Source organism: Neomonachus schauinslandi, chromosome 2 (assembly GCF_002201575.2).
Source record: "Neomonachus schauinslandi chromosome 2, ASM220157v2, whole genome shotgun sequence".
NCBI lineage: Eukaryota > Metazoa > Chordata > Mammalia > Carnivora > Phocidae > Neomonachus > Neomonachus schauinslandi.
The window spans coordinates 96,260,402-96,496,639 of NC_058404.1; the positions used below are offsets into that span (position 1 = coordinate 96,260,402).

The 236,238-nt window shown below is 37.6% G+C and overlaps 2 protein-coding genes and 1 pseudogene across 2 annotated transcripts; all 3 read right to left on the reverse strand.

Moving 5' to 3' along the window:
• Positions 1 to 5,286: 5,286 nt before the first annotated feature.
• Positions 5,287 to 42,978, reverse strand: SLC25A31 (solute carrier family 25 member 31). The gene is made up of 6 exons (XM_021681468.1): positions 42,735 to 42,978; positions 32,506 to 32,633; positions 24,286 to 24,403; positions 22,061 to 22,215; positions 20,465 to 20,590; positions 5,287 to 5,487 (listed from the first exon to the last, which is right to left on the reverse strand). The coding sequence occupies exons 1-6, from the start codon at positions 42,976 to 42,978 to the stop codon at positions 5,287 to 5,289; spliced, it is 972 nt and encodes a 323-aa protein (XP_021537143.1).
• Positions 42,979 to 48,805: 5,827 nt separating this feature from the next.
• Positions 48,806 to 129,189, reverse strand: INTU (inturned planar cell polarity protein). The gene is made up of 16 exons (XM_021681469.1): positions 129,047 to 129,189; positions 113,274 to 113,815; positions 103,795 to 103,880; positions 94,303 to 94,506; positions 89,462 to 89,580; positions 83,116 to 83,205; positions 74,846 to 74,923; positions 71,674 to 71,863; positions 69,937 to 69,990; positions 64,679 to 64,741; positions 63,636 to 63,857; positions 62,328 to 62,810; positions 59,919 to 60,016; positions 55,790 to 55,979; positions 52,444 to 52,601; positions 48,806 to 49,082 (listed from the first exon to the last, which is right to left on the reverse strand). The coding sequence occupies exons 1-16, from the start codon at positions 129,187 to 129,189 to the stop codon at positions 48,971 to 48,973; spliced, it is 2,832 nt and encodes a 943-aa protein (XP_021537144.1). The 3' UTR covers positions 48,806 to 48,970.
• A 35,151-nt stretch (positions 129,190 to 164,340) lies between these two features.
• Positions 164,341 to 167,322, reverse strand: LOC110573058 (annotated as a pseudogene).
• Positions 167,323 to 236,238: the final 68,916 nt, after the last annotated feature.

Here is a 236,238-nt window from a genome sequence, read left to right on the forward strand (position 1 = left end):
AAGCACTCTACCAATTTTGTTTTTTTAAGATTTTATTTATTCATTTGACAGAGAGAGACACAGTGAAAGAGGGAACACAAGTAGGGGGAGTGGGAGAGGGAGAAGCAGGCCTCCAGCAGAGCAGGGAGCCCCATGTAGGGCTCGATCCCAGGACGCTGGGATCATGACCTGAGCCGAAGGCAGATGCTTAATGACTGAGCCACCCAGGTGCCCCAGCACTCTACCAATTTTAGATGTTCATTTTCAAACTTGTCTGTTCTTTCATACTGTTTTCATTATTTCTCCTTTAAAAAATCTATTAATCATTTTAAACGTTCTAATTTTATAGTTATCTTTGAGTATTTTTATCACATTTTTAGTTCTTGAGGGCTAATTCTGATTATCTACCAACTCTGCCACAACATACTTTCTTACTTCCTCATAAAATTTAAATATTTTGACCATAAATTCATCTTCACTAAAGCTACTTTTACTGTGGGATCTTTGTGTACCCTGGGTCATAGAAGTGTCCCAGAGATGTTTCATATTTGTCAGAACCCTGAGGAGTCTCACTGGTCCTAGAACAGTTTTAATTTTTCAGTTTGGAGTTCACATACCATGCATATAGTGTTTATGTATATATACAGTTGACCCTTGAACAACATGGATTTGAACTGCACAGGTCCACTTATATCTGGATTTTTTTTTGGTTAACTACAGTACAGTACTATAAATATACTCTTCCTTATGATTTTCTCAGTAAGATTTTTTTTCTCTAGCTTTATTGTAAGAATACAGCATATAACATGAAAAATACGTGTTGTTTATGTTATCGGTAAGGATTCTAGTCAACAGTAGGCTATTAAGTTTTTGGGAAATCAAAAATTATACATGGATTTTCGACTATGCAGGGGGTTGGCACCACTAGCTCCCATGTTTGTTCAGGGGTCAACTGTACTTTGTTCTGGCACAAGCCTAGGTGTTTTGATTTCTCAGAGATGACTTTTTTCCTACTCACTGCTTTGAGATGGTTGTCAATCCTCTTGTCTACTATGGTTTGGTGCCTTTTTTCCTAGTCTCTCTTCTTAAAAATAGGACTCTCTCACTCATATGTGGAATTTAAGAAACAAAACAGATGAACACAGGGGGGAAAAACAGAGAGGCAAACCATAAAAAAGACTCTTTAAATATAGAGAACAAACAGGATTGCTGGAGGGGAGGTGGGCAGGTGGATGGGTTAAATGGGTGGTGGGTATTAAAGAGGGCACTTGTGATAAGAACTGGGTGTTGTATATAAGTGATGAATCCCTAAATTCTATTCTTGAAACTAATATTACACTATATTTTAACTAGAATTTAAAAATTGAAACAAAAAAGAAAGCATATGGGAATAGCCGTATGCTTAACTCTTCAAAAAAAAAAGAAAAAACACTCCTTCCAAGCTTTCAGTACACATGATGTGTTCAGTTTCAGTCCCCTTACCTTACCAGGGCCCAAGCTCATAATTCCTATCTCCATGTGGGTGTTGAAAGCACCCTTAAGGTCTGTATATGTTTCTGAATCCTCTGAGATGCTATACATTATTAGCTCCCAGCAACGTTCCTAGCCTTGAGAATCTTTGTTGCAGACATCTGGTATTTCCCTTTTTACTAAAAAAAAAAAAACCAAAACCCTTTTGGATATATTTTATCCAATATGTTCATTATGTTTGTGGGGAAGGGTATCTGTGTAAATTCAATCTGCCATATTGCCAGATATTTAGCTTATATACTTGCAGTAAATATTTGATCCAGAATCTCTACTTCCACTGGATTATTGCTGTAATTTGCTTCCTGGTCTCTCTACATTGTCTTTTCCCTATTAACAGTGCCAAGCTGTCTTCTTAAAGCTTTGCTTTGACGACGTTATTCACCTGTTCAACAAATTAGTGATGGTTCTTCACTGTGTGAATTCTTCACTCTGGCATTCAAAGCCTTTCACAGTTTGACCCACAATTTACTTTTCCAACTCTATTTCCTACCACTTTTCTACATCAACTGTTTTATCCTAGCCAGCTTGACCACTTACTGTTGTTCAAATATGACAAGTTTCTCCACCAAGTTCTTGTGCCACTGTCTTTCTCTGGGATATAGCTCAAATTTTACATGCTTATTAAAATCTTCAATATTGTTTGAAGGTATTATGAGGCCTCCCAAGACTGCCTCAAGTTGACTTTGTTTCTTGCCTTTGCTACCACTTTGTACCTTTCTTTCTTATGATATTTTTCACATTCTGTTCTCCACCAGTTATTTGTTTTGTCCGTTTTACTAGATTATAACCTTTGCAAGATTATGAGGGCATGGAATGTACGTTTTTGTATACTTCAAAATTAGTCAAGGTGTTGAACTAAAGAGTATACAATAGTTGTGAAATAACTAGAAAATTCACCCTAATAATAAATGGTATGGTAGAGATTTGCATTGAAGTCTAGAAGCTTCTGTGTTTGAAGGGCTAGAAATGGGACACCTGTCTGAAGGGAGGGATCCTATGAGGCAGGAAGAGCTCAGAGGAGGCAACTTGAGAATTATGCTTTAAAAAATGAATAACTTTCAAGGTAGATAATGAAAAGGAAGGAGCTAATGGGTAGAAAGAAAAAAAGTACAGAAAAGATAAATGACATTGAAAAAGAAGGTCCAATGGCATAAAAAAGCATATTGTATTTGGGGGATCAGAAGTTACTGGTAAGCCTAAAATGCCTAGAAGGACAGATATGATGTACAGCTGAAGTCTAGAGCTAGAACACAAAGGATATTGTATGCCACAGTAAGAATAAGAAGTCTTTCATTTATCCTGCAGGCTAGCCATTTACCTTTTCAAGAAGACATATTTTTAATGTACAAAAAACTATGCCTCCCAAAGTAACTTTTTTTTTTTTTAAAGATTTTATTTGACAGAGAGAGACACAGTGAGAGAGGGAACACAAGGAGGGGGAGTGGGAGAGGGAGAAGCAGGCTTCCCGCCGAGCAGGGAGCCCGGTGTGGGGCTCAATCCCAGGACCCTGGGACCATGACCTGAGCCAAAGGCAGACGCTTAACAACTGAACCACCCAGGCGCCCCCAAGTAACTTCTTTTAAGCTTTTATTGAAATAGGATGTCCATGTACTACCATGAGTTCAAGAACATTTCAATACAATCCTGTATTTTGCTAATCCCCTAAGCTTGTACATATATGAACAAAATTGCTACATATACATAAAATCCTACTTTAAAATTCAATTTTCATTTTTAATTGGCATATGGACTCCTAAATTACTTGCAAAAACTGCCCCTCAAACTCGCCCAATCCTGATGATCTACAAGTCAGGAAGTACTACTATATTTAGAACACTGAAATAGATGGAGACTGACATGATTAGATTGAGAGTTTAAAAAATACTTTGGTGGCAGTGTTAAGAATTGATTAGAGCAAGGTGAGAATGGATACAAAAGTGTCACTTAGGAGACTGTGGCAGACTACTAGCTGTCTTTCAAAATCTATTATTTTGTCTTGTACACATGGCTGCTCAAAGGCAGACTATATTTCCCATCCTCTTTATAACTAAGTATGGCCACGTGACTAAAGTCTCACCAATGTGTATATTCAACATGTGCAACTTCCACCTTGCCTGGTTAAAATCCCTTCCACCTGCTGTGATTTATTTTTCCCTTTTCCTGTCAGTGGGAACACAGATTAGCCAGAGACCCAACTTTGACTATGCAAATGAGTACAATGTTCTAGGACAAGGGTTCTTTACCCAGGGGATCCCCATGTCCCTAAGGGATCCATAGACACAATTAAGGGGCGTTGTCTTGAACTAACCTTTAACTAAAATTTAACATTTCTTTCAATTATGAATATAGACACAAATCACAGTAGTATTTTTTAAATGATTTTATTTATTTATTTTGAGAGAGAGAGACACACACAAACACACACACAGTGTGAGTGGAGGGAGGGGCATAGAGAGAGAGAAGCTCAAGCAAACTCTGAGTGTGAAGCCTGACGCTGGGCTCCATCCCACAACCATGAGATCATGACCTGAGCCAAAATCAAGAGTTGGACACTTAACCTACTGAGCCACCCAGGCACCCCACAAATCACAGTAGTATTAATAGTATGTGATTTTTTCCCACCAATAGAAATCAGATATTTTCATACCACATTATAATTATTGGATATATATTATTATTTTGTTGTTGCTTTTTTGTCTTTGTTTTTTTTTTCCCTAGCAAACCTTGCCGTGAGAAAATAATGTAAAATTCACCAAAACAGATGTATACTTATACTTTTGCTGCTGTGCACCAGGAAGTTCACCTACTCTGTTTCTGCACATTCACAGCCTCCACAATCTCTCTATAGTTTATCCCCTCTAGCTTAACATTCCTTTACTTGCTAAAATGTTAAAATCTTGGGGATTTCAAATGTACTATCTTCTACAACATTTCTGAAAAACAAGACAGACTCTTGTATAAAACCTTGGAAACCCTGTTTTCTGTCTTTAAGTCAGTTCCAAATTCTGACAAAAAATTTGTTACTCTCTGCTTATTAATGAAGTTAGAATCAAGGAAAAAAGCTCATATATAACAGTTTTAAGCTTTATTATCAATACAGAGACACAAACTAATTCTCAAAGGTGTATTTTTTGTTCCAAGATATATTCACATTAGCCAAATTTTATTTTAAAGATAAAAGCAGACACACCATTTTATATCTTTTCTTTTCCATCTACATGTTTATAGTGTCATAAAGTCATCAATTTTTTATGAACAGATCTAGAATCTGTGCTTATAACAGGTATATGATAAAATAAACTATACATAGTAATACCTGAGCTGTCTTAATAGAGATGTTGTAGAAGAACGTTTACTTCTGCCCATAAATATGATGCCATCTCCTGATAAGCTTTTAAGAAATATTTGTCATATCATATGATTTTAAAAGATGAGAAGACAGTTATATTAAGAGAAGAGCATTTAAAAAGAATATGCTTTCATTTCTTAGATTTTAGTATTATACATTTTAATTTTTCATCACAAAAGAAAAAGATTTTAAACTAATAGAAATAACACATACTACTTATAAGTCAAATGTCTCATTAAAGTTTGAGTCTAAGTAGGAAGGAAACCCACATTTATCTGATTTTTAGTATTTAAAATCCTTGAAAAAGCATATGCTTTATTGCAAAATTAGGATTCTAAAAAATATTGACAGTAATAACACTCTATCAACTTGTATATAAATGGCAGCTATATAATTTGTATGTTTAACAAGTTAAATACATATATTTCTTAATCTCTTGATGAACTACCTCCAATATCAATATTAAGGAATTCTTTAATTTTATCATATAGTACCAACACCAAAGCACCCCCTGTACCACGAAGGATATTGGAGAAGGCACCACGAAAAAATGCATTGATTCCCTCATTTTGGTATATCTTCACAAAGCAGTGTAAAGTTCCTTTATATTGCCGTTCAGCCTCACCACTCTATACAAGGGAAGACAAATAGTTTGCCATTATTTTAATATCTTTCATCTTAAGATAGATTTTTTTCAGCACTAAGGACAGATAAAATTAATACTCTGTTGAATAAGTATGTTGCATTAATAGGCATATATTGAATATTGCACCCAGTGGTTGGAGAATACTCATACTTCTCTGGCCCACTTGAAAACTGATTATATATTAGGCTTAACAAATTTCAAAAGATGGTCATCACATACTATGATTTACCCTCTCACTACATTGCAATTAAGTGAGAAACTGACAACAAAAAAGACAACTAGAAAACTATCAACTGTTTGGATACTAAGAAAAACACATCTTAGAAGATATTTAAAACCTAATAATAACCATGAAACTCCTTAACTAAATTTGTAAGATGCAGCGTGAGTGGTAACTTATAAGGAAATTAATGACTTTGAAATATTAGAAAGGGGGGCGCCTGAGTGGCTCAGTTGGTTGAGCGACTGCCTTCGGCTCAGGTCATGATCCTGGAGTCCCTGGATCGAGTCCCGCATCGGGCTCCCTGCTTGGCAGGGAGTCTGCTTCTCCCTCTAACCCTCCCGACCCTCCCCCCTCTCTCATGCTCTCTCTCTGTCTCTCTCTCTCAAAAAAAAAAAAAATATTAGAAAGGAAAAGCTGAAAATTAATAAGCAACCTAAACATTTTTAAACCTAAAGAAAGTTGAAATAAGAAAGTAGCCAGCAGAAATTATGGAATTAAGGAAATAGGAAATAAATACAACAGAAAGCATACAAAGTCAAAATTAGTTATTTGAAATACAGTTTACTGACAAATTTCTAGAAACACTGTTTGAGGAAAAACGAGAAAAGTCTCCAAAACTATTAGAAACATCAAAGGTATCATCACTGCTGATGATCCAGAGATTAAGAAAAAGCAAGATAATATTACAAGCAACTTCATGAAACCTATTTTGAAAACTCAGAAGAAATGGACAAATTCCTAAAAAAGTATAATTTACCAACAGAATAAAAAATAAAACATTAGAGTAATATATGAAATTCACTAAAGTAATCTAATCAGTTGTTGAAAATCCTCTTAAACTATGGGTCCAGATGGCTTTATATGTGATCCCTACTAAATATTCAATGAACATTTAATTCCAATCTTACAGAAGTTATTCTAGAGAAGAGAAAAAGTGGAAGACTCCCCCATATATTTTATAAGGTTGGCATAACCTTGATACCAAAATTAGACTAGGACAATACAGGAAAGAAAAATTACAAACCAAAGTCAATGAAACAATGCAAAACTTCTGAACAAAAACTAGCAAATCAAACCCAGCTAAAAATATAAAATACAATATATAATGACCAAGCTGGGTTTATACTAGACATATACGGTTGGTTTAGCTCTGTAAAACAGATTAATGTAATATATTAACATATGAAAAAAGAAAAATGAAATCATCTCAACAGATATAGAAAAATGAAATTATCTCAACAGATATAGAATTACCAATCATGATTAAAAACTGTTGTAACCCGGGAGGGGGGAAAGATGGCAGAGGAGTAGGGGACCTTATCTCAACTGGTCCCTGGAATTGAGCTGGATATCCACCAGACCACTCTGAGCACCCACGAAACCAGCCTGAGATGTAAGAAGATCTGGATCTCTACAAAAAATATCACAGACGGTTGGTTTTGAGGTAATAAGCGGGGAGCGATGATTCCGCGGGCAGATTATTGGAGGATAAACGGCAGCGGGAGGGTGCCTGGCCGTGGGGATCCTACACCGCCGGTGAGCGACAGCGTCGCGTGATGTGGACGGGGCACAGACTCGCAGGCCGGTAGCGGAGGGGAAAGGACTCTAGGGCAGCCCCCGGGGCAGAAACCCGGAGCAGCGGGGTCACGCGGGCACAAACTGGGAGCGGCTGGCGGTTTTAGAAGCACAAAGGGCAGAGACGCGCCCCGACCTGGAGGCAGGACTGGGAGCGCTGCGGAGGGGCGCACAACCCAGGACGCTGCAGTTTATAGCAGCACGGACAGAAACGGACACGGTGTGGCCTGGAGAGCTCACTGAAGAACAGACTGCAGTCTCTCTGCTCTGAGGCAGAGGGTTGGAAATGGTCTCTTCTGCTCTGACTCGCAGGAGAGACGCAGAAAGCCGCCAGGGAAAGCCGCCAGAGAACAAAAGCCCCCAAAACTGATTCCCGCTGAGCCCATCCCCCGCCACAGCGGGGCAGGGCAACTCCGCCCAAACAGGGTTGCCTGAGTAACAGCATGGCAGGCCCCTCCCGCAGAAGACAGGCTGAGAAAACAAGAGGCCAGCAACCCTAAGGTCCCAAGAAAACAGGTGCATCTTGCTTGGGTTCTGGTCAATAATTTGGACTCTACACATTCCCTCAAACACCCATCAACAGAATGACTAGGAGGAGGAGCCCCCAAAATAGAAAAGACTCAGAGATTATGACTTGTGCTGCAGATTTACAAATGGATGCAGATATAACCAAGATGTCGGAGATGGAATTCAGGCTAGCAATTGTGAAGACAATGGCTAGAATGGAGAAATCAATTAATGGCAACATAGAGTCTCTAAGGGCAGAAATGAAAGCTGAATTGGCAGACCTTAAAAATGCTATCAATGAGATCCAATCCAATCTAGATAATCTAACAGCTAGGGTAACTGAGGCAGAAGAACGAATAAGCAACCTGGAGGACAATATAATAGATAAAAAGGGAAAAGAGGAGGCCAGGGAAAAACAACTCAGAATCCATGAAAATAGAATCAGAGAAATAAGTGACACCATGAAGCATTCCAATGTCAAAATAATTAGAATCCCGGAGGGAGTGGAGAGAGAGAGAGGACTAGAAGATGTATTTGAGCAAATTGTAGCTGAGAACTTCCCTAATCTGGGGAATGAAACAAACATTCGCGTCCTAGAGGCAGAGAGGACCCCTCCCAAGATCAAGGAAAACAGGCCAACACCCCAGCATGTAATAGTAAAACTCGCAAATCTTAGAACCAAGGAAACCATCTTAAGGGCAGTTAGGGGGAAGAGATTCCTTATGTACAGAGAGAGGAACATCAGAATAACGTCAGACCTATCCACAGAGACCTGGCATGCCAGAAAGGGCTGGCAAGACATATTCAGGGCACTAAATGAGAAGAACATGCAGCCAAGAATACTTTATCCAGCAAGGCTTTCATTTAGAATGGATGGAGAGATGCAGAGCTTCCACGACCGGCAGAAGCTGAAAGAATATGTGACCACTAAGCCGGCCCTGCAAGAAATATTAAGGGGGGGATTCTATAAAAGTAGAAAGACCCCAAGAGTGATATACAACAGAAATTTACAGGGACAATCTATAAAAACAACATCTTCACAGGCAACATGATGACAATTAATTCCTATCTTTCAATGATCACTCTCAATGTGAATGGCCTAAACGCTCCCATAAAACGGCACAGGGTTGCAGATTGGATAAAAAGACAGGACTCATCCATATGCTGTCTACAAGAGACTCATTTTGAACCTAAAGATACATCCAGACTAAAAGTGAAGGGATGGAGATCCATCTTCCATGCCACCGGACCTCAAAAGAAAGCTGGGGTAGCAATTCTTATATCAGACAAATTAGATTTTAAACTAAAGTCTGTAATAAGAGACACAGAAGGACACTATATCATTCTTAAAGGGTCTATCCAACAAGAAGATCTAACAATTGTAAATATCTATGCTCCCAACATGGGAGCAGCCATCTACATAAGCCAACTGTTAACCAAAATAAAGAGTCATATTGATAACAATACGTTAATTGTAGGAGACCTTAATACTCCACTCTCAGCAATGGACAGATCATCTAAGCAGAAAATCAACAAGGAAACAAGAGCTTTGACTGATACATTGGACCAGATGGACCTCATAGATATTTACAGAACATTCCACCCTAAAACAACAGAATACTCATTCTTCTCGAGCGCGCATGGAATTTTCTCCAGAATAGACCATATACTGGGTCACAAATCAGGTCTCAACTGATACCAAAAGACTGAGATTATTCCCTGCATATTCTCAGACCACAATGCTCTAAAACTGGAACTCAATCACAAGAAAAAATATGGCAGAAATTCAGACACTTGGAAGCTAAAGACCACTCTGCTCAAGAATGTTTGGGTCAACCAGGAAATCAAAGAAGAACTTAAACAATTCATGGAAATCAATGAGAATGAAAACAAATCGGTCCAAAACCTATGGGATACTGCAAAAGCATTCCTAAGGGGGAAATACATAGCCATCCAAGCCTGACTCAAAAAAACAGAAAAATCCCGAATTCACCAACTAACTCTACACCTTAAAGAACTAGAGAAAAAGCAACAAACGATGGCTAAGCCACGCACTAGAAGAGAAATAATTAAAATTAGAGCAGAAATCAATGAATTAGAAACCAGAAACAATGAATTAGAAACCAGAAACAATTAGATCAGATCAATGAAACTAGAAGTTGGTTCTTTGAAAGAATTAATAAGATTGATAAACCACTGGCCAGACTTATCCAAAAGAAGAGAGAAAGGACCCAAATTAATAAAATTATGAATGAAAGGGAAGAGATCACAACTAACACCAAGGAAATATAAACAATTATTAGAAATTATTAGCAACAACTCTATGCCAATAAATTGAGCAATCTGGATGAAATGGAGGCCTTCCTGGAAACCTATAAGCTGCCAAGACTGAAGCAGGAAGAAATTGACAACCTGAATAGGCCAATAACCAGTAACGAGATTGAAGCAGTGATCAAAAACCTCCCAAAAAACAAGAGTCCAGGGCCTGATGGATTCCCTGGGGAATTCTACCATTCAAAGAAGAAATAATACCTATTCTACTGAAGCTGTTTCAAAAAACAGAAACAGAAGGAAAACTTCCAAACTCATTCTATGAGGCCAGCATTACCTTAATCCCCAAACCAGGCAAAGACCCTATCAAAAAGGAGAATTTCAGACCGATAACCCTGATGAATATGGATTCCAAAATCATCAACAAAATCCTAGCTAATAGGATCCAACAATACATTAAAAGGATTATCCACCATGACCAAGTGGGATTTATCCCCAGGATGCAAGGGTGTTCAACATTCCCAAATCAATCAATGTGATAGAACATATTAATAAGAGGAGGGAGAAGAACCATATGGTCAAATAATCTTTGACAAAGCAGGAAAAAACATGCAATGGAAAAAAGACAGTCTCTTCAATAAATGGTGCTGGGAAAATTGGACAGCCACATGCAGAAGAATGAAACTCGACCATTCTCTAACACCATTCACAAAGATAAACTCAAAGTGGATGAAAGACCTCAATGTGCGACAGGAATCCATCAAAATGCTAGAGGAGAACATAAGCAGTAACCTCTTTGACATCGGCCACAGCGACTTCTTTCAAGATACACTTCTAAAAGCTAGTGAAACAAAAGCAAAAATGAACTTTGGGACTTCATCAAGATAAAAAGCTTCTGCACAGCAAAGGAAACAGTCAACAAAACAAAGAGGCAACCCACAGAATGGGAGAAGATATTTGCAAATGACACTACAGATAAAGGGCTGGTATCCAAGATCTATAAAGAACTTCTCAAACTCAACACCCAAAAAACAAATAATCAAGTCAAAAAGTGGGCAGAAGATATGAACACACTTCTCTGAAGAAGATATACAAATGGCTAACAGACACATGAAAAAATGTTCATCATCATTGGCCATCATGGAAATCCAAATGAAAACCACACTGAGATACCACCTTACACCAGTCAGAATGGCAAAAATGGACAGGGAAAGAAACAACAAATGTTGGAGAGGCTGTGGAGAAAGGGGAACCCTCTTACACTGTTGGTGGGAATGCAAGTTGGTACAGCCACTTTGGAAAACAGTGTGGAGGTTCCTCAAAAATTTAAAAATAGAGCTACCCTATGACCCAGCAATTGCACTCCTGGGTATTTACCCCAAAGACACAGATGTAGTGAAAAGAAGGGCCATATGCACCCCAATGTTCATAGCAGCAATGTCTGCAATAGCCAAACTGTGGAAAGAGCCGAGATGCCCTTCAACAGATGAATGGATAAAGAAGATGTGGTCCATATATACAATGGAATATTGCTCAGCCATCAGAAAGGATGAATACCCAACTTTTACATCAACATGGGTGGGACTGGAGGAGATTATGCTAAGTGAAATAAGTCAAGCAGAGAAAGTCAATTATCATATGGTTTCATTTATTTGTGGAACATAAGGAATAACATAGAGGACATTAGGAGAAGGAAGGGAAAAATGGGGAGGGGGAATTGGAGGGAGAGATGAACCATGAGAGACTATGGACTCTGAGAAACAAACAGGGTTTTAGAGGGGAGGGGGCAGGGGTGATTGGTTAGCCCGGTGATGGGTATTAAGGAGGGCACGTACTGCATGGAGCAGTGGGTGTTATATGAAAACAATGGATCATGGATCACCACATCAAAAACCAATAATGTATTGTATGGTGATTAACATAACATAATAAAAAAAAATAATAATAAAAACTGTTGTAACCCAAAACAGAAAGGAACAGCCATAATATGATGAAGGATAATTACAACAACCCCACAGCTAACATTAATTTATGTAACTTTGAAGGTATTCCTATAAGATTAGCAAAAAAGACATGTTGTTAATTATTACTTCTTTTTTTAAATTTATTTATTTATTTAATTATTTTTAAATTTTTGTTCTTTTTTTTCTTATGTTAATCCCCATACATTACATCATTAGTTTTAGATGTAGTGTTCCATGATTCATTGTTTGTGCATAACACCCAGTGCTGCATACACAATGTGCCCTCAATACCCATCACCAGGCTAACCCATCCTCCCACCCCCCTCCTCTCTAGAACCCTGTTTGTTTTTCAGAGTCCATCGTCTCTCATGGTTCGTCTACCCCTCCGATTTCCGCCCCCTTCATTCTTCCCCTCCTGCTACCTTCTTCTTCTTTTTTTTTTCTTAACATATATTGCATTATTTGTTTCAGAGGTACAGATCTGAGATTCAACAGTCTTGCACAATTCACAGCGCTCACCAGAGCACATACCCTCCCCAGTGTCTATCACCCAGTCACCCCATCCCTCCCACCCCACCCCCCACTCCAGCAACCCTCAGTTTGTTTCCTGAGATGAAGAATTCCTCATATCAGTGAGGTCATATGATACATGTCTTTCTCTGTTTGACTTATTTCCTCAACATAATACCCTCCAGTTCCATTCACGTCGTTGCAAATGGCAAGATCTCATTCCTTTTGATGGCTGCATAATATTCCATTGTATATATATACCACTGCTTCTTTATCCATTCATCTGTCATGGACATCTTGGCTCTTTCCACAGTTTGGCTATTGTGGACATTGCTGCTATAAACATCGGGGTGCACATACCCCTTCAAATCCCTACTTTTGTATCTTTGGGATAAATACCCAGTAGTGCAATTGCTGGATCATATGGTAGCTCTATTTTCAACTTTTTGAGGAACCTCCATACTGTTTTCCAGAGTGGCTGCACCAGCTTGCATTCCCACCAACAATGTAGAAGGGTTCCCCTTTCTCCGCATCCCCGCCAACATCTGTTGTTTCCTGACTTGGTAATTTTAGCCATTCTGATTGGTGTGAGGTGGTATCTCATTGAGGTTTTGATTTGTATTTCCCTGATGCCGAGCGATATTGAGCACTTTTTCATGTGTCTGTTGGCCATTTGGATGTCTTCTTTGGAAAAATGTCTGTTCATGTCTTCTGCCCATTTCTTGATTGGATTCTTTGTTCTTTGGGTGTTGAGTTTGATGAGTTCTTTATAGATTTTGGATACTAGCCCTTTATCTGATATGTCATTTGCAAAGAGCTTCTCCCATTCTGTCGGTTGTCTTTTGGTTTTGTTGACTGTTTGCTTTGCTTTGCAAAAGCTTTTTATCTTGATGAAGTCCCGATAGTTCATTTTTGCCCTTGCTTCCCTTGCCTTTGGCGATGTTTCTAGGAAGAAGTTGCTTCGCCTGAGGTCAAAGAGGTTGCTGCCTGTGTTCTCCTTTAGGATTTTGATGTACTCCTGTCTCACATTGAGGTCTTTCAACCATTTGGAGTCTATTTTTGTGTGTGGTGTAAGGAATGGTCCAGTTTCATTCTTCTGCATGTGGCTATCCAATTTTCCCAACACCATTTGTTGAAGAGACTATCTTTTTTCCATTGGACATTCTTTCCTGCTTTGTCAAAGATGAGTTGACCATAGAGTTGAGGGTCCATTTCTGGACTCTCTATTCTGTTCCATTGATCTATGTGTCTGTTTTTGTGCCAGTACCATACTGTCTTGATGATGACAGCTTTGTAATAGAGCTGGAAGTCCGGAATTGTGATGCCACCAGCTTTGCTTTTTTTTTTTTTCAACATTCCTCTGGCTATGCGGGGTCTTTTCTGGTTCCATAAAAATTTTAGGATTATTTGTTCCATTTCTTTGAAAAAAGTGGATGGTATTTTGATGGGGATTGCACTGAATGTGTAGATTGCTCCAGGTAGCATTGACATCTTCACAATATTTGTTCTTGCAATCCATGAGCATGGAACGTTTTTCCATTTCTTTGTGTCTTCCTCAATTTCTTTCATGAGTATTTTATAGTTTTCTGAGTACAGATCCTTTGCCCCTTGGGTTAGATTTATTCCTAAGTATCTCATGGTTTGGGGTGCAATTGTAAATGGGATCGACTCCTTAATTTCTCTTTCTTCTGTCTTGTTGTTGGTGTATAGGAATGCCACTGACTTCTGTGCATTGATTTTATATCCTTCCACTTTACTGAATTCCTGTATGAGTTCTAGCAGTTTTGGGGTGGACTCTTTGGGGTTTTCCACATAATGTATCATATCATCTGCAAAGAGTGAGAGTTTGACTTCTTCTTTGCCAATTTGGATGCCTTTGATTTCTTTTTGTTGTCTGATTGCTGTGGCTAGGACTTCCAATTCTATGTTGAATAGCAGTGGTGATAGTGGACATCCCTGCCGCGTTCCTGACCTTAGGGGGAAAGCTCTCAGCTTTTCCCCATTGAGAATGATATTCGCTGTAGGTTTTTCATAGATGGCTTTTATGATATTGAGGTATGTACCCTCTATGCCTATACTCTGAAGAGTTTTGATCAAGAGAGGATGCTGTACTTTGTCAAATGCTTTTTCTGCATCTATTGAGAGGATCATAGGATTCTTGTTCTTTCTTCTGTTAATGTATTGTATCACATTGATAGATTTGCGAATGTTGAACCAACCTTGCATCCCACGGATAAATCCCACTTGGTCGTGGTGAATAATCCTTTTAATGTACTGTTGGATCCTATTGGCTAGTATTTTGGTGAGAATTTTTGCATCCATGTTCATCAGGGATATTGGTGTGTAATTCTCCTTTTTGATGGGGTCTTTGTCTGGTTTTGGGATCAAGGAAATGCTGGCCTCATAAAATGAGTTTGGAAGTTTTCCTTCCATTTCTATTTTTTGGAACAGTTTCAGAAGAATAGGTATTAATTCTTCTTGAAATGTTTGGTAGAATTCCCCTGGGAAGCCATCTGGCCCTGGGCTTTTGTTTTTTTGGGAGATTTTTGATGACTGCTTCAATTTCCTTAGTGGTTATAGGTCTGTTCAGGTTTTCTATTTCTTCCTGGTTCAGTTTTGGTAGTTGATACATCTCTAGGAATGCATCCATTTCTTCCAGGTTATCTAATTTGCTGGCATAGAGTTGCTCATAATATGTTCTTATAATTGTTTGTATTTCTTTGGTGTTGGTTGTGATCTCTCCTCTTTCATTCATGATTTTGTTGATTTGGGTCATTTCTCTTTTCTTTTTGATAAGTCTGGCTAGGGGATTATCAATCTTGTTAATTCTTTCAAAGAACCAGCTCCTAGTTTTGTTGATCTGTTCTACTGTTCTTTTACTTTCTATTTCATTGATTTCTGCTCTGATCTTTATTATTTCTCTTCTCCTGCTGGGTTTAGGCTTTATTTGCTGTTCTTTCTCCAGCTCCTTTAGGTGTAGGGTTAGGTTGTGTACTTGAGACCTTTCGTGTTTCTTGAGAAAGGCTTGTATTGGTATATACTTTCCTCTTAGGACTGCCTTTGCTGCATCCCAAAGATTTTGAATAGTTGTGTTTTCATTTTCATTGGTTTCCATGTATTTTTTTTAATTCTTCTTTAATTTCCTGGTTGACCCATTCATTCTTCAGTAGGATGCTCTTTAGCCTCCATGTATTTGAGTTTTTTCCGACTTTCCCCTTGTGATTGAGTTCTAGTTTCAAAGCATTGTGGTCTGAAAATAGTCAGGGAATGATCCCAATCTTTTGGTACCGGTTGAGACCTGATTTATGACCTAGGATGCGATCTATTCTGGAGAATGTTCCATGGGCACTAGAGAAGAATGTGTATTCCGTTGCTTTGGGATGGAATGTTCTGAATATGTCTGTGAAGTCCATTTGGTCCAGTGTGTCATTTAAAGTCTTTATTTCCTTGTTGATCTTTTGCTTAGACGATCTGTCCATTTCAGTGAGGGGGGTGTTAAAGTCCCCTACTATTATTGTATTGTTGTCGATGTGTTTCTTTGCTTTTGTTATTAATTGCCTTATATAATTGGCTGCTCCCATGTTAGGGGCATAGATATTTACAATTGTTAGATCTTCTTGTTGGATAGACCCTTTAAGTAGGATATAATGTCCTTCCTCATCTCTTATTACAGTCTTTGGTTTAAAATCCAATTTGTCTGATATAAGGATTGCCACCCCAGCTTTCTTTTGGTGTCCATTAGCATGGTAAATGGTTTTCCACCCCCTCACTTTCAATCTGGAGGTGTCTTTGGGTCTAAAATGAGTCTCTTGCAGACAGCATATCGATGGGTCTTGTTTTTTAATCCAGTCTGATAGCCTGTGTCTTTTGATTGGGGCATTTAGCCCATTTACATTCAGGGTAACTATTGAAAGATAGGAATTTAGTGCCATTGTATTGCCTGTAAGGTGACTGTTACCGTATATTGTCTGTGTTCCTTTCTGGTCTATGTTGCTTTTAGGGTCTCTCTTTGCTTAGAGGACCCCTTTCAAGATTTCTTGTAGAGCTGGTTTTGTGTTTGCAAATTCCTTTAGTGTTTGTTTGTCCTGGAAGCTTTTTATCTCTCCTTCAATTTTCAATGACAACCTAGCTGGATATAGTATTCTTGGCTGCATATTTTTCTCATTTAGTGCTCTGAATATATCATGCAGTCCTTTCTGGCCTGCCAGGTCTCTGTGGATAGGTCTGTTGCCAATCTAATGTTTCTACCATTGTAGGTTACATATTTCTTCTCCCGAGCTGCTTTCAGGATTTTCTCTTTGTCTATGAGGCTTGTAAGTTTTACTATTAGATGTCGGGTCTTGACCTATTTTTATTGATTTTGAGAGGGGTTCTCTGTGCTTCCTGGATTTTGATGCCTGTTTCCTTCCCCAAATTAGGGAAGTTCTCTGCTATAATTTGCTCCATTATACCTTCTGCCCCCCTCTCTCTTTCTTCTTCTTCTGGGATCCCAATTATTCTAATGTTGTTTCGTCTTATGGTATCGCTTATCTCTCGAATTCTGCCCTCATGATCCAGTAGTTGTTTATCTCTCTTTTTCTCAGCTTCTTTATTTTCCATCATTTGGTCTTCTATATCACTGATTCTCTCTTCTGCCTCATTTATCCTAGCAGTTAGTGCCCCCATATTTGATTGCACCTCATTAATAGCCTTTTGGATTTCTAGTTCTTTTACTTCTCCAGAAAGGGTTTCTCTAATAACTTCCATATTTTTTTCAAGCCCATCTAGTATCTTTAAAGTGATGATTCTGAACTCTAGATCTGACATCATACTAATGTCTGCACTGAGTAGGTCCCTGGCAGTCAGTACTACCTCTTGTTCTTTTTGTTGAGGTGATTTTTTTCCATCTTGTCATTTTGTGCAGAGGAGAATAGATTAAGGAGAGAACAAAATGCTAGCAGAGTAACAACGTCCCCAGAAAATATACTCTAAACAAATCAGAAAAGACCTGAAACAGTGGGAAAAGAAAGGGAAAGAGAGCAAAAAGAAAAAGAAAAAGATAAAAACAAACAAAAACAAACAAAACAACAACAACAACAAAAAACAGAATGTGATCAAATATGATCAGGCTGGTATATAGATCAGTGCCACACACTAGATTTGGGTTGGGTTTTGGTCTGTTAGAAGAAAGTGCCTCTCAAAATTTTAAAGAAAGAAAAACTTATATATGTACAAAAATAAGGGTTGATATGATGAAGGGGTGGAATATGAGTGTAAAGATGGAAATTATAAAAAATTTTATAAAAGGAATTGATAAGAAGTTGTTTGAAAGAAGAAAGAAGAGGATTTAAAAAAGAAAAAAGAAAAAAAAAGGGAGAGAATGTGATCAGGCAGGGGAGTAGAAAAAACCATATACTAGAGATTTAGGGTATATTTTGATCTGTTAGAAGAAACTATCTCAAAATTTTAAAGAGAGAACAACTTATATATATATGCCAAAAATACGGGTAACTACTATGAAGGGATAGAATATGACTTTAAAAATGAAAAATAAAAATGTTTTTTAAAAAAGGGATTGATAAGATGTTGGTTGAAAAAGGGGAAAAGGGGCGCCTGGGTGGCTCAGTTGGTTAAGCGACTGCCTTCGGCTCAGGTCATGATCCTGGAGTCCTGGGATCGAGTCCCGCATCGGGCTCCCTGCTCGGCAGGGAGTCTGCTTCTCCCTCTGACCCTCCCCCCTCTCATGTGCTCTCTCTCATTCTCTCTGTCTCAAATAAATAAATAAAATCTTTAAAAAAAAAAAAAGGGAAAAAGAAAAATTAAAGAAAAAAAAAGAAAAGAAAAAAAGACAGTTAAAAAAAAATTAACTTTGAACGACTAAAGAATCATGGTAAAAAAGCCATGAATTCTATGTGCAGTATTCCCCTAGCGCTGGAGTTCTGCCGTTCTCATTGATCAGTAAACTTGGTCTTGGCTGGCTGTTCTCGCTGATCTTCTGGGGGAGGGGCCTGTTGCCGTGGTTTCCAAATGTCTTTGCCGGAGGCGGAATTGCCTCACCCTTGCCTGGTCCGGGCTAAGTAATCTGCTCAGGTTGCTTTCCAGAGCTTTTGTTCCCTGCGAGCTTTCCGTACAGCTTTGGAGGCGGAGAGTGAAAATGGCGGCCTCCCAATCTCCACCCCGGAGGAGCCGAGAACTTGGGGCCCCGCTCCTCAGTGCGCCCCAGAGAAAAGCAGTCAGTCACTCCCATCTCCCCCGTCTCCGGCTGCACTCCGTGCTCACCCGGCCTGTGACCACGCGTTTCTATCTCTGGCACCCGACCCCGGGTGCAGTCTCCAAACCCAGCAGTTCCCTGCGGTGCACTCCCGCGCGGCTCCTCCTGGGGGGAGGAAGGTGAGTCTCCCCGGATCTGCTGCTTGTTGGGTCCCTGCTGGAGGAGCAGTGGCCCGACTGTGCTGCGGATCACGGTTTATGGCAACCCCGAGCTGAGAGCCTGCTCCTGGGCTCTGCTTCTGCAGCCAGCTTCCCTGCTCCGTTACCTCGGAGCTCTGCCACACTCAGGCACCCCCGGTCTTTCTGTGACCCCAAGGGTCCTGAGACCACTCTGTCCCGGAGGGTTCCACCCCCCGCTTAGCCACCAGAGTGACGTCCCTCAGCGGAGTAGACTTTTAAAAGTTCCAATTTTGTGCTCCGTGGTTCTATCACTTGCCAGAAGTGGCCAACGGAGGCCCCTCCCCCGCCGTCTATCCTCCCGAATATAGCCTCGGATTCACTTCTCCGCACGTCCTACCTTCCAGAAAGTGGTCGCTTTTCTGATGAGAGAGTTGTTGCTATTCTTTTCTTCAATCTCCTGTTGAGTTTGTAGGTGTTCAGAATGGTTTGATCCCTATCCGGTTGAATTCCTGAGAGGAGACGAAATCCAGGTCTCTTACTCCTCTGCCATCTTGCTCCGCCCCCTTTAATTTATTTATTTGACAGTGAGATAGAGAGCACAAGTAGGCAGAGCGGCAGGCAGAGGGAAAGGGAGAAGCAGGCTCTCTGCTGAGCAGGGAGCCCGATGCGGGGCTCAATCCCAGGATCCTGGGATCATGACCTGAGCTGAAGGCAGCCGCTTAACCAACTGAGCCACCCAGGTGCCCCTAATTATTACTTCTTTAATAACACTGAGTCAGAGGTCTCAGTGCAGAAAGGCAAGAAAAGGAAATAAAAGGTATAAGAATTGATAAGAAAGGGGAAGAAACCTAGCATTAATCACAGATTATATACCTGTGTGTGTAAAACAACAACAAAAAATACCCCACACAACTTCAGAGTTGTATTTACTTTTAGGGATTTTATTTATTTGAGAGAGAGAAAGCATGGAGGAGGGGCAGAGGGAGAGAGAGAGTCTTAAGCCCAACACAGAGCTCAAGCTCACGACCCTGAGACCATGACCTGAGCAGAAATGAAGAGTCAGATGCTTAACCGACTGTGCCACCCAGGGGCCCCAGAGATTTATACTTAGAGCACACATCATTTTAAACAAGTTTTCATTCTTGGAGTTAAAAATTATTTACTTTTATTAAACGTATTACAACAAATAATGACATATGTCAGTGGCTTGTGACAGGGTTTATTCTACTTAACCTAATATTCATTTAGGATAGACATACTCATCCAATCCCTGCCACCCCTCTCCACCTTTCAAACAATTATGTTACAGGAGTGGAAGGCATTTCTATTCTAATAACAGAAGAGGAAGAAACTTTTGCGGGATGATAGCTGTTTTGGGATAGGAAAGGATATAAGACAGAGCACATCATGCATTTATTTTAGTAAGTAGAACAGATGACCTGCCTTTCAGCCAAAATTTCTCTAAAATTTGAATAAATTATATTTGAATATCAAAGATACTGGAAAATTCAATTAAACTCGCAAATAATAATATAAAATACCTGCATCATCATGCGTCTTCTAACTGTGTCAAAGGGATAAGAGAGAATTCCAGAGCATGTGGTCACAACTTGAGCAATGAAAAAGGAGACAAGAAATGGGGTTTCCTTTGGTTTTGGTAATAAGCCCTAGAAAAGAAAAACATGTCAAGTAACCATCTAAATTTCCCAAATATCTTAAATTCTTAAGTCAAAGTATAACTTCCTATAATGAAAGAGGGTTCAATTATACTTATAATGCAATAAAACACAGTTGGATGTGGAAAGATTAAAATAGTATCAGGAGATGAATAAGAAAGAAATATGCCGCACATGGCTTTACTTTAAAAGCATTCCTGAAAAAAGAAAGCATACTTGCTATTACCAGAGATTTGTTATTAATGGCAAACACTAGGGGAGATAGCTGCCAGTGACCAAAAAAGTTTTTAGCTTTCTTCAGAGTTGAAAAAAAATTAAATAATGCCTGACATTATCATCAATAGGTATTTGATAAGCATCTTTAAAGCTCTAAGCTAGTGAAGAAACACTCCTAAATTTCATAACTACTACAGGTGATAATAGAGAAAAACAGAGGGAGAGCATACATAAAGTTTTCCATGACTAAATAAACATACATAAGAACTTGTTAATTTCCATTAACTTAATCTGTCTAAAAAATACACAAGAAACTGAAAGTAACATGTCCAGACCACAATAAAAATGACCTTCAATTACATTTATACTAATGAGGGAAGGCCAAGACAATATGTAAAACATATAAAATTTCCCTCAAGTTTTAATCTTATTTATAAACAACACTAATATTAATTTCACTCCTTCCTCTTGGAAGTGACTGAGAGCATGGGATTTTTGTTTGCCACTTAACACAAATTGCTTAACTATTCCTAGGTTGTTTATCTTTAAAAAGGGAGATATTAAAAGCTATCCTAGGTTATTGCAGGGACTTAACAAAGTTCCTAGAACTAAGTAGTAACTCAAAATATGGTAGCCATTATTACAATCTTCCTCTTTCCTACTTTATGGAAATTCTGTTAAAATCTGAAATGAAAAGACAAATTGCAGAACAACCTGGAGAATACAATACAGAATCTAACAGTACCCAATAGATAACTGAGCTGTAGTAGCATTTATTACATTTAACTAATTAGTTATGCCTTGCCTACTTTCTAAAATGATGAGATAGTAAGCTGATTATCTGCATGTAAGAAAGTGATAATAAAATGAATGTAAAATCAGAAAAACTGTTAGAAGATGCCTTTCTATATGCTAAAAATTTGATTTGATTATGATGTAAGCCTAATTAGCATGTTTTCTATTTGCAACATGATGTATAGTGAGTCTTTCAGTTGCAAACAGCACAAAAACTTAATGTTTGGGTTTATGCTTTATATCTAAAGTCAGATCCATAATAGAGTTATAATTCAATAAGGTTATGGCAAAGTCACAATTAAACAGGATTCTATGTCTCTTATTTCATCATTTATTTTGATTTCTATAATTAAAAGCAAAAGTTCATATCTGCTGAACAAACTACTAATTAAAACAATAAAAAGAAACAAACCATGTATTTAATATATATCAGTTAAAGCCCCAAATTACCTTAACTGTGTCATATGCTCCAAAATAGGAGGCTCGGTACACAATGATACCCTGAACTGAAACACCAAATCCTTGGTACAAACCAACAATTCCGTCTGATTTTGCTATTTTTAGAATACAGTCACCTAAACCCTTGAATTGTCGCTCTTCAGGACCTAAAATAAAGCCATTTAAAACGTATTAGCAACATTATATATCAGATAAACATTTTAATCAAAGTAAATTAATCTTACAGATTTAAAATATCTGAAACTGCCATTTAGAAATTTTTCTAATAAAAAAGGACACAAATCAAAATCCTCCCATTTCTTTAAAGAGAATTAAGGTTTCAAATAATATCTTAAAAGATTTTAACTGAAAATATTAATCTTATAAAAACAATCTAATTCAAGCAATTTGACTGACTTAAAACATTTCAATAAAATTACCAGAAGCTACTAATTGGAGTTCAGAAAATGGGAATGAAAAATTCTATGACTTGCTTCAGTTGAAAGGCAGAAAGACAGATACAGTAAAAAGACAAAGTTAAAAACTAGCAACTTTAAGGATCATTAACATTTTAGATGAGTTATACTTTTCTAGTGTTTGCTGGTTTCGATTTTATTTTCCCTTCACCTAGAACTCTTTGACAGTATTTTAAAAATATTGTATGTAGAATATAGTTTTCAAAATAAACTAAATTCTCCCAATTCTGAGAAAATAGAAAATTACAGAACTGAACTAAAAACAAGATATAGGAGTTTTTGTCACTTTCTTAACAATAACAAGAATATGTGAACTGCCAGTTATACATGTTAGATGGAACTCATTATTTACATCTTTGCTCAAACTGCTACCCTTTCTGAGGCATTTTCTCTAATCACTCATCTAAAATTGATGTCACTCCCTGCTCCTAAATATCTTTGCATGTCATTTATTGCTAAATGACAGTATATTTTGGTCATTCATTTTTTTATTACTTGTGTCTTCCCCTAAACCATAAGGTACATGAGCATGAGCTCCGTGTTTTATATGGGGTGTCTATGTGTATGTCTCTCATCTTATATCTGAGGCAGGGTCTGGGTCCCAGCAAGCACTCATTAAGTATTTGTTGAATACATCTCTGCTTTCTTAAGAAATTCCACTGAAATGGTAATAAAAGAACAAAACAGGTTTAAAGCCATATAGGCAAGAACAGTACATGGCAGAGAATGAAATCCACAAATTTTAGCAAGATGGAAAGCAGATGGAGGAGTGGTTAAGTCAGAGCAGAAAAAAGCTGAAACCTACGTTCTTGCAGAAGGAAAAGCAACCCATTTTACCCCAATAACCTCAGAAAGACTTAGAAATTAGACGAAATAAGTATTGTTCTTATGGTGAATGCAAAGTAGCATCTGGATGCTCAAAACCTCATCCTTGAGTAGCCAAGTGACTTACTCCTCTGCCATCCTCAGAACTGAACACAAGGCTCCAGACTGAAAGGGGCCAAGTGAGTTACTTCCACAATTGCTGAAAAAAGCCTCACAAGATATATCATTGTGAAATGTCAAGACCATCAGGTACATAAAGTAATTAAAAAGAAAAAAAGTCATACACAAAAGGATTAGCAGTTAGGAGATCAGTTACTTAAGAGCAATATTAGAACAAGAATCCAGAGAAATGCTTTCAAAATTGTGAAACAAAGTAACTTTGAAGTAGAATTTTACATATGGCCAAATAGTAAGTAAAAGGGTAAAACAGAGACATTTTTAGACATGCAAGATCTCAATGTATCTCCTATCCACTCTTCTCAAAAAGCTTAGAAAGCTATTAAAGAATATAATCTACCAAAACAAGAATATAACAACAACACAGGAAGATGTGATAAATAAAATAAGGAAGGAGAGAGGAAAAGGGAATCTCTAGGATGAGAGCTGTACATGTAACCTAGAGAGGAGACACAGTTAAATACGGAATAACAGGAATAAGTTCATGGAGGGATAGAAGAGGTGGCTCTCTAGGAAAAAACTAGAAGTAAGTTACAAGAAGCCTTTGTATTTGCTCTTTTGTTACTACAGTGTTGGCCTTCCCCTTCCTTCTTTTGAGGGAAAAGAAAAACGTAGTAATCTTTAGGCCCAAGACTCTACCATTTGGTTGAGGGTAAGATTTTTAGAATGTATTTCAAGCTGTCATTATAGCATAACTACAATAAATAATGCTTCACTCAAAACATGAAGGGAGAGTTAGTATTTTTGAAAATCCTATACCTTTTCCAATATCAGCACCTAGTCGGGTTCGGGCAAAGTCTAGCGGATAAACTACACATAAGGATGTTGCTCCAGCAGCTCCACCAGAAGCCAGGTTTGCCAAAAACCACCTCCAGAACTGAAACATATTAATTAAAAAGTGGTTACTATAGAATCTGTTTAAAATTCTTATTTTTATAAAGGTTAAGAAGCCAGATTCAAACTGCTTTTATAAAGTAAACATTTATAATAATGTATATTATCCAAAATATTTCCCTTCATGTCCATGAAGGCTTTGTTTCTTTCCAGGCAGTCTGGGAGATACAGTTTAAATGCTGATATACAGAAATTCTAAGATATTTTAACTGCCTCCAGCAAAAGTAGCCCAAATTAGCAAATGAGACCACATAAGATAATCATCTCTTTAGACTATATAAATTTTTTGTTAATACTCATGTTAGTTAGTTAAAACATCAGACATCTATGGAGGCTTTAGTTATACCCTTTTTTTGGTATGGGGGGCAATAATACTTCATGCCATATTTTCACTTTGCAATTTTAGTAGATATTTAAACAGCTCAAAAAATATATTATTTTCAACTGCTGACATGAAAATTGGCAGAAATCAATTATAATATATTTGAGCAGCATGTAACTTAGGCCTTACTGATCTACTACTGGTTCACATGGGCTGTTGAGGTTCTTTTTGATAAATATTTAAAATGTGCCCTGCTTAGGTCCAGTAAACTGCTTTTCAATATCTAGAGCTTACTGAAGAAGAAAGGAATATTTGAATTGGAGTGGTTATAGAAAATCTAGGGTACAAGGCCACTGTAACCATTTAAAATATATGAAAACGAATAATATTCTAGTCAAGTTCAGTTTCTTGCTTTATTCTCTAAGTCTCAGCTTTGGAACTCTCAATTTTCTCTTGGCCTAGAAGGGCTTTCCTATCTTTTTTAAACAAAAAGTTACTGATTTATACTCTAATTCAAATTCAACTTCTTCCATGACACCTCTGATCTCTAAACCTATCCAAAACTGTGTGTAATCATCTCTCTCCATAACTACTTCAGATCTCAGAGAATTAAAGGTGAATCCTGTGACCAATATGTAAAATATGTCAACATGTTTCAGATTCTCATTTAAATAGTATTTACAATCACTTTCTACTTTCAGTTTATAAGTATTTGTATACATTTTATCTTACCTCATAAGGACTATAAATTTCTTAAAGTCAGGATTATTGTTATTTAAGAGTTTTACTGAGATATATTTATACACCATACAATTTACCAATGTAAATTCACCATACAATTCAATGGATTGTTAGTATATTCAGACTGTGCAACCATCACCAGTTTCAGAACATTTTCATCACTCCCCCCAAAAAAGCCCTATACCCACTGGAGTGACTAGAAGTCACACAACATCCTCCCCATCCCCCTGAGTCCTAAGTAACCATTAAGCCACTTTCTGTCCCTGGAGATTTGCCTATTATGGACATTTCCTACACATGGAATAACACAGTATGTATCTTTTGTGAATGGCTTCTTTCATTTAACATAATGTTTTCAAGGCATATCCATGTGGTAGCAGGATTAGCATTTCATTCTTTTGTATTGCCAAATAATATTCCATTATATGGATTTACCACATGTTATTTACCCAATCATCAGTTCACGGACATTTTGGTTGTTTGCAATTTTTTGAGGCCCAGATTCTTTTTTTTTTTTTTTAAAGATTTTATTTATTTATTTGAGAGAGAGAGAATGAGAGACAGAGAGCATGAGAAGGAGGAAGGTCAGAGGGAGAAGCAGACTCCCCGCTGAGCAGGGAGCCCGATGCGGGACTTGATCCAGGGACTCCAGGATCATGACCTGAGCCGAAGGCAGTCGCTTAACCAACTGAGCCACCCAGGCGCCCCCGAGGCCCAGATTCTTAATTCATCTGTTTATTTCACAAAACAAGTCACGGGCCTTGCCCAGAATAATAGTAATGCATTCAATAAATACCTGTTTAATGAGGTACTAGTAATCCCACATACTGTCCTCAGACTCTCATGGCTCCTTTTCAGTGAAACGCCTAGGTTTTGTATGGGTACCCATGTTTCATAATCACCCAGAGATAATTAGATCAGGAGATTGCATCTGACCCCAAGGTAGCTAATCCATAATCTAGTAGATAATCTGTAACTTGGTAGAAAAAGATGAGCAGGACCAGAGTCTATTTCTTAGGAATTTGACTCTAAAATTCTATGCCAATTAACAGGAAGGACAGAAATGGAAAAGATACTAAATAACTATTTTTAGGTCTCAGTCCTCTTTGAAATTGTTGCAAGCAATAGAACCTCCTCCAATAAAAATCACATATGTATAAACACTTTTAGTGGTTTAAGGTATTCCTCAAACATTCATGGACCCCAGGAAGGCAGATCAATGACTTTCTGGGTAGATTATCATATAATTTATTATTCAAACCATGACACTTCTGACAGTGGAAGTGGGGCTTTGGAAAAAATGACACAGGCAGGCAGAACATGTGTAAGTAGTATGGCCAACCTTCTGATGGAAGAAAGGAAGGGGGAAGGAAGAAAGAATGAAAGGAGCAAGGAGAGGGAGAAAAGAAGTATCTATGTTATTATAATCTTACAAGTGTTCGTATAACAAAATCTATCCTTCCACAATTAAGCTTGAAAATAAAACAAACCAAGAGGAGGTGGTGTATTAGTATAAATCAGAGTTTCAGTTATTGTAAGTCAGTAATTTCAGATATTACTGTATTGTAAAAGGAGAGAAATGAGGGAGGGAGAGGAGGATGAAAGAATCTGAGGGTTTTGGAGGAAAATAATCTTGTTTATTTTCAACTGTAGACAAATAGATATCGCATTAACAGACTCGATGCACTGAAGAACAAATGCCCTAGAACTGAAGTTTTTCTAACAAAGTTTGGGCATGAAATAGAGCTGGGAGAAGTTCTAGTCTTCCTTGTCAAGGGTTGTACTGGAAGCTACTAAAACGTGGCATAGAAACATTTTGTGCCCAGGCTCAGCTAAGGTTCACTCAGTCTAGTCACCTCAGCTGACAGAGAAATAGAGTGCAGTTGAAGTCGATCTGAGTTTGGGAGTTAGAAAGACCTGAACAAATGATTTGGTCAAGTGCTCTCACCTCCGAGTCTTGTTTTCCTTACCTTTACATTTAGGATAGAAATAACTACCTCAAAGGGTGAGGTGAAAATTCAATGAAACAATATATAGGAGGCATATAGCTCCCCATCATGGTTATTACTACTATTATTATTTTTTTTTTAAAGAAGGCTCTACGGCCAGCATGGAGCCCAACATGGGGCTTGAACTCACGACCCTGAGATCAAGACCTGAGCCAAGATCAAGAGTCTGATGCTTAACTGACTGAGCCACCCAGGCTCCCCGCCCCTACACCATGGTTATTTTTAAAAAGCTTCTTATTTTGAAAAAATTGCAGATTCACATGCATCCTAAGAAATGATACAGAGAGAGTCTATAAACCCTCCAACTAATTTCCCCTAATATCTAGCATAACTATAGTAGAGGAAATCAACATTGATGAAGATTATCTTATTCAGATTTCACCAATTTTACATGCATTTGTTTGTGTATTTAGATATATGCAGTTTTATCACATATGCAGATTCACGTGGCCACCGCCACAGTCAACAGTTCCATTATAAAGATCCCTCAATGCTACCCTTTTACAGCCATAACTACCTCCCTCTCTTCTAGCAACCACCACTATGTTTCTATCTCAATGATTTTGACATTTCAAGAATGTTATATAAATGAAATCAGAAAGTAAATAACTTTTGAGATTGAGTTTTTTTCACTTAGCATTCAAAGTTGCTGCTGTATCAAGTTTATTCTTTAAAAAATTATAAAATATACATATTAAAAAAAGATTTATTTGAGAGAAAGAGCATGCAGGGGGAGGGGCAAGAGGAGAGGGAGAGAGAGAATCTCAAGCAGAATCCCTGCTGAGCATGAAGCCCAACATGGGGCTCTATCTTAGGACCCTGAGATCAAGACCTGATCTGAAACCAGGAGTCAGGCACTTAACCCACTGAGTCACCCAGGTGCCCCCCATTTTAGCCATTTTTAAGTCTATAAGTCAGTGACACTAAGTACATTCACAATAACATAAAAACATCACTCTTCTTGGGGCACCTGGGTGGCTCAGTTGGTTAAGCATCTGACTTCAGCTCAGGTTATGATCTTGGGGTCCTGGGATGGAGCCCCTCATTGGGCTCCCTGCTCTGCGGGAAGCCTGCTTCTCCCTCTGCTCCTCCCCCCATTTGTGCTCTCCCTCAAATAAAGAAATAAAATCACTTAAAAACACCCAACACATCACTACTCTCTACTTCCAAAACATCATCCCAAATAGAAACTCTGTACGCATTAGATAAAACTCTCAGTCTTCCTTCCTCTTAGCCCCTTATTCTATTTTTTGTCTCTATGAATTTGCCTGTTCTAGATACCTAAGTGGGATCATACAATATTTGTTTTATCAAAAGTTTGTTCCTCTTTATTGCTGAATAGTATTTCATGGTGTGATGCACCATAGTTTAACCATTCACCTGTTGAAAGACATCTGGGTTATTTCCAGATTTTGGTCTATTATGAAACAAGCTTCTATGAACATTGTGCACACTGGTTTTTGTGTGAATGTAAGTTTTCATTCTCTGGGATAATGCCTAAAAGTGTAACTGCTGGGCTGTATAGTAAGTACACATTTAGTTTATAAGAAACTGTCATCCTCTTTTCTAGAGTGGCAGTTAACATTTTACATTCCCACCAGCAATATAAGAATAATCTAACTTCTCTACATCCTCACCAACATTTGGTGTTGTCACTATTTTACCATTCTGACAGATGGGCAGTGATAGCTCATGCTGGTAGATCAATCACTTTTTTTTCTTTTTAATTTATTATGTTATGTTAATCACCATACATTACATCATTAGTTTTTGTTGTAGTGTTCCATGATTCATTGTTTGCATAAAACACCCAGTGCTCCATGCAGTGCGTGCCCTCTTTAATACCCATCACCAGGCTAACCCATCCCCCCACCCCCCTTCCCTCTAGAACCCTCAGTTTGTTCCTCAGGGTCCACAGTCTCTCATGGTTTGTCTCCCCCTCCGATTCCCCCCCTTCATTTTTCCCTTCCTACTATCTTCTTTTTTTTTTTTAAACATATAATGTATTATTTGTTTCAGAGGTACAGGTCTGTGATTCAATAGTCTTACACAATTCACAGCACTCACCATAGCACATACCCTCCCCAATGTCTACCACCCAGCCACCCCATCCCTCCCACCCCCACCACTCCAGCAACCCTCAGTTTGTTTCCTGAGATTAAGAATTCCTCATATCAGTGAGATATGATACATGTCTTTCTCTGACTTATTTCACTTAGCATAATACCCTCCAGTTCCATCCACGTCGTTGCAAATGGCAAGATCTCATTCCTTTTGATGGCTGCATAATATTCCATTGTATATATATACCACACATCTTCTTTATCCATTCATCTGTTGATGGACATCTTGGCTCTTTCCACAGTTTGCCTATTGTGGACACTGCTGCTATAAACATTGGGGAGCACATACCCCTTCAGATCACTACATTTGTATCTTTGGGGTAAATACCCAGTAGTGCAATTGCTGGGTCGTAGGGTAGCTCAATTTTCAACTTTTTGAGGAAGCTCCATACTGTTTTCCAGAGTGGCTGCACCAGTTTGCATTCCCACCAACAGTGTAGGAGGGTTCCCCTTTCTCCGCATCCTCACCAACATCTGTCATTTCCTGACTTGTTAATTTTAGCCATTCTGACTGGTGTGAGGTGGTATCTCATTGATTTGGATTTCCCTGATGCCGAGCGATGTTGAGCACTTTTTCATATATCTGCTGCCCATTTGGAGATCAATCACTTTTAAACTCACATACTATATTTGTTTTTTCTTCCTTGCTTCTTTTAAAACCAGGTAAGAAACCAAAAATAATGATTTTCCTTTTTTTAGTTCTTTTTCTTCACTTTAGGGAGGTAAAGATGAGATAAAATTTTGATGCCCAAAGTCAGAAATAAAAGGGTCATTAATATCCAAATTTAGTAAATAGTATATATTTAAATATATATTTATTTAATATACCTTTGAACACCTTTATATTCTAAATAAATAGCATGTTTTCATAGGAATACTAAAGATGTTTTTACCTCAGGTTCTACTAATTTGAAATTTATTACAGATACTTAGCAAGGATCAAAGTTGACTTTAAAACTTTTAGAACAATGTTATTTATACTGTTAGGAATAGATGCCAGTAATATAAATATTCTGATTAACTCAGGAGTTAATTCTCCATTTGGCTTAGTCTTCTAGAAATTATGTTTTTGGGGAGGTGGAGTGGGAAGTGTTCAGTAGAGTTAAATCAGCAAGCCTGCATTGCCCAAACCCTTCATATACTGAGATCTTCAGGACCAGCCCCTGACCAGTTCCTTCACAATAATGTCTAAGCCCTTGGAATATCCGACCTGTAAGAGTCTCTTTGTATGCTGGAGGCTTTGGACCACACCAGACAGTTTATGCTAACATGAGAATTTATGGTGAACACTGTTTTTGTATGCTTGGAACACTGGGCTAACTTTTATCAGTTTGATCTCCTGGGTTAGCGGGCGGTGGCTGGAGTCTGAGTAGCTTAGGACAGTCACATTCCATGCCTACACAACTCCCAAAAGAATCCTGGACACCAATGTTCAAGTGAGCAACCCTGTTTGGCAACACATCATATGTATTCTCACACATCATTGCTGGGAGAATTAAGTACTGTCCATGTGACTCTACTAGGAGAAGATAACTAGAAGCTTGCATCTAGTTTCTCCTGGACTCTGTCCCTCTGTGCGTTTTCCCTTTGCTGATTTTAATCTATAGTTTTTTGCTGTAAAAAACCATGAGTGTAGTAGCTTTTCTGAGTTCTTTGAGTCCTAGTGAATCACTGAACATGAAGGTGATCTTGGGGACCTCTGATGCAGGTTCTGAGTCCAGTTATTACAGCTGTCAGCTAAAAAAGACAGGAATATTTTTCCCAGTGCCTACCATAAAGCACAGTACTATGATAAACACTTTACAAGTCATTTCATCTAAACGTCATAAGCTTTTTTCAGATGAGAAAACTAAGGATCACAGAGGTGACTTTTTAAAAATTCACACAGCTAAATAACAGAGCACTAGGATCCAAATCCAGATCTTCTAAGTCTAAAGAATTCTCTTCATTACCTTTATATCTCCCATGACAAAACAGTGGAAATTACTCATTAAACATTTGTTAATGAAATATAAATTGTGAGGGGTGCCTGGGTGGCTCAGTCGGTTAAGCGTCTGCCTTCGGCTCACGTCATGATCCCAGGGTCCTGGGATCGAGTCCCGCATCGGGCTCCCTGCTAGGCGGGGAGCCTGCTTCTCCCTCTCCCAGTCCCCCTGCTCTCGCTCTCTCTCTCTCTCAAATAAATAAATAAATCTTAAAAAAAGAGAGATATAAATTGTGAAAAAATGGGAATAAAGGATATGAAAAGAAATTTAAAAACGTAGCAAAAAATAAATGTTATAAAAACAGCTGCTTTTATAAAGAACCTCCTAGGACAGCTCAATTGGTTGGTTGGCTGGTTGGAGGAAAGAGAAAAAGAGAAAGGATAAAGGGGTAGAGAGACTTTCTAAGGGTAAAGGGAAGACCTTAAGAGTAACGTAGGTGGTATAGTGTATATGGAGGCAACAAAACAAACAGAAACCAAAACAAATGACATATAGTTCATACAAATAGGAAATTTTGAAATTGAAATTCTGTAATCAAGGGAGTGATTACCTTGAAAAGAGAAAGTACTTTTTCAATAAAAAAAGAATCCTCCAACTTCAACTTATTGCTTTTCTGTTTTGTTTGATTTGATCTCCCTATGCACTTTAATCTCAGCTAAATAGAGCCTTAGTCATAAAAATGAAAAAATGTACTTCTTTAGGAAATTAATTCCTCAGATATGTAGGAATACAAATCTGTTGATTGCTTTTTTTGAACTTTCCTAGTGCAGTAGAATAGTGATTATAACATGTATATGTTTTAATATTTCTTCTACCACTCAGCACCTCCTCCCCAAATAAAATTTCATAGGTTAAGGCAAATCCAACTATTTCTTAGAAAATAACAGATATTAAAATGTACTTACCTGTTTTTCTTTATTTACTCCAGACATGAAAAGTTGTTTGTATTTGTCTTTAAAAGCAAAATTTAGAGCTTGTGTTGGAAAATATCGGATAACATTTGCCAAATTGCCACGCCAATAACTGAAGAAACCTACAAAAGAAAACATATTAAATATAAACTTGTATTATTATTAAAAAATTCCCATAGTTTTAACAAACTTAGTTATTTGAACTATCTAAAACTTACACCCTTTCTCATGAGAAAAAATTAAGTCTACATGTGAATCCACTGAAGAAAAAAGGCAGTGTTAGCTCCATGTACCCCATTCCAATTTTGTTAATTGCCAATAAAAAGCCTTAAATACCTTAAAATCTATGGAAAGTATCATCATTTGAATATAAGGCTTTTTACTAGTAGAAAAACAGAGCTCACTAATATTTGTCAGAGAAGCTAGTAATCCTTAGCCTCATTTCCAAATCAGGATATGCAATTCCTATGGTTAGAACAAATTGGTTTGTATATATACATATGAAAATGAGAAAGCCTTAAGAGTCTACAGTGGGGGCCCCTGGGTGGCTCAGTCTGTTCAGTGTCTGACTCTTCATTTTAGCTCAGGTCACGATCTCAGGGTTGTGAGATTGAGCTGCACATGGGGCTCTGTGCTGGGTGTAGAGCCTGCTTAAAACTCTCTCTCTCTCTCCCTCTGCCCCTTACCCCGACTCCCTCTCAAAAACAAAACAAAAAAAAGAGTCTAAAGTATACTTATTTTTACCTTCTGGAACCTAGCCAGAAAAGGGATCAATTTACAATTCAAGGCATTCTCCAGAGGCCTGATGGAGAGACTGGAGAAAACTTTACAGGTCAATAATCTTCCCACTTCAAATCTCCATGGATTGACCAATCCTTAAAATGCAGTCATTGCGTTACCCCTATAATTCAGAGCTACCTTTATAATCTTTATAATTGAGCTGCCCTAGAATACAATAGGCTATCTTTTCAGCAGCCATAGTTGTTTCTAATAGATTGCAAATTGTCCAATGGTTTGATCTGGCTACTCTGAACAGGATACCTCTAGTCCCAGCTTGGAGAATACCCAGAATCAATCTTTTAAAGATAAACATTCAAATGAAAATAATCTCAGTTGACTGGGCTGATGCTCAAAAACTGAAAGTTATATTTACTTGTTAAGTAAGAAAGTCTGATTTGTGGGGGGAAAAAACAAAACAAAACACAGGATTTCGGTGAATCCCAAACTGCAAGTAAAGCAATTGCACAAAGATAATTAAGAAGCATATTTAATAGCCAAGAAATAATCTCAGTACTCACAACTGATTCTGTTTTTACTAGGACATGGACCATGTAATGCTAAATGTTACCATTTCCTGAGTATTTAATATGTGCCAGGCACTGGCCAAAGGCAGTATATTTCATTTAATCACCACATTATGCTTATGATGTAGGTTCTCCTATAGTACCCATATTATACATGCACAAACTGAAACTTTAAAAGTCTAAAAAACTGTCTACAGACATGGTTAGTAAACAGCCAACCAGGATTTAGTCAGGTCTTGTGTCTGACAACAAAACTCTATTCCAGGTTTGGGTTTCTGGAGAAATAAATCTTAAAAAATCTTTAATAAAAGTGTGGTAAATAAAGCTCTTTTTAGAAAAGGAAACTATTATAAAAAACTTTTGAGGCAGTATTAACAAAAACAACAATACTAAATTCTAGGAACTTCTTTTTATTCATTTAATCCTCATAATCACCCATGAGGAAGATATTAGTCTCTCCATTTTAAAGATGAGGGAAAGAGTTAAAAAAGAACTTCTAAGGCAGAGGGAAGTTAAGTAAGTTGCCCAAGGTCACTTAAAAAACTGTAGCTCTGGTACCCTATGACCCAGCAATTGCACTACCGGGTATTTACCCCAAAGACACAGATGTAGTGAAAAGAAGGGCCATATGCACCCCAATGTTCATAGCAGCAATGTCCACAATAGCCAAACTGTGGAAAGAGCCGAGATGCCCTTCAACAGATGAATGGATAAAGAAGATGTGGTCCATATATACAATGGAATATTACTCAGCCATCAGAAAGGATGAATACCCAACTTTTACCTCAACATGGATGGGACTGGAGGAGATTATGCTAGGTGAAATAAGTCAAGCAGAGAAAGTCAATTATCATATGGTTTCACTTATTTGTGGAACATAAGGAATAGCATGGAGGACATTAGGAGAAGGAAGGGAAAAATGGGGCGGGGATTGGAGGGAGAGATGAACCATGAGAGACTATGGACTCTGAGAAACAAACAGGGTTTTAGAGGGGAGGAGGGATTGGTTAGCCTGGTGATGGGTATTAAGGAGGGCACGTACTGCATGGAGCAGTGGGTGTTATATGAAAACAATGGATCATGGATCACCACATCAAAAACCAATGATGTGGGCGCCTGGGTGGCTCAGTTGGTTAAGCAACTGCCTTTGGCTCAGGTCATGATCCCAGGGTCCTGGGATCGAGTCCCACATCGGGCTCCCGGCTCAGCGGGGAGCCTGCTTCTCCCTCTGACCCTCTCCTCTCTCATGCTGTTTCTCTCTTGCTCGCTCTCCAATTAATAAATAAATAAAATCTTTAAAAAAAAAAAACCAATGATGTATGGTGACTAACATAACATAATAAAATTAAAAACAAATAAACAAAAACAAACAAACAAACAAAAACAACTGTAGCTCTGGGATTCAAACCGAAGCAATCTGGCTCAATAATTTAGTCCCTTATCTACAATACTTTTTCATATATACTTTAATCAAGTGAATATTTTCTATACTAAGAAAGGTCAACTGTTTTTCTTTAATGGAAGCAAAGTAAAAATCTTAAAACATAAGAAATGTAAGCAAATTATACAGGAATATTTCTTGCTAGTTATGGCCACATTGAATTATTGAGGGAGATTGGTGAATCTAATTTTTGGAGGTATTTTTAGTGATTTTTAAGTTCTTCATTGTTAATGAAAACATCTAAGAAAGCATTTGTATTTTCTTAGAGGTTAGACCTCCAGAAGAGAAATACAGAGAATGAAATATGACTGTGTAAATGATATTGAAGAATATGATTTGATTTTCTAGACCATGGTTTATAGTAACACAACGACAGGTTATTGGCAGAAGACAAAGTCAATTTTAAAAGGATGAAAAAGAACATATTGGCTGGAAAATTGCCAATATGATCAAATGGGATTTAAGTTGAAAAAAATCATTTGTTTAAAAAAAAAATAAAGTTTAGAAAAAGTGCCATATATCAAAAGATACTAGAATTTCCATTTTATACATGGCTTTTAAATATTAATAGTCATTTTGGAAATGGCTCACTCAGCTGAATGGTACGGAGATACTATGGGTTTTAGATTATAAGTTATTAGTAATAATTCTGTAATTATGATTATAGTCTGAATTAGTATTTATTTCACAAAAGAATATCATATAGGGGTGTTGGGGTGGCTCGGTCAGTTAAGCATCTGACTCTTGATTTCAGCTCAGGTCATAATCTTAGGGTTGTGAGATCCAGCCCCACCTCAGGCTCCAAGTCCACAGGGAGTCTGCTTGAGATTTTTCTCTCTCACTCTGCCCCTCCCCACCAAGCATGCTCGCTTTCTCTCTAATAAATAAATAAATCTTTAAAAAAAAGAGTGTCGTATATAAGAGCAGTAAAAAGGTTTGTAACTTTGGCTAATGAATTAAACATAAGGGAAGATTTTGAAGACAAAGTCATCTGTAAATTAACACAAGACCATGAAAGAGTACTGGATTTATGAGTCAAGGGGTTTGGTAGAGTTGGCTGAAGAACCTATTCTTTTTAGCAAAAATGCATTTGCATGAAAGAAACCTAAAAAATTCATCAAAACAAATGTCAATGTCTCAATGAAAATCTTAAACAAACAAAAAATCTAGAAAGAAATCCCTAGAGGTGTAACAGGAAAACTGACAGCTCTTAATGGGTTATATCCAAAAAAATATAATCTCACATACATAAAATACTTTTGCATATATTTCACAGAATTCATGGATTCCCTGAAGCTACAGTGCCAGGTTAAGAACTCCTCTTTGGGGGGGCCTGGGTGGCTCAGTTGGTTAAGCCTCTGCCTTCTGCTCAGGTTGTGATGCTGGGGTCCTGGTATCAAGCCCCATGATGGGTTTCCTGCTCAGTAGGTAGCCCGCTTCTCCCTCTCTCTCTGCCCTCCCCCCCGCCCCCCGCCACTTGTGCCCTCTCCTTCTCAAATAAATAAAATCTTAAAAAAAAAACAACTCTGTTTTAATCTTTTTTCATAGATCACCCTTAACAAATTTATTCTTATTCCTTTCCTTGCATCTCACTGCTATACCATGCTTTTAGGAGCTTCAAGGTCCCTGCTAACAGTGCAAAGGGAAAGGAACCTCAAAGTGAAATTCTGAATGTATTTTCTGTAGGAATATTATTTCTGGGGGCCAGGTTTCAGGGTTTTATTCAACTATACTTTAGGTACACTATGTATCTATGTAGGTTGCCTCAGACAGACTACAAAAACCTACTTTTTGTATAATGCAAGTTTATACCAAATACATTCATTTACAAATGAATATCAGGAATATATGTCTGTAAATTTAAGAAAGCATACATACTGATTAAAGAGTTAAAATTTATTAAGTATTAATTGCAACAGACACATGGTTTAACACTTTGTTTAACCCTCACAACTAGCATATTGGGTAGGTACTATTACTATACCCAGTATACAACTGAGGTGATTGAGGCTGACAGAGTTAAATAAAAATTGCTGAAGGTCACAGGTGAGGAAAAGGCTGGGACTTGATTCCAGAATCTGACTCCAGACCTAGAGCTATTGAATCTCTACTGCCTCTCTATAAAAATTCACTCTGGCTAAAACAGTAGTATTTTTTAGTCAGTATAATCCATTCTGGGGGTGGCTGGAAGCCTATTTAAAAAAAAAAAAAAGAATGATCCATTCTGGATAAAAACAGTATTTTTGGTCAGAATAAAACAAGGGAAAAGAGTGATGCAAATGTAGGAGTATTTTGACTCTCTCAAGTCATATAGAATAAAAGGACAGTTTCTTAAGATATAACCACAAAATTGGTAGAGAAAAACATAGTGATTGTGGTATCTTTCTCTGTTAATAACAAAATAAGTTTTTTACTTAATTGCTAAGAAAAAAAAATCTCTTCAAAATCTAAGGCTGAGAAAAACTATTATAAATTTAATTCTGAGAAAATAATTAAGAATTAAAATAGAACAAACAAATGAATATAGGGGGGAAAAAGAGAGAATGAGGCAAACCGTAAAACAGACTCTTAACTATAGAGAACAAACTGAGGGTTCCTGGAGGGGAGGTGGGTGGGGGCATAGGTTAAACGGGTGATAGGGGGCACTTGTAGTGATGAGCATGGGTGTTGTATATAATTCTACACCTGAAACTAACATTACACTGTATGTTAACTAACTGGCATTTAAATAAAAACTTGAAACTAAAAAAAATAATAATTATAATAGATCTGATGGGAAAATGAGAAAAAGTTACAGAGTCATTTACTGGTGAACTTATTTGCCAAGAATGAGAATGCTAGGCATGTTTGGGTATAAATATTCTAGACTGGTGGGCTACAACATGTTTTGACAATATGCCTATCAGTAAAAAATATGTAAGCATGACTTTCAAATATATATATACTAAAAAAATTATATACATTTTCCACTATACTACTCTATTATGCACATTTGTAAAATATACCCAAAATAGAAATTAAAGGATGAAATAAAGATTTTTTCATTTAAAAACCTCTTATTTGGTACCTAGTACGTAGCTGACTTGCTGAGGATAGCATTAAGAATACATTTCTTGGTCTTATAGAGCTTGTATTTTGAGAGAGAGGGACCAGGGAGACAGACAATGAACAAATAAATATGTCAAGTGGCTATAAGAACAAAAATAGTATATGGAGATGGAGGAATGAGGAAGGGCTATTTAGATAGGGTGGTTGGGAAAAACTTCTGGCTAGGAGATATTAGAGCATAACTCAGCATTCATTTGAACAGTTAAACAGCATTTTTAGATATCTTACTAATCATGATGTTTTCATACCATCATTTGCTATATATCTCAAGTCACCCTTAGGGTCACGTTCATTCTTAAGAACAGTATACATGAATCTATGTATCAAATAGTCTTCTTGATCATTTCAAATATTCAAATAACCTTCTTGTCTCTATAAATTCAATTGAGCAAACATAAACTATGTTTATTATATAATAATTGAGGAAGGGTGCATGTCATCCCCTCTCCAGTGTGTAATTCATACTTTTTTCCAGAATGCCTTAGTGTCCTGTAATATATAATTCACATTTGGCCCAAGCGTAGGTGCCAGTGCCAATTCATATACCAAATATCATAGTTTATTTTCCCATTTTATTTAAAGTTGAATGCCTAATATTTTCTTTCCATACCCCAAAACACTGTTTTCAATATATAAAAAACCTCACGGCCAGAAACTCCTAAAAAAGAAAAGAGATCTGGTAGGTGCTTAAAAATGAGCTGCATAGATCAGATCTTCAAAAGATTAGGTTTACAATGTATTAAATAAAACAATTATTTTAATTTAAAATATTCTTACATATATGCATATTGTGCCCAGTGAAAAATTATTGCATAGACACCAAAATGTTAACTGTGGTGATTTTAGTAGTGATTTGTTTTACTTTCTGCTTCTTTATATTTTCTAACTTTCTATAATAAACATGCATTATTTGTATAATAAAGGATTAAACAGCATTAAATTAAATGCACATGAAGTTGGAAGGTCCTACAACCAACTAAAGAATAGAATAAATCTTTTATTTATTTATTTATTTATTTGACAGAGAGAGACACAGCAAGAGAGGGAACACAAGCAGGGGGAGTGGGAGAGGGAGAAGCAGACTTCCCGCTGAAAAGGGAGCCTGATGCGGGGCTCGAACCCAGGACTCTGGGACCATGACCTCAGCTGAAGGCAGACACTTAATGACAGCCACCCAGGCACCCCAAGAATAGAATAAATCTTTAAGAATAGCATCAGCCAAGATAAATCCAGAAGATTTCATAAGCCAAGGAAAGCTTATAAGAAGTATGAAAGGTACCCAAAGAGATGTTTAAAGCTAAGTTCAGAGCTTTAAAAAGAAGAGATCTATCTTTGGAGTAGAAAGAAAGCAGAGATAAGGTAAGATAGTGTGAGAGCATCTACTTGTGCCTAAGGAGTTCATTCTCTCAGGTTCATTTCATGTTGCCTACAGAAAAGTTATCAGTAAAATTAGAGCAAACATGAAACACAAAAGAAACTTCAGAACATTTGAGATGGAGATGTGTCTTGATTTTCAAAAAAATGACAGAAGGTAAATTCCAGAAAATAATTTCAGAACTTGATTGCCTCAGTAAATTCCAGAATGATCTACCACAGTGATTCTCAAACTTACCAGACTCAAGTCCTCTATACAGAACAAATATTTTACAATACTTCCTTTACTATCTAGAAATAGGATTCAAAGACTGTGACCTCTTCAACAATTTTTTACAAATCCATATAATGCCCTCTCTACAGGAAGAGAAAATAAAGACATTCTGAATAAAATAGGTATTTTAATTAGTAAATTGGTGAGGCATGAACACACCATAGACAAAATGGTCAGATATTTGCCTCTACTTAATAATGAATGTTATACTTAAGATACCATTAACATTTCTTTTAAAAGGGCTTAATAAATATATTTGTGTATATAAATGTGCAATCATCATGAATTCAATAGTTAAGTGGTGACCAAATATCACAAGAAGAATTGGTGAGTTTTCCCAATGGTGAACAGTTCTCAGTACAATTCTTTTAGCAGTGGAGGGACAGAGGAAGAGGGAGAGAGAGAGAGAATCTTAAGCAGCCTCCACGCCCACCTGGTGCAGAGCCCCACACAGAGCCTGAGGCGGGGATCCAACTCACAACCCTGAAATCATGACCTGAGTCAAAATCAAGAGTCGGACACTTAACCGACTGAGCCACCCAGGTGCCTCTTATAAGGTACAATTCTTAACAAAACAAAGTACAACATTCCCTCTACTCACATGGTAGCTGCATTTCTGGGATCAGTGTATATGGAAACTGTCCCAGATAGTTTGTGTTTATAAGTAAATCAGAGTTAGGTTCTAGGCTTAGAAAATCATAAACAGGTTTTACTGCTACAAGAATGTCCAGTGGGAGAACTGAGTCATTTAGGTTGCAGGATAAGTGTTTGTTGTGTAGGACTGGCCATGTATAGCAGCAGGATGTTTATCATCCCTGGTTTTTGCCTTTTACATCATTGCAATTAAGGATTACACCCTTCTATCTTTGTGCTAAACAAAAAATTCCCTACAAGTTTGCAAAAAAAATGCCCCTAGGTGGCAATATTATCTCTGTTGTGAATTCTAATCTCTTAGCACAATATACCATGGTGTGTGTATTCATAACATAGCCTTGTATATAAGAATAGAAAACATCTTAAAGTTCTGCTTACGATCATCTCATTGGAAGGTAAAGAAAACAGGGACTGGAATACTATTCAGAATGCTCTCAATTTACAAGAGCCATATTGAATATGTTTAGGTTTAAATATCATTTAAAACACTTAAAATATAAAATGAATTAGCACTGATCAGCACAATCTGACCAGGATATTTAACTTTACCTGACTAAATATTTAAAGCAGATTAGCTAATAGATAACAGAGTCCCTTACTTCTCTGAAAAGGTCTTAGAATATCACCCAAGAAGAGATAGGTTCCCACTTTTCCTTTAAAAACCCTGGTGGAAATGGGAAGCTTACTGTGATAAAACAAATGAGAGTGGAGAAATATGAAGCACTATGAAAGACCTGAGCTCAGCTCCCTAGATGGGCATTCTAAATTTACAACTTAGATGATGCCTTAAGAGTTACACTTAGGGGCATCAGCCGGTTGAGCTGGGTGGCTCAGTCGGTTAAGCATCTGCCTTTGGCTCAGGTTATGATCTCAGGGTCCTGGAATTGAGCCCGGCGCGTTGGGCTCCTTGCTCAGCAGGAAGTCTGCTTCTCCCTCGGACTGCCATTCCCCCTGCTTGTGCTCTCTCTCTAATAAAATCTTAAAAAAAAAAAAAAAAGAGTTACACTCCACCCTAAATACTACACTCAACAGCTCAAGAGGAGTTGTAACTACATCCCTAGGGAGAGAAGGCTTTTTTCATGGAAGAGTAACCACAGACATAGGAGTGGAAGAAAGGATGGCACTGGAGTTGAAGCCAGTTCACTTCTTGTTCAGAATACACAATAAATAAGCCTATATTCTTTTTAAAGTTCATATAGAGTTTTCAACTGAAATCAACTACGTGGGTGAATTACAGAAAATTGCTGATAAATTTATCCTCTTATCCACTTAGCTAACTTAGGAGCAATTCTGCAACAGGAGGATATTTAATGATTAACAAAGCACTTTCATTATTTATTCCTTGAAATCATTTCAATAATCCTGGAAAAAAACCCTCCACAATGAAAAAAGATCAAAATTTTAATTAAGGCAGGGCTGATGCAAAATACTACTGTCTTTATTTAAAATTTTGATATCTTGCTCATCTTGGATTTTTCGCATTTTGATTTATATCATTTGTCTTTTTGAGTTTTGGGAGCCCTCCACAAATTTTTGTAGGGGTGAATGCCTCTTTAGTTTCCGCCCTGGTCTTCAGTAGTTCTCAAGAATAAACAGAACCTCTTTTCACTGAATAGGAACCAGAGTACTGGGAGGCTCCGACACTTCCGTACCCGGAGTACTTCTCTTAAAAGTACTATTTCAACAAATATTTAAGCACCTTAAAGCACCTGTTAACATACAGCCAAGTACCTAATGGCATCTCCCTCAATCCTGGGAGGTCAACCACTTTCCTTTTGAGCCAGGCACAACTGCACCAAGGTGTAAATCCTGATGTTGAGGAGAAACTTAAGAGAAAGAGAATGTGGTGGCCTCTCCTACCCAGGACTGGTCACGTTATAGGCCTTCTGGGCTCCAGGAAGCCTAGCCTCTTGAGAGTGGTTAAGAAACTGAATTCTCCACAGTGAAGAAATAAACTCATCACCGACCGATGTGGCTGTGGTGCAGTCCATCCCCTCTCGCTCCACCCCCTTTTCTGGGAAGCTGACCTAGAATGGGAACGGCTGGCACGGTGGCCTCTGGTACGCACCTTGCTCGCGGGGAATCCGCACCAGGCAGTCCACCATGCCTTTGTACTGCGCCTCGGCACTGATCTGCTTGGACGACGCCTGCACCTGCAGCAGGAGCTTCACCCGCTCGATGGGGGCCACGGCAGTCTTGGACACAGCCGCTGCGACCCCGCCTGCCAGCAGGTCCTTCCCGAAGGATGCGGGGTCAAAGAGCCGCTTTTCCGACTTCTTCTCTCGCTTCTTCTTCGGAGGTTCACGCTGCATGGTGGGACAATGGAGGTAAAAACAAGCAGCAGCAGTGGGAAACAAGGCTGAGAAGGACGACGGAGGGAAGCAGAAAACCGCTTCAGCGTCGTCCTGGCGGGAAAGCAGCGCTCAGGATGCCGGGATATCAGCGTGCAGGGCCCGGGTTCCCCGGAGCTGCGCAGGCGCCTCCAACCGCCTCCCGCCTTCCGGCACCGGCCACGTGACTTCCGACACGTGGCTCCTCGGCGCCGAATGCGGTCTTGACAATCCTCCATGGGGGCTTTCCTTGCTGCCCGCAGGGTCAGCAGGCCATGGGTACTGAATCGTAGAGGTGCAGGAAGGGAGCCGGGAGAGCGAGTCCAGTATAAGGTTATTTAGGAGCCAAAACTGGAACAGAGTAGCAAACCAACTAAAAGCCAAGTTTAGTTTTAGTTACCAGGGTTATCCTTCCATTTTCTCTTACAAATCTCTTCAATTTCTGCTCCTTTAATTTGGCAGGGATTGTTTATCTAGTCACGTTTTCAGTCTGCCTTTGCTGATAGCACCCCAGTGGCTTAATTTAACATGTTCCTCTTTCTTCTGTATTTTATTTAAATTGGTAATTTTATCTGGAGCTGTGGTCCCAATCCATACTGACCGAAGGAGAGAGGGCTGGGCTGTTTTTTTTTTTTTTTTCAAAGATTTTTTATTTATTTGAGAGTTCATGAGTGGGGGAAGGGAGAGGGAGAAGCAGACTCCCTGCCGAGCAGGGAGCCCGATGCGGGACTCGATCCCGGGACTCCAGGATCACGACCTGAGCCACCCAGGCGCCCCTGGGCTGTTTTAACTAATGCTTGGGCTTAGGGATTCTAATGTGCAAGGCTGAGAACCAATGACCTGTTCTAGAACAGTGTTTCACAGCATTTTTGTTTTACGACCCCTTTTCACTCTTAAAAAATTAGGACCACAAGGAAGCTTCTGTTTTTGTGTTACACATATTGATACCATTTCAGAAACTGAAACGGAAAATTTAAAAATATTAACTTAAAATAACCTATGATATAAATAACATTTTAAATTTTTTTTTTAAAGATTTTATTTATTTATTTGAGAGAGAGAGCACATGAGAGGGGGGAGGGTCAGAGGGAGAAGCAGACTCCCTGCCGAGCAGGGAGCCCGATGCAGGACTCGATCCAGGGACTCCAGGATCATGACCTGAGCCGAAGGCGGTCGCCTAACCAACTGAGCCACCCAGGCGCCCCTATAAATAACATTTTAAATAAAAAGTATTTTTCAAAACAAAAAAAATGAGAATAGCCTTGTTTTATATTTTTGAAAATCTCTTTAATGCCTGACTTGTCCCCACTCTACTGCGATACCACACATCGTGTAAACTGCTGGAAAACTCCACTGCACCGAGAGAATGAGAGTGAAACAGGCAAATAGCGTTTCAGTATTAATAAAAGTTTTTATCTCATGGTGTCTCAGAAGAGGTCTTGTGACATCTATACTCATAGCACACTGAGAATTCATCTGGAAGCTTATCAAATTCAGGTCTGACTCTGGGCAAGAATACACAGTAGATGTACATCTATCCTGCACATAATGTCTCTTGCTCTATTTTCTTTCACCTTGCTTTTTTTCACTTTATACATCCTGGAGATCCTTCTGTGATAGTATATAATATATTCCTGATTTCTTTTTATAGCTAGTTTGATGGTTTCTAATAAGTAGAGATTCTATTTTATCATCTCTTACTCTGTAGGACCTGCAGTCTTGAAACACATCTACAAAACATGAATGAGTTACTTTTTTGAACTTGAGGTTCCAGTTTTTTATTATCTCAAGTGTGTTTTTGCACTTTTAATACGACTTGTCACTAGTACAAAACCACACATTTAGGCCAGAATTCCAGAGCAGGAATTTTGTTTATATTTTGATTACTTCATATAAAACCAGTTGGCAAGTCCTACTGGTACCATGTTTAATGCTATCTTCATTTCCATAGCAGCTTGACTCTTAACTGGATTTTCAGCCAAATCTCTCTCCATTTTACATGCTGCTGCCAGATTAATCTTTCTGAAACAATTGCATTAATCATTATTCCTAGGCTTAAAAGATTTAAAGTCTTCTCATTGCCCGAACTTCAAAATCCTTTGTGAAATCCATTGCAAATTCAAGAAGTGATTGATGTTTTATCCACAAAAATATGAATAATGAAAGGTTTTGGTCTCCTTTAAGGGAATTTGAAGTATTAACAAGCATACAGGAAGAGATTTAAGGGGGCAGGGGGAATACTTGAGTCACGCTCCGGGCAAGACTCTTTTTAAGGTGCCAAGAGAGGTCAAAGGAACTTCTCTGGTCACAGAGATCATACACATCTCAGACAGAAAAAGCAAGTGTTCTGTTGCTTTCCAGGAAGATTTTCTCTTCCTTCCTTGCCTCCTTCCCCCCCACCCCCAACCCCTTCTGACTCTATAGTTGACAGTGTTTATAGCATATTTCTTTATGATATCCTCAAGTGTATTTCTGACATACACTCATTCATAGAAGACAGCAAAAGTAGCTTTTTTTTTTTCTTTTTTTACCTTAAGAGCTATGAATCAGCTCTTTTCAATACACTGAGCTAAAAATGTTTAGCTGCATTGCATTTTATTTACTGATTTAGGGAACAAAAAAAGTTCTGGTGATTTATGTGTTGATATTAAAAGTATAGAGTCTCAGGGCCTTTGAGTTGTTCACTCTGCTTTCCTTAGAAATCAGCATGGTTAGTTTTCTCTCTTAGTTCAGGTCTAGGATCATCTCGGCAACCCTTTCCCTGGTCACCCCAGTTCTCACACTTCATATCCCATTTTCTTCCTTCAGTTTTTTTTTCCCTCTTAGCTTTTATCAATATATTTTACTTATTTGTCTTATTTGTGGCCTGCCTCCCCCCCGGGAACATCAGATCCATGAAGGCAGGAATTTTTAGCTGTTTTGTTCACTGCTTTATCCCCGGCATCCAGAACAGGGCTTGGCACAGAGCAGAAAGTCAATTATTTGTTGGATGAATGCATGAAAAGACAACAAAACTGCAAATAAACCTCCAAACTATCTTTATTAAAGACTATCAATATAAAAATAGCTTCAATTATAGAGAATATAGAAATACAACTCTACAAAATTATTTTCACACAGTTTAGCGTATAAAGTTTTAGTAACATTTAATAATATATTTTAAAATATCCAAAGTATACATCCTTGTTCTCAAAAGTGTTTAGTGCTGAATATTTTTTCTCAGCTTCTTTCCAACATTTTGTACAGTAGCAGGTATGATTTAGCTGACACCTTGGTTTTTTAATCAATGGACATTTAGTAATAATAAATGGCGGTAGTAAGAATAGCTAACACTTCTATAGCACACGTGATATGTGCCACGCACTATTTAGAGGGAATTTACACAGACAACAAATGATTATTCACAATATTATTTTCAAGAATGTTTAAAGCAGACAAACCTAGTAAATTGGTTTCATGACTTTCCCCATTTGTGTCAGAAATATAAAAAAGCAGGCACTGCAAATTTACTATCTTGCCAGTATGTATCATCATCAACAGTTCCTTGGCACAAATAAGAAACTCTCCCTTGCTAAGTACAGTTTTCTAACCTGACAAAAAGAAACAAACAAAAGAACAGTAAAGAAAGGAGAGGGAGAAAGGAGGAAGGTGTAGAATCTAAAATGTAATTTTGGGGGGCTAAAAGATATATGATGGTGATAAAACAGTACTCGATATTTCAAAAAATGATATTCTATAATCCTTTGCATTAATAGTCTGAAAGGGAACATAAAATTCAACTTAAGAATGTTTCTGTATCAGCCAAAGCACACCTCTGGGGTATCTGCACTGTCACATTGTCCCCTTTTCTTTAATAAAGTGGCAGATAGGCACTCATTGGCCAGTAATTAACTTGATCTTTCAGATGTGTATCTGAACATATTTCGAAAAATGGGTAGCTAGGTTTAGTTACAATGCTTCAATATCCATTTAGAGATGACAACCACGATATCTGGTTTTATTTCTTAAAAACACAATGTCTCTACAACATGGACATTATAGTATACATCTATAATACAGCAAATGATTTTCCTCTTATTAAGGTAAGTAGTCTATTTTGTTTTTATTTTTTTATTGAATGGTGGTCTGAAGATGCTTTGATACCAGGAAAGTAGTTCAAAAGACCAAAATTTCATTAAATGAAACAAAAAAGTCCCTTATAATAAAATCCCAGGTTTTAGTTCAGTCTGTTTGAAAATCTGAGGTGACTAATAGCTACAATTTTTAATAAATGTCAGTACTGAAAATAGCTCATGGTGTTTTGGGGAACATATTAAGAAATTTAAGACATTGAATAAATACTTTTAAACAAAGTGCCTTATTACTCAGATATGTCTACAAGCAGGGCCAAGGCAGTGGTTAAGAGTCTGCCATTCTGACCAATATTGTGATCTTAAGGGGAGGATATGTCAAGCCATTTTGTACATTTCAAGAACGGAAGTTTCTTGCTCTGATTTAAGTGCTAAATTTAAGGCCCACAAATCACTAACAGGACAAATACAGTGGTTTGCATTTTAAATACCTGGGTGAAAATCTCTTAAGCTGATTTATAAAGAGGTAACAGTGTTTCTTCTAAGACCAAATGTTTCAAATGGTGCACCAACTGTGTTTTACAGTTAGGTCTAACGTGGAGGGCTCATGTTCCAGGCGTTTGAGGAGAGGGCAATAGAGACGGACTTTAGATGTATTGGCAAAATTTCCCTTCCAAAGCTTAAGTCCTGAAGAAGAAAAAACCCAGTATTGTCGTCTTGGGGGCATGTGACAATTCAGGAGGATCCATTAGGTAAATGTTAATTAAAAATTCAGTATTTTGTTATATTTTCCTTTTTTCTCAATCCACCAAATTCTCACAGCCAAAGAAAACTCTTATCCCATTAGTTTTCATTCTCTACTAAAGGTCAAGTAAACTATTGTTCATTAAGATACCTTCCTTTGTGAAAACCCAATACATAACAAACCATATTTATAAGGCAAAAATTAGTATTTAACAGAAGAAGTCACCACAGGATTTCTTTAACCCAACTTTTTCAGTGTTTTTAACATGATTAGGTTTTTAAAAAAGATTTATATATAGCTGTCCTGAAATTCATGAACTTATATAAGATGGTGTGCATACCTGAATATATTTCAATAAAAAGAAAAATAATAAAAGTTTATGTACAAATAGTTTAAAAACTATATCCTAGTCAAAACAGAGCTGACCTGAAAGAGTAAAGAGAATCAAATAAATAGAAAAATAAGTTTAATTTTCATTCCTCAGTTCTTCTACCCCACGGTGAGGTATCTATTAAAACAGTTAAACTAAAGAAAAGAATTTGATCTAATAGGGAATCAGTACTTGGACATTACAAATTTAGGTAGTGAGCAGTAGGCAAGAAGAAAAAAAGCTGCACATTTTACTTAAGAGGGACTTTAGAAGTCTCAATACAGTCATCTCATTTGTAATGAAAATTCTGAACTCAGAGAGGTACAAAAACTTGCTTGGGGTCCCAGTACTAATTAGTTATAGGACCTGGTCACACCCTCCCGATTTTGTGATTCTTTTACCAGACATTATTATTAGTCTTGAGAACAATACACAATTTATGAATTGTGTATTGTTTCAAGATAAATATGTCCTCCATTAATCTTATATAAAACACTTCACTTTATTTCAAACTAGTCAATAAATTAACATTATATACCAAAATGGAAATAAGTTAACAATCCCTTCTTTATATATATTTTGATCAAGTATCTTTTCAAAAGTTTCACAATACTACATAAGATTTAGTGCATCAAATCCAAGAGCATATCATCTCAATATTTAACATTATTATGTTCAAAACTGAACAGTTAAAGAGACGTTAACCCTTATCTTCTTGTGTATGGGTTTCAGCAATTCTAACACCGTTCAATGTTCCACGCACAGTTGCCGTGCATCAAGAAAACACAGCTACAAGGTTAATCCAAAGAACAATTTAAAAGCCATTTCTATGGCAATTTCTGTGACTGAATCATGAAAACAGACATAAAGTTCTTGAAGTTTGGGATGAAGAAAGAGTCTCCTGCAGAGGAAAAGCACACTCATTTCAGAAATTCAAAAAACAAAAACCAAAGGGAAAAAACTCCAGCCTTTCAATTTATTTTATTTTATTTTTGTTTCCGACAGAATTCATAGTGAATTAAAAACCACTAATCTAAATCTATAGTAGGGGGAAATACAGCTAGATTTATTTTTAAATAAATAATATATGCCTTAGGTAAATTATTTTTATTTTTCCAGGGTGTAAAAAGCCTATTTTATCAATATATATCACCATATACCTCAGTTTTAAAATATTAAATTTAGTCATTATTGTTACAATAAAACCAACTGTGTTACCCTCATTAAGCACAATAGCTATTAAACATTGCCATTTACTTTCTAAATGTTAATTATTATTAAAACATTATATGAGGGCGCCTGGGTGGCTCAGTGTATTAAGCGTCTGCCTTCGGCTCAGGTCATGATCCCAGGGTCCTGAGATCAAGTCCTGAATTGGGCTCCCTGCTCAGCGGGGGGCCTGCTTCTCCCTCTCCTCCCTGCTCGTGCTCTCTTGTCACTCTCTCTCTCTCAAACAAATAAATAAAATCCTAAAAAAAACAACAACAAAAACATTGTATGATTGCTCTTTTTGCAGACAGTATTGAATAGGAGATACCACTGAAACTTTGATTTTTTTAAAGATTTAGTCAACACTAGTATATGTAAATCAGACAGTTTAAATCAGGGATATTTTGTCTGACTTCCTTAAATTTCTCTATTCTATATAGATCTGCATCATCATAATTCAATACCTCTTGATTCTTTCTAGTCCAATTGTTGTGAATGTAGTGAGGCTCCGCTGCATACCTGCATGTACACCTGTTTTTATCTCTATCTTCTCTGTGTCCACACCACGGGCCCTTTGCTGCTCCTAGCTTAATCTTCCGATAGCACAGCTCTGATCACACTACACAGAGTTGAGCTTATGCTGATGCTCCTCCCAAGCTTGCTTGGTTACACACCACAATCACAAGGAGCTTACTAAAATTACAGAGTCCCACTACCCTAGATTCCGTTAGTAGGTCTGGGGTGGGCCACAGGCATCTCTGATTTTAACAAGTGACTCAGGTGATTCTAAATCTCATGGACCAACACACAGGATCACTGCTTTGGATAATGTTTATCATATAGTTTAGTACTGCATGGTAGGTGTCTAGTAACATTGGTCTCACCTAACTCTGTGTCCCTTCCTCCACCAATTCTTTAGCCCAATTCAAAGAACCTTCAGTGCCTCAACATTTCACTCAAAATTAAGTTCCTTTGTCAGGAATTGAAGGCTCTCTGCAGTGGTCCTAACTTAGCTTTCCAACCTGATCTTTCATTTTATCTTTGCATCTGTCACTCCCTTATCCTAGCAAGTCAGTCTACTCAACTGCTATGCCTTATGATTTCCCTTGTTTCGGTCTTTGTTCATCCTATCCTTTTCCTAGAATGTTCTATTCAAATCTAATTCATTTTCAAACTAGATCAAATGGAATCTGTAAGCCTTTCCTTATAATCCCAATGTAGATTTTTGCCCCTTCCTCAGAACTCCCATAGCATTTGGCTGTATCAACTAATTTATTCTATCTATCTAAAAAAACCTCTCTCTCTATCCATAAATACATATATATTTGAGCATATTTCATATTTCTTCTGGTGGGTATAAGACCGTTCATGCAATGACTATGACTTTATCTTTGTGTTTGCCATACCACCCTCCCACCACCACATTTTGTGAAGCACAACTCCATTTACTAAATTGTTACATATTTATCAAGTGACTATGTGCCAGGTGCTGTTGCAGGTGCCAGTGGTGGACAAGACAGATACAATTCCTGACCTCATAAAACTAACTTTCTAGTGAAGGGGAGATAAGAAAATGGTGGGGGGTGGGGGGGTTGGGGTGGCTGGGTGATAGACATTGGGGAGGGTATGTGCTATGGTGAGCGCTGTGAATTGTGCAAGACTGTTGAATCACAGACCTGTACCTCTGAAACAAATAATACATTATATGTTAAAAAAGAAAAAAAAGGAGAAGAAGAAGATAGCAGGAAGGGAAGAATGAAGGGGGGAAATCAGAGGGGGAAACAAACCATGAGAGACTATGGACTCTGAGAAACAAACTGAGGGTTCTAGAGGGAAGGGGGGTGAGAGGATGGGTTAGCATGGTGATGGGTATTAAGGAGGGCACGTCCTGAATGGAGCACTGGGTGTTATACGCAAACAATGAATCATGGAACACTACATCCAAAACTAATGATGTAATGTATGGTGATTAACATAACATAATAAAATTTAAAAAAAGTCAATAATAACTGAGTAGCCACTTTAATGCAGGAAAGAGATCCTGATTCTCTTTTTGAGGCTAGCACTGATCTGAATATCAAAGAACCAGACATACAAAGGTTAAGAGGCAGAACATTTCACACAGAATGGATTGCAGGAACAAGTCAGTGGATGCCAATGTGGCTGTGCAGAGTAGATGGAGAAGGAATGATAGAAGGTGGAAAGAGGTGGGCAAGGGCTAGGTCAGGCAGGGTCTTGTAGTTGGTGGATGGGAGTGAGGAGAAGAAGAAGGAAGAGGAAAAGAAAGGAGAGAGGTTAGAAAAGAAGGAAGGAGAGATGGAAGGAAGGGAATAGCAGTAAAATTGTGGAATCATTATCTTTTAGCGTATTACTACGTTAATTTTATAAGGTAATTGAATCAGCTTTTTATTTTAATAGAAAAAGCCTTGGCAGTCAGAGAATGACAAATACCATATGATTTCACTCACATGTAGACATTAAGAAGCAAAACAAACAAAGAAAAAGAGACAAACCAAAAACCAGACTCTTAAATACAGAGAACAAACTGGTGGTTACCAGAGGGGAGTTGGGTGGGGGGATGGGCGAAATACGTGATGGGGAATAAGGAGTGCACTTATCATGATGAGCACTGGGTAATATATAGAATTGTGGCATCATTATATTTTATACCTGAGACTAATATAACACTGTATGTTAATTAAACTTGAATTTAAAAATAAATTTTAAAAAAGAAAGACTTGAGAGGAATTTAAAGGAGATACTTAGTAAATAAAACAAAATTCTAAAATGTATTAAAATATTATAGTAGTTAGAGGGGCACCTGGCTGGCTCAGTTAGAAGAGCATGCAACTCTTGATCTCGGGGTCATGAGTTCATGCTCCATGTCGGGTGGAGAGATTACTTAAATATAGAAATAAAAGCCTTAAAAATATATATTATAGTTAGATTAATAATTCCATGCCTACATCTTAAAATGGTTATCTCTTTTACCATTTTTCTTTCACTTTTCTAACTTTTTACTTCACTTTCAAATACTTTTTCTCCCCACTTACCCTACTACCCAGTAAGCCATAACTGGTGGTGCTTTTCTCTGATCTGTCCACTTTTCAGGCGAGCATTCAAACAACACACCATATTCTTTCACAGGGTTAAGAGAAGATATGGAATTTGTAGAACCTGAATGATCTCCACGATTTAGTGCTTTCTTTTTCTGTAAATTAAATGTATTATTAGTATTAACTGGTATTAATAATGTTACTTTAAAATGTTTTCACATACAGATTTGAATTGGCTGATCCTAATACTTAAGTGCCTGGAATGACACTCTTCCTAATCTGTGGGAAAATATCTGTTCTTCATCATACTTAGTTTAAATACCATCTCCTAAGAGATTTCATGGATAAAGTGTCCTTGAAATCTCCCAGAAAACATTTTGTTCGTAGCCCTATATTATTAGTATTTACATTAATTATATTAGCAGTTTATAGGTCTGTCTTCCCCAGTAGATTATATGCTTTTTTCCAGGGCAGAGACAATGTGCTATTCATCTTTGTGTGTTTTGAAGCAGCAAGGCCTGGTACATAGGAGGTGCTTAATAAATAGATTACTAATGACTAGGTTACTAAATAGATAATTTTATAATAAAATTAAAACACATACTTAAAACAGTATTGTTCTTCCTTTCATGCATATACTCTAAATTTCCCATTGATTAAATTATTAGCAAAACAAGGACTCATTTGGAATAAAAAGACTTTTTGTAAGGCTCAGGCTAAAACTTAGTGGAGTGATCCTTGTTTCTTTTGTTTCTCTCAAAATCCTTCTCTAATCCATCAACAAATCCTTTTTGCTCACCCTCCAAAATATATCCAGAATCTAGAAGCCACTATCATTTTTTTGCTTTGAGAATTTCCATAGCCTCCTGACTGGTCCCTGCCTCCAGCCTCGCTACCCTACAGAGCTTGTTCTTCATACAGTAGTAGCCTGAGTGATCCTTTCAAAAATATAGGATCCTGTCCTTCCTCTGCTCAGAACTGTCCCAAGAGCTTCCCATCTCCTTTGGAACAAACCCCGAAGTCCATAAATCTATCAGGCCATGGGCTCTATCAGGCCATGTGCAATCCGGCCCGGCTAACCTTCGCCATCTCAACTCCTAGCACTCTCCTCCCTGCTGGCTCCAGCATTCTCAGTCACTCCTACTTCTGTGGCTTTGCACACTTGCATTTGTTTTCCTCTGTCTGGAAGCCCTGCCTCCAGACTGCTTCTTCACTTCATTCAGGTCTTTGTTCAGATATTATCCCATCTTACTATTCTTCTTGAAACTTATCCTACCTGACATACTATAGTACTTGCCAGTTCATTAGTCTTTCCCATTAGAATACAGGCTTTGATAGAGTAGGCAGTTAGTTAGACATGAGCTGGAGGCAAAGGTGGTGATAAATAGGTGACACATTAGAAGCCTGAGGGCACAACATCCTGACTTTGTGGCTTTTAACATCTTGGCCTAAATTAAGGCTTCCAACAGCCCTGGGCTGACAGACCAAGAGCCATGGGTGGAGAAGTGTGCTGTCCTCTTCAACTGCCCCAGGGTAACGGAGCTTCATTATAATATATTTACATTGTGGTTTCAACCCCCTCCCCTCCATGGAGGAAGATGACCATGACAGTTCTGGTAAGAACCCTGTAGGACCAGTAGTTGGGAGTAGGACCTACTCCTAACCAGAAGGAGTCCCTTAGATGACTGGAAACCACCACAGTGGGAGACTGTCCTAGCTGTGACCCATAACCTATGCAAACATAAAAAGAAAAGATGCCTCAAAAAAAAAAAAAAAAAAAAAAAAAAGAAAAGATGCCTCTAAACCTGGTGCAGTTGCCATCTCTGGGCCTGCCCACTCTCTCACCTTGAGAGTGTACTGTCCTTAATAAACTGTTTTATGCTTGCTACCTTCCTTCTGGCTGTTTTTATTCAAGTATAGATCCTCACCTAAGTCTTTCATGGGGGAATCCAAGAACCCAGACCTCTATTCACACAATGCGGACTCTCCCACTGGTAACAGCTTCATGAAGAAAGGGACTTTGTTCACTGCTATATCCCCAGCACCAGAATAGTGTCTAGTGCATAGTGGATACCTCAATAGTTCAATAATATGGGAAAGGCTAATTTACATTACTATTACTGAATAACTGCATTACTATTACTGAACTATTAATGAAAGATTTCTTTATAGAATCTATCAGTTATATTAAAAGGAAAGGAGGTGCATAAGACCACAAAGCACATAGAGATATATGGTTGGACATAACATTTTGCTGCATACCAATTTCTGAGAGCTCAAAGAAGAAATCCTATAAGGGGCACCTGGGTGGCTCAGTCGGTTAAGTGTCTGACTCTTGATTTCGGTTCAGGTCATGATCTCAGGGTGGTGAGATCAAGCCCCATTTCGGGCTCTGCGCTGAGCACGGAGCCTACCAGGATTCTATCTCTCCCTCTCCCCATGCCCCTCCCCCCACTCGCACGCTCTCTCTCTCAAAAAAGAAAAGAAAATTTAAAAAAAAGATCCTACAAGACACACAATTTTATTGCTGAATGAGTTCTACAGCATAATTCAGCCCACTTATTTTATAGCTGAGGAAATAGGAAGAGTCGAGGCTCAGTCCAGGATTTCTTATTCCCAGCCCAATGGTCTACTACCTTTAAACCCAAGTGCTTCACAATTTTAGCATTCTTAACACACATATTGCTATATACATTACAGTCATCTTCAGAGAGGAGTTTTGTTTTTTGTTTTTGGCTGTGTGATGTTTGACCATTGACAAGCAAACTTCTGTACGTTTATCCTTTTCAAGAAATCAACACATACTTTTCCCTGCCATTAAGATAATCTAATTGATTCTTTAACTATATACAATATTACTACAAGCAAGCAAGAAATGAACCACGTGGCTAAAACATTTGCAACAGTATTTTGTCTACCACTGTACCTTACCCTATTATGTTACAAAATACCTTATACTACTGATAGAATACTTAAAGAATTATCAGACTTAACTGGTAGATACTACTGTCCAAGTAATGGCTGACTCACAGATATCAAACATGGAGGCTAATTTACATTATAAACTACCACATTCTACTTTGCTATAGAAAAACACAGGTCCTCCATTTTCTGGAATAGCTTTCCAGGACATCAAATCAGTATTATGAAACAAAGCTTTTAAGTTAAATATTGTGAGTATAATCCTTTTGGCACTCAAGTTAGATTGTGTACTCTAGTTAGATTGGGTGACTGCTAAAAAAAATTTATATAAAAACTGTCATTGTTGGACATACTGGTTAAAGAGCTTTTAGAGAGAATATTTAGAAATCTGGAAACAGAATTGACAAAACTATATTTATACCTCTTCTACCAATGTCTGTTGGAAAATTGCACGAATGGAGAGACAACACTGATGGAAATTCTTTATTAGTTGAGGGTGGATAGAGCCACTTAGCTGTGCCACCTCTTCATGGGTAGGAGTAATAAAGATCCCTTGCACAGTTTCTAAGGCAACATAGTGGAAAAGTGTGTTCTCAGGACCAGATGTTAATCTTGAAAAGAACAAAAAAAGAAGAAAAAAAGAAAAAAGATATTTAAGTAAACTTAAAAATATTGCTTCATTTTGAATGTTGTAGACTCCAAGCTTTTAATCAGGGCAGGGAAACTAGGCCAACCATTTAAGTCCCATTTTCTCCTTAACTAGGGTACAGGCTAGGGTTATTATCGATTCCTTAATGGAGGCAAATATCACACGGTATGTGAAGATAAATATACACCAAATACAAACAACTTAACTTTTCCTTTGCTAAACAACCCAAGTTGGCTAAACCCCTCTTTTTCTATGGTTGGTAATAAATAACTCAGCCCCTATCTGGCCCAGATACCTACGAGTCATGAATAAGGTATCAGCCTAGAGTTGACCACATACAAGAACATCTTCCAACAAAATAAACACATTTAAGTTAGTAGCATAACAGTCAAATTGATGATACTGAAGAAAAATAAAATTATTATTACCAACTGCAAAGCTGGGTTAATATTCTGGAATACTATGGCAATTACTTGCAGTGTTCTACTACTCATCATTACAGTCTTCCTTCCCTTTCATGTTCTCTTACTATTTTCATTTCTCCACTCTTCTTCTCCATCCTTTCTTCCCCTATTTAGGTCTCAGACAGGCCAGTAGAATCTATAAATACTGCTTATTTCTACCAGCGGTAAGAAGAGCTAAAGAACAACAATAACAGCAACAACAAAATAATAATAATCATATACTGAGTACCCTCTATGTGCCAGAGTAGGTGCTTTAAAATACCTTAGTCTTAATTCTCATAATGACCCTGTGAGATGTTCAATAGTATTACTACTCTCATTGTAACCATGAGGAAATCAATCTTCAGAGATCTCAGATTAACTTGCTTGATCCAGGTCACACAGCTAAGTGGCTGAGCTGAGCTAACTCTGAAGCTTCCTCCATTAAACCTTGCTTTTTCCTCTCCATTGATGACTTCTGATTGGCAATCTTTAAACATATGGACAGAAATTCTCCATTTGTATCTCAAACATTCAAGCTGCCCCCATTCTAATCCTAATGTCTATTTAAAAGAAATCCCTCCAGTTGATTTTTTTTCCCCAGCCTTAAGCACAGGGGCAAAGAAAAGGCATATTTCCGCTCTTAGCCTACAGCCTGCCTTAATCATCCATGCTAGTTAAACTCCTGTTAAACTGTTAATTAGGCTGTAGGATCAGAATAATTTCTCCTTCTTATTAGTGACTGGCCTTGGTTCTCTTTTGAGACCAGGGATAGACAGGAAAGGAGATCATCTATAAATTTTTCTCATACTTTTCCAGAAGGTAGCTGGCTCACTAACAACTGGTGGCTGATATTTTTCAATTAATAAAAACTTAAAGGGCGCCTGGGTGGCTCAGTTGGTTAAGCGACTGCCTTCGGCTCAGGTCATGATCCTGGAGTCCCAGGATCGAGTCCCGCATCGGGCTCCCTGCTCCATGGGAAGTCTGCTTCTCCCTCTCCCACTCCCCGTTTGTGTTCCCTCTCTCGCTGTGTCTTTCTCTGTCAAATAAATAAATAAAATCTTTAAAAAAAAAAAAAATAAAAACTTAAATATTTGTCAAGATAAAAGGAATTATGATTACTCAAAAAAGAAAATAATTTAAAACATACATTTTAATCCAGAGGTCTTCAAATTCAAGAAAATGTACAGAACAGAAATGATTCTTTAAAAAGAGCTATTAATAAGATTCCTTTTTAGGGAGGTTTAGAATTAACATTTTTGTTGTCTTTTTTACTTTCTCTCAAAAAAAGCAAACAACAGCAACAACAAAAAACCCTGACAACACAATGAGCAAAACTAGCTCTTGAAAATCATAAACTCGGGGCGCCTCGGTGTTTCAGTTGGTTAAGCCTCTGCCTTTGGCTCAGGTCATGATCCCAGGGTCCTGGGATTGAGCCCCGCATCAGGCTCCCTGCTCAGAGGGGAGACTGCTTCTCCCTCTCCCATTCCCTCTGTTTGTGCTCTCTCTCTCTCTGTCAAATAAATAAATAAAATCTTAAAAAAAAAAAAAGAAAATCATAAACTCAGAGTATATTAACTCAGTGTATACACGGAAAGTTTAAAAATCATCAAACAAGCAATTACCCATTGGGAAGACACAGTATTTGTAAAAGTACAGATTAAGACAGATTTATTCTTTGGAAAGGTCATTCCTGCAGCAGAAAATGGATTCAGGGTAGGCTGTGAGTTGGGAGACTATTGCAGTAAAACCAGGTTAGAGAATGGGAGCCTGATCTGCAGGAGGTAGAGTAAGGGTTAAATGGATTAAATAATTATGAGAATGAAGAACAGATAGGATTCGGTTACTAAATGAACTGTGGGTACTATTATTTTTAACATGTTATATATTTTTATTTTACAAAAACATGTACGTACAAATTAGGATAATCTATTATATACTGGTTTGTCACACTTTTAAAATTAACTACATAGTATGAACGTCTTCCCATGTCAATAAAGAGAATAAATATGCATCTGTATCATCTTTTTAAATAGACAGCCTATGATTTACATCACATATGAATTTATGTTTAAGCCACTGAACTTGGAAAACATTTCCTTTTACTAGAGATAAGGCCAAAATAACATACATATTAAAAAAATAAGATATAGGGGTAATAAAATTTCACAGCAGTTTTTGTTAAATGGAAGACTAGGGTTTTGGAAAGGTGTTTCAAAGCTCCACAAAGGTTTGATTTAGATTTGCTTAAAAAAATTTTTAACTATTAAAAAATTAGCCATGATATTTGAAGGCATTAAATACCAAATTTAACACATTAGATCAAATTACCTTGTTTTTGCCTTAACTTCAGAAAAAAAGCTGTTTCTGACAACTCTGTGACATATATATTTGAACTTACTATAAAATGCTTCAATGATTAAGAAGGTCATAGTGAACTTTTTTGTATGATTTCTATTTGTACATGTCTGCTTGTTCAAATAAAAGTGTGCAATTGTGTTTGTTATACACTAATTGATCCCACACGATATAATTAAACATCAGGCAAAGCTCAGACAGATCTGCTTGTCACCATGTAATAGCTACACAAGAAGTGAATATGCAACATTTTATATTTTAATAATTATAGACAACTTAAGTTGATGAAAATGCTCCTCTCACTCAGTTCCTTTTACTTCAGAATTCCCTACTTAATGTAAGTTTGAAGTTTCATCTCTTTTCTAAAATGAGAGACTCTGAGAGATATGCAGCGAGCAAGTTTATTAGGGAGAACTTTGGGGAACACCACCTGTGGGGGGAAGTGTGAAGGAAGCAGGATTGAGCAAAGGAGAAGCTGAACCACACTGCAGTCAAAACAAAGGTCTCAGCAGATACTACTTGGAACTCTGAAGCCTGGATGGCCTTTTAGAGTTGTCAAGTCTTTGTATTCACTTATCTATTAGTCACTAGATGTGGGCTATTCCCAGGGAGATACTGTAATCTTGGCTGAGTCAATAAACTTCCAAAGAGAACAAGGCCAGTGAGGGACTCAGCTGTAAGTAGTTAACACCCATTACCCCCCAATCCCCAGCACTGGGAAGGAGTACCCTGGGCTATGGGGTATCTGGGCAGCAGACCACAGAATCCACCAAAGTCTAAAAATAGTAAATTCTATAATTTAAAAATTAGACATACAAAAGGGAGGTTACCTGTGGAAAAGAGATAAAGGGGGACTTTCACATTTTGAAACATTACTCTATTTTTTTAATCTTTTGTAATAGGAGTACATATTCCCTATACGTGCAATGAAAAACATTAGTAAATTAGCATAGACACTATCTTTAATAATGTTAAGATATATCATAATTACATTTTTGAATTAAATCTCTATATGGTATGGATTTGTACTTTCTTATTGTAAAATTTTCTCAAAGACACGATGTTTAAGTGAAAAAGAATATTATAAGGAAGTTTCTTACTTCATTGTGTTATATATTTCCAGTTCTTTTTCTGAAAGGTCCTTTTTCAAGTTCCCCAAATGAAATGGATTTGGAAGAGTAGCCTTCTTTTTAGTGACCTGAAAAATACAGTTAAGTAGATCAGTTTGTATCTAAGAATGGAATCAAACAGCAGAAATAGTGTAAAAACTGAAAATCCTTCTAAGAGAACTACTTACTATTTTGCAATGTTTCCTTTAAATATTTTTGATGCTAACTTGTACCTCTTGGTTTATCCTTTGCTAACAGTGATCTCAGGGCCATGTCTTAGGACATGATAGTTCTTCTTGAAAACCTACCAGAGCCATTATCAAGTTTTGTTACATTTTATATGTATATGTACTTGCCTCCCTCTCTAGACTGTACTTCTCAAAGCCATGGGCTGTATCTTATCCAGCTTTGTATCTCCTCTGTGTAGCATGGCCCTTGGCACATAGTAGATGTTCAATCAAATTTGTTTAATGGCTCAATCATAAAGATTGATTCAATTTCTCTCTCTTTTTTTTTAAAGATTTTATTTATTTCTTTGACAGAGAGACACAGTGAGAGAGGGAACACAAGCAGGGGGAGTGGGAGAGGGAGAACCAGGCCTCCTGCGGAGCAGGGAGCCCGATGCGGGGCTCGATCCCAGGACCCTGCGATCATGACCTCAGCTGAAGGCAGATGCTTAACTGACTGAGCCACCCAGGTGCCCTGATTCAATTTCTCTTAAGAGCAATTCATGGCTCTTTAAATCTATTACCCCCTAAATTATGCTTCCTACCAATTTCACTGACTGGGATAACGAATAAGAATGTATTTCCTAAATACATCCACTTAGGGCTCCAAGAGTGCTGTATTGTTTGGAATTAGAAGATGGAATCTATGGCTATTTATGCCATGACAGTCAGAATCTCATGTCTTATTTGTGCCCCTTCTCAGATTCCTCCTTCTCCATGCCTTGTTGGCATCACCTCCACCAACCCAAATGACAGTTGCAAAAGTGTTTTGAAAGAAAAGCATCATTAGAATAAGTATAAGATCCCCCAGGGTGATTACTGTGATGATCATTTGGATATGTTATGGTATTTTTGTGGAGAAAAAACATGGAAAAATCATAAAAACAAACAATCTGAAAAATGAACATTCTCTTTGCTTTATAATCACATTTTAAATTCTTGACTATGGAGACCAGACCTTCACAGAAGCAGATAAAAACAAAAAAACCCAAAAAACCCCTATAAAAACCTGTAGAGTAACACATACACACACAAATATTTACACATATATACTTATACATTTTTTTTACATTTATATATTTATATATAAATTTCTGATTTTTTGTTTCTGCTGAATATTTTATTGGTTATTTAGTCAGATCAGCCCTCTAAAATCCCCCACAACTACGATGTTTTCAGTTAACACTTGAATACAGAAGGAAGATGAACAGGGAAAGCAGGATTAAGCAATTTCCCTACTTGTAAGTAGTGTCAAGCAGCTGTCCTGGATGCTACTATTTTATTACTCGATATTTCTTTCTCTTTTTGGTTCTAAATCACTGGTTTGCCAACAGTAACCAAAAATACCACTAGTTCGAACGAAGAATGATTTGCCATTAAAAATTTTCTTGCATTAAAATTAACAAGACAGGAAACAACAAATTGTTGGCAAGGATGTGGAGAAAGGGGAACCCTTTTACACTGTTGGTGGGAATTCAAGTTGGTACAGCCACTTTGGAAAACAGTATGGAGGTTCCTCAGAAAGTTAAAAATAGAACTACCCTATGACCCAGCAATTGCACTACTAGGTATTTATCCCAAAAATACAGATGTAGTGAAAAGAAGGGGCACATGCACCCCAATGTTCATAGCAGCAATGTCCACAATATGAATGGATAAAGATGTGGTTCATATATACAATGGAATATTACCCAGCCATCAGAAGGGATGAATACCCACCATTTGCATCGACATGGATGGAACTGGAGGGGATTATGCTACGTGAAATAAGTCAAGCAGAGAAAGACAATTATCATATGGTTTCACTCATATGTGGAACATAAGGAATAGTGCCGAGGACCACAGGGGAAGGAAGGGAAAACTGAATGGGAAGAAATCAGAGAGGGAGACAAACCATGAGAGACTCTTGACTCTGGGAAACAAACTGAGGGTTACAGAGGGGAGGGGGTTGGGGGAATGGGGTAGCCGGGTGATGGGTACTAAGGAGGGCACATGTGGTGATGAGCACTGGGTGTGTATACGCAACTAATGAATCATTGAACACTACATCAAAAACTAAGGATGTACTATATGTTGGCTAACTGAATATAAAAAAAAAATTCTTGCATTTATAAAATAAGAACTTAAAAGACAGCTTTACTCCCAAAATGTACACACTTGAATGAACACACACCTTAAGCAAGGCCCCACTTTCTTCTGAACCATCAGAGCCCTGAGATTCTCTTTGTTTCCATATGGCATTGGGTATAGTGTGGGGGCTCAGGCCAACACCTTCTCTACCTTCACAGCCATTGTCAGATCCTCCACTGCTCTGGGAAGGACTGGGCTTACGTGTCTTTAAGGAATAGTCACCAAAAAGAATTCTTCTGCATGTTGGAGAGGTTGCTACCTTGGAAGTACCTGGTAGCCTACTGAGGATAGGTGAGGTTGTCAAATTATCTAATTTTTCATGTGATCCAGTAAGGAACCAGTCAGCACAAGACAAACAGGGGCTTGGAGAAGATGTTAGCCGTTCATTGATCTGACAATCTATTCCTTCCAGTTGGTGAAGAGTTGTTTTGACCTGATCCACATAGATACAGTCTGGTCCAGGATTCCCAACAGCTTTGGATGCACAGCCTCCAGCTTCTAATAGTACACATAACATATAATGCTTCTATAAGAAAAAAATATTAATACAGGTTTAGCTACATGAAAATGTTTATATGTAGCATGCATGTATACATTTATGAATACTAAAAACATATGACATAATCATATGATTATTAAAAACTCCTTCCTCCCTTTCTTTGTTATTCTCAATGCTTCTTGATCATCTTTTTTTTTTTTAAAGATTTTATTTATTTTTTGACAGAGAGAGAGACAGCGAGGGAACACAAGCAGGGGGAGTGGGAGAGGTAGAAGCAGGCTTCCCGCAGAGCAGGGAGTCCGATGTGGGGCTTGACCCAGGACCCTGGGATCATGACCTGAGCTGAAGGCAGACGCTTAACGATTGAACCACCCAGACGCCCCTTGATCATCCTTGAAAACAAATCTTCATTCATATTGCCTTCTCCTGGTATACCATCAACTACCACTTCTGGCACATGGCACAAGGTAGTTTTCAAAGAGCCACAATTATTGGAAGTCCTTTCATTTACAATGACATGTTTATTCTGATTCTATATCCTTTTCATGTCTCTATTTCCCAAGACAAACCAGAGGATAAAACCACTATAGAAATGAGAACAAAAGATCTTAAGAACCTGATAAAATCTTATTCTGGATTTCATTAATATTTCTCCATGAGTATTAAATGGATGCAAAAGAAAAGGAATAAGGGACATATAACATTTTCTTGAATACTGGTATCTGACATGCTCATAATTTTAAATTATTATGTTCGTTTGTGTATATATTTTAGATAGTAAATGGCCGGAAAAACCCAACCCCAAAACACAGACACACACAGACACGCACACAGAAACCAAGGTAAACTTACCAATCCAACAATTAGCAAAAAATATCTCCCTTCAGGTTCCTGAAAGACTTCAGTGTTTGAGTCTGTAGAAGGTTGGAGGTGATGTCGCGGAAACACTTCTCTCCATATAACCAACTGACCAATTCTTTGTTTTGCTGCTAAAGGCAGTAGGCCGTGGTGGCGACAGTACACAGCAATATCAGTAAGATCATCCTTAGGCAAATGACTGCATATTAAGTAACCCTTGAATTTAACCACAAAGAATAAGAGTCAACTAGTGATATAAAGCAATAATGCCATAATATATTTCTAAGAGTTTCTTGGGTACTTCAGTTGTCTTAAAATATTCCAGTTTCAAATGGAATAAAGACATAGTAAAAATAAATGTTTCTTTTCCTGAGGTCAATTAGAGATCCAAGATTTATGATAAGTCAACAACAGATAGACTTTAGCACCAAGCAACGTCACCTGAGTAGTATAAGCCTGAGTGTTTGGCAACATTGGAAAAGAACTGAATTCTGAGGATGGAAAGTGGAGAAGAGAAGCAAGAGGTAAGGTGAGGAGAGACTTATTTTTCACTGTGTACCACTCTGTACTGTCGGATTCTTCTTTAGCTATGTTTTAAATTGTGTTTAAAAATCTTCTTGAAATATGAAAATACTTAAATTCATTTGATGCTTAATTTGCTGTATATAGAAGTCAACTAAATGTTAGATTTACTAAAAAGATACATGTTTATGTCTGAAGATAAGAAAGTGCACTGTTGCAAAAATAAATCAAGAAAGTATTGCTTTTCTCTATTACGCATTTGGTTCCTTGAGTATTGTTTCTCCTTTACACATTTGCAAATGCTTTAGAATGTCATAAAATCAGAAATATTTATTGTATTTGTAAATATGTAGGTACCAGCTTTTTTTTTTTTTAAGACTTTAATTTAACGGTAACTACATTCAAAGGAAAAGGGATAAATGTATTCTTCATGTTAGTAGAAGTTTGAGAAAATTCACTTTAGGTCTGTTCATATAGCAGTTGGACATTTATAAAAATTTCAAGCTTCAACTTACCTTGTAAAATAGAGAAGATCCTAAAATTGTATACAGCCGCCTCATGTCATAGTAATCCTCAGACTGGAGAAGAAAAACCACAATGGATTTATATTCTTTGTTTTTTCATGATAAAAAAATCTTAGGCTATAATGGTTAAAATGGCAATTATATAACTTCATAACTGAACTTTTCATAATGCCTTCTTTAGAAATGAATATACCAGGGTATTAGGGTGAAAGATACTGTGCATGTATTTTTGACTGAAAACAATTTTTTTTTAATCTTTTAAGATACTGTTGATTAGAGACCTCTAAGAATAGAACATAAGATTAGTTACTGCAAGAGGGATTAAAACATGTCTATCAAGACAAAAAGCTTCTACTATACATCATCAAAATATCCTATACTACCAAATAATATTTTTGAATGATTTTTTTAAATTTCCAAATAACATTTTTGAAAGTAAAATTTGATACAACCTATTTGGGAGCAACTAATTTGTATATATATAAAAATTAAATATACCCTTTGAGTAATTCCAGTTCTAAAAATCTACAGAAATGCTCAAACAGGAGAATCAAGATTTTTGTATAAAAAGTTAGTAGCAGAACTATTTGTAATATGCAAAATTGGAGATAAAGTCAAGTGCAACAATGGAGAATGGTTAATAAAATTAGGTATGTTCATACCATGGACTATCATAGGTCTGTTAAAAAAATAAGGTTGATCTATATGAGCAGGCACAAAAGGTTTTAGGGTATACTGCTGAGCAAAGAATGCAAGCTACAGAACAAAATACTCACTATGATCTAATTTTTAAAAAAGAATACCACCCCCAATGATATACTTGTATGTGTACACATGTGTGCTGCTGTGTATGTACCTATGTACATATGTGTATAGCAAAACGTTTGGAAGAATATGTTTCAAACTGTAAGAAAACTGTAAGAACAGTTACAATTAGGGATAGAACTGGGAGAGAGGGATGAGGAGGTGGGACATTTGTTTTTAATAATCACCCTTGCATTTTACCCAATATGCATGTATTAATTTTGTAATTGAAAAAAAAAAAGCAACGAGGGATGCCTGGGTGGCTCAGTCAGTTAAGCGTCTGCCTTCGGCTCAGGTCATGATCCCACGGTCCTGGGATTGAGCCCTGCATCAGGCTCCCTGCTCCACGGGAAGCCTGCTTCTCTCTCTGCCTGCTGCTCCCTCTGCTTATGCTTTCTCTCTCTCCCTCTGTCAAATAAATAAATAAAATCTTAAAAATAAAAAAGGCAATGAAACCTAAGGAAAACTAAAAAACTAGAAATAACCTAATTATTTCTCAGCTGGGAAACGGATAAACAGTGTGATACATTCATACAATGGAACACTACTCAGCAATAAAAAGGACAAAATTACAGATGTATACAATGGCATGAATGAATTTCAAATGCATTATGTTAAGTGAACTAAGTCAGGCCCCCCCAAATTACCTATTATCTAATTCAATTCATAGGACATTCTGGGGACAAAAAACAAATCAACAAAACAAATGCCAAGGGCTGGAGGTAGGAAGAGGGGTTGACTATAAAGGGGCACAGAAGAATTTATTACCAAATATAAATTATACCTTAATAATAATTTTTAAAACTAAAGAAAACAAAATTAGGATACAAGATTAAATCTTAAATCTAATTTCACAGAAAGTTTAGAATAGACCCTTATTTTCATTTTTTAAGGTAAAATTCACTGTGAATTGTTCTGCCAATTTTTAAAAAAGATTTATTTATTTATTCGAGAGACAGAGGAGGGGAAGGGCACAGAGAGAGAGGGAGAGAATCCTCAGGTAGACTCCACGATGAGCGTGAGCCCAACGCAGGGCTCGATCCCAGGGCCTTGGGATCATGATCTGAGCTAAAACCCAGAGTAGGCCACTTAACCAACTGAGCAACCCAGGTACCACTATTCTGCCAGTTTCAACAAATGTGTATAGCTATGTTAAGTATCACCAAAATCAAGACATATAACAATTCCATCAACACTGCTGCCAAATTTTTTGCTGGGTAGTATTCCCTTGCATGAACATGCCACGATATGTCTGTCTATTAACCCACTGATGGACACTTGAGTTACCTGAATTGTTTCCAGTTTTCTTTTCGCCTTTACAAATGAAGGTGTTATGAATATTTGTGTATAGGTCTAGTATTGACATAGGCTTTCATTTCTCTTGGGTAATTGGAAGAACAGAATGACTGAATCATGTGGTAGGTATATATTTAGGTTATTAAGAAACTGCCAAACTGTTTTCCTAAGTAGTTGTACCATCTTACATTCTCAATTTATCAATTTTCTTCTTTCTTTATAGATTGTGTCTTGATGTTGCATCCAAGGAATCTCAATAGATCTTTGTCTAATCATAGAAAATACTGTTAGTTTCACTGATCATTAAAGTGATGTTATATAAATCAGGAATTAGAGTTTTAATGAAACCTATCAGATATAAGTTCCTAAAACCTGTATATTTTAATACTTTAAACTGTTCCTAATGCTTAGTGTCTATCTAAACATTCTCCATCAGTGAAAAGATTTATGACCTATGAGGAGTTCACCACGTTTAAGTTTCCATTATTTTTACAAACAAAATATGCTTCCATTTGCTCAGGATCTTAGTTAAGACTAAGCCACTCTTGGGGCACCTGGGTGGCTAAGTGTCGGCCTTCAGCTCAGGTCAGGATCCTGGGGTCCTGGGATGGAGCCCCATGGAGCCTGCTTCTCCCTCTCCCTCTGCTGCTCTCCCTGCTTGTAATAATAAATTTTTAAGATAAAAATCTTAAAAAAAAAAAAAGACTAAGGTACTCTTTAAAGCAATCAAGATTTTACCAGCAATCTTCTTATGATCCAGCCCTCACTGCTTCCACATCCTAATTTCCCATTTACTTTTTTTAAAGATTTATTTATTTGAGAGAGAGAGAGAGAGCATGCGCACGCAAAGAGGGGGTGAGAGGCAGAGGGAGAAAGAGAATCCTCAAGCAGACTCCCTCCAGGGCTGGGGCAGGGTTCCATCCCAGCACCCTGAGATCATGACCTGAGCTGAAATCAGGTCACTTAGCCAACGGAGCCACCCAGGTCCCCTCTCCCCCCACCATTTACTTTTAAAAGAATTTTTCTTCCTTTTTTTAAAGTGGCTCCATGCCCCACGTGGAGCCCAATGGGGGGCCTGAACTCATGACCCTGAGATCAAGACCTGAGCTGAGGCCAAGAGTTAGATACTTAACTGAGCCACCCAGGCACCCCTTTAAGAGAACTTTTCTTACCGACAATTTTAGCAAATACAAACATAGAATCATGTAATTAGCTCTTAGGTGCCCATCATCACCCAGCTTTAACTATGACTAGTCCATGGCTAATCTTGTCTCATCAATATCCCTCTCTCCTTCTTTACTCTCCCTGCTGAATTATTTCAAAACCAGTAACGGATGTTATATGATTTTATCTGTAAATACTTCAGAGTATATCTCTAAAACAGAAGGATTTAAAAAAATTATTCTCACCTAATATCCAACATCAGTGTTTATATTTCCTTGATTGTCTCGTAGATGTTGTTTTCAAATTTTATTTTATTATGTTATGTTAATCACCATACATTACATCATTAATTTTTGATGTAGTGTTCCATGATTCATTGTTTCCGTATAACACCCAGTGCTCCATTCAGTACGTGCCCTCTTTAATACCCATCACCAGGCTAACCCATCCCCCCACCCCCCTCCCCTCTAGAACCCTCAGTTTGTTTCTCAGAGTCCATAGTCTCCCCCTCCAATTCCCCACCCTTCATTTTTCCCTTCCTACTATCTTCTTTTTTTTCTTTTTTTAAACAACATATAATGTATTATTTGTTTCAGAGGTACAGGTCTGTGATTCATCAGTCTTCCACAATTCTCGTCGATGTTTTTAAAAATTTTGTTTGTTTGAATCAGGATCCAAGTAAGGTCCACATATTAAAATTGGTTGATATGTTTCTTAAGTCTCTTGTGACTGATAGGCTCTCTCAGTTTCTCCCCGCTCCCTTTTATTTGTTGAAGAAATTGTCTTATTGTATTTCCTACTCTGGATTTGATGATTATAATCTCGCCCCCCCAATGGGGTCATTTAACATGTCCCTGTCCCTAGTATTTCGTATATAGTGGTAGTTAGATCTTGAGACTTCATCAAAAATATTTTATAAGTAATTTGTGTGCTTCCATCATGACCCACACACTACTTGGTTGTCTTCCTTTTCATGATAGTAACAACTACTGATGACCTTTGCTTAGACCCATTAATTCATTGTGAAAATTGCAATACGGTAATATTCCAGTTCTGTCATTCTTTCTTGGTATGTTAAGTAGAATACTTCCATAAAGAGAACTCCCCCTCATCTCTATTTGGTAACCTTGAGGTATGGTTCAGATAGAAGGGCAGATAAATGTTTGTTTCCTTCTCTTTGTTGCCAGTTTTCACAGTAATGAATTGGTTCCCTAGCATCCTCCATAGTTGACCAAGAAGTTTCTTTTTTTCTTGAGTATAATTATGAACTCATGGACTTCAACATATCTGATGGGTTTCAATCTGCTGCAGTTATTACACTTACAGATGCTCAAGTGGGAGCCTCTTCAAGTTGTCTCCTAATTACTGGAACCCTACATTAACCCCAGTATTTTTTAAAGCCTTCTGGATTTCTGAAGTAACAAGACATTGCCAGGCTTATCTTGTATTATTTTCAGCCCCAAATTTGCAATCAGCCATTTCTCTTAGGAGTCTTGGTTCCTTTTAGTGAGAAGTATTATTTATATGCCATAGCCTGGGTGCTAATGGCATTCATCACTACTGAGATGACCACTATTTCTAGGCCTTTTTATCGGACAGAGTTAGGAAATATATTTTTTTAAAAAAGATTAAAAACCATACTGGTACTTCTAATTGAAATTTGTATCTATAGGGTTTTTACTTACTTTAGTATTACAATTCAATTATTTACTTTACTATTAATGTATGTACTTTCTCTCAAAGACTGGTTCTTATTGATTCTAAATGCAATTAATCATTATGTATACATTATGTAACAAATATTTTTAACTGAGTAGAAAATTTTAAGGCAAGCAAAATAGATTCTGTTCATGTCAAAATAGAGACCCAATGCTACATAGTTCAAGATTATTACATGCCCACTTGAAAAATATTTAGAATAATGGCTGATTTATAAAATATGAAATCAACATTGAGCCTTTCCTAAAATCCATTGGTTCTCTCACCAGTTCTGCAAAATCTGCAGCCTCCAAGTCGCTCAATGCTGTGTCTAGGTCCATCTGTGTGAAAAGAAAAAAAAAAGTAACACAAACCATTTAACTCATATTAGTTATTGTTTAGTAATGGCCTCATAAAAGTGCTTAATAATTAGTTGAAGAATTGAGTAAGTATCTTTCTCCTTTGTGATATTTAAGAAATGTCCCAAAATAGAACATGTTGCTTTTAAGCTTTGGAATTACATAAAAAAATTTATTTAACATACAGTCACTTTTCAATTAAATCTAGATTATTGCAAAATGAGTTTCACTCTGTATTCAATGCAAAATAATTTATGAGGTTAAAAATTGCTTTCCAGTTTTGAGTTAGAAAATTTTTGAACCTATTAAAATTCTTAAGAGAAAAATAATCAATCTTAATGTACCCAATCTATTTTGAGGCTTTTTTCCCCCTTCTATTTCCTGTGTATTTCTCAACAGTTAGATTCTTTGAAAATATCAACATTCTTCCCTGTGTCTTTCTTACATTCTCTATAAAAGGACTCTCTTTATTTATGGATTAAAACATAAAGGCAAGTGTTACCCTGGAATCTGGCACAGTTTAGCTTCCCTACAGAGTTATTAGAAAAATCTTACTTAGGATTTAGCTTTCGTTTCTATGGAAATTGCCTGAACTCTTTCATGTATTTGTTCCTCCACGAAGCATTCAAAATTTAAAAACAGAATAAATTTAATTTGTAGTTTAATCTGTAATGCATATATATAAATTGAAAACTATTGGCAATTAAAGGTTGTAGCATATATGTGATTTGTGGAAAAGAATCCGTTTTTTTTCTTTTAAGGGCCAAGGCACTCTCTGCAGGACTGTTGCACAAACTGTGTCTTACTGAGATGACTAAAGCTTTGGAAACATTAGTCATGCCTTTCAATGCTTTTCACACATTTACTTATTACTCATTTGTGACCTACATTTTTATCTAGCAAATATTTCATGTACTCCTTTTTGGGGTATGGTTTCTCTTGTGAAAAACTAAAGGACAAAAAGAAAATTACCTACTTGTGAATTTTGATCTCACAAATGTTAATGTTTAAGGTTGCTATTCCCATTACTGAACTCTATAGGCTAATGTACAACGTTACTGTAATTGTTTCTTGGCATTCCTTAAGACAACAGGCAAAGTATCTTTTCTTTTTTTTTTTTAAGATTTTATTTATTTATTTGACAGAGAGAGACACAGTGAGAGAGGGAACATAAGCAGGGGGAGTGGGAGAGGGAGAAGCAGGCTCTCCGCTGAGCAGGGAGCCCGATGCGGGGCTCGATCCCAGGACCCTGGGATCATGACCTGAGCCGAAGGCAGACGCTTAACGACTGAGCCACTCAGGCGCCCCGCAAAGTATCTTTTCTCTTAAACTATTCCAGTGTACCTTAGGAAAAATGACATTTAAAAAAAAGAACATCTGACAAACAAAAAAAAGGAAGACATACCACATAATTATGATTTTTGAAACGCATTATAAGTTTGGAAAACTCTTAAATGTTAAAGTAAGATGAGAGATCTAATTTCTATTTAGAAAGAAATATTTATCTTTCTAAGTTCACTGTACTGGAGCTCTTACCTCACTAACCAATGGCTTCTTTTAACTCTTACCCACAATCCTGAAAATAACAAAAAGTCTAAAAAAGAGAGAAAATAAAAAATCACAAGGCAACTGGTTCTGACTTTTATTTATGATCCCCGAGACTACCTTGATTTCCTGCGGAAGCGTGAGCCATCGAACTCCAGGGAGACCGTCTAAAAGCACTGCACTGGAAGCATCATATTGTTGTGCGCTCGGACTGGCACCGGAATGTAGTTTAGCAGGCTGAAGTGCTCTTTGAAAGAACAAGTTGAAAAAATGATCCAAACGAGGAACATTCTCAACCTGGCAAAAGGCACTGAAGAAACAAGGGTTGTAAGTCAGAACAACATGTGAAAACGGTGGTTATCTTTTGTATGCTCCTAAAGAGACTGGATCTTTCCCAACTACACAGGCTCTCTTCCTTACTCCTTATGAAGAATTACTGCTATGTTACTGATGGAATGTGTTAAGAAGTTCATCCTGTCAATATTTTTTACCCAAAAACCTACTTTCAAATGTACTGAGTAGATGGTATTATGGAAGAACCACAGGGCTAACACAAATGGTGTATCTACAATAGAATGGGCTGGAAGTACCCTTTTTGTGGGAGGGGGGAAGTAAGTTGCTTTTACTTATCTCTTAACCATTTAAATTCCCAATATCTTTCAGGCAAGATGGAATAATAAAGAGATTTTGAGCTTTGTAATAGAACATATCGGGCTTTGAATCTTTTTTTTTTTTTTAAGATTTTATTTATTTATTCATGAGAGACAGAGAGAGAGAGAGAGAGAGAGAAGCAGAGGGAGAAGCAGGCTCCCAAGGAGCAGGGAGCCCGATGCGGGACTCGATCCCAGGACCCTGGGATCATGACCTGAGCCGAAGGCAGATGCTTAACCGTCTGAGCCACCCAGGCGCCCCAGGCTTTGAATCTTATCACTGCTTTTACTAGGTAGGTATCTTTGTCAATATATAATCAATTTTCTATGCCTCACAGGGAAATAACCAGCTTACAACTTAAAAAAAATTAAGTCTTTTTAGTCTTATCATAATTTTTCACAATGTGCCTTTAATATCTTTCATAATTAGAAAAAGGCTTATTAAAAATTGCTACAAAATGACTACTAACAACATCTTGGATCCTTACTGCTTCTTGGTCTTAAGAACTCAATGGATCTTCACATTTACTATCTTAGTTTGCCTTTCTCACCAGAACAAGAAGAAACTAAAATTTGCTGCCAATTTGGCAATAATTCCAAGTCAATGGAATCTGAATTTCAAAATGAAATTTACAGAAATTAAGAGTCCCTCTGCCCCTAACCTATTCCATTGCAACCTGCAGAACAACCCCAATTGATTGTCTTAAAGTATGGAATTCATTGCAGGAATTTAATCTTTAATTATCTCTGGTTTTATGAAAACATAAAGCTTTAATTAAGGCAAAACATAGCAAGGTTTGCTCACCCGGTGTAAATTTACAGAGGTAGTTTACAACCATACCCTTACTCTTCATTGGCTAAAAATTTTCTTATTTAACAGAACGTAAAAGCACTGTTTGTGGCTGCCCGGCCTTTTGTAGTTGACACGTTTGGAAAATGCTAATTAGTAACTGGGTTTGAGAGGGATGTGTCTCTTCAGAGGCTCGGAGGAGAACTCTGCAAACTAGACAATACCGATGGCACAGTCACAGAAAATTCTTTCAAGGCTGCTTTGAGAACAGCAACAACAAAGATCCATGATGGATAAACAGACAGCTGATGCTGCTATGGTTTAGGAAAACGTATAAACTGTTTTTGGATTTTTCTATTGATATACTCTTAGGGCTTTTAAAGCAAAGGTATCATTTTAGTTCACTGAAGTTCTGGGACTTAGAAAAATCCCACAAACAGAAAAATCTATTTTTCATCCATAATTTTATGGGTTCAAATGTTGAAGTTACCTCAAACTGCCTCCTTCAGATCAAGAAAGATGCATCATATTTTACCGTAAGGTTAAAAAAGCAAGAAGCAGGAAAAATATGCATAATATGAGCCCATGTATATTAAAAAAGTATGTGGACTGTATTCATATTGTATAGAAAAGATATGAAATGATACACATGAAACTAGTCAATAACTTTTTTACTGTGTCATTTATTTATTTAAATAGTGCATTTTTTTACTAATATTTTTTTAAGAAGAACCACATTTTAGGACAATAAATTTGACAATGCTCTCATAAAATCAGAGAAAAACACAACATTTAAAAAATTCTGTATCTCTTCTGTATCTGTTTTGAAATGCTTGTACATTTGCTACTATAGAAGTCTGTCAAATCAGAATATAATTGTGGTTTTTTCACTATTTCACATTATTTCACTAAACTAACATGAGACCAAAAAAGAAAAAGCAATGGATCAAGTGAAAAACTGCCTAGAACTATAAAATAAAGCCAGTAATAAAGGATGAAAAAATTAGAGGAAGAAGAAAAAAAACCAAATAACTAACTTGCCAACCAAGGAAAAGTATTAAGTGCAAAAGGGATTTAGAATCATACACTTAGGGGCGCCTGGGTGGCTCAGTTGGTTAAGTGACTGCCTTTGGCTCAGGTCCAGATCCCAGGGTCCCGGGACTGAACCCCACACATCGGGCTCCCTGCTCCTCGGGGAGCCTGCATCTCCCTCTCCCTCTCCCTGCCGCTCCCCCTGCTTGTGCTCTCTCTCTCTCTGTCAAATAAATAAAACCTTTAAAAAAAAAGTAGAAATATCTTCACTTTAAAAAAAAAGAATCATACACTTAAAACTTGAGATTCATTTTTTATGAGCATTGATATCTTCATTATTTTTTTTAAAGATTTTCTTTATTTATTTGACAGAGAGAGAGATAGTGAGAGCAGGAACATAAGCAGGAGCAGTGGGAGAGGGAGAAGCAGGCCTCCCGTGGAGCAGGGAGCCCAATGTGGGGCTCGATCCCAGGACCCCGGGATCATGACCTGAGCCGAAGGCAGACGTTTAACCGACTGAGCCACCCAGGCGCCCCATCTTCATTATTTTTTAATATTATTTTTTATTAACTTTTAATTCCAGTATAGTTAGCATACAGTGTTATGTTAGTTTCAGGTGTACAATATAGTGATTCAACACCTCCATACAACACCCAGTGATCATCACGTCAGGTACACTCCTTGATCCCCATCACCTATTTCCCCCATCCCCTCACCTACCTCCCCTCTGGTAACCATCAGTTTATTCTCTGTGACTAAAAGTTTTTTTTAAAAAAACAAATAAACAAAAACTTGAGATTCAATTCACAGAAGTACTTACCTATCTAAAGAACCATACATAAATTTTAAGGTTTGGGCAACATCTCCTATCATATTCCTTAGCTGAGGAAGAGGAACTCTAAAAAAAGCACAAACGCATTTATAACATAACCAAATGATACATATCTAAAAGAAGCAGAACATTTTTACATTTTATACATAAAGAATGTGAAAAGTCTGTGTGTCAACCGCTAGTATAGCTGGCTGTTTACTGTATTAGCAATAAAGACTCCGATGACTAGATTTGGAATTCTAGCATGGGTCTAGTAGGGACTTTGATATCACCACCTATACAGAAATTATTTAAGCCTCTCTAGGGTTTAGTTTCCTCATGTGTAAAGTGGGGCAATAATCACTAAGCCCTTCTCAGGTTCATTTTGAGGATTACATAAAATTAATGCATATAAAGTAGTGCAGTACCTGGGCCCATAGAAAAAAATGCTAAATTCTTGACACTTTCCAGTATTACCCAGATCTCAAGTGAACCTCCCAACTCCGGTGACCAAAGACACCCCTAAATGAAATAGAGAAAGGAAAGAATGTAGAAGAAAGAAATGGACTTAACATTTTTTTCACTGAAGCCTGATAAAAATCCTACAAAGTAGGTCTTATTATTCCTATTATATGATGGGTAAACTGAGGCCCAAGAAATTAAGTAACTTGGGCAAGGACACAAAGGGAGTAGAACCTGCTTGTGGGCATCCATCTTCTTAGTTCTGAAGTTATTCTACTAGCTCACAAGGACTTCCTGATTGGGTTTCCCACTATATACTGCAGCCATCACAGGAAGATGATCTCCCCTCTGAAAACACATATTCCTGGATTATACACCCCACCCAATTTTCTGTGGGGTAGCACTTTTCTCATTTTGCTTGTAAAAGGCACAGTGGCAAACAGGAAGATACACAGGCTGTGGCATTAAGACAAATGGGAAAAAAATCCCAGGGCTGCCACTTCAATTACTAACCACATGCACAGCATTGGAGGCACAAAGACCTATTAATTGGGAATGGGGAGGTGCTTGTGCATGATCTCTCAATACTCTATTTCTCAATTTGAACATATTAGAATCATAATTCCTATCTTTCTTTTTTTTTTTTTAAAGATTTTATTTGTTTATTTGAGAGAGAGAATGAGAGACAGAGAGCATGAGAGGGAAGAGGGTCAGAGGGAGAAGCAGACCCCCTGCTGAGCAGGGAGCCCAATGCGGGACTCGATCCCGGGACTCCAGGATCATGACCTGAGCCGAAGGCAGTCGCTTAACCAACTGAGCCACCCAGGCACCCAATAATTCCTATCTTTCACGGTTATGTGAAACAAGATGGAATGAGGAAAAGAATCTGGCACAGAGTGGAATAAAGGTGATCTTCAAATTCATTCCAATTTATCAAGCCAAGTTCTCCAGGATAGGAATGACTAACATTTAGGGACACCCTCTATGCCTACCACCGAGTAAAAAAGATTGGGAAATTGGCTAGAACATCCCCTATGCAGCACAACCTTGATCCAGAGCTCAGCTGTGACCACCTTTTTTCGGCTTCAGAGTAAAATCCCTCCTGCAAACTGTCTCTATCTGCATAATTAATTTGGCTGGTAGCATCAGAATGTGGCTGAGCAGTCTCTGCTCAGTTCTTTAGCTGGGCCTTCCTTACCCTAGTCTGTCTACTATGTGTAGCATACCACTGCATTACCTGCTTTCTTTCATCTACCTTTTGGGCTATTATAAAAGTTGAAAGACAAATGTTTTACCCTGCCATTATATCCTAAAGTAGCTTATAATCGGTTTTCAAAACAACTGTATTTTTCATAATCCAACCCACTGGCCTAAGGCAGCACTCTAGAGGGGTTCCTCAGAGTCCCTTTTTAGACAGAAAAATACAAATTAGCTGGTTAAAGAGAGACACCATGTAGTCTATGTCACAGCACCATTACCCCTCACGTTAAACATTCTGAACCACACAGGAAACACAGGAGACAAATGAAAATGAAAACACAATGGTCCAAAATCTTGGGGATGTAGCAAAAGCTGTTCTAAGAGGGAAGTTTATAGCAATACAGGCCTACCTTGATAAATTTTAAAAAGTATCAAATAAACAACCGAACCTTACCCCTAAAGGAGCTAGAAAAAGAACAAACAAAGCCCAAAGGCAATAGAAGGAAAAAAATAACAAAGATGAGAGCAGAAACAAAATTTTTAAAAAATGTGAACCACGCATTCATGATAGATCTTATCTCTTTCTGTCCCAAATTAGATACCTTTAAAACACAATTGTTTTGATATTTTTCATTGTAGCCTCTTTTGGAGTTCCTGTTTGTGGTATAAAAACATGTCCACAAATTGTTCAGTACTCTTCCCCTCAAGAGGTAGGGCTTAATTTCCCTCCCCCTGAGTGTGGGCTGGACTTAGTTAACTCACTTCTAACAAACGGTATATGGTGGAAATGACTGCATCATTTCTAAGACTAAGTCAGCTTCCCCTCTTTCTCTATTTTGAAGAAATCTATTTCTCTATCACTTGCTTTGGGGGAAGTCAGCTGACATGTAAGGACACTCGAGCAGCTCTATGGAGAGATCCATGTGGCAAGGAATTAACGCCTCCTGATAATGGCCATGTGTGTAAGTCATCTTGGAAGCAGATGCTCTAGCTGCAGGTCAGCCTTCAGATAACTGTGTCCTTGGCCAACATTTTGACTGCAACATTAAGACAGATCCTGAGCCAGAATCACCCAGCTAAGTTGCTCATGAATTCCTGACTCACAAAAACACCTATGAGATAATAAATGTCTACTGTTTTAAGTCCCTAAGTTTTGGCGTAATTTGTTATCCAGGAATAGATAACTAATACACTGCTATATAATGAAAGAAATCTGGTTAACAAAATTATCAATAGAAAATAGTCATATTTGTGTTCAGATTGGCTGTATAATGCATTTTATAATACTTTTTTCTTCCTTGGGAAGCTTAAAGAAACACCAAAAGAAAAGTTATCTAGGGGCACCTGGGTGGCTCAGTCGTTGGGCGTCTACCTTTGGCTCAGGTCATGATCCCGGGGTCCTGGGATCGAGCCCTGCGTCGGGCTCCCTGCTCGGTGGGAATTCTGCTTCTCCCACTCCCCCTGCTTGTGTTCCCCCTCTCACTGTCTCTCTCTCTGTCAAATAAATAAATAAAATCTTAAAAAAAAAAAAAAGAAAGAAAAGTTATCTAAACTGGCATTCCCTTAAGTTGTGTCATTCACATACTATAGTATTTATTTTGATATTTGATTACTATTTGGCAGATAATATATGATTCTATGGACCAAAAAGTTAAAACTAAAATGTGTTCATAGTTTAACAGAAGTTGCCCACTTTTTTTAAAGCAGGGAAGAGTCTAAATTACAAGTTTTAAAAAAATCATTGAACAGGGACACAAGACTCGTCTAACACTAGTTAAATCCCTCTCCTTGGGGCTGTTCTCCATATTCCTATCCCATTTCCCGACAGCTTTTAATGCCTAATGACATTAGGGAAGCAATGTAATAGAAAGAATTCATAAAGACTCTCCTTCAATTTGCAATTCTGCTTCTTGCCAGTTATGTGACCTTTGGCAAGTTATTTAATCTTCTCTTGGTTTTACTTTCCTCATTTATAAAATGGGGCCAGGGATCACAAAGTACATCTGGGGATGATTTTGAAGATTAAATGAGATTAATGAATGTAAACTACCTAATGCAGTCCCTGGGTTCACGGTCTGCTCATTATAAATGTCAACCCAGCTCTTACCTCCAACTATAAAAATAAGATATATTTCAAAATACTTGCAAAAAGTTAAGAAGGAGAAAATGATAATACAAGATATACCATTAGAGACGTCACTTTAAAGTTAAATATTCGTTACAGTTGACCCTTGAACAATGCAGGGGCTAAGGGTCCCAATACCCCAGGCAGTTGAAAATCCAAGTATAACTTTTTAACCCCCCAAAACTTAAATACTAATAGCCTACTGTTGACTGAAAGCCTTAGTGATAACATAAACAGTTGATTAAAACACATTTTGTATGTCATACGTATTATACACTGTATTCTTACAATACAGTAAGCTAGAGGAAAGAAAATGTTTATTAAAATGTTATTAAGAAAACCATAAGAAGAGAAATCGATACCATAAGTTTGTATCATCTGTTTACAAGATGAGTCATCTATTTGTTAGTACCTATGTCAATACTGGCTTATAGAATACAAGACACTACAGATGTTACACGTGTTACTAACACTAAACATCCAAAATGAAAAGATAATGTTAAAAAGAAATTCATATCTATTTACAGACAATCCATTGATAACGAAGCAGCAGCAATATGATTGCTTTATGGTACCCTAGTGTAACTGACAGTATTGCTTCATGGTAGCCTAACCCATACACTAGAGAATGAATCATTAAAACATTTTTAGGAAATACCATATTATATTCATAACACAGTACTGGAAACACTGTTACATTTTTTTAAAAATCACTTACCTGTGATAATAGACTGATACGCAGTTTTCCCCCGTTACAAGAAGGAGAGGCATACTGCATGGTAATATAATTTTTTTTTTAAAGATTTTATTTATTTATTTATTTGAGAAAAAGAGAGAGAGAGAAACAGCATGAGAGGGGAGAGGGTCAGAGGGAGAAGCAGGCTCCCCGCCGAGCCAGGAGCCCGATGTGGGACTCGATCCCAGGACTCCAGGACCATGACCTGAGCCGAAGGCAGTCGCTTAACCAACTGAGCCACCCAGGCGCCCGGTAATATAATTTTTTGAAAGCAAAATTATAAAACAGAAAACTAACACGTTATTAGTTTTATATTAAATATCAATCCCCTTATGTCTAGGTAAGGGTAGACTGTTCCCTTCCACACGAGTCTTGCACACGGTGTTCTACACAATCAATATGTAGACGATGATGATGATGACACAGTTCTTGCTGTACAATTATCAGATTTTCACATGAAGACACACACATACACAACAGGTAAGTTTATTAGCTATTGGCATGGCAATTATTTACTATTCATTAAGTGGAAGTGGGTCATCATAAAGATCTTCATCCCCATCATCTTCATGTTGAGTAGGCTGAGGAGGAGGAGCAGGGGTTGGTCTTTCTGTCTCAGGGGCGGCAGAGGCAGCAGATGTGGAAGAGGAAGGGGAAGCAAGAGAGGCAGGCACACTCGGTGTAACTTTATAGAAATATATGGTAATTTCTCTGCTTTTTCGTTTCTCTAAAAACATTCCTATATTATATCAAACCTTCTTCCACCATTTGCTTTGTTATCAGTGCCCATATCATAGAAGGGTCCATGTCGTAAAAGAAGTCCAAAGCAGTCATGAATAATCAGAACCCTTCTGCCAGATTATCTACTATCAATTTGTTTTCTGGCACTGCTATGTGCACTTCTATGTCTTCTTCTTCATCATTTAGCACTGGTTCATAAGTATTCATTTTCATCAAGTCATCTTCTGTTCATCCCTCTGATGTGGTATCTATTAGCTCTTGAATTTCTCCAAGATCTCTATCTTGAACCCTTCACCTCCCCGGCCCTGCCACCTTTTTGCCATATCCATGATTTGGCATGATTTCCTTAATCGGCTCTTTCATGATTTCCTTGATTGGCTCTCATAAATCCTGTGAAGTCATGCACAATATCTGGACACCATTTTCTCCAGCAGGAATTTATTGTTTCAGGCTTGATGGCTTTCATGGCCTTTTCTATAACAACAATGGCATCTTCAGTGGTGTAATCCTTCCAGACTTTCATGATGTTCTCTCTAACGGGGTTTTCTTCTATTCTTTCAATTCTGACAATCCTTTCCACCGAGTACCATGTGTAATGAACCCTAGAGGCTGAATTAGAGATGCTGTGTTTGGGGGCAAGTAGACTGACATTTTCAGTGTTGAACGCATGGGGTTTTCGGGGGCCAGGGGCATTGTCCAATATCAAAAGAATTTTCAAAGGCAAAGTACTTTCTGATTTTAGGGACAAAGCATCAATGGAACCAATCCAGAAAAAGGGTTTTCAATGTCCAAGCCTTCTTGTTGTACAACCAAAAGACTGGCAGCTGGTATTTATCTTTTTCCTTCAAGGTTTGGGGTTTACGAGCTTTATAGATAAGGGCAGTCCTGATCATAAATCCAAATGCGTTGGCACAAAACAGTAGAGTTAGCCTATTCCTTCCTGCCTTAAATCCTGGTGCTCACTTTTCTTCTTTACTAATGTCCTATGCAACATTTTTTCCCCCAAAATAGGGCACTTTTGTCTGTATTAAAAACCTTGAGGCAGATATCCTTTCTCCTCACTGATTTTCTTAATGGCACCTGGGAACTCATCTGCTGTCTCTTAGCAGAATCTGCTTCTCCTGTTACCTTGACATTTTTAAAGTTAAACCTCCTTGTAAAATTGTCAAGCCATCCTTTGCCAGCATTAAATCCTCCCGCTTTAGATCTTCCACCTTCTTTTTGCCTTAAGTTGTCATATAATGACTGCTTTTTCTTAAATCATATTAGAGTCTATAGGTATGCCTTTCCTATAGCAATCCTATACCTACCTAAAAGCTGGATTTTCAATACACGATAAAAAGCTATTCCACAAAAAGTGCAGTGCTTTTGCACCTGCTGGCGTAACTGAAGTGACAACCTCATGCATTTCCTTTTCTTTTTTACAATGGCCCGTATGCTGGATTTACCTTGAAATGGCAGGCAACTGCAGTTGCAGACCTCAATCTTTTTTTTTTTTTTAAGACTTTATTTATTTGTCAGAGAGAGAGAACAAGCACAAGCAGGGGGAGCTGCCGGCAGAGGGAGAGGGAGAAGCAGGCTCGCCGCTGAGCAGGGAGCCCAATGCGGGACTAGATCCAGGACCCTGGGATCATGACCTGGACCGAAGGCAGATGCTTAACTGACTGAGCCACCCAGGCACCCTGCAGACCTCAATCTACAGTACATATCAAGCAATTCAACTTTTTCTTATAATGTCATAAACTTTTCTCTGCTTCTTGGGAGCACTTCCAGCATTACCAGTGGCACTTCATATGGGTCTCCTGGTGTTATTCAGGTTTATGCACTGCACTAAACACAATGAAAAATATACAAGAACTGTGAGAAATCACTTTTTACTGCAATATACAATTTACTGGAAAGACAAACTGCTCATACAGAGATGATCAGTGTCACAGCAAGTTTTAAGCAGATAATCATAACACGAGCTCACTGCAATAGCAATAGGAGGCGGCAATGAAATTATTACAGTAGTACAGTATGCACTATAGTTAATTTTATGCAGTTATGAATTAATACTGCATCTTTACATTTGTTCACATCTCTCTCAACTGTGAATTGCTCCATCCAAGTGTTTGATAAATTTTTATGAGTTTTGATAAATTTTAACTTTTAATAATAGCCTTGTATATATTTTATGGTAGTAATGATAAAACAGACTAGTATCTACATGTATTTTATGCATTCATGATATACCTTTTTCTCAATTTTTTCAGTATTTCTAGGCTATGCAGTTCATCTGCAAGTTTTTTCATACTGTCACAAATCTCCAAAAATTTTTCCAATATATTTATTGAAAAAATCCCCACATATAAGTGGATCAATGCAATTCGAGCCCATGTTATTCAAGGGTCAACTGTATTTTTGTCAAAGGTGCTCAACATCAGGGCCAAACACCTTTCTGCTTGACCTATAATTCTCCAAAATCTCCAACAGTAAAAAACTATGAACACATAAAATCCAAACCACGAACTTGTCAAAAGTTTGAGCAGAGAAGGTCATTCTCTCAGACATTTCTGTACTGGCCACATCTCAGAAGGAAGTGTACTGAAAGCCCTGCCCTTACTAATTGTTCCCAGCACTTTTCTGTTTTTGTTTTAATTAATTAATTAATTAATTATTTTGAGAGAGAAAGAGAGAAAGAGCAAGTGGGGAGAAGGGCAGAGGGAGAGAGAGAGAATCTCAAGCAGGCTCCATGCTCAGCGCAGAGCCCGACCCCAGGACCCTGACATCATGACCTGAGCTGAAATCAAGAGTTGGATGCTTCACCAACTGAGCCACCCAGGTGCCCCTTTTCTGTATTTTTTAATACCAAATTAACATGGTAGCTATTGCACTGGTGTAACAGATCTTTTTAAACTGTAAAACTGTTTGAAGGAGTTTGCTTTTGACAAAAATATCATTATTTTAATGAAATAGACTTTGTTAGCAGTATTTTAGAAATGATTTTAAGGTTAAAAAAAGATCTCAACTTACTTTTCAGCAGGCAGGCCAATTAACAACAACTTGTCAGATTCTTTCCAATAAGCCACATGGATTTGTTTCTCATTTAAAAGAAGGGATGAGCTAAGAAAAAACAGAGTGAAAATAAAGTTAGAATATCTTTAACGGTCATAAAATTATAAACAGTCACTCATAAAAGATTACACATGGTATGATTTAAGAACTGCATGCTGAATAAGCAAATTTCTTGGCATATACCTAACTGCCACACAGAAAGGGAAAGTAATTATATAACAACAAAAATATATTCTGTGAAATATTTTTTAAAACCTACAAAAAGCTCTGGTCAAACAAAAGTAGAACTATTACAGCAAAAAGTATTGAAATTCTTTCATTAACATTAAATGATTATATGCTATTTTTTTCAAAAGAAAGCTTCCATTAATAGGCTAATTTAACAAATCTTTTCTCGCTGCCTATTTATGAACATGATTTATTAAGAGAAATTACAAAAAAAGGAAGACACGGTCCCAGCTCACAAGATAATAATTCAATACAGGACATAAGTACATAGCAAATAACCAAAATATGAGTCAGATTTAAACATGTTCTCAAGGAAACGTTTAGAATAATGTATATATTCATTCTGATGATGGTTTCAGGGTCTATACATCTCTGTTGAAACTGATCAGATTGTACATTTTACATATATGCAGTTTATTATACTTTAATCAACTTGGAAAACAAATTAAATGTGATCTAAAAAGAGATATAATAATGAATTATGAAAACATAGAAAGTATAATGATTCCATCCTGTAGTGCGGGTAGGTGGTGGGAAGAAAATAAAATAAAAATATATTCAGTGTTTTTTTTCTTTAAACTAGAATACATATATCAGTCTTTATCTGTTGAGTCCTTAGGATTTAATGTATCTTCTATACTGCAATAGATAAGTGTGTGGGATTTTAAACATAAATAGATTCTTTTCAAAAGGAGTATTACTTTTGCCTTAACAAAGTTTAAAAATAGGGGTGCCTGGGTGGCTCAGTCGTTAAGCGTCTGCCTTCGGCTCAGGTCATGATCCCGGGGTCCTGGGATCGAGCCCCGCATCGGGCTCCCTGCTCGGCGAGAAGCCTGCTTCTCCCTCTCCCACTCCCCCCGCTTGTGCTCTCTCTCTCGCTGTGTCTCTCTCTGTCAAATAAATAAATAAAATCTTAAAAAAAAAAGTTTAAAAATATATATGCTTTTTGACAAATACTAGATTCTTTTTATAGTCATACATTAATATCACTACAGTTTTAAAACAGTGTATACAAGACACGTATTGCTAAGGAATCCCTGAAATAATCATCACTTTCATATTTATAGTTTCACAAAAAAGTTTTTCTACCTAATATTACTGTTTCCCATGTTTAACCCATATCTTATCATTAATAACAAGATCTAAACATCAAGTAAAATAACATCTTTCACTTTAAAGTGAAAAGAAAAAAATCAAATCCACATGGAGAAACTTAAAACAAATTTTCTTTCCAATAAGATTAAAAAGGAGGCCTGCACCTTGAAAACATTATGCTAAGAAGCATCACAAATAACCACATATTATGATTTCATTAACATGAAATGTCCAGTACAGGTTTTTTTTTTGGATGTGATGAAAATATTCTAAAATTGACTCGTGATGGTTGCACATATCTGCGAATATATAATCACCAAACCATACACTTTAAATGGGAGAATTGTATGATAAACTATATATCAATAAAGCTCTTTAAAAAAATAAAAGGAGGGCGCCTGGGTGGCTCAGTTGGTTAGGCGACTGCCTTCGGCTCAGGTCATGATCCTGGAGTCCCGGGATCGAGTCCCGCATCGGGCTCCCTGCTCAGCAGGGAGTCTGCTTCTCCCTCTGACCCTACCCCTCTCGTGCTCTCTCTCTCTATCTCATTCTCTCTCTCAAATAAATAAAATCTTTTAAAAAAATAAATAAATAAATAAATAAAAGGAGGCCTACAACATGCTTTTTCTCCACATCACTATTTAAATTATTTCCTTAACGCTTAATATGTATTGTTATTTTTATTATAATCAAATGCATACTATTTGCTAGGCATTATGATAGTTTTTAATCTTTCTAACATCCTCTTCATGTCTTACCATCACTATTTTTTTAAAATTGTTAAGTTTTTATTTAATTTATAAAAGAATAAATATTTAATTAATTTAATTAAAAAGAGTGTAATATTAGTGTCAAGTATACAGTATAGTGATTCAACACTTCTATACAACACCCGGTGCTCATCACCTATTTAGCTCATCTCCCTACCCACCTCCCCACTGGTAACCAGCAGTTTGTTCTCTATAGTTAAGAATCTGCATCTTTGTTTGCCTCCCTCTCTTTTTATCTTCCCTTTGCTCACTTGTTTTGTTTCTTAAATTTCAAGTGAGTGAAATCACCTGGTATTTGTCTTTCTGACTTATTTTGCTTAGCATAATACTCTCTAGCTCCATCCAGGTCATGGCAAAGATAAAAGACTTCACTAAAAAAGAGAAATACGGGTCAATATCCCTGATGGACATGGATGCAAACATTTTCAATAAACTACTGGCAAACAAAATCCAATAATACATTAAAAAAATCATTCACCACGATTAGGTGGGATTTATTCCTGGGTTGCAAGGGTGGTTCAATATTTGCAAATCAATCAACATGATACATCACATTGATAAAAGAGAGGATAAGAACCATATCATTTCAACAGATGCAGAAAAAGCATTTGACAAAGTATAACATTCACTCATGACAAAAATACTCAACAAAGTAGGTTTATTTTATTTATTTATTTTAAAAGATTTTATTCATTTATTTGAGAGAGAGTAAGAGAGAGAGAGATCACAAACAGGGGGGAAGGATAGAGGAAGAAGCAGACTCCGTGCCGAGCAGGACCCTGGGATCATGACTTGAGCCCATGGCAGACGCTTAACCGACTGAACCACTCAGGCACCCAACAAAGTAGATTTAGAGGGAACATACCTCAACATAATAAAGGCCATATATGAAAAACCCACAGCTAATATCATCCTCAATGGGGAAAAACTGAAAGCTTTTTCCTTATGGTCAGGAACACGACAGGGATGTCCACCCTCACCACTGTTATTTAACACAGTACTGGAAGTCCTAGCCTCAGCAATCAGACAACAAAAAGAAATAAAAGGCATCCAAATTGACAAGGAAGAAGTAAAACTTCCACTATTTGCAGATGACATCATACTCTGTATAGAAAACCCAAGAAACTCCACCAAAAAATGGCTACAACTGATACATGAATTCAGTAAAGTCCCAGGATACAAAATCAACATACAAAAATCTGTTGCATTTCTCTACACCAATAATGAAGCAGCCGAAGGAGAAATTAAGGAATCAATCCCATTTACAATTATACCAAAAACCATAAGATACCTAGGAATAAACCTAACCAAAGAGGTAAAAGACCTGTACTCTGCAAACTACAGAACACTGATGAAAGAAAATGAAGAAGGACACAAAGAAATGGGAAGACATTCCATGGTCATGGATGGAAAGAACAAATATTGTTAAAATGTTTATACTTCCTAAAGCAATCTACACATTTAATGCAATTCCTATCAAAATACCACCAGCATTTTTCACAGAGCTAGAACAATCAATCCTAAAATTTGTATGGAACCACAAAAGACCCCGAATAGCTAAAGATATCTTGAAAAAGAAAAGCAAAGCAGGAGGCATCACCGTTCTGAACTTCAAGCTCTATTACACAGCTGTAATCTAGAAGACAGTATGGTACTGGCACAAAAACAGACACATAGATCAATGGAACAGAATAGAGAGCCCAGAAAGGAACCCACACCTATACGGTCAATTAATCTTCAACAAAGAGGAAAGAATATCCAAAAGGAAAAAGTCTCTTCAACAAGTAGTATTGGGAAAACTGGTCAGCTACATGCAAAAGAATGAAACTGGAGCACTTTCTTACACCTTACACAAAAATAAACTCAAACTGGATTAAAGACCTAAATATGACACATGAAACCATTAAAATCCTAGAGGAGAACACAGGCAGTAACTTCTTTGACATTGGCCATAGCAACTTCCTCCCAGATATGTCTCCTAAGGCAAGGGAAACAAAAGCAAAAATAAACTATTGGGACTACATCAAAATAAAAAGCTGCACAGCAAAGGAAACCATGAGCAAAACTAAAGGCAACATATGAAATGGGAGAAGATATTTGCAAATGGCATATTTGATAAAGGGTTAGTATCTAAAATCTATAAGGAACTTATAAAATTCAATGCCCCCAAAATGAATAATCCAATTAAAAAATGCACAGAAGATATGAATAGACGTTTTTCCAAAGAAGATATCCAGATGGCCAATAGACACATGAAAAGATGCTCAACATCAGTCATCATCAGGGAAATGGAAACCAAAACTACAATGAGGTTATCACCTCACACCTGTCAGAATGGCTAAAATCAACAACACAAGAAACAACAGGTGTTGGTGAGGATGTGGAGAAAGGGGAACCCTCTTGCATTGCTGGTGGGAATACAAACTGGGGCAGCCACTCTGGAAAACAGTATGGAGGTTCCTCAAAAAGTTAAAAATAGAACTACCCTATGATCCAGCAATTGCACTACTAGGTATTTACCCAAAGAATACAAATACACTAATTCAAAGGGATACATATACCTTGATATTTATAAAGCAGCATTATCTACAATAGCTAAATTATGGAAAGAGCCCAAATGTCCCTTCACTGATGAATGGATAGAAAAGATGTGGTGTGTGTGTATACATATAAATATATGTATATATATATAATGGAATATTACTCGTGTATAAATATAAATATGTGTGTGTGTGTGTGTATATATATATATATATATATATATATATAATGGAATATTACTCAGCCATAAAAAAGAATAAAATCTTGCCACTTGCAATGATGTGGATAGAACTAGAGAGCATTATGCTAAGTGAAATAAGTTAGTCAGAGAAAGACAAATACCATATGATTTCACTCAACATGTTTTTTTGAATGCAAATTTATACACCAAATGTAGCCTCAGTTACTAATGTCTTGAAAATGAGTCCCACGGTTAAATATAACTTTCATTTAGAAAAACAAAGAAATTCTCCTTCCTATTGTCTTGCAGATCTTATCTTTTAAAATCACAGAAAGTGTCATTTTTACCAGAAGATGGGAAAAGTTAAAGCCTTAGAAAATTTAACTTTACATTTTATGTATTATGGGCTCTTAAAAATTTGAGACAAATGCTTTTTTTGGTAAAGTCTAAAATTACTGAATTAAGGAAGAAAATGGTTGGTAATCCCATTTATTTATTTTATTTTATTAAATTTATTTTCTTTTATTTCATTTATTAATTTATTTTTTATTTTATTAAAAAATTACTTTTTAGGGCGCCTGGGTGGCTCAGTTGGTTAAGCGACTGCCTTCGGCTCAGATCATGATCCCGGAGTCCCTGGATCGAGTCCCGCATCGGGCTCCCTGCTCGGCAGGGAGTCTGCTTCTCCCTCTGACCCTCCCCCCTCTCATGTGCTCTCTCTCTCATTCTCTCTCTCTCAAATAAATAAATAAAAAATCTTTTTAAAAAAATTAAAAAAAAAATTACTTTTTAAAATTTATGTTATTAAAAAAAACAAAAATAAAACTCAGAAGTTTTGAGCATTCTCCTCCCATAAGTTAACTGTGGCATTTCAAAGTCAGGGCTTAATAAATCAATGTGGAATGGGATATGTGGCTGTATAACTGACTATATGGTGTATTCTGTTTTTCAAAAAATTATTTCACATAAGTCTTGCTTATCCATCATTGAGTGAACTTGCACAGATGATACTGTATTCTGACTCCTCTTCTTAAAGTGTATGTTTTCTGTATTTTTCTGTCATAGTTGTAGAACATGAAAAATTCGGTGTTCAGTCATTCTTACCAACCACAGAAGTATTGCTTAGCAAGTGAATAATCAAGACAAAAACATGAAAAAGCCCAGACTCAACATAATGCCATGCTTAAGAGATACCGTCTTCATGAATAAATTCTAAAATATAGGTCATTAGTCCAACTTTGTTATTTAAAGTGTGCCAAAACACCCAGATTTACAGCTGTATTAAGAACCTACAGCTTTATATAGGTGACTGGTAGAAATAATTTGGGCGAGAAACAAAATACCTGCAGATACCATATCTGCTGTATAGATATCTATATTATAGATACAAATACATTTGTATAATAGATATTTGTATTACTATTTTGTCAGAACCAAGGTACAGAACTGAAAGAAACAGAATTAAAGCTAAATAAAAATAAATTCTTACCTAGTAACTTGTGTCCCAGTTACATTTTCCAACATGTCACAGAGTGTGAGAAATATCCCTCTCACACTTTTAAGTTTCTGAGATGCATCAGATACTGGACAATGATAAAGAATTTCCTGCTGTTAAATGAAAAGAAATAGAAATGATCAACCTCCCGTATTTTCCAACCATTATTTTGGTCATGGAAAGTTCAGAATTTACCATGAAGAAAAGAACAAAAAATGAATCCTTTCAGCTTCAGAGGAAGCTTTATTCAAACAAACACAAGGAGGGAAGTATGTCTGGAATTTTAACACATTATCTAGTATTTAAAACACTACATTTGAAAGTAAGTTACAGACTGTCAAACTGGTCATAATACCAAAATATATACTGAGTAGGACACTGATTAGTTAGAATAATTACAATTAATTTCACTGTTTTAAACTTTAATCTCCTTTACAATAAATTCTAATAATGATATTTTATTATTTTTCATTATATAATTTTTCTTATCTCCTATGGTAGCATATCTACATAGATACCACATGTAACTTGTAAGAGTCTTTAATTACTCTCATTACTGACATTTAAAAGATAACCTTCATCATCTTGGGTGAAATCATCATCAAATCTTTATTTTAACCCAAGACAATACTGCAATTAATTTACAAAGAATATAAAATTATAGTAGCGCAGATAGAATGCAGTATTTATGATGTTATGATATCTTATCTGTCTTAAATTTAAGAGGGTTTTCCCACCACAAATTAATCTGAATTCAAACTTTAAAAGAAAGCACATTTTATTTTATTTTTTTTAATTTTTTAAAAAGATTTTATTTATTTATTTGACAGAGAGAGACACAGCGAGAGAGGGGACACAAGCAGGGGGAGTGGGAGAGGGAGAAGCAGGCTTCCCACCGAGCAGGGAGCCCGATGCTGGGCTCGATCCCAGGACCCTGGGACCATGATCTGAGCCGAAGGCAGACGAAGAAAGCACATTTTAAATCATGGGGAAAAAACTAGACTATAAGATAATTCACAAAATGCTCAATATTTTTTTTGTTTTCAAGAAGAGCATGTTCCCAGGAAACAGTTTTTACAAAATAAAATAAACTTCAAAATTAGGATGTGCATTGTGCTAGGAGTTTTACACAAAGGGATGAACCATTCTGTAGCTCACTTTTTTTGTTGTGACTTAAGGCAACATGCTATTTTTCTCACAAGGCAAACTAAAAGCTGGCAAAATAAAAATTTCTAGATAGAAACCATAGAGAATTTGGAGTAGCTCCCAGTTATGCTATTTAATATTTAACATCTCTAAATATTAATACAGCTACTATTGAAAGCCCAAACTCCTAAAATGTATCTTTTCTTTGGTTCTCTTTCTAAAGAGTGTTCTATATCTTGTTTTGGTCTTTCTTTACAAGAAATAATTATGTGACTTAGTGTCCATGTCTTGGCAACTTTCACATTAGGACAAATATAAATAATGATAAACTAGACACAACTTTTTAATACTTATTGAGCACATTCAGTATATGCAAATTGCTATAGAATATGTTGGCCAAATGCACTCTGCCTAACACTCAAATTTTCTTGTAATACTTCTAGTGTAAAAACAGTCACAAAAATTTTATCTTTAGAAATTAGGCCAAACATCAGTTAAGATCTTCTATTATGCTTACTTAATAAATTTAAACCTTGACTAGTAAATACACATTGCATTTAGCCAAATACCAAACACCACTTTAAACAAATAACCACATAGTCTTCGATTAGGTTTTCGAAATTTCTAAATCTTATAACTTGAAGAAGACAAGTTTTTATTAAATATGTAACTCACATGAAAACAAAATGACCCTATGACATTTTATTGTAAAATAAGTCACACCAGCAAAACAGGTCATTTGAGAAAGTCTCTTCCAATCTCTGCAGCAACCAGCTCAGAAAGCCTCACTATTAAGGACCTGGCAAACTCTACAGTTCCTAACCAATTTAATTAGCTTTATTCTTTAGGCACTTGTTAGTAGCATGCATTTGCAGCAGCTTCCACTCTGTTCAGTAAGAATAAAAAGCCTCTCCTAATTACAATGTTGATATAGGGCTGTCAATAGACAGAAACCTGTTCATTTGAGAAACAGCTACACACTTTCCCATGGAAAGAAAGGCAAAGATGACAAAACACTTTAGCGGTATTCTACTCCAAGATGACCTAGAAAGTTTCAGGGTGCTACCATTGTGGAATTTTGTTCTGTGTTTTATATAATAAATGGTTAATTTTCTCATTTGCCTTAAGGTATAAAAGATTAGTAATACATGCAAGAAATCAGAATAATTAACTTTAGGTCTCTTACGTTTTTGGAACGCGGAAAATTACAAAAAATACCTAGAAGTAAATCCCTTCTTTTCCATTTCAATTACTGACCAAATTTTGATATATGAAGATGCAACACAAGGAAATGCAGCCCTTGGATAAAATGGCTCTGGCAATCAGAATATAGCCTGCAAGGATTTCAACAGCAAAGAAATGTAAATTAGGTAACAACTTTTTAGATCGCACTTTTCCTCGAAGCACTGTGGTAAACTGGACACTTTGAGAGACCCTGATGCTGTTTAAAACAAGTAGAGCTATGGCTAGAACATAACTTGCTGAACTGCTGGATATGTAAGAAGTAGAGAGGTTTCTAAGGACATCTTTTCCATACCCTTTCAACCCCCTTCCCCAGAACTGCAAAGCAAGCCAGGGCCTCAGCTGGCAGTGGTGAGGAGTGGGCAGAAGGACAGAGGCAGGATTGTCTTGAGGGCTGATGCCTACAACAGTGTCAGTCAGGACCCTGGGTATTGGGCTAATCGCTAAGTAAGTAAGCTGAACCTCGGACCACTGTGTTAAACCCGGACTCTTGAGAAAGCCTGGAGTACCTCAGGTCAGTGGCAGAAGCAGGAGAAGGAAGTTCTCTCTGGAGGAAGGCATTCCCACTTTCAAACCACAGGACTCCCAGAGATAAAATCAAGCAGTAAGTCTAGTCGGTGATCACCAAGGACACAAGAAGGCAAACCACCACACGTCAGAGTCCTCTTGGGACTTAGAGATGGTAGAATGGGCAGATACAGAATAGAGAACACAGAATATGTATGAAATACTTGGAGAAATGAAGTACAGAATCACAAAGACAAGCAAGCAGCAAGAGACTACCAGGAATATTATGGCAGATTTGAAATACAGATTAAAGATTTTTCAGAAGCTCCTGAAAATAAAAATATGATTGCTTAAACAGAAAACACAAGAGAGAGGTTAAAAATAGTTTGGGCATAGTAGAAGCAAGAAATTAAACAAAGAAAATAAAAGATTCCTTACAAAGGAATGGCTGACAATAGACCTACCAGCAATTACCGAAGTCAGAAGACAAAGGAATACTATCTTCAGATTAGAGAAAATAACTTTCTACCTGAATGACATAAGCAATACCATGTGTTGACTTCATCTTCTTCCTCACCACACAGGAAAACTACATTTTCTTACCTCCTTGCATTGGGAGAGACCATATAACTAGTTCCAGTCACTGGAACATGGGCAGGAGTGATGTTCCAACTTTTAAGTTAGGACTCTGAACTGCCTCATGGGATATTAGATGCTTTCTCTCTTCTCTCATTGGTGAACTAGATGCAAATGACCCAACAGAGGACTCTGAAGCCTTTGGAAATCATGGAAGCATTAGATGAAGGGCTCCAACCACTGAGCCACATGAGCAGGAACATTTATATTGAAATGAGAAATAAACTTCTATTATGTTAAGCCACTGGGACATCAGGGTTGTTACAGCAATTGGCCTATTCTAACTAATACAGTGTAGAATTATAAAGCACCTTTCAAGAAGAGGTGCAAAAAACACCATCAGATAAATATCAACAAAAAGAATTTACCATCAAGAGACTTTCACTATAAAGAAATGCCTAAAATACATGTCTTAAGAAGAAGAAAACTGATCAAATAAGGACAGTCTGAGATGTAAGAAAGAATAGTGAGTAAAGAAAATGGTAAGAATATATGTAAATTTAAAGGTTCATTTGTATGAATATAATGCATAAAATATACATTTTATAATGTATTACTTACATGTTTTATAATGTATAAAATGTAATAATTAATAGTAGCAGGACTAGCATTATTATGCCCAATTTCTGGGATTAAAAAAATGACAGCACAGGGCGCCTGGGTGGTTCGGTTGGTTAAGCGTCTGACTCCTGATTTCAGCTCAGGTCATGATCTCAGGGTTGTGACATTGAGCCCTGCCTTGGGCTCCACACTGGGTGTGGAGCCTGCCTAAGATTCTCTCTCTCCCTTTCCCTTTGCCCCTCCCCCCCACTTATGTGCATACACGCACACACTCTCTCTCTAAAATAAATAAATCTTTTAAAAAACCGATAGCACTAAAATACTGAGGAAAATAGCATGTATGTGAAGAGGGGATAATTGGAATTAAGGTGTACTAAGGGCCTTGAATTATTTTGAAAAAGAGTTAAGGTAGTATTATAGAATCTGTTAAGACAAATATCATGATAAAATTTTAAGAGCAATCACTAAAAAAATAGAGTATACAGTAACCAATGATAGGTAAGAAAAATATTATGGAAAAAGTAGTTCAAATAGAAATCTTTAAAGAAGATGGTAGAAACAAATTCAAATAGTTCAGTAATCTGTATAAATGGACTCATTAGGCTTGTCAGAAGACTGCTATGTGTAAGAGACATACCAAAACCATAAAGACACAGGATGACGGAAAAAAGTGCTTATTATTCACTTGAAAGACTATAAAAGGGCCTTAGTCTTTTCCCTTGCACTTTTGAGAAGGCACTCACCTCTTCCTTTGATGTTTCCGAGTCGAGCTGCAGTGTGAGATACATAACGATGTGAGGAGTGTTTAGGATATTTTGCTGGATACCTTCAACCTCTTCTCCCCACAGAAGTTTGACTAAATCATTTGTGTTTGACTGTGCCTTTTTCTGTCTTGGTTGAGTTGTTTCCTTTTTCACAGCATATGCATTTTCAAAAGTCAGTTTTACCTTTAACAAAACAATGTGTTGATTTTTCAACAAGGAAAGGTCAGCTGCAGTCTTCACAAAGAAGGGTCTATACATGCACAGACATTTAGATACACAGAGTATATCTAAAAATTGTCCTAGAATATGAACTCTTTGATGTCAAGGACTATGTATTCTATTTACATTTCTATCTCCAGCTCTTAGCCTAGTTTTTGGCACATATTATTACAAATATTTATTGAGTAAGAATTTATAATTCTCTGTACAAAAATTCATTATTTAAACTTAATCACTGTATTCTAAGTTACTGATAACAAAGAAATACCATGGAAAAACAAAAATTCATATAATCTCATAATTTCAAAAAGAGCAACACCATATTATGAATGCTGATAGCTCATCTGGGGAAGGGAAAAGGAAGAGATACAGGATTAAGAGGAACTGCATACAACCAGTTTAGCTTTCCTTTCAAGTGAGGTGATATTCAAGTATTTTTCTCTCAGACATTCTTCGTGGTCCTTTAAAATAAAGACCAATGAGAAAAAACTATCAGCATGCTAGATCTGGGACCATGAGCGTGAGAAGATTATCTATCCGTTTTATCAAGATAGTTTTATTCTCATGGCCTAATGTCAGACAAGATTGGTAAGAATTCAGAATGTGGCCATTTTCCAGTTGTTGAAAGGCAGCTTCCACTTCTCAATTACTTGTACTTGAAAAAGGAGTTATGTGTCTAGATGCCAGGTGGCCAAAGATAACTTGTTCATTTTAAAGAAGCACCAGTGTGTATCTTGACTAAAAGAAGGTTTCACTAGATATAGCTAATTTGGTGTAGTAAGAACATCATCATAAGCTATATAACCACAAAGTATTCCTAGTGCTTAAAATCTTATCAGAATACAGATGAGTAAAACAGGATATTCTAACTGAAATAATTCATAAAGTTTCATATTTAAACATTAAAGTGTAATGACTCTTTTAAAATTAGATTAAATTTTAAGTTAAAAAATAAATTCATGTTTGATCAAGAATAAAAAAGTCTGCTCAATATATGTATGTTAAATCATCACACTGTACACTTTAAAAAATCATGTACAACCTAAATATATACAATTTTTATTTGTCAATCATACCTCAATAAAGCTGGGGGGTGGGAAATGTCTAGCCAATATTTAAAAGCAGATAAAATTGTACACATTAAGTTGCATTTGGGAGGAAAATCTTTAAAAGTTATTATCAAGATGGGGCACCTGGGTGGCTCAGTCGGTTAAGCATCCGACTCTTGATTTCAGCTTAGGTCATGATCTCAGAGTCTTGGGAGCGAGCCCCATGTTGGGCTCCATGCTCAGTGGGGAGTCTGCTTGTCTCCCTCTGCCCCTCCCCCTGCTCACTCTCTCTCTCTCAAATAAGTAAATAAATCTTTAAAAAAGTTATCAAGATAGTAATAAATAATCCCTAATTTTTAATAATTTATTATAAGAGGTACCATTTTTTTTAAAGATTTTATTTATCTGACACAGAGAGAGAGCACATAAGCAGGGGAAGCAGCAGGCAGAGGGACAGGGAGAAGCAGGCTCCCTGGGTGAGCAGGGAGCCTGATGCAGGACTCGATCCCAGAACCCTGGGATCACGACCTCAGCGGAAGGCAGACGCTTAACCAACTTAACCACTCACGTGCCAAAGAGGTACCATTTTTAAGGCCAACTTTAAATGTGATAAATACTAACACATATAGTCACTCTTTTTAAAAATGAGCTTTATATATTTATATTTTTTCATCAAAAATATTAAGCATATTATTTTTACAAAATTCATTCGTAATCCCACCAGCCCATCCAACTGTTATTAGTATTATACTATAAAATAAATTTGTCCTGATGAATAACCTTCCAAAAGATAAATATCTAAATATCCTTTTTTGTTGACAAGGCGTGACTATTTATGGTTGTAATCAATTTTGCCTATCTGTAGCTGTCTGTGCCATCTAAAGGGCACTGCACTTTCTCTGTCTACCTAAAGTGAATTAGGTTAAATAAACATCTTTTCTAAAATAAGTCTCATATTTATTTTATTAACACGTAGAAAAGAAAAGAGACATGAGGTCTAAATTCATTAATATGTATATATTCAGGTCAAGATCAGCAGTAATCTGTATAGAAAGTAGAAGGGGAGAAATTCTTCATAAAATTTTCCTGAGGACTGATGATCATGTTTCTTTACAAAACATGTAATATTCCAAATGGAAAAGTCAACCTTTACTAAATTTTTTATGTTGGCTATAAACCTATTGAAAAATGGGCCCTCAATATTACAACACTATATCAAAAAAAGGCCGAGTAGAAAATTAGTATATTTAGGGGGGAAAGAATAGGCAAACTAAACAAAAATATAAAAAACTAGAGATCCTATATGGGAACAATCAAGCATTACCCGATGAAACTTAATATAAGATTAAGGTGAGAGAGAGCTGAAGAGACACTGTTTTAGAAATGATCTTAGAAGGATGTGAAAAAGAATATTTTGGTGTGAGGTTTTGACCCAAACAAGCAACAGGTAAGCATTAGATGGCCTGAAAGACTATGTTCTGAGAGTTGCATCTGTTCTAGTGGGCAATGTTCGAAATATGTATACATAAATAGAAATACAAACATAAGCAAAAACATATAAAATCCTTGACCAAGGATCTCATGAAGTGAATGGCTTGGTGGTTGAGGGCCCTTTTATCTAAGAATGGTGATGTTCCTTGAAAATGTGAGAAATCTAAGAATTTGGGGAAATCCTGAACCCACAGCTTATGCCAGCTTAGATGGGAGCTTTGAGACTGTTCCCAGCATTGGGCTTTGGCGAGGAGCTATGTATATGGGTGGAGGGGAGGGGAGAAATCTGACTGCAGGGAGCATGAGATGAGTGGCATCCTAGGGAAACAGAATTCACAGAGACAGGCTGGGGGTCTGTTGGAGTGTCTGTGAGAGCTGTGCATACCAGCGGTGAACGAGGAGAAAGGTGGTCTTCAGAGAAAGAAATGTGCCTCAGCACATGGAGGGCATCTTTTCCAGCTAAGATTCTTGTGGATAGAGAGGTCAAAAGACTGGCTGTGACTCACCAAAAATGACAAAAGGAAATGAGGTGGTAAACTCAGAAACTTGCTAATTTTACTTTAGGCAGCAACAACGACCTAAAATTTAAGACTAGTTTGTTATGCTTAGTGAAAAATGACATACTTGCAAACTAACTGATGTTATACTTGGCAAACAACTGCACTTCGTTTCTGTGCTGTAAGGACATTTTCCCCTCACCATGTCAAAAACTCAAATACACACACCACAGAACCATCCATTAAAATTCTTTTAAGGACTATTTTAGCCACCATTCTTCTGATTTAAGTAAAGTTAGCTCCATTATGCAAAGATAATTATCCTTTAGCAAGACATTTTGAAAAGCTTACATGTTAAATAGCTATAAATTTCAGGATATCTGGTTGCCTTGATAAAATGATAATGGATGAGACAAATAACTAAATTAAGAGTTATGTGCTATTTTTAAAAAGGGGTTGATATACATAAATATTAAGGATATATTTTATAGAAAACTTTTATTAAGAAACATCTAGAGGGAGCACTTGGGTGGTTTAGTTGGTTGAGTATCTGACTCTTAATTTTGGCTCAGGTCATGATCTCAGGATCATGGGATGGACCCCACATCGGGCTCCGTGCTTAGTGTGGAGTCTGCTTGGGGTCCCTCCCTCTCTCCCTCTCCCTCTGCCCCCCCCCCCCCGGCTTGTGCTAAGTAAATAAATAAAATCTGAAAACAAAAACAAAAACAAAACCATCCAATATAAAATAGTTTACATGAAACTTCTTATAAAAGGGTTTTCTCTTCCTCCATGGGCATTAACCTGTGACATGTTTCATCATTCCTCATTGCCTATCTCTCTCAAAATGTTTTTGTGTGTGTGTGTGTGTGTATGTGCAATTTGCCCATCCTTTCATCCTTTCATTCCAGTTCAGGAGATGGTGTGCCTTTCCTCGGATCCAAAGACATGTTCTTCATAACTCATCACTTCCAAAATCTTGTTTAATTATCCTCTCTCTGCTTCTATCTTTAACCCTTCCATTTAACAAGCAATGTCTCTTCAGCCTCTGTCAAACAAACAAGCAAATTCTTTCTTTCCGTTAGCTACCATGCCATCCTCTTCACAGATGGAATCCAGGGAGATTGTCAGAATCTGAAGCAGCTCCAAAAACTGACCAGTCTCTCACCTCTGCCTCACGGCCCTCATGGGGTCTCTGTCACAACATCTGCATTGCTATCTGCCTGTCTGGTCCTTTCTCCTTTATCAGGCAGATGCTTTGAATATTCCTCAGTCAAAATTCTTAAAAAAATGAGTCTGACTCAGCAAATTCTCTCTCCTTGATCCTCTTCTCTTCAGGCAATCTCACTCACGATGAAACCTGGAAGGCATCTTGGACTTCTCTTTATCCTGCAGGAAGTACTGTCCTCATTGCTTTACATTATCTTAAATCTAATCTATTCCTTCCTCCATATCCACAGGTCTTTTTATCAGCTCTCAACTGGACTGCTGTGAAGCCAGTCACCTGATTTCCCAACCTCTAGTCCCATTCAGAGTGAAATATTCCTAAAATGCAAACCTGATCAAGTCAGTCCTCCATTTTAAAATATCCACACAGATGGTACTTCTGGGTTCTGAGAATAGAGTAGATTTACAATTTTTTTTTTAATTTTGCCAGTCTATTTCCTAATTTTTCCATGGCATATACATCACTTTTGTGTAACAAGGAAATAATAAAAGTTAAAACATTCCACTCAACCATCATCTCCTTTAAAAAGACGTTTCCCCCCTCTCTTGGATCTAAGAAATACTTGAAAGGTAATAGTCCAACACTAATGTTCTACAGGCTGATCTCCTATAAAAGGAGTTGGCTTCCTCCAAAGCTCCAGGAAAATGAACTATGGCCCAGTCCTTAACGCAATCAACCCTGGTCAACTGCAAATTTTGGAGCTCCCTGATCAAGCCAGGAATGGGTGGTATATGCTATAATATACACAGTTATGTGCTTGTTGAATAAATGAATGCATAGAGCTACAGCAGTAGATAAAGGTCACAAAGTCAGTAATTAGAAGGGTACTTGCACCTTTGTTCTTGTCATTTTAAATACCTAAAACCTCTTTTTCTCAAACCCACAACTTCTTACTTATTTTTAAAAATTTCAAACCTGTAGAAAAGTTGCAATAACATAATAATTACCCATGCATTATTCCTCACCTAGTTTCACCAATTAACATTTTGTCACATTTGCTTTCTCCTTCTCTTTTCTTACTCCCCTCTCCTGCCATCCTCACCCCCACTTTATGTATTCAAAAAAAAATTTTGGCTGAATCACTTCACAATTATCTGCTGACATTTTAATGCTTTATTGCTAAATACCTGAGCATGTATCTCCTAAGGATAGGGGCCTTCTCCTACACAACCAAATATAATTATCACACTTAGGAATTTGAATATTAAATACAATACTGTTCTCGGGGTGCCTGGGTGGCTCAGTCATTAAGCGTCTGCCTTCGGCTCAAGTCATGATCCCAGAGTCCTGGGCTCGAGCCCCGCATTGAGGGTCCCTGCTCAGCGGGAAGCCTGCTTCTCCCTCTCCCTCTGCCCCTGCTTGTGTTCCCTCTCTCACTGTGTCTCTCTCTGTCAAAAAAATAAATAAAATCTTTAAATACAAAAATAAAAAAATAGAGGGGAGGGGGGTGGGGGGATGGGTTAGCCCAGTGATGGGTATTAAAGAGGGCATGTACTGAATGGAGCACTGGGTGTTATATGCAAACAATGAATCATGGAACACTACAACAAAAACTAATTATGTAATGTATGGTGATTAACATAACATAATAAAATAAAAAAAAGAGAGAGAGAAAAAATAAATAAATAAAATACTGTTCTCAAAGTCTTTTCCCAATTTCCCCAATTGTCCCAATAGAGCTGTTCCCCACTGCAATCCAGGATCAATTAAGGATTAGCCACTGCATTTAGTTATATGTCACTTCATTGTTCCTTAGTCTAGAACAATTCTCCAGCCTTTTTTTTCTTTCATAACAGATAACATTTTTGGAGAATCTAAGACAACTATTTTTGCAGAATGTTAAAACTTGGCTTTAAAAGAAATGATTTGGGCTTTTTGTACCTCATCTAGCATATAGGTTTCACCTCTGGATTTCACTCTGGTATTCTGAATCTATTTTTTAACAGAACTTATTTAAAAATCAAGCAGAGAACTGTAGAGTTGGAACTGGGCTCAGATATATTTGCTCAGATCTCTTTGATTATAGATGAGAAAACTGAAACCCAGAACAGTTTGGCAACTTGCTCAGAGCAAGGTTTAAAATGGAGCTCTGACCTCATTCTACCACATTACCACATTGTAGATAGCTCCCAGGCCATCTTCTGTCAGATGACAAGAAGCGTTCAGACCATTTTTATACATCGAGTAGAAGTTTAAAATATTGCCGTTAGATAGTTCCAAATTTAAATGTTAAAAAGTCTCCTATGGTATTCTTTATAAATCAGTACTCCTCTTCTCTTACTGCTTGAATAACTGTTTCAGCTGCCATAGATACAAATCAGGTAAAACAACCTTTTCTGGAACAAGTCCACCTCAGTTAGTTCTGGCCAGGCGGGAATGAAGCCCCACCCAGGCTATGTGAGAGATGGAAGGATCATGCTCTTGAGTCAGTTTCAGTTCCTTGAGTTATTAATTCTGCAACCTTGGAGAAATCAGTAAATCTCTCTTAGATTCTTTTTCTTCACATACAAAATAGAAACACAATTACTGGTATCTTACAAACTGTTATGAGGAATAAATGAAATTACTAAAGGAAATGATATTAGCAAAGCACCAACATACTGCCTGATATGTACAAACACTAGTTCCCTTCCCAATTCTACTCCTGTCCTCCCTGAGCCTCCTATGAACCCCTTAGTTTACATGGGTGGTAGTTAGAAGCTTATACTTTACCCCCCTTTCAACACTAATGATATAAGAAAAATGTGGTTTACTAATTAACATTACTCCTAGCTAAAGGAATTTTAACTATGTTCTAAATCATTATTAAAGATTCATCATGCTAAATGCTGGTGCTTGCTTTTGAGTACAACACAGCTATAATACCAATTCTGCTAGTAAAACAAACAAATGCATACATGTTTATACTCAAGGGGTTAAACTAGAATAAAATATTCCAAAATATTAATCATGAATATCCTCAGGTGATGGGATTTTCAAAGATTTTGTCCCTTACTTCTTCATATTTTCCAATTTTTACAATGAACATGTATTACCTTTATAATAAGAAGAAAGTTTATTTTCTTAAATAGAAAAGATTTTAAAAGATTTAAAAAAGATTTTAATAATATACATCTTATGACGGGGTTATATTCTCAAATTATATGCTGTCAAAATCACTCTGAGCTTACATTAGGAAGGCGAATGTGCTGGAGTATAACATACTCTCTCAATACGATAAATTCAAATAACTCAAAACAGTTTTTCTTCCATTTTCAAAACAAACTGCTGTTTCTTCATTTAGGCACAAGATGTACAAATTGGCACGTAAAAGCCATGTGTGTGCATGTGTGTGTGCATGTGTGTGTATGTGTGTATTTAAATGCAGAACCACACTTAATGCAGCAAGATGCTCACGCCATAAAAGGCAAACTGGGCCAACAGCAGATATACGACTCCTACTTCCTACTTAACGAGGACATGTAAACAGTGGGTGGAGTTGGACCAAAATATTTAAATCATTCATTCATTCATTTTTTTTTTTACTTCTAAGTATACATAGCTGAATTTGCAAATGTTAATTAAACATAAGTATAATGTGACTCCACTGTAAATGTAATTTTTTGGGGGAAGATAGAAGAGCCGGGGTTGAACTCTGGCAACGCTGGCAGACACCTGCTACTGCCAGAGGCAAGAAAGGAGGAGCCCGGACCCGGGGCTGACGTGCGGCCAGTTTACTTGGGTGAAGCTGTTTCAGTTGTTAAAATACTGTAATTCTTCATTACTGATTGGTAAGTAGCTGCTGTCTGAGCCCCCTGAGGTGCCCTAGTACCCTGGCTCACCCTAGGCCCTCTCCACATCTGACAACCAAAGGGGACAACAGTATACCCTATTTCAGCATTATGGCTGGTGTTTGCCTGATTGTTAGTATTTCAAACACCAATCTGTCTCCATCGACATCTCTTTATCCATTCATAGGCACTGCTGGTCACTGGCTGCCATAGTTATTCTAGCACTTTCATTTTGCATTTCCAAAGATAGCTACTTTTACAGAGCATCCATGTGTGTCTTTGCTGTGTGTGTATGTGTTTTAAGAGAAAGAAGTGAACATAAGGGAAATGTTATTTCTTAGACAATAAAGAATTTCATCATGGGTCCTACTATTTCAGAATCTCAAATCAGATGCAGGAAGATTCTGTTTTATCAGGGATTCTGTTCTTCATCCTGATCAATCCAGAAAGTAGTTCCTCCTTGTTTTATAGAATATCTAACCTATCTAAAGCATATCATCCTTCTTACCCCTCAAAAGAGAGAAAGCTAATTCCTGATACTAACAAGAGCAGAGCATTCATAAACAGAAAGTACAGCACTTTCAAAATACATCTAATGACCTAAAAATGTCATTTATGATACAAAATGTCTATGCTTAGACTATCAAAATAACTATTATGAAAGAGATTTATTTTTACCTACAAGGAATGAAAAGTAATTCACTAAGTAGCTAAATAAAAGCTCAGGAATAAGGCTAAACTAGATAACAGAAAAAAAATCAAGAAAATAGTATAGTTTTTTTTTTCATTTCTTTTTTTAATTTAATTTAATTTAGTTTTTAAAATAAATAAAACCACATTAAAAAAACTTTATAGGAATAGTGATTTTAATAAATCAGAGAAAAGAAAATTCCATGACTGTTTAAAATGACTTCTTTAGGAAATGGATCATCATCAACATATATAGTAGTCATAAAGGCAGGCTGGTCATTATATTTTTTTTTTATTATTGTCATTATTCCTGCTTTACATAGGAGTTTTATTTGCAGATATTTCTCTCTTTTTAGAATAATCTCCAAAACCTAAAAATGTTAACAAGAGCTATAATTTTTTAAATAGTCAAGTATGTAAGTGTAACTCACCTTATACATGATAACTTTCAGAATCTTAAAAATGAAAACAGTACAGGATGTCTTTATTTTCTGTAATTCATCATAAAATACAAAAAAGACTGTTCATACCTGCATAGGTCCAGGAATGCAAGATAGAACTCTCTCTATGTTCTCAGAGGTCACATCAACATCATTCACAGCAAGAAGAACATCACCTGAAAACAGAATAACAAAGGTCATTGTATGAATATCCAAAAACCAAAAAGATCTAGAATTGGAACATTAAAAGCATCTATTCCAACCTCTTCAAAATACTATGGAACTCATTATTATTATACAGCTCATAGCAGCAGAGCTAAGTTCCCTCTCCATTCTTTTCTTATATTATAATACAGGCCAATGTTGCGCCATAACTACAATCTATGGATATTTATTTATTTTTTTTTAGAAGATTTTATTTATTTATTTGACAGAGAGACACAGCGAGAGAGGGAACACAAGCAGGGGAAGTGGGAGAGGGAGAAGCAGACTTCCCGCGGAGCAGGGAGCCTGATGCGGGGCTCGATCCCAGGACCCTGAGATCATGACCTGAGCCGAAGGGAGACGCTTAACGACTGAGCCACCCAGGTGCCCCTACAACTTATGGATATTTAAAGAGATGAATATTCTCATTTTGGATACAACTGGGAGAATTATGTAAATTCAAAGGACAAATACAAAATTTGTAGCATAAACCAAGTACTGCACTTAGCAAAATTGAATCTAATCACTTAAAGACACAGTAAAAAAAATTGGCTGAAATTTTAATTAAATCCATGTGGTACATCATAACTCAATATGCTGTGGCATTCACTGCTATTATTGATCTGTGTCTACACACAGCTCTTTGTTTCAAAGGCCCCAACCGTAACAAAATCCACAGCATGTTCTGCATGCCTGTGTGGCTCAGTTGTTGGGTGTCTCTGCCTTCAACTTAGGTCATGATCCTGGGGTTCTGGGATGGAGTCCTACACTGGGCTCCCTGCTCAGTGGGGAGTCTGCTTCTCCCTCTGTCCCTCACCCCCACTCGTGCTCCTTCTCTCTCTCAAAAATAAATAAATAAAATTTTAAAAAACCCAACAAAAACAACAAAATCCACAGCATGTTTTGGTAAAAGCTCCTTTTCCATGGGTTTTCTTTAAATGTGCAGATAATGGTCCCCTAAAGTTGTTCACATCCTAATCACTGAAATCTGTCAATGTTACCTTACATGGCAAAAGGGACTTGGCATGTTAAGGATGTTGAGATCGGGAGATTAAGTGGCCCAATGTAATCACAGGGTATTTATAGGCAGGAGGCAGGAGGGTCAGAGTCAGAGAGAGATTTGAAAATGCTACACTGCTGGCTGTTTAAATGTGTATGTTTATCAAATTTGGGGGCTTTCATAAAATAAAGATCAGTGTTAAAATGGAAATTTACTTTTGTAACATAATTAGAGATAATATCAAAATAACTGAGTTTTATTAATAGAAATATATACACACCAAGGTTATTTTTTATCATTCCTAAACATACCATTAAGAAATGGACCAAATAATTAATGTTCATCTAACATATTTTTACTGAGCACCTACTGTGTGCCATGCACTGTTCTAGGCACCATAGATAGAGAATTGAACAGAACAGACAAAAATCTCTACCGTCATGGAGCTTCATACTCTGGGGAAAAAAATTATAAACACGTATATGGATAATAGTGTTGGTAGACGATTCTCCATCAGTCTCTCATGTTTTTGTACATCTTTCAAGGCAAGGCACTGAAGTCCTTGTTCTGGATTATTTTTTCAAGGATGGTTGTGTAGTGAACAGCCTTGGACAGTAGTGCTGTAGGGAGTAACCATCTGAAAACACGTCTAACAAAGTTCTAAAAGTAGGAGACATACATGTATTGTCATAACATATGAAAATTAATTTTAGAGTGAGTGTAGTATACATAATATTTTAAAATGTTTAGTAGAAAATTTTCTCCTTCTGTAAGAAAAGTGTTATATCCACTTGTCATTCTCCCAGATATCTGTTTTCCTCAAGTTTTTGTCAGCAACTCTGTGACTCAGAAACGGCAGGCTTCCTGGACATCCTATCACTTCTGTGGGCAAAGTTCTTTCTCAGCAAGCACACAGAGTCATTAGGATGCCCTGTCAAAGGCTGAAAGGAAATGAACTGCATGAAATTGTTTGAACCGCTAGGTAAGAAATGCGAATTACTGATGGAAAATTTTATCAAGATACATTCAAAAGTCAAATGAAATAGAAAGAGGTGAAATCAGTTTATCACAGTGCTTAAATCAATTCCTCAATGTAAAATTAGTCATTTGAGAAAATCGATCATTGCATTCCTGAGCATCTACTTAATATCAAATGTGTACTGAAGGGCACCAAGGGCTATGAAAATACATATGTCAAAGTTTGTTTACTACTCTATTTATACTATATGCAAAATGAATATACAGTTTAAGAAATTATTTTTAAAATAAAACTATTACACATAAATATAGAAAAAAGAAAAGATATATATACGTATATCTATAAAATGTTGCCTTTGGGTCTATGGGCTTTTTCTTTTTTTGCTTTATTTTCTAAATTGTCTACATTAAACAAATATTACTATTATAAAAACAAATTAAAACTCATTATTTTACTAAAAAAAACCCCACTGTGGTAGGCAGATAATGGTCCCCTAAAGTTGTTCACATCCTAATCACTGAAATCTGTCAATGTTACCTTACATGGCAAAAGGGACTTGGCATGTTAAGGATGTTGAGATCGGGAGATTAAGTGGCCCAATGTAATCACAGGGTATTTATAGGCAGGAGGCAGGAGGGTCAGAGTCAGAGAGAGATTTGAAAATGCTACACTGCTGGCTTTGAAGATGCAGGAAGGGACCACAAGACAAGGAGTTCAAGTGGCCTCTGAAAAGCTGGCCGAGTAACGGGATTTCTACCCTAGAGAATCCATAAGGAATGTAGCCCTGTGGATACTTTGATTTTAGTGCAAGAGGGCACATTTTCGACTTCTAAATTCCAGAACTGCAAGATGATAAATTTGTGTTGTTTTAAACCACTTAGTTTGTAGTAATTTGTCACAGCACCAATAGAAAATGAATACACCTGCCTAACAATACAAAGCAGTCTTGGCTAAGCACCAAATGAGAATCATGGACCATAAATGAAAAAGAACAGGCCTGGATATACAAGGTACAAAGAGGTCATTGGAGAAAAAACTAAATCAATCTTATTAGAAGGAGGGATTTATGCACAGAAGGACTGGAAATGTGTATGTGCCAGTGGGGTGGGATCAGACTGAGTTTAAATTGGTCTTTTAAATTAAGCTGAATTTGACTTCAGGGGGAAGAAAATCTCACTTTTTTGAAACACACTTACCATACTGCCATGTTATACATTCAAGTTAATGCATTTACTGTCAAGACATTTACTGAAAAATCCTTAAATTTTGAGAGAATTAACTTTATTATACATTTTTTGAGTGCCAATATCAATCCCTCATTTATAATATGCAGGCATAAGCAGAAAATTACGGTCTCTCCTAATCTATCATTCTAGAAATCCTTGAATAATAGTGGCTCATATATTGTAACTATCATTCAAAACATTTGATTAAGTTAAAGATCACATTGCCTGATGATGCCGGATAAGAAACTGGTGCAAGGTTTTTATTTCTCATTAAAATAGAAAATAATACTACAGAAATGTTGAAAAATTACTGATGACCCCAGCACTTTTAGCCATAATTATCTTCGCAAATTATTTTTAGTCTTTACTTACATTGACACAAATGAGGTATAAAGGAATTTCATCCTTTTAAACCTCTCAAGTAATAAGAATTTTTATGTTGGTACATAGTGTTTAGATTACAATTTTTAAGAGCCAAATAATGCAGACATTTATTAAATTATAATTCAAATAACCATACTCCAGTTTGACATTTTCATGCTTTTTATTTTTATTCTTACTTAAAAAATGCTTAAATAAATGTTTTCATGCACATAGTTTTCCTTCTTTTACATCTGGGTTCAGCAAACTTTCTGTAAAGGGCCAGATAAGTAAATATTTTAGGCTCTGCAGGCCATATGGTTTTTGTTGCAGCCACTACTCTACTCTGCAACTGCAGTTCGAAAGCAGCAATAGACAATAAACATATGAATGTGGCTGTGCTCCAATACAATTTTATTTATGAACACCAACATGTGAATTTCACATAACTTTCATATGTAATAAAATACTGCTCTTTTGATTTTTATTTTTTAATCACTGAAAAGGTAAAAACCATTCTCAGTTTTCAGACTACAAAAATGAATGGTAGGACTGATCTGACATACAGGTCATGGTTTACAGATCTGTTTTAGATTATTTCTTTCGGATAAGTGTCCCCAAATGGATTAAATGGTTAAGTGGTACACTGTTGTAGCTTAATCCTTATTTCCAAATTACATTTTGGAAGGATTCAATAATTTCTTTTCTTTGTGGCTTCAAAGAGAAATCCTTCGGGGTTCCCCCCACCCATTCAAGCGAAGCACTACAGCAATGAAAGAGTTTTGTGAACAGAAATCAGGACTTGTAGGTCCCAGCTTTATCACTGACTGCCCTCTGTTCTTGGGCAAATCACGTAATGCTTCTGGTACTCATCTGTAGAAGGAAGTAACTGCACCAGAAACTCTCTAGGAAGGCCTAAAAACTCTAATTCTATCTTTGCAATGAAGTCACTGCTTGTTTCTTTCCTCTACTACTGGGTCAAGTACCACAGGTAAAATGTGGAAAAGAAATGATGTGAGGGAGGAGAGACAGAAAAGCACAGCGGAGTTACTTTCGTTAACAAAATTGAAATACTGGGGCACCTGGGTGGCTCAGTTGGTGAAGCGTGTGACTCTTGGTTTCAGCTTAGGTCATGATCTTGGGGTTATGAGATCGAGCCCCACAATGGGCTCCATGCTCAGCTCGGAGTCTGCTTGAGATTCTCTGTCCCTCTCTCTCCGCCCTTCTCCCGGCTTGCTCTCTCTCTCTCTAAAATAAATAAATAGGGATGCCTGGGTGGCTCAGTTGGTTAAGCGTCTGCCTTTGGCTCAGGTCACGATCCCGGAGTCCTGGGATTGAGCCCCACATCTGGCTCCTTGCTCAGTGGGAGCCTGCTTCTCCCTCTGCCTGCCACTCTCCCTGTTTGTGCTCTCTATCTCTCTGACAAATGGGCAAATAAAATCTTTAAAAATAATAATAAATAAAAATAAAATAAATAAATCTTTAAAAATAAAGGGAGGAAAATTGAAATGTTTCAAGTATTACAGAAGGTGAAAATAAAAATGTGTATCAAATAACAACATACAAAATATTAGAGAATAAAACCATTCATTAGGTACTCACAAAAAACCAAACCTATCTTCTTAAAAAAGCACTTCAAATGTTTTAACTGGAAACAACCAGAATGTCCATCAACAGTGAAATGGAAAAATGAATATACAATGGAATACTACATAGCAACAGCCTGGATATTTCTCACAGATTATAAAATAAAGAAAGTAAGTGCAAGAGAATACACACTTTATATTTCCTTTTTTTTTTTTTGTAAGATTTTATTTATCCATTTGACAGAGAGAGACACAGCAAGAGAGGGAGCACAAGCAGGGGGGAGTAGGAGAGGGAGAAGTAGGCTTCCTGCTGAGCAGGAAGCCCAATACGGGGCTCAATCCCAGGTCCCAGGTCCCTGGGATCCTGACCTGAGCCAAAGGCAGACGTTTAACGACTGAGCCACCCAGGCGCCCCTTTATACTTCCTTTAAATGAAGTTCAAGAAGGGGTAAAATTAAAAAAAAAAAAAAGAAGAGGAGGAGGAAAAGTCAACTCTGTTAATAGAAAACTTGACTTTCAGAAGGGAGAGGGTATTAACTGGGAGGAGGCACCATGGAGCCTTCTGGGTACTGGAAATGTTTTTATCTTGACCTGGGTGGTAGTTACACAGGCATATAACATATGTCAGAATTCGCTGAATGTACGCTTAAGATTTGTCCATGTTATGAATATATGTTATGCCTCAAAAAGATTTTTAAAAAGTAAATAAACTGCAAAAAAATTAAAAGAGAAATAGCACAAATGTGTCATACAAAACAAAGTTATTCAGTGATCACAGGTGAGAACATTAGAAGTTGCATAAAAAGCACTTAAAATAAAAACTTTGTTTTATTGTTGAGCAGAAACATTCTACAGGGATATGTGTGTCTACAACATTAATGTGATTTCTTTAGCTCTATCCTTTCCAATCCTTAAAAAACACCTAGTTAAAATGAGTAAAAATGGGTCATCTTGAAAAAAAATCACCAAGGTGATACGCAGTTTCTAGGATACAGGTAAAGAGGATATGCTTTGGTCTAGGGATAGAGGCTGGCTACCGGTAATTAAGGAGCAATCAGCTGTCAAACTTTTTTTTTTTTTAAGATTTACTTATTTTTTTGAGCGAGAGAGCACATGCACACACTCACGTGCATGGGGGTGGGAAGGAGCAGGGAAGGGGCAGAGGGAGAAGGAGAGAGTCTTAAGCAGACTCCACGCTGGGCATGGAGCCCAACATGGGACTTGAACTCAACCCTGAGATCATGACCTGAGCTGGAAATCAAGAGTTGGATGCTTAACTGACTGAGCTGCCCTGGTGCCCCTCAGCGGTCAGTCTTCTAAGAAAAACTCAGAAATAAAAAATAAAGATGCAAGTCAGCAGCAAGAACAGCAAAAATGGCACTAGAAAATGCAGCAAAACCCCCAAAACCCCAGGAAAGGAGAATCAGAATAGAACAGAGGTCTACTGTCATGAAAGGAAAGCATGAAAACAGTCACCAGTCTGTGTTGCCCAATGCACTTTAGTCAAAGGAGGGTCATTCTCCAGCTAGACAATGGCAGAAATCACCCCAGCAAACTGCTTTACCAGGACAAAGTTTTCAAGATCCTCCTGCCTATGGGGTTACCTCACAGTTCAACCACAGACTTCAGTGTAAAATGAAACCATGAAAGAAACAAATGAGAAAATTCAGTGCTGGGGGATTATCAAAGTCACTATGATATTAAAATTGTCCATTATTTATTCCCAAAGTATATAACTTTAAAAATATACAACATCACCATAAAGTTAAAAATCTGAAAAAAGAGAAAACCAACCACCTATAACGTCTCCACACAAACCCAACACTATTAGCATTTTGCGGTATTTATATTTACTTCCAATTGTTTTCCCTGCACATATTTTTCTACATAGTTTATGCATTTATTTAATAAATGTTTTTGAGGGCTTATTTATCAACCAAGCATTTTGCTATGCACCAAGGATGAAATAATCATTTTATTTTGACAAATCTTTTTTTTTACTTATTGGTAAATCAGAAACTTTTCCATTATGAAACTGAAATCATGAACTTCATTTTTCTGCCTTTTCATTGCTATTCATACACATGCAGAAAAGTGTACAAACTATAACGGTACAATAATAAATTATCAAAAAGTGAACACACCCATGTAACCACACTCAAGCCAGAAAGTATACTATCAGCATCCTGTGTATCTTTAAATTATTTTAAAGATAAACAACAGGACTACCTAGCAGCCTCTTCCTCTCTATAGTTCATTCTCTTCCCTCCCATACAGATGGTGCAAAAAGATCAGGTCTAGAGGTAAGGGGCATTCCTAGAGGGTTCGGCAGACTGGAGTGAGGATCAGGGGAAAGGAAACATGGAATGGGACACTCACTGACCATAACCACCTCTACACTAGGTTTCAAGGGAAATGGGTAAAAAGAATTTTAGAGATTTGTCTACAAATCAGTCCAATTAGGTCCTGAGCAGAGGCCCCAGATAAATATAGGAGTTTCCCATCATGTGGTACCCTAAAATTATGGTGGTTGATAACAACCAGGCAAGATTTCATAAGCATGAATTCTGGCATCCTCTGACAGAACGAAAAGAATAAACCTTAGAGACATTTTACAAAAAAGGAAGTTGAGCACCTGAGAGAATGTAAGCATGATATTAGCTTCTGTTCCAGCTCTCCGCTGCTGTATAACGAATGACCCCGAAACTTCGGAGTTTAAAACAACCACCACCATTTATTATCTTTCCTGGTTCTGGGGTTGACTGGGCTTAGCTGAGGTTTTCACTTGGGGTTCCCTCTGTGGTTGCAGCCACATGGTGGTTGGGGCTGGAATTTTCTGGAAGGCTTCTTCACTCATGTGTGGTAGCTGATGCTGCAGGGTGGCTGAGGCCTCAGCTGGGGTGATCAGCCAGAATAGTATTCATGGCCTCTTCATATGGATCGGCCTTGCTCACACAATGGCAACTGGGTTCCAAGAACACCAGGCAGAAGCTGCATCCCCTTTTACGATCCCTATGCTCTGAAATCACATAGTACTACTTAAGCTGTAGTCCAGGCCCACAGTGGTAGGGAAGGGAGGACACAAAAACTTAACTCTCCATGGGAGGAGTATCAACACTGCATTGTTAAGAAGAGAATGTGGAGATCTTGTTGCAACCATTTGGAACACACACTGCATAGACGCTCTTCCTATGTGATTCATTCTTGTAAACCCTATCATGGCACTTATCATACTATGCGAAACTGCCTGCTTATTTCTGACCCACCTCTTGCACCACAGTAGGAGCTTCTTAAGAGGAGTGAGTGGATCCTTAGAGTAATCTTTGTATTCCTGACACTTAGCAGATGCTCAAAAATTTTGTGGACTCAGTGAACAAACAAATGCAACTTAGACTTAAAGAAATATTTTTAAATGTTTCTAAGGTAGCTATAAAAGTTTCTGTATCTAAATCTGGTAGGCTGAGTCAACTTTAAAGACTGCCAGCTTTTAGATTTGTTAATAACTTTTAAGTTTCATTAATAATATATTCTCACATTTGACTAATATAGCTTTTACCTAAGTAACGAAATTGCCTCTAACTCAAGCATTATATCCAACAGCGGAAAATGTATCAGCAATACAAAATGCTCCCCTTAATATATATTCAGAATAACTTTCGGATATATTTTTTTCCCTTCAAATTGATGAGATATTTTATGACAAGCACCCTTAAAAGGAAATTTATGTATAACATCACTGTTGCTAAATATGCCAGACGAAACAGTTTAAAACCACTCCAAGAACTTAGTGTACTCAAGTGCAAACATACAATTTAAAAGTATTTTTATTCATAAATTACATATTTTTATATCATGCTATTGGATATAGGTCATTCAAATCTACATTATCACTGTAAAATTAACTTATTTTCTTTTTCTTGTCAGCAAACATAACCAAGATGAAATAAAATGATATAATTCAAAACTCAAAAATTAGTTAAGCTATTCCTTGGCCTAAACAAGGCACACACATATTCAACTCACCAAAGTACTTATTTTAAGAACATCATGCCTTGTAGTACACCATGATTAACAATTTCACTACTGTCCCAAATATCATCAAGCAGTCCTTAATCTGTTAAGACTTTGGATATAATTGTTTTGATCACGTCTCACAAGGCATCACTAATCATGAATCTCTGCAAACAAGCACAATGTTCACCAGCAACACTTACCAATTAATATCTGACCACTCTTCATGGCAGAGCCTCCTGGCAGCAGGCCATGGACCACAAGTCTCTCTCCACTGCCCTGTTTTCCACTTTTTTTCCAGCTCCACTTGGTCTGATGGATAATCCCAACCAGGACTTCCAGAAGCTTGAGCTGCTCTTTGGCCTTGGTCACAGTTAACTTTTTGGGGTTTACATAAATATTCACATCCTTGTACTGCTGCTGTTGGACAACAACTCCTGTTTTCTGATTGGATTGATGCTTTAGAATGGACACCGGTCCATTGTCATTACTCTTTTGTTTATTGTAGCGCTTAGGTAGAAGACTTTTAGTTTTTAAAATTTTGGTAAACCGCTTGAGTTTAGGTTCATACTTTTTTCCTTCTTTGTAATCATCCTCTTCAATTATAATCTCATTTTCACTGAACCTGACATGGTTCACTGTAGGAGTCTCAGGAAGGAGGCTTTCTTCTTCATCCTCACTCAATTCCAAATAAAATAATTCTCCATTTTTCTGCACACTGTCCAGCCATTCAGGTTCAACATCACTGTGAAAAATAGAAAAGATACTCTGAATAGCAGCCAAACATAAGAAAAATAGTTATGTCTTTCAGGCACTGGGGGTGCAGGGAGGTGGGAGGAGGTGAAAGTTCTTTGATTCTTTCAAAGTCTCCTTACTATTTCTGATTTATTATAAGCATCAACATTATTTTCTAGGACACTTTTTAAGAGTCTTGAAGAAATGGGGTTGGAGGAGAGGGTATCAAAAAAGCATAGTGATGGAAAACAAAAAAAGGAGATGGCCTCCTTCTAGAATCTAAGGGTTTTTGTTTTTGTTTTTTTTCATTTTAATTCAGCCCTTGTAAGGTTATTGTCCACTTTAGACAATTTCATTGGACAATAATTTACATTAATAGTTGATTGTGCAATTATATCCAGACATAAGCCATTTGGAAATTGGACATAAAAACATCCTATTTGCATAGAAACTTCAGCATGGCTGTCATGTTAAAATGAAAGCTAAAGCCTACCATTATTAATAAGATTTGTTTATACAGTAAATTTTCAAAAAACAAACATTCACCTCACCATAAACTAAAATCTCTGAAAACAACTAGTTTATAATCACATTTATAGTCATTGCTTCTATAGCTTGTAATTTCCATAAAACTCCTTTTTATGAATAATTGTAGTAAGAAAAGTAAACCACATATTACATAATTCATCATGTGATTGTTAAAAAAAATTTCAACTGGGAAGTAGGCCATTGAAAAAAACAAAAGTACTTCTACTAAAATGACTGAAACAGCATTAAAAAACAAAATGCTCATCTTTTTTTTTTTTAAAGATTTTATTTATTTATTTGTTAGAGAGAGACACAGCGAGAGAGGGAACACAAGCAGGGGGAGTGGGAGAGGGAGAAGCAGGCCTCCCGCTGAGCAGAGAGCCCGATGTGGGGCTCGATCCCAGGACCCTGGGATCATGAACTGAGCCAAAGGCAGACGCTTAACGACTGAGCCACCCAGGTGCCCCTAAAATGCTCATCTTAAGGTAACAAACCTAATCACAGACTCCACCCTGCCTGTTTAATGTTATGAACACTTTACCTTTCAAACTGCTATTTTTTAAAGCAAACTGGTTACAGTGGAAAATATGTTAAGAGAGCTGTAATATTCTGATGTAAAAGGGTATAATTTGTATTCTAATCATTTCATCAAATAGAAGACATTTCCGTTTTCTGCAGTGTTTATTAGCAACTCCGGTTCTTTTAACAGTCAACTGTCTCTCTAGGGGAGCCTGGGTGACTCAGTCAGTTAAGTGTCTGACGCTTGAATTCGGCTCAGGTCATGATCTCAGGGTTGTGAGATCCAGCCCCGTGTAGGGCTTGGGTACTGGTGTTGGGCTCCACACCAGGCTTGGAGCCTGCTTAAGATTCTCTCTCCCCCTCTTCCTCTGTCCCTCCCCCCACTGCATGCACACATGTGCTCTCTCTCTCTCTCTCTCAAAAAAAGTCAACTGTCTCTCTAAAAACTGTGAAAATTAATTTAAAAAAATGCACTATTCTATTACTCAACTCTGAAATTAACCACCTATCTCATCTGTGGCTGGCAATTAATTCAGGATTTTCAACTATATATTAATGGTTAAAAAAAGGCATACCTAACCCCAAATATCAAAACTAATATTTCTTTGGCACTTGTTGGTTCCCAATGTGTGGCATCGTGTTAGCACCACTTAGCACCAGGTATTAACCATTTATCAGATGTTTCAACCATATCCATTTGTACCCACAGAAATTGGTATTTATTAACTCTGTAATTCTACTCTGAAGAATCTAAATAACTGCCTCCAATCATAAAAAATTTAGGTAAGTATGTACCATAATTTAAAATGGCACAATGTACATATCATGGTTATACACAATTACTTATGAAGATACATATCAATTTAAACAATGAATGAAATCATTTGCTTCATAATCTCTCTTTTAATCTAGTATATTATTTGTATTAAATATGTGACCCCAAAGAAATACTTTTTCCCCTATGCTAAACATGAAGATGTTTCATCTTATCTCCAAAATTTGAATGAGAACCAACCACTTTTTGGCTACGACTTAAAGAGGGCAGGGGGGCACAGGACATTCAATCATGGAGCAAATCAACAGTGCCAGGTGCTTGGAAGGTACTAGAATTGTAATGATTAAAACACCAGTCCTGGGGCGCCTGGGTGGCTCAGTTGTTAAGCGTCTGCCTTCGGCTCAGGTCATGATCCCAGGGTCCTGGGATCGAGCCCCACGTCGGGCTCCCTGCTCTGCGGGAAGCCTGCTTCTCCCTCTCCCACTCCCCCTGCTTGTGTTCCTGCTCTCACTATGTCTCTCTCTGTCAAATAAATGAATAAAATCTTTAAAAAACAAACAAACAAACAAAAAACCACATCAGTCCTTCCCTTGTCCAGTGGGGAAGAGAAAGTGAGAAAGAATTCACAATAATACACATGGTAAATGCAAAACAGAGGTCAGTGTTTTAGCCTGGGATTGAGGGTGAGGGCAGGGAGAATTTCTGGTAGAGGATACACAGAAGTAAGTTTTAAAAGAGTAAGTGGTTGGTGATGGGGATATGGAGGCCTGAAGGGGAAGAAGAAAAGACAATTCCAAGCAGAAATAACAGCATAAGCAGAGGCCTTGAGGGACTGTCTCTATGCCTATGTGGACAACTAAAACTAGTCTGGCCTATGCAGACAACTAAAGAAGGAACATACCTCAACATCATAAAGGCCATATATGAAAAACGCACAGCTAATTTCATCCTCAAAGGGGAAAAACAGAGCTTTTCCTCTAAGGTCAGGAAGAAGAGAGGGATATCCACTCTCACCACTGTTATTTAACATAGTACTGGAAGTCCTAACCTCAGCAATCAGACAACAAAAAGAAATAAAAGGCAATTGGCAAAGAAGAAGTAAAACTTCCACCATTTGCAGACAACATGTTACCCTATGTAGAAAACCTGAAAGACTCCACCAAAAAATTGCTATAATTGATATACAAATTCAGTAAAGTCCCAGGATACAAAATCAATGTACAGAAATCTGTTGCATTTCTCTACACCAATAATGAAGCAGCAGAAGGAGAAATTAAGGCATTGATGCCATTTACAATTACACCAAAAAAAAGATAATTAGGAATAAATGTAACCACAGAGGTAAAAGATCTGTACTCTGAAACTATAAAACACTGATGAAAGAAATTGAAGATGACACAAAGAAATGGAAAAACATTCCATGCTCATGGATGGAAAGAACAGATATTGTTAAAATGTCTATACTACCCAAAGCAATCTACACATTTAATGCAATCCCTATCAAAATACCACCAGCATTTTTCACAGAGCTAGAACAATCAATCCTAAAATTGTATGGAACCACAAAAGACCCCAAATAGCCAAAGCAATCTTGAAAAAGAAAGGCAAAGCTGGTGACATCACAATTCCAGACCTCAAGTTATATTACAAAGGGGTAGTGATCAAGACAGTATGGTATTGGTGGAAAAACAGACACATAGATCAATGGAACAGAACAGAAAACCCAGAAATAGACTCACAACTATATGGTCAACTTATCTTCAACAAAGCAGGAAAGAATATCTAACAGAAAAAAGATAGTCTCTTCAAAAAATGGTGCTGGGAAAACAGCCAATGTCAGAGAAGTTGCTGCCTGTGCAGAAGAATGAAACTAGACCGATTTCTTACACCATACACAAAAATAAATTCAAAATGGATGAAAGACCGAATGGATGAAAGACCTAAATGAGACCTGAAATATTAAAAATCCTAGAAGAGAACACAGGCAGCAACTTCTTTTCTCTGACATTGGCTGTAGCAACTTTTTTCTAGATAGGTCCCCTGAGGCAAGGGAAACAAAAGCAAAAATGAACTACTGGGACTACATCAAAATAAAAGGCTTCTGCACAGCGAAGGAAACCATCAACAAAACTAGAAGGAAACCTTCAGAATGGGAGAAGATATTTGCAAATGACATATCTGATAAAGGATATGTCCAAAATCTTAAAGAACTTATCAAACTCAACACCGAAAAAACTAATAATCCAGTTAAGAAATGGGCAGAACACATGAACAGACATTTTTCCAAAGACATACAGATGGCCAACAGACATATAAAAAGATGCTCAACATCACTCATCATCAGGGAAATACAAATCCAAACCACAATGAGATAACACTTCACACCTGTCAGTATAACTAAAATTAACAACACAGGAAACAACAGATGTTGGTGAGGATACAGAGAAAGGGGAACTATACTGTTGGTGGGAATGCAAGCTGGTGTAGCCACTCTGGAAAACAGTATGGAAATTCCTCAAAAAGTTAAAAAGAAAACTACCATATGATCCAACTGCAGTACTAGGTATTTACCTAACGGATACAAAAATACTGATTCAAAGGGGTACATGCTCCCCAGTGTTTATAGCAGCATTACCAACAATAGCCAAAATATGGAAGCAGCCCAAGTATCCATCAACTGATGAATGGATAAAGAAGAGGTGATACACACACACACACAGAGGAATATTATTCAGCCATAAAAAAGAATGAAATCTTGCCATTTGCAATGATGTGGATGGAGCTAGAGTATTATGCTAAGTGAAGTAAGTCAGTCAGAGAAAGACAAATACCATATGATTTCACTCATAGGTGTAATTTAAGAAACAAAACAGATGAACATCAGAGGGGGCGAAGAAAGAGAGGCAAACCATAAAACAGATTCTTAATTATAGAGAATAGACATGTTGGAGGGGGGGTGAGCAGGGGAGGGGCTAAATAGGTGATAGGCATTAAGGAGGGCATTTGTGGTGATGAGCACTGGGTGTTGTAAGTAAGTGATGAATCACTAAATTCTACTCCTGAAACTAATATTACACTGTATGTTAACTAACTAGGAATTTTAATAAAATCTTATAAACAAAACAAAACAAAGCTAGTCTACGGTTGCCAAAGGTGGGGCACGAGAGGAAACGTAGTCAAGTCTTAATTTTACAAGGCCTTTTGGACCATGGCAAGGGGTTTGGATTTTATAGTGTAAGAGTTTTAGATAGAGATTTATGTGTCAGGTATCTCTGGATAGATCTACTTTAAAAAGAAATTGGAAGAAGGATTTGAGGTAGATAAGATTCAAGTCAAGAGAATAGTTAGGGGGATGTTTAGATACTGGGCAAAGATGGTATCTAAAGCAAGGCAGATATGAGGAATTCTTAATCTCAGGAAACAAACTGAGGGTTGCTGGAGTGGTGGGGGGTGGGAGGGTTGGGGTGGCTGGGTGATAGACATTGGGGAGGGTATGTGCTATGGTGAGCGCTGTGAATTGTGTAAGACTGTTGAATCACAGACCTGTACCTCTGAAACAAATAATACATTATATGTTAACAAAAAAAACAAAAAGGAGGAGAAGATAGCAGGAAGGGAAGAATGAAGGGGGGAAATCGGAGGGGGAGACGAACCATGAGAGACTATGGACTCTGAGAAGCAAACTGAGGGTTCTAGAGGGCAGGGGGATGGGCGGATGGGTTAGCCTGGTGATGGGTATTAAAGAGGGTACATACTGAATGGAGCACTGGGTGTTATACGCAAACAATGAATCATGGAACACTACATCAAAAACTAATGATGTAATGTATGGTGATTAACATAACATAATAATAAAAGTAAATAAATAAATAAATAAAGCAAGGCAGAAAACATGGAAAGTAAGAAAAACATTTAAGAAATGCTTGAAAATCACTGTACTTTGAGACTGATTAGATGAGATGATGACAGAGGAAGGAATTAATGTCGACCAGATTGCTAGTTGGTGACTATACTTTCATGCATCCTTTTATGCATACCTATGGACAGACTCATTTTATATAAATGGGAACAAAACTATAATACATGTCATCTTCCCTTCCTACTTTTCACTGACATAAATGTTAAATATTCATGTTCTTAAAATCATAAAATCAGGGCACCTGGGTGGCTCAGTTGGTTAAGCGACTGCCTTCGGCTCAGGTCATGATCCTGGAGTCCCGGGATCGAGTCCCGCATCGGGCTCCCTGCTCGGCGGGGAGCCTGCTTCTCCCTCTGACCCTCCCCCCCTCTCATGTGCTCTCTCTCTCTCATTCTCTCTGTCTCAAATAAATAAATAAAATCTTTTAAAAAATCATAAAATCATATAAAAATATATACAGGATTATGCTGTCATTGTTTTGAAAAACTAGAATTATTACATATTCTATTATATATAAATATAATGTGGACGGGCACCTGGGTGGCTCAGTCATTAAGCGTCTGCCTTCGGCTCAGGTCATGATCCCAGGGTCCTGGGATCGGGCCCTGCATTGGGCTCCCTGCTCAGCGGAAGCCTGCTTCTCCCTCTCCCACTCCCCCTGCTTGTGTTCCCTCTCTCGCTGTCTCTCTCTGTCAAATAAATAAACTCTTAATAAAAAATAAATAAATAAATAATTAAAATGTGGAATCATCTTTCAAATGTGTGTATATATACATATATATATTCACGTATATATACACATACCTTTAACATGTATCACCCCTAATGGCTGCATTAATGGTTCCTATCAAGGATGAAGCACATTTGGTCATTCACCTCCTTATAAGCTAGCTTTGTGTTCAGTATTTGTTTTACCCTTATGGACAATGATACAGTAACCATCCTTATATGTATACATATACATTTTTATCCAAAGATTACACCAATTCACATTTCCACCAGCAACGAATGAGATCCATTTTCCTCACCTCTAAATTTAAAAGATACTTCACTTTAAGAGGAAGAAGAAATTAAAAGAAGGGAGATAAGAGGAACAGGAACAAAGACAGGGAAATGAATGTACAAGACTCATGAAAGAAGGAAACATGTATAGCAAAAAAAAAAAAAAGAACTGAGAAGTCACAAAGACCTGGGTTCAAATTCTGTTCTATTGACATTTTTACTTTTCTAAGCTTTAGTTTTTCTCCTCTAGAAAACAGGTTATAGCTACCTCACATGGCTGTTATCAACAGTAAATTTAAAAATGTGCTTGGCATGGTAAGCGTCAAATTAATGTCAGTCACTTTCCTCTTGCCCAACAGAATCAAAAATGTAGAGAAACTTGTAACTTTATTAGATATAGCACTCATACGTCTGTATTGTTCCAACCCCTGGCAATAAAGGAAGATGTCTCCAATGACCTCTATTTGCTAGGCTCCAGGCTAAGTGCTATTGGCATAAGAAGCAAACTAGAGGTGGTGGCTAGTGGTTAGGTGGCTCAGTGGTTAGGCGTCTGCCTTCGGCTCAGGTCATGATCCCAGGGTCCTGGGATCGAGCCCCGCATCGGGTTCCTTGCTCAGCGGGACGCCTGCTTCTCCCTCTCCCACTCCCCCTGCTTATGTTCCCTCTCTCGCTGTGTCTCTCTGTCAAATAAATAAAATCTTTAAACAAAAAAAAAAGAAGCAAACTAGATGCGGCCTCTGTGGCTCCCATAGTTCAGTATTCTTGGAAGGTTCCTTATTTTCTACTCCAGATGATTAATTCCTATTTGGATAAACATCAAGAGCATAACTGATTAATGTGTTAGAAAGTTTAACAGAGTTGTAAAGACTGTATTCTCAAACTAGTTCTACTAGAAGAGGGTGTATTAAAGATAACAACTATGAAAAAACCAACCTTTCAGTCCAACTATTATTAATAACAAAATTAAATAAATTAATATTATATGTTGATACTCCCTCCTCCAGGAGATGGAGCTTAATCCTTCCTCCCCTTTAATGTGAACTGGACTTAGTGACGCGTTCCAAAGAACAGAGTATGGAAAGTGAGAAACAGTAACTTCACAGTGAAGAAACCTTGCAGACGTTACCTTAACCAAGCGATCCAGGTTATGAAAAACAAGAAACAACTAAGAAACTGTCACAGACCACAGGAAACTAGGGAGACTTAATGACTAAATGCAATATGATATCCTGGATTAGATCCTAGAACAGAAAAAGGACGTAAGGATTTTCAAATAAAGTCTGGAGTTTATTTAATAGTACTGTACTAATGTTAATTTCTTAGTTCTGGCAAACATACCATAGTTGTGTAAGATGTTAACATCAGGGGAAACTGGGTGAAGGATATAAGGGAACTCTCTGTACTATGTTTGCAACTTTTCTGTAAATCTAAACTTAATGCCAAAAGAAAATGCTTATTTTGAAAAAAGAATTAACTCTAGCAGCTTTAATTCTGATTTTTATAATACAGATTTTCATAAGTGCTCTTTAATCTCTTTTCTGAGATCCTATGGTACAAACTGCAAAGTTTCATTGTGTAAATGTCTTTCAATGAGATTATTTTGTTTATTCCACTTTTCTCTGAATAGAAACAATTGTATATTCATTGCCTGCAAAGTTTGAGGACAGTTTCATTGGTTTTCAAGACTCTAAATGATGTAATAAACATGAGCAGAGTCCTTCTTCCCAAAGAAAGATTTGCTAATTTGCAAATAACCAAGTTCACTTACATAAACAGTAACATAACTATATTAAAGAAAATGAACTTCAGATAATGCTAATAAGTTTCTCAATTCATATTCAAGAATTCTACGCTGAGGCGCGCCTAGGTGGCTCAGTCGGTTAAGCATCAGCCTTCAACTCAGGTCATGATCCCAGGGTCCTGGGATTGACTCTGTATCAGGCCCCCTGCTCAGTGGGGAGCCTGCTTCTCCCTCTCCCTCTTCCTCTCCCACTCCCCCTGCTTGTGTTCCCTCTCTTGCTGTCTCTCTCTCTAATAAATAAATCTTAAAAAAAAAAAAAGAATTCTACACTGATACTAATTTTTTTCTTCTAAATTATTGAATCTCTCAGGTCCTTATTTACATTGTCAACACTTTTTATCAATTGAAATGGTATTAGGATTTTCTTGGCTACCACAAGAAAAGTTATGAATAGCTAGACCTACTGGTTCATTTCCTTAAGGAAAACAGACTTTTGCTACTACTCCAAACCTGTTACGGTATACTTTGTTTTCCTTTTTAGTGGGCAAAAGCACCAAAGTGGTCAACACACATGGTGCTACTATGTACAGCAGGACAATTCTAGGGACAAAGAAAAACCACACTCAATAAAAACACACACAATAAAAATATCACAACAAATAAATATGGATTCTATCTGGTGTTTGTTCAGTACTGGTCTGTCCAACGCTTTTCTGTGTTTGTTTTTCTGTGCTCTGTCTACCAGCAATATCTAATTTTCATCCTTGAAGTCTTTTGATTGTTTTCTAGAAGAAAGCCATAGTTTGAATGGTTAAAATCTATGCTAGATGTTATGGCAGCTTGAGGGGTGGGGAACCTGGGATGGCTGGTGTTCTTTCTAGCCTAGCCACGGTCACCACTGGAACAAATGTGAAGTATGGTAGAGAAAAGGAAGGGATCAGCCAGTAAATTATTGTGTACTCACTGCACGAAATAAATTTTTACATCAGGAAGATATCTCCACTGGAACTATACTAATAATGACCCCATTCCCAGGACCACATTCCCTACCGCCACCCCCTTCAGTTACAAAGCACTAAGTTAGGGATAAGATCTGAGCCTGGCAAAATTGAAATCATAGGCCAGCAAAACATTTTGTGATAGGGCATTTTTGTACTTTTAAAAATGTCAAATGGACTGAGGGCTCATCACCTAGCTAAAATGCATGTGCCAACAGTGAAGAACAAAAACCGCTATAGGAGAGCCAAGTTTGGAGAAATTAGGTCTAAGAAGTATCAGAAAAGGTAAAGGAGAAGCTAGCACATAAGTGGGACATTGAATGATGTTGACCAGATAGGAAGAAAGGGTGTTTCAGAGAGAACAAAGGACATCAAGTATAGGTGTGAAAGTACAGCAGAGATAGGAGAATGGGTGTATGTTTCTGCATAGTAATGTCAAGCACTGAATGTTCGTGTCTCCCCAAAATGTGTATGTCGAAACCCTACCACTCAATGTGATGGTATTAGGAGAGGGACCTTTGGGAAGCAATTAGGATTAGATGAGGCCATGAGGATGGAGCCCTGGTGAATGGGATTAGTGCCCTCATAAGGGTCATGAGAAAGCTTGCTTGTTCTCTCTGCTCTCTGCCATGTAGGGATACAAAGAAAGTCAGCAATCTACAACTTGGAGGAGGGTCTTCACCAGAACCTGACCATGCTGGGACAGTGATCTTGAACTACCAGCCTTCAGAATTGTGAGAAATAAATTTCTGTTGTTTATAAGCTACTCAGTCTATGCTATTTTATTTTATTTTTTAATTTTTTTGAGAGAGAGTGTATGTGCGAGCAGGAACGGGGGTGAGGGTGCATAGGGAGAGGGAGAGAGAGAATCTTAAGCAGGTCCATGCCCAGTGCAGAGCCCAATGTGGGGCTCAATCCTAGGACCCTGAGATCATGACCTGAGCCAAAATCAAGAGTCAGATGCTTAATCGACTGAGCCACCCAGGTACTCTATACTATTTTTTAAATAGCAGCCCGAGGTAAGACAAGTGGGAATAAAGAAGGCTTTAAAGAAGGAAGATCATCAAAGATGAGATCAGAGAGGCTAGGGACAGATCTGAAACAGCTTTAAAATCATCCTAAGGAATCTGGAATTTATTTGGGAGGCCACCGAGCTTTTGAGTACTATAGAAAAATGATTTACTACATTTTTTTTTTTAGAACAGTTTTAGGTTCAAAGCAAAATTGAGTTGAAGGTACAGAGAGACTCCCTTCCTCCCACCTCCTCCATTATCAACATCTCCCACCGGAGTGATACATTTGGATAAACCTATACTCATATATTATAATCACCCCAAATCCATAGTTTACATTACAGTTCACTCTTGGTGGTGTATATTTTACAAGTTTAGGTAAATGTATAATGACATGTATCATCCACCATTATAGTATTATACAGAGTAGTTTCACTGCCCTAACACAATTATCTTATTACTTCAAATTTTAAAATAAAAGTCAGAATAAATAAAGGCCCATAAATCTTCTCAATCAATACCAGGAAGATAGTTTTCATGTAAAGAAAAGCCATGTCTTTGGTGAGAAGTATATAGGGGTCTTCTTTCTTTTGTGCATATTTCAAATTTTTCAGAAAAAATAATTTTGAATTAAGAAAAAAGAAAAGCATGTCTTTATTAGGTCATCTACACAAAGATTTTATAGAAATGCTTGCACATTCAGCCTTCAGTTTTCTCTTTAACCACACTGCCCCTTAGAATATGTAGTGTTCTCCCTCCTGAAGATATGGAGGAAGTTGTGAAACTGCTGACAAAGATGAGAAAACTTGTTATAAGAGAGATCTCATAAAACGATAGCTTATAACCAAGAATTCTTCTAATTCTGAACCCCTCAAGACCAGGGAAAACTTGATGAAATTAAAATGTTAACACTTTTAGGCAAGCAAAATAATCTTGTAAAATTTGCATTTCTCTTAGAGAATCCTCCACTGTATGTATATATCAAATCACCACATTGTACACCTTAAATATATACAATTTTTATTTGTCAATTATACTTCCATAAAGCTGGGGGAAAATGAGGAAATGAAACTCAGCTTGGATTGACCCTCTTCCAAATCAAATACATGTCACCTCTACCATCAACTCCTCTTTGTCTTCTTGTCAATCCCTCACCATCAACTGTTCACAATTTTCCTGTTCCTAGGATTTAACAAATCTCACAGTCAACAAAATTCAGAGTTAAGTAAATACTCTCATTCCCATTTGAACATGTGAAAACCGATCCTTACAGAAGTCATGTGACACATGTAAGCCATATAGTTAGTGGCAGGGATAAAGAGAAATGTTGTCTGACCCCTATCTTAATCCAATACTCATTACACTGCACCAGGATGATTATTTCAGGCAACATTATAAAGAAATTCCATTGTAATTGAAGTGGTTGAATTCTTTGCAATACAACCATCAGTGACCAAGCCTGACATATTAGCTGTTTTTTCAATCTCAGCCTTCTCTTCTGGATCACAGGGATGACCTAGTTAAGCACATGAATATTTGCTTCATTTTATTTAGCTTCACTGGTAATATTCACACATGTGTTTAATTCTATCTTTGATCCAAACTGCCACAATATATCTTTTTATAGTAGGTTCTCTAACAGAAAAATGATTTAGAACTGTGTTCTAGAAAGCAAATTCTGGCAGCTGTAGGCAAAAAAGACTAGAGATAGAAGACGAGGCATCCAGATCAGTTAGAAGGCTACTCCACTCTTATATGGGAGAGTCAAGTGCTTTAAGTCAGGCAGTGCCTCTGAAGAAAAGAAAGAAGGAGGGGTGGCTATCAGAAAAGGAAATCAACAAGACTGGAGACTTATTAGATCTGAAGACATGAGCAAGGAGAGAATGATGTCAGTAAGTAAGATGGGCAATGCTAGAGAAGAAACAGGGAAGATACGAATTATCTTCAAACACGCTGAGTTGGAAGTAGAGAGAAAGGGTAGCAAAGAATTGCCATTTCTCATCATAAACTTAGATAAACACTGTTCGAATTTCTAATCTATGTAATTTGATAAAAGAGAAATTAAATTAAAAGAAAAAAGAAGTCAGAGTTCAGAGCAGAAGAAAAAGGGAATTTTCCTAAACTGGATGTTAATACAGTATATGGCATCATGACTTCGAAATATTTTGATTCTTCAAGTATAACATTCCTATGTTAAAACCCAAGAAAAGGATAAATTTTGGTATATTCATACAATGGAATCCTATTCAGAAGTTTAAAAAGAATGAACTACATATAGGCAACAACATGGGCAATTCCTATCTCTTAGCTTTGATGAGAAAGATTAGGTTCACATGTTCACATGTCCCTGTGCCTTTGATTATGAAGTGATCTCGTCCAGAGGTGCCTGGGTGGCTCAGTTGGTTAAGTGTCCCACGGTTGGTTTTGGTTCAGGGCATGATCTCAGGGTCATGAGATTCCACGGCAGGTTCCACACTCAGCGCAGAGTCAGCATGAGATTCTCCCTTGCCCTCTGCCCCTCCCTCATCCCACATGCTCGCTCTCTCAAAATAAATAAATAAAATCTTAAAAAAAAAAAAAAAAAAGAAGTAATTTTGTCCAAACTGGGAAGACCACTTCTGCAGTGGTGACTCTGCAGGTTAGAGAAGTAAATAGGAACAGACCAGAACCTACCCGGTCAGATCAGCAAATCAATTCTCACGTCCTACACACGAAGAAGGAACAAACATAAAAATCTGAATCTTTTTTTTTTAAAAAGATTTTATTTATTTATTTGACAGAGAGAGAGACAGTAAGAGAAGGAACACAAGCAGGGGGAGTGGAGAGGGAGAAGCAAGCTTCCCACTGAGCAGGGAGCCGGCTGTGGGGCTGGTCCCAGGCCCCTGGGATCATGAGCAGAGCCAAAGGCAGACGTTTAACAACTGAGCCACCAGGCGCCCCATAAAATCTGAATCTTGACAGGACTTGAAAATATAGACCAGCCAAATATTTTACAATAGAGATTTACTGTACTTTTACTATTAGGGAGATAAACAGTGGAACATTTGGAGTAACGAGTGAATGACTAATCTGGAAAGCTTAATGCCCTTTGAAAAAAAAAAAATATATATATACACAAATGTTTATATATGTATATATAAAATCCATATTTACATGTATTTTGAATCACAAAATGTTTTGAGGTAACAAGTTTTCTTAACACAAGGTCCTCAGATTGCTCATTTCCTAGGAAACAGGGCTAGTTCATTTACCTTCATTCCATTAAAATCCGGGCACTCCATTTGCAATCAGGTCTCCTAAATTTCTATACTGAAACACTCAGCTGTGTGACTATGGGTAAATTACAGATTCTCTGAGCTAAAAATGTGTGTTTCTAAGATGTAGAGAAACCAAAAGCTTGAGTCTCACAAGGTCTATGACTCCCACAGCAAGACCAAATTAGGTTTCCTGTAACCCATACTTCATCCAGTGCCTCACTTGATAACCATAATTTTTAAATTATTTTTTAAATGACCACAGCAGAAGATTACACAAAATACTTGATAGTCTCTTCAAGAATGTAATCTGTCCTTATTGAGCCTCTAGAGTATATTAAGCAGTCATTAGTTTTCCCTTACCCTTTTAAAGATAATGGCAAAATTTTTTTACATACCCAGAGGTGGAAATAATTGCCAAGTAATTTTTACTCCTAAATACACATTAAATACTTGAAATCATTGTTCCTAAATAATACACTTAAAATGTCACCCTAAAACTGACTATGCATGGCAGTCTATTATGGGATTGGTTGAGGTTTGGCACCTAAACCTTTTCACTGTTAGTCATTCATTTCAAACTAGGGCTAATTTACTTTTCCAAAAAGGTCTTAATTCATAGCAGTAAGAAACAGATTTCTTCAACATTGAAATAGCATTGGGTCCTATGAATCAAAATAACTTTTTCAATATTATTAAGAATTAAAAAGTGGAAAATAACACTTAGATATTTTGTATTTTAAAAATTCCGTTATTGGGACACCTGGGTGGCTCAGTCGGTTAAGCGTCTGCCCTCAGCTCCTGGTCATGATCCCTGGGTCCTACGATTGAGTCCCACATCCGGCTCCTTGCGTAGCAGGGAGTCTGCTTCTCCGAGACTCTGCCTGCCGCTCCCCCTGCTTGTGCTCTCTCTCTGACAAATAAATAAAAATCTTTTTAAAAAATAAAAATTACATATGACACTAAGTAGAAAACAAGAAAACCATGAGAACGCATAGGAAAATATAGCAGAAATACCCCCAAATGCTGAGAAGTTGTCCTTGAAGGTGAAGACTATGGGTGGATTTTCTTTTATATCCTACCCATTTTTATAACAAGAAAAAAAATCTGTATAATTTAAATAGTTGATTTATAAAACGTGGAGGGTACCTTTCCACCAAAATCACAAAGATCGTAACAGCAGAGAAGACACTGCGATAGGATCAGAGTTTTGTGACCATCCTAACAGATATACCCGTAAATATTGAACCCGCCACAGAGGAGAACCTCCTCATCTGACAATCATAAAAAGCCCCCAATAGCGAAGAATGGCACGTCACTGCGGCTCACAATACCGCACAACTGGAACGTGGCTCAAATAAATCCCTCTGATTACAGAACCTCAAACACTCAATCCCAACTACGCCAACATTCTGGCAGTCCCCCCCCAGCCCACGTGTACACTCTCTGGATTGAAAGGATGGATTTAATTGTCCCTCTTCAAGACTCTTACTCATAATCGCTACTCGCTGAGCAGTATGAACCCGAGTAGCTGACCCGATCTTCGTAATCGCAATCCTCATCTTCTTGTGAAGAGGGGTCTCCAGGGAGCTCATCTGGGCTATGACGCGAGCCACACGAAATCGGAGACGCCATCATCAGGAATGCAATAGCTACAAGTCGTGTAATTCAAATCTCGAAACTACGGCTCGCCCTAACCGCCATGTTGTCTCCGCTAGGGAAAGGGCAGGGGCCACGTGACAGCCGACCCTTGGCTGCAATTGGTGGCGGTTGGGTTGCCAGGGAGACGAGGAAGCTTTCCTGAGAGCGCGAGAAATACTCAAAGAAGCCAAAGAGGTGAAATTTCCAGGAGGGCGTCTCAGTTGGAGGAATTCAAGTAGCTAAAACTTCACCGCTTAGCTTCTCCTAAATGCACTCTTTTGGAGCCGCATAATTTATCAACAGCGGAGACCCACTGGTGGGTTCCCCCCCCCCTTTTTCTTCCAGTTTGCACTTTGCCCTTTCTACGAGGAACAGCTGCCCAAAGCCTTAGAGGCACGAAGCCTGGGGTTCCCTTGAGGTAAAGGAAACTCCTCTCTACCTTTCCTCGGGGCCTCTGCCTCTTGTGCTGGGAAGGGACGCTTTTAAGCAACGCCCTCTAAGAGGTGCTAATGTAAATACACCCCATTGTTTCTTTGGTTTTCATACTGTTTCGCAATTGCAAACGTTTTTATAGTTTTCCCAAAAAGATATTGTAAACTGCTTCAAATGGGTGGCAATGTTGTGAAATCAACTGCATGTTCATTTTGTAACGCGAACTTATAATTTGTTCTCATCACTGAGTTGGAAGTGTAAACTGATAAATTTTATCGGTAATTTACGAGTACCTCCATCAAGTATTTTTTTCTAAGTACAAAATACTAGCATTTATTGAGAGTCAACCATTTTTCAAATTATTTGTTCTATTCGTATTCTATGCTAAGTATTCACATAGTACGAAGTAAATATCCTTATACTAAAATAAAGAAACTGAAGCTTAGGTTATTCATTTTAATGGTCAATTGGCTAGAAGGCAATAAAGTCAAACAAAAATTGAACCCAAGTCATTAACTACTAGATTATATTTCCTCCTCAGGGCTCAGTAATTCAACTGTTACAGATCTATTCCAGGAAAATAAAGGATGCAAAAAATTTATAAAATTTCTGAAAGTGGAAAGCTAAAAGCAATCTAAATGTTTGACAATAGGGGAAAAGTTAATAACATATGAAATATGAATATTATGAAATAGAAATGTTTTCAAAGAGTAATGCATGGGGGAAATACTCATTTTATAGCAAGAAAAAAAGGATATAATATTTTACGATCTCACTGGATGGGTGCTGGAGTTTCAACTTAAACTACATGGACAGATGGTGGAGACTGAAAGACAAATAGGCAATTTATAAAATACAGTGATAAGTATCACGATAAATGCAGAGTTCTAAGGAATACCCAAGGGAAAATAGACTGGGGTGTCGAGGGCCACAGCAAATTTCTTAGAGGAAGTCTAAACTTATCTTGTTATTATGGAATATTATAATCCAAAAAGAGAAGAGTGGTGGGAAATGAGTCCTCCCATGGCCCAAAGTGGTTATATGCATGGAGAATTAAAAAAAAACCTGAGCGGGGGCGCCTGGGTGGCTCAGTGAGTTAAGTCTCTGCCTTTGGCTCAGGTCATGATCCAGGTCAAGATCCCCAGGTCAGGCTCCCTGCTCAGCGGGAAGCCTGCTTCTCTCTCCCCCTCTGCTCCTCCCCCTCCACTCTTGCTCTCTCAAATAAATAAATAAAACCTTTAAAAAAAAAAAAAAGAACCTAAGCAGTAGCAGGCTAACAGTATTTAAACTTTCAAGATGCAATTTAGTTTCATTTGTCACAATACAATATGTACGTTTGAATATCCTAAGCTTTTTTGTTGTATAATTTTTAAATGTGCTTTTTCAGAGTTGTATGCCAGCTACTGAATATTGTTTTGCAGTTTGCTTTGAATTAATTTATAAAATTGTTTTTATCTTATCTAAGAGGTATAGAACACAAAGCTTATACTTGTTTATTTAAAATTATAATTTAAAAAAGTTTAAGTCATCCCTGGAAATCCACAACAGTTTTTCTTTAAAAGAGGTTTATATATCGCTCAGATTGGAAAACGGGGGACTAGTTCATAAAGGGATAATGGGGCAAAGGAGGAGGAGGGTAGCAGGAGAAGATGGCATCTAAGGCACAGATGGAAGGATACGACCTTGCTGACATGTCTTCCTTAAAACTGGTTCCTAGGGATGCCTGGCTGGCTCAGTCAGTTAAGCGGCTGCCTTTGGCTCAGGTCCTGATCCCAGGGTCCTGGGATGGAGTCCCGCATCGGTAGAAAAAAAAAAAAATCTTAAAAAAAATACCTCAAACTGGTTCCTAAAGGGAGGTGCAGGTGTGGATGCTGACTTGCCAGTTTTAGTCAGGGAGCTGAAATACTATCCATGTATTAGTGTTTATTTTCTCAGGTAAGTAGAAGGCAACCTTGCCAGCTGAAAATGATGAAGGAAGTAATGGGGTTAGAAGTTTGAAGAGAATGGATCCAGGAAGGAAGGGAAACAAGTATTTCCATCAGCACTGAGGTCCAAAAAAATGTATTACTTTTAAAATCAGAGAAACATTATTATAAAAAAAAGTTGGAACCACTATAATAGTTATATTATGTTGGTTAAAACATACATACTTATTCTCACCACAATCTCAAATGTTAAAAATTACTTAAGATTTCATTCCAAAACAAAGAATGCTTGGGGTGCCTGGCTGGCTCAGTTGGAAGAGAATGAGACTTTTGATCTCAGGGTCCTGAGTTCAAGCCCCACCTTAGGTGTAGAGATTACTTATTTTTTTCTTTTAAACTTTATTTATTTACTTGACAGAGAGAGACACAGGGAGAGAGGGAACACAAGCAGGGGGAGTGAGTGAGGGAGTAGCAGGCCTCCCGCTGAGCAGGGAGCCAGATGCGGGGCTCATCCCTGGACTCTGGGATCATGACCCCAGCCGAAGGCAGACGCTTAATGACTGAGCCACCCAGGCACCCCTAGGTGTAGAGATTACTTAAGTAAATAAACTTTAAAAAATGCTTTAGGCACCTCTTTAATTTTGTTATTTTAAAAGCATCTTATTGAAAGTGAAAAAGAAAAGGACATTTTAAATTTTAACAAAAAAACACATTTTCTTCATATAAATAACACTCTGGAAATTAAGAAACAAACAGATGAACATAGAGGAAGGGACGGAAAGATAAAATAAGAGAAAAACAGAGAGGGAGGCAAACCATAAGAGACTCTTAACTCTAGGAAACCAACTGAAGGTTGCTGGAGGGGAGGTGGGTGGGGAGATGGGGTAATTGGGTGATGGGCATTGAAGAGGGCACTTGATATCATGAGTACTGGATGTTATATGCAACTGTTGAATCACTAAATTCTGCCTCTGAAACTCATAATACACTATGTGTTAACTAAATTGAATTTCAAGAAAATTTTTATAAAAAATTAAAAAAGAACACTATTTTTTCTCTATAAACATCTAATAATTTCATACCCTGCTCATAAACCTTCAGTGTCACCCCATAAAGTCCAAACTGTGTAGTCTCTTGACTACAAAAGAAAATTCCAATTCTACAAACAATTGAGCACCAGTTAGGAATTAGATGCCTTATTTCCTGCATTAATCAAGTTAATCAAATGTGCCCAACATGTCAGATCAAATGATCCCCTGGGGTTCTTGTTAAACAGAGAGATTTTAAGGCCTGCCCCACTTAAACAGGATCAGAATCTCCAGGGAAGTTGGCCTGGAAATCTCTATTTTAAAAAGTGCCCCTGCCCCTCAGTGATCCCTAGGTTAAGGTAAACTTGGGAAACACTGCCCTAAGCCTCCACTCAGTTCTAATGCTTCATACCTGCAGGCCCACTGACCATTTCCCCAGTAGGCTAGAACCCACTCCCACCTCCTGAATTTGAGCCTGGCAGATAGACCTCTCCCTGCTCCAGAACCTACCTATAATCTTGAGCCAGTCAACCTCTCCAAGCTGCATATCTTTATCTGTGAATTCAGATATTGGTACATATACTTCACAGGACTGTTTATAGAGTCCAATAAGTTAATGCATGTACAATACCTAGCACATAAAGTGTCAATAAAACTTAAGTTATTTTATAAATCATTTACTCATGTGGTTCTTTCATTGAGGAATGCTACTTATCCAAAATATCACATTTTACTTCAAGACCCAATTCTAATAGTACCCTTTTCAAGAAGCCTCCCACACTCTTTTTTTATCTCAGTGACAATTCCTCTTTCCACTTTCCCCTCATAATCTATCCAAAAAAGTTCTGTTATAACAAGTATCAGTTTGGGTGTTTCTAAATTATTTAGGAATGTGTCTATCTTTGCTACCAAACGACAAATTCCTGGAAGATATGACTGGGTCTTTTTTGTTGTTTTTCAATCTTTCATCTTATACAAGGTTGAACAGGAGCAGGAAGTGCCACATAAAAGTATCTTCTAAGAAACGATCTTTACAGTAGCCATGTCTCTGGGTTATGTTAACTTCCTTGGCTAGTCTATTTCCATATGTTAGTTTAATAGACAAAATCTGCCCCACCCAAAATGTTACCACTTTCACGAAAGAAGAAATAATAGCAATCATTTTATATTCTTATTTAAATTTTCAGGGTGATATTAGCTAATCAGATTTCTAATTTTATATATCACATTTGTACTAAATATCTAACAACCTTAGGTATACTAGAGGGGATGAAGAACAGAAAAGAATAACATGCTATTTTCAGGGCCTTTTAAAAAATACTGACTGTTTCATAATTAGCAATTTCAGGAAGACTTAAAAGAGACTGGGGTATATTCTCAATTTCTATTTTCCACTCACAGATGGCCAGCTGTCTTCTGGACTAAATATGTTTAGTTTAATACATATGACATTTTTCACATGTATTATTTTTCATAGATTACCATCTCAATTAGGCAAACAATACAATTCTGACATAAAATACGCCAGATAAGAACATAATTAAATATTTAGTGTCTTTAGCAGTTTCAAGAGCTCTCTGCTTAGTAGTAATGGAAGCTAGCAATGAGAAGTGAAAACAGGGCCGCCTGAGGTCATGTCCATTAAAAAATTACCGCAAGGAAAGTGCATGGAACTTGGCATTCTTTGAAACTAATTAACATTGTCTTAATTGTGAACAATGAAATTACTCATGAGCTATGTGGTAATACCGACAATCCCAATCATTTTAAACATTATGAATAAATAACTTGGTAGGCCAGCAAAATAGCATTTTAAAAACTGACGCTTCACAATGTGAGATTCTTAAAATTTGGGATAGAGTCATGTAAGAATAACATTTCAGCAATCCTATTGTTTATAGATTGCATTAGGATCTAAAATTCTAATTTTTCGGGGCGCCTGAGTGGCTCAGTTGTCAAGCGTCTGCCTTTGGCTCAGGTCGTGATCCCGGGGTCCTGGGATCGAGCCCCGCATCGGGCTCCCTGCTCAGTGGAGAGCCTGCTTCTCCCTTTCCCACTCCCCCTGCTTGTGTTCCCTCTCTCGCTGTCTCTCTCTCTGTCAAATGAATAAATAAAATCTTTAAAAATAAAATTCTAATTTTTCTATATAAAAATTGAATTACCTGTAAAAATGTATGGACTTATTCCATAGAGAGCATACATTCTCTATTTCAATAATAATGAAATACAGATAAGAATACAGAGGTAAACATAAAAGTAACTGAAGCAGGGGTGCTTGGGTGGCTCAGTCGGTTAAGTGTCTGCCTTTGGCTCAGGTCATGATCCCAGGGGCCTGGGATGGAGTCCTGCATCGGGCTCCCTGTACAGCGGGGAGCCTGCATCTCCCTCTGCCTGCCACTCTCCCTTCTTGTGTGCTCTCTTCTCTCTCTGTGTCAAATAAATACATAAAATCTTTGAAAAGAAAAAAAGTAACTGAAGCAGATGGCATGATGCTCAAGCCCCAAACCCTTCATTTACTCCTACTTATCCTCATTTTATATTTTCATTTACAGATTATTTAAAAAATCTGGTGAAACCGTCTACTGCCGTAGATCAGTAGCTGCAACCAGAAGGAAGGGAGGCCTCCTTAAAACAGGAACACAACAGCAGCAGAAATTGTGGATGGCTGACAATCTGCCAATGAAGAGGAAAGTAGGAAACAAAAAGCAGACACAAGAATTAAAAAAAAAAATCATAGCTTGTAAGTGAAATGCCAAGTACCCTCAATAGCACCTAAAAAAAGAAAAGAAAATTACTGCATTGTCGAACCCTACAGTAATTTGATAAGACTGTGAAAATGCTCGATCATTCCTAAGTGCCACACATTCTCCAGTCCAAGAAGCCACATCTCATCCTGATTCTGGCACTAATAACTGAGTGAATGTGGACGAAGTCAGTTTCATCATCTGAAGACAGTAATAATAATCCCTGCCTACTGCACAGGGTTGCTAAGAACCAAATGAGATAACCCTTGGAATCTGAAGCCCTATACCTAAAGAAACAGACCAGTGTGTGCTATGTGCTATATTTAAAATTTTTTTATCTCATTATTTTTTTTAGTTTTTACTTTTCGAGTTTAAAGGATATTTTATTCATAAGGAATATTATCTAATGGGGTACACCTTCACCCCCGAGACTTCTGGGTATTTGAGGAATTTTAAATATGCATATTTTTGCTGTTGGCAAAAGTATGAAGTTTAGGTCATCAAACATTTTCAGAGACTTACCTCTAGCTCATTTTCTTTGTTGGCTTAGATGTCAGAACACACTACCACTCTGGCCTGGACCAGCGCCCTATATTAGCCATTAGGCTTCGGGCAAAAGTCACTTAGCTGAATTTTCTAAATCTTTAGGAATAGCTATCGTTCTGTGTTTTGTTTTAATTTTTTAGGACAGTTGTTAATATCATCCTTTATATTTGACAGAACTTTAGTTTTATAGAGCTCTTACATAACTGAAAATCACACCACGACCCTGTGAGATGGGTATTATCCCTTTATATTACAGAAATAACAGGAAAATACAGACGTTAAAAATCTTGCAAGTCACACAACTAATAGGCAACAGAAATAGGACTCCAAGGGAATGATTAAACTGCAATAGCCTTGTGCATAGATTTTTTTTAAAAGTCTTTGCAAAATACTAATGAGCCCTAATATAACTATTTGGGTACTTCTTATAATCAAAATGACACAAATATATGTTAATTTACTTAAGTAAAAGTAAACTGAGAAACAATATTGAAGTTTTCCCTGACTCTGACAACCTATATGTAACTTCTGATCAAAAAACAGGACAGCTTTTTTGCCCCAGCTACTGTTACTTTAGTCTTGACCATATTTGTAGCTAACACCTCAGGCAGAGAAAAGTTTGCGACTTTGCTTCAATTTTGGTTTGGCTGATGTATCTTTTTCAAAAGCACAACAATTTAATGCTTTACAGTTTTGAAAACCATATTCACAACAGGAAATACACAACTAATTAAAAAAACACTCAGAAGACTTACCCTTTAAAATAGATGTAAAAATAGAATAGTCTGCTATTTTCTCTTGTCTATAAATTGTCTATGGCTCAAGACTATTGGTCTCTTTAATGCAATTGCCAAAATTTTGTAGCTATCTGACAAGGGATGTTTTAAAGGAAAAACATAAAAATTTTATAGAACTGGTATAAAAAAAATAGGCCATGCTCTGGGCTAGTCAATGAGAGCTATAGTGAGTAGATGAACATGGTTTAAAAGTTATCTGGTCTCTCTAATTTCTATTACAGTATATCTAAATTTATAGGTGCAAGTAAAAGACATTTGATAGGGGCGCTGGGGTGGCTCAGTTTGTTAAGTGTCTGACTTCGGTTCAGGTCATGATCTCGGGGTCCTGAGATCAAGCCCTGCATCAGGCTCCCTTCTCGGCAGCGGGGTGGTGGTGGTGGTCTGCTTCTCCCTCTCCCTCTGCCCACACTCTCCCCTCCCCACTCATGCTCTCCCTCTCTCTCAATAAATAAATAAAATCTTTTTTTTTAAAAAAGACATTTGATGAAATAGGAACTTGTGTGAAAATATAGCTTCATTAAATGAAAGAGAAACCTCTATAGATGTCTCAATTTTTTTAATAAGTATGTTTGAAAACATTAAATAATAAATAACCACTAATAAAAATGATGCATTGCCAAAACAAAAAGACTTCCATATAATGTTAAAAACAAAGCACTGTTAGCCATGATACTGACAAACACATTTATAGTTTCAGATTCCAATGGTTCTTATAGCATGTGGGAGCAGTTATTTGTAATTCAGATAGAGTAGTTTTTATATACTGAGCAGGTTTATTCCAGAAACACTCCACTACTTACTTCCGAAATAATCATTTCAGTCTTGATGACTATAGTTTAATCATATTCTTTTGCCCTGGTTCATTCAGACACATTTGTGCTTTGGATCTGAAACCCTGCAGTGTTAATCAGTTTGGAATTTTTTGGCACCTGACATTTAAAATATGAAATTCTGTTATAGCAGGGTCTTAAGCTTAAAACCCCTCCCAGCTTCATCAAAGTCATGCTGTGAATGAGTGTTTAGTTAATGTTTTGGGGGATTATTTCTGGACTGTGATTTTATCAAATGCAGGGGGATTTGTCTTAGGGAAGTTAGAATCCCCTTTTAGCTACTTGTTTGACAATATTTTATTGTATATGGCAGGGGCTCTCTTGGGGGGAGGGGAGAAGGAAACCAACTGTGGAAAATTGCAGGTTTCAGAAGACAGCTTTTAAATCGAAGAGACCCACTTTCTTCCTTGCACAATGTCTATTTTACTCACACTTCCAACAGAACAGGGTTTCTATAGCTGGTATGGTTTTGTACAAAGACTTAAAAGGGTCACTTGAAACGTTTACAGATGAGAGAATTCACATAAACCTCCCCCTGACAGATATTTACTAAGGGTCACTTACTCTTTCTCACCACAAATGTATTCAAGAGATACTTTTGATATATTTCTAAAAGTTTTTCCCATATTATGTCTTAAAGCCAGGTTTTCCTAGACTTAAAGCAGCATTAACTGCCTGACATTTCATCCATCCTCTCTTAACCTAAAAATGGAAAGAGAATTTGCTACCCACGTGGATTCTTATTTCTTTATTTTCTATAAACTCATCATAGTTACCATGGAATTTAATATTCATTGGTCTATTTTGCATAAAGTATAAGGTTGGACGAAGGTACCAGCAGTAAATTAATCACTAGCAGTTTACGGGAAGTTGGGGTTCTCAACCTTCTTAGAGGAACTCTTAAATTTATTTTGTGTAGTTATACGTGTAGACGCGCGCACGTTCGTGTGGAGTGGGTGTGTGTGTATGTGTGTGTGGCCTAGGTGTGTGTGTGTTAGAATTTAGATCTGTTAAAAAGTGGCTCATTCTAACTCCAATCACAACCAGAGTTCAAACAAAACCCTCAGCTGTTTTTTTCCTGGAGAAAGTCTAGAGGTGTTTGAAGAACAGCTTTGCTTAATTGGTTTTAGCTTCTTTAGAAAGTGGTGTTTTCTGGGCGCCTGGGTGGCTCAGTTGGTTAAGCGACTGCCTTCGGCTCAGGTCATGATCCTGGAGTCCTAAGATTGAGTCCCACATCGGGCTCCCTGCTCATGACCCTATCCCTTCTCATGCTGTTTTTTTCTCTCAAATAAATAAATAAATAAAATCTTTAAAAAAAAAAAAGTGGTGTTTTCTGGAGGTGGGTGGATAACCTGGTCCCACACGGGACCAGAGTCCCAGCTGCGAGACCGGGTGGATCCGGAGCATCCAATTCTGGAAAGGGTGGGGTGCAGGCCCCAACGCCCTCCCGCGGCGAGCACCGCACGGAGGAGAATCCCAAGTAAGACTCTTCACGCCGGACCCCCGAAGGAAAGTTGTCCCTCCCCTCGCCAGAAACCCCGGGAACCCAGGACGGTCTTTCCCGGGGCCCCCGGCCCAGCACTGACCTGTGTAAGAGGACGCGCTGCACAGAGTCCAGGTCCTCCAGGTTCCGGGGGGCAGGTTTGGGGATGCTGGACCTGCCCACCTGAAACATGCCCGCTTGAGACTCGCTGCAAAAGCGTACAAGAACAAGAGGTCACAGGCGGAAGGCGGAGGGGGCGCCGAGGGCTCCGCCGCAGCACTCGCAGCGCCGCCTGCCTCGGGCACAGATGGGGCCGCGGCTGGGGAACCCAGAGCTGAAAGAAAAGGCTGCCAGCTTTGGACACTCAAAAACCTGACACTGAAGGGCGGCGGTGTGCAGCGACGGCTGTCCCTGCCCTTTGCCCGCTTGCTATCCCGCGCGGATCTTGGAGCCCCGAGGCGGGCAACACGGCCACCCAGGCGCCAGAGACCCCGGGGCAGGTGGGTGCTCTGTTGGCCGCCACCTCCGCCGGGGCTGGCCAAACCCACAGTCCCCCTCTTCCACGTCTTGGTTCCCCCCACCCCTCCAACTTGTCCGAACACGCTTCGAGGTCCCTTGCACGCGCGGTGAGCCGGCCAGTGCCTCCGCCGTGCTGTCCCAGGCTGCGCTCTTTCGCCGCCTAGTGCTCCTCACTCTCCCTTCCTGGACAGTAAGGCTGTCCCGGGTAAGGGACACGGGTGTCCAGGCACCGCCCCCAGCAAAGGAAGCTACCACCTGCAGCTTGGAGGACCGTGAACAAGGGAGGAGTGGAGGAGGAAATGAGGAGGCTCTGCGGGCCCTGGCGGCCCCAGCAAGGATGGGAGAGTAGGAAAGAGAGGCGAGTTAGGTTTCAGTTCTTGGTGGGAATTTAAATTCTGCCTAAAGAAGCCATATACATTCATCAATCTTGGTAAACATATATTGATTACCTGTGATGTGCCAGGCTGAGTTCTAGTCTTCAGAGATAAAAGGATGAATAAAAGGTGGTGGCTGACCAGTCTCATGTGGACTCCATATTCTCTTTTGGGATCTATGTAGTTTAAAAATACACTTCACCCTAGAAGAGAACATAGGAGAAAAATCTAGATGACCTTGGGTATGGTGATTTTTAAATGCAGCATCAAAAGCCCAAGCCATGAAAAAAAATGGATAAATTGGACTTCATTAAAATTAAAAACTCTGCAAAAGATGCTGTCAAGATAATGAGAAGACAAGCCACGGACTCGGAGGAAATATTTGCTAAAGACATATCAGAAACAGGACTGTTATCCGAAATACACAAAGAATTCTTAAAAAAGAACAATAAGAAAAGGAACAACTTGATTTTAAAAAGGCAAAAGACCTGACATACATACTCACCAGAGAAGATATACAGACAGCAAAGAAGCATATGAAAAGATGCTCCACATTATATGTCATTAGAAAATGGCAAATTGGGGCGCCTGGGTGGCTCAGTCGTTAAGCGTCTGCCTTCGGCTCAGGTCATGATCCCAGGGTCCTGGGATCGAGCCCCGCATCGGGCTCCCTGCTCGTCAGGGAGTCTGCTTCTCCCTCTCCCACTCCCCCTGCTTGTGTCTCTCTCTCGCTGTGTCTCTCTCTGTCAAATAAATAAATAAAATCTTTAAAAAAAAAAAAAGAAAATTGCAAATTAACACAGCAATGAGGTACCACTACACACCTATTAGAATGGCTAAAATCCAAAATACTGGCAACACCATGCTGGTGAGGATGTGTAGCAACAGGAGCACTCATTCATTGGTGGTGGGAATACAAAATGGTACAGCCACTTTGGAAGATGGTTTGAAAGTTTCTTACAAAACGAAATATATTTTTACCATATAATTCAGCAATCACACTCATCAGCATTTACCCAAATGAATTGAAAACTTATGTTCATACAAAAACCTGCACATGGATGTTTATAGCAGCTTTACTCATCATTGCCCAAACTGGGAAGTAACTAAAATGTCCTTCAGTACATGAATAGATAAACTGTGGTTTATCTAGACAATAGAATATTATTCATTGCTAAAAAGAAATGAGCTGTCAAGCCATGAAAAACATGGAGGAATCTTAAATACATATTACTATGTGAAAAAAGCCAATTTGAAAAGGCAACATACTATGATTCCAGCTGTATGACATTCTGTAAGAGGCAAAGCTATGGAGAAAGTAAAAAGATCAGTGATGTTTACAGCAGCTTTATTCGTAATTGCCAAAACTGAAAATCAGTGATTTCCAAAGGGGCTGTGGGGAAATGAATAGGCAGAGCACAGAGGATTTTTAGGGCAGTGAAACTATTCTGTCTGATACTATAATGGTGGATAAATGGAGAAGAGACTGGAAAATGTTGTTTTAGTTATAAGGTACTACTGATTATAGATTACAGATTAATTGTAAGTAGTGATATATTAATTTTAAGATGCACGGTTATTAGCTGGGACTTGGCTATTCATTATAGGATTTCCAAATGCCATTATATGTAGAACTTTTCTCTTGGGTTAATTTCTTGAATCCTGGCTGCAAGTGTTCTGGGAACCAAGTGGGTAAAGAGGGTCAGCAATGGGGATCTCATCTCTTAATATATGTAGACTTTCACTTAATCCTTCTGTCTTAAATAAATCCTTCTGTCTTGCTTCACCTCTACTCTATGCTCTGCCTGGTCTGAAAATGTTCATGTCTTTTTGATTCAGAAATTAATCTCAAAGAAATGATAAAAAATGAAGATCATGATATTCATTCAGTACGCTATCATAACAAATATATAAAAGGTGTAAATATCCAAAATCAGTGTAATACTTATATAAAGTCCATTCCATAAAATGAACTGATATGTATTTACAAAAATGAAATTTAATTAGAATGCTTAATGGCATGATAAAATATTTATGATTTAAACTTTAGCAAATATTCAGGAGACAAAACTGTACATTCAGACTTTGTTAACTAAATAAAAATTAGGGAATCGATTGGAAGGATAGTCACCAAATCTTAAAAATGACTGCATCTGGAAGTAGAGTTGTGAGCGATTTTTATTTTCTCTTTTATACTTTTCTGTATTTTTCAAAATTTTAAACAATAAATATATATTACTTTTAGAATTAGGATGTATTCACATATAAATATGTAGAAAGAATGATTTGAAGAAAAGTTAGCAACTGAATTCTACAGGTGAAAATTTCCAACAGACTTCCATTCTCAGATATACATAAATGGTTTTTCAAAATATTGTGCAATTTAAGGGATACATGGATAGCCTGCTTTTTAAAAAAGGCCCATTACAAATTTTTTATATAGGAAATAGTTATTATGTAACTATTTTGGATAATTACTAAGTTATCTTAAGTTTTTGGTAATTTACCTTTTGTTTGTAACTATTAGATAACTTTTCCTTCCGACTTCAAATTTTGTGAGAAGTCTGTGGTGTTATAGATCACTATTCAGTTATGTTTTCATAATAAATCTGAGTTTGCCCTTAAAAGCAAAGAGCTTTCTTTGGCTGATGGCAGAAGAAGAAGTTAGAGTTAGAGTTCTTCCACATGAGAAGCACTGTATAAGACATTGCTGGTTTAGAGATGGAGGGGACTATTTAAGAAGGAATGTGGGGGGCCTCTAGAAGCAGAAAGTGGCCCTGGCTGACTGCCAGCAAGGAAATAGGGACCTCGGTCTTACAACTACAAAGAACTAAACTCTGCCAAATAACCTGAATGAACTTGGAACAGGGATTTTCCCCAGACCCTTCAGATAAGGTCTTAACCCAGATGAAATCCCGATGTTGCCTTTGTGAGAACGTAGGCAGAGAACCTACTTCCAACCCTCCTGGACTTCTGACCTATAGCATGGTGAGCTGCTAATAAATGCATGTTGTTTAAGGATACTAAGTTTGTGGTCGTTTTTTAATGCAGGAACTGTTTGCATCATAGAAAACTAATGCAGTGCATTTTCAAGGTTGGTTATGGGAAATTGTCTCTGGAACCTGTGGGTGGAAATATCTCCATCAGTGCTTGGCAGCTCTGATGCAGGCATGGTTTCCAAGACACTACACTGCCCCGGCTTTAGTCTTAGTGTATCACCTGGTTCCTCTGCCTTCTCACAAACTCCAAAGATTGGAGTGCTCCCCTCAAGACACATAATAACTGTCTTCAAATATCTGAAAGGCCATCATGTGGAACATAGATTGTTTTATCCAGTACAGCTTCTGAAGTTAGAATTAGGACAAGTAGACTTTTTTTTTTTTAATATGAAGGCAGATTTATACTTAATATATACCACAAGTTGGAATCCTTGAGAAGCTGACTCTGAGATGGAGATTTCCGTGTAGGAAGTTTATTAGGAAGTGCTGTTGGGATCAACAACTGTGGGGAGAGTGCAGGGAGCGGGATTGGGCAGAGTGAGAAGCTGAACTGCAGCGTGGTCTCCAAAAGGCCACAGCCAATCCTATGGGCTTGATATGGGATGATCCTGCAGAGTTGTCCTGAGTTTAGGCAAGAGGGACATACTTTTGGGCTATTTTCTTATCATTTCAGAAAAGAGCTATGATGTTGGACAAAGTGACTCTCTTCAGCTGAGGGCACTTTCTTTTCTTCTTTTTCTTCCTCCTCCTCTTCTTCTTCTTCTTCTAAGCGGTGGGGAGGGGCAGAAGGAGAAGGAGAGAGAGAATCTTAAGTAGGTTCCATGCCCAGCACATAGCCCAATGCAGAGCTGATTCTCACGACCCTGAGATCATGACCTGAGCTGGAATTAAGAGTCGGACGCTCAACTGATGAGCCCCCCAGCCCCCTGAGGGCAGTTTCTGGAGAGGGACTCAGCTGAGAGGCTCACCTGTCCACATTCCCAGCAGGGTGGGGAATGAATGCCTCCCTCCTAAAAAGGGCAGAGAGGGTGTGGAGAGAGGATCGTGGTGGTGCATCACAGCATCTAATACCATATCTAGACTCACTAGGGTGACAGGGCTCTCCGTCACTGGAGGAGTTGATTCACAGAGGTGGCAGGACCCTAGTGAGGATGTGCACAGTGGAATCTCATACTGAACAGAAAAATGAAGTGGAGTGTGACTGCTTAGAGAGTTTCTGAATCCCTTTTTCTTTTCTAGGATTTCTGGTTGCTTCAGTTGTCCATGCCAACACTGCCTCACTCTTGCAGCTTTGAGGTGATGATCATTTGCGTACTCCCTGACTTAGGAAAAAGACATAATGTGGATGAAAGGGTGAAGCAGAGTCTTACTTCTACCACCCAGGGCAACATATGCATAGGATGTCTAGATTTTTTAAATTATAGAAATATCTTGATCTTCACTTAGAGGGATTTGCTTTCTTCAGCTTTTACAGTTGGCAGAACTGGCTTCTCTACTTCCATTTACACCTCATCATTTAGGAGGGGTCTTTCAGCTTCAAGATAGATTGAAATTATTTTCAGTCACTGGGACAGTTTTGTCTGTTGAGTAGGTGCTCCTTTATGAAGGACTTGGAGAATCTACTGTTGCACTAGAAAACAGAACAAAAAATGGACTTTTTTTGGGGGGCAGAATGGCACAGTTATAACAAGTTAGCACTTCTGACTTTTTCTCATTTATTTAACAAATCCTTAATGAGTACTCTTAAATAAATCTTGCTGTGTTGTCATTTAAAAATGCTTTATCACTTAGTTCTTCTATCTTCCTATCTAGTGGAGGCATCTTGTTCGATGCTCACACTCCCAGAGGGCCAGGGATCCCAGCCACCTTTTTAGGAGTTGGCTCTCAGCTCTGACCCACCGTGTTGTGCCCTGTCTCGGGCTGTTTCCACCGCTCTCCTGCTGGAACTTAGTAGGAGCATCTATACCCCCATTATATGATATGCCATTGATAGACATTTGCCATTCCCCAGAGCACTGCAGCCACATGTAGGCTTTTTAAAATCCTAAACATTTAATAAATGTGTGGAGATAGATAGGTAGAATGATAGGCTGGTGGATCAAGTTTTATTTGCCTGGTTCCAAATCCTTTCAGTGTGCAAATCCTTAGAACAACGTAGGTGGGAAGCGCTCCTTCTTTCACCTACTCCTCTCCCTGGGGCCTGGCATCTACCTCCGCCTTCAAGAGCTGGGGATCAATTGAGCAGTATAAAAACTACTAGTGACACCCTAACTTCTTGAGTTGGAAGATACAACTCAGTCTTAGAATATAGACATGTGGGGTTTTTTAAATAATTTTTTTTAAGATCTTATTTATTTATTTGACAGAGAGAGAGAGCATGAGAGAGGGAACACAAGCAGGGGGAGTGGGAGAGGGAGAAGCAGGCTTCCCGCCGAGCAGGGAGCCCGATGCGGGACTCGATTCCAGGACCCTGGGATCATGACCTGAGCCGAAGGCAGACGCTTAACTGACTGAGCCAGCCAGGAGCCCCTAGACATGTCTTTTGAACATACTTTGGGGGCTGTGTGTTCGTGTGAGCCGCTGACAGTAATGTTATTTAATAATGGACGGTACCACCCTTCACTCTACCGTTAGGGGCTTCACACAGATGAGAGTGACTTTAACCTAAGCATGTGTAAAAAGCTGTGAGGAAGGGAGAATAAACAGGGAGGTGCTGCAGAGCCCCTGTGCCTTTGTGAAGTACCTTTGAGTCATCCATGGTCCAAATATAAATAAGGACAACGTAAAGTGGTAACAGTAAAGATGATGTGTCCATCATCTTAACGGCGAATTAAGGAAATGAAAAGAAACCTAAAGGGAAATGAGGCAGTGGCTTCATTATTACGATATGATAAAGATAATGTCTCCCTTTGGGGTGAATCATGGAGAATGGGAAGGCTGTTCCCATTCTACAAGACAGGATTCCTTAAATTCAGGGTCCTCTTGTAAAGGAACCCATGGAATGTACAGACATCACCTGGCCCTTTCCATGTTGCCCTGTGGGAATGGGGGCTGGGGAGCTGGCAGAGTTGCTGATAGTCCAGCAATTGCTATTTCTGTAATAAAGTCCTTGTTGCTAACCCAGGAGTTCCTTGTGTTTGGCTAGCATTCATGATGCTATGGCAGGCTCGCTTATCAGGTTGTAAGTAGGATGAAGTCTCAGACCCTGTACAGCTCTTGACACTGGGGAATAGGTATATTTGCTGCCACTGGTATGTCATCGCTTCTGTGCCCTTTCAAGGGGAGAACAAGGAAATATATTGAAAAAAAAAAGTTGATGTACTAATAACTTCCTATTCTGAAACAATGCCACGAGGCTCTCCCTCTCCTTCCCCCGACCCATATTTACATTTTTCTTTTTCCACAGAGAGAACCTCAATTACTCAGAATATCAATGTATTCACTCCTCTTTTCTCTCATACAATTAGGATATAATATGAATTTGGATTAGAATTATTATGCCAACCAAAGCCAAATCTTCTAAGCAGTTCTTTTTGTCCTTGGAGTATGTCAACTAAGGATACACTCAGATTACTATATTTTAAAGATACTTTATTTTATTATTTTTTGTTTTAGAGAGGGAGAGAGAAAGTAGAGGGAGAGGGAGAGAGACAGAGAGAGGGAGAGAATCTTAAGCAGGCTCCACACCCAGCATAGAGCCTGATGCGGGGCTCCATCTCACAGCTCTGAGATCCTGACCTCAACCAAAATCAAGAGTGAGACACAACTGACTGAGTCATCAGGTGCCCCTATTTTAAAGATACTTTAATTAATTCAGTGATTTTTTTCTGTGATTTGTTATCAATTCAATATATAGAGCTAGGTTCAGTTGTTTTTATTAAAATTCAACTTTGGAGCTACATAGCTGTATGGATGTTCAATAGTTTATTCAACCAGGCTGCTATGAAAGGGCATTTAGATTGTTCCAAATATTTTGCTATTACTAGTAATGTCACATTGAAAAAACTCTTTTTTGGGGGGAAGGGGGGACTGTATCTTCAGGATTATTCCTAGCAGTTAGAATGCTGGAACAAAGAATAAATGCATATACAGTTTTGGTAGACATTGCCAATCCCCACCCAATGGATTACATACCATTTTGTACTACCACCTGGAAAGTTTAAGAATGCCTGTTTCTTCATAGCTTCAAGTGTGCATTGAAATGCTCTTGAATTTTTCCCAATATGAAAGGTAATAAGTGGCATCAGTATTGTGCATTTCTTTTATTATAGGTGAAATTATGCATTTTTTATATGTTTAAGGGTATTTATTTATCTTTTTTTTTTAATTTTGTGTTTTCTCTTCCTCTTAATTTTTAAAAACTTACTTCCCTCATGGTTTTATTGAGGTATAATCGATGTATAATAAAATTGCACACATTTAAAATATCCAATTTAGGGGCATCTAGGTGGCTCAGTCAGTTAAGTGGCTGCCTTCTGCCCAGGTCATGATCTCCAGGTCCTGGGATCGAGCCCATGTTGGGCTCTTCACTAAGTGGGGAGTCTTCTTCTCCCTCTCCCTCTCCCCCTTCTTGTGCTCTGTCTCTCTTTCTCAAATAAATAAATAAAATCTTTAAAAAGAAATCCCATTTGTTGAGTTTTAGCATATGTATAATGAATATACTAATTACCCCCAAAAGTTTCCTGTTTGCAATCTGCCTCTTTTTCATCCCTCACTCCCATCCCTGGGCAAGCACTGACCTCCCTTCTGTAACTTACAGATTCCCATTCTGTCAGATTTCCCATTTATTTTGAGGTTCCTCCACTCCGGCTAGTGGGGACATAAGCTATTCCCAGTGCTATACAGTCTCTGAGGATTGTTCCTTCTGCTCCTTTCCAGTGGTTCTTTCTCTGGCTCAGGAGTTTCCCTCACATGCATGTTTTTCCCAGTACTTAGCTGAAGGCTCAAGAGGAATCCTCTTCAGATCCCTGGAGTTCTCTAGCTACACAGCCCTCTCTTCTCTGTGCATTTTTCTCCTCTTGGGTACTCTGCCACCCCCCTCACCTCCCCAAATTCTAACTCTGTCTCTGCAACTCAGTGGAGTAACTTGACTTTGTTTGGCCTCCCGCTCCCTTTGTTGTGGCCTGGAAACTCTCTTCAGGCAGGAAGCTGGGGCCCTCAGAGGCATGATTTCATTTGTTTTGCTTCTCTCAAGGATCATGCCTTGTGCTGCTTGTGGTCCAGTGTCTGAAAACCATTCTTTCATGTGTTTTGTCTGGTTTTTCAGCTGTTTCATATGTGAGACTAATCTAGTCTCTGCTACTCCATTATGGCCATGGTCATAAGGTTCCCCTTATTTTTTATGAATTTTTTACATATTGGCGAGATCAACCCTCTTTATATATGCTATCTGTTCAAATATTTTCACCTAGCTTGTCATTTATCCTTTGACTTTGTTTATGGTGGTTTATTTTTCATGAAAAAGCTTTTTCTTAGTGCAGTCACATTTATTTAACATTTTCTTTTGTTGCATCTGGACTTCAGGTCACTTTTTAAAATTTTATTTTATTTAAATTCAATTAATTCACATATATTATAATATTAGTTTCAGAGGTAGAGTTCAGTTATTCATCAATTGCATATAACACCCAGTGCTCTTTACATCACGTGCCCTCCCTAATGCCCATCACACAGTTACCCCATCCCCCAACCCACCTCCCCTCCAGCAACCCTCAGTTTGTTTCCTATGGTTTTTTTTTTTTTTTAAAGATTTTATTTATTTATTTGAGAGAGAGAATGAGAGAGAGAGAGAGAGCACATGAGAGGGGGGAGGGTCAGAGGGAGAAGCAGACCCCCTGCTGAGCAAGGAGCCCGATATGGGACTCGATCCCGGGACTCCAGGATCATGACCCAAGCCGAAGGCAGTCGCTTAACCAACTGAGCCACCCAGGCACCCTGTTTCCTATGGTTAAGAGTCTCTTACGGATTGTCTCTCAAGTCACTTTTAGAAAGCTGTCCCACACTTAGATTATAAAAGAATTTCCCTTATTTTTCTACTACTTGCATGGTTTCTTTTCTTTTCCTTTTCTTTTTATACATGATTTGATCTTTTACCTATTTGGCGTTTATTCTTGTGTGTGGTGAGAAGTGTGTATCTAATGTTATCTTCTTCCAAATGAGTATACAGGACAGCATTTATTAAAAATTTTACCCTTCCCTATTGATTTGAGTTGCTACATTTGTGACAGTAACAAAGTAACTTTCATGTATACTTGGGTCTATTTCTCTAATTTCTGTTCTGTTCCACTGGTCTACTTCTCACTAGCACCATACTTTTTTCATTCTAGAGCTTTTTGTTATATTTCAGTTTCTGGGAGGGCTATTCTCTCCTTATTGCTGTTATTTTTCAGGGTTTCCTAGATATTCTTCCATTTTTATTTTCCCACCTGAGCTTTAGCATCACATTTCCTAGTTAAAAAAACAAAAACAAAATAAAAAATAATAAAAAACCCTGGCATTTTTATTGGGATCACATTACATTTATTTTTTTATTTTTTATTTTTGTTTATTTTTAATTCTTTTTGTTAACATATAATGGGGATCACATTACATTTAAATATTAACTTAGGGAGAATTGATATCTTTATCACAATGAATCATCTTATTCATCTTATCTAATAGAGAGATAGGTCTTTCTATTAGTTCAGGCCTATTTTTGTGTTCTTTAGGAGTGTTTTTTAAAAATATATTCCTTTATTCCTAGGTATTTTATTTATTTTTTAATTGAAATTTCCTCTCAAAAAAAAATTTCAAAAAGCCTTTGAAAAGATTTTACACTCACTTCTAGTCTCCCCACCCTCAAAATAAATAAATATGACTTACACACTTTGTCTTGAAGTCAGTACCTTACTTAATTAGAGGAACAGCAGAACCATCCCCACAAAGACCTGGACCAAAGCACAGATGCTTTTTTATCTGGTTATTGTTTGACTGTATCAAGGCTATTGATTTTCATATGTTAATTTTACATCCTGCTATATTATCGAGTACTTTTTCTGTTTGAGTTAGCTTTATTAGTGATTCCCCTGGGCTAGCAGGTATACTATTATATCACCTGCATACAGAAATTGTTTTACTACTGCTTTTCTGAGTAGTATGTTTGCTTGTTTTCTATTGCCAAATTTCATCTTAATATGATGTGAAGTAGTGGTGCAGATTGTGGGCATCCTTGCTTTGTTCTTGTTTTTTGTGGGAATGCCTTCAGTGTTGCTTTATTAAATAATGTGCTGGCGTTAAGACTGGGTTGTGTAAAATCATATCATATTTAGTTTTGGGGGGTTAATGTAGGGTATATTAGTTTGTTGGCGCTCTCATAACAGAATACCACAGACTGGATGGCTTAAACAACAGAAATTTATTTTCTCACAGTTCTGGAGGCTGGAAGCTGAGATCAAGGTGTTGCAGGTTCTGTTTCTTTTGAGGCCTCTCTCCTCTGCTTGCTGATGTCTACCTTCTCACTGTGTCCTCCATGGTCATCCTTCTGTCTGTGTGTCTGTGTCCTAAACCTAATAAGGACATTATGGAATTAAATGATCCATTTTAACGTAATTATATCTTTAAAAGCCCTATTTCCACATACACTCCTGGGGGAGGTTACGCTTTCTATATATGGGGGGGGGGGGGGGGGGGGGGGGGGACACAGTTCAGCCCATAACAGACCATATCAGGAATGGGTATAAAGTTTTGTCAGGCTTTTTAGCATTAATGAAGATAATCATCATTTTTGTCCTTACTTATATTACTATAAGAAATTATAACAATGGGTTTCCTAATATTGAATTATTTTTACATTACTAGAGTAAATCTCATTTGATCACATGTATTATTTCCTTGATGTTTTGGATTCTGTTTGCTAATATTTTTTTGTTTTGTTTTGTTTGCTAATATTTTAATTAAGGACTTTTGCATTAAAATTCCTAAGTAAGATTGGCCTGCAGTATTTTTGTCATATGTTTATCATGTGTTCATATCAATGTTATACTTGCTTTGCAAAAGAATTTGGGAGTTTTCTTCTTTCCCTATGTACTAGAATAATATATGTGTCATTGGGATTATCTGATCTTTGCTCTTTTTATGAGAATTTGCCTGTGAAATCATCTGCACTTGGTGTTTTCATGTAGGGTGGTTCTTCAATAACTGTTACTGTTTTTTTCTATACATCTCTTTTAACATTCTGTTTTTACTGGGACCAACTGGATAAATCGCATTTTCTTAGGAAATTATTCAGTTCAGCTAGTTCACATTCATTTACAAAGTAATCTCTTATGATTTTAAAATTATCCTGTTTTAGGGCACCTGGGTGGCTCAGTTGGTTGGGCAACTGCCTCCGGCTCAGGTCATGATCCTGGAGTCCCGGGATCGAGTCCCGCGTCGGGCTCCTGCTCGGCAGGGAGTCTGCTTCTCCCTCTGACCCTCCTCCCTCTCATGCTCTCTCTATCTCATTGTCTCTCTCAAATAAATAAATAAATAAATCTTAAAAAAAAATAATAAAATAAAAAAAATATCCTGTTTTAATGGTTATTTCCTGGTTATAATTTCTTATTTTGTGGAAGCCTAGTTACAGTTATTGACATGTCTTAAGCGTTTGGTTTCAACTCTGTCCTTTGATGAATACCTATTCCTTGATTGGTGATATTATTTCATTCCTGAAATCCATACCATAAAACATACCATAAATTTAAAAATATTTGTGGATTTTAATGAGAAAATTACAATGTATTCCATCTTGACCAAGGATAACCAAATCACTTTTCATAGATTGAAAAAGTACGTATCAATTAAATAATGTAAATATAAGTAGTAAACAACAATATGAAAGTAAATAAATTCAAATTGTGCATAAAATGTAACATGATGAAAATTTCTTATGTTCTCCAAAGGAAAAAGAGATGATTTGATATGGGTGGTGGAGGAGGGTGCAAAAGTCATTCCTGAAAGGTGCGTTCTTCTTTCCACACGATCTTTATCAGTTTTACCTTAAGAAGGCTCAGGATTATTTTGCACTTAGAAATAAAGTTATAGCAATTGGAAACAACTTCAGAGCAAAATAAAACATCAGAAAGCTTTGAAACACATGGATATGGTCAACAAACTGCAGAGTACAGATCTGTTGGCATAAATAGGTCTGCTTAGCAAAATATTGGATCATCCAGTCATGGAGCTCAATTCAAATGTGCTCCATTTGAAATGTTCTTACCAGAAATGTATTGTGTAAATTAGTCACTATCTTTTTTCTTTCATTATTTTTTAAAAAACTTATGTATTTATTTTAGAGAGAGAGAGAAAAAGAGAGTGCCTGCAAGCTGGGGAGAGAGAGAATCTCAAGCAGATTCCCCACTGAGCATGGAGCTGACTTGGGCTCTATCTCAGGACCCTAAGATCATGACCTGAGCTGAAATCAATAGTTGGTCACTTAACTGGCTGAGCGACCCAGGCACCCCAGTGACTGTGTTTTTTTAAAACTGCAACATTGAAATACCACTTTTTAAAAAAAGATTTTATTTATTTATTTATTTGTTTGAGAAAGAGAGCACGTGCAATCGAGGGGAGGAGCAGAGGGAGAGAGACAAGCAGACTCCATGTTGAGCACCGAGCGCGACGTCTGGCTCAATCTCCCCACCCGGAGATCATGACCTGAGCCAAAATCAAGAGTTGGATGCTTAACTGACTGAGCCACCCAGATGCCCCAGAATATTACTATTTTACAGAGAATTTAATTGGAGTGGTTAGGGAGTAAATATAATTATAACAAGGAAAAAAAAGAGTCTGAAAAGCAATATAACGTTTTAAGAGTTGTTATGATAAAAAGTCATTGAAATCAATAGTCATTATATGAAATGAGTCTGTATTTCAATGTTACTGCTCTAATGGATAAGAAAAGCCAAGATAATCACATCTAAGTAGTTTATTTTGGTAGGAATACTGATGATTCATCCAATATATTGCTCCGTTAGGCACTGAACATTTCTTAGTCTGGTTATCACATCCTTTCAAGTTTTAACTTAGCCCCTTGAGTTATATTTCCAATTGTTCTTGGATAAAATTCCAATTTGTTAATTCATCTAAAAGATCTCACAATCTGGTTCTCAGAAATCTCTCCAAATCTTAAATTTTTCTCCCTTCTCCAAGAACCTTGCGTTTTATGCTCTGCTGACATGCTTTTGCTTTTTAAAATTTTACCTACTCTAGCTCATCCTCAGCCCTTGTAAAAGCTGTTTCTTCACCTTAAATATCCTTAAAGCCTTCTGGGTTTCACCTCATTTTCTCTTACAGAGGAATCTCAGCTTAAATTTCACTTATTTGGGAAGGTATTCTCTGTCTCCTAGATCAGGTTGGTCGTTAGGTTCCCTTGCTCTGGTTCCCATAGTACCCTGTATTTCCTTCATTACAGTAGCCTCTATTATAACTGCTGGCTTCATTGTAGGTCTTCTGAACTCTCAGGCTCCAAGCAGCAGGCACTGTTTGTCTTACTCATTCCTACCTCTTCAGCATAGGGCAAGCTCCCTGGAAGTATTTCTTGCATGGATGGGAGAAGAAATAGGTAACACAGACTACTGCAGTAAATAGGTTCCTTTAAGAGTATATCAACCCTAATGTTAAAAAATAGTTTTTTTTGACCGCAAAAATCCCTTTATTTGTGTCCGTATCCATCACCCTGCAATGAGAATGAGAGAACTCTGAAGCATAGGCACGGAGAAAGTAATGCCTCCCAGCTGGGACAAGCTACTTGTGAAAAAGCATGTCTACATTATAAACATTATTACTTTAATCCTTTAGCTTCTTCTGAGAATTGGCATAGAAAAGTTGTGAAAATATTATACATTATGACCTAAAACCTGTTTTGTATCTGTCCTACAGAGAAGGTATTTTACATAAAAAGAGAATGATTATGAAGCACAGTGGAGATCTGGGAGAGGGCTTTCCATAGTTGTTGATTTGTTTCAGGATTGACTGTGAGATTTAAATTAGATTCTTAACTCGTTTCTTTAGAAGAATGTAGACCTTTGAAGCGGTATTATTTACAACTTTTTTTTTTAGAGATTTAATGGTTATTTTTAGCCGTAGTGGTCTTATTTTATTAACACTGCAGTTTGAGCTAGTCTGTGCTATTTGTAAAAATTATCAGATTTTAAATGGTGACAAATATGGTGTGAAAGCACTCAAATGATTTTACAAGATGACTTAAGAGCTATGCATAATCAGCCCAAACCTGTATTGTTTAAAGTCGCTTTCCTTGTTTTAAAAAAGCAAAAGAGCTCCACCTGGTGTTGAACAAAACAATTGAACACTTTTTATTTGATGATTTAGAAATTTTCATTTTCTGTAAATTGTAATTCAGAATGCTTTTCTCAGTATTCCACTTATAGTAATGCTAAATATTGTTCCCAAATCATGAAGAATTAGCTTTTTTTGTGAAAAAAGAATGCATTTCTGATAAAAAGGGGCCTCCCCTCTAATGTTTTAAAGGGTTTTAGGACAGCTTCTCTCCTATGCATGTCCTTCATACTCCTTGCGATGGAACAGTAACAAAGATCCTCACGGATGGAGGGGCCCCCCGCTGCTGTGCTTTGAGATTCAGCCACCCCGTTTGCCCCAGGCCATACTTCCTCTTGGCCCCTCCAGCCAAGGACTGAAAACAGTGATGCACTGAGGCCCACCTCATCCCGGAAGACAGGTGTGACCCCTTTGTTGGCCCACCTTGGCTCCAGGACATCCTTAGGGTTTTGCCAAACCTTCCTTAGACTGCACAGCTGTCTCAGATGTGTCCATTCAACCGTCTCTCAATCTTATTCTTGCCTATTAGGCTTACATTCAGTCTGACAACTCTCTCAGCCTTCCCCAGCTCCCTCCTTATTACTTCGTACACAGACATTTCCTTCTAATAAAATCCTTACATTTTTTCATTTATTTATGCATTTTTAATAAAGATTGTATATAATTTAAGGTGTACAACATGAAGAATTGATACATATATGCATGGTGACATGAATGCTAGAGTCAAGCTAATTAACATGTCACTTCCTCCTCCATTTTGTGTGTGTGTGTGTGTGTGTGATGAGTGCCCCTGAAATCTACTCTCTTAACATATATCCAGTAATCAATGCACTAACATTAAGTATAGTCATCTGCCTGTATATTAGATCTCTGGCTTATTCATCCTACATAACTGTGACTTCGGACCCTTTGACCAATGTCTCCCTATTCCCTCAGCCCCTGAAAACCACTCTTCTACTCTCTGCTTCTATGACTACTACTTAAAAAAATTATTGTCGAAGTATAATTGACATAGTTATATTAGTTTCAGATATACAACATATTGGTCAGACAATTCTACGCATTACTCAGTGCTCAGCATGGTAAGTCTAGTCAGTCACCATCTGTCACCATATAATGCTATTACAGTATTATTGACTATGTTTCCTCTGCTGTACTTATCTCTGTGACTTATCTATTTTATAACTGGAAGTTTGTACCTCTTAATTCCCTTCATCTATTGCACCTATCCTCCTACCCACCTCCCAACTAGCAACCACCAGTATTTAAGAGTCTGGTTTTTTGTTTGTTCATTTGTTTTGTTTTTTATATTCCACATGTAAGTGAACTCATATAGTATTCATCTTTCTCTGTTTTATGTCACTTAGCATAATACTCTCTAGGGCCATCCGTGCTGTCGTGAATGGCAATATATTATTCTTTTTTATGGCTGAGTCATATCCCATTGTGTGTGTGCGTATAGCACATCTTCTTTATTCATCTATTGAAAGATACTTTCTTTGCTTCCAAATAAATAATGCTGCAATAAACATAGAAGGACATACATCTTTTCAAATTAGTGTTTTTGTTTCCTTTGGATAAATAACCAGTAGTGGAATTCTTGGATCATAAGGATTTTATTTATTTATTTTAGAGAGAGAAAGGGAGAGAGAGCGCAAGCAGGGAGGGACAAAAAGGGAGGGAGACAGGGGAGCCTGGGTGGCTCAGTCATTAAGCGTCTGCCTTTGGCTCAGGTCATGATCCCAGGGTCCTGGGATCGAGTCCTGCATTGGGCTCCCTGCTCGGCGGGAAGCCTGCTTCTCCCTCTCCCACTCCCCCTGCTTGTGTTCCCTCTCTCACTGTGTCTCTCTCTGTCAAATAAATAAATAAAAATCTTCAAAAAAAAAAAAAAAAAGGGAGGGAGAGAGAGAGAGAGAGAGAATCTCAAGCAGACTCCATGCTGAGCAGGGTGCCCAAAATGGGGCTTGATCTCATGACCCCGAGATCATGATCTGAGCCGAAACCAAGAGTCGGACAGTTAACCGACTAAGCCACCCCGGCACCCCACTTTAATTTTTTGAGGAACCTTCATATTGTTTTTCACAATGGTTGCACCAATTTAGATTCTTAGCAGTAGTGAAAGAGGTTTCCCTTTTCTCCACATCCCCACCAACACCTGTTGTTTCCTGTGTTGCTGATTTTAGCCATTCTGACAGATGTGAGGTGGCATCTCATTGTGGTTTTGATTTGCATTTCCCTGATGCCAGGTGATATTGAGCATCTTTTCATGTGTCTGTTTGCCATCTGAATGTCTTTTGGACAAATGTCTATTCAGGTCTCTGCCCATCTTTAAATCAGATTATTTGTTTTTTGGTGCAGAGTTGTGTAAGTTTTTTATATATTTTAGATGTTAACCCCTTATTGGATATATCATTTGCAAATATCTTTTTCCATTTAGTAGGTTGTCTTTTTGTTTTGTTGATGGTTTTCTTTGCTGTGTAGAAGCTTTTTATTTTGGTGTAGTCCCAATAGTTTATTTTTGCTTTTGTTTCTCTTGCCTAAGGAGACATATCCATAAATATGTTGTTTAAGGTCGATGTCTAAGAAATTACTGCCTATGTTTTCTTTTAGGATTTTATGGTTTCAGGTCTCACATTTAGGTTTTGACCCATTTTGAGTTGTGTGTGTGTGTGTGTGTGTGTGTGTGTATGCGTGTATGGTATAGGAAAGCAGTCCAGTTTCATTGTTTTGCATGTAGCTGTACAGTTTTCTCAGCACCACTTATTGAAGAGACTGCCTTTTTCCCAAATGTAAACTCTTGTCTCCTTTGTTGTGGATTAATTGACCATATATACCTGTAGGTTTATTTCTAGACTGTTCTATTGATCTATGTGTCTATTTTTGTGCTAGTGTCATACTGTTTTGATTACTATAGTAGCTTTATAGTATAGCTTGAAATCTGGGATTGTGATGCCTCCAGCTTTGTTCTTCTTTCTCAATATTGCTTTGGCTATTTGAGGTCTTTTGTGTTTCCATACAAATTTTAGGATTATTTGTTCTAGCTCTGTGAAAAACGTTATTGGTATTTGCTAGGGATTACATTGAATCTGTAGATTGCTTTGGGTAGTATGGACATTTAAACAATATTAGTTCTTTGAATACATGAGCACTGTTTGTGGTGTCTTCAGTTACTTTTATCAATGTCTATCCTTTCATGTTTAGTCCTGTCTTGGTACTTGCTTCTTAGAGATTCTGGACTAACACAATACTGCTCCTGGAAGTTTTATGGAAAACATGAAAGCGGAGACAGATCTACTAATATCTAATATTATTTGTAATATTAATAATACTATTTAATATGTAATATTCTAGTGTCTGTGATGTCTAAAATCTGGTTCTTATGTATTAAATTAGATTTCGACATCTTAAACTCAGGTCTGGGTCTCTCCTAGCTTGGCTAATTAGTGTATGTATGGAAAAGGGCATGTGTCTTTTGAGGCCACTCGGCTTTGAGACTCCATGGCCACATGTTGGATTTCTAAGTTAGCCAACAATCTTATCGTTTGCATCAGTCAAAAGGGCATTTGGGCAACAGTGAGTATTAATCCAAACAAATCCAACACCTCTTCTAGAAAAATACCTTCAAGGATTTTTTTTTTTTTAATGTATGGAGGGAAGGACTTGAGCATCATTTTTGTACCCACACCATCAAATATATTCAGTATTTCATTTCAGTATTAAGGGCTGGCAATGATTCAAAAAGGGAATTCAGATTTGTTTGACTTTATCACTGAAATGGGACACACGTTATTGAAATATTCTAGAGACTAATCAATGTTATAGAGTGAAAAACACTTCGCAGTTCTTTTTTTCTTTAAGATTTTATTTATTTGACAGAGAGAGAGACAGCGAGAGAGGGAACACAAGCAGGGGGAGCGGGAGAGGGAGAAGCAGGCTTTCCGCTGAGCAGGGAGCCCAATGTGGGGCACTTTGCAGTTCTTGATAGAAAGGCACTTGAGCACCAGTAACTTACAGCTCCTGGAAACTGCCCAGGGGTCTTGTGTCATGGCTTTGCTCTTGGTTTACTTTCGACTCACTGATAGTATTACTGATAGTAAGTATAGTGATAGTATCACTGAGAGGTAATACAACTCTAGGAAAATAAACTTCCCGCTACTTTGTAGTGTGGTAAAATGGAAAGAACCATAGCCGGAGAGATAGATAATCTGCATTTGAGTTGGCTTTGCTATGTGATGACTCTGAAGACCTTGGGTAAGCCACTTACCTTCTTTCAGCCTCCGTTTCCTTATCTGTAAGATGGTGGTACCAGTCTTTGACTAACACAGCCATTAGACTTAATTGACATAATTCGCACAGAAACATTTGGTAAACTAAAGCACAATATTAAAGTTATATTATCATTGTGTAATTGTATTTTTAAAAATATTTTATTTTTAAGTAATCTCTACACCCAACGTGGGGCTTGAACTCACAATCCAGAGATCAAGAGTCACATGCTCCACTAACTGAGCCAGCCAGGCACCCCTATTTCGTTGTATTTTTAATGAAATTATCTGCTAAAGAAGGCAAGTAGGTGTTCTGACCTTTACAGGACGTTTGGATTTTATAGTCCATGCTAAGAGATTTCTTAAATAAAAATATTCTGAAACAACTATTTAAATAAAAATGTTTAAATTGAAGTACAATTGACAGACATAAGCAAAGTTTAAATAAACAGAATTATTTTACTTTGCTTCTTTCATGTACAATATGAATTATTTAATAATAAAGAAAAATATTTTATTATTTACGCTTTGAAAGCTTAAAAATGGAAACAAAAGTGAGTATAATTTAATACGAGTGAAAGATTTGGATACGATAGAGAAATAATTCTCTCCCTTAAATTTTGGACAGTGGTGATGGAAGGAAGACATATTTATAGCTACCTGACAACTAAAGCAAAGAATGAAAGAAGGCGTTTTTACTTATTTGCAAACATGAGCAATAAAAAATATTTTTGCTCTAATGCTTTTTTTTATTGTGCTCTTTTGGAGATTTTTGTGAAAGTATATTGATAATGTAACTTATCTCCACAAACTCTGTTTTAAACTGTAGCTGACAATGTTATTCAATGATAATAAAAATATTGTCCATAAATTACTCATTTATAATTAAAACACAACATAATTATACCATTTTACTTTATTTTTCATTTTTTACGTAACCTAAGTGTGGTAAGTATAATGTTATTATTATGTAGTTCAGTTAGACACCCTTATTCTGGTTAAGTTAAGCAAAAAGAGAAATTAATAAGATACTGGTATCTCACACAGATTCCAAGGAAAAGTTGGCCATGTAGGTCTTCGAATGTGCAGGAACAGGCAGCTTTGGGGATCTAGGGAGCTACTTTGTGTCCTCTCTTTGTTCTGTCCAAGATTCATATTTCTGAAATTAAAGTGCGGCCAAGGTTGCATCCTGTGCCCACCTCTTGATCCTGAAAAAGACTCTCTGGGCAATATCAAGTCCATGCACCAGAAGAGGGGTGGTGGCCCCCCAAAAGGCAAAGAGATACTGGGTAAGAATAAAATAAGGAACACCCCCTGCTTAATGTATTCAACTCAAATGTTTTCCAATGCCTTTTTTTATTGTGATAATTATAATCATTTTCCTTAGTTACAGAGACAAATATGCAGTATTCCGTGAAGTTGTGATAAACTCAGATACCCACCAACATGTTTTTTTGTTGTGCTTGCTTGTTCTATCTAAGCAAATGCTGCTTTAGATAGACCAGACACTGGTTCTTGATCATGGAGGCACTGGCACTTTTAAATTCTTGGTATGAGTGCCGCTGTGTAAAGTTAAGGCGGGGTACACTGTAACATTGCAGCTTTGACGCATGCCCAGGTAAATTGTGTTTTTTTGCTTCTTTCTATTTTCACCATGGCTATTACCAACAGGGGGACTAGAGCAGAGGCAGAAGATGCTCATGGAAATAGAGTTTCATCTCTCGAATTAGAAGCTCTGTGTATGCATGCCCACAGACAGGGCACAAGTGTGGCTTTTGGGACTGATTACCTGTATATTGCTGTTTTTTTTTCAAAAAAGATTTTATTTATTTGACAGAGAGAGACACAGCGAGAGAGAGAGCACAAGCGGGGGGGGGAGGGGGTGGGAGAGGGAGAAGCAGGCTTCCCGCTGAGCAGGGAGCCCCATGCCAGACTCCATCCCAGGACCCTGGGATCATGACCTGAGCTGAAGGCAGACGCCTAAGGACTGAGCCACCCAGGTGTCCCTGTATGTTGCTGTTTTAAGAATGATTCCTAATGAGTTTAGTTTGGCGTTAGCTAGAAAGACATTGCAAGAAAGGCAGGATAGTGTTTCAGGAGTGTCAGCTGCCCCATATCTGAAAAACTCTCCGAACAGCTCCGATTTCTATCACCTTTGTGTATACATTATGATAGCTATTATTTACTCGAGACAACATTTAACTAAATGTCTTGCTACTCCATTTTTGGTGAAATTTAAAACATTATACACATTCAGATTCTATTGTTTATGAGTTTACTTTCTAAGTAGTTATGAAAATATCATTTACATATTCAGTTTATGTTATCAAAACTGATATTCTAACAAGAAACACTAGGGGGCATTTGTTGCTCTGTTCAAAGACATTTGTATGCTTTAGTTTTATACTTTTCAAGGCAATTTGTTCATATGCTTGAGAAATAAAGTATGAAAATTTTCATATTCTAAAATATGTCAGCATAGGGAAAATTGATAGTAATTACTGGCAGAGCAATTTAAAGATAATATGTGTTAGAAAATGTAAAAATGTTGGTTAATGGATTTGTATTTTAACAGTTTAGATTTATATAAAATTAGCAAAGCCAGGAGTTCACAAAAAAAGGGCAGCATATCACTGAAAACTAAACAAACAAACAAACAAACAAAAGCAAAAATAAAAAATGGATGAGTGGGTAAAAGGGCACAGGAATACCCAATATATACTGAGGTTATAATGGAAACAAATCCTTAAATAATTTTTAATGTGACAATCTCTCTTGAAATATATCAACAAATAATACCAAATATCAAGTTTTCAGAATTTCTAGCATAGAAAAACAAACCTGACATAACTTTAGACCTACCTTTATTTAAATGCACATGGACTTTAAAAATATAAAAATAAATTGTGACGTAGAAGTAACATCAATGAGTTAAATGAATTTACGCATTCTTCAATTGCTATTTTATTATAAAGTATCACTGAAGTTGCCCCACTTTATTTCCAGTCTAAATCTTTCTTATTTTACTTTCTTACTCTCTGGCACCTTATACCATTAACTTGTTCATTTATGAATGCAACTATTTTATTGGGCACATTCTATATTCACAAGGTATTGTGTTGGGTGTCATAATTCTCAAAATAGTGTGTGTATGCCACAGCAAACTGTGACCAAATAATTTGAGACTACGTACAAATTCTCACAAACTTTTGCTATGAGACGACTGAAAAAAGCAGTGATTTCTTTCAGCTTCAATTTTTTTTGGACTGGTTGTGTGATTAAATATTTATTTTCTTGATTTTAGACTACAAAATGTAAAGTCATGCTAACAATTTTATATACTGGTAACCTTATAAAACTTTGTGGCTTAACAAAAATCCCAGGAAACATTTCTCAGCATTTTTACCCATGATTTTTATATTTATATGTGAAAAATTTTTTTGAATCCAAGTGTGTCATAAACATGAATCTTTTTTTTTTTTTTTTTAGTTTCAGAGGTAGTTTAGTGATTCATCAGTTGCGTATAACACCCAGTGTTCATTACATCAAGTGCCCACCTTAACACCCATCACCTAATTACCCCATCCACCCCCCCACCTCTCCTTCAGCTCAGACGAAATCAGAGAGGGAGACAAACCATAAACATGAATCTTAACATGTCCCACCCTTGCCTTTAGAAATCCATTTTTCAGATCAAGGAAGGGTCTAATCAAAGTTAAATAAATTGAAATAATATGTAGAAAGTTCTTTTAAAAGTATAAAGTGCTGGGGTGGCTGGGTGGCTCAGTCAGTTAAGCATCAGACTCTTGGTTTCGGCTCAGGTCCTGATCTCAGGGCCGTGAGATTGAGTTCCGTGTTGTCGGGATCCACGCTCTGGGCAGAGTCTGCTTCAGATTCTCTCCCTCTCCCTCTACCCCTCCCGCTTGTGCGTGTGGGCTCTCTCTCTACAATAAATAAATAAATCTTAAATAAAAAAAGTAGAATGTGATGTTTAACTGCAAAAAGTTGTCACTCTGGGGTTTGAATTCTGACTTTGATATTTATCAGCTCAATGTTTTTATCTGTAAAAAATGGGGATGACAGCTCATTTTATGACTTCTTTCCTCCCTTACCATATCTTCTTTATCCAGTCATCAATTGATGGACACTTGGGCTGTTTCCATAATTTGGCTATTGTAAATAATGCTACTATAAACATAGGGGTGCATGTAGCCCTCTGAATTAGTATTTCCGTATTCTTTGGGTAAATATCCAGTAGTGCGATGCTGGATCATAGGGTAGCTCTATTTTTAACTTTTTGAGGAACTTCCACACAGTTCTCCAGGGTGACTGCTCCAATTTGCATTCCCACCAACAGTGCAAGAGAGTTCCTTTTTCTCCACATCTTCTCCAACACCTATTGTTTCTTGTGTTGTTGATTTTAGCCATTCCGACAGGTATGAGGTGGTATCTCATTTGATTTGCATTTTCCTGATGATCAGTGATGTTAAGCATCTTTTCATGCGTCTGTTGGCCATCTGTATGTTTTCCAGACATGAAATGTATATCCATGTCTTTTGCCCATTTTTTCGTTGGATTATTTGATTTTTGGGTGTTGAATTGTATAAGTTCTTTATATATTTTGGATACTAACCCTTTATCAGATATGTCACTTGCAAATATCTTCTCCCATTCCAAAGGTTGCCTTTTAGTTGTTTATTTTTTTAAATTTTATTTATTTATTTGAGAGAGAGAGAGAGAGCACAAGCAGCTGTAGGGCAGGGGGAGGGGCACAGGGAGAAGCAGGCCCTGCCAAGCAGGGAGCTTGATGCAGGACTCGATCCCAGAGCCCTGGGATCATGACCTGAGCTGAAGGCGGACACTTAACCTCCCTCGCCTTTTAGTTTTGTTGATGGTTTTCCTTGGCTGTGCAGAAGGTTTTTACTGTGATGTAGTCCCAGTAGTTCATTTTTGCTTTTGTTTCCCTTGCCTCAGGGGACCTATCTAGAAAAAAGTTGCTACAGCCAATGCCAGAGAAAAGAAGTTGCTGCCTGTGTTCTCTTCTAGGATTTTTAATATTTCAGGTCTCATTTAGGTCTTTCATCCATTAGGTCTTTCATCCATTTTGAATTTATTTACATGTATGGTATAAGAAAGTGGTCTAGTTTCATTCCTTTGCATGTTGCTGTCCAGTTTTCCCAACACCATTTGTTGAAGAGACAGTCTTTTTCCCGTTGGATATTCTTTGCTGTTTTGTCGAAGATTAGTTGACCATACCCTTGTGGGTTTATTTCTGGATTATCTACTCTGTTCAATTGATATAGGTGTCTATTTTTGTGCCAATACCATACTATTTTGATTACTACAGTTTTGTAATATAACTTGAAGTCTGGAATTGTGATGTCTCCCACTTTGCTTTTCCTTTTCAAGATTGCTTTGGCTATTCAGAGTCTTTTGTGGCTCCATAGAAATTTTAGGATTGTTTGTTCTAGCTCTATGAAAAATGCTGTTGGTATATTGATAAGGATTGTATTAAAAGAGTAGATTGCTTTGGGTTGTATAGCCATTTTAACAATATTTGTTTTATGGAATGTCTTCCCATTTCTTTGTGTCATCTTCTGTTTCTTTCATCTGTGTTTTATAGTTTTCAGAGTATAGGTCTTTCGCCTCTTTGGTTAGGTTTATTCCTAGGTATCTTATTTTTGGTGCAATTTTAAACGGGATTTTTTTTTTAAATTTCTTTTTCTGCTGATTCATTATTGGTGTAGAAAAAGGCAACAGATTTCTGTACATTGATTTTGTATCCAGTGAATTTACTGAATTTGTTTATCAATTCTACTTTGATGTATTCATTTTTTAAATAGATGTTTATATAAAAATCTGATCTGCCAACTTAGTGTTTTCCACCACTTCAGGATGCAGAAACCTTCATGGGCTTCACAGTCTCTCGCTTAGCTGCTGCTTTCATGGGAACCTTTGAAACAGCCAGCCATTGCTGTCTAAAAATGCTTGCTTAGCCTCTTTTACTTCCTTGGCATCCCTGATGGCTTGTTCTTGTTGAGCTTTCCTAACTTCAGGTTTCTGATTCCTCTTGGCCATTCTATCAGCAAGAAATGGCACCAATGATGGCCTTCTGGAATTTGACTGCACAGCGGGTTTTCGTCTTTTGGCTTTCCTCTGATTGTCCTTTTCGTATTTTCTTCTGTAGAGGATAGTCCAGTTTATCTGCTGAGGAGTCCTCTTAGAAAGGGATGCCAACTGGCATTTTGCATTAAGAAATTGGGAAATCTTCCTGTCAGTCCTGGTGTTGGGCCTCCCATATCTGGGGTAGATCTTGTACCTACTCAAACTGCATAGCTCAACCTTCGTGGCTCTGGCAGCCAGGAAGAAGGAAAGATGGTGAAGAACTACTGTGATGCCTTCTTAATCATTATTTTACATTGAAATCTCAAGTAACATTTAAAAAGGGTCAGATCTTTTTAGGTTTATCAGAAAGGGGCAATAGATTTAAAAGAAGGTTGAGAAACAAACTGTAGACAGCTTCTCTTAGCACAATATGATCTTTTGTTTTGCAAATGAAAGCACTGGAGGATTCCCGGGCATACAGAATACAACTTAATCTTTTAAGTTTTTATTTATTCACGGGGGGTGGGGAGGAGTACTGTTTCTACTTTGGAAATGAGGCATATTTGGAACTATTTTTTTTCCTTTAATCTTGATAATATGATGGGCAATGCCTGCATTTGATAACTACCACAGAAAATGAGGCATTTAGGGCAACAGCATGGGATCAACAGGGCAGCTTCTCCTACAGAATCCTTTGAGAGCATTTGGGACCTTGAAAAAGTGCAAGAAACTTAAATCTAAGCATACCAGCAATCCCATGGTCCATGACTAATTGCTTCTATTGATATTTGATGGCCCCAATACTTTGTCTTCTCCTTAAGCTACTAACATTATCATGAATTTACCTCACCCTCAGCCTGCTTGTTATCCCCTGACCAAAATCTTTAGTGACCCACCAATATATTTCATATTGAGTACATGTTCTTCAGCCTGGTATTTAGAGCCCTCCATAACTTAACTGCCCCATGTAACCTCTCATGAGTTTTTATTCCACTCTCTATACTTTAGTTAAATCTATCCAATGTGCTTTTTTCCCTAAGATTATACTACATTTTCTCACCTTTGCACATTTTCTCCTTCTGTTCCATTTACTAGGAATACCCTGTCATTTCCATCTGCCAGAATTCTATTAATCTTCAAGATGCATCCACACACCAAATCCTTTATTAAGACCCCTCACTATTGTTTGGCTGTGACACTCCCTTTTTCTAATTATACATTTAGCTTATGTTTTCTCCAGGTTTTATGACCTGCCTTATGTTATAGTTATTTTATATTTTATATTCTGTACTTGAGGACAGAGGAATATCTTTCCTATAAAATTTTATCTTTTCATACAGTGTCCAAAACAGAGCTTGACTTATAGAAGGTGCTCAACAAATATTAGTTGAATTAGGGTTAACTTCCCAATCTATCCATGAATTTCCTACTGACTTAATCTCTCCAGTATTTAGTACAGTTTTAGAATAATGAAATTGCCTGAAATTACAGACTACCCGAAAAGCAGGCATACTTTTAAAGATGTGTACTTCAATTATTCTAAAAATCTGCTTTTAAGGAAATGTTTTACTCTCATTCATAGCACAACCAGAAATAAAATATTTTTTGCATCATTTTCTTACTAATATGGGGTGATTTCAATGACTGTTTTTCAACAGCTCTGGAAACCATATTGTAAAAGAAACTGTTACAAAGGAGATCATATTTTGTATTGGAACATTATCATTCTCAAGGACTTCGGTATACTATTACTACCAATATATTTTTAAAAAGTAAGTCTATAAATTCAATAACTCTTAATAGTCATATTTCAGACTTTAAGTATACTCTTGGTTATATGGAATCATCTATTCTGAACTTCCTCAGTTTATTAGGTGAAGAACTGAGATTCAGAGAGGGTAAGTGACTTGCTCAAGGTCTTAACAGCAGGTCAGTGGCAAAGCAGTGAGGAAAACTCAATTTATTTACTTATTTATATATATTTTTTATTATGTTATGTTAATCACCATACATTACATCATTAGTTTTTGATGTAGTGTTCCATGATTCATTGTTTGTGTATAACACCCAACTCTCAGTTAAATAGTTTCTTCAGGATTTCATAATATCTTTTTAACAAAATATACAAAATGAGCTTAAAAGCACTTGACCTATTCATTATACCAGGGTTTGATATGATGTGCCATCAAGTGTAAATATAACTCATTAGATAGTCCTATAGTTTACATTTTTTTAAAATTTTATTTTATTATGTTACGTTAGTCATCATACATTACATCATTAGTTTTTGATGTAGCGTTCCATGATTCATTGTTTGTGTATAACACCCAGTGCTCCAAGCAATACGTGCCCTCCTTAATACCCATCACCGGGTTAATACATCCCCCCATGCCCCTCCCCTCTAGATCCCTCAGTTTGTTTCTCAGAGTCCATAGTGTCTCATGGCTCATCTCCCCCTCCGATTTCCCCCCTTCATTTTTCCCTTCCTACTATCTTTTTTTTTTTTTTAACATATAATGTATTATTTGTTTCAGAGGTACAGGTCTGTGATTCATCAGTCTTACACAATTCACAGCATTCACAATAGCACCTACCCTCCCCAAATGCCCATCCCCCAGCCACCCCATCCCTCCCACCCCCACCATTCCAGCAACCCTCAGTTTGTTTCCTGAGATTAAGAATTCCTCATATCAGTGAGGTCATATGATACTTGTCTTTCTCTGATTGACTTATTTCGCTTACCATAATACTTGCTAGTTCCATCCATGTTGTTGCAAATGGCAAGATTTAGTTTTTTTGATGGCTGCCTAATATTCCATTGTGTATATATATATATATATATATATATATATATATATATATCTTCTTTATCCATTCATCTGTTGATGGACATCTTGGCTCTTTCCATAGTTTCACTATTGTGGACATTGCTGCTATAAACATTGGGGTGCACATGCCCCTTTGGATCACTACATTTGTATCTTTGGGGTAAATACCCAGTAGTGCAATTGCTGGGTCATAGGGTAGCTCTACTTTCAACTTTTTGGGAACTTCCATACTGTTTTCCAGAGTGGCTGCCCCAGTTTGTATTCCCACCAGCAATGTCTAAGTGTCTTACCAAGTTAATTAATTGAATTAAAAAATATTTGTATTCTTTTATTTCCTCTGTAGTTATTTTTATTTTTAACCAGTGGATTTGGAGACTATGTATAGAAAAATGTCCTATTTAGCATAATGTATTATAAAATAAGTGGCATATTTGGACAACAAAAAGTGAATAAAATACCCAAAAAATATTTTTTGAGAGATAGAGTAGTTCCCCAATCAGAAATAGACACTGACAAAGAAATGAGATGTCTTTTTTTCTTTAAAGAGAGTTTTTTTTAAAAGATTTTATTTATTTATTTGACAGAGAAAGACACAGTGAGAGAGCGAACACAAGCAGGGGGAGTGGGAGAGGGAGAAGCAGGCTTCCTGCTGAGCAGGGAGCCCGATGTGGGGCTCGATCCCAGGACCCTGGGATCATGACCTGAGCTGAAAGCAGACGCTTAACGACTGAGCCACCCAGGTGCCCCAAGAAATGAGATTTCATTTATTTGGGAAATAAGTAAGCTGATGCCAGAGTGCTTAACCATACGTTACTTGATTTTTCCCCATTTATTCTCTTATTATGATTAATTATGCAAAATCCATACACTTAATGAATTATTCTTTAAGGCTGATGGGTATTTCATGCTGTATGAAACTTTCAGCTAAAAATCTGTATTGTAGATCAGAGCCATCAGGGGAATTACTTCAATTAAGTTAATCCTTCTAATATATACATAATATATGCTTGTGGTGTGATCTGGAATCCGTTTTTGTCGTAGAAATAACACCTGAGATTTTAAAAATATTAAGACCATTAAAATATGTTACTTATTTTTAGAACTTGGAAAATTGCATAAATCCTAGGTCTCACTTGCAGGTTGTCCACTTATTCGTGTGGTATAAAGTTGCTTAAGCAGAGAATGGGGTTTAGTCATGTGTGCCCAATGGCTCCATTCCAAATGTACAGCTATTCTGAAAGTGAGTTACAGGTTTATATCACACAAATTTACTTGGTTACTGCCTAAAACTTAAGTTTGACCATCTGGTTCAACATAATAAAATGGATATTTATAAAATATATAATAACCTAAGTGCAGTATAACTAGTTTCACCATTGATTCTTACTTTTTCAGTGCATCTGAATAAAGAATTCTGAAGCTCAAGTCTCAGATAGTAACTATATTTCTTGGTCCTGAAACAATTTCTCTCTCTTTTTCTCCCGCCATCCCACTTAGTTCCGGTCAGTTTTTTTTTTTTTTTTTTTTTTTTTTTTAGTTCTGGTCATTTTGCATAACATTTAATGACAATGTATTTATCAACTGGTAAATGTGGCATTTTGCTGTAGTTAAGATAGATGATATTGAAAGATATTTAAAAACTCCCAGAATTCAAAAGTCATCACAGTCTTCCCTGCTCCCCTGTCACCCTCCATTCTTTCCTTTCTTCCTCCCTCCCTTCTTTCCTTCTGTGATTAGTTATTGAGCACCTACCATGGGGATCTACACATGAATAAGATGAAGTACCATTTTTCCAGAGCTCCAGGGTCTTGCCCTCCATGTATATTGAATTCCTCAGTTCACCTGTGGGGAGGTTGTGAAGCTTCTGGATTTTAATCAAGATTTTTTTTTTAAAGATTTTATTTATTTATTTGACAGAGAGAGAGACAGCGAGAGCAGGAACACAAGCAGGGGGAGTGGGAGAGGGAGAAGCAGGCTTCCTGCTGAGCGGGGAGCCCGATGTGGGGCTCGATCCGGGACCTTGGGATCATGACCTGTGCCGAAGGCAAATGTTTAAGGACTGAGCCACCCAGCTGCCACTTTAATCAAGATTTTAATCATTTTATAGAACACCTCTTTCCAAAGTCTTTTCTTCTATTTCTATTTTTTTTTTTTCAGAATCCATGTAAACCCTAAAGTATGTCAGAATAGGGAGAATTTTGTGGAAAGTACCATTGGTGGAAAGGGCTTTCTATACCAACTGCTATTTGCAGCTCAAACTGCTTATCAAAGGGAAAAAAGATGGACTCATTCATTCAGCACATTTACTAATGTTTGCAGATCATGACATTGGATACTTCAAACACTAACACATATCCACTTGACTTCATGTGGATACGTTATAAGTAATTCTATTTTTAGTAACCTCACTTTTGCTGTCCAGGCCTAAATTTCTAATTGCCAGTTACATAGTGTTATCTGTGTGCCCCACAGGCATCTCCAACTTGGTAAGACACTTAGACTTCCTCAACTGTGTCCACCCTGGGGCCATTTAAGCTCTAATTCTAAAGGAATCACATTTATAAATCATCTCATGGTGGGTTATTTCTTATCTTGCTCATTAATTTATGTAGATGGAGAATTCTCATTTCATAATCATTTCAAATGCCTGGAACCATTCACTTCAGAAGACAGAAGGAACCCTATGAATAGTCCAGTTCTGTTATCTGAGGCCAGTTTTTTTTTTTTCTGAGGCCAATTTTTTTTTTTTAAAGATTTTATTTATTTATTTGACAGAGAGAGAGACAGCGAGAGCAGGAACACAAGCAGGGGGAGTGGGAGAGGGAGAAGCAGGCTTCCTGCGGAGCAGGGAGCCCGATGTGGGACTCGATCCCAGGACCCTGGGACCATGACCTGAGCCGAAGGCAGACGCTTAACGACTGAGCCACCCAGGCGCCCACTGAGGCCAATTTTTAATAGACTTCTGAAAACCTTCTCTTCAAATCTGTAGTTGTTCTTTCAAATCAAATCTACAGTATGTCTGCTGTAATGGACATACGGTAGCATACCTGATCTAAATTTATAAACAATTATATACACTCTATGGGAAAACAAAAAACTGGGGTGCCTGGGTAGCTCAGTTGGTTAAGCGTCTGCCTTCGGCTCAGGTCATGATCCCAGGGCCCTGGGATCGAGCCCCACATCAGGCTCCCTGCTCTGTGGGGAGTCTGCTTCTCCCTCTCCCACTTCCCCTACTTGTGTTCCTGCTCTCGCTGTGTCTCTCTCTGTCAAATAAATAAATAAAAATCTTAAAAAAAAAAAAGAAAAACAAAAAACTGACTAAGTCTTTCTGTGATATTAATATCCTGTTAAACTTTCTGGAATAAGAGTAGCACACATGACTTTATAAGGAATCAGTTTACATACTCTTCCTCAGCGTGCAACTATTATTTATTATAGCATTTCCTCATCAATCTAAAGTCATTAAAAACATTTTTTATATATAAAAGTTGGTAAAGTCTGAAAAGAGATTATAAAGAATAATTGAAAAACTATAAGGGTCCATATAAGACAAGATGAATGAGGAGTATTAAAAAGGTAATATGGAATGAGTAAGTCATGGGAAAGGGAGTCCAGTCAATGATATTGTAATAGTGTTGTATGGTGACGGATGGTAGCTACACTTGTGGTGTGCACAGCAAAATGTATAAACTTGTGGAATCACTATATTGTACACCGGAAACTAACATAACGTTGTAAGTTAACTATACTGAAAAAAAAAGGTAAAAAAAAAAGTTAATATGTGTTTGGGTAGATATGTGTATATATGCACATAGGTGTGTGTGAAATCTTTTTGTCTAGGTTTGATATTACATTATAAATAGAAAGAGTCCATTTAAATAATCAGCCCAATGGAAAGAGTGGTATCAAAGGAGTCCTTGGATTGCCTGGATAATGAAGTGTTAGCTGAGACTCTTTGAGCTACTGCCAGCGCTGCTGGGGAAAGATCGGGCCATCTTAGTTACACTTTGTTCAGCACACAAGCTGAACAATGCCACCAACATGGCTGGTTCTCAGTGTAATTTTTCTTTTTTTTTTTTTTAAAGATTTTATTTATTTATTTATTTATTTATTTATTTATTTTTAAAGATTTTTTATTTATTTATTTGACAGAGAGAGAGATAGCAAGAGCAGGAACACAAGCAGGGGGAGTGGGAGATGGAGAAGCAGGCTTCCTGCTGAGCAGGGAGCCCGATGTGGGACTCGATCCCAGGACCCTGGGATCTTGGCCTGAGCCGAAGGCAGACGCTTAACGACTGAGCCACCCAGGCGCCCAAGATTTTATTTATTTATTTGACAGAGAGAGACTGAGCACACAAGCAGGGGGAGCAGCAGAGGGAGAGGGAGAAGCAGGCTGCCCGCTGAGCAGGGAGCCCGAACCGGGGCTCGATCCCAGGACCCCGAGATCATGACCTGAGCCAAAGGCAGACACTCAACCGATTGAGCCACCCAGGTGCCCCTGAGTGTAATTTTTCTTACCTTAGCTGTAAAACAGGTCTTCAGTCAAGCATGATTCCAGCTACTTGCTTAATTTTAGGCTATGTGAGATTCAGTCGGCAAGAAAGACATCACCTAATTATTTTTAAAATCATGGAGAAAGTTATAAGAAGAAAGCGACAGGAATAGTAATTTGGACTTTTTGTTGGGTGAACCTTTTGTCCTAGTATGTATACTGAGAACATTAATGTATCTGTCAGTGTTGGACCAGAGAAGCAGAACCAGTAAGATATAGACACGAAGAGATTTATTGGCTTGTGTGTTCTGGGGTTTGGCTAGGCAAGTCCGAAATCTGTGGGGCAAGCCATCAGGAAGGACAGGCTGGAAATTTCGGGCATAATATGTGCAGAAGCTGTAGTCCATAGGAGGAATTTCTTCTTCTCCCAGGAAAGCCTCAGTTCCGCTTTTCAGGCCTTTCAACTGATTGAATGAGGTTACCCAGTGTATCTAGGATAATTTTCCTTACTTAAAATCAACTGATTATGACTTTAATCACATCTACAAAATGCCTTCAGAGCAACACCTAGATTAGTGTTTAATTGAATAACGGGACGGCAGGCAAGCCAGGTTGATGTATCAAAAAACCATCACATTGGTGGCTCAGTCGGTTAAGCACCTAACTCTTGGTTTTGGCTCAGGTCATGATCTCAAGGTCCTAGGATCAAGCCCCTTGTCAGGCTCCATGCTCAATGTGGAGTATGCTTGTCTCTCTCCCTCTGCTCCTCCCCTCCCCCCCACCCTCCTCAGAAATAAAATCGTAAAAAGAAAAAAATTACACTGACCTAGAGAAAATAGCTTAAATACAGAAAAATCTTCATGTGCAAATCTTCTCACTTTCACTAAAAAACCTGGAAACATGCATAATATTGAGTAATATGTAAGTGGTTAAGTTATCATCCATTTATATGATGGATATTATGTTTTTAAAACAATGTTTTAAAATTATATGGAGGGGTTTAACAATTTTTATAATGTTAACTAAAAAATCAGGAGATAAAATATGTGATTAGAACTTTTTAATCATTTGAATGGGAAAAATGAATATTCAGCAAAATGTTAGAAAAGATATCTTGGGGTGGTATTGCTACTACTGATTTTTTTTCTTTCTACAAATTGCATTTTTCAAATTATCTCTAAGAAGCATGTATTACTTTTATAATAGGAAAAAATAACATTCTAAAAATGATTGTTCTGAGTTTTTAAAATATCATGCTGGACACTTTATTTTTATCAAGCCAACTGATTGTCTAATTTTTTGCCAGTAAATTTGTAAATTTATTATTAAGGACATTTAAACTTTTATGTCACAGTCAGTACCATAATAGGGCAGGAATATACAACTTTCTTGGTACCCTTTTATGAAAGGCAGGAAAAAAAATAAAGGTCTCGGATTTTAGTGTTTATTACAGGTGAAAACAGGAAATTCTCAAGCTAGCTTATTTGTATAAATTTATTCTGCTTTAATAAAACCTCAGGAGGGATGCTTGGTGGCTCAGTAGGTTAAACATCTGCCTTCGGTTGGGATTGTGATCCCAAGATCTTGGGACTGAGTCCCGCATTGGGCTCCTTGCTCAGCAGAGAGCCCGCTTCTCCCTCTGCCTGCCTAACTCTCCCTGTTTGTATTGTCTCTTTCTCTCTGACAAATAAAATCTTTTTTAAAAAAATGAAATAGGGGCGCCTGGGTGGCTCAGTTGGTTAAGCGACTGCCTTCGGCTCAGGTCATGATCCTGGAGTCCCGGGATGGAGTCCCGCATCGGGCTCCCTGCTTGGCAGGGAGTCTGCTTCTTCCTCTGACCCTCCCCCCTCTCATGTGCTCTCTCTCTCTCTCTCTCACTCTCTCAAATAAATGAATAAATAAAATCTTTAAAAAAAATGAAATAAAACCTGCAGGAGAGGGGAACCTGGGTGGCTCAGTCGGTTGATTTTGTCTCAGGTTGTGATTTCGGGGTCATGAGATAAAGCCCTCTGTCGGGCTTTGTGCTCAGCGGGGAGCCTGCTTGAGATTCTCTCCCTCTCCCTCTCCCTCTCCCCTCCCCCTGTTTGTGTGCTCTCTCTCTCTCTAAAATAAATAAATAAATCTTAAAAAAAACCTGCAGGAGAAAAGTTCAGAGTTATAACAGATGAACTCCTTAGTGCAAATTCTACTTTATTAGAATTGACAAAAAATTCCTTGAAGTGGATTGTTATTGCGGGTATGTTCACATAGAAAAGTTGTATGAGCCACTTTAGGATATTTCGTATTTCATTTTAAGTGAAAAATGTACAACACAAAACTGTATATTCTGTATGATCCCAACTATGTATAAAGTGTATGTTAATCTAAGTGTGCATGCCAGTGCATGTGTGTATTTGTGTGTGTGTGTGTGTGTAATACAATAAATTGTTAACAGTGATTATGTGTGGGTGGTAAAATTATTGTTATATATTCTTTCTATATTTTCCAAACACTGCAGTGCATTACTGTTATAATCATACAAGCATTCTTTAAAAATAATCTTTAAAAATTCACATAACTTGGGGTGCCTGGGTGGCTCAGTCAGTTAAGCATCTGCCTTTGGCTCAGGTCATGATCCCAGGGTCCTGGGATCAAGCCCCGCATTGGGTTCCTTGCTTAGTGGGGAAGCCTGCTTCTCCCTCTCCCACTCCCCCTGCTTGTGTTCCCTCTCTCACTGTCTCTCTATTTGTCAAATAAATAAATAAAATCTTAAAAAAAAGTTTTTAAAATAAAAATTCACATAACTTTTCAAAATGTGCATATCACTTTTTTGGTATGCATCTGGTATGTAAAAATAATCTATAATGTATTATGTAAAAAAAATGAGCTTTTGCACTTTGTAAATGGGATGCAGAAAATAATATAGGTGGAACTCAGGTTTTTCATAACAAGAACTAAGAATATTTGGTTTATAACAATGCCTTGTAGATAAGCATTCAATAAATGTTCAGTGAATGAATGATGTCCACATGCCCCTGCGTGTGTGATGTGCCGCCTCCTTCCAATCCTGTTGGCTACTCTGCACTACCCTTTACCACCTCCGATCACCACACTTCTCTGTTTCCCCACGTAGGCTGAAAACTTCTTATGGGCCGGAGCTGTTTCAGATACATCCGTTGTTTCGGGTACCTAGCCCCAAACTTAGGACATAGAGGTATCCAGCAAAGGGTTGCTGAAATAAGCCATTGTATCTATCATTGATAAAATGGTAAATATAAGAGAATGTCTATAAACATAAGCATTCTTTCTCTGACTGCTTTTTTTGTTTGTTTTCAACACCGAGAACTCTTATTTGTTGGAGTAATTAGCAGGAACAGTGCAGAAAGAGTAAAGAACCATATGACTAAACCGTAATACTAGGAATTCTTTGAAAAGGTGTCTTTCTGCCAGATTTTGGCCCCTCTTTATGCCAGCAGGAACATAATAAAGTCAATTCTCTATTTGGGAGCACATCTGAAAAGAATTCTCTTTACAAATTTTCCTTGGACCTGGAATTAAATTTACGACACTTGCTAGACTATTAGAGCAAAATAAACTCAATTCCTGATTGTTACCTTAAAACTTAAGAAAAAAAATCAGAAAATTTTATTGTGAAAAAAAACAAAAGTGATTGTATTTCTATATTATGGGTTAGTCCTTAATCTTCATTTAGTTCAAGGTGAAGAAGACTAAGAATATCAAAACCCATTTCCCCTCCAGCTTTCTGTTCAAAGAGCAGCAGGCCGCCCCTTTAAGGGGAAAAGACAACAAGACTCCAAGCAGGTAGCATGGAGATGGGCTTCCACATCTCCTCAAGACTCAGCTCACAGTTTTCTCCTCTTTACTTCATAGCAGGACTCCCAGAGTTGAGAGTCTTCACAAAGACTTCTGTGTGTATGTGTGTGTGTGTGTAATAGAATAAATTGTTAACAGTGATTATGTGTGGGTGGTAAAATTATTGTTATATATTCTTTCTATATTTTCCAAACACTGTAGTGCATTACTGTTACAATCATACAAGCATTCTTTAAAAATAATCTTTAAAAATTCCTAAAAAATTTAGGCTGAGTAAATTCTGGCCCAGCCTAAAATCTCCTGCCACTCTTTCTACAACCAGTCAAATGTATGCTTGAATTAAAACTTCACCATCTCACTAAAACTAGAAGAAAAAAAAAAGGGAAAAAAATGTGCCTGTTAGTTGAAGTAATCAAGGCTCCTATTAGATTGTATACATATTTTTTTAGAAAGGGAATAACGATTACCCTTTTAATCTTCGATCCACTCTTCATGGGTCTTTATTTCTTTGTTTTCTTCCTCCTTCCTTCCTGTTTTTCCATTCATTCATTCAACTGTGAAATATCTACTGAGTTCCTACTATATGCCAGTCATACTTCTAGACTCTAGGGATCCAGGTAGGAACAGGAACAAAATCTTTTACATTATGGAACATACCTTATAGTGAAGGGCATGAATAAGAACAAACATATATGTAATATATGGGGCAATAAATACTGAGGATATAGGGATAGAGACCAATAACATGGAGGGTTGTGGTCAGGGAAAGCCTTTCTGTTGGGAGAGTTGCATGAGATGAGGGAGCAGGACCTGTGAACATCCAAGGGTAGGATATTCCAGGAAGAGGACATAGCAAATATAAACACCCTGAGTTGGGATTATGCATTGTGTATTCCGTGGGATAACAAGGAGACTACTGAGGCTGGGGAGGGCTGGGGAGAGAGAGTGTTGCAGGAAATGAGCTCGGAGAGGTGAGGATAGGGGAAGAGATCGTTGTGTTTGAATGTGTATGTTCTGTACCTCATTGGGTTAAATGGAAGTTGAGAACTCAGTTGTTAGTTATGGTGACAGGCATTTAACCATGATGATCTTATTTATCTGAGAATAGTTTACAAGTGAACAACATATATATTTTTAAAGCTAACCACACTATGATTAAATTGTAAGTGTAGGGGCAGATTTTGTGCTTGCACAGCATTTTAAATGTAAGACATTTGGATTAAAATTGAATTAGAAGAAATTGTAGTAATCATCAGGTAACATCCTATTTCACAGATGAGTCAATTATGATTTAGAAAGGATAATCATAATAATACAATCCTATTTATAACATTCTGTGTCAAGCACTCTGCTGAGCGCTTTATACATTGAATCCCCATGACAACCTGTTGGGTAGGCATTATTACCCTCATTTTAAAGATAAAAACATCCAGGCTGAGAGAAGTAAAGTAACTGAGACAAGACCAGAGTCCCAGTAAACAGCAGACACATGATTCAAAGGCAGTCAATCTTCCTCTCCACTGGCAGTGACATTGCTATAAACAGAAGTTTTCTGACAATTAATGTTTTTTTGTTTAGATACTAAAAATTTCAGTATCCAGGCTCCTTGAGTTTTGGGACAAGGCCTTCTAATTTCCCTTTGCTTGATTCCAAAGCCTGAGCTTTTGACCATTATACTCTACTGCTTCTAAGTGATAATGTGTTCCAAGTTGATAGTTGGAACAGATGGGTCTCAAACCACAAACCAAAGCTGTTATATTCCCAGTTTGGTGTTCTTTACAGGATGCCACTCCACTCTTTGACCCAACTCTTCCAACCAGTAAGCTCTGGACCACTCAGGAAGGTGAAGGGATGTTGAAGCCTTTCTCTCTTAGTTGCTGCCACAGTCCTGCCTTCCAATCACCAGTTCCTCTGACAGGACCAACCATGAGTGATTACTTGAATTTTGGTCAAGGTCAGCTTCACCTTTTTCACTTGCTCTAAATTATTTTGGATGTTGGTCTAGGAATGTTTCCAAATTAAACTACACAGAGATAGGGAAAATAATTCTATCAGTAAAAAAAATTTTTTTTCTGAAGAGTTATTAACTAGGGGAGAAACTGGAGGAAAGACAGAGCACATTTAATGGAGCAGATCATACTGTTCTGCCAGAAATTCTTCCTTGTTTTTAATTCTTTTCTTTTCTCCAGAGACAACATTTTAAAGAACATTTAGAAGGAAGACATAAAAGGCTAACATCTTTGGAGAAGAGAAATATGTGTTATCTGAGCAGAATAACCTGGACCATCATTTGCAAATGACATAATAATCATCAGAAATGCTGAAACCAAAGAATAGCAGGTTTTAGCTTTCCAAAGTTTTCTTTGAGTTTTTGCCGTGTCTTTGTTTTGTTTTCCTTGTGGGAGAAGACCATCATGCACACATCCCAAAGGATTCAGGATAGTTGGCTTGTTCTTTCTCTGTCCACACCTGGCTAAATACTCTTTGGCACTATACAGCTTGGGTAATTCTTGGATTTATTGACCAACAGGGTGGGGGTGAGTATATTGAAAGAATACATTCAATCATTTTCCAGAAAGTCAAATGAACACGAAGATTTCAGAGTTAGGAATCTTGAAAATTAGAAATTGACTTAGCAATACCACATCTAGACATTTATACTCAGGAAGTAATGGAACAAGTAAACAAAGTTGTAAATGCCAAGCTGTTCATTGAAGAGCTGTCTCTAATAGCAAAAATAGGAAACAGCTTAAATATATATGGAAACATTTAGGGAAGTTAAAAATGTTTTTAAAATAAATTATGGGAGTGATGTTAGCATCATGGTGGAATAGGATGGTTCAACATATGCAAATCAATAAATGTGACACACCACATTAATAGAATGAAAGATAAAAATCATATGATCAAAGGATCTTCAAATTAAAAAATTCATATGATCATCTCAATAGATACAGAAAAAGCATTTGACAGAATATAACATCTTTTCATGACAAAAACTCTTAATAAGTTAGGTATAAAGAAACAACCCTCAACATAATAAAAACCATATGTGACAAACCCATAACTAACACCATAATTTATGGTGAAAGATTGAAAGCCTTTCAATCAGGAACAAGACAAGGGTGCTCACTCTCACTACCCCTCTTAATAGAGCACTGGAAGTCCTAGCCAGAGTAATTAGCCAAGAAAAAAAGAAGGCATATGAATTAGAAAGGAAGAACTAAAATTGTATTTGTTTGCAGATGATATGATTTTTTTTGTTAAGATTTTATTTATTTATTTGACAGAGAGAGACACAGCGAGAGAGGGACACAAGCAGGGGGAGTGGGAGAGGGAGAAGCAGGCTTCCTGCTGAGCAGGGAGCCCAATGGAGGGCTTGATCCTAAGACCCTGGGATCATGACCCGAGCCGAAGGCAGAACTACCCAGGCGCCCTGATATGATCTTGTGTATAGAAAATCCTAAAGATGCCACCAAAAAACTGTTAGAACTAATCAACTATTTCAGTAAAGTTGCAGGATACAAATCACAGAAATCAGTTGCATTTCTAGACACTAACAATGAACTATCTGAAAAACAAAGAAAATAGTCCCATTCACAATAACATCAAAACCAATAAAATACTTAGAAATAAATTTAACTAAGGAAGTGAAAGATATGTACACTGAAAAACGATAAGATGTTGATGAATTAAATTGAAGAAGACACAAGCAATAATTTGTTGTGTTTATATATTCCGTGTTCATGAATTAGGAGAATTTATATTGTCAAAACGTCCATATGGCCCAGGGCCACTTATATAGTCAATACAATCCCTATTAAAATTCCAGTGGCATTTTTCACAGAAATAGATAAAACAATCCTAAAATTTGTATGGAGCCACAAAAGACCCTGTATAGCCAAAGAAATCTCAAGAAAGAACAAAGCTGGAGGCATTGCATTTTGTGATTTCAAACTATACTTCAAAGCTATAGAAATCAAATCAATACGGTACTAGCATAAAACAGAAACATAGACCAATGGAACATAATTGAAAGCCCAGAAATAAACCCTAACCTATATGGTTAACTATATTTGACAAGGAAGCCAAGATACTTAATGGATAAAGGGTAGTCCCTTCAATAAATGGTATTGGGAAAACTGGAAAACCACATGCAGAAGCATGAAAAAGGATCCTTATCTTAAATCACTCACAAGGGGCGCCTGGGGGGTTCAGTCGTTAAGTGTCTGCCTTCGGCTCAGGTCATGATCCCAGGGTCCTGGGATCGAGCCCCGCATTGGGCTCCCTGCTCAGCGGAAGCCTGCTTCTCCCTCTCCCACTCCCCCTGCTTGTGTTCCCTCTCTCCCTGTGTCTCTCTCTGTCAAATAAATAAATAAAATCTTAAAAAACAAAACTCACAAAAATTAACTCAAATTAGGTTAAGACTAAAACCTGAAACCAAAAAACTCCTAGAAAAAAACATAGGGGAAAAGCTCGACGTTGGTCTTGGCAATGCTTCTTTGGATATGACACCAAAAGCACAAGTACCAAAAGCAAAAATTAGTAAGTGGTACTACATTAGAAAAAAAAAATAAAGCTTCTGCACAGCAAAGGAAACTCAACAAAATGAAAAGGCAACCTACCAAATGGGAGAAAATATTTGTCAGTCATATATCTGATGAAGAGTTAACTTATAAAAGATAGAAGGAACTCATACAACTCAATAGCAAAAAAACAAACAATCTGATTTAAAAAATGAGCAGAGGATCTTCACAGACATTTTTCCAAAGAATATATACAGATGGCCAACAGGTACATGAAAAGGTGCTCATTGTTACTAGTCATCAGGGAAATGCAAATAAAAACCATGCTGAGATATCCCTCACACTTGACAGAATGATTATCATCAAAAGGAGGAGATTACAGATGTGGTGGTAATGTGGAAAAAACGTAACCCTTGTGCACTATTGGTGGGAATCTAAATTGGAACAGTCACTATGGAAAATAGTATGGAGGATTCTCAAGAAAAATTTAGAAAGAACACCATATGAGCCAGTATTTTTGCTTCTATGTACGTATCCAAAGGAATTGAAATCAGGATCTTGAAGAGATACCTGCACCTCCAAGTTCACTGCAGCATTATTCACAAATAGCCAAGATATGGAAACAATTTGAATGTCTGTCAACAGATGAATGAATAAGGAAGATGTGATTATATACATGTACATATAATATATATCAGGATTATATATATATATGATATAAACATATCACACCTATAATCAGGATTATATTATATATAATTGAATATTATATAATCAGGATTATATATACATTACATATAATTGAATATTATTCAGCCATGAGAAAGAAAGAAATTCTGCCATTTGCAACAACATGGATGGACCTTGATGGCATTATGCTAAGTGAAGTAAGTCAGACAGAAGTCAAATACTGTATGTTGTCAATTATAGGCAGAATCTAAAACAACTGAACTCATAGAAACAGAGAGTAGAACAGTTGTTACCAGGGTCTGGGGAGTGGGGGAAATGGGGAGATGATTGTCAAAGGGTACAAACTTTAAGTTATAAGATGAGTAAGTTTTTGGGATCTAATGCAAAATATGGTGATTACAGTTAATAATATTGTATTATATACTTGAAAGTTGCTAAGAGAGTAGATCTTAAATGTTCTCACCACAAAAAGGATATGGTAATTATGTGAGAGGTGACAGAAGTATTAGCTAACACTACAAAGGTAATTATTTTCCAATATATAAGTGTATCAAATCAACACATTATATACCTTAAACTTACACAATATGTCAGTTTTATCTCAATAAAGCTAGAAAAAATAAATTATGGTTCATGTATTTAGTGGAATGTTACCAAGTCATGAAAAACTAATTTGGGTATATGTTTGGATGGAAAATTTCATGGTTTATTATTAAGTAGCAAAGCAGATTTTGTTTTGTTTTGTTTTTGTTTTTGTTTCTTTTTTCCCCCAAGTTTTTATTTAATTCAGTTAGTTAACATATAGTGCAATATTGGTTTCAGGAGTAGAATTTAGTGATTCATCACTTACATACAACACCCAGTGCTCATCACAAGTGCCCTCCTTAATACTCATCACTCATTTAACGCATTCCACCGCCCACCTCCCTTCCAGTAACTCTCAGTTTGTGTTTGATAGTTAAGAGTCTGTTTTCTGGGAGCGCCTGGGTGGCTCAGTTGGTTAAGCGACTGCCTTCGGCTCAGGTCATGATCCTGGAGTCCAGGGATCGAGTCCCGCATCGGGCTCCCTGCTCGGCGGGGAGTCTGCTTCTCCCTCTGACCCTCCCTTCCTCATGCTCTCTGTCTCTCATTCTCTCTCTCTCAAATAAATAAATAAAATCTTAAAAAAAAAAAAAAGAGTCTGTTTTCTGGTTTGCCACTCTTTTATTTTTTTAACCGTATATTCATCTGTTTTGTTTCTTAAATTCCACATATGAATGAAATCATACTGTATTTGTCTTTCTCTGACTGACTTATTTTGCTTAGCATAAATTCTAGCTCTAACCATGTCATCACAAATGGCAAGATTTCATTCTTTTTTTGTGGCTGAGTAGTATTCTATCCATTCATCAGTTGATGGACATTTCCATACTTTGACTATTGTGGATAATGCTGCTATAAACATTGGGGTGTATGTATCCTTTTGAATTAGTATTTTTGTATTCTCGGGGTAAATACCGAGTCGTACAATTGCTGGATCATAGGGTACTTCTATTTTTAACTTCTTGAGGAACCTCTATACTGTTTTTAGACTGGCTGTACCAGCTTGCCTTCCCAAGAGGGTTCCCCTTTCTCCACATCCTTACCAACACCTGTTGTTTCCTGAGTTGTTCATTTTAGCCATTCAGACAGGTGTGAGGTGGCATCTCATTGTAGTTTTGATTTGTATTACCCTGATGATGAGTGATGTTGAGCATCTTTCCATGCATCTGTTAGGCAGCAGATTTGATATATATTATATATTTACATATGGAGTATGTAATAAGGGCATAATTTTTCATTCTGATTATGCTTTTTATTTTGTACTTTCATTTTATCCTGCTTTCTCTATGTTTCTTCTCTTTTTTTCCTTGTCTTTTCTGGATTGATTTCCCCCCTCTTCTTTCCTTTATTTCTCTCTAATAGCTGGGAGTATGTATCAGCGGGAAGCCTGCTTCTCCCTATCCCACTCCCCCTGCTTGTGTTCCCTCTCTCCCTGTTTTTTTCTACCAAAAACTTAGATTAGGAAAGGCATAGTCAGGGGCGCCTGTGTGGCTCAGTCATTAAGCGTCTGCTTTCGGCTCAGGTCATGATCCCAGGGTCCTGGGATCGAGCCCCGCATGGGGCTCCCTGCTTGGCCGGAAGCCTGCTTCTCCCTCTCCCACTCCCCCTGCTTCTGTTCCTGCCCTTGCTATCTCTCTCTCTCTGTCAAATAAATAAATAAAATCTTAAAAAAAAAAAAAAGAAAGAAAGAAAGGCATAGTCAGCATAAAGGCAAATATTTAAAACCATCTCCCATGAGAATTTCTTATCTCTTTTATACTAGTAAAACACATCTGTATGTGCATGTATTTGTAGAAATAAAATATTGGTTTTGAGAAAAGTTCTCTAGTATCTTAGTATTTAAATTAAGGGAGAGGCTTTGAAGTGTAAAAGTCAATTCAAGTTATTTCTCTGCTCAAAACTGAACGCTTCACATGTTACTCCAAGTAAAAGCCACATGTCTTTAATATGGCTCACAAAGTCCAACCTGAACCCATCCTCCATTGTTTGTCCAGCTCCATTTTCTAGTCCTATCCCCCCGCTCACTCTGCTCCAGTCACACTGTCCTCCTTGCTGTTTCTAGAACTCTCCAGCCTGGTTCCTTCCTTAGGGCGTTTGCACTTGCTGATTGCTTTGCCTGGAATGTTGTTGCCCTAGATTCTGCGTGGTTAACATCATCTCTTTCACATCTCTGTTCAAAGAACTTCTCAGTGTTGCCCAGATTGACCACTATATTTAAAATTGCATCCTGCCCCTTTATTCCCAGCATTCTTAAGCCCCCTTGCTCTGGTCTAGTTTTTTCTATTAAACGATATGTTATTATTTAAGTGGTGGGTGCAGTGGTGGTCATAATTATTTAAAGCATTCCAAACTCTATATATTGTTTAGTTGACAATAAATATTATTTTCAGGTCCTGTGAGATTAAATATGTATTTAAGTTTCTGGGAAGACAGAAGAAAAATAGAAATAGAGTATACATACTCCCAGCTATTAGAGAGAAATAAAGGAAAGAAGAGGGGAAAAATAAGTCTGGAAAAGACAAGGAAAAGAAAAAGAAGAAACATAGAGAAAGCAGGATAAAATGAAAGTACAAAATAAAAAATAAATCCAAATATATATGTTTTCCATAAATATATGTTTTTTTTTTTAAGATATTATTTATTTATTTGACAGAGAGAGACACAGCGAGAGAGGGAACACAAGCAGGGGGAGTGGGAGAGGGAGAAGCAGGCTTCCCACCGAGCAGGGAGCCCGATGCAGGACTCGATCCCAGGACCCTGGGATCATGACCTGAGCCAAAGGCAGACGCTTAATGACTGAGCCACCCAGGCGCCCCAATATATGTGTTTTTAATAAGAATAAATTAGCTGAATTCTCCAGTTAAAAGCAAACGTCATCCTGGATAACACACACATGCACATACACACACACTCTCACACATACAGACTGAAGGTGTAAAGATACCACAAGATTGAAAATAAAAGGGTATGAGAAGATAAGTAAATATGCAAATATGTATGAAATGAAAGCTGGGGTAGCCATATTAATATTGGACAGAATAGACTTGAAGATTAAACAGTGGAAAAGAAGACCAGCACATAATTAAAAGGTTTAATTTATCATTCCATGCTTAATTGTACTTAATAATATAACCTTAATTATATAAAGCAAAAGTTAGTAGAATTATAACCAGAAACTGATATATTTACTGTGTATCCACAATTTTTCAAATTGGTAAATGTCACCTATCACCACGGGAAATTTTAATAATTCTCTCAGTAATTTATAGATTAAGCAAACAAAAAAATTCAGTAAAGATATAAAAGATTTAAATAACACAATTAACAAGTTAAATCCAATGGACATATATAGAAAATGAAACCATACAATTGGTGTATATACATTCTTCTCAAGCTCATGGGTCATTTATAAAAACTGATTATATTTTGGGGCATAGAGTAAGAATTCAAGGAATCAGTATCATATAGATCATGTTTTTTGACCTCAAGGCAATTGTTAGAAATCAATAAGATGATAAAGCAATAAGAGAAAAAAATTAGGAAATTAAAAAAAACTTTCTATAGTTCATTGGTCAAAGGAAAAATCTTGTTAGGAATGAGAAAAATTTGTTCTGGAATAAGAAAGAACTTGCAGGAAATTTAAGAGTCTTAAATACTTGTATTATAAAAGAAGAAATTTAAAAATTATTAACCTAATCAAGTTACTTTAGAAATTAGAAAAAGCACAGGAGAATAAGCATAAATAAAGTTAAAGGAAGGAAATAATAAAGATAAGAGAGAAATTAATAGAATTAAAAATGAGATACAGTAAAGATAATCAAGAAGTCTAAAGTTGACTCTTTGAAATACTAGTAAAATTATCAAGTACACAGCAAGATTTGTATCAAAAAGAGAAAGGTCACAACTAAAATAAAGAATGAAAAAGAGGACTAAGAACAGACAGAACAGAGATTAAAAAGATATGAGAAAATTACGGACAACTTTATGCCAACAAATTTAAAAACCAAGTGGATAAAGTCTTAAGAAAATGTTTACCTTTAATTGAGTTAAGAAGGTTTAAAAAACCTGAATCATCTTATAACCATTGAAGAAGTTGAATCAGTAGTTGTATATCTTTCCATTTATAAAGCCTGAGGCCAGAGTTTTTCTCTTGAGATCTAGTGAAAATTCAAGGAAGACATAATTTCAATCTTGGATGGAACTAGAGGGTGGAGTTATACCAAGTGAAAGAAGCCAATCAGAGAAAGACATTTATCATATGATCTTGCTGATATGTGCAATTTAAGAAACAAAATAGAGAATCATAAGGGAAGAGAGGAAAAAAAAAAAACAAGATGAAATCAGAGAGGGAGACAAACCATAAAGAGACTCTTAAACATAGGAAACAAACTGAGGGTTGTTGAAGGGGAAAGGGGTGGTGGGGATTAGATTAATGGGTGATGAACATTAAGGAGGGCACATGATGTAATGAGCACTGGTATTATAGAAGATTGATGAATCACTGACCTCTACCTCTGAAACCAATACATTATATGTTAATTGGATTTAAATAAAAATTCTAAAATAAGTATTTCAAATATTGTCTAATTCATTTTATAAGGATGGTACAATCTTGATTTACAAACCAAACAAAGAGTAGGAGGAAAAAAATTGTAGAGCAATCTTATTCATAAAAATAGATGTAAAAATTTTAAATAGATTCTTATGAACTCAGCAGTGTATGAAAAAGTCCAATACATAGATTCAGTGTTATATTTAAATATCTTTCACCACATTACAGATTAAAATATTAATCCAAAAGGAAAATATTGATCAACATGTTTGTATTAAAATTAAGATCTGTTTATCAAAAGATTCCTTAAAGTGAAACATGAGATTAACTTAAGAGAAGAATTTACAATATATCTAAGTGACAAAGAAATGTTACCTAAAATATACAAATTCCTCTTAAAAGATCAATAAGAAAAAAGTAAGCAACTCGACAGAAAAATAGGCCAAGATATGACCAGCCATTGCTAAGAAGAAGAAACAAAAATAAACAAAAAATTATAAAAAGATGCTCAAATCCATTAGTAACCAGGGAGATGCAAATTAGAACCACAAAGAGATACAATATAGTACTGTTTTATATTCCATTACAGTGGCAAAAAAAATAAAGTGTATAATTCCAATGGTTCTTAAGAATAAGAAATTCTTACATACCAATGATTAAAAATATAAATTTATACAAAATCTTGGGAAATAATTTGAAATTATCCAGTAATGTTGAAGATGTGTAAATCTCACAAGACAGTAATTACACTCTTATTTTTATACCTGGGAGGAACTCTTACACCTTTGGATCTAGAGACTTGTATAAGAATATTTATAGCTGCACTGTTTATGATAGCCCCAATCTGGAAGCAACCCAAAGGTTCAATGTCAGAAGACTAGACATACAAACTGTGGCAAACTCATGTTGTGGAACACTATACTGCAGTGGAAAATGAATGAAGTACAGCTACTCACATCAACACGAAGACAGCTCCCACACAGAACATGGAGTGAAGGAACAAGTTGTAGAAGACTATGAACAGTATGACTCTGCTTACAGAGTATAAAAAAACAGGCAAAATTAAACAATATTTTTAAGAGTAATAAAGACATGTGGTGAAATATCAAGAAAAGTAAGATAATGATAAACACAGTTCAGAATTGAGGGGAGAGATGAATTGGGGCCAGGCTATTGGGACACAACTCCAGGGGGCACCCTTCCCACTATATTTCATGTGAATGACGATCGCTGGAGTTGTGAACAGTGGCCCTTGGGGAGGAGAGTCCCGGCACTTCATCATCTCAGCTAAGATCAGGTTCTTGAGCTGGGTAGTGGATCGTAACGTATATCCACTTGTACGTAAAAGAGAATTAATAAAATAGGAAAAGAAGTGTAAAAATTCTTGTGGAGAGAGAATATGTTCTTGTTCCAGTTCCACCTCTAATATAAAACTATGTCATCTTTGGCAAGTCCCTTAGTCTCACTGAGTCTCATTTTTCTCATTTTAATAAATGGTTGTAAGAAATCCAGTCCTACCTATTTTATAGGATTGTGTGAGGATCAAGTGTACTTGAAAGCATTTAATATGTTACTAATGAAATGAAATATTCATATGCAATACAGTTTTTCTACATATGAACTCAAAAGTTTATCTCTGCAAGTAATATTCAAAATCCACATGCTGAAAGGTGAGAATGTTCAATTTAATCATGCAGCTCTTCTTCTGCCAGTTGAAATGTTCTGCACAGTTATTAGCCAAAGTCTGTCTAAACTGTAGCAGCCATGGAGCTAGCCTTGGAGGGGATACTGGCCTCAGAATTAGAAAACTTGGTTTTGAACCCTGGCTTTGTCATTTCCTAACTCTGAGATGTTGGCAGTTCACTTCCCACGTCTGCCCTTAGGTTTCTTTACCTGCAATGTAGTTTTATTGGCATTATTCTAGAGAGGCAATTGCAGTATTTTCTTCAGAGACAGTGGGGCTCTCCTTCATTCTCTGAGTCCACGTGGGCTGCTCGGGCAACAGGGGTGGGGGTGCCCGGTTTCTTTGCCCGGGCCATTCATGCTAGTGCTGGCTTTTCATTATGGTGAACAATACACCCAACCTGATTCTTTTCTTCCGTGTTGGTTTCTTCTGTGAATCGGCTACTGTCCATCTGCAGACAATGACCTATTCTGACTTAATTGTCGACTTTGTTTGTGGACCACTTGTACGGCAGCCAGTCTTATCAGACGCTGCCACTTGAGTGTCTGGATCTAGGTGAGCCTGATGCTAATGTTGGACTTCCAGTTAATGAGGAGCCATAAAATTAAAATTTTCGTGCAGTCTTTATCACTGAGTAAAACACATGCCAAATTCTAATCATTTTAAAATCTGAATCTTTAGTTCTGTCTGCTAGCATTTACTTTTGTTTCTGGATGTCCACTGTATACTGCCAATAGAATACTCCAATGATCTCTATAGTAAAACATATCTGAAAGTAAACTCTTTATCATAATTTATCAGGATACAAGTGCTGTGAGGGCAGGCACCTTGTCTTGCTCACTGTTATATCCCAGTGCCTAGAAGAGTGCCTGGACATAATAGGTCAAAAAATGTTGTTAAAGTAATTAAGTCCAGACTCCTCAAAACCTTCAGATTATGATGTATTTCCAGTTACCCTTAATGAATGCTTTTCTTCACTGTGGCAGTTCTCAAGGATGTTGAAATGTGGTGGTTTGGGAAGTGAGTTTATCAGAACCAGGGAACTTTGTCAGTTGAGAACTACTGATACTAGAATTATAAATAACATTTTATTTATTTATTTATTTAACTTATTCATTTGTTTATTTTTTAAAGATTTTATTTATTTATTTGACAAAGAGAGACACAGCGAGAGAGGGAACACAAGCAGGGGGAGTGGGAGAGGGAGAAGTAGGCCTCCCGGGGAGCAGGGAGCCCGATGCGGGGCTTGATTCCAGGACCTTGGGATCATGACCTGAGCCGAAAGCAGACGCTTAACGACTGAGCCACCCAGGTGCCCCTATAAATAACATTTTAAAAAATAAATCAAACTTTGCATGAAAAACTCAAATTCATGTTACACCATTTTAGAAGGTGAATACTCACAAACATTCTAGTTTTTCAGCTTTGGAAATGTTCCAGGTGTCTTTTTCCATTATCTCAAGCCATCCCAAAGCTTAGTGGCTTGAAACAATGACTATTTGATTATATTTCATGACTCTGAGATTCAGGCAGGGATTGTTTGGCTAGGTGATTCTGCTGTTCCACGTGGTGTTCATGTTGGTCCTTTGGTGGTATTCAGCTGCCTAAAGAACTGGCCTGGTGTATTTGCATATATAAGTGTACAGAACAGATCATTTTTAGCACATTTTTATTTTCAATAACAACATGAAATGAAACTAATAATAATGCCCACAAAAGAGATAGAGACAGTGAAAAAATGTTTCTTTCTTTCTTTCTTTCTTTCTTTCTTTATTTAGAGCGTGTGGCTGGGGGGAGGGGCACAGGGAGAGGGAGAGAGAATCTCAACTCCATGCTGAGCGCTGAAGTGTCACAACCCTGAGATCATGACCTGAGTCAAAATCAAGTCAGATGCTAACTGACTGAGCCACCCAGGCACCCCCCCCAATTTTTTTGTTGAACTTTGTATAAATAATCATACCAGTTTTTAAAAAAAGGAAAAAAGATACTACAGTCCAAATAAAAAAGGAAAAATGCACAACTATTCATTCGGAAGTTTTTCTGTCTAATCTACATAGTTTGAACTTTTGGTTACAGCGTGATGTAGTAATTTTTTAAGTAAATAATTGTTCAATAACTAATAAATGAATTTTTTAATAGCTGAAAAGTCTGCAAATGATACAATTTGGGCAATTACTAAATTGTACCATTGATATAACATTTTATTGTCTTTACCTGTTCTTTAGGTTTAAAACAATTAACAATTAAAATAGAAGAACAAGTTTTAATTATAGAGATATTATTTAAATTCAGCCAAAGTTTTCATGTATGAATGTTCTCTTTCCAAACATTAATATTACCTTTGCAATTTGCACCTTGTTTCATTTCTTTAGATTTTTAAAATACAAATAAAACTCCAAGTGGTCAGGTAGAAAAATTGAAGTTCTGTTGCTTTGTCTTTGCAACTACTGTGCTATCATGGTATGAGTCTGTCATCTAAATGCAAGAATATGTAGCCCTCCAGGGATTGGAGAACACACAACTCCATAATGTCCACAAAGAGAGTGTGAAATTATAAGATATGTATATAAAGCTCTGCCCCCACTTCCTGGCACAGGGCTCCTAAAACTCTTGTAAATTTCTAAGTGATAAGACCACAAAGAGCATCATTTGTTCTATTGAGCTGACTCTGGGTGGGCTCCTGGATGGCTCCTGGATGGGGGCTGGTGACTAGAAAGATCAAGCCGTGAATAGAAGCTTGGAGTTTTCAACCTTGTTCCCCATCCTCCAGAGAGGGGAGAGGAGCTACAAATGAACTTAATCATTGATTGTGCCTATGTGAGGAAACCTTCATAAAATCCCAGTAGTAGGTGGTTTGGAGAGCTTCCAGGCTGGTGAACACATCTCTACCAGGAGGGTGATGTACCCCAAGTCCATGGGGACAGGAGCTCCTGCACTTGGGACTCTCTCAGATCTTGCCCTATGTATCTCTTCATGTGGCTGTTTATCTATTTTCTTTATCATATCCTTTAATAAACTGGTAAACATAAGTAAGTGTTTCCCTGAGTTCTATAAGCTGCTCTAGCAAATAAATTGAACTTAAGGAAAGAGTAATTGGAACCTCCAATCTTTAACTGATTGGTTAGAAGCACAAGTGATAACTTGGGCTTATGATTAGTGTCTGAAGTATGTTATGTGGGGAGCAGTCTTGTAGGATTGAGCCCTTAACCTGTGGGATCTGATGCTTTCCCGGTAGATAGAGTCAGACATGAGTTAAATTGTAGGACACTCAGCTGGTGTCACAGAGAATTGCTTGTTGTGGGGAAAAGCCTCCACACATTTGGTGACCAGAAGTGTCAGAAATGAAGTGTTAAGTTCCACATAGAATATAGTGTTTGTTAAAGGATAAGTAACAGAAATATGCTAATTTAAAGTTTATATGCATATTATTAAAACTAAGTAACCATAGCAAGTGTTTAGAAATTAGGGCAACAAAAGATGTCTCCAGGTAGTAATATTTTATCACTGACATTGTTTAGAATTGCTAGTTCACGATAATTGCTAGTTCAAGATAATCAAAAGCAGACCAGCTTTTTGTTTGTCTTATTAGTCTTTTAAAATTCTGTACATATATGAACCCCTTTATTGCCTACACCTCAGACAGATTGGTACACCATCGGTTTGGAGTGTCCCGGATGTTTGGAGCCTTCTCAGGGATAGCTGAAAAGTAGTGATCATTTGACAGGATCCACTGGAGCACCTACTTGTGGCCTCTCCAGTGTGGCAGCCTCAGGCTGGTCAGACTTCTCACATGGTAGTGCAGGGTTCCCAGAAAAGAGTCCCTAAAAGACCCAGGCAGAGCTGCAAGTCTTCTTACCTCTAACCTTGGAGGTCAGAATATTACTTCTGGTGCATTCCATGGGTCAAGGAAATCATTAATGCCAGTCCAGATTCAAGAGAGAGGGAAATTAACCTCCACATCTCAATAGGAGGACTAGTAAAACATATACTGCCATCTTTAATCTTCCAGAGTCAATGTAATTTGTATTTAGGGGGCATACCTCCTCTCGTCATTGCATTCATTTTTGCTCCTTTCTCTTGACTTCTTATTTAATAAGTACCCAAGTCTGCTAGTTCTTCCCCTGTCAGGCACTTAGAATTTATGAATTAATTCCTTTGATTTTATTCCTTTCTCATTTTTGTTCATTTCTTTCAGGCCTGTTTGAGGCAGTGAGCAGCAGAGTATAAGTACACAGGCTCTGGAGCAATGCTGACTAGGTTCAAATGAGAAGTATTTAACCTCTCTGTGCTCCAGTTCCCCCACTGGACACTGGGCATAATGATGACAGTATCTACCTTATCCAATGAATACATATAAAGCTCTTAGAACAGTGCCTCTCACGTGGCATATGCTGGACAAATAACTATTATTATGACCCTATGTCTTTAAAGTGGCAGCTCTTGAAACAAAGATCTGAGTGCAAGTGCTTTATTTGGGAGATGATCCCAGTAAACATCAGTAAGGATATGAGGTTGTGAAATAGAGGGGAAGGCAGCCAATAAAGGCAAATTACCACCCCGGAAAACGAGGGCGTCATCCCACTGGAAAAACGCTGGGAGCCAATGTGGAACATTCATTTCACAGTGATCTCAGCCAAGGGACAAGAGAACTGGGTATTTATATACCAACTGTCATCCATCATTGGAGAAAGACTTCTTCCAGGGGGTGTTAATTCCCTGACACTTCCTTTCTGCTTTGTGAGAAAGCCCTCAGGAAAAGAGATGCAGATGCCATGAGCTGGAAGTCAGACGCGGGGCACAAAACTGATAAAGCCCTGTGCCAGGGGAAACGGGATAGGCACTGATGGCTTCCACCACTTTATATTATATGTCTGCTCAGGATTTTAAAGTGGGTTCCTCTATGTGTCAACCACCCTGAAAATTGGCCAGCTAGAACTTGGAGAGAGAGGGAAATAGTTTCCGCAAGCTTGGAGAGAGAAAGTAGCAGAGGAAGTGGAAGGAAGAGATAGGAGTGTGACAGAGCCAATGATAATTAGCTCACATGCCCACACGGATATCTTTATTGGATAGTCAAGGCCTTATATCAATTGGGTTCTCTGGATTTATCCACTTTCTTTCTTTTCTTTTAAAGCTATTTATCTATCTATCTATCTATCTATCTATCTATCTATCTATCTATCTATCTATTTATTTATTTATTTAGAGTGTGTGTGAGCAGGGAGAGGGAAAGATGGAGAGAGAGAATCTGAAGCAGACTCTGTGCTGAGCACAGAACCTACAAGGGGCTTGATCTCATGACCCTGAGATCATGACCTGAGCCGAAATCAAGAGTTGGGTGCTGAACCGACGGAGCCGCCCAGGCGCCCCTATCCACTTTCTTTCTTAATATTTTCTTTTATTATTCCTGCAGTTAGCAAGCCTGAGCTCTTTGCCAAAGTCTCATGAATCTTGATCATTCCCACTTTCAAAGTGGAATGATAATATCATTATGTGTAGTAAAGTAGGAAGAAAATACTACTTATCAGCTCGATACAGATTTATGCCTGCAAACGTAGTTTGCAAACTACACAAAGCACAACTTTTCCTCAAACTCATATTCAGTTTTCATAAATATTGAGAAAGTTGTTGTAACCTACAGACTATTATTTCAAAATCTGATGAGAGTTAACAAAAAGTCATTGAAGACTACTACTGATCATTTACCCTATGATTGGAACCTTCCATTCAGATATTCAGGGGTCTTCCCTGAAAGCCACACAACAAAAACATTGTAAATTAATTAAACAATGAGACCATTGGATGGAGGTGGTTCTAATGCCAGGTTGGCCCATGTAAGTAAACCAAAACCTAAGAGTGTAAATACCCAAGGTTATGAAATTGAAACATAAGGAAAACCAATCACAAACAGCGAACGAGGCTTTAAGCTATAGCCAGTGAATCATTTCTTTACTTTGCTTCTGCCATTTCTCCATAAAATTCTTTCTCCTGTCCACGGAGGGCTCCTGACCACTTCAGCTTTGGTACTGCCCTCTTCTAATCGATTTTTGTTCAACTCTTAAAATTTTTAATATGCCTCAGTTTACCCTTTAAAAGTAGGAAGCACACTCAGGAAAAAGTCTTGAGGGAAGGGCTTTGTGTTTGACTCCTATCTCTGCCTTGTATCACTCTGGGTTGATCTTGGATCTGATCTGTGATCCGAGAACAAAAGGGATTTAGAGCTGTTCTGATTTTCACAGAGGAGAACCACCATCTCCTCCTGGAGTTATTTGGGCTGAGCCACACTAGGAATGTTTTAGAAGTGGTAGGCTCATTAAAAAAAATCGAAACCAGAAGAAATCATCGGAGTAGAGCATTGTAAATCACTTCTGTTTATTTAGGCAGGGTGATACCACTGTGTGGGCAGAGTCTTCACTTTGTCTGTTTGGAATGAATCCCCCGAAACCAGAGTGAGCCTCTTTGCATGTTCAGTGAGAACGCTCAAAGAATATACCACTGAATATGGGGAGGGCGTGTGAAAAAAACCCCAAAACCCTGGCCTGGAGGAGTTTATACTTTTGCAGGTCAAATTAATATGTAATCAAATTAGATGTAGACTTACACATGCAGGAACTGCTGATGTGTGTTTAGGGAGAGCGGTGGATGAGAGCCGAACTGACGGATGGAGGGAAGGGCAGAGTGAAGTGGTGAAAGCTGCAAAGAAAAACGGCACTGACCCAACCTCCTCTTCCCTGATTTTTCTCGTTTTCACTCCAAGGGAGGCTGTTACTACCAGCTGATGAACAGCCACAAAATACTTTGGAAAGAGCCTTGAAGAGGTGCGGACCAACACTGCTCAGTAGAACTTTCCGCGATGATGGAAATGTTCTGTGCGCTACCGTAGCCACTAGCCATTGTGGGTAATGAGCACTTGAAAAGCGTCAGTGGAACTCAATTATTTAATTAAATTTAAATTTAAATAGCCATGCGTGGCTGCTGGCTACAGTACTGGACAGCACAGGTCGAGACAATGCTTTTCTCTGACAGTCAACCATCTCCTGAATAGCAGGAACTAGGGAACTAGACAAGAACAAGGGCTGATGAGAGACTATGTGGCTAGGGCCATGAAAGCAAACTCCAAGGCCGCTGTTTGTGGAATGAGGGTCCACTTTTCAGTCAGGGCCCAGTGCGGAGACAGAAGCCACACCAGCTATTTGTTTGTTTTTATTAAAGCGAAATTGTCGTAACATAAAAGTAGCCATTTAAAAAATTTAAAATTTTTATTTATTTATTTTCTATCTATCTATCTAATTATCTATTTATCTATCTATCTATTTTAGGTAGGCTCCATGCCCAGCATGGAGCCCAATGCTGGGGCTTGAACTCACAACCCTGAGATCAAGACCTCAGCTGAGACCAAGAGTCGGATGCTTAACTGACTGAGCCACCCAGGTGGCCCCAAAGTAGTCATTTTAAAGTGAACAATTCAGTGGCATTTAGTACAATATAGAACAAAGGGATTGGAATTATTAAAGATTAGAATTACTAAAACTTAGAAACTTGCAGGAGCTCTGCAGAACTGAAACTCAGACCTCTGTGGAGGGGCTACTGCTTGGTTGGTCCTGGAGACTTTGAGGGATGCTTGAGGCTGGTTCTGAAAATACTGGAAAAGCGACAGCTGGATTCAATTCCTGCTATGGGAAGGGGGTGCTGCTGCTGGGATGAAGAGGTGGTGTTGGGAACAGCCAGTAGGAAGCAATCAGGAAGGACCATGTCACTTCTCCCTCCTTCACCTTTGCATATGGTATTTTTTTAGGGAGAGAGAGAAAGAGAGCACATGAGCGGGGGTGGGGGTGGGGGGCAGTGGCAGAGGGAGAGAGAGAATCTCAAGCAGACTCCACACTCAGCACAGAGCCCAATGCGGGGCTCGACCTCACAACCCTGAGATCATGACCTGAGCTGAAATCAAGAGTCAGACGCTTAACCAACTGAGCCACCCAGGCACCCCACACAAAGTAGTTATTATATACTAATAAAAGGCAAACTTGATCAATAGTACCAAATATAATGATTTAGGATCATCAAGGGAAGCAAAAAAGTTAACATTTTATTTTGAACCAATAAAGATGTTTATATTACTTTTATATTTATATTATTATTATTGTTATTATTTTTGATTCACAGTTTGAGTAGTCATTGTTATTATGTTTTTGGCATGAAACTTGTTATCTTTTTGTGGGATGGCACAGCTTGTAGGTATTAGCATTTTCAATCTTGTTAGGATTATTTTGACTCAACTAGGATAAAAATATACACAGGACTGCAACCAAAACTGCCAAAACTCATAAAAGAGTATGGCAATAGGTATTAAATTAAAATACGTATTTTCTTTGATCTTGATGCCTCTGCTCTGGGGACTCTATTTTAGCAATAGAAGTATCAGTATGAAAGAACATATATACAAAGATATTAAAGTAGCATTATTTCTAGTGGTGAAAATGTTGGGAAAAAACCTGTATGTCCATCATTAGGGAGATTGTTGGATTATTTGCAGAGCATTTGTACTATAGATTGACTACACAGTTATTAAAAAATGAATTGGAGGTATATATCTATTAATCCAAAGGGATATCCATGATCTGTTATGTTTAGGAAGAATTTCCAAAACTTGGAAATAGGGTAAAAAAAGATGATTGCATGATATTAATATCCTGCTATAGCATTTTCTAACAAGCCAGTCTGAGGGTCATCTAACTCTCTTGAGGAAGAGAGACTGGGCTTGATTTAATGTTTACAGTTGATTAGGGCCCTAGGCACTTTACAACTCAGTAAAATTAAAGGTTAACTTGTAGAAATCTAATAACGTGTGATGATTTTTTTTTTCTGTATAGTAAAGGAGATAACCCCAAAGGTTATGATTTTATCTCCCTGTAGGATAATGACCAATTTTATATTTAATCTAGCAGTCTTATTTATAGCATTCCTTTTTTCACTGTTCATTTAAGTCCAAGTTTCTTGTATTCAAATGGAATCAATGTTGTCATTCTGCTGATTCCCTCAAATGAGTCAAATGAAATTTTAATGTGTTCCCATTACTATTTGTATGGGACTTTATTTTAACCAATTTGAGAATTAGGTTTTAATGACTGCTAAATGAGAAAAGCAAGTTGCAGAGTAATGTATATAGATTATTTATATATTGATACAAAAATACCTATTCGTATGTCTGACTGTCTGTATATGCTTGTATGAGTGTGGGTGTAGGTGTGGAAAAATACAGACTAGGATATTAACATTAATCCTTGAAGTGCAAGGAAAATTATAGTGAATATATATCTATATCTGTTTCCTTTATTTTGTGAAGTGATTCTTAATTTAATACTTAAAAATTTTAATAAAGAACATTAAGGGGGAAAACCCTTTTAAAAGACTCTGCAAGGTGCCTGCCTGGCTCAGTCTGTTAAGCAGCCAACTCTTGATTTCAGCTCAGGTCATGACCTCAGCATCCTGGGATTGAGCCCCACGTCAGGCTCTATGCTCAGCACAGAGTCTGCTTGAGATTCTCTTTCCCTCTCTCTTTGCCCCTCCCCCTACTCGTGTTCTTACTCTCTCTCTCAAATAAATAAATAAATAAATAAAATCTTTTTAAAAAAAGATTCTGCAATAATTTGTCATCCATTGTCTATTTCCATAGCCTGTATGATGAACTCAAAATTAAAAGTTTATATTTTCAATTAAAAACTAATTTCACAAAACTGGGGTTCTATTGGACTAGCTGCATGCACCCACGCTTGTATAATTGGTAAAACTAACCTACTTTGAAGTTTATGAATATGTTTTTCTCTTTTGCTTTTTTGAATACATAGGCTTGGTTCTGGCTGGTCTAGGAATCCATTTACGCGGGGAGGGGATGAAGAGACGGTATGGAAGAAATGTAGCTCCTGAATTCAGATTTGCTCCAAGACCATAGTCTTGCAAGCCAGGCTATCAATGAGAAAGCGTTTTCCAAAATCATGTTTTCCCCCTTTATCATATCAAGGAACAAATTTGGAGCACTCCATTGCAGGGTGGAGGGGGTGCCACTCGCCTGGCCATCTAGAACATGAGTCTTGCTGCTCTGTGGTAGAGGAAGAGTAGCTCTAGAGGGGCCGCTAGATGCCACCTGTGGAGACAGTTAAAATTACTAGATTGTACTAAGGTTTAAACCGGATTTGACATTAGTAATTTTTCTGCTTACTACCCAGAGGGTGGGGGCTGATGAAGAAAAACCATATTAACTTCAAAGTGAAAGAGCCATGTTCTCTCTGTACACTTGAGCTGATAAGTGAGTTAATTTAGAATGACTTCACATTATTCTGTTTTTATACCTCAGGTTAGATTGTATAGAGTCTGGTAAAGTGGGAAGAGCTAGGGTTGACCTTTTAAAATAATGTCCTTTAGTAGATAATTTATTGTGACCTATGAGAACCTCAGTTATTTGTTTGTAAAATACTAATGCATATACTGTATCTAATGCTGTGCTTAGTGCAAGGTAGGCTGTCAGAAACTGTGACCTTCCCGTCTTTTAGGATGAGATGTCAAACCGCTCAATTCTGGTGAGAGTCTATAAAACAGCAACTTTGCCAGTACAGTGTACATAATGGATATTGCCTATTACTGTTCCTTGGCTCAGAGAAAGCACCCACTACTTAATATCTAATAAGACATTTGTAATGGTTGCCATCTGCTTTATTAATAGAATGTTTTCCTTCAGTAGAGCAGATGAGAAAAGTTGACTGTATTCTGGGGAATAGGTGTGTCCTGCTGAAATCAATGGGAATTTTGCAAGGGAAAGTCCATTGGGATTATAAGTATGTGTAACTATGATTTTGGTGGTTTGAAAATATACAAGGGACTCCTTTTATAGGACCCTCTGATGCTTACATTGGCATAGACAAAGGGGCGTTAAAGTTTGAAGTGATGATTTAGAAAACTGGGCAAAGTAATGTTTAATGAGCAGTTTCTCTTATATGGACTGCCTACATGACACATGGTTAGAGCCCTCTACAACCGTATTTCCTTTTGCCTCTGTAGTTTCAAGTATTCGCATTTCCATTGCCACAATTTCTATGTTCACATTTCTGTTGACCAAATAAAGATTCACCAATGCAGGAAGATTATAGCTTTCTAAGGAATAGTGTTATGAAAACCTTAATTAGTGTTTTATGTAGTCATTGAGTCTTTTGATAGACTTCTGAGGCATGTTTGGGCAAACTGGCAATGTTTAGTGAAACAATGGAAATGTTTAGTGAGCCAATCAGATTAACATATGAATAATAATTCAATTCATAAAGGGTTTATTGATTTTTGTTAAATGATCTCCAGATGTGTTTGCATTTTTTCATAACTTATTACAACCCATATTATAATATTTATAAATAATGCAGAGAATTCTTTGGAGATGATGCTATATATAATAAGCTGATCTACACCAGATGGCATTAGGTAAGAGGCAAATACTCTTAAAGTTAAAGGCCTGTGTGGTGTAGGAGTTTAAGCAATTCTCAAGCAAGTCATAAAATACCAGATATCTAAATTTTAAAAAATGTACATCACTTTTAAAAGGAAAATTTCTGCAGATTTAATCAGACTCTCATCTCCTATGTGTGGGACAGTTTTTCGCTGTTGAAGCTGGGTAATGCTACTACAATCTCAACCTTACTGTTGATTCTATAACTCAATGGCAAGTGATAAAGTTTACAAATACCACTTTCCTAAGCTGCTTGACAAACAGTCATAGAAAAAAAGGTCTTGTTTTTTTGTGATGTGCCTACCTTATGTAATAACTGAAGTTGCATTGCAAAACATATTGTATATAGTACTTATGTATATGTTAAGTACCTTTACCTCCGGACACACACAGACACACAGACACACACACACATAGTTGTGAGGCAGGTTGCGAACGGCATAGTGTAAGGGAAAAAAGAATCTCACCTAAGAAGAACTAAAGGAACTAATTTAAGTAGTCTAAATATAAAGCAATTAAAGTTTATTGGGATATGTAATGTTGAGAGACAAAAGACATGAGTAAGAAAAAAAAGAAAGAAAATTCCTTTTGGAAAACAGCTCCGTTAACAGAAACCAAACATAAAGAAGCTCTATGTTCTCTGTAATGCTCGGTGCTCTTCTAGTTCTCTGTACAAGTACTAAGTGCCATTTTTGGCGATGTGGCTAATTTCATTTCTTTTTTTTTTTAAGATTTATTTATTTACTTCAGAGAGAGAGAGAGAGAGAGAGCGCCTGGGGGTCGGGCAGAGGGAGAGGGAGAGAGAATCTCAAGCAGACTCCATGCTGAGTGTGGAGCCTGATGCGGGGCTTGATTGCACGACCCTGAGATCACGACCTGAGCTGAAATCAAGAGTCAGGCTCTTAACCAGCTGTGCCACTTAGGCGCCCCACTAATTTCATTTCTTGCAGCTCATTCATAATGAGAAATCTGGTCATTATTTTAATTCTGTCATTTTTGTGATCATGTCTTCATGTTGCAATTACAAGATTGATACGAGGTCTGTACAATTATGGTACCAGGTAACTTCTACCTCAATGAACATTATCACTAATGCCACTTTTTTTTTTTTTGTAGAAAAATACTAATCCAGTGCTCAGATTCTGAGTTGACAAATAAAAATGAAGTTATAAAACCATCTTATTGTGTATGTGATAGTCTTGATTATACTAATACTAGGTTAAGATATTTTCAGGCTTCAGCTTTATAATGCGAAAAGTAATTTCTCTGTATGTGGGAGAAGGATTGTGACTTCAGGTACCTGTGGCTCCTCTTCTCCATCCCCATCCTGATTGTCCTAGTTGGGCCCTCATCATTTCCCTACTAGACCATTTCTATATTCTACTACCTGGTTTTCATATTGGGCAGTCATTGATGTCTGCAATCTGTTATGTACATTATAGAAAGAATGATATATGTATTTGAAATGTGCACCTGACCATTTATACCCTGAGATGGGCTCTGTGTTGAGGTATTTCCCAAGAGTTTGGGAATCAGATTACAGTTTGGGAGGGAAGCTTTATTATTAACACAGAATAATCGGACTGTAAAATTCCAAATGGCCCCCAGGTGAGCCAGACATCACTGTAACCTGATTGAATGTATCCACTCACTTATGCAGAATGCTAGTCAGTCATGGAAGCCAGAGAAGGAGAGTGAAAGAGGCCAACTTGTGCCATAAAGTAGTGATGGCCTATTGGCCTTCAGGTATCCTAGTCTTGATTGCATCTGCTGTGGAATGAAGCCCACTGCTTTTCTGAAGATACCACAATGACTCTATCTTGCTGATATGAAGTGCAAGCTCTTATCACTTGACCCTCCCTTTCCTCTCCTTCTTCTGGCTCACTCATACTGGTTTAGGCATCACTTGCTCCAAAAAGCCCTCCCCTCCTAGTCAATTGAGTGCCCTCTTCTTTGCTCTCATGGCTCTCAGGCACTTAGCACAGAACACTGAACACAGAACATCTCCTCAATTTTTAAGAGTTCTTTATATATTAGGGATATTAGCTTTTTTATCTGTGATATATGTTGCAAATATTTTTTTCTGTTTGTTAGTTGTTTTACTTTGCCCCCCCCCTTTTTTTGCAATGAAGTTGCTATTTTTTATGGAGTCAAATTTATCAATCTTTTAAAAATTGCTTCTGGGTTTTTAGTTATGCTTAGAAAATTCCTACTCCAGGTTAATGAAGAATTTAACCATGTTTTCTTCTAGTACTTGGATAGCTTTATTTTTTACATTGAGTTCTCTATTCTATTTGGAGGGGTGTGGGCGTATGTGTGTGTCTATGTGTACTGTGAGGTATGGATCTAGTTTTAACTTTTTTTTCAGATGGTTAAACAGTTGTTCCAGTCCCATTGATGAAAAAGTCCATTCTTGCTGTTGAGACTTAAGAGGCCACTTTTATAATTCTTAAAAACAATAAAATGAAAGCATAAATACTAAAAAAAAAAAGAGGCCACTTTTATCATATACTAAAGTTTAATATGTTCTCAAATTTATTATTTGAATTTCTACTCAACTTGATAGGTCTGTTTATACACCAATACTACATTATTTTACTTATAGAGATTCTACAGTATTTTAATATCTGGTGGAGTTAGTCACCACTCCCTCCATCATAGCTCTTCTTTTTTAGTGTTTTTCTGTTTTTACATGTTTATTTTTCCACATGAAGTTTAGTATCAATTGTCTAGTCTATTTCCATTAAAAAGCTTGTTGGTATTTTTATTAAGAGATTGTATTAGACTTATAAATCAACTTAGATACAACTGACATCTTTTTTTTATTAAAGATTTTATTTATTTATTTGACAGAGAGAGACACAGCGAGAGAGGGAACACAAGCAGGGGGAGTGGGAGAGGAAGAAGCAGGCTTCCTGCTGAGCAGGGAGCCCGATGTGGGACTCGATCCCAGGACCCTGGGCTCATGACCTGAGCCAAAGGCAGACGCTTAATGACTGAGCCACCCAGGCGCCCCTACAACTGACATTTTTAAGATGTTGGAGTATTCCTATCCAAGAACAAGGGATGGCTTTCTATTTATCCAGCTCTACTCTATGTATTTCAGGAGTGTTTTAAAGATTTTCTAATACTGGCTTTGCATATTTCTTGGTAAATTTTCTCAAGAATTTTAACTTCTTTGGTGCTCTTGTTAATGGGCTTTTTCTTCATTTACATCTTCTAGCTGGTTATTGGTTATGTAGAGGAGGGCTATTAATTTACATATGTTAATAAATTATTTTGGATAGGAAGACGTAATAGTGTGAAAATAATGTATAATTCCATTAAATATAAATAAAAAGTTGAAAACACATTTTGGGTAAACCCTGACATAATTAAGTTTTATCTGAAAGAAGAAATGTTAGAATATCCAGAAAATGTCTTAAAATAAATTTTAATGAGGGGATACTTGATCAATCACATATTAAATTATATTTTGAAGCTTTAGCAATTAAAATAGTCTGGTGTATTAGTAGCCATATGGATTAACAAAGTAGAACTCAGATACAGACTCTTGTATATATAGAAATTTAATTCATCATAAAGTTGTCATTAAACTTATTAAGGAAAATAGAAACTAATGAGTCATTTTGGGAAAAATGGATGATCATTTGGAAAAAAATAGCTGGGTTTCTTCTTTTAGTCTCTGCCCTTAAATGAATGTAGATGCAGCAAAGTTTTAATTATAAGAAATGAAGCCATAAGAATAATGGGGAAAATTGGGGCACCTGAGTGGCTCAGTCGGTTAAGGGTCGACTCTTGATTTCTGCTCAGGTCATAATCTCAGGGTTGTGAGATCAAACCCAGCTTCGGCCTCTGCATCTGGCCTGCTTGAGATTTTCTCTCTCCCTCTCCCTCTGCCCCTCCCCCCGCTCCCCTCTCTCCCTCTCTTAAAAAAAAAAAGAGAGAGAGAGAGAGAGAAAGAAAGAAAAATGGAGAAAATATTGTTGGATATTTTTATGATGTGGGGCCTGAGGAAACTTTTCAAGGCTAATCAAGAAAACAAAGCAATAAATTCAAAGACCTATAAGACAACAAAGAAACAAACACTAAGCCAAAACAAAACCCCGAAAGGTTGAAAGGTAAATTACAACCTAGGAAAAATAGTGGTAACATATACGACAGATATGGACTAGGACTTAATTTTTTTTTTCTGTCAAAGGTTTTGACTTTTGAACTTATCTATATTACAGATATCAAGTGCTTATTTTGGAACTCAAAGTCAAGAATTTGAGTTTTTTGTCTTCTCCCTGTTTATCACTCTATTGAAGCAATGTCTTATTGTCATGGTCTAGTTGTAATTGCAGAAGGGCCTTGAGGTAAAAGGGAATTTCCAAATAGAAATTAGATAGTTATGTTGCTAATTTTTAAATGGCTCTTATAACTTGATAGGAAAAAATAAATCACGTATGGAAAATGGACCAAAAGATAAAGATGCTATTCACAAATGGAAAAGTGCAAATGGACAATAAATATACATAACAGATGTTCAACTTTGCTTGTAATCAGAGAAAAGAAAACAAAAGCTTATTAAGATGTCCTTTTTCACGTGTCATGTTAAAAAAGGAGAATGAATGTAATAATGCTCATGACTGGAAATTGTGTGTATGAAAAAGAACTCCCATGTAGTAAAAACTAAGACTTCTTAAGAGGGCAGTTTGGAACATGTAGCAAAATGTATATACCTTTTATTCTGTATCTAAGAATTTATCCTAAGGATATAATTTGGTATCTTCAGAAAGGTACATGTTTGAGGAGTTAATTACAGCATTTTTCTTTCTTTTTTTTAGAGGGGGGTGGGGCAGAGGGAGAGGGAGAGAGAATCTTAAGCAGGCTCCATGCCCAGTGTGGAGCCTGACATGGGGCTTGACCTCACAAGCCTGAGATCATGACCTGAGCTGAAATCAAGAGTCGGACGCTTAACCGACTGAGCCACCCAGGCGTTCCATAGCATTTATTTATTTATTTATTTATTTATTTATTTTAGATTTTTATTTATTTATTTATTTATTTGAGAGAGAGAGAATGAGAGACAGAGAGCACGAGAGGGAAGAGGGCAGAGGGAGAAGCAGACCCCCTGCTGAGCAGGGAGCCCGATGTGGGACTCGATCCCGGGACTCCAGGATCATGACCTGAGCCGGAGGCAGTTGCTTAACCAACTGAGCCACCCAGGTGCCCCAGCATTTTTCATAATAATGAGAAATAAGAGGTCAGTTATGTGTGTCAATCAGAGACAATGGAACAGTATATAGTATGGAACACTACACAGCTATTAAAATAATGATATATAGCCATAATTAGTGACAGGGAAATATGTCCATGGCACTGTGGAGTTACAAAATAAAAAATATAGTATTGAGGGACTCTTTGTATAGAGACACAGAGACACCAACCTCAGGGGGGCCCATCCACATAGACTAGGATGTGAATGGTGCCCCCAGAATTGAGCAACGTAGCAGGCCTGATAGTGTGATACTATTTTTTTTATGGTTTAAAAATTTATATATATGTGGAGAGAAAAAAACTAGTATTTAAAGGATGCACTCAGAATTCTCTGGGAGAAAACAGTGATTGTTTTAGATGGGTGTGCTCCCTTGGAAAGATGAGGCTCGTTTGGCATGGCTGTGACAGGCAGGAAAGAGATAAAGAGAAAGCTGAACTCTTTCACATAAGAAATTGAAAGGAATTTTGGAATTAGATGCAAGTCAGAGAGGGTGGAAAGGGAAGATAGAAGGAGGTTATATAGCAGCAGGAAAGATGGAAGATGTGGTATGTATAAATTTCCTTGGAGAAGAAATGGCTTAGGGACTTCTTCAAAAGAACAGAATGTATGAAATGAAATTTTACATTGATTACTTTTCTTGGCTTCCCCCACTGCTGTCTTCAGAATCAGTCGTGTCTGCGACACATATAGCCTTCATGAGGAAGGCAGTATTTTGCACAGTGAAGGAGTAGGGCAGTGGCCAGCTGGATCACTATGTGTAAAAACAGAGAATGGAGTGGGGAAGAAGTGCACTTAGGGTCAGTGCCGAAATATACGTGAGTCTCACCAGCCACCAGGACTGTAGCTAATGTTTGCATTAGATATTCATGGAAGCTGTTCATCAACATTAAAAAATGATTTTTTTTCTCTGGTGGTAGAATTTGGGGCTCGATCCCAGAACCCCGGGATCATGACTTGAGCCAAAGGCAGACTCTTAACCGACCGAGCCACCCAGGTGCCCTGGTAAATTTTATGTTATGTGTATTTTATCACAATTCTAGAAAAAGTCATCATTAATGACACAAAGACATGGATATTCATCACAAATCCTTGTGATTTAGGGGAGAGGGAAAAATAAAGATAAAGAATATATACTACAATTCCTCTGGGGTAATTGAATGGCTCCTGAAATTTCCCGCACTGTTTGTTTTGGACTACTGATTGTAGTGGGAGAGAAAAAGTACTGAGGAGGCAAGGAAATTAACAATTAAAAGTTAGTGTGCATTACAAGGAAGTCATCTCATGTTTTTTGTTTCACAGCTTCCACATTTCAGTTTTGCCCTGGCCACTGCCCACCTATTTCTAAAAATTGCCACCAGGGGGCAGTGGTGTGCCAATGTTAGCTGTCTGAACCCCCCCCCCCCCCCCCCCCCGTTTCCTTTCAATGTCCCCACAGGGGAATTACTGTTCCTATTCTACAGATCAAGAAACTAAGGCTCAAAGTGAATAGTAGGCAACCTAGCCTTATGTGAGTGGCAGAGGTAGGATTTATTTATTTATTTTTTTTTTAAAAAGATTTTTTTTTTTTAAAGATTTTATTTATTTATTTGACAGAGAGAGACACACAGTGAGAGAGGGAACACAAGCAAGGGGGAGTGGGAGAGGGAGAAGCAGGCCTCCCGCGGAGCAGAGAGCCCGATACGGGACTCGATCCCAGGACCCTGGGACCATGACCTGAGCCGAAGGCAGTTGCTTAACAACTGACCCACCCAGGCGCCCAAAAAGATTTTTTTTATTTGAGAGAGAGGGAAAAGAGAGAGAGAGAGAGCATGAGAGGGGGGAGAGTCAAAGGAAGAAGCAGACTCCCTGCTGAGCAGAGAGCCCAATGCAGGACTTGATCCTGGGACTCCAGGATCATGACCTGAGCCGAAGGTAGTTGCTTAACCAACTGAGCCACACAGGTGCCCCCAGAGATAGGATTTAAATAGTATTTTCAGTCATTCATTGGTTAGGCTCTTTGAGAGCTCACCTGAGCTTATAGCTATTATTTCCACATTTTTTTTTTTAACATTTTACAACCCTCTTTTATTAAAGGTAATAAACTAAGCAAATTTTAAACAACCAAACAAAAAGAAAGCATGTTTACTTCATGGATGGCATGGTAGTAAGGTCAGAATTAATGTGAGATAGTCACAAAGAGAATATAAAACTCAAGGGGATAAATTAGGTTTTGCTTGTTCTTTTGCCTATTTTGAAACTCTTCTTTCAGAGTTTATATTTGTGAAAACCTTGGTGGGTTTTGTCTTTTTAATGCAAGAATTTGCATTAAAGATGGCAGCAACAGTTGATTAAGATGACTTATATCCACAGATAAGAATTTATCTTATCAGAGCAAAGTTTCTCAAAAGACCACTGTGGTGGGCAGAATTGTGTCTCCCCTCAAATTCATATGTTGGAGTCCTAATTCCCAGTAGCTTAAAATGTGACTGTATTTCATCAGGACTTCAAAGAGGTTACTAAGGTAAAAGGAAGTCATTAGGGAGGGCCGCAATCTACTATGACTGGTGTCCTTACAAGAAGAGGAGGTTAGGGGGCACCTGGGTGGCTCAGTTGGTTAAGCGTCTGCCTTCGGCTCAGGTCATGATCCCAGGGTCTTGGAATTGAGCCCCACATCGGGCTCCCTGCTCAGCGGAGAGCCTGCTTCTCCCTCTCCCACTCCCCCTGCTTGTGTTCCCTCTCTCTCTGTGTCTCTGTCAAATAAATAAATAAATCTTTAAAAAAAAAAAAAGAAGAAGAGGAGGTTAGGAGTCAGACAGACACACAGACTATGTAAAGATACAGGGAGAAGATGGCCAACTACAGGCCAAAGAGAAAGGACCTCAGAAGAAGCCAACCCTGCCAACCCTACCTATACATCAATCTTGGACTTCCAGCCTCCAGAACTGTGAGGAAATAATTTCTGTTGTTTAAACCACCCGAGTGGTGGCACTTTGGTGCCACTTACAGTAGCCCGAGCAAACCTACATTAAGACAAACGAACTATACCAAAATGACACAGGAGCCTTGTGAAGAATGAGAGATCTGTGAATGATTGGAAAAAGAAAGGAAAATATTAAAGATGTGTATACCTGCAAATGATCTGGACGCAAGTGCTGTCAAAAGGATGGTACTGGGGCGCCTGGGTGGCTCAGTCGTTAAGCGTCTGCCTTCCTCTCAGGTCATGATCCCAGGGTCCTGGGATCAAGCCCCGCATTGGGCTCCCTGCTCAGCGGGAAGCCTGCTTCTCCCTCTCCCACTCCCCTGCTTGTGTTCCCTCTTTCGCTGTGTCTCTCTCTGTCAAATGAATAAATAAAAAAATCTTTAAGAAAATAAAAACAAAGTTAATTAAAAAAAAAAGGATGGTACTGACTTGCGTGGTTTTCATTCCTCAGGAACTATAATCACATTGTTATGTGGGCAAACCACAGATTCTTTTTGCCTAAAAAAGTATGATTTTCTACTCTTTAGAATAATACTGTTACCTACTGTTACCTCTGCATGAATATAGATCCAAACAGGCACTTCCACATTGACTAGAGATTCTGAAATTTCCTCTTGTTGCATTTACTCTAGGATCCCCAGGCCAAAACCTTGGGACTTAGACCAAGGACTCATGGCTTAATATGTGAATTTTTTTTTTTTTAATATGTGAATTTCTTAAAGCTCTGACTGGTGGGTTTATGATTGCATTTCTCTGGGTGTATCCCCAGACACACAAACAGAAGACCCTAAAAATGCCTAATCCAACAAATGTTAGTTGGTCAGTTAATTGATTGGTATCAGTTGATTCTTGGCATGTGAATGCTCTGTTTGTGTCTCTTCTTCATGGCTCTTCCTGTCTCCTATTCCCTCTCCTTTCCTTTCTCCTTCATCGCTTCTCTTTTTCCTTGTCCCTGTCCTTTACATACTCTGTCATTGCTGTAATCCAATTCACAAATCCTTCAGCTAATTCCACTCCCAGAGGCTATTAAATTAGTATTCCACTTGAGTCACAATGAGTACATGTGGGAAACGATTAGTGACCTTATTCTCTGAATGCTTTTTTTTTGAAATTTAGAAGTGAAAATGTACATGAATAAAAATAAAGCAAAAGAAAAAAGTTTGCTTATAAAGCATGCCATGCTTTTGGGATGGCATTAATTTGACAACAACCCAGCAGGAAAGGAAGAAAGGGAGTTGACTTCCAACTCCTTTAAGGGGGTTTTATAATATTCTCTTAAATTTCTCTCAACAAAATGAATATGAATTCCGTTTAGTATTTAATAACGTTTTGACTAGAATTTGTAGAACTCCAAAGCCTTTAATCTTAAAATCATGTATTATGCACTTAATGAAGCTGTTTTGTAGTAATGTTCTATAGAGATGATCTCTAGATTTAGTACTATCTGAGAAGAGGGCTATAAGAAGGTCTGAATTTATCTTTATGAGGATGAAAGGAGAAAGGAGAAAAGACATTTTGACAGCAGATGAAAGAGGGCTGCCAGTGTGACCTGTAGAAGTTAATCTCTCTCCTCATTTAAAGTTGGGGCCATGGAACCACAGGGTCTGGGGGGAGAAGTCAAGCCTGGCTAACTCTTTGAATCCAGAAGGTGTAGGGAGATAACAGCTCATTTGCTGTGAAACAGAGAGGTTTCATCTGCTGGGCTCTGTGACATACACTGAGTCTGACTCTGGGCCAGGAATGGGCTACCGACCCAATATGGAGGCATGCATCTTGGAACAGAGAGCAAACTGAGGTTAGCACATATATTTTGGCTCTGGGAAAGTTGAGAAATGGAAAAAGAATCAAGTAGATGCCAAAGTTGGAGGAGAGGGGCAGGGGTAGAGGGAGAGAGAGAGAGAATCTTAAGCAGGCTCCACGCCCAGTGAGGAGCCTGACTCGGGGCTCCATCTCACAACCCTGAGATCATGACCTGAGCCGAAATCAAGAGTCAGACACTTAACTGAGTGAGCCACCCAGGTGTCCCATGGATGCCAAAGTTTTTAAACATGCAAGGAAGATTCCCCATTCCTGGTTTGAAGATGGAGAGAGACAAGTGCCTTGGACCTGAGAATAACTTCTAGGAGCTGAGAGCGATCCCTGGCCAGCAGCCAGCAAGAAAATGGGAATCTTGGTCCTACACCTGTGAGGAATTGAATTTGGCCAAGGGCCTCAATGAGCTTGGAAGCACATTCTTCCTCAGAATCTCTAGATGAGAAGTCAGCCATGCTAATAGCTTGAAGGTGAGACCCAGAACAGAGAACCCATTTGGGCACCTCTAGGACTTCTGACTTGCCTAACTGTGAGAATAAATGGATGTTGTTTTAAGCTGCTAAATTTGTGGTAATTTGTTATGCAGCAATAGAAAATTACTACAGTGACACAACATTGAAAACTGCTTCTTTAAGATATCTTGGTGTCCATAAATCAGCCTCAAACTAGTATTGCCTCTTACGAGTTGTTTGACCTTGGTAAATTACACAATCCTTCTGAGTCTGTTTCTTCACCTGCAAAGACAAAGGAAATAATGACTGCCTCCTTAAATAGTTACTAGGTGAAGTGAATTAACGTTAATGAAAATTCCTAGCAGGTTTCTTGGCATGTGGTAGACACTCATAAATGGTTTATTCTTTCCTTCCTCCTGTTCCTCTTTCCACAGGCCATTCATGCCCTAGGTCACAGTTTTCAAAGTATGGGATCCTCTGGGGATCTTTCAGACCCTTTCAGGGAGTCCTCCAGGTCTAAACTATTTTTATAATGACATTAAGATGACATTGGCCTTTTTCTCTCTTATTCTTTCATGAGTGTACAGGGGAGTTTTCCAGACTTATCACTATAGATGGAGTGCAGAAGCAAATGTGAGAATCTTGCCTCCTATTAATCTGGACATTAAAGGGATTTGTAAAAATGTAAATGCCAATCTCCTCACAAAATATTTTTGTTTTGAGAAAATATAGATTTTTTAAAAATAAAAAATGTTATTTATATTAACATGTAACAAGTTTATTATTGTATTTTTTTTTAAAGATTTTATTTATTTATTCATAAGAGACAGAGAGAGAGAGAGAGAGAGGCAGAGGGAGAAGCAGGCTCCCCGCTGAGCAGGGAGCCCGATGCGGGACTCAATCCCAGGAGTCTGGGATCATGAACTGAGCTGAAGGCAGAAGCTTAACCATCTGAGCCACCCAGGCGCACTATTATTGTATTTTTAAATGAATTAATCAAATTTTAAATTTTCTAAGTTTTAATTTCCAAGATGGCAAATATCAGTAAACAAAAGCTCTTTGGGGTCTTTGATAATTTTTAAGAGTGCAAAGGGGTCCTGAGAACAAAATATTGTACTTTAGCAGAGAACCCAGTATTTCCTTATAAATTTATATCTTTCGTGAGGAGATAAAAGTGCTAAGAAAAAGAGTCCTTATGGAAAAATGACTCTAGGAGACACTGCAATATATTCACCTCTACTCTATCCCTTTCACTACAAGTTAGAGGAATTTTGGAAGTACAAATACAGTTTAAGTTTGCTTAATTCAGTATTTCCCCAACTTAAACTGCTCTTGACTATCAGGTTAAAAACTTAGCTGGAATTATTTTACCAGGCACTGAGAGCAAGATTGAGATGCAAGCTCAGGTTGTGAGAGGGATTTTATTGTAAGGGCATCAGGAAGGAAAAAAAGGACATTTATGATAAGGAAGATAATTTTTTCCCAGGAATTTTTTTTTTTAAATGGAATGCCTATCAGGAGATCAGCCTGTAGATCACAAATTCCAAGAGCTACTCTAGCAAAGTCCTCTTCACTGCACTTCACCCACCCTGCTCTGTTGCTGCTCTTCTCTGCTTATTAACTGTTTACTTCCTTTGTGCACACTTTCTACACCCCCATCCTCCCTACTTTTTGCCTCATTAGTCTACCCTGGCCTTGGATTCAGAGCTTTCATGACCCTGAGGAGAGGGGCCCTAAGGAGACCAGCCCCTGCTCCCAAGCACAGGGAGCAAAAGCTGCAAGGGTGTAATGAAAGGTGTGAAATTCTTTTCCTTGTTCTATTTCTGTAACAGCTCAATTCTGTGACATGAAAATCTCCCTGTCTATCTGAAAATAGTCTGTAAAAAACCTCAAAGCTGTAAATCATTAAATGTTGCCCCCAACTGATTGCTATGGAACCTAAGCATAACAGAGGAGGGGGTTGGGAATTTGAAGAAATTCTTTCATAGCCAAAAAAGAAATAGAACTAAAGCAGAGAAACCTCAACCAGTGACTGGGGATTAGGGAACCAAAGGGGAGATGCCGCTTTTCAAATGGAGAAGGACTATTTTGAGAAAGCCCTTGAACCCTAGCAAAGGGGCGTCTAGAGTGGAAAGCACTTGAGCATTATTAGCAGGCCTTGAGCACATGTTCCTCCTTATTATGAGCATCCTGTTCTTCCTTTCTGATCCACCTGAGTCTCACTGTTTTTCACAGTGCCTGGTCACACAATCCCAGCTAAGATTTTGACAGTCAAGAGCAGTTTAAAATACGGTTGGTCCCTTTGGGTGTGTATATTTGGAGGCTGGGAAGGCGGGTGAGAGGAACAGACTGATACAAGCAAACCCTGACACTGGTTGTGTGAAACCATTGGGTTCAGTACCTTGGGGTTGGGGGACTCCACTCTCAAATGCCGTCTCCACAGGCAGAATCTACCTTTGGGTGGAGAATAAATCCTTGAGTTTGGGGTTTATTCCCATGGCTTCCTGCTTTTCATTTTTATTGTTGGACTTAGTCTACATATGCTTCCTGACAGCAGGGTTTTATGTTTGCTGCGCTCATTGCAGGAGCCCAGCCGTATTGTAGCCCATACCCTGTATCCCTAGATGTGGCCGTGGGTATTATCTCAGGGAGAATCTCAGTATACCATTTTTCTTTTTTTTTTTTTAAATGGTATTCATTTATTTGAGAGAGACAGAGAGAGAGAACGAGAGTGAGCACGAGCAAGGGGAGGGGCAGAGGCAGAGGGAGAAGCAGGCTTCCCACTGAGCAGGGAGCCCGATGCGGGGCTCGATCCAGGACCCTGGGATCACGACCCAAGCCGAAGGCAGACTCTTAATGACTGAACCACCCAGGCGCCCCTACCCTCTTTCATACAGTGCCAAACAAGGTGTTCAAAAGCTAAACACATTTGTTTAAGATGTGTAAGGTTTGTATTTTCCATTTTCTGCTTAGTCATTTAGAACTCCCATTATATACGCAAAGTGGTCAGAAATGGGTATATATGAAAGACTGAAGGTATAATACTTTAAGAGTGAAGTAGAAACTTGAGGAGACTGGTTCCATGTCTTACCCATGAAATACCCTGAATGAGTATTATTAGTTTTCTTAATATAAGAGTAGTATGCTCTTCTTCCTCTTTTTTTTTTTTTTTAAAGATTTTATTTATTTGACAGAGAGAGAGATAGCAAGAACAGGAACACAAGCAAGGGGAGTGGGAGAGGGAAAAGCAGGCTTCCCGAGGAGCAGGGAGCCCAATGCGGGGGCGATCCCAGGAAGCTGGGATCATGATCTGAGCGGAAGGCAGACGCTTAACGACTGAGTCACCCAGGCGCCCAAGTAGTATGCTCTTCTTACCTTGACCTTTCTGAGGGGAATTTTTGGATCAAAGATGGACTATCTACTGATTCCAAATGATTTGGTGGTCAGAGTGTATTTTCTACACATTTGTAAAAGATGTAATACTCAGAATATGTACAAAACCCAGTTGTTATTTAGAAACTGATTTAGCACAAGAACTGAAATGAAACTCAGTGGGCTTTAAGACCAAAATGATGGGATTGTTGTACTGGTAGCATAGAAAATTCTAAAATTTAGAATGAAAGTAAAATGTGCTTAACATAGTGTTTTTTTTTTTTTAAGATTTTATTTATTTATTTGACAGAGAGATACACAGCGAGAGAGGGAACACAAGCAGGGGGAATGGGAGAGGGAGAGGCAGGCTTCCCGCCGAGCAGGGAGCCCGATGTGGGGCTTGATCCCAGGACCCTGGGATCATGACCTGAGCTGAAGGCAGATGCTTAACGACTGAGCCACCCAGGCACCCGTGTTTTTGTTTTTTTAAAGAATGATCTATTTGCTAATAGATTTGTTTGGGACTAGTCTCTTAGAAACATGAAGGACACTCAAATTTGTCATCTTTTGTTCTTTGATTAGGACATACTTTTCTTTAGGAAATCGTATCTGCAAGTCTATTTTTCTTATTGCCCGAGAGATTTCATTCATCTCTTTTGTATTATCCTATAGGGTTAGGCGATTAGGTACATTTATTTTGTTTCTTCTCTGAATGGATTTAAATTCTTCTACTTAGAAGCCGCCCCTTCAGGGACTGAAGGGGGCTTATCTTTGCTGGCCATGTGGATTCCTGTGAATTCTCTCATCCAAGATGAAAGCAATTTACATTCCAGTAATGCTGAGCTATCTTGTGTTCCTCCAACACTAGTGATTTGTCAGTTGCTTTCTCCTCTGTCTGGGATGTCCTTTCTAGCTGTAAAACACTTTATTCTTCAAAACCCTGTTTATGAATCAATTCTTTGTGAAGCTTTTCCTTTCCATCTTCCCGTCCCCATAATCCTAAACCTAAATCCTCAAGTTTATCGTAGCTTTTTCTGTAGTATCTCCCCACTACAGATATAGCTTTATTATTACATTAATCACACTATATTGTGGTCCTAATGCTAACTCTCTTGATTTCATTTAGCGTTCTAGGACACAGAGTTGTTGATCTTTCCAATCTCTGTAGGCTCTACCCCAGGATTCCACATAAATCTCTTTAATAATAAATTATATGTGATAACAACAACTAATGTTTATTAAGCGCTTACTACCATATTTTATCAATTCTAAGATGCACATATTTTTCTTCCATATTTAAACATCTACAAAATCAGGATGCATCTTAAAATTGATGAAGTCTTAGTTTCGGTGAAGTACAATGTATACCAGTCACTGTACTAATTTCTTAATATTACATTTCATCCTTAATAAGCCCATGAAGTAAGTACTATTACATACTCAGTTTATAGATGAGGAAACAGAGACTTAGAAGGATTAAAAAAGTGGCTCAAGGTCACATAGCTACGAAGTGGCAGAGCAAGGGCTGAAATTGAGCTATGTATGTCTTCATCACCCATGATTTTAACCACTGCGCTGGGGAAGAGTGGTAAGAATGGAAGAAAATGAACATTTTAGGACCTCTATTATGTGGCAGTCACTGTGCTAGGTACGTTATATACTACTTCCCATTTCATGCTCACAAAAACTTTATGAAGTAGATAGTGTAGTTTTCATATTATAGATGAGGAAACAGGCTCATGTTAGCTTATTTGCAGCCACATAGCTGGAAAGTGCTGGAGCCAGAATTGGAACACAGGTCTGGTGGGTTCCAAAGTTCTTTTCACACAATTTCAGCAATGCCCATTTAGGCTAAGGAAAACCACCCATTGAGACAGGCAATGTGAATCGCACAAATAATATAAAAATCCATTTCCCAGATGGCAAGATTAGGTAGTAATTTTTTATATGATGATATTAGAGTGTCTTAGACTCTTGGCTTTCCTTGAAGATCAGAAAAATAAGCACCAGTGATGATTCTGCTGGTAATCTGAACTGTGAATTAGTGTCAGGCTGTTTTCTTGGCCTATGTAGCAAAGGTAATGCTCTTTAGTTTCCACTGCCTCATCCTATACCCCAGCAATGTGTATGCAAGGTGTTCCAAGGGCTCTAGTTAACTGGGCCCTACCCTGTAGCTTTGCATGTTAAAGGACAGTGACCTGGGCACCTTAACACACTGTGTAACTGATATTCCATTTGTTAAACTGTTTGACTTGGGGTCCTGTGAACCTGATCTTAGAGGCTTACTAATTTAACCTGGGCTAAACCGTTAACGCTTGGGAGACTCCATTATGTAGGATGCCTATTATATGCATTTTTTTTTTTGCCTTACATAAAAAAATTCCCTTTTCCCACTTTTTAAGGAAAAAGCAAGATGGTTTCACAAACTAGTCTTAATGAGTTCACTGTGAGAATTAAAATATGCAATCTTTAGGTATATTCAGTCCCTTTAAAGTATATAGCATGTGAATATATGAAATGTTTTCATTTTTCACTTAGATAAATTTTGATATGTAACCAGAGTTAATAAATTTAAATGTAGCATTCTAGAGTAGTGATTCCCAAAATGTGTTCCACAGTGTATTGGATCTAAGAGTTGACCTTTGAAAAATGGGATCCATGGTCAAATACATTTGAGAAATGTAGCAAAGCTATTCTTCCCTCATAGAGTTTAAATGTTAGTGTATTAAAGGCTCTGATAAGTCCAGATATAAAGAACTTACTTTTTGGCAAGATGTTGACATCTTATGGAACTAGTGTTTCTTTAACACACCTCAGGATATACTGTCTGTGGCAGAGACTGCAATTGTCCCCCAGTATCCATTCTCTTTTTCCTTTTATTTATTTTTATTTATTTATTTTTAAAGATTTTACTTATTTATTTTGACAAAGAGCACAAGCAGTGGGAATGGCAGGCAGCGGGAGAGGGAGAAGCAAGCTCCCCTCTGAGCAGGGAGCCCTATGCGAGGCCCCATCCCAGGACCCTGGGATCATGATCTGAGCCGAAGGCAGACGCTTAATGACTGAGCCGCCCAGGCGCCCTCTTTTTCTTTTAGTAAGAGAACCTCTGAATTTTAGCTAGGCACAAAATCTTCCAGCTGAATACTATATTTTTCAGCTTCTTTATAGCCAATTGTTGCCCTGCAGATAAGTTTTTGCCAAGAGAATGTGAGCAAAAGTGGGGCACCCAGGTGACTCATTTGGTTGGGCATCCGACTCTTGGTTTCGGGTGGGGTTGTGATCTTGTGGTTCTGGGATTGAGCCCTGAGTTGGGATCCATGATGGGTGGGGGTCTGCTTGGGAGTCTCTCCTTCTACCCCTCCCCCTGCTCGCTCTCTCTCTCAAATAAATCTTAAAAAAAAAAAGAGAGAGAATGTGAGCAACAGTGATGTGGGCAACTTGTGTGTTACTTTCTTTAGAAAGAAATTGTTTGCTCTTTACTTTGTATATTTCCCCATTCTTGCTAGCTGGAACACCCAGTTGCTGATAACTCAATTCTGACCATATGGCGCAGGACAACACTTTAGGGGATGCAGAATAAAAAGATACAAGGAATCTGGGTCCCCGATGGTTTTGTGGACTAGCCATCTGTATCTGAATTGTATCATGGAAGAGAAATAAAATTCCATTTGTGTGAACCACTCTGTTTTGAATGTCTTTGTTATAGCTGTTTAAACTGTCACTAATCACTGTCTTAGAATTCTCTAAGAATTTTATGCTTGGGTTTGTATAAACTTCCTGAATTCTATTGGCTGTTCTTGATAAATGTTTTTTAATGAGAAATTCCTAACTGCTTTAGAGGAAACTAAAAATTTAGGTCCAATAACATTTAGAATGAAGCTAAGTTGTAGACTTAGCATTAAAATACAGAATGAACACTCAAATCCCATGAAACATTTGCTCAGACTGAGCAAGGTTAAAGGCTGGACTTCCTAATGAAAGAAGATGAGATTTTAAATGACTCATGTATAGTATCACTAATTTTTCTAAGTGTGTTTATATATAAATGTCTCAAGCTACTGAAATAAATGAATGATTCATATTACCCTCAAAAAGAAAACCTTCGGGTTTTTCTGTTTCTGCTCAGTATTTTAACATGTCATTATTTCGAGGCTTATTCAAGACTTTTAATAGCAGACATACTGGCAACAATGTCAATTCTGACCTCAGTCAAACATAATAGGAGAGAGCAAATTGTGTTTTCCTCGGAAAAGAAAACCACAGCATATTTTCCTCCTGGAATAATTTGATTTCCTTTTGCTGTAGAAAGTCCACAGAAAATGACTGCAATTCTATCATAAGCTTCACAAGTAGAAACTGAATGTCTGTGATTTTACTTCCCATGATGACTTTTCTACACTAATGCTTGGGTTTCCCTTTTAGGGCCCCTGATTACTAGATGTGCTGCAAGATTTTAATGTAACTAAGCATGCTTGGCTTAGCTCTGCTTTGGGGCAATGGCATCTTGCCGGCTTCTGTGATGAATGTGTCTAGAGCTTTAGCCCTGAAAACTCCAGTCTCCAAGGAATAGTTGATTCTGTCTCTGACATTTATGAAGGACACCTGTATAATGTCTGACCATGGCCTAAACCTCTGTACGTCCACATTTATCACAGTACCTGTGTTTATCTGCAAGCCCAGCGATGGAAAGGAGCAGTTTACTAATTGGAAACTAACAGGTTTTGACTTTTTCACAGCAACATCTGTGCAGTAGTATGAGATTTGATCGGTGTCTAAAAATCTTTCTTTATTTAATTTACTACCAGAAGCAGATTAAATTTCAGATTCCCTTTGCTGACATTAGAATCAAGATAAATCTTTTATAAGGGTATGCAGGAATTCTAAAGAAAAGGTAAAACCAATAGCTTTTTAGATTTTTCTTATGTTCGTTTTTTTAGAAATGAAAAAGAATTGTTTCTTGGGAGAAAGTTAAAAATGACTCATAGGGAAGGAAAAACAGAAAAAGAACCATTTTTAGACTCCTGGAGGCTCCTCTGTTCTTTATTTAAAGATTATAATACAGTTCTTTGAGGGTCATCTCACCTCTGGGACATTCTCACTCAGTTATCAGTGAAACCCAAAGCCATGTGTGGGAGTAAACTATTCTTTGAAGTATTATCACAGATACACTATCAACAAAATAGCACTTATCCTCTACCTTATAACATCTTTGGAGAGGAGATTTGTGAGTCCTTTAGGTGCATATGCTATGAAAATGCAAAATGGTGGTAATAGATGATGTAAAGGGAAAAGAAGGTTTCTGTAGGGTCTTGTAAGAGAAAACAAAAAACATGTGTCTTATACAGCACTCAGGACAGGGCACACCTGCTTCTCTTCCAGACTGCTAGTTTTTTTTCTCATTCGTTATAAATAGAAACTTCTAATCTCATCATTCCATTCCTAAAATGAGTCCTCAACCTACTTCAGACTGCGGAATTCCGAAGAGCACGGGTCATGTTTGTGAAGCTTTCTTGACAAGACTTAGCCCCACGCTACCTGTGAGTAAATGCTTAACAAATAGGCTTTTGATCATGATGTGTCTTAGCTTTTAGGGAAACAATTTTTCTTTCAACTGAATCGCTTCAGGCAGCAACGTGTTAAATTCGTAGCCAGCTGCCTCAAATCCCTTTTGAAATGAAGTAAGGTCTATTCACTGAGTAAACTAAGAGACCCACTCATGGGTGCAGTCGTGATTTGTCTTTTAACATGGCTTCCACAAAGCCTGGTGCCAGCTAGGCTTGGGTCATCATTTGTGTTAGAAATCAGGGGGCACAAACGAAGTCACATTAACTGTAACAACTCAAACTTTACGGACTTGTGAGAGCCTTAGCCTCCTGAAAACTCCCCGCCAACTATATTTTTAGGTATTTTTAGCGGGTATCTCCTCTGCACTCGTAAAGCCATTCTGCTCAATAATGTTCCCTGTATGAGAAACTACCTCAGAGCGGTTGCTGTCCGCTGTCACTCCCCAAGCTGCGAACTAGAGAGACCAAGCAGAGTTGCATGGCCTGCAACTGACTCTGGCCCAGATACAAGCTGTGTTCCTCCCAGAATATGTTTTGTCAGCAGGCACACAAAGAGGGTTTTAGACAGCGTCTCCTAAGTTCCTTTGGGAAAACAGTTTTTTTCCTTTTTTGCCTGTAGTACCTCTCTCTCCTAAGAGCTGAATTGTGAGTCTACGAGTCTTGAATGTGATAGCCACCATGTTGTTCCCTTCAAGTCCCAGGCGTCTCCCATAGTGTGCCTTGAAAAGCCCTACTCCCTATAGCCACTCCGCGCTCCTAGGCAGATCGATTTGTATGGACACCTGTGGGCTGCCTACTACCTCATCAGACGTGCCCAGATGTGTCTGAATCCCAGCAGAGGCAACAACTTAGGCTGAAACCAAAGCCCCTGGACATGCTTAACCAAAATGCACACAAAATATTATGAAACATAAAGTCTGTTAGCGAAAAATGCCTCACATTAACTTAGTTCATGCATGCATGCTTCATTTATAATCCAAATAAATTCTTAGGCCCCATAGTCTTGGCACAGCACTACACTAATGAAACAGTCTAGCAACCGAAAGTAATTAAAAAGTAATTCTGCCTCCTTAAGAATATGAAATGAAAGACGGGTTTGTAACCCTTAGTAACACTTCTAGAAGCTCTTGTCTCCCTCCCTCTTCTCTCATGTCTCTCTCTCTCTCTCAAACCTGGCTCTGTCTCTTACTTTAAGTTTTTGGTCTTTTTTTTTTTTTTTTGTCCCTTTCTTTCTCAAAATCTAGGAATTTCTTTTTTAAAAAGATTTTATTTTATTTATTTGAGAGACAGAGAGAGAGAGTGAGAGGGAGAGAGAGCACAAGAGGGGGTAGGGTCAGAGGGAGAAGCAGACTCCCTGCTGAGCAGGGGGCCCGTTGCAGGACTCGATCCCGGGACTCCAGGGACAGCCAAAGGCAGTTGCTTAACCAACTGAGCCACCCAGGTGCCCCAAATCTAGGAATTTCTGGAAAAATTGAACTCATCTTGATGGACCAAAGTAGCAGGAAAGTTAGCACACCAAGATCCTTTTCGTGAGCAGAAAGGGTGGGGGTAAATCAGTAATTTTTCTACCTATTACCCATTCATCTAACATCTATTGAAAGCCTATTACATATGGCAGGCACTATGTAGGCAGAAAAGACATAAGTGAATAAGATATTGTCCCAAACTTCAGGAAACTGAAGTCCAGTAGAGGGTATGGGCATATTATTATTATTATTATATTTTTAAAAGTAATAAAATCTACAACTTTAATTCCTTTTTACCTTCTGACAGTGTGAAAGCTATATTTTCAAATATATTCAAATAGGATATTCAAATTTTTTCTCTTCCAAATTTTTATTTAAATTCTAGTTAGTTAACATATAGTGTAATATTGGTTTCAGGAGTTAGAATTAGTGATTCATCACTTCCATACAACACCCAGTGCTCATCACAATAAGTGCCCTCCTTAACCCATCACCCATCTAGCCCATCCTCCCCCCTCCCCAGCCCATCTCCCCTCCAGCAACCCTCAGTTTGTTCTCTATCGTTAAGAGTCTCTCATGCTCTGCCTTCCCCTCTTACCTTCTTTCTTTTTTCCCCCTACCCACACGTTCATCTGTTTTGTTTCCTAAACTCCATGTATGAGTGAAATCATATGGTATTTGTCTTTTTCTGACTTATTTTGCTTAGCATAATACCCTCTAGTTTCAGCCACGTCATTGTAAATGGCAAGATATCATTCTTTTTTTATTTATTTTAATTTTTTTTATTTTTTAAAGATTTTATTTATTTATTTGACAGAGAGAGACACAGTGAAAGAGGGAACACAAGCAGGGGGAGTGGGAAAGGGAGAAGCAGGCTTCCCGTGGAGCAGGGAGCCTGATGCGGGGCTCGATCCCAGGGCCCTGGGATCATGACCTGAGCCTAAGGCAGACGTTTAATGAATGAGCCACACAGGCACCCCAAGATATCATTCTTTTTGATGGCTGAGTAATATTCCATTATATATATCTTCTTTTATATATAATCTTCTTTCCCCATTCATAGGTCAATGGACACTTGAGCTCTTTCCATAGTTTGGCTATTGTTGATAATGCTGCTATAAACATTGGGGTGCATGTACTCTTTGAATCTGTATTTTTGTATCCTTTGAGTAAATACCTAGTAGTACAATTGCTGGGTCATAGGGTAGTTCTATTTTCAACTTTTTGAGGAACCTCCTTACTGTTTTCCAGAGCGGCTGCACCAGTTTGCTTTCCCACCAACAATGTAAGGGGTTCCCCTTTCTCTGAATCCTCACCAACATCTGTTGTTTCCTGAGTTGCTAATTTTAGCTATTCTGATTGGTGTGAGGTGGTATCTCATTGTGGTTTTGATTTGTATTTCCCTGATGATGAGTGATACTGAGTATTTTTTTCATGTGTCTGTTAGCCATTCGTATATCTTCTTTGGAGAAATGTCTGTTCATATCTTCTGCCCATTTCTTAACTGGATTATTTATTTTTTGGGTGTTGATTTTGATGAATCCTTTATAGATTTTGGATACTAGCCCTTTATCTGATAAAACATTTGCAAATATCTTCTCCCATTTTGTAGGTTGCCTTTTAGTTTTGTTGGTTGTTTCCTTCACAGTGCAGAAGCTTTTTTTTTTAAATTATGTTATGTTAATCACCATACATTACATCATTAGTTTTTGATCACAGAAACTTTTTATCTTGATGAGGTCCCAATAGTGAAGTTTTACTTTTGTTTCCCTTGCCTCTGGAGATGTGTGTAGTAAGACGTTGCTACGGCCGAGGTCGAAGAGGTTGCTGCCTGTTTTCTTCTCTAGGATTTTGATGGTTTCCTGTCTTACATTTAGGTCTTTCATTCTTTTGAGTTTATTTTTGTGTATGGTGTAAGAAAATGGTCCAGTTTCATTCTTCTGCATGTGACTGTCCGGTTTTCCCAACACCATTTGTTGAAGAGACTGTCTTTTTTCTATTGGATATTCTTTCCTGCTTTGTCGAAGATTAGTTGACCATATAGTTGTGGGTCCATTTCTGGGTTGTCTATTCTGTTCCATTGATCTATGTGTCTGTTTTTTGTGCCAGTATCATACTGTCTTGATGATTACAGCTGTGTAATACAGTTTGAAGTCTGAGATTGTGATGCCTTCCACTTTGCTTTTCTTTTTCAGGATTGCTTTGGCTATTCGGGGTCTTTTGGGGCTCATACAAATTTTAGAGTTGTTCTAATTCTGTGAAAAATGCTGATGGTAATTTGATAGGGATTGCATTAAATGTGTAGATTGCTTTGTGTAGTATAGACATTTTAACAATGTTTGTTTTTTTCAATACATGAGTGTGGAATGTCTTCCCATTTCTTTGTGTCTTCAATTTCTTTCGTAAGTGTTCTATAGTTTTCAGAGCAGAGATCTTTTACCTCTTTGGTTAGGTTTATTTCTAGGTATCTTATTGTTTGTGGTGCAGTTGTAAATGGGATCAATTCCTTGATTTATTTTTCTGCTGCTTCATTATTGGGTAGAGAAATGCAACAGATTTCTGTACATTGATTTTATATACTGCAACTTTACTGAATTCATGTATTCTAGCAATATTTTGATGGAGTATTTCAGGTTTTCTACACAGAGTATCATATCGTCTGCAAACAGTTAAAGTTTAACTTCTTCCTTGCTAATTTGGATGCCTTTTATTTCTTTTGGTTGTGTGATTGCTGAGGCTAAGACTTCCAGTACTATGTTAGGTAGTAATGGTGAGAGTGGACATCCCATCCCAAGTGGTCTTGTTCCTGACCATGAAGGAAAATCTCTCAGTTTTTCTCCATTGAGGATGATACTAGCTGTGGATTTGTCAAATATTGATCCTTATGATGTTGAGATATAGTCCATCTATATCTACTTTGTTGAGGGTTTGAGTGGATCATATGGTTCTTTTTTTTTTTTTTAAGATTTTATTTATTTATTTGACAGAGAGAGACAGCAAGAGAGGGAACACAAGCAGGGGGAGTGGGAGAGGGAGTACACAGGCTTCCTGCGAAGCAGGAAGCCCGATGCGGGGCTTGATCCCAGGACCCTGGGATCATGACCTGAGCCGAAGGCAGATGCTTAATGACTGAGCCACCCAGGCACCCCGGATCATATGGTTCTTATCCTTTCTTTTATTAATGTGGTGTATCACATTGATTGATTTGCAAATATTGAATCACCCCTGCAGTCCAGGACTAAATCCCACTTGTTTGTGGTGAATAATTCTTTTAATGTACTGTTGGATTCAATTTGCTAGTTCTGTTGAGAATTTTTGCATCCATGTCCATCAGGGATATAATTCTCATTTTTAATGGGGTCTTTATCTGGTTTTGGAATCAAGGTAATTCTGGCTTCTAGAAGGAATTTGGAAGTTTTCCTTCCATTTCTTTTTTTTTGAACAGTTTGAGAAGAATAGGTATTAACTCTTCTTTGACTGTGGAATTCCTCTGGGAAGCCATCTGGCCCTGGACTTTTGTTCGTTGGGAGATTTTTGATTACTGATTCAATTTTGTTGCTGGTTATGGGTCTATTCAAATTTTCTATTCCTTCCTGTTTCGGTTTTGGTAGTTTGTATGTTTCTAGGAATTTGTCCATTTCTTCCAGATTACCCATTTTGTTGGCATATAATTTTTCATAATATTCCCTTATAATCATTTGTATTTCTGTGGTGTTGGTTGTGATCTTTCCTCTTTCATTCATGATTTTATTTATTTGGATCCTTTCTCTTTTCTTTTTGATAAGTCTGGCTAGTGGTTTATCACTTTTATTAATTCTTTCAAATAACCAGTTCTTAGTTTCGTTGATCTGTTCTACTGTTTTTTTCTTTTATATCATTTATTTCTGCTCTAATTTTTATTGTTTCCCTTCTTCTGCTGACTTTAGGCTCTATTTGTTGTTCCTTTTCTAGCTCCTTAAGGTGTAAGGTTAGGTTGTGTATTTGAGACTTTTCTTACTTCTTGAGGTGGAGGTAGGCCTGTGTTAAAATATACTTCCCTCTTAGGACTGCCTTTGCTGCATGAGGGTACAGGCATATTAGACAAATGATTGTAATTGGTAGGACAGGCATATGAATGGGGTTACATTTCAGGTCATGGGTGACACCAAACTTGGGTGCATCAGTAAAAGCTTCACAGAGGAGAAGATCTTGGCTTTAAGAGTAAGTTGTAGTTTTTCAAGTGGATAATTTTCTAAGCTAGAAATGGCCCGTTTGATTTTATCTCCTTAGTATCTCTTTTATTCATCTCTTCCCACCCATCCACATTACTATTATTTATGTTAACATACCTTTCACTTTGAAAGTATTCAACCTAGCTTCTTATTTATCTTCTTGTCTATAATCTGGTATTTTTTTTGAAATTATCTACCATATTTCCTTGGTCTAGATAAGTAGTTTGCAATTTTTTTGTCTCTAAGACTCCTTTACACTCTCAAAAATTATTAAGGACCTGAAAAAGCTTTTGTTTATGTGGGTGATAGTAATATTTACCATATTAGAAATTAACACTGAGAAATTTAAAAATTAAGTTAAAAATTTAAAGATGAAAAAAGTCTCATTTCATGTTAACACGATATTTTTATTAAAAATATATTTTACAAAACTAAATAAAATTTAGTGAGAAGAGTAGCATTTAAATTTTTTTTTGCAAGTCTCTGTAATGTTTGATTTAAGAGAAGATAGATGGAGTCATATATCTATTTCTACTTTCAATCTGCTGGGATGCCGATGTCATGTAGTCTCTGTAAATCTCCACTGTATACTCATAAAAGAATGAGAGTGAATAGTAATATTATGAAAATATTTTTGACCTTGCAAACCTTCTAAAATGGTCTTGGGGACCCTAGAGCTTCTTGTGCCAGCTTTTGATAACTGCTGGTACAGATCTTCTTAAAGTAGAAATCTGGTCATATTTCCCCCTGCTTAAAATCTTTCAGAGGCTCTCTTTTGCCCAAAGAATAAAGTAAATGAAGGATTGGGAAGACAGTAGGATGACTCCTAGATTTTAGGCTTAGGTAATTAGATAAACAAAATAGAAAAAGCATGTTTTTCAAAGCAATGAAGTTGATCATTTTAGGTTTTTTTTTTTAGTCATGGCTTTTGAGGTGAATACTAGTTAACTACTGTGCATAACAAATAACTCAAAAGCTGTAGTAGCTTAAAACAGCATTTGTTACACAACACCAAGATGTTATCTATGAAAGAAAGAATCGATAAGCTGTACCTCATTAAAATAAAAAACTTCTGCTCTGTGAGAGACAATAACAAGAGAATTAGAAGATAAGCCACAGACCAGGAAAAAATAGTTGCAAAAGTCACATCTGATAACGGACCACTATCTAAAATATACAAAGAACCCTTAAAGCTCAACAATAAGAAAATAAACAACCCATTAAAAATGGGTCAAAGACCTAAGCAGATTCCTCACCAAAGAGGATATACAGATGGCAAATAAGCATATGGAAAGATGCTCCCCCATCCTGTGTCATCAGGAAAATGAAAATTGGAACAACAATGAAATATCACTGCACACCTATTAGAATGGCCAAAATCCAGAACAATGACAATGCCAAATGTTGACAAGGATGTGGAGCAACAGGAACTCTCATTCATCGCAGATGGGAATGCAAAATGCTGCAATCACTTTGGAACAGTTTGGCAGTTTCTTACAAAACTAAACATAACTCTTACCATAAGACCCAGCAATCATCTTCCCTTGGTATTTCAACTCAAAGGAGTTGAAAACTTATGTCTATACAAAGCCTGAACAGGGATGGTTCTGGCAGCTTTATTCATAATTGTCAAACTTGGGAGCAATCAAGATGTCTTCTAGTTGGTAAATGGATAAACTCTAGTATATCCAGACAATGGAATATTATTCAGAGCTAAAAGGAAATGAGCTATCAAGTTACAAAAAGACATGGAGGAAACTTAAATGCATATTATTATTATTATTTATTTATTTATTTATTTATTTATTTATTTATTTGACAGAGACACAGCGAGAGAGGGAACACAAGCAGGGGGAGTGGGAGAGAGAGAAGCAGGCTTCCCGCTGAGCAGGGAGCCCGATGTGGGGTTTGATCCCAGGACCCTGAGATCATGACCTGAGCCGAAGGCAGACGCTTAACCACTGAGCCACCCAGGCGCCCTTAAATGCATATTATTAAGTGAAAGAAGCCAATATGAAAAGGTTACATATTGTATGATTCCAATTCTATGTCATTCTAGAGAAGGCAAAACCAGGGAGACAATGAAAAGGTTATTTGCTGCCAGGGGTGTATGTGTGTTGGGGGAGAGATGAATAGGCAGAGCATAAAGGGTTTTTAGGGCACTGAGAATACTCTGTATGATATTATAATAATGGATACATGTTATTATATATTTGTCCAAACTCATAGAATGTACAATCCCAAGAGTGAACTCTAAGGTAAACTGTGGACTTTGGGAAATTATAATGTGTCAATGTAAAGTCATACTTGTTAAAAAGAATCTGCCATTCTGGTGGGGGATGTTGATAATGGGGAGGTTGTACATGTGTGAGGGTGGGGGGCATATGGGAAATCTCTGTACCTTCCCTTCAATTTCGTTATAAATCTAAAACTGCTCTAAAAAAACAAAGTCTTTTTTTTTTTTTTAAATAAGCAGCATTTAAAAAATTATTTGTCACATGAGTACAGGTTGGCTGGACCCAGCTAAGATGATTTTGACCAGCTTGCTCACGTTTTTTCCAGTAAGTCAGAGGACTGGATGGGGCCTGACCAGTATGCCTTCTTTGGGTTACTTGAACATATTTTAGAATTCCATTTTTAATTTATTAAACGTGTCTTTGAGTATTTTACTTTGGATAGTTTTTGTAGTGATTGCTCTAGCTATTACAGTAAAATACGTAACTAACCACAACCTACTATATGTCACTGTATTACCACTTTAAAAGTAGTACTGAAGCCTTATTTCCATGTAGGTCTCTTTACTTCCCCACTTTTTAAATACAATTGTCTTAAGTATTTCCTCTCCATATATTGAGTACCACATCAGATGGTGTCATAGTTTTTGCTTTCACCATCAAATGATTACAAAAATCCATGAATAGGATAGTCTATTATATTTACCCAGATTACATGCATTCTGATTTTATTTCCCTTCTGAAATTCCAAACCTTCTTCTGTTATATCCTTTTTGGAGAGTTTTTTTAAGCCATTCTTTAATGGCAGGTCTGCTAGTAACAAATTCTCTTACTTTTTTCCCCCTATGAATGTCTTTATTTCCTCTTCATTTCTGAAGAATAGTTTCCCAGATATAGAATTTGCTGTCAACAGTTCTTTATTTCAACACTTGGAAATGTTGTGCACTTCCTTCTGCCCCCCATGGTTTCAGATGAAAAACCTGCTGTCAATTAGCACTGGTGTTCCCCTATAGGCATATGGTAATATGTTGTTTCTCTCTTGTTGCTTTTAAGATTTTTTTCTTTGTCTTTAGTTTGCAGAAGTTTAATTATGATGTGTCTTGGCATGGATTTACTTGCACTTACATTATTTGGGGTTTGTTCAGCTTTTTTAATCTGTATGTTTCTGTCTTTTTGCCAAATTTGAGAAGTTTTCAGCTATTTTTTTCTTTGAACACTGTCTTTAGCCCCACATTCTTTCTCCTCTCCTTCTGGGACTACAATGATACAAACGTTAGACCTTCTGTTAATGTCTCAAAGATCTCTGAGGCTCTGTTCATTTTCTTTTAAACTATTTTTTTCTGTTGTTCAGATTAAGTAAATTCTGATCTGTCCTCAAGTTCACTGACTCTGTTCTATCATCTTCATATACTATTGAGCCCATCCAGTAAGGTGGGTTTGTTTCCTATAGTTAAGAGTCTCACAGTTTTTTTCCCTCTCTGATGACTTCCCATTCAGTTTTCCCTCCCTTCCTCTATGATTCTCTGCACTGTTTCTTATATTTCACCACATATGAGTGAAACCATATAATTGTCTTTCTCTGATTGACTTATTTAGCTCAGCATAATACCCTCCAGTTCTATCCACATCAATGTAAATGGTAAGTATTCAGCCTTTCTGATAGCTGAGTAATATTCCATTGTATATATGAACCACATCTTCCTTATCCATTCAACTGCTGAAGGACATCTCAGCTCCTTCCACAGTTTGGCTATTGTGGACATTGCTGTACAAATTCAATGACATTTTAGTTTTCAGAATGCTTTCAATGCCTTCTGGTCTGCTTTGTTCTTCCTACTGCTTGGGCTCCCATTTGGTCGTTGCTCGTGGCACTTATGGGGACAGAAAGTGTTTCCCTGGGCCTTCCAGTGTCACTAGGTGGTAAATGGGGGATACCGGACCTGCGGGATGGAGAGCATTTCACCTGGCCTGTTCTTTGGTCAAACAGTGGCACTGTGCTTCCTGCTTAGTCTCTGCTTTTGCAGGAAGAGAGTGCCTCCCGAGGCTGCCTTCTGCCCCTGGTGGAAGGTCAGGAGACATCACATCTGGGTTACTCTGCCCCAGGGTGGAGAGGGCCAGAAGACACCAGCAGTCTCCTGCTGCTGTGTGGAAGGCTAGGACAGCCTGGGCTTGGGTTGCCTTCTGCCACTGGGTGGAGGGCTAGGAGGTATCCTATATGCATTTTTTTTTTTTGTAGGTGCTCTTCCAAATTTCTATTTAAATTGAATTCAATTAACATATAGTGTAGTATCGGTTTTTGGAGTAGAATTCAGTGACTCATCACTTACATACAACACCCAGTGCTTATCACAAGTGACCTCCTTAATGCCCATCACCCATTTAGCCCATCCCCTCCACCCCCCAGCAACCCTCAGTTTGCCTTTAACGTTCCTCCTCTGTGTTCTCACAATGTCCTGTATTGGTATTTATAACATTACTTATTAATCATTAGCTTTTTTATTCAGGCAGATACTATGTCCCCAACATTCAACACAATGCCTATTATGTTGTAGGCACATAATAACTATTTGAGAAGTGAATGGATGTTGAAATTTGATACTATGCAAAGGAGGCTAAAAACAGGAAGGCATTAAAAACTTCTGAATTGAGTTATGACATGATGAGAGTTGTGTTTTAGGAAGAGTATACCATTATTATAGATGTAGTGAGAAATACACTTCTCTTTCAGCACAATAACTCCTTTCTTCTTCCTCTTGGAAGACTTCCATGATAATCAGTGTTTTTCATATACTTAAACACAATTATATAGTTTGGGCAATGAAACCCATAGATACATAAATCTGTGACGGTACTGAATTAATGAAAAGCAGTGAACTATCATCCAGTTTTATATTCAGTGAGAGTGCTAATTATGTAAATGAACAATGATCAGATCATATGTGACAATAGAACTCTGACTCAGAAGCCCAGGAAGCCAAACCATACCTCTGCAGCTACTGGCTCATAATTGTCAGGGCTGGTCAATGACCAGCAACTTTCCTATTTTTGCCACTACTTCCAAATCAGGACCAATCAGAGAAAGCCAAGTATGTTCTCTGAACCAATCACATATTATGCTCTTCTTCTAGGTAGTTCACCTCCATCTTCCCTATGCCAACAACTTCCAATCAGAGCACGCCTGATGACTTTCCTTTTTTTTTCTTACTATAAGCTTTCCCACTCCCTGCCTGCTTTTGCATCTTTGCCAAACACAAGAGATGATGACTGACCCCCTTGGCACAGCAAACTCTGAATAAATAGCCTCTGTTCTTATATGGGTGATCTTCATTTTTTTCCACACCAGAAAATAAAATGGTCCATGGGAAGCTGAACTAAGGTAGTTATCGTTGACTATAACAAACACCATCCTGAGCAACGGGCTAGTCTAGACAACTGGGGAAGCTACTTGATCTCAGTTGCTTTATATATTTCAGTAGAGTTGGTGGTAAAGGGTTCTAGAGCATAAATCTTAACTCAGTTGTCATAGTTCCAAATCATAGTTCCAGATCATGTCAGTAAAATAAATCAGTGAAAGCATTCTTTTATTAACCTGTTATCCAATGTTTCTTCCCCTGGAAGTTCTGCCTTTTGGTTGGTGTTAAGTTCTGTTGATTTGTCAATTAATATGCCTTTAGATTTTTTCTTTCTTCTCTGTCACATTGTCACTTACCCTTGTCCATGTTTTCATGATCTCATAATGAGCAATCATCTAAGTGACCACTCTGAGCCTCTTTCCACTTTAAACAATTACACATGCTGAGCTTGTTCCCCTAACTTCCATCATTAGTAATTTCCTCAAGAACTTACTCTATCTGTAAACTTTGTTTTGAAGGATTTATTTATTTATTTTAGTGGGGAGGGGCAAAGGGAGAGAGAGAGAGAAACTCAAGCAGACTCTGGGCCACATGTGGAGCCTGACGTAGGGCTCGATCTCACGACACTGAGATCATAACCTAAGCAGAAACCAAGAGTCAGACAACCGACTGCACCATCCAGGTGCCCATATCTGTAAGCTTGAATTGGCATTTGTGCCCTCCATCACAGGCTTCCTTAACTAACCTAGCACCTGTGTCCTCCTGCTCTCCTCCATGTTCTGGACTCCTCTCCATGCCATGTTTATTCCACCTTTGTGTCTTTGGTCATTCTGTGGCTTGGTCTGCAATGCCTTCTTCCTTCCTTTCTATGCATCCTCGCTTAAACCATCCTCTAACTCTCACTTTGTCTCTCAGTAGTCTAATCTTTTGTACTAGATCATTCTATTGTAAATTTGCTCATGCTGTGAACTATGTTTCCCTGTAAGCTTCTAGATTAGAGGGGACCGTAAGTGAAGCTGTAGGAGATTTGGGCGGCAGAGATTACAGCAGCAGTCATTATACTTGGAAAGTTGCCATTGGTCAGAGGCAGTGTAGACAGATGCCAAGATGGCAGCAGTTTCCAGGTCATACGTGCTCTTCTTCACCCTACTTTTAGCTCTCCTTCCTAACCTGCCTACTGACCAATAACAGGCCCAGGCCCAACACCAGATGCTTGGCTGTAAACTCCTAGAGGCAGTAGCCCCAAAGAGCCAACGATCCTCCACAGCAGAGACAGCCGCCTCCTTCACAGTACTGCTCCAGCTGAACACGCCTCAGCCCGAGATTGACCTGCGATTTGGGAACAGAGGACTGGAATCCTTTCTCACGTGCCCGCTAGCCTCTCACATGTGGCCATATACTCTCTGATCTTTTTCTTCCTCATTCTCACTGAATTCTTAGCACTTTGGGGGCCAAAAATCTGATTTTCTGTTTTCAAACATGCTTCCTTAATTAACGAATTCATGGTATAGATACTAGGTTCTTAATTTTGATATTTCAAAGGAAACTAATCTTTTAAAAGAATTCAAAACACTCTTTTACTTTCATCTACCTTACCAGTGCACTTGAGAAGCAGGACTGTGCCATAGATATACAGAAGTCCACTTATGAACTTGAAAGTCAAGAATTTGTTTTCTTTGTGTTTCTCCTCTAGCCCAGGGACAGTTTATATGGATAGCTATTGCTATTGCCTCAGTGTTGAAGGCAGAGTGCTGGAAAACTGGCTGTACGATGATGGGAACCTTGGTTTGGTATCTCAGATATTATCTTGATACACAGGAATAAAATTTAAACTTTTCATGGAATGAATGGATTGTGTGTCCTTTCAGGAATGCTATTTTTTTGCAACTAGACTTTTGATAAAAATTGGTTAGTAGCCAACATGAAGCTGCATTTTCTGGCAAGGAATCTAAGTTCATGTGTTCTGTGTTCTTTTTTTAAAGATTTTATTTATTTATTTGAGAGAGAGAGAGTGCATGAGAGGGGGTAGGGTCAGAGGGAGAAGCAGACTCCCCACTGAGCAAGGAGCCCAATGTGGGACTTGATCCTGGGACTCCAGGATCATAACCTGAGCCGAAGGCAGGCTGAGCCAGGCACCCAGTGTTCTGTGTTCTTAAGAACAGATCTATATAAAAAAAAAAAAAAAAAAAAAAAAAAAACAGATCTAAATACTTAAAAATCAACTGGGGGGAAAAAAAAAGGAGCAGAAGCTAAGTTTGCAATTCTCTTGCAAAAATGAGATGATCTAACCACCTTTCTTGCCTGAATAGATGAACACCATAATCCTTGTCTTCTAACAAAAAAAGTGTTGTTGCTGTTTTTTTTTTTTTTGAGAAAAAGGAATAATTTATTTTCTATATCTTCATCATAATTTTCTTTCTATAGAGAAAGAGGGATTGTTAGAGATGATTATTCTGATTTCTGACTCATATAGGCTTTAGATCTCCCAATACCTCAGACTCTTGAAATAACTTTTTAATTGAAATTGGGAGTGACATTTTGTATGTTTGGAAGGTATAATGTCTCATACTCTATGAACATGTGGTTAGGTAAGTCATTAACCCAGATAGCAGAGCTTTGAGAGTCTTGAAAATGAAGGAAAAATAACATTCAGTGCTGATTTCTGCAAAACTATTTTCTGAAAAAATCTGGGCTCCCCTTACATTCCTCTGGGCAAAGAGGGCCTATCAAACAGTGGTGATGTTTGCATAATATTGCACATGTAATTAATATCCCTTAATAAATGGCAAATTGTATGTTATATATATTTTACCACAAAGGAATACCAAAAAGAGAGCCCATCTTTTCATACAAAAGTCTTGGGTAAGCTTAAGAAGGTTAATGGATTGGTGATTTATATAATAGAGGAAGGAAGCAAGACTACTCACAAGAAAAAAAATGATTTATATAAAGTTCCTAGAAAAGGATTCTGTGTTACTGTTTCATAAGCAAAGACTGATTTTTAGGTTACTAACTTGGAGAGAGAGACTAAATTAATTTTTCTTCATTTCCATTTTTAAGATTCTGGTGTTTATAGATATTGTGGAATTCATTCACTTATTTATTCATTCTCTTCTCCTTAGCAAATGCCACCTCTAATATAGGAAATTATGTGTTTTATTTTAGGGAAGGATATAATCATCTAAAAAGTAACTTACTTAAAAGTATCATGACATGAAAAATATAGAATTATAAAATTATGGTTTTGAATATGCTGAACTCTCATAATCTGAGAGTTCCAGTGGAAAGACTCTTCCAATATTTTTTAATATGAAAGTTTTGGGATATGTCCCTATTGATTTTCTAAACATTCATAATATTTTATTCCTTCTATTTCTATTTTTATTAAGTAATTATTTTCATAACCTGGAGACAAACAGTTTTGCTTACATCACATAGATACTTTTATAATGCATGAAAAATCACACATATGTTGTAAAACTTTAGGATATATTATCATATAATTTCTGCAGACTTAAATTTTAACTTCAAAGTAATGTCTCAATTGCTCCATGATAGCTAGATGTGAAATGCATAATTTTTATATGATTAAAAATGAGTTGCCATCTTGATTATCTAGAGATCTTCGAACTGTTGCATCTTTTTAAAAGAAGATTTATTTATTTATACTCAAGGGGAGAGAGATAGGTGGAGGCGCAGGGGGAGAGAATCTCAAGCAGACTTCCCACTGAGCTTGGAGCCCAAAGCAGGGCTTGATTCCAGGACACTGAGATCATGACCTGAGCTGAGATCAAGAGTTGGTCCCTTAATCAGCTGAGCCACGCAGGCACCCCTCAACTGTTACATCTTTTAAAAAGCATTCTATCTCAGTTTACAGAAATTAAAATAATTCCACTTATATTTTTAGCTGGATTTAAATGTGGAAGTCTGAGACTGGTGGTGGAGACTAACGTCTTTAGAAGATCTTGATTCTGCCAATTCTGTATAGTATTGAGTTGTGTCAAAACAGATAAAAGAAAGTGGAAAGATGGATAATTCCCTGTAAATATAATGATAAAATTATCTGTAAATATAAGTGAGAACTGAGTGTTCAAACTATTTGTGTTCGTGTACTTCAGATATTAGAACCATCACCATTTTTCTCCATGAATAAACAGCAGGTTTTATTATTGTTCTTCTTACCCAAATTATCTAGGCTATTTTTAATCTTCCACTTTAATCTTCTAGGGTAGACATGGTCATACAGGAGGTATACATACACACTGCCAACTGAATATTCAAGCTTTATTCTGCTGCCAAGATATGATTTGTAACAAACCTGCTGATATGATTTTGCGTTCTCTGCAGAAATCACTCTGTGGTAAACCAGGTTTTTTTGGCCACAGCAGTATCCCCTGCTAAGAGCTAAATAAGCCATAGTATTGAGAAGCCAGGCTGGAATTTAGCTGTTTAATTGTTTTCATGTGTTTGCATTAGCATGGGTATGAACCCCAAGTAGTCAACATAGGAAGATTGGAATTGGAATCCAGGTCTTGTTCTCATAGAGCTAAGGTGAAAATGTACCCTTAGCCTCTGTTTCTCAGGGAAATATCGATTGCTTTTGAAGGAAAGTAAAATTATTTTAAGGAAAGACTCTGTAGTCCAGTTATACTCCCATTTCCTTCTCTTTTCTCTTGACATTTCTTAGAACCTTGCAAGAATCCAAGTAAATAAAGCTAAACGTTTACTACTAAAAAATAACTTTCAGAACTACTCATGTGGCAGGCACTTTATATTCTTGCATATATCCCCCAAATCTACTTTATGAGGTAGGGATATTATACCATATACTATTTTTCAAACAGCTTTATTGGGGTGTGATCAATAATCAAATAACTGCACATATTTAATGCATGTAATTTGGTGGGTTTGAACATATCCAAACACCTGTGAAACCATCACTACAATCAAGGTCACAAAGGCTTGGAGAGAAGGAATTTGCTAAAGATTCCAGAGATAATATGCAAGCCAGCACAGATTTGAACCCTGGTCTTTCTGACTTCAAAATCCATGCACTCTCCATTGCACTGCTGCCAAGTTATATTTTCACCTGGACTAGTATTTATGTATTGGCATAGACTTGCTAGAGATGTTAGCATGGAAGACCTAGATTTTCTCCATTGAAAATTAAGACATATAAACACACTTATGGGACACAACCTTTGGAATTGGGCTGCCCCCCAAAAAAATCCAGAGAATGTTCATTCAATTTAAGCAAAAGTCACTTTACTCAGATATAGAGAGAAGGGAATTCACACTGTCTGATTATGTCTTTTCCTCAGTTGTAAAGGCACATGGGGCATTGTACGAATAGTAGGAATGGGTCAAGAAGGCCTGCTTTCCCAAGTTGCCACAGAATCAGAAATCATTTGTGTGATGGACGGGTCATTCTTTCTAGGGGGATATGATATCATTTTATTAACTCTTTAAAGCAGGAGTGAGTTATGTACATGTGTATATATGGCATTAGATATATTAAATTACTTATTACACTTTATTTTCATGTATTTGTCTTTCTCCTAATTATGTGTTTATGGCAGTATGTACTGCCATTTGGAGGTGTTGGAATCACTGAAAATACAATCTTTCTCAAGTTTCCAGCATGTTAATATACCATGTGAGGGGATAAAGTTAAATTGAAAAAAATTTTGATTCCTTTCCAATAAAAAAATAATTTTCACTTGGACAATTTGGTCACTGTAAAAAATGTTTTGAAAAAAAGTAAAAATGAGTTTTGGGGCGCCTGGGTGGCTCAGTTGGTTAAGCGACTGCCTTCGGCTCAGGTCATGATCCTGGAGTCCCGGGATCGAGTCCCATATCGGGCTCCTTGCTCAGCAGGGGGTCTGCTTCTCTCTCTGACCCTCCCCCCTCTCATGTGCTTGCTCTCTCTCATTCTCTCTCTCTCAAATAAATAAATAAATAATCTTAAAAAAAAAAAGAAAAAAAGTAAAAATGAGTTTTAACACCACCAACCAGATATGGCTTTTGCTGTTATTTGGTGAATTGATAAAGTTATTTAAAAGAAAACCTTATGAATGGTGTTGCATGTATAAAAAATGAATGAAGAAATAAACGTTTGATATTTTATACTATTCATTGTAGAGGAATTAAGGTATGCAAAAGCAATATATTCTAGCATTTCACAGGCGAAGAATAACAAAACAATTTTATTTATATATAGACATTTTCAAGAAAAAAGAAGCTTTCCTTTTAAAGTATACACTGAAAACTTAATTTCATATAGCAATCAGGATTATGGATCCACAATTTTGATGTCATGGTTAAAAATAAACACTGCCCTCCCCC

Excerpts from the sequence above, each read along its gene's own strand:
- INTU (XM_021681469.1), bottom strand. The coding sequence starts at position 129,189 with ATGGCGTCTCCGATTTCGTGTGGCTCGCGTCATAGCCCAGATGAGCTC. Across the intron at positions 64,742-69,936 it reads CTGCAGATTTTGCAGAACTG|TCTGAGGATTACTATGACAT; the intron begins GTGAGAGAACCA and ends TTTCTTCTCCAG. Across the intron at positions 62,811-63,635 it reads TTTTGCTAATTGTTGGATTG|AAGCATTATATGTTATGTGT; the intron begins GTAAGTTTACCT and ends TTTTTCTTATAG.
- SLC25A31 (XM_021681468.1), bottom strand. The coding sequence starts at position 42,978 with ATGCAGCGTGAACCTCCGAAGAAGAAGCGAGAGAAGAAGTCGGAAAAG. Across the intron at positions 24,404-32,505 it reads GAGTAAATAAAGAAAAACAG|TTCTGGAGGTGGTTTTTGGC; the intron begins GTAAGTACATTT and ends AATATGTTTCAG. Across the intron at positions 22,216-24,285 it reads AGGTGCTGATATTGGAAAAG|GTCCTGAAGAGCGACAATTC; the intron begins GTATAGGATTTT and ends GCTTTATTTTAG.